Source organism: Emydura macquarii, unplaced genomic scaffold (genome assembly GCF_026122565.2).
Source record: "Emydura macquarii macquarii isolate MOO-44397 ecotype Brisbane River unplaced genomic scaffold, CSIRO-AGI_Emac_v2 contig_1027, whole genome shotgun sequence".
NCBI lineage: Eukaryota > Metazoa > Chordata > Testudines > Chelidae > Emydura > Emydura macquarii.
The window spans coordinates 5137220-5425577 of NW_027131164.1; the positions used below are offsets into that span (position 1 = coordinate 5137220).

General features: G+C 42.5%; 5 protein-coding genes and 1 non-coding gene across 10 annotated transcripts; 4 read left to right on the top strand and 2 right to left on the bottom strand.

Annotated features, from left to right (window-relative positions):
* The first annotated feature begins 10354 nt into the window (after window positions 1–10354).
* On the top strand, window positions 10355–72919 carry LOC137150809 (protein LYRIC-like). 4 transcript variants are annotated; one of them, XR_010919067.1, is made up of 11 exons: window positions 10355–10814; window positions 33183–33242; window positions 42709–42802; window positions 45056–45124; window positions 47699–47938; window positions 50486–50560; window positions 52456–52551; window positions 60973–61076; window positions 69724–69853; window positions 70352–71156; window positions 72718–72919. XR_010919067.1 is itself a non-coding variant. In XM_067544863.1 (10 exons), the coding sequence occupies exons 1-10, from the start codon at window positions 10473–10475 to the stop codon at window positions 70405–70407; spliced, it is 1266 nt and encodes a 421-aa protein (XP_067400964.1). In that variant the 5' UTR covers window positions 10355–10472; the 3' UTR covers window positions 70408–72919. The 4 variants fall into 4 exon arrangements, 2 of the variants coding, with proteins under 2 accessions (XP_067400964.1, XP_067400965.1); XR_010919068.1 differs by having other exon boundaries at window positions 70352–70557; window positions 71081–72919; XM_067544863.1 differs by having other exon boundaries at window positions 70352–72919.
* On the bottom strand, window positions 12542–12704 carry LOC137150861 (U1 spliceosomal RNA). The gene has a single exon (XR_010919100.1). It is a non-coding gene; the product is annotated as a U1 spliceosomal RNA (small nuclear RNA).
* A 4024-nt stretch (window positions 72920–76943) lies between the features above and the next one.
* Window positions 76944–98994, top strand: LAPTM4A (lysosomal protein transmembrane 4 alpha). The gene is made up of 7 exons (XM_067544724.1): window positions 76944–77137; window positions 87521–87641; window positions 91409–91485; window positions 91585–91707; window positions 92560–92655; window positions 96030–96128; window positions 98166–98994. The coding sequence occupies exons 1-7, from the start codon at window positions 77033–77035 to the stop codon at window positions 98238–98240; spliced, it is 696 nt and encodes a 231-aa protein (XP_067400825.1). The 5' UTR covers window positions 76944–77032; the 3' UTR covers window positions 98241–98994.
* Window positions 98995–107797: 8803 nt separating this feature from the next.
* WDR35 (WD repeat domain 35) lies at window positions 107798–199713 on the top strand. Its single transcript, XM_067544725.1, has 27 exons — window positions 107798–107931; window positions 109020–109137; window positions 111124–111195; window positions 112841–112933; window positions 114614–114742; window positions 116157–116290; window positions 118590–118755; window positions 119670–119815; window positions 122045–122170; window positions 132778–132963; window positions 136941–137001; window positions 151066–151210; window positions 152852–152921; window positions 157035–157088; window positions 159230–159339; window positions 160666–160876; window positions 170308–170388; window positions 170517–170653; window positions 183506–183709; window positions 185074–185220; window positions 186274–186406; window positions 187043–187153; window positions 194489–194653; window positions 196134–196274; window positions 196673–196829; window positions 197514–197754; window positions 198065–199713. The coding sequence occupies exons 1-27, from the start codon at window positions 107908–107910 to the stop codon at window positions 198213–198215; spliced, it is 3513 nt and encodes a 1170-aa protein (XP_067400826.1). The 5' UTR covers window positions 107798–107907; the 3' UTR covers window positions 198216–199713.
* Window positions 199714–203392: 3679 nt separating this feature from the next.
* On the top strand, window positions 203393–211713 carry TTC32 (tetratricopeptide repeat domain 32). The gene is made up of 3 exons (XM_067544727.1): window positions 203393–203864; window positions 204442–204608; window positions 209938–211713. The coding sequence occupies exons 1-3, from the start codon at window positions 203710–203712 to the stop codon at window positions 210063–210065; spliced, it is 450 nt and encodes a 149-aa protein (XP_067400828.1). The 5' UTR covers window positions 203393–203709; the 3' UTR covers window positions 210066–211713.
* Window positions 211714–214441: 2728 nt separating this feature from the next.
* Window positions 214442–233341, bottom strand: LOC137150735 (uncharacterized). Of its 2 annotated transcripts, none has more exons than XM_067544726.1 (23): window positions 233185–233339; window positions 233035–233105; window positions 232814–232906; window positions 231499–231626; window positions 230736–230882; window positions 229526–229597; window positions 228590–228757; window positions 228411–228507; window positions 227507–227721; window positions 223376–223529; window positions 222228–222436; window positions 220687–220804; window positions 219661–219866; window positions 218904–219021; window positions 218659–218825; window positions 218482–218582; window positions 218275–218402; window positions 218104–218154; window positions 217836–218019; window positions 217626–217749; window positions 216055–216157; window positions 215679–215786; window positions 214442–215088 (listed from the first exon to the last, which is right to left on the bottom strand). In XM_067544726.1, exons 1-23 carry the CDS (start codon window positions 233277–233279, stop codon window positions 214970–214972), a joined length of 2976 nt encoding a protein of 991 aa, XP_067400827.1. In that variant the 5' UTR covers window positions 233280–233339; the 3' UTR covers window positions 214442–214969. The 2 variants fall into 2 exon arrangements, 1 of the variants encoding a protein (XP_067400827.1); XR_010919053.1 differs by having other exon boundaries at window positions 215074–215088; window positions 215995–216157; window positions 233185–233341.
* Window positions 233342–288358: the final 55017 nt, after the last annotated feature.

Below are 288358 nucleotides of genomic sequence, written 5' to 3' on the forward strand. Positions count from 1 at the left end.
TAAGGAGAGCACCTGAATGTGGGGGTGCACTTGCCTTTAACCCTATGCTGTGCCCTCTTTCAGTGAACTGATCACTCACTGAAGCAGCAAATAAATGACACACTTCTGCAGCTCAAGAGTCTGTCTGTGAACCTATACGGTCTGGGTAGCAGGGAAGAACCAGTCAACGCTGTGTATGGAAAGTCATTTGGAAAACAATTCCTTCCCTGGGGGTGGGATGAGGAAGATAGCAAAGAGGAGCCCAGCTAGAGGGACATGTGGACCAAGGCCCTATTTAGTTTTAGGGACACAGTCAGTTGAAATAAGATGGCTTTAAAGTTACATCAACATACAGCCTTCTTACAAAGTTATTAGAATGAAACCATTTTTAAAATCCCTTTTACTTTACTCACCATTGATCTGGGGTTTGTATATCTCAGATCAGGTACTGAAGACAGACTAGTCAGTTCTCACTTTCTCATATAGCAGTTTCTAGCCAGTTTCATTTGAAGTTTCTCACGCACTAGCAAATTGCTGGATTGCTAACACAGGGATAGATTCACATTCCCTTACTCAGCTTGAGTAATAACTAACTTGAGGTCTTATCCAGAGTCCGTGGAACTTAACAGGGGTCTCTCTGTTGACTTTAATTGGCTTTGGATCAGTCCCTTGACAATTACCCCATTAATTTCATATGGAACAATTCACCCAGAACCCTATTTTGGGGAAACCATTCTCCTCAAGTCTCAGTGTGGATTTTGGTCTGGAAGGAACACTATAGATATGATCTCCACAGCCGGTCAACTTCAGGAAAAGTGATGGGAGCAAAACTGTGGTCTTTATGTGGTGTTCATTGACTTAGCTAAAGCTTTTGACTCTGTAAATTGTGAGGGACTCTGGGAGCTTTCGTTCATCTTTGGATACCCTGCAAAATTTATTTCTGTCATTTGGTCCTTTTATGATGGGATGATGATGGCCAGAGTGGTGGAAAATGGCAAGATATTGGACCCCTTTTTGATCACCAGTGGCACCAAACAAGGTTGGCTGCTGGCTCCCACCCTCTTTTCTATCCTTTTTTTGGGCTATGCTTATGGATTGGCACTGACATTTATCCAGTTCCACACTGATGGGAAGTTGCTCAATCTGCAACACTTCCACATTTGCACAAAAGTGGTAGTTCTACGCATTAAGGAGATTTTAATTGCTGATGACGGTGCACTGTCGCTCACTCAATTGATGACATTCACTTGATAACTGATCACTTCGCTCGTGCAGCCAATCCTTTTGGTTTCACAACTGGACTAAAGAAAAGTGAAGTACTGCTCCAACCTGTGCATGGCTACCCAATTATTAAGATCAACAACGCTCCTCTCAAGTCTGTGGAGAAGTTTGCTACCTTGGGTGTATGCTGTCCCAGAATGCAACAACTGAGGATAAAATTACCCAGCACCTCGCCAAGGCCAGCTCTGCATCGAGAATGCTACCACACCACCTATGGAATGATAGAGGTGTCAAAAAAACCCACTGAGTTTGATGGTTATTGGGCAGTCATGCTTAAAGCACTTCTATTGGGTTGTGAGAGGTGGACTACTTATCACTGCCGATTTAGGAAACTTGATCAGTTCCATATGTGCTCTCTTCGGTCAGTTTGCAGGGTCAAATGGCGGGACAAGATTCCCAATATCAAAATCCTTAATCGTTTTTGGATATCTGGCATTCAAAACATTCTCATAAAAATTCAGTTACATTGGTCTGGGCATCTCATTCATACAGCCAACTCAAGAATACCCAATGCCATATTTTATAAGGCAAGGCACCTGGTCTCATGGTGACCAGCACAAAATACATTAAGACACACTGAAGTCAAATTTGAAAGCAACAGCTTACAACAGAGCACGGTGACAGCAGATTTGTCATGTAGTCATAAACCCCTTTAAAGCAAGGTGCTTTAACACCTTATGTGAAAAATGGAGCCGCGCAAAACAAGGATACAACAGCCTGCAATGCTCATGGTCAATTTTGTTTGTCCCAAATGTAACCGTTTATAGTTCTCGTATTGATCTGACCTCTCATATATGGGTTCACCTAACATGTTTGCTGAATCCTCATACATCACTATCGATGTGCAACTCCATCCATCCACTTAGTGTGAGTAAATATGGAAGAATTGGGCCCACAATGTGTGTGTGTGTGTGTGTGTGTGTGGGGGGGGGGGGGGGGGGGGAGGGCCATAGCACTCAAAATGACTAGGAGTAATAGAAACATTTCCGTTGGTTTTTAATTTTTATAAGATCTTATATATAACAAAAACAATACCCTAAAATTGGTGCTGTGTATGACATGACTCTCCCTTTATTTTGCCCTTGACTTTCCAGGGAAGTTGCCACAATATGTTGCTAGGGCATGAGAGCTACTGAATAGGGATTCTACCAAGTAGGACAAATAGTGTTTTTGAGAACAAATTTAACCTTGTCAAATGTGGGCAATGCAAAACAATTATGGCATAAGGACACTTTCTCTACCACTGACATGTCCCTTTTACTCAGCTTCCCGTAACAGGTTCTTATCTTGCCAATGTCATGGTGAGTGCTTACCTCCAGAGCAGTGCCTCAGTTTCTCTCTCTAGATGTCCTCCACAGAGTTGTAGTCCACTGTGGTGCTTTGGACCCTCCAATCAAAAGCGAAAGTCCTCTCTTTTTAGAGATAAGGAAGAGTCCAACAAAACCATTTCCAGCACTCCAGGGCTAACGTAAGCTCCTCACTAGGGCCCCCCCCCGTTAACACAGGGTCTGTCCACACCACATCTCCCTAGGCAAGTGGTTGGACATGCCTGTCCTTAAGGGGCCCGCATAATCCATTACATTCCCCTAGTGCTACCTTTTAAACTCTTACAGTCCCCTTAGCTAGAATAACAGGTGATAATTTGACTTATGTGATGAAGATTTTACCTGGAGATTGTACGTCTTTCCTCACTTTACTGTCACAAAGAAAGGAATTGACTTTTCCCCCCTCATCTTGCCTAAAAACTGCAGGCACGGGGCATTAAGAATTGGGAATTTTATCTACAGGTAATTTAAGCTGATTTGCTAATAACTCCAGGGGGGATGTACAAACGCAACGTAACTGGATGCAAATTCATTGCCTTAAATGGATTTCCATTCTTTTATACCAAGTCTGAATTTGTTATGTAGCTCGAAGGATAAAAATGCATATTTGGCATTTGGAGATCATCCAGAAAGTATAGTGTGAGAACATGTTTTTCCATTTGGCCAATAATGCCATCGGGGACAGGACAATTAACTTGTGATGATCTGACATCCTTTATAATGATGTGCAACAAGCAAATGAGCACAAAAGTCTCCTGCTCTGTATGCCTGTGAAACTTCTCCTTCCTTCATGTGTTTAATGTCTCAGTGTGAAAATAATACCTTTGCCAGCTACGCAGCAATAGTCACATTTGCAACTGTAGATTCATCACAAAACTGAGCAATTCAAGGGGGAGCAAGGGTCTTTCATGACCACATGGGTTTGAGAGAGAGTATTAAGGCTCCCACATTCTGACCAGCGTAGTTAAACAAATCCATGGACTGTAATTTTCATCAGCACATCAGATTGCTCCCTTATTTTCTATCCCATTGATTTCAGTGAGTTTTGGGTCAGGCCCTAAATTAGCCATATTCCATTTTAAACCCTATTTTGTATTTTCCCTCAGGGATGAGAGCTTGTTTGGAGCTCAGTTCTGCTTCCATTGGTAGTTCCACCAATGGTAGTTTTGCCCTCCAGTGGGACCAGAATTGGGCCCTTGGAGCTGAAGATTCTTGGATTTAGTCTCTGGCTGGAGGAGAATATTCTAGGAAATAGGGAAGAAAATTAGCTAAGTGGTTTTAGAGTTAGAGAAAGTCTTAATTCTCCTTTCAGTTATACCTGCTTGACACCGGTGTTAAATCCATCAATTTCCATTCACTGATTCACACCAGCATGAGTGGAGAATCAGGCCCTTTCATTTTAACAGTACAGTCTGTTCCAAACATTCTCAGAAGTGTTTGTTCTTTTTAATAATGAAGGGAAGGCTTGCACCTTTTCTCACCTTAAGTAAGGCTTTCAGAACAGCTATGTTATTAATGAAACCTGCCTTTCTTGTTTCAACTCCGGTATCTCTAAGCTACATCCTAGTCTATCAACCCAGAGAAGGAGATTTTAAAGTGCTAATTAATTACCACAAACAGGTTTGTTTGCTGTGTCAGTCTGAAAGCTTCCTAATTACATCTCTGCCACATTTTTTAAATGTCCCCTAATTAGTTACTGTTGACTACCTTCTGTCTAGCAAGCTACACCAGGAATACAAATATTCAGTACCACAATGCTGTACAAATCTCATTGCCTTCAATAGATGTATCACTGGGGCAATAGTTAGTAGAACTAGTCAAAAAATCAAATTTTATTTCTGCAAAAAATGTTGGAAAACACCATTCTGCGTCACATTTTGTGCTGAACATTTTAATTTTCAAAAGCCAACTCAAAATGAACATTTCAGTTTGAAACAATTGCAATTTTTGGTTTATTTGACCAAAACAACATGAAAATTTCAATTTGAAACTAAACAAATTTTAGTTTTTGTTTCATTTTGAATATTTTCATCAAAAAATAAAAAATGCTGTCAAAATCAAACTGTTGTATGAAACGTTTCAATTTCACTGAAGTTGCACTAAAAACAATTTAGCCAAAAACATTCAGAAAGCTCTAATAACTAATTCTGAATATATACACAGTCATGTTCAAACACTTCCTGATTATTAGGTATTGCAGATCACCCCATATTTTACTGGAATTATAATGATGTTAGATTTGTAACAAGTTTGAGGTACTACCTCTGGCTTTTTGAATTTCATCTACAAACTTGACTGGACAGCAATGAGCTCCTCCTAGACTCTTTGGAGTTGGAAGGTTGTGTCATAATTCAAAAGGTAATTTTCCCCAGATTTGTGAAAAAGTTGCAGATTTCACATATGACATCAATGATAATGTGTGTGTTTTTAATAAACCACTTCCTAAAACTAAACTTCCACTGTTAAATAACTAATAAACACAGCCCCAATCCAGCAATGCACTTAGACACGTGCTTATCTTTGTCAAGAAGATTATTCCCATGCTTAAAATGTAATGTGATTAAGTGCTTTGCTGGAGTGGGGCCTAGTCTAGTAAAGTTATAAACTGATGAGAGCTTAATTCCTCAAAATCAGAGCACTAGAACTCTGTGCTGGATCCAGCTACAGGCTGCCTTTGTTGAAAAAAATCAAGAGAGAATGAAGCAGAACAGCAACTTCTCTGACAAGTGAAGAATTGGCAATACTGATCCCTGAAATGATCTTTTCAGATGGTGTATGACTGGCAAAAGCATCCAAGCCTAGAGGGGCTGAAACAAATTATATTTATGATTTAAGGCATGGACTATATGTCATTGATGGGGAAGGAGAACAATGATGAAACATATCTCCATTTCACAAATAGAGGTTAAAGTGAACATGAGCGGCTAAAAGTTGGGCATCTCACTTGACTTCAGTGGGAGCACAACACCCCTGACAAGTGGGTTGTTTATAATTAGGTGTCTACCCATGGATTTAGGTGTCTAACTGAGCTACCTATGTTTCCCCAGGAAGTCTGTGGCACAGGGTAGTATAGAACCAGGCACTGGTGGACCGCCATTCCTCTTCTTCTCTGCCACTGGCACACAGTAGCTTAGTCTCCTGATGACTGTAAGACTTTAGTTTAACCCAGGTTACTGGGCTCAGTGAAGGGATCTGGGTGGAGGTTAGTGGTCAGGGATGTGCAGGAGGTCAGACTGTATGATCGGATGACCCCTTTTGGGCTTCAACTCCATGACTCTATGAGAGCCTAGGTTGCCTGCTCCCCAGTCCTACTCTCTGACCACATGATCATCTTTCCTTAATCATTGGTGAATATTTTTAGCATTTACAAGATTACAGGTAGGCCAGTTGATGATATTCATTTAAATGAGATTTTCAATCTCACCAGCATTAGTTCTAAATATCCCATCCCCCACCTCTGGTGAGCGAAGCATCTTCCCCCCTCCTTAAAACCCACTTTTTTCTCAAAACCTTTCAGTGCTGACTAGCTTATAAAGGATATTTCCACACCTTCTTGAGAGATTTGGTGCATGCTGTAATTATTATTAATTGTATTACAGGAGTGTCTAGAGATCCCAACTGAATTCAGGACTTCATTATGCTAGACACTGAACACATACAGTTTAAGTAGACTTGACAGACAAGGGGTGAGAGAAAGGTAGAATCATGCATGTCTTTTCTACCCCTGACATCTATGATTCTTGCATTTGTACATCAGGTGTACCGTATCTGCAGAAGTCTGGATGTGACCTTCTGGAACAGCAGCCACTGGAGTCAATGGATATTGATCTCAGCCAGGCACAGACTGGGGCCAGGAAATAAAACTTATTCTCTTTCTGCACTCCTGTGTGTCAGACCTTTTTTACACCCTTGTCTTTTTGCACCACTCTTTATATAAATCATCCATATTTAATATTTATTTTGCAGTCATGTCAGAAGCCTCAGTGACGACCCACACAAACCCATTGTGCCAGTTGCTGTACAAACACGTATGGGAACCATGCTTGCTGCCACGAAGAGCTTACAATATTGTTCATTTTCTCCCTTGTTCATTTCTAGAAAGATGCTATCCCATTCAGACTGGTCCCGCTAAGGGAAGACTTTTCTTTTCTTTTAAGGCTACCTTCATCCATAGAGCAACTCCACTGGCAGCAAAAGTAGTGGTGCCTGAGCCATCTGGCCCCTGAGTGTGCAAAGAATTATACGTGTGCTTAACTTCACTCATTGTGAGTAGTGCCACTAGAACCAATGGAAGAACTTACACTGGGTAAAGTTACGCAACGCACACTTCTAAGCAGGACAGGACCCTTGGTTTGCATTTCTCAACTAGCTGGATATATTAGGTATTCGGGGAATCATATACACTTGTAGCAAAATAAGCATACACAGGACTTGTGTGTGTCAGCAATTATGTATAATTGCAATAATTATTCCAATTCTGCAATGGATTCTTATTTCTCTAACCCCTAACTAAAGTCCTCCTGGCTACCCCAAATTCCTGAAATAGGTACTGCTAGCTACTGAGAAATTGTTTTACATATCACTGCTGCCGAGTTCTGGCGTCTTTACATGATATATGCTTATGCAGTTACGTTACATGTAGCCCTTGGGACAGGCTGCAGAAGCCCTGCCTGAGCACCAGCACACAAGGGGTTAACTGCCAGCGGTAACCAGCAAGGAGAGCTTCTGCGGAGGGGGCTTTGTTTCTGACTAGTTGAAATGCTGGATTGGCTTGTGGCACAAGCAGGGCTTTTAGTTTTTCCCTTCATGTAAAAACTTGTATTCAGCTATAACTTAGGCCCCCTAACACCTGTGAATAAAGACTTTCGGAGCGGGTGCTATTACCACAAGTTGCTGTCTGACTTGGGCTCACACCACTAACGTGCCGAGCTGCGTTATAGGGATGTGACGTAACATACATTATTTCAGCCTGTTTTGTATGACTAAAGCTTCTGATCCATGCTGCAGAAGCCTGCGGGAAGCAACCCTACCAAGCTGCCTGTGGCTAGTGGGGGAATCTAGTGTTCTTTTCCTGTGAGTGTTTCTCTGAATTTACTGCCTACTTGTTGCTGTTGTGGTGAGTGCAGCATGATTGTGCTTGGCAATGGCACTTGTTGCTTCCTTCTACCCAGGCCATAACACAGCAGGGAGGGTGTGGGAGATGCCATGGGAAGGCAATATTGGTATTTTTCTGTTAGCATATTATTTTATTAGCAGAGTATTTGAAAATAGGTCTTTATCTCTGAGGTGAATATTAATTCCACTTATAAACTTTGTAAAGGCTCCAAGAAGCTTGGGTGTAATTGCACTTTTTAACTGAGAACCCCTGTGTTAGAAGCAACACAAAATAAGGCGGACACTGTGGAATGAACCAGAGAAATATGAATGACAAGTGAGGACACCTGTTTACATTCTACAGACATCAGTGGAGTTAAATCTGAGATTGATGTGGTTCGGTGTTTTGAGGAGGGAGGTGATTTAGTAAAAATCACACAGATATTTACTTGGCTTGGCTGTTGTATTCTGACATGATCAGGAAGACTCCAGTGGCAGTAGCACATAGCTTCTTTCTTCCTTCTAAGGCTAAGCTGCGCCCCTGCATCACTGTAGTAAATCTACCTCCCCGAGAGGTGGTAGCTATGTCAAAGGAAGAATTTTTCCATTGACATAACACTGTCTACACTGGCACTTAGGTCAACTTAACTATGTCGCTCAGGGGTGTGGATTTTGCACACCTCTGAGTGATATAGCTGGGTCCATCTACTTTTTTAGTATAGACCAGCGACCAGCCCTCAAACTAGTTTCTCCAACTACAGGCAGTGGATCATGAAGATGTGGCTGGTCCCATGGTGCTAATCCACCTTATCTCCACCTAAAAACTCATATTAAAAGCAGCTAAAAATACATAAGATACTTTTAGAACATTACTTCTCTTTGTAAATGTCATAACCCACCATGGGTTCAAACCTAGACTTTCATCACTAGAACAGAGACCTGCGCTGCTTGAGTTAAAGAAGTACAGTAGAAAAACCTCAGCATTATAAACATCAGAGTTATGAACTGAGTAGTCAACCACGCACCTCATTTGGAAACAGTAGTACACAATCAGGCAACAGCAGAGACAAAAAAAGAAAAGAAAAAGCAAATACAGTACAGTGCTGTGTTAAACGTAAACTACTAAAAAAAATAAAGGGAAGGTTATAAAAAAAAGATTTGTCAAGATAAGAAATTATTTCTGTGCTTGTTTCATTTAAATTAAGATAGTTAAAAGCAGCATTTTTCATCTACATAGTAAAGTTTCAAAGCTGTATTAAATCAATGTTCAGTTGTAAACTTTTGAAAGAACAACCATAACATTTTGTTCAGAGTTACAAACATTTCAGAGTTATGAACAACCTCCATTCCCTAGGTGTTCATAACGCTGAGGTTCTACTGTAATTTCATTAGCTATTAATAATAATAGGATGTTAACTTCTCTGCAAGATTAACCTTGAAAAGGAACACAACACACATTTTGCATGGATAAGCAATTGTTGTAACTGCCACAGAGATGTTATTCAGTTGTGAATTATAGCAAAAATGGTCTATACTGTTGTGTTTGGGAGGGGAGGTAGGTGCACAAGACATTCTCTCTATATTATGATGTGATCTGCACTAGGGAAAAATTGATAATCCCTATTCTGGACAAAACTGTATAATTTTTTTTTTAAAACACATCACAGTGCATTTAATTCTAGAATAAACCTTTTAGATCAAATTCACCCCTGGTGCAGGTAACTCCTCTGGTTTGAATTAAATTACACCAGGGATTGACTTGATCATTTGATTCGTTCATCGATTCCTTTTATCCCTGTTCATAAAATATGCGTTGCAAAATGAGGATTCTTTAAACCTGGCATTTTTTACTTTCAGTGGGGTGATTTATCAGTGCTCTCCCTCCACGTGAATCCACATTTTGGAACACATTATCCACAGTTTATCCCAGTATACCCTTTTGTCTCCTAATGTTGGCTTCTGCTCGCATCCCTGACACAACACACAGGGGCGTGCGCTGCAGAACATCCCTCCCTGTTCGCGTTGGACCCAACTGCAGCAACATAAACCGGCATGTCTGTCTAACCTAAGCTCGCTGCACAAACATTTCTGGTCTGTCGTGGCCACCGTAAAGCGTCTGCCATGAGACTCTTGCAATCAGATGCGCAACCCCCACCCCGGAGCAGTTAGCTCCCCCCCAGCCTGGCACAGATCCCTGTCCCGATTGGCCTGAATCTGTTTATTGCCGCTCCCGGGGCTCCGCCACCAACTTTCCATGCAGCGCTGCGCACAGCGGGGCCGGGGGAGACCGGGCGGGCAGCTGGGCTCCTGTGATCGCGGCTGCATTTGCAGCGCCACATGCAGCTCTAGAACCCCGCTGGCGCTCGCGGGGGAGCCCTAGAACCCGGCCGAGTGCGTTCCGAGCGCGGGTGGGGGGCTGGAAACCGGCCGCCTCGCATCCTAGTAGCGCCCTTCCGCTCCCCCCCCCCGGTGGGGGAGCAGTGCTAGAAGCCGGCCTCGCGCAAGCTAGAAGGCAGCCTCCACTCTCGCTTCCAGGATCCGACCCATTCTAGAAGGCGCAGGAGCGGCTCTAGAACCCGGCCAGAAGCACCGAAGCAAAGGGGGGGAGAGCAGTTCTGGTGCGCGGACGGCCGCGTGGTAGCGATCGGCGCTGAGCCGCTCCACAACCCGCCGGGGGCGGATCTCTCGGGGGAAGAAGGGGGAGCTATAGAACTCGGCCAGTGGGGTTCTAGAAGGGCGGGGGGTTCTAGAACCCGGCCGGGTAGGGTCTAGAGGGGCCCGCCCGGGGCAGCCATGCTGGAGTCAGCGGTGCGGCTGGCCCTGGGAGCCGGCGAGCTGGTGGCTCCGGGGCCGCAGCTCTCGGAGCGGCTGGCCCTGCTGCAGGCGCAGGTGCTCGCTTCCCTCTGGCCCGTGCTGCTGCTGCTGGGCGGGGCCGCGGCGCTGCTCGCCCTGTTGGGGATGCTCTGGCGCCGGGGACCGGCGCGGCCGGACCCCCAGCACAGCGCCGCGGGGCAGGAGGATGGTGCTGGGGCAGCCAGCTGCAAGGCCGGACGGCTGCCGGCGACAGCCCCGCGGCCACACAACGGGACAGCCGGGCAGCAGGAGCGAAGGGCGAGGCAGAGCCACGCGGCAAAGGTAAGGACCAGCCTGCTCCACAGGAGGGCAAGGCCCCCATCCCGTCCCAACCCCAGCACAGGGTGTCCCCTCAGCCCACTCCTCTCCACAAGGGGATCCCAGTGCTGAATCCCTCGTCCCATCCCCCCGGGAGTGGGGGTGGGGGGTGTAATCCTTCGTTCCTGCCCGGTCCCCTGCCCAGCAGGCCCTCTCCATCTCCAGCACAAGGCTCCTTCTTAGCGTAGTCCCCTGCACAGGAATGTAGTATCCTTCTCTTTCTCCCAGTCCATTTCCAGTCCTGGAGCCCATCCTATCCTTTCCCCCCATCTTCCAGCATAGGATATTGCCCTCACTCCCAGCCAGCTGTCAGATCCCACCCGTCCCAGTGTGCATTTAGAAAGCACTGTCCCGCTCCTGTCCCCAGTAAAGCTACAGAGTCCAACATCAGAGCTAGGCCCCAGAAACCCTCATTCATGGAGTAATCCCTACTCACATACATAAGATTCAGTGAAACTGCTCCAATAGGTATTATGAGCGGGACTGAGGCACAGATCTAAAAGGTGTTTAGGTGCCTGTCTCCCATGGAAATCAATAGGAGTTAGGCACCTATATACTTTTGAGGATCTGGTCCTCAGTCTTTATTTTACACACTAACTGTGTCCCCAAAACAATTTATGGGACAAGGCAGGGTTGCTGCCTTTCCTATGGTTTCTGGGATTATGCTGCTTTTTTTACTGTTCATATACCTGTTATTTATGGTTACATAAGGGCTAAGTCCTGTTTGCATTGAAGTATATGGTAAAAGTCCTGTTGACTTCAGTTGTAGCAGGGTGGGGGACCTAAACACTAAATGTTTCTATAATGTACTGATATTCATGTTGCATCAAAACTTCATTCTATAGTGTGGGCAGGTGATCGGGGTTGCATTATGATGATGAGGTTTGCAGCTTTACTGATCACCATGGCCTGTTTTGATACAATGGGAATGGGATGGAGTTTTGATACAGCATTGTCACAGTTTGTTCTGACACTCCATTAGGCCCTGTGTAAAGTGGAAACCGTCAGCGTGACTTACAGAAAACAGCTGGGTAAAGACATTAGTATGTTAACAAAATGTAAATGGACAGGTGAGCACATTGTATATAAAAGAAATGAGTAGATACAACACAGATTGGAACAGTCAGATCCATTAGCATTATTTGTAAGCTGCTTAATTCAGGGAGACAGGAGAGAGAAAAAAAGAGCATATTTGCTGAATTTGTCTTTTAGTATGGTGCTTCTGTGGCATCTTTTGCTCTTGCCGATAGATACAAATGTGTCAAGATTTTCATCCTAACCCTTGCTTCCAGGGATTTATTACTTTATTACATAAAAGTTACAGTGGACCAACAGCTATGTATGCTTTTGCAGCAATCTCATCACTGAAATAATCTTAAAGAAATTGCCTGTGTAAACTGAGTGAGAAGAAATTTCAGCAAAGATGTTACTTTAACATTTGTAACCGTTTTTCAGATCAGCAGAGTGTAGCTCTAAACTTGTGGATTGCATGTTTCTATGAGTCAACCCAGCACGCACTCTGCTGGTGATGTTACTGTAGGTGTAGGCCTCTTTTATACAGATAGTATAATTGTTTTCTATCATCAGTGCTGAAGAATTAGATCTGGTTTTCAGTAATGTGAAAATACAATCTTTGAAGAAACACCAACTATTGGGGCTGGAGGGGTGAGGTTTTTTTTTTTTTCTCCCCCCAGGGGAGAGCGCGAATGCAGTCCCCCACTACCACAAATGATGCAGTCGAGTTTCCTGCATTTGGGGAAATCGCAGGGGTCAGCACACCTGCAGTGCAATGGATGAGCCTCGCCCTGGGAAAACCACCTCCGTGATCATGGTGTCTCCGGTGGAGATATATACTATTCCCAGAGGCAAACATTATTTGAGTAGGAAATCTTTGTTCAGGGACACTGCACTTCACAGGCCTGACTAACTGAGGGGGAAGGGTAAATTAAAATGATACATTTGCTCACATGCTGTTGCTAAGATAAGATTTCCATCATTAATCTCTTTTTTTGGTGCAATTGGTTCTTGTTTTTACACTGGCTCCTTAAGGGTCAGATTCTACCAATCTTACTCATGTTGAATAGCACCTTAATCTGTGAGGAGCCCCATTGAAATTGATCATGGTGTACATATGGTAAATTATGGCCCTACAGGGGTTAAGGAGGAAAGGGAGAACAGGAAAAATAACGAAAGAATTAAAAAAACCTTTCATGCTTGATTAAATGAAAAACAGTGCTCATACCAAAACTGTATTCTGCCCTTTCTGCTCATTTGCTTGCCTCATTCCTTTTCTCTTTCCCCACTTCACACTGTCATTTTTCATTGTTTTACCTGTATAATCTGAAATGTAATCTCCTTGAGGCAGTGACCCAATCTTCTAATATGTATGTGAAGTGCTATGTGCACCTAGAGCACCACATATTAACTAGACATGGCAGAATTCAATTTTTATATTTTTATTTTATAATGATGTTTATTTTCAATTTTTTTAAATTTTTTTTATCAATTTCAATATTCAGAGTTGCATAAAATTATGGGTTTTAAGTATTTTTTCTGATCTTTATCGATTTTAAATTTTCGCTGTGGCAGGAAGTTATGGGAGGGTCAGACAACGGGGTGACGAGGTCAGACAGTAGTTATTTAATTGTGGTAGATGTTGAGATTCAAAGAGTTAAAGTGTTATAACCATTAAAACACACATTGTCAACATCATCTGTCAAAGTATAGAATCATAGAACCAGAAGGGACCTCGAGTGGTCATCTAGTCCAGTCCTGTGCACTTGTGGCAGGACCAAGCATTATCTAGACCATCCCTGACAGGGGTTTGTCTAAATTGCTCTTAAAAACCTCCAGTGAGGGAGATTCCACATCCTCCTTAAGCAATTTATTCCAGTGCTTAACTTCTCTGGCAGTTAAGAAGTTTTTCCTAATGTCCAAGCTAAACCGCCCTTGTTGCAATTTAAGCCCATTGCTTTTTGTCCTATCCTCAGAGATTAAGGAGAACAATTTTTCTCCCTTCTCCTTGTAACAAACTTTTATGTACTTGAAAACTGTTAAAATGTCCCCTCTCAGTTTTCTCTTTTCCAGACTAAACAAACCCAATTGTTTCAATCTTACCTCATGGTCCAGAGTCATGTTTTCTAGACCTATAATCATTTTTGTTGCTCTGCTTTGGACTTTCTCCAATTTGTCCACATCTTTCCTGAAATGTGACATCCAGGATTGGACACAATACTCTAGTTGAGGCCTTATCAGCACCGAGTAAATCAGAAGAATTACTTCTTGTGCCTTGCTTATAACACTCATGCTAATACATCCCAGAATGATGTTTGCTTTTTTTTGCAACAGTGTGACACTGTTGCCTCACATTTAGCTTGTGATCCACTATAACCCTCAGATCTCTTTGTGTAGTACTCCTTCTTAGGCAGTTATTTCCCATTTTGTATGTGTGCAACTGATTTTTTTCTTTCTAAGTGGAGTACTTTGCATTTGTCCTTGTTGAATTTCATCCTATTTACTTCAGACCATTTCTCCAGTTTGTCCATATCATTTTGAATTTTAATCCTATCCTCCAAAGCACTTGCAACCCCTCCTAGCTTAGTATCATCTACAAATGTCGTAAGTGTACTCTCTATCCCATTATCAAAATCATTGATGAAGATATTGAATAGAACTAGACCCAGAACTGATCCCTGCAGGACCCCACTGGATATGCCCTTCCAGCTTGATTATGAACCACTGATAACTACTCTCTGGGAACAATTTTCCTACCATTTATGCACCCACTTTATAGTAGCTCCATCTAGGCTGTATTTCCCTAGTTTGTTTATGAGAAGGTCATGAGTGTCAGTAGCAAAAGCCATACTAAATTCAAGATACCACATCTACCACTTACCCAATCCACAAGGCTTGTTACTCTGTCAAAGAAAGTTATCAGGTTGGTTTGACACAATTTGTTATTATCTTCTAGGTCTTTGCAACTTGATTGCTTAATTATTTGCTTTGTTATCTTTCCGAGTATTGAAGTTAAGATGACTGGTTTGTAATTCCCTAGTTTGTCCTTATTCCCCCTTTTATAGATTGGCACTATCTTTGCCCTTTTCCAGTTCTCTTCAATCTCTCCTGTCTTCCATGACTTTTTGAAGAAAATTGCTAATGGCTCAGATATCTCCTCAGTCAGCTCCTTTGGTATTCTAGGATGCATTGCATCAGTCCCTACTGACTTGAAGACATCTAACTTGGCTAAGCAATTTTTAACTTACTCTCTCCTATTTTAACCTCCGATCCTATCGCATTTTCAATGGCATTCACTATGTTAGACGTCCAATCGCTATTAACCTTTTTGGTGAAAACTGAAACAAAAAAGTCATTTAGCACGTCTGCCAGTTCCACATTTTCTGTTATTATCTTGCCACCTCATTGAGTAACTAGCCTACCCTATCCTTGGTCTTCCTCTTGCTTCTAATATGTTTGTAGAATGTTTTCTTGTTACCCTTTTTGTCTCTAGCTAGTTTAATCTCATTTTGTGACTTGGCCTTTCTAATTTTGCCCCTACATACTTGTGTTATTTGTTTATATTCATCCTTTGTAATTTGACCTAGTTTCCACTTTTTGTAGGACTTTTTTTTTTGCGGTTTCACATAATTGAAGATCTCTTGGTTAAGCCAGGGTGGTCTCTTGCCATATTTCCTATCTTTCCTACGCAGTGGGATAGTTTGCTCTTTTGTCCTTAATAATGTCTCTTTGAAAAACTGCCAGCTTTCTTGAACTGTTTTTCCCCTTAGACTTGCTTCCCATGGGATCTTACCTACCAACTCCCTGTGTTTGCTAAAGTCTATGAAGTAAAGAGTCTTAAATCAAATTCTAATGAGTTCTCTAGCAGCATCTTTCTGATTTTGTCTATCTGTAAATTTAGATTATTATTGATGGAAATATTTTTTCAGTGGTTTGTGTGTGTTCAATTAAATTGACCTTTACCGATTAAAAATTGAATCTTTCCAAGTCTATATATAACTGAATTATGATAATCATTTAGAATTCAGTAGTTAATGCTGAATTTGCAGAACACCTTTAATATACTAAAATTTGCATATCAAGAACTATGTTAAAACAGTGCCAGAGATTATAAAAAGCAAAGAATTTCACAATTAATAATGTAACATCAAGATGTAAGGAATACCCTATGCCAGTGTGTGCAGATATTACATCATAGTACCCCCATCTCTGGTGCATGCTAAGATATGAGGCCAAAGATAAAATGGCTCTAGCACTCAGGTGTGTTGATGTATCACAGCAGCCAAGCATCTGTATACCCTGGAGTGTGTAAGTCTGCTGATAAAGTTGAGATTTTTAATTTAAAAAAACCCAATGACAATAAGGTGGTTAATGATTTTTTTCCCCACTTTCGGAATGTGTGCGTGCCACTGTTTTCCAGGCCATGGTCCCTGGCCCAGGGAGTCTGCCATTGCACTGTTATATTTGCCCACTTAGCTGGTGCCCTGCCAGCTAAAGGATCAGTTAACTGCTTCCATGTTAATACATGGGAACTGAGCTAGTGCCTGCTTGGTGTGCATGATATGTGCCTCAAGCTGCTGCTACGCTCCATAGAGAGTGCAACAATGCCCTCTGCTGACCTCTGCTGCTCCCATCCGCAACCCTGCCTACCCACTAGCTCCCCTCCCCTCCTTCCCCCAAATCCTGCCATGACTGCTGGCTGCCAAGGGGATGTCTACGTTGTGATTGAAAAAACCTGCTGCACCGAGTCGCAGAGCTCAGGTCAGCTGAGTTGCAGGACTATAAAATTGCAGTGTAGACTCGAGCTTGGGCTGGAGCCCAGCCGCCCTTCTCCCCACTTGCGGGGCCTCAGAGTCCAGGATCCATCTGAGCCTGACTGTCTTCACTGCAATTTTATAGCTCCACAGCACGAGTCAGCTGACCTGGGCCAGACGCTGCCATGCTACAGGTCTTTTATTGCCATGTGGACGTACCCCGAAGACAGTTACATGGCCTCATCCATTCTAGCATCAGTGGCAGTGCTGTGGCTGTGTTCTCTCACCTATGTGAGCATGCTCTAGAGCAGTCACATTAGGATCCTAAAACTGTCAGTCCCACTGGTGATCTGGTCATCCGTCTCTTTTCCATACTGCAGAGTAATATAGGGGCATGAGCACCAGCTTCAAGAGAAATGCTGTGCATGTCAAGAAAAGAACCAAATCAGTGCATCTTAAGTGTGTACATTATACAAACCTTGTACAAATGTAATTCTAGCCTGATTAGAGAACGCAATGTTCATTCATGGTGCTTAATGCCTTCATTCTATGGTGCGGTTGTGGGAACCCTGACCTGATGGCTACCTAGTGGACATAATCATATGAGGCTGCCTGGGGACAAAGGTGGCCACTTTTAGGCGCCTTACTGGCGGCAAGTTCCCGGGACTTGGCCGCCATTCACTAGATAGTAAAAAGTATTTAAGGTCGTAAACAAAATAGTTGTGTAAGCTAAGAAGCTACCAGTAATATGTAAGCTGTTCCCGTGTAAAGTAGGTGAAATCATATAATAGCCAATCAGCAATTATGACCATTGTATCTAAGATGATAAAAAGGTATATAACTAAAAAACAAAATGAAATAAACGATTCTGCTTGCAATCATTGGTTGTTGTGCTTTAGCATCCTCTGCCATCAGCAGTGAAATCCTCCCTCGTCCTCTGCCATTTGTTGTTATCACAATTTATAACTTACCAGGAGTGGTGAGAGAGTTCAGTCTCTTTCCCCACAGCCTCATCCTTTCCCTAATAAAGAGCCTTTTAGGAAATAATAACAAGAAGTGCCAAGAGCCATCAGGGCTGAACTAGGTTGTGGTTTGGTTTTTTTTTAATTTAAAATTCTCTGGATCAGTCTTCAAAATGGTCAGTTCAAAGAGGCACTTTTGTGGGGGAAGTCCAGTGTTATCCTCTTCCTTGGGGGATTTTTTTTTTTAAATGTGCAATCTGGTGCATCCCAAAAAGAAAGTATTTGCTTTTCAGAGGTATCTTTATAAGCTGGTGGTAGCAATACCAGAAGTGGGGATGACCAGCTTCCCACTCCAGAGGCATGGAAACTGCCCCATTTCCCACCCTTTCTGTTTAAACTCTGCTCTAGATTCAGGTTGAATGTGATTGCTAATTGTTATTTGCATCATCTGCCTTGTGTGGGAATTGCTTGAATCAGTGTCCTGGAAAGTGGTCCGGTGTCTCAGTTGTCCCTGTATCCTTTGCTGAAATGTTTTTAATTAGTTACAGTAACACTTCCCACTAAAGAACAATAGATTTCTTTATCCCTCCTACAGCAACAATTTGCCTGGGGCTAGGGCGGGGGGAACACTTCTGCCACTTTACCAGACATCGGATCAGACTATTATATCCAGAAGGGGCAAAGAGAAATAATCTCTCTTCCCTGAGTCACTGGGTCCTGCTCTGCATGATTTTGGGGGAGGTGGCCAGAGGGAGAGGGCTGGAGCTGGGGGACACATACTGCATGGGTTACTCCTGGCAAACCCACTGGATTTCCCTTGGGATTCCCTTTAGGAGTTAAAGCAGACAATTGCAGCATTAATTCCCACTGCTTGTCTTGTGTCCTCACTCATTGTCTTACAAAACTCATGGCTCCTGCATGGGACCAACTGTCTCTGGGAAGCGCAAGGGAACATGCTTTCCATGTGGGTGCCCCCTGATCTGTGGAGTTTTCCTGTGACTCTTGGGACATCCATGTAATTGGAGGGCCAGGTCCCCTTCTTCCTCAGCCAACCTTCCCAAAAGGAGGAGACACCATATCTTTCACACTGTAGTTTTCCAAGTAACTTTCCCTTCCTAAACAGGGCAAATGATTTAGTTCAAGATGATTTTGGGGGTGGAGGGAACACTGTAGTTCATGTATATAGCGATCATGTATAGGCCCTTACATTCTTCTGTCTTGGATGAGGAGACCTTCTCCTTTCTTTGCTGGTTAACACAGCATCTCTTTGTTGCTTCCCATTTTCACCTTAGTGGAAACTGCCATTATATTATCTTTTCTCTGGGTATTAGGAGTGGGTGAGTAATTTCCTTTGAAGCCAATGCCTGGGCTCTCTCCCTGATTGACTCTCACTGCCAAGAAAACATCCTCTCTCCTTTCAAAAATTCAGGCTTGTTGTTTCTCATTACCTGGTTTCCCACCAGTCCAAGGAACAATAGTCTCCCACGCTTGGGTATGTCATTAATGGCGATGCTATGTGAGTACAGTCTCTCTGGCCAGAATGTCTGCTTTCACCTATGAAAATCTGATTCGTGAATAATTAAACGCATACTGTTTTATTTTCCAAAAGACTGTTTGTCATGTAGATTGCTCAGAGACTGTTGCTGTAGTAGTACACAATTCTGCTAATCGGGCTGCGGCAGTGCTCCAGAATAGTTACACCAGGGTTACGGCTGCATTTTTTTAAACAGGAGATGAAAGTGGGCTATTTGTCATAGAACAAAATGGCAGATTGCAGGAGGGCAATGTGAAAAATAACATAAGCTCAATTTTAATGGCTAGTATCACCCAAATGAGGCTAGAAATCTTCAAGTGGATGCCTGAAGAAATTAAAAATTCCCACTTGCTTTCTAGCTTGTTGGATCTTTACTTTGGGAAAATTGAAGAATGAAAGGATTCCTTGTTCAAAAACAAACGAGATTTCAGTAAAGTTGACTTAAATGTTCTGGAACTTCCACTGGCTGAAAGTTTTTTGTTCAGCTGAATTCATTTAGCTGCTGCATGCTGTCCAATTACAATCCTCTGGTTTAAAGCTGCTTCATTTGTCTAACAGTGCAATATAATGTGAAAAGGGCCTTTCAGCTTTTGCATTGTAGAATGACACATGGAGACAACTCAATTGCAATAATTCTCAAATCTGGAAAATAGTCTGTGCTAGCCTCTGCCAGAATGGGATGGCGATGTTTTCTTTCTGTCCAAATGAACAGATTTTTTTAATTACCAACATTTAGGCCAATATTTTCAAAAGTGGGTGCTGAAAATTAGACTCCTAAACAGATTCTCTGATTCTCAAATGTGTTGAGCACCCAACAGCTCCCATTGAATCCTCTATGCTGAGAAGAGGGAATGGGTGATGCTATGCTTATTTTGCATTATGCCAGGATCCCCCTACACTGGGGAAATCATTAGCTGCCTCCTTGAGGCAGTTTCAAGTGCTATTTGCACCATTGGAGTGGAGCAAAGGGCACTTAGTGAGGGCTGAGGATATGCTCTATAATTTTTAATCAAGCCTCTAACCAGTTAGTGACAATGAGGTCTGACAACATAGTCCCTAATCTTGCAGACATTTAGACAGGTGCTTTACTTTATGCATGTGAGTAATCCTGTTGAACTCAGTGGGACTACTAAAGTGCATGAAGCTAAGCACAGGTAAGTAAGTTTTTACAGGTTAAGGTCCATCATTTGTATCTACACAGTTAAGATTGTATTTCCAGTGTATGAGACTATTCCATCATTTCCTGGGAAGGTAACCAAACAATGCCATTTTTATTATCACTATGCTTTGGAGTTGCCACCAAACTGGTGTGCTTTTTCTTATTTGCATTTCAGTAGCACCTAACATGCCTGTCCCCAAACACCTCCTTCCCTCTTCCTCTCCCCAAGGAAAAAAAGACTCAGACCTTTCCCCCAAAGAACTTAAAATCTAAGCAGTAATCAAACTGAATTGTCAAGAACAAGTATTCATGGAAAGAACTGCAACAAATCAAGTGCAGAGTTAGTTTCTGACAGTGGTTTTATATAATCATAGAATCATAGAAGTATAAGACTGGAAGGGACCTCGGGAGCTCATGTAGTTCAGTCCCCTGCACTCAGGGCAGGACTACATGATAACTAGACAATTTTTGACACGTGTTTGTCTAACTTGTTCTTAAAAACCTCCAATAACAGAGATTCCACAACCTCCCTAGGCAATTTGTTCCAGTACTCTGACAGCTAGGAAGTTTTTCCTAATATTCAAACTACAATTTAAGCCAATTACGTCTTGTTCTGTCCTCAGAAGTTAATGAGAACAATTTTTCTCTTTCCTCCTTGTAACAACCTTTTATGTACTTGAAAACTCTTAAAATGTCCTCCCTCACTCTTCTCTTCTCCAGACTAAACAAACCCAGTTGTTTCAATCTTTCCTCATAGGTCTTGTTTTCTAGACCTTTAATAATTTTTCTTACTCACCTCTGGATTTTCTCCAGTTTGTCTACATCTTTCCTAAAATGTGGTGCTCAGAACTGGACACAATACCCCAGTTGAGGCCTTATCAGCACAGAGTAGAGCAGAAGAATTATTTCTCATGTCTTGCTTCCAACATTCCTGCTAATACATCCCAGAATTATATTTACTTTTTTTGTAACAGTGTTACACTGTTGACTCATATTTAGCTGGTGATCCACTCTAACCCGCATATCTCTTTTCTCAGTACTCCTTCTTAGGCGGTCATTTCCAATTTTGTATGTGTGAAATTGATTGTTCCTTCTTAAGTGGAGTACTTTACATTTGCCCTTATTGAATTTTTTCCTGTTTACTTCAGACCATTTCTCAGTTTGTCTCCATCATTTTATATTTTAATCCTATCCTCCAAAGGACTTGCAACCCTTTCCAGCTTGGTATCGTCCACAAACTTTATAAGTATACTCTTTATATGCCATTATCTAAATCATTTATGAAGATATTGAACAGAACCAGAACCTGGACCAATCCCTGAGGGATCCCACTTGGTATGCCCTTCCAGTTTGATTATGAACCACTGATAACTATTCTCTGGGAACAATTTTTCAGCCAGTTATGCACCCAACTTAGTAGCTCCATCTAGATTGTATTTCTCAGATTTGTTTGCGAGAAGGTCATGAGTGATGGTATCAAAAGATTACAAAAGTCAAACCTTGCTACTTAATATTTCCTGAACTAGGGGGTTAGCTTTTTAGTGAATTCTCAATTACAACATTAACCTACATGTGAAAGCAACAGATGTTATCTGGCAGTGCAGTTCTCTGCAGTATAGATTTGTGATCTAGAAAGTTTGCAGTGTTGAAGTTGACAATGCTGCACATGAAACCTTTTATGTTTGGGTGTTGTAATAACAGTTGCCCAAGAGTTTTGTCACATAATCATCAGTAGCCGTAGCATGCCATGATTTTGAAGCAAAACTCTTCATGTGCTTCAGCTGGGAGTTTTGCTTGATAATCTATGGTATGGTATAGCCCCAGAGAACTGCCAGGATATATAGACCCGAAGAAGAGGTCTGTATAAGCTCAAAAGCTTGTCTCTTTTACTAGCAAAAGTTGATCCAATAAAAGGTATTATCTCATCTACCTTGTGTCTCTAATATTCTGGTGTAGTAGAGTAAAGATTGGGACCAATACGGCGACAACAACAGAATATATAGTGCTTATTAAATTTTTCAGATCGAATAATGATTGCAGAAATCTGACTGGTAAAGCTAATGTCATCACTCAAACGTTGTTTTAAAACAATAACTTTCCTTTTTCTGTTCATGTCTAGAACTTGGCCAGTAAGAAGCAAGTGCTGTAGTTTAGGGCCTGATCCAAAGTTCCTTGAAGTCACTGGGAGTCTTTCTCTGAACTTCAGTGAGCTTTGGATCAGGCCCTTATTTTGCATTTACTACTTTTTGACAGAAGATCTTTTCTTGTTTGGGCAGCTTGCTCACCTGCAAAACTGACCTTTTAACTAGTTTAGTGTATGCTGGCTTGCAACAAAGACTCTTGAGGTGAGAGACCAGTAATAGAGTGTGAATTTTAAAAAGGAATTTAGTCTGCATGGGAGAGGAACTGCAAGTGAAGTTCTCCCCAGTGTAGAGAGCCAGCACAAGGACCTATGCATCATTTAAATCCCACTTAAACCCATATGCTGACCCTCTGTAGAGGAATGAATTTCACCCTATAAAATTAAAAGGTATAGGAAATAATAAGTAGGAATAAATAGTTCATTCTTGGGGTGGAAAGAGGTAATATTTGTGTTGCCCCAGGGATCAGGACTAAGATCTGTGGTGTTCGGTATATGTTTTAACCTGGAAGAGGGGGTGAAGTGGTAAACTTGGTCATTGCAGAAAACTAGTTAACATTAAGGTGGACTGTGAAGAATTCTAGGAATACCTAACAAGTACTTTAAGTAAGTAAGTACTTGTCAGTAATTGTTAGGTCTACTTATACCTCTAAGTAGAAAGGTGTAAATTAAAGCTCCTTGGAATGGACATCTTATTTAGAAACCCTGATGTGTTGGGAAGTAGTTGTAACTTTTTACTCATAAGATCTACTCCTCTAAGAAGTGCACACATCATTTAAGATGTTTGCTTAATATGCATCAGCCTACTAGGCCATAGTAAGAAGATGATAAAGAAAAATGATATTCAAATACTATAATGCCATTATATATAAACTGATGGTATTTTAATACCTAGAATACCACATTATCACCAGAAAAAGGCCTCAGAGAAATAGGAATGATCTAGAGTGGACCAAAAATTTATTGAGACAGCCTGTGCAGAAGAGAGAAATATACACCTGATCTGGTGACATCCCTCCTCCCTGTTCTGCTATGATGGAATTGTATAAAATAGTGAAAGATGGAAAAAGGAGGCCAGCGGAAAGAGACATTTTCCACAATGCAAGAAAATAAAAGTGTTTGGAAACAAAAAGCGACGAATTTAAAATAAATATAGGGACATTTTTTAAAAACATGCAATTAATCTGATGGACTCACTGCAGAAAAATGTTATTGCAACAAATAGCTTAATCAGATTTAAAACTGCGTCTAACTGGGATAATTAAAAAAAAAAAAAAAAAAAAAAAAAAAAAACGGGCACACCGTCCTTCTGTTTCAGAGCTCAGTAAGTCATGTTTTGGGATCAGGCAATGATTTCCTGTGTGTATAACATAGCATACTTAGATGTATTATATAGGGGAAGTGTTGTGCATTCCTTCAAAACACGTGCATTGGCCATCATTGAAGATATTAATAATTGTTTGTTAAATGCTGATGGTATGCTCAAAGTACAAGACCCAGGAGAAAATATGAGGACACATTCTTTACTTTGATCTGACTCCTGGTGGGCAAAGGGGGTGGAAAACTCCCCACCATAGTGGAGACCGCAGCTGGCGAAAGAGATGGCATAGCTAGCTTCTGTGTCACCTCACCATACAGATTCCGGCATAGTGTCTCAGTGATAGGATAAGACATGGCCAGAATAGTATTGTGGGCTCACTGTGCTTGGCTGGTGTAATATCCCATTGAAGTCATAGCCAGCAGGCATAGTTTACAGCAGTCCTAAACTGCACTGGAGCTAGGCCTGGCATAGAACTGGCCCAGAAAAAGGAAGCTGCAACCATCTCCTTACTCTGCCCTTTCCCCCAGCCTCCAGCTGTCTGCAGTGCTTACTGGACACAGCTCGGAATCTGACCTATGGTTCATGTCCTGAGGCACTAACATACTAAATTAACCTGGATGAGGCCTAGGTGGCGTAATGGGTTGTTCCTCTTTGGCAATCCTATGTTTGTTGGAGGGAAACTCTAAGCCATCATGTGTCTGATATCTTTGGTTAGAGCTGAAAAATCCACCTTAGGTATCTGGTCACCTTAGGTCACAAATAGATACCAGCTACTGATGAAATGGTGCTAGAGTTGCTCTTTTACTGTGCCCACCTCCGTTCATTGTATTTTTTATTTAAAAAGCCTCCCTTGTAGAAGATGGTATCTGCTGTATTATCTGGTATATTTTAAACTATGTTTGATATCCTTAAAAATGAAACAGAGTGTTGGGGGAGGGCCCAGAAAAACAGCATCAGTGTGTTTGTATTCCCATATTGTATTCTGGTCCGCAGTAACACAGCGCTGCGCATGCCCTTTCCCCACCAAACATACAACTGTAATCTATATGGGTGTGCCTGGGCGTGTGCTTAGTGGTCCTGCTCCTGGTGGAGGGGTGAACATCCAGAAACATGTTGTGTGGCATGTTTTGTCAGAATGCTCCCTGCACCCTTCTCTGGGACTGTTTAATAAAGTCAAATCAATAATCATACAAAAGCCACAAAGGATGAGTGAGAGAGAAAGCATAGCCTTATATAAAGGAGAAAAGGGAGAACCAGAGAAGCAGCTCATTCTCACGAGTCCAGTGGCCATAGAGTTAGAAAAACCTTCAGATTTCCTCAGGAAAAGAGGGATGCATTTTAATGTGTTACAATTTACAATTCCATAAAAGACCATGAGGACACCTTTTTGCATGTGTTTGAATGTATTTAGAGTTGTACTAGCGGGTTTATACAATTATTTAGTGCAATTGATCTCTGACTGCATAAAAACAGTATTTTCCTCCAAGACTGAGGAAAGGCATTAAGCTGTATTTATTCACTTATTGCAGTGATTCTAGTAAGGATCAATTACATAAAATAACGTTTTTTCTCAAAACGACCAAATGGTACCATAAATTAACATGTAGCCAGAATGAAACCTAGGGGCCCTGAGGGGGAGGAAATGGTAGGAGGAACTTCCAGAGCCATATAGCCAGCTCGCCGACCAAAATGGGGGCAGGACAAAAGGAGGGACATAGAGTATTAAATGGGGGTCTCACTGGTATAATATCATGGGAGGGGCAAGAAAACCTGTCATAAGAACAGCCCTACTGGGTCACACCAATGGTCCATCTAGCCCAGTATCCGGTCTTCCAGCATTTTGGAATTAGACCCCCCCCCCATATAATACGATATGCCCCTCTTTTTGTCCTGCTCCAATTTTGGTCAGTCAGCTGGCATGAAAACCTGTCAAACTCCATGGTGATGAAAGGTATATAGAGTTATTACTATCCCCAGCTGGTTGCTGTGACAGTCATTCTGCTCCTGCCTTATTCCTGTCCTGCTCCTTTTTCTGGCTGCTAATTCTAGCTCCTACCCTCAGTTCCCATTTTCAGCTTTGGACTTGAGCTCTGATCCTCAGTCTGGTTCCTGGCTTTGGACTCTGGCTTTGGCTTTGGACTAGGCCTGGCTGCTCACACCCCAGCCATTACATATGGTGCCATAATGAAAGAGTGAAATAAATGACAAGTTTGAACACAGAACAACACTTGAAGGATTGACAATTTGGTGATCTCGGGTGGAAAGGTCAAAGGGCAGATCTGGAACATTGTAGTCAGCAGTTCATAATGAACAACATTTCAAGATTCTAGGTAAGTGGAAACATGGAAGAAATTAAGTCACTCACTCCATCACAAACATCCTGATTCTATCAGATATATTTCACCTCTTAGTCAATAAAGAAAAGATTAATGAGTAAGGGATCTTTGCCCAGGAAATGAAATATCAGCTGTGTATGAAGTGTTGTGTTCATCTGGTAATCATACTTTAGACAAACTGGCAGGTCATTAAAATAAAATGCTCTCACTGTTCCAGGCACTTGTCTGCTCTAAAAGACATTAAAAGCAGGATGTCATAAAATGTACATTAAAAGGATACAGAAAGTATATGGAAAAATGCCATGGAACTTGATTCTGCTCCAGTTGAAGTCATTTTGTCAGCTCAGGGTTGGGACATATCTTCCCCAACCCTTGCTTTAGGGTTTTCCCTGACACAGAGTTTCAGCTGCATTTAATTTTTTTTTTAGCGGACTTACTGTAGGTTACAGCAAGAATACAGTGCGGCTCCTGCTTTGGCCCCTCCTCACGCACAGTTCCTTGGACTCTACCTGTCTTGACATGGACAGGGGCTCATGCGACTCTTTCCCTAAGTTTCTGGAGTCTGGCAGGAATATCTCACTTCTTAGCCCCATTAATTGGCACTGCAGATCCTACTGTGGTGTTGGCCATGTTGCTGAAATGTAACCTCATTTGGGACGTTCATTTACATGTGCTATACAAAGCTTTGAACACTTCAGGAAAAAAAATTGGTGAATTTTTGTTTTGGGTTCTCTCACCCAAGAAAAAAGAAAAACAAAAAAAAATCATTCCTATCCCATCCCCACACCTAAAAAGAAATCTAATTTTCCCAAAACCTGTCATTTTTTGGATTTTCACTGGGAAATAGGATAATTTTCAGCTGAAAATGGCCTGTTTAAATTTATTTTGGAGAAATCATTTCTCGAGACATGTAAAAATTGAGTTCCCATATATTTCAATGGGGGATGAGTCGGAAATATCATGAGGGAAAAAAAAAAAGGATACAAGTTCTTTCCAGAACCAAACTGCTAAACTTTTCGTGAAAGAGTTTGCAAGAAGTTCACTTACTTTTCATTGATTTATTTTTTTTATCATACTTTAGGTCAGGACCTGATCCGAGTCCCACTGAAGTGAAAGGGAGTTTTTCCATTGACTTTAATAGCTGTTGGATTGGGTCCATTTGAGTTTATGGTCTATTTTGTTGAGTCTCCAAATAAACTAATCTCAGTGTGTCAAAAGGGAGGCTGTTGCCAGCAGCCTTATCGGAAATGTCCTTTAATAGATCAAATAGCTCTTTCATCAAACTTGAGATAAAATTAGTTCCCTGATTGATCAGGATCTCGTTCAGTATCCCCACCTGAGCAAACAACTTCATAAGCTCAGCTGCAACATTGCCATATTTGTCGAGTGAAGAAGGATGGCCTCAAGATACCATAGTCTAGAGTCACCAGGATATGCTGGTACCCTGCTGCACTTTTCTCCAGAATTCCCACTAGATCCATCCCTATTATTTCACAAGGTACTCCCACAATAGGAAGCAGAACTGGAGAACCTTCTGGGTCCTTTTGGGGCCAGCCGGTTGACATTTGTGGCACAATGTATAGTAGTCCTTGAGTTCCTTATGCATGCCTGGCCATTATAACCTGGTCACCACCCGCTTGAGGTCTTCTCCCACCCCCAGTGCCCTGTGCATGGTACCAAATGAGCAAGTTGTAATATTTCTCTTTGAAATCTTTTTGGCATGAGTACCTGTACCCTTACCTCTTTAGTTCCGTGGTCCCATTCCAGGTAATATAGCTGTTCTCCCTTAATCTCAAAGTGGGTCTAGTGTTTTAGCAGCTGAGGGTCAATAACCTCACCATTGGCCATTGCCAACTGGTCATAGGCCCATCTTAATGTTGAGTCATTTCTTTGTTCTCCTGTGAAATCTACATCTGTTGCTAGGAGCTCTATGTCTAGAGGGCATGTGTTGTTGCTCTTCATGGAAGTGAGAGTGTCCCTCGCTTAGCGGGAAGTCCCTTCTCTGTGGTCCTCTGTTTCGCTCAACCCCATGGGTTCCTTTGGTTCTATGGTTTCTTGGGCCTGTGAGATCAGGGTAGCCCACTCAAGTGGGTGATTGCCCCGCTTTATTTCCTAAAGTCTCTTCAGTCCCTACCCGGGTTTATTGGGTATGCCAGGTTATATGCTAGCTCCACAAAAAATACGTTTCCCCGCCAATAACCATGCTTCCCTTGAGGGGTATGATTGCACACCTCCATGCATACCTTGAAAGAAGAAAGTTTCTCATGGGGTACCCCCCACTGTCCACCAGCTGTTCCTTAACCAGCGTCTGGCTGCATCCTCAGTCAGTAAACCCCAACACTTCCTCCCCAGTAACCTGTACAGAGAGTACTGTCTTACCCGGGCCTCATTTTTGGGCCTTGTCAGCTATCCAGGCTTTCCTATAGCCACATTCCGTAAAGGAGGTGACCCTGTTGGCCACATGCAAAACAGCTTCCCAAAGTGGGGGTTGTCTGTTCATTCAGGGAAAACCTGGGTCCCAGGGAAGGCCTTCTTAGTAGGACTGAATATTCTCTGGGTTTCTGTTCTAGGCTGGATCCTTTAACTTTGGGCCATGAGTCAAGTTGAGTCAGAGCTATGGTTCCAGTTAGGCTGGCCTCCTTACCTAGCTTGTGCTTCAGAGTGTGCTAAACCCAGTATAACTACCACCTGGTATCGCAAAAGGGGTGTGATGGGGCACGCTTGCCCTGCACTGGTTCACCAAGGATTAACTCTGCCCTGTGGCTGGGAAGGCCATGCCCCCTTGACTCTGCTAGACATGCTTCAACTGGAGACTGGGTATAAGAGGGAGCCAAGAAGCTCAGTTGGGGCTGGCTGTTGAAGGGGGGAGGACACAGATTCCCAGCTGTTTCCCAGGAGATGTGACAGGCTCAGAACCGAGAGCTAAGGCATGCAGAGCCCCAGACGGATTCTAGGCTGTCAGACAAACCCAGAGAGGGGACCGAGCTGCCAGGAACTGCACTGGCTGAGGCCTCTGGAAGCCCTGGGGAATCGTGGATCATCGCCACAGAAGACAGGGTAGGAAGTAGCCTAGGAGACTTAAACGTTGCTGCGGTGGGAGAATTGGGGTACTGGTCAGTGTGTTTTGGGAGGTTCCTTGCTGACTCGGTGGCAGGTACCCCTGCCACTGCCAGGGCCCTGGGCTGTGGCTTGGAGGAGCAGGGAGGGCCCGAGCCCCCTACCCCAGTTGCCACACACCCTAGGTGGTGTTCCACTACCCTAACATGCCAATAGGCCACATTATCCCACAGAGGTGGGTGACTTTACTGACTCTGGCCATTAGGCAATGCTGCCCTGACTGAAAGGGTTGCTTCATTGACTCTGGGTATTAGGCCACATGGCCCTGACCAAAAGGGGCACTTAATTGCCTCTGGCCACTAGGCCTTGCTACCCTGCAAGCCAGGGCCATCCTACTGTCTCCGGCCATTGGGCCATGCTACTGTGCACACCAGGGCTGACTCCAGCCATTGGGCCACTCTTTCCTGAGGGAAGAGGCAGCCATATTGACTCTGGCCATTGGGCCATACATTTCTGAAAGAACAGCCACATTGACTTTGTCCATTAAGCTGCACCTCCAAAGCTAAGGGGGTTGAAACCCACAGCCACAGGACTATAGCGATCCCTACCCATGCCAAACAGGAAATGGGCACACTTGCTCCATGACAAGGTGGTTGGGCTGCAGTCATGTAATTGTCCATCAAGCTTACTGCCTCAGCCAGTGTCTCAGGCTGATGCCTCAATATCCTGGCTTTCCCCACAGCTGGGAGGATCTGGGTAAACTGTTCTATTACCACTTGCTCAGCCACCTGCATCCTGGTTTGTGTTTCAGGTTGGAGCCAGCAGCAACAGTAGTCTTTAAGTTTCTGGGCCACCACCTGGTGCCAATCCCTGGGTGGATATCTCTCTCCATGGAAATGGCACATTTTCAGTTGTGATGTCTAAATAATGCCAAATGGCGGCTTTGACTTGAGTATGGACATGTGCGGGAGTTGGGTTAATTGCCCTGTAGGCAGCCTGGGTTGGCCCCATCAAGTATGGAGCCAGTTGAATGGCCCAGTGTTCAGGTGACCATTGTGCTGCTATTTTTACCCTTTTGAACGTAAGCAAAAATGCTTCCAGATCATCCTCCGGTTCCATTTGTATAAATTGCTCTGGTATCGTGGTGACTGGGAGTGGATTAGGTGCTCCTCTGGACGAATGTGCCCCCCTCCTCTGTGGTTGCATGAGGGTCAACACTTGTTGAATGAGGCACTGTTGGGTCTGTGTCGTCAGCTCTCAGATGAGCTGCTGATGCTGCTCTTGCATTGCTTGTTGCTGCTGCTGGGTGACCATCTGTTGCAACAGCTGGTGGTGCTGCTGTGCCGCCTGTTGCTGCTGGTTATCCGTCACCCACTTGAACAACTTCTCTGTGTCTTATTATTTCTACCTAGTTATCTGATTGGTGAGGTAATTTCTCTTCTCTCTCCCCCTCTCTAAACCAAAAGGGCTGGGATGAGCTGCCCCCTCCACCAGTTGTGAAGGGAACACTCACTGTCAGTGTTGCCTAGTGGCAAGGCCAGGGTGTGTCAGGTTGTCTTCATCCTGGGTGTTCCCCTTTTTTACTACAACTCTGCCTATGGTGGCCTGTCCTTTCAGTGACTCAGCCCTCCTCCCAGGTCACGCTTTCAAGTCCATCCCTTTTTGGGTACACGTAAAGAGTCCGATAATGGGGAAGTCTTTAGAAGTCAGCAAGGAGTTCAAGGCTTCCTCCTTGGGTTGGGGTCTTGTGGTCTGGCCCTTATACCTACAGGGTCTTCCCTAACTAGGTTCCCACCCACCCTGTCCACCAGGCTCCGATCTAGGATCCCTGATGGTAGGCAACTAAGCCCTGCACTTTGGGGTGCCATGCGGCTGCCTCCTTGGATCACTTCCAATCAGTACACTCTCTTCAAGTGAATAACTGAACACAACAGTAAAGTTTCTGACTTTCAAAGAGTTACCAGTTCCTTCTTTGCAGGCTTGGTTGGGCCACTATCTGCAGGTCTGAGACAGCAAGTGTTCCTTTCCAGTGTGGGGTTTGTACACCCCATCACACTCACTGATCAACCATAGTATTGATGGGCTGACAATTGACTCTGGAAAATGTAGGAACAGACTAAAGCAGTGAGCTAAGCGGGGCAGACCCCCACTGATTTCAGTGGGGTTATACATAGGGTGCCACCTATGCGATTCTCTTTGTAAATTCAGGGCCCTAATCCATGCCAGTCCAGAGTTGGTAGTATGGGAATGACTTTCAAAGCCATTGGCCCAGCAATGAATAAATGTCCTTGTTAGTAAAATTGTAAGGGAATCACAATTTATTTTTGGCGATCATTCAAGATTCCAACCTTTGATGGAGATCATTTCTTATTTACATTTGGAGTCTAAAAAATAGCACCGGTTAAATTGTCAGAGGAAAAGGCTTCAAATCCTAATTTATGTTTCAAAACCCTCCTTGAGATTATACAACCAGTTGTTGCTCAGTGAAAAGAGCTGCGATATATTGCTATGCATTATTGCTATTGCTATATTGCATATGTTATAACACTATGCATTATGGGGAAGGGGGGCTCTGTATCTTCGCAGTCCTGAGGTTGAGAGTTGTGTCCTTTGAGACCGAAGGAAGACTGCCCAATGAGGCCTTTTCACAGCAGGTTTTCAATCCATTTTGTTTTCTGCCTGGTGTTTTTGGCATGGCATGCTTATTTTTATTGGTGGGTTTTTTGTTTTTTATTGATTGCAGTTGTTTTATATTTTCAACGTTGCAAACTGTATTTATTTTATTGTAACAGCTACCACATTTCTGCAGCTAGGTCCTGTATTAAATATAATGTAACACTAATAGGTCATGTGTATCCCATCAAAAGAACTGTATCAAGTTACTGTGGAATTCAAAGAAATAAATATGTTCCCATTTCATTTGTCCTGCCCAGATAATGCAAACCCTGATTGATTTTGTGTATTGAATAATGCATTCTTATTCTGGAACTGTGTGTGCAATGGAATCAGAGACATGTTGGATTCCAGATGACTCTTTTGTTAACCCTAGAGTTTTGATATACCAATATCTCCTTTCCCTTTCTTAGGTCTAGGGGCCGGGGGCTCTGAATAAGGAGAATTAAATCGGATTCTGATATATAATTAGAACAGCATCATTTAGTTTTCCAACGTATATATGATTTAACCGTGGCTTAAGGCCCCTAAGGATAGAAAGGCAGCCTGAGAAGGGTATGTGTGTATGGGGGGAAAGGAGCAGATGGTGGAAACTGGCAGCAACTTCCCTTTTACCAGGAGGCTTGCAGGGATCCAGCACATCCCTAAACCTGGGTAGCACTGGGAGGGGAGGGTGGCACGGTCAGAACAGCTAAGGGAGTTGCCAATACAGTGCATGCCTTTGGCAGCCTCCAGTGGTGGGTATTATGCATTGCCCCAAGCGAAAAATACTGGTTCCCTTCTGTGACCGAACCCTGAGGGAAGGCAGTGTGAATTGTCCTTCCCAAAGTGCTGTTTCAAGCTATGTCTGGCTAGAGTTCGCAGTCCCTTTGCAACTCAAATTAATTGATTGCCAGTGATTTTGAGTTAGCCAACAAATGTTGATCTAGACAGTCCAGAAACACTTATGGTTTACTTTAGGGGTATGTCTAGCAAGAACCTAGAGTCCACGTCAACCAGCTAACACATATTAAAATACAACTCACCCTGTCTATGTTTTAAAATGTGTTGTCTGACATTTTCTATCCTGGTCTAGACATACTCGTGGGTAAACCACAGATGTTCCTGTCTTGGGACAGATGTTTATGGGGTTTCTAGACTAGCATTAATAAGGATTTTTAGCTAACTCAAATCAATTAGCAATCAATTAACCTGAGTTGCAACAAGGCCACAAACAATTGTCTGGACAAAGCCTGGGGTTGTTATTGTTAATTTCTGTGTATTCTTTTGGCCTGATCATATATGACTGACTCCCATAACAGTATATTACAAGAATTGCAACATTGTGCTTATATGAATGTGTTTCTCCCATAAGATAACATTTTTGACTATCCATATTCTAGATTCCTGTGAATGGTCAGCTTCTAACCCCTGTCACCATGAGAGAAAAAAAGCTACTGAAGGTACCACTATTACTTCCTGAATTTACATGGTGTTTCTAAAATGATATTTGTTTTTAACATGTTCTTATTTTCTATTGTGGTTTTTGTAAAGATAATACATTGTTCCTGTTATTTGAAAGACTTAAGAGTAGCAGTTAGGAAAAGTGCCAATCTGGATCAGACCCAAGGTCCATCTAGTTCAGTATTCTGTCCCGTTGTGTGGCCAGAAACACACATTTTACTATCCCTTCCAAAACTGCTGTCCTTAATTGTGATAACTAAAGAGCCTAATCCAAATACAAGACTTTCCATTGACTACACTGGGCCTGAACTGAACAAATCTGTGGTATAGTCATTATTATTATTTTATTATTATAGACAGGACTATGCATCCATTGTCCATTTGTACAAGCAGAAAGGCAATAGACAGTCCTGCAACAACTATTGGGGCATCTCCTTGTTGTCAGTAGCCGGCATAATTCCCACCAGAATTCTTCTGAATTGCCTTGTACAACACATTGAACAAGGCCTCTTGCCTGGGAGTCACTGTGATTTCAGGAAAGGATGTGGGACTATAGAGGTGGCGTTTGCAGCTCATCAACTTCAGGAGAAATGCCAGGAACAGAACTTCAACCTGTGTATGACTTTCATTGACCTGACAAAAGCATTTGATATAGTCAGTCGGGAGGGCCTTTGAATTTATCACAATGGCTCAGCAATTCCATGACAGCATGCTCACTCGTGTTGTGCATGATGGTGAATCATCTGAACCATTCCCAGTCACCAGTGGAGTCAAGCAGGACTGTATGTTGGTCCCAACCCTCTTCACTATGATGTTCTCTGCCATGCTTACGGATCCCTTTTGTGACTGTCACACTGGGATTGGTATCAAATACTGGATCGATGGCAAGCTCTTCAATTTGAGGAGATACAGCCAAAGACAAAGCTACAGGAAGTGACTGTTCGTGATCTTCTGTTTGCTAATGACTGTTCCCTGAATGCCAAATCCGAGTTTGACATGCAGAGAAGTATGGACTATTTCTTTTCAGCTTGTGACAACTTTGGTCTCACAATCAACCAGGGTGGATAAAAATTGGATTTTTTTATTTAAATCAGGTTTTTTGGATTTTTTTTTTAAAATCATCAATAAAATACTAAATTTCTTTCTTGTTTAAAAAATAACAGTTACAATTAAATCTCATCACAAACATGCTAAACCTACACTTACAGTCTCATAAAATGAATTAATGGCTCTAGTCTGTCCAGCCTAACTACCAGCTCTTGCTTCTTGAAAGTTCTGGGCTTTCAGTTTCAGTTTCTGTTTCTCAGCAGACTAAAGTCACATGTGCAAAGAAAGACACAGGCTGGATAGGATTGTTGTTGTTCTGTGCTTATGTGGTGGTGAAGCTGGGCCAAGCAAGGCAAAGGAGTTAGTTAAGACACTGTCTTAAAGACAGAGAGATGAAGGACAGAGGGAGGGTAGAAAGAAACAGTGTAGTGGACTGGAAAGAAAAAGGGAAGACATTTCCAGTACACACACAGTTTCTTATATTCCCCCACACTTTTGCCACAGAAAAACTGACATTGCTTCTGGGCGTAAGAGAGACCCTATCTGGGAATATTTTGAAGAAATTTCTTCTCTGGGCAAAAAAGGAAAATGTGTCAAGTGTAAGCAGTGCAAGAAGGAGATGCAGGGCCTAGTTGCAAGAATGAAACATCATAATGAAAACTGCTTATTGGGAGAAAATGATGTGGATGAAGATGTGGATATGTCTGAAGAACAATGTGGATTAACTGGTTAGTAACTTAAATAATTCACTTTGTAATACATCATTCTTCAAGACTCTCTGTATGCCTTTTAGTATAAGTGTGATTTAACAAGTAAATTCCCAAGCTGTTTGCTATGTTGGATGTCGCTAGAAAAAAAGTTTAGCTTAGGGCTTGTTTAATTAGGTAACTAGGTTTAGAATCTATCACCCAAGTATACAATACAGAAAGCTGCAGTAAGAGAAATATAGAGTTGCCAGTTGTCACTGGGTGTCATTTTCTTATTTTATATTACATAATACATGCCCCTTATTTTGGAACATCATTGCCACAGACCGTAACTTCAGCATAACTCAGCTTTCCCAAGGGAACCCCATCCTATACTTGTTTTCTCAAAAAACGGAAGTGCCAGGGAGTTTTAGGGGGCTTACTCCAAAATTAGGTGCACTGTAAGTGCAGTCAGTCTTAGCTTTTTTTGGTAATTTGGAATCAGATCTGCATCCTTGCTGAAAAACATGTAAATGATTAACTGAATAATAGATTGAGAAGAATGACTATTCAAAATCATTTTTGAATTTTGTCTCAGGATTCCATTTAAGCATAAGAGACTTTGACCATGACTGTCTATCTGCAACAAACTTCAGAGTCATCCATTGGTACTTTTAGCAGCAGTGCTGCAACTAAACGTATTTCAGACAGCAAAGTATCAATAGCAAGCAAAAGATTTCAATCACCATGGATGGGTTTGTAGTAAAGGCCAGCCAATACCAACAAGACACCCCAGATGAAAAGATTGCTCGGTTCATTTATGCCACAAATTCTCCTTTTTGCACTGTTAACAATAAACACTTCATTGACATGGTTGAGTCCTTACAACCAGGCTACACTCCATCTGGTAGAGCAGACACTGGTGGAAGGTTGCTAGATAGTGTATGAGAAGGAACTTGAACAGTGTGCAAGAAATACTGAGGGGAAATTTGCCAATTTAAGCCTTAATGGGTGGAGCAATGTACACAATGATCCAGTATTATGTGCCTGTGTGACAACAGAAGATGGGGTTGCATATCTTTCAGAAACAATAGATATACTGGGAAATGCCCACACAACGGAATATTTAAACGAAGTGGCAGTGAAAGCTGTAATCAACTGTGAACAAAAATTCAACTGTCACATGCGCAGTTTTGTCACAGACCATGCTGCAAACATGTCAAAGATGAGAAGATACTTAGAAGAAGAAATGGAAGGATGCTCCTTAATAACATATGGCTGCAGTGCCAATTTAATGCATCTTTTAGCCAAAGACTTAAGTACGTCTTCTCCAGGAATAAAAGAAAATGTTGTTGAAGTCGCGGAATACTTCCGTAACAACCATTTTGCTTCAGCTTCACTGAAGAGAGCAGGAGGATCCAAACTAATTCTCCCTCAAGATGTTCGATGGAATTCTGTGGTTGATTGTTTTGAACTATTTATTAAGAACTGGCCTATTCTCATAAAACTTTGTGAAGAAAACCATGATAAAATAGATGGAAAGTATCTCATCCAAAGTATCAAACATTGGATTAAAGAGGAATATAGAGGGTATGCTCAGTATGCTGAAGCCTATATCCATAGACTTAAACAAACTTCAGAGAAATTGTTGCTGCATTGCTGATGCTGTCGAAATTTGGAAGGCACTTCAAGAGACACTGAAGAAAGAAATACCGCACCAGAAAGTTAAACTGCAGGCAATAAAGAAGCTAATGGATCAAGCACCAACTCCACCTCATTTTCTTGCAAACATTCTTGACTCCAAATATAAAGGTAGATGCCTAACTTCTGAAGAAGATGATGCTGCCATGGCATGGGCATCTCAAAATCACTCCTCATATATGCCAGTCATAATACATTTTAGGGCTGGAGCGGAACCATTTAAACAATACATAAAATCATGGAATCATAGAAGATTAGAGTTGGAAGGGACCTCAGGAGGTCATCTAGTCCAACCCCCTGCTCAAAGCAGGGCTAACCTCAGCTAAATCATCCCAGCCAGGGCTTTGTGAAGCCGAACCTTAAAAACCTCTAAAGATGGAGATTCCACCACCTCCCTAGGTAACCCATTCCAGTGCTTCACCACCCTCCTAGTGAAAAACTTTTTCCTAATGTCCAACCTAGACCTGCCCCACTGCAATTTGAGACCATTGCTCCTTGTTCTGTCATGTGCCACCACAGAGAACAGCCTAGCTCCATCCTCCCTGAAACCTCCTTTCAGGTAGTTAAAGGCTGCTATCAAATCCCCCCTCATTCTTCTCTTTTCCAGACTAAACAAGCCTACTTCCCTCAGCCTCTCTTCATAAGTCTTGTGCTCCAGCCCTCTAATAATTTTTGTTGCCCTCCGTTGGACTCTCTCCAATTTGTCCACATCCTTTTTGTAGTGGGGGGCCCAAAACTGGACACAATACTCCAAATGTGGCCTCACCAATGCCGAATAGAGGGGAATAATCACTTCTCGCGATCTGCCTGCAGTGCTCCTACTAATGCAGCCCAATATGCTATTAGCCTTCTTGGCAACCAGGGCACACTGCTGACTCATATCCAGCTTCTTGTCCACTGTAACCCCCAGATCCTTTTCTGCAGAACTTCTGCCTAGCCCGTTGGTCCCCAGTCTGTAGCTGTGCATGGGATACTTCTGTCCTAGGTGCAGGACTCTGCACTTGTCCTTGTTGAACCTCATCAGATTTCTTTTGGCCCAATCCTCCAATTTGTCTGGGTCACTTTGTATCCTATCCCTACCTTCCAAGGTATCTGCCACTCCCCTTAGCTTAGTGTCATCTGCAAACTTGCTGAGGGTGGAATCTACCCCATCCTCCAGATCATTAATGAAGATATTGAACAAAACCGTCCCCAGGACCAACCCCTGGGGCACTCCACTTGTTACCGGCTGCCAGCTCGATATGGAGCATTGATCACTACCCGTTGAGCTTGATGATCTAGCCAGTTCTCTATCCATTTTATAGTCCATTCATCCAACCCATACTTCTTTAAGTTGCTGATAAGAATTCTGTGGGAGACTGTATCAAAAGCTTTGCTAAAGTCAAGGTATATCATGTCCACCGCTTTCCCCACATCCACAGAGCCAGTCATCTCATTATAGAAGGTAATCAGGTTGGTCAGGCATGACTTTCCCTTGGTGACTCCATGTTGACTGTTCCTGATCACCTTCCTCTCTTCGAAGTGCCTTAAAATGGATTTCTTGAGGACCTGCTCTATGATTTTTCCAGGGATTGAGGTGAGGCTGACCGGTCTGTGGTTTCCTGTATCTTCTTTCTTCTCTTTCTTGAAGATGGGCACTATATATTTCACTTTTTGCAATCAACAGTGACCTCCCCCAGTTATCACAAGCTTTCAAAGATAGTAGCCAATGGGTTTGAAATCACATCAGCTAACTCCCTCAGCACCCTCGGATGCATTGCATCTGGCCCCATGGACTTATGTATGTCCAGTCTTTCTAAATAGTCCTGAACCTGTTCCGTCAGCACTGAGGGATGTTCACCTCCCCATTCTGTGCTGCCCAGTGCAGTAGTTTTGGGAGCTGACCTTGTCTGTGAAGACAGAGGCAAAAAAGGCATTGAGTACCTCAGCTTTCTCCACATCCTCTGTCACTAGGGTGCCTCCCCCATTCTGTAAGGGGCCCACACTTTCCTTAATCTTCTTGTTGATAACGTACCTGTAGAAACCTTCTTCCCTTTCACGTCCCTTGCTAGCTGCAACTCCAGTTGCGCTTTGGCCTTCCTGATTTCATTCCTGCATGCTCGAGCAGAATTTTAAAATCCTCCCTAGTAATCTGACCAAGTTTCCACTTCTTGTAAGCTTCTTTTTTGTGTTTAAGCTCATCAAAGACTTCTTTGTTAAGCCACGCTGGGCGCCTACCATATTTGCTATTCTTTCTGCAAATCGGGATGGTTTGTTCCTGCACCCTCAGTAAGCTTTCTTTAAAATACAGACAGTTCTCTTGGATTACTTTCTGCCTCATATTAGCCTCCCAGGGGATCCTGCCCATCAGCTCCCTGAGGGAGTCAAAGTCTGCTTTTCAGACGTCCATGGTCCATATCCTGCTGTTCTCCTTTCTTCCTTTTGTCAGGATCCTGAACTCTACCATCTCATGGTCACTGCTGCCTAGGTTGCCACCCACTTCTACTTCCCCTATCAAATCTTCCCTGTTTGTGAGCAGCAGGTCAAGAGGAGCACGGCCTCCAGTTGGTTACTCCAGCACTTGCACCAGGAGGTTGTCCGTAACACTCTCCAAAAACTTCCTGGATTGTCCGTACATGTTTACTGATGATGTTTTGAACAAAGTCACTCCCCTGAATTGGTGGAAATCATTAACCAGGCACCTTGAAACAGAGTTCTTTCAGTTGCTAAGCCAACTTTTCACTGCAGGCACAGAGAGAATATTTTCATCGTTTGGTATTATTCATTCAAAGCTAAGAAATAGACTGGGAGTTGAAAAAGCAGGAAAACTTGTATTTCTGTTTCAGTCTATGAATAAAAATGACTGTGGGAGTGGGGAAGATGAGAGCTAGTTGTAGAAGTTTTAAGGACAGCATATGTTTAGTGTTGTGATGACTTGTCTATTAGAGTTAATAAAATTTGAAAATTAAAAAAAAAAGAAGTTTAAGGACAGCCGTCAGCCGGCAACTCAGGAGACTGCTACAATTGCAAATGTGAAACACTTATGTAACATTTAAGATTTAGTTTAATAAAATATTAGTGCTATTGTGTTTGTGTGATTTAGTTCTGACCATTCCTAATATACTGTTGCTGCATCTGCAGCTTGACACAGGTAATGAGTATTATGTACTATTTCCTAACTTGATTTTTATTAATTTATCTAAAAAATTACACAAAGTATGTCCTCCTAGATGTTGTAAAACACTGTATTGAGTTGTAAATTAACATGTTTTAGTGATCAGATTTGTACCATTGTTTAAGAATATGTGAAGAAGTATCAGTGGGAAAACTTGATTTAAATCAATGATTTTCTCTTGGTGATTTAAATCAATCCACCCTGCAATCAACACCAAGAAGACAGAAGTGATGGCCCAGCCTACACCAGAAAAGACTTTCGTAGAGCCTGATATCACAGTGAATGGCCAATCCCTCCAGGCAGTGGACAAGTTCATGTACCTCAGCAGTACACTGTCAGATGCAGTTCACATCGATGATTAAACCAGCACTATGTCTGGATAGCCCTAAATCGGCCCTGTTGTATCTGCATTTAGGATACAATCTTTAATTACATGATCACATACAGATTTTTTTCCACAGGACCCCTGCCTTATTCAGTGCACAGGATGGGCTATGTGCAAGTTGTGTAGTGTATGAGGCTCTTATTTGTAGGACCCCGAAACATTTGTAGCAGAAGTTGTAAGGTGTATAGTGAATGAGGCAGGGGATGGCAGAAAGAGAAAGAATGGTCTCATGGTCAAGCCAGTTGAATGCTGCTTTGAAGAATTGGATTCTATCCTAGTCTCTACCTCAGAGACCCTGTGTGAACTGAGCAAGTCACTTAAACTAAAATGCTCACAGTTGGCCACTAATTGTGTGTTGCCCATATTTTAGGTGCCTGATTTGAGACCCTCGTGTCTGATTCGCAGAAATGCTGAGCACTCACAGCTGCAATTAAGGTCTATGGGACCTGTTCTTTGAACATTATAAAGTTCTATAAAATACTAAGTACTCTGAAAAATCAATCTCCAAGTTGGTCACCCAAAATCAGTGGAAACTGCTGACAATTTTAGCCTCTGCCTTAGTTCCCAAGATGCAAAATGGGGATAATAATGACTTAATCTCATAAATTCACTAATGATTGTGAAGAGCTCAGATGAGCACCATAGAGAAACCAATGAGGAAATTAACAATTTTGTATTCAGTGCAGTGTTTGGGTGAATTGAACGAGGCAGGAGTCCTATGGAAAAAGGAGTATATGAGCATGTAGATGAAGACTATCAATCTGTACACACGAGGGGGCTTGAATTAAAATTGCACAGGCAATCTAAATTCTTGCATTTTGTAATTTTTGAGCATTTGACTTCACATTCTTTTAATGAAGTTTGTTTGGATGTAATAACATGTTTCCAGTGTATGTTAAGCCAAAAAGGTTCCCAATCTTCAGGGATTGCTACGGAATGCTTATTTTTACATTCATTTTTCAGCAATATCTTTAACTTGAAAAAACTTGTAATTAACCCTCACTGTACCGTAGAATTGACTTCAGTTCAAAATTGTCTTAAAGAAAATAACCATGGATATCTTCCCAATTTGAAGCAACACACAATAGGATAGGACACACACTTGAGGTAATTGTGTAGTGAGTGAAGGTTTGGGTTGAAGCTGCTCTAAACAATTTAAGAGACAAACCCATAGTTCACAAAACAGAAAACTGTTTGTTTTCCAGATGAGTATAGCTTAAAACCCAACTGTAAGCAGAATAGAAATTTCTTTGGTTTTGTTCTTATTTTAAACTGCCAGTTTTTCATCAGTTGTAAAGTGTTTTCAATCTTAGCCATAACTGCTTGAAAAACTTCTGACTGTAACAGATGGCACAGCTCAGTAAACACAAGCTCTTGTTTCTTTATTCATTTGCAGTTGATTCAAATGACTATTTCAAGCATATTGTTTCTCCGTTCTTTTTTTGTCATGAGTGTATGGATTTGTGTGAGTTATGAGTTAGGGATTCCATCCTACTTGGTGGTTGTCCCATTACTGCATGCGTTGGAATATTATTTAGCTAGCCAGGTTGCTCATTTTGTTTCATTTACGTTACCACACTGATTGCATTTTTTTATCTGTTATACTGTAAGAAGGAGGAAATAGTCCAATGGTCAGAACACAGGACTGGGAGCCTGGAATTTCTGAATTCAAATCCTAGCTCTGACACTGGAGACTTTTGGACAAGTCACTTAGCACAGGGTTTCTCATCCTTGTGGTTGTGAACAGGTGTCAGAGGGCCTCTGCCCTTCACATAGCTCTAAATAAGAGCAGGGCCCTGGCTAGATAGGAAGCATGTGTGAGGAGTGAATGTCCTGGCTTGGAAAAGTTGAGAGTTACAAAGTTAAACTAAAATGTTTAAATTTTGAGGCCTAAAGTTAGTCTCACAAATTCATATTTAGGCACCTCCAGGAAAGTGGCCTGCTTTTCAGAGATTCTGACCACCTGCAACTCTCATTCAAGTCAGTGAAAACTCTGGGTGCTCAGTACATTTGAAAATCAGACCTCTCTTTGTAGTGCCAAATTCTAAACATCCATGTGGCTTGGTCTTCTCTGCCTTAGTTTCCCCAATTTATAGAGGGTAGATAGTGTGTATTTCCTACCTCATTGTTCTGAGGAATAATTACTGTTTGTAAAGTGCTTTGAAGTCAAAGAGAACTAATTATCATTATACAGCAGGCATCTAAATTAGAATGCCTGAGTTCTAACTTTGCAGATGAATCTCATTTTGGAGTACAGAGAATATAATATTCAGCTCTCTGGAGTTTGCAATAGGGTCATTTCCCTTGATCCTACAAAAACCTGTACCTGGGCAAGCCCCTGCATCCATGTGGAGTCCCATTGACTTCAGCGGGACTCCATGTGGGCTCACTGCAAGATGAGGACCTTAGTCGTGAAAGCCCTCACTCAGTCTCATCCTCTCTTCTCTCTAATAAACTTCTGGCTGAGAAATGTATTTATATGTATTTTGTAGTCTAAGAAAAAGAAGAAGACCCACTGTTCAGAAAAGGAGGCATCAAAAGACCACGTCTCTGGTGAGAAAGACAAGTTGCAGGAGGAAGAGGAAGGTAATGAATGTGCAGATCACTCAGCAGATTTGTATTGTCAGAAAGAAGTGAGAATTATAGTGATGAAACTTCTTCATAGGAGAGGACAGAACAGGTGCCGTTTGGTATTTAAAACGATAACATTACAAAGGAATTGCAAGTTTGACAGATGTCTTTGGACTAGCCTCTCTCTTCCCACCTCTGACCACACAGAAGGGAAGAGAGGGCTCTGCTAATCATGCATCTTTCAGGCTGCTGCTCCCCTAAGGGTATGTCTGCACTGTGAGTAGACACCCCCAGCTGGCGTGTGCCAGCCGACTTGGGCTGTGGGGCTTTTTCATTTCAGTGTAGACTTCTGGCTGCTGTCCAAGCTCTGGGACCCTCCCACGTTGCAGGGTCCTACAGACCGGGCTCCAGCCCGAACCCAAAAGTCTACACTGCAGTGAAACAGCCCCGCAGCCCGAGCCCCATGAGCCCAAATCAGCTGGCACGGGCTAGCCGCAAGTTTTTCATTGCAGTGCGGACAAACCCCAAGTGGCCCGTTCATGGAAGTGGGGCTGGCAGCATGGCAAAACAGACAGCGAGGAACTGTGCTTATTCTTAGAGGCATAGTTCAAGGGGAATAACAGTGTCCTGCCTTTGGATCTTGCCCTATCTGCATTTCCTTCTGGCCTCTACAGCAGTGACACAACTTGGCTTTTATCTCCCACACTGCCTTTTTACTGGGCTCATGCTTGAGGCCCCTCAGAGTGGCAGCGCAGTATGGCCAGAGTGATAAAAGCATAGTAGAAACCTGTGGGTACAAACTGATCTGTGCAGAAGGCATATAGGAACTGGGAGCTCCCAGAGGATTCAGCAGAGACCAGCGAAGGTCTGTTAGCTGCAATTTCATTGGGAAATACCTTGTATTCTTTTCTCCAGAACATTTTGAAAATTACAGAGCCTGATCTTTTCTGGGTTTAAAAGATTATAATGTGATTACTGTGGTCGTCACTGGGTTTGAATCCTTTTCATTGCCCCGTGTGTTAATATCAAACAGTCATTCCTTGGAGTGTAGAAGAAAAAATAGCAAATTTCAAGCACGTCATTCAAACAGACTTTTATTGTTTGTCAGCCTGAGCAGATATGAACTATTCCATCCACAGTGCAGAGACATCCTGGAAGAGGTGAGGGGCTCAGCAAAATCAAAGGGTCAGATTCAGTCTTGATTGACAGCTTGTGCCAGGCCTGTTCACTTAACAGGGATTGCACAGGGATAAGTCAGAACAGAATTTGGCTTAATATGTACCAGGGTGATTGCATGTGGACAGTCAATCCCGTGAGGGACTATCTCCCCAAGTGGGTCTAATGAGCTAGTCAGGGACTAGGTTAGAAAACTAAATAAGAATTAGTGTTATATCCAAATATGAAGGCTGTGTCTACACTAGAGAGCTTAAAGCAGCAGAGCTGTATGGATGCAGATGCACTACTGTAAGATCTCTCGTGTAGCTGCTCTATGCCGACCACCCTCAACGATCGTGGTAGCTATGTCGGTGGGAGAAGCTCTCCTTCTAACATAGCGCTGTCCACACTGGCACTTCTGTCAGTCTAAGTTATGTCGCTCAAAGGGGGTTTTTTTCCCCACCCCTGAGTGACATAAGTTGTACCAACAAAAGTGATAGTGTAGACACAGCTTAAGTAAATAATTTCTTCCACAGAGCTCAGTTCAGGGGCTTCTGTCTGATGGCTCCAAGCTATGAGTCAGATTAATTGACAAGACAACTGAGACAGCAGTAAAATAATGCCCTTTTTCTTTGTTAATGTTATCATTAACACTGCCATCCAAAGCAATTATCAAGCATCCAGGGCACTTGGCACTCTGCTGTGACATCTTCCCTGAGGAAAGGGGTGTCGTGGTTTGACTTACATAAAGGACAGTAAATTATGTGAAGATACATCAGTCAGCCCATATAACAGACTGTACTGTAGTATAGAGTACTTATATATTGTAGCCTGAGTTTCTGAGAGTCCAAGGTGTCACAGGATGGGCATGTTCCAATGCTTATGATACCTAGGATTGTGCATGATACTAACTGCAGTAATTGTGTTTTGTATGTTTGTTTGGCCATTACCAAGACTGTTGCAACATCAATTTTATAATCAGCACTGGATAACATGTTCATGAGAGTATTTCCTTTTCTTTGCCTTGCAAACAATATGGGTCGTACAGGAAATTTCTCATTTGCTCATAGCAACTAGTGGCATGGAAATGATTAACTTTGTTCTCTGTTGTAGGTGTTTGGCAGACCAAGATCAGTAGCCGAGAAAAGAGACACTTAAGGAAAGAACGGCTGAAACAAAAAGGTAAACCCCGAACATATATTTATATGCATGTACAATGTATATTCTAGCTGGGCCTCTCACCCTTTTTCTGTCCTAGAACCTACCTTACCCCTCAACTGCCTGCTAGTTTCCTTGTCAGTTTGCGATTCTACAGTAAAAATTTCCCATAACAGGCCATTTGCTAAGGAAAAGACAGAATTCTGGAGCTTCAGCTTTTACCCCATGCTTTCATGGAAGCCCACAAAGATATCCTCAGGACTTTAAAAACAGAAGAGCTCTGCAGCAGTTAGATCATCATGCAGACCTATTGTGCTTGTATAATTTCACAAAAATATTGTATGTGACGGTTGATTTATACAACCTATATAATTGCCTCCTTCAAAATGGGTTATGCTGTTATTTCTTTTGCAGCTATAAAAAGGGAGACACCCCATTACACTAAGGATATGATTCTGTCCTGGAGGTGATGGATTCCGTGACCTCTGTGACTCAGTGGCGTACCATGAGTCTCTGGCTCTGGGGGGCCAGTACTTGCATTTATACCACCCCCCCCCTTCTCCTGTTGGTGGCAGTGCCCCACTGGGGAGGGGTCTGCGGGCCCATTTCCCACTCTCCCCCACTCCCCCCTGCTGTGGGGATGGTGGGGAGCGGGAGTGACAGGGGCAGATGCCGCTGGGCCACCCTGCAGCAGGTGGGGAGGGAGGGACGGGTGTGACGGGCTGCGCCCCAGAGCCCCACTGTTAGTTGGCTGCCTGGCCCCTGGTCCCCACGGTCCCCAGTTGCGCGCAGCACAGGGACAGAGGAGCTGGGAGGACGTTTGCTTCCCCCACAGCAGGCGCCTTCAACTGCTGGCAGGCCTAAGTTGGGGTTGGCGTGGCCTCTGGGAATGTCAAAGCCTGGTGGCCCCTGGTGGCAGGGGGCGGCTCCTCCTCCTCTGAGGGCCCAGCTGGTGCCCCCCCGGCTGGCCCCCAGGGGCATGGCCTCCTCTCATCCCCCCCATCGGTACGCCACTGCCGTGACTTCTTCTGGGGCAGGGCTGGAGCAGTTGTCAGCCCCAGGGCTGCCAGAGCAGCAGCTTCTGGAACAAGGCCTGCCAGAGCAGCAGCCCCCGGCCTTCCGAAGCAGCGATGGGGTTGGGTCAGCCCCCCCTGGGTTTGGAGCAGCGGTGTCAGCTCCTGCCGCGGGAGCAGCAGTGGAGCAGGTGCAATCTCCGGCAGCTCTGTTCCCTCCCCCCCTCGGGTATTTTTAGTAATAGTCAGGGACAGGTCACGGGCTTTGTTTATTGCCTCTCACCTGTCCCTGACTTCTACTAAAAATACCCATGCCAGAATCTGAACCTGAACCATTACCAGTGCTCATTAAATAACACTTTGCACTCACAGCATCTCTCCTCTGGTGATCTCACAGTGCTTTCCATGGACTTATGTAGGACGGACATATGCACTTATACTAATGATGGTCTTAGAACTCTGCTATGTGAAAGCAAGGTCATGAAATGTATGTACTCTCGCCATCACTTGGAATCTTTAAATCCAAACTGGCTGTTCTTACGAAAGGTCTGCTGTCGGGGCTCCATCTTGTGAGGTGCTGAGCACTCTGGCTGCAGTCCAGCAAAGCATGTAGGCCACATGCTTAACTTTACTCACGTGAGTAGCTCTGTTTACTTCACGGTGACTTGCATGCTTGAAGTTAAGCATGTGCTTAGGTGCTCTGCCTGGTTGGGGTCAGCGTGCTAAGCCGGTACCAGTCCTAATTCAGCCACACGTTAACTGGGTGAAATTCAGTAGCTTGAGTTATGCAGGAGGTTAGATTAGATGATCATACTGATCCCTTTTGGCATTAAAATGTACGAAGCAATGAAACAGGTCCTAACCCTGCTGAGTGGTGTTTGCTGTTTCACAGCAGGGAGGCAGCAGCAGCAGCTGCATAAGCTGTGTAGAGGTGGGGTTAGGATCACTTATGGCCCCTTCTCCCCACACAAAGAACCAGGGAGGTGCTTACTCTTAGGTTAAGTCTGTGGCATGCTTTGGAAGTCCTTTGGATGAAAGGTGCGATGAAATCTTCTTCATCATCATCATCATCATCTTAATAAATGTCCTTCCAGTGCTCATTTCTCTGGCAGTCCTGAAAATTTCCAACAAATTATGTTTATTTTTCTTTTCCGATGACTGGTGCTCCATATGCGGGAAGGAAACCTGAAGTTCCCTTCCTTTAACACACTGTGCTCCCATCTGTACCTTCAAGACTTTGAGTCATCCTTCCAGCCAAGAAAAAATAGACAAGATTCCTCTGATGTTGTTTCTTAATCTCCTGAAATGCTCCCTGTTGAGCTCTGTAATGCCTTCCTTTCTCACATGGGCTGAATGTGTGCTATATTCACAGTGCTCTCAGCTTCTGCCACCCCCAGAGTATGGGGCTCTGTCTTTTTGCTAATGCATGTGTAAATATGTTCAATGGGCTTTGAATCACGTCCTTAGGGAAGTCAAAGGGTGTCTTTCCATTGACTTTGGATCATGCCTTACATTTTTGTTTATATTGTACAAAGTCCCAACCCTATTTTTAAAAAAAAATCCATTTTAAATGTTTGTTTTCAAGAAAACCCTAGCAGAGTGTCACCCCATACCTCGATGGTTGAAGCAGTCTGTGATGGGGATGGGAAAGGAACCTGTTGGCCACACTCTGTGAGTGGGACGGAGGACATCAGCAGTAGTGGAAAGGGAGCTCTCAGTGAGTCAGGGACAAAGACAGACTGTGGGGCCGCTGTAAGGAACCCAGAAGCCGCAAGAGAAGAATCTGAGCCCTCACGGTCTGAAGAGGATGTTTTTTCCAATGTAGGTGAGTGCCCCCATTAAACCAGCTCACCACAGAAGTGCCAGACTTTGGGTAGGGGAACATTCAGCTATTTCTGTTAACCTGTCTTTTCTTTCAGCCTGTTCATTGAACGGTGTTGACACTAGACTTTTTCTCTAGGACTAAGGGAAAGTACCAAAAATGGGGGGAAGGGGGGCGTCTGTGGAGGGAGTCTGTCTGTATCCAAACTTGGGGACGGATTTCTAGATGTTGCCTTCCATTTTGGCAGAGGCAAATTGCAGATGCAAATCAGTTAGTCTTCTACCTGACCTAAACTGCAGGTGCAAAACTGAGCCTGTAAAAGTCAAGGCCTAGTCAAGAGGCAGCATGATCCAGTGTGTAGGGCACTGGACTGGGACTGGGACTCAGGAGACCTGGATTCTATTCCTATCTGCCACTGAGCTGCTGTGTCAGATTAGACAAGTCACTTCTCTTCTCATCTGTTTCCTCTCTCGCCATTGGTTTGGCTTCTGAGCAGGGACTGTCTTTCACCACATTTGTACAGTGCCTAGCACAGTAGGGCCCTCCTATTCGTTGTGGTTTGCAGCCGCTACTGTGTAACAAATAATAGTAAGGGAAGACTGAAAGTTTGGCATTTAGTATCTTTTGTTTCTCTTCCTAAGTTCTGAGAGTGTGTGATAAGAAAGTTGCAAAATAAAACAAAGGTAGGTTTGCTATAGGTGGTACCTCTTTTTATGGTTATTCTTTTAAAGTCTACTCAGATCAAATCAGTATCTGATTTTCTTTAAAGTCAATCCTCTTGGATTGAATTATACACTAGGCAGTAAGCTGGGGGGAGTGGTAGATACCCTGGAGGGTAGGGATAGGATACAGAGTGACCTAAACAAACTGGAGGATTGGGCCAAAAGAAATCTAATGAGGTTCAACAAGGACAAGTGCAGAGTCCTCCACTTAGGAAGGAAGAATCCCATGCACAGCTATAGACTGGGGACCGACGAGCTCGGCAGCAGCTCTGCAGAAAAGGACCTGGGGGTAACGGTGGATAAAAAGCTGGATATGAGTCAGCAGTGTGCCCTGGTTGTCAAGAAGGCTAATGGCATATTGGGCTGCATTAGGAGGGGCATTGCCAGCAGGTCACGGGAAGTGATTATTCCCCTCTATTCGGCATTGGTGAGGCCGCATTTAGAATACTGTGTCCAGTTTTGGGCCCCCCACTACAAAAAAGATGTGGACAATTTGGAGAGAGTGCAGCGGAGGGCAACCAAAATGATTAGGGGCTGGAGCACAGGACTTATGAGGAGAGGCTGAGGGAACTGGGCTTGTTTAGTCTGCAAAAGAGAAGAGTGAGGGGGGATTTGATAGCGGCTTAACTACCTGAAAGGGGGTTCCAGGGAGGATGGGGCTAGGCTGTTCTCGGTGGTGGCAGATGACAGAACAAGGAGCAACGGTCTCAAGTTGCAGGGCGGGAGGTCTAGGTTGGACATTAGGAAAACGTTTTTTACTAGGAGGGTGGTGAAGCATTGGAATGGGTTACCTAGGGAGGTGGTGGAATCTCCATCCTTAGAGGTTTTTAAGCTGAGGCTTGACAAAGCCCTGGTTGGGATGATATAGCTGAGGTTGGTCCTGCTTTGAGTGGGGGGTTGGACTAGATGACCTCCTGAGGTCCCTTCCAACTCTAATATTCTATGATTCTATGATTCTATGACTTGTCTGCAGTAACACAACAGGCCAGAGATGTAAGATAATATAACTTAAGACTCCTTTACACTCACAGTCCATTAAACTTGCTTAAAAGATGTACTAATATGAAAGGGATGTTGATACAACCCACACACTCATAAGCCAGAAAGTGGTTACCCTACTTTAATTTTCAGTGTCAGTTACTTTCCTTGCTCCATTCCTTTCATTGGCCCCCTCGGGAGGGATGTATGTGTATTAACACCATTTCATACTCCCTTCAATTCAGGGTGTCAAATTCCCAGCTGATATGTAAGGAGGGTTGCATGCATGTAAGTCGGTGAGAGTTCAAATCTGAGTAAGTCTAGAATGAGTCTAAATCGGTGTAACATGCACTTTGAGGGGGTCAGAAGAAGATGTAAACTTCCTCCAGACTTAGGGTATGTCTGCACTGCAGTCCGAGCTGTGACTGCAGCATAGGCTTTACCCGTGCTAGCATGGCTAAAAACAGCAGTGTAGACGTGGCGGTACAGGCTTCAGCATAGACTAGCAATGCAAGTACTTATCTAGGATCCCAGCGTGCTTGCACAGTCTATGCCGAAGCCAATGCTGTCACGTCTACACTGCTATTTTTAGCCAGACTAGCGCAGATAAAGCTAGTATGGGTATGTCCACCTATGCTGCAGTCACCGCTCAGGTTGCAGTGTAGACATATCCTAAGTTTTCCAACTTGCTTGTCCTCCCAGCAGCAGCATTCTCCACAGAGTTGGAGTGGAGAGAGAATGAAATTTGTAAAGAACAAGATTAGCAGATACATTCGGAATGTGTGTGTTTGAAGCCACATACACACATTCTGAATGCCCTGTTTGGGTTTGGTTTTGTTTTTTAATCCAGGAACATGGGATGTTGCAGAAGTAAAAGCTTATCCTGTGACCTTTGGGACTTTACCAGAGCTGTCCATGGAGTTAAGTGAGTGGTCTTTCTGTGGACACTTTTTATTCACTTCCTCATGAGTTTTCCATCACCCACATCCCCAAATATTCAGACCCTTAAATGCTCCCCACCGTTAGCTATATTTCAGTGTTTTCTCTCACGCCTTGTTCACATTTGAAATCCAATGCTCCAACCTTTCAGTGACTGACTTCAGTGTATTTCCTTGAACACAGTCCTAACTTTTGTGTCATCCTGGTATGACTTTAAAACTTGAGATGCGCCCTTACCAGTTATCTTAAGAAACACATCTAAACATAGAGACTAGCAAATTCCACCATACTGAGCAATAAGTAACTGCACTTTAGATCAAATAACGAGGAAGCACCCTACCCTCCTCAGATATTGCTCCGCTACTAAACTCTTTCCCCATAATCCCCCATAAAAAGTTGGGCTTTGCAATATGTTCTGAAGCTAACAAATTCAGGCTATTTCAGACCAACGGAGAAGGACCAGGAGTTAAAGTTGAGGGGCCCGTGTGGAGAACACCTTGCCAGCAGCATGCTCCTTTTCTACATTTAGGGAATTTCAGCTTGAGAGAGCCTCTGCTGATTGCAACTGTGGGGAGAGAGGTAGTCTTTCTTGGTCTCTCCCATTCCCCTTCAGCTTCATCTGTGTATTCTCTAGTCTCACCTATATTTGTCTGTGCCTCTTCTTTTGACTACAGAGGCCCTAAGAGATGCTGGGTTGAAGCAGTGTCACAGTAGACAGCATGACACTGATTTATGCTATGTAATACCGATGAGCGAAAAGGTGGATGTGCGGTTCATATTCCTGAATTGCCCATTAGAATATTTTGACAAGACTGGTCTTACATTTTTTGCACACCAGAATCTCCCATTGACTTCAACAGGAGTTTTGGATGCACAAGGAATGCAGAATCTGGTCCTAAACATTTAGGAAATGTTAAATGAAAACATATATACATACATTATTTTGGCTTGCACAGGTCAACATATATGATTTATGTAATTCTGCTCCATGGTAAGACATTTCAGATATATATGTACAGTGTACAACTTATTCAATCATATATTTTCCAATTTTACAGTAACCAGTAGTCTGAAGCATCTCATAATAGACACCACTATACAGACAAAAATCATTGCTCTCATCTGCATTAGTGAGTGCATGAAAAAGTCAAGCTGCTATAGAACAGAACTGCACAAACAAAACAAATATTTAGGGGAAGGTTGGGGGAAAAAAGCCACAGAAACCTATACAAATCATATTCTTGGACATGAAGAAGAATAAGCAAGAAAAAATATTATGAGAAGAGCTAATCCATAATACAAGTAGCTTAAAGGTTTGATGTGCTATAAGGAGTTGCTCAGCACTTGTATGAGTGAACTCTGCTGTTTCAATTATTTGCAAATAATCATCAAGAAAAGCTTTGGCTTCCTTTTTTCTGTGAGCTTTTTCTCTGACCTACTTTTCATTACATGTAAAAAGAGATAACTAAGGGCCTGAATCAACTCTCTTTCAAGTCAGTAGGAGTCTTTCCATTGACCTGAAGAGGGAGTTGGATCTGGCTTTATACCAGGTGTATAATGGATCAGGTCTTTGTTCCATACAAACTGAAACTCCAGTTTGACATCCCTAAAAATCATTTGCCAGCAAAACAGATTACATCTATGGACAATACATGTTCAATCACTGTTCAGAGGGATATTCTGATCGTAATTTAATCATGTACTGTCCTTGTCCAGCCTTTTTTAATAAATTCAGTATTATGAGCAACATAAATAAATTTTTGCAGCTTAAATTACATAATGCCACAGCTGTGCTGTTCAGGAAAGGATTAATTGGCCTTAACAATGTGAATATACTTAAGTGATTGTTTTTTATTAAAAGGCGTATTTGTTTCTATTCAGGTAATCTGAAGAGTAAATCATCTCAAGACAGCCCCTCCAAATATTGGAATGCCAACTTATCCTTCCTCACAGTGGACGATGCATGGCTTGGGCAGTGTATGTTCAGTTTTCTGATTCATTGATTTGTTTGTTTGTCTATGAAGAGATAAGAGTAGGTTTCTTTTTGCCTTTGTGTTTGAGCATAAAAAATAAGAGACCATCTACCAAGTATCTTTTGGTCAGTGAGACTCTTTGCTTGAGGAAGGCAAGCAGGATTTAGTTTGCAGTCTGGAAAATCAGGTCCCATCTGAATTTTACCCTAGGTACTGAGCACCCTCAACTCCAGCTGAAATCAGTAGGAACTACAAATGCTTTACACCTCCAAAAATCTGGTCAATGGTTAATAATATGGTCAATTATTATTTAAAAGTTCCTTCTTGCTTCTTTAATAAATAACACCTTAGTTTTTAAAAACTAAATTAAGTTAAAAATCAAATGTACTTTTTAGCATTTATCCTTGTTGTTTACTTTGTGCACTTCTATCCCCTTGAACAACGTAAATAGACTACTCAGTTTTACTTTAGTTACAGTACATTTCTAATCAATTTCTTTTCCAGGTTCTTATGCTCTAGCATAGTGCTGCAGTGTTTGGGTTGCAGACACTCCAGGGAATTGTTCATCTCTTTGTTTTTAAGTTTCTGCTGAATTTTTTTAAAATTCGCAGAAACATTTTTATTTCATAAAAACTTGGGTTTTGCAAAACCTAAATTTGGGAGTAAATGTGACTTGACAGTATCTCTTTAAAGATTTGTTTTAATAATAGAATGTCAGCATGAATTTTGAGGGTTTTTTCACTTTTGTTTGTTTAAACCACAGTGTTAAAGGGACACTGTTGATATGATTTCTGTATTTTAAAAATGTGATACTAATCAGCATAGGTTATTAAAATTAAAAACAAGTTAACATTAGATTTGCTTTTTACTATTTCATAGATTCCAAATCCAGAAGGGACCATTGTGATCGAAGTACTTTATGTATTATGTTTACTTTTCTCACTTCATTCAACTTAGATGGCGAAACTAAAGTGGACACCATGTAGTTGATTTCACATCTTGGTTCCCATGCACTAGCACAATGCTGGTATGTTTGGGGGGAAATGGTTTCATTAATATTTTTATAAAAAATTCATTAAAAAATTAATATGAAAACTTCTGTTAAAAAACAGCTTTTAAAAACCAGAACCTAAATGTGGGACCCTGTTAGTGTTCTTTAAAACATAAGGGGTGAAATCCTGGACCCCATTGAAGTCAGTAGGAAAATACCCATTGACTTCATTGGAGCCAGGATTTCAACCAAAGTTTTCTACTGGATAGTGTTTGAATATAGAACCTCTGGAAAAGACCTATCTGTATCTTGAAAGGTGAGGTTGGCACAAGTGGTAAGGGTATCTGGTAGCTTCTTCTCTTCTCCTTTTGGCTAAGATCCAGTGGAGTATCTAATTATACTTCTGCTGTTGGGAGACTCTGTCCTGCTACTGCATGGAAGATGGACTCATGATCTCCTCCATCTTTAACTATTATGGTCATCCTAACTAAAGATGAATCCAGAATGATTGACTGAATAGAGGAAGAAGATGTTATCTGCTGTCATCTTTCTATTTCTGCCCAGCACTAATTAAGATTCTGGAACAGACACAACAGCTTGCCTGTCACAAGATTTAATAAATAACATATTTTATTAAAGAAAAACAAGCGTTCCCAGTCCATAACACTCTGTTTATTTATCTTGATGGAGCTGTTTAGAAGTGCCAGCCACTGCACACTATAACTTTCTGAGCATAGTTCTGGCTACACATGAGCTACATGAAGGAGGATGGCAGCATAGGTGGCACTTCCATTGGTATTTCGTTGTATTTTATTGGCATATGCTACAGTTTCAGCATTTTGTATTTGATTCCCAGTTGGATAGGGAAGCAGAGCTCCCCTTCCAAAGAATAGCATCTCTGCTTCCATGGAATAACATCAAGTTTAACTGACAGCTTGAATATATAGCAACAAACTCAGCAGCTGTTGCTATTTTCTGTGCAGACACATTTTAATTGAGAGAGGAAATGGAAGGTATTCTGCACACAGTAGTAGTTTTTTGTAATGTATTATTATTATTATTACTATTTTTAATGTGCACGGCACAGTTTGATCAGATAGCAGAATGAAGGGGAATGTCACTAACATTTGAAGAGCACAGGATGTTACTAGTGCTAGACATCCAGGTGTATACATTCAATCAGTTCTTTTTCATTTCTCTAGCAATTATTTTGATCGGACTTCATAGTGATTAGAGCAAGGGACTAGAGTCATGAGCCTGAGGCTCTATTCTTAACTCTGTCACTGACTCATGGGCAAATCACCCTCTCTGCTCCAGTTTATCCATCATAATAATAATGATCTACTTCACAGGCGATGGGGAGGGTTGAGACTTAAGTCCAAACTACAGTCAGTGTGACAGCTCATCTGGCAAGATGACTCTGGAGAATATAAAACATTCTACTAAGTAAATATAGCATTTTTTATTGTCATGCGGTTTATCTTTTTATTGGAGACATAGCTTATTAAAACTATCTTGTGTGCTAAAGATGGATTTCCTCAGAACCTGTAGGCTACCACTGTTTCTCGTGACTTGCTGTCTTCATTCTGCAGTGAAGTCAAACTGCATTTTAATTATTTCGTGTCAAGGGAATAACCAGAATCCATTCAAACTAAGAAAAAGTCTCCAGTCTGGGATTCACCTATGACTTTCACATGTAGCAAATAATTTCAAAGGAACCTTCTATCTGGCTGACACCAGTTCAGACATTTATAGTGAAACCTTTTCATCTGTAACACTTATAAGTAAATCTTAGATGGGAATTTCTTGCCTGCACTAAATAGATGCTAGTTGCTCTCCAAGTCAATGTTCTTTGGTACTTGGTTTTGTCGTCCTAGCAGGAAAACTTCTACACTCACTATAATACAGCCCCCTTCCCATAGCAGGTATTATGCAGCAGCCACATAAGGACTGACTGCAATGGATTGGCAGTGCAGTCACTCCAGCTACACTGAGGGTTGTGTTTCACCAGATCAAGGTGCTCCCCTTGGGTCTCACAGGAACAAGTTGGACACCTGGAGGAGAAGAGACCCTGGTTACATAGGGTCAAAAGCAGCCGTCTCTAGCCTGTAGAGTGTAATATTTTTAAACTCTTTCCTGAAACGCTATAGTGACACATCAGAATCAGTTTCCCTCATAAAAGGGTTGTCGTGCACCCAGTGTGTTGCAACTCTTATCTTGCCACTTCATCCAGCTACATCTTTACATTCCACCTATTCAGCACTACGACCCCTCTTCCCATCTATTAGGGTAGACAAGCGGCATCCTCTCTGGCTCCCCCCATCTATCCACCAGATCCCACTGCTTCTGTTCCCTGCCTGTTAGGTACTTTTTCTCCCACTCCATCTCTCATTACTTCTTCTGCCTGCCAGCCTGGAGGGTAGCTAAGTGCCCTCTTGCCGTGGTAAAGTAACAGGAAAGTAAAAGTTGGGCTTTTGTTACTCGAGATCGGAACAGCTTCCTGCTCACTGTAGAATCAATAACCTCTGATAATGTTTATAATACCTTATGTATACAGCAATCCTGAAGGATCTTCAAGCACTTAACAAATCACACAGTATGTATAGAAATCACTTCAGTTAGCACTGAAATGCTCTCCAAATGGCATGTTTATGCTCTTTAACAGTAACTCTGAACAATAGTTTAGGACAGAAAGTAAAGAATACTGCTGTGTCCACCTGAAACTGCAGGAAGATATGGGTAGATAGCAGTAATTAACCAAACTGGAACAAGCCAGAACGTCACAGTTAATGGCACTGCTCTTGTGAAAATGGCCAAAGGATTTTTTAATGACCACAATGGCTCATCAGGAGCTTGGTCTTACATAATATCCAAAAGACAGCACCTTCAGCTGCACAGTATCCTCCAGTGCCACAGGGAATTGATTCATTACTGACCCAGAGGGAAGCATACTGCTGGGACACTAAGCGCCCTTGTATTCACATCCTAAACAGAATTGTAATAATTTCTGTACAAAATATGCCCTCTGAGGTATCATTTGAAAATTAATAACTCACTGAGTATTAATATTCTTGCATCATGTGTGTATGTGGTGAGTATTGAGAGTTATGGATATGTGATAGATTTATGACTAAAGTGTATATAAACCAGGCGTGTCAGGGGGAACTGGTAAAACAGGTCTACTTAGACAAAGGAATGTGTATTTGATCCTCTGACTAGCCTGATCTTCAGGCAAAGATAACGAAGGTCCATATTTACATATAAGCAATAAACAGGTCCAGCAAGATAGCAGGGGGAGGAGATGGCAGGAAACAGAACAATTTGCATTTCAGCAAACACAAGTGGGAGAGGAAAGAGCGTGGCGCTTCCTTCCCATCAGACTTCATGTCCCCTTCCTCACAACTTGAATAAGCTTTACTTTCAGGGGTAACCTATAAAAGAATACACTGCAAGGTTTACTGGTTTATAGAGACAGAGGGACTGAACCCCAAGCGATAAGCAATTGAAGCAACTGATTGTATACAATAATACTATATTATAAAAGTGTACAGAGGTGAGGTCTTTTCTGAAAGCTAATGACACGCTGGAAATTAATATTGTGAAATGTATGTATTAACACTGTGAGGAAATGTGGATACTTAATGATATGATGTTTTAAAGTCTATGGCCAAATAGGGACAAACAGGTTCCTTCCCAGACAGGAGAGAAGGCAGCTATTTACCTATCTTCTATGTAAATTATGCATGGTGGAATCAAAACAATGGAAGGATTATTTACATACAGGAGGATGGGAAGCCCACAGGAAGGGAAGAACAGCATGAGATCATCCTGTCTCTTGAAACAAAGTCATTGAATTTTGGGAAATATAAGCAAGGACAGAAGCCACCTTTGGCATCCATCACTAGACAGACACAAGGGAACAGAGCTTTTACAAGCTGAGAAAGATGGATTCTTCAACCAAAGGGGGTTGAAGTTTCTGGAAACTGAATATAGGTGAGAAACCTGCTTAGGCAAAGATTGTAACTTCCTAGATTAATTTTTAGACTTTTAGATGCATGTTTTCACTTTATCTCTTATACTTAAACTCACTTAATATTCTGTCTCCTTTTGTTAATAAACTTGTTTTACTATTAATCAAAACCAACAGTGCTGTGTTTGAATTAAAGTGAATATTCACTCCAGTCAATGTGAAAATCTGTGAGTTTTGTGTCTTTAGAGGAACAAATGGACCGTATCATTTCTCTGAACCGTCCAGGAGAGAGCTGGACATTGCAGAGCATGTGGTTTTGTGGAAATTTGAGATTGGGAGTGTGTTGGTGGGGTTACCTTACTGGTTGTAACCAAGGCTACTGGAGGCCAGAGTGTGACTGTGGTGTGTTGCTGGGAGGCTGCTGCGGAAAGAGTTGCTGGACTAGGGCTGCAGTTATATATACACACTCAGGGTGTGAGCTGCATGCTTGTAGGCTGGCTGTGAACATCCCAGGCAGGAAGTTACAGTAGCAAAACATTTGAGGCACTCCAGGTTGCAGGACAAGTGATGACACAAACTTTCACTGGCCTGGATTGTACCCCTGAACCCCATCACAACTACCTGCTTAATCACCAGATTTTTTCCTGTAGAAATACCTTGGTTTTTTTGGAAGTCTCCCATTGAACCATTGACCAGGCCAGCTTTACCTTCTTTAGCTTCTGAGAGATGGCCCAAGGTGGTACAGTTGCAGACCTAACAACATTGGTTGTTTACTAAGTAATGTTTCTGATGCTATTGCAGGAGGGTTTAATGCAGCTAGAAGGTAAATGTACAGTAAAACTGAAAGGGTCTTAAACCAAAGCTGTAGAATAAGTACATTTAATTCTTTTTCCCCCTGTAAAATCCATCAAGTTATGAAGATTTTTATAATGAAATTCAGTTTATTCTGAGTTGTTTAAATTCAACTTATGATATAATAGCTTTGAGAATAGTGATGTTGAGGTAAATAATAGTAATAACTGTGTCACTAAGACTCTGATCCTGCAAAAACTTACTACATGCTTAGCTTTAAGCATATCCATAGTTCCAACAGGGAAGTGAGTCATTGGGATTACACACATGCTTAAAGTTAAGCAAGTGGGCAGTGGTGTACCATGGGTATCCGGCGCCGGGGGGGCCAAGCTTGAATTTGCACCCCCCTACCTCACGCTTACCCCCTCCCGCCACAGGGCAGGAGGGGTCCTGGTGCCGCCCAGCAGTTGACCTGGGGACGGGGAGAGGTCTGCACCTGTGGGGGGTGAAGCCTCCCTCCCCTTCCCGCACGCCACCGCCTCTCTCCCCTTTCTGCACTTACCCACAGCGCGATGCCCGTCTCTCCTGCCCCAGCCCCGCAGCTTGGACGGGGCGACCTTATTCCCTGGCCTGGGGAGAGGCGGTTGGCCTTCTAAGATGCACGGGGGCGGAGGGGGGAGGCACAGGAGCGGGAGCAGCTGCCCCTCAGCCTTCTGCGCCCCCCATCATCATGAAGGGTCAACCTGGCACCCCTTCCCGCCCCCCTCCGCCCCTGCACTTATCCACTGCTCCAGCCCCGCAGCGTCACCGGCTTAGACAGGGTGGCCTTACCCCCTGGCCTGGGGACGGGAGACATTGTGAAGGGCCAGCCCAGCGCCCCCCCGCAGTCCAGCACCCAGGGGCCTGGCCCCCCTGACCCTCCTTGGTACACCACTGCAAGTGGATGGGTATTTGCAGGACCAGGGCCTGAGTTAATCCATTACTATTAAAATGATGGTTTATAATACATGCTCCTTATGGTATATTCATTCTTACTTTCACTCCACCAGACGTTTTCCTCACACTGGTATTCACTCATAGTTCAGTAAGTAATACAGCAGGCAAAGTTAAGTGTAGCTATACAGAATGGCTGTCTCATATTCACAATTTATGATAATCTATTCCTATCTCCGTCTAGATCATTCATTTGGACCTTTGCCTTCATCTATTCTAGATTTGTTTATTTACCCAAATTATATATACTTAAATTGACTTTTTGTAAGACTGTGTATTAGAAAATGTTTCTTTCCTTTTGATGAAGAAAATACATTTGTGAGTGTCGAGGACGTTTTTAAATACAGAATAGTTGAGCAATAGGTTTATTATCATTATATTAAATTGGCATCAAGTTGGACAATGCAACCTTTTGGAAAATTTTTCTTTTATCACTAGTAGCAGGGTTTTGGTGCCGATGCCTTTTCAGTTTGAAGAAATTTTTTCTGCCAGATCAGGTCTTATCTAAATTGGTTGATTTTTCAGGAGTCGTGATAGATTAAAAGTTTTCTTTCATATTTTAAAAATCCTTTTCTCTGTTAAGATAAGGTCTGAAATTTTTAGAATAGAAAGACTTCTAAAAAAGAATCAAACAGACCTTTCACAATTTCATGCTGGTTGTTTGCCTTTTGCCCTTCACTCAGCTTGAACAAAGAAATTAAACTAGTCAGTTTTGCTTGCCTTGTTTTTGATCACTAGCACAATGATTCTCAGAATGGTTGGTGGACCACTTATTGATAGTCTGTGAAGAGCTGGCACATATAGGGCCAGATTTTCAAAGTTTCAGGCACCTACATTTTCAGATAATTGCCAAGGGGGATTTTCAAAGGTGCCTAAACATATTAGGCACCTAACTCCCATTAGAGTGAATTGAAATCATTGGGAGTTAGGTGCTTTTGAAAAACCCAGTAGGCTCCTACATGTATCTTTAGGCACCTGAATAACTTTTAAAATCTGGATCATGATGCTGCTTTTACTTCTCCTTGTTTGCAGCTATGAGAAACAGAATTGATAGAAAAGGGAGATGAAATCACGATAGTGTGACTAAATTATTTTTAGAAAAGACACATTGCACTAATGACATTTACAAATGCCTAAATTCTTTCCTAGTATTACTCTTCAGTCTGAGGAATTGCTTTAGTTGCTATGAGGATTCTATACCGTTGTGAATGAAAGAGGAGATGGTTCGGGAAACAATGTCTCTGTTAAGATCTGGACCACATTGCAGTGCCAACCCCTGGTACTAACATCATGCTGCAGTTGCTGCAAACACGTCAGGGAATCACCTGAAAATAAAATGTTCTCAATGAAATTAAAAAAAAAAATCCTTGAAAACATTTCTGTTAATGCCATGTTTTGTAAAGCCTGTTTCTCAAAGGGGATGGTGAAAGAGCTTTTATAGAGTGTCTGTTTGTTTTTGTGTCATCATTTCATTGTGCTTCTGGCCTGAAGAATTTAATCCCCTGTTGTGCATTTAACTTTCAATTGATACACATTTTTAATATGTTACAAATACAGAAAATCCCTTGTGCAGACAATGAGATGTTAGATGCTTTATGTAATGTTTGCTTTGTGAGTACAGGCAGAGGAAGTAATGTTATAGATTTGAATGTAATTCATTCATGTGCTTATATTAACAGATGATCCCTTAGCAATTGACCTCAATTCTGATTGGAATGCTCCCACGGAGGAGTGGGGAAACTGGCTGGGAGAGGAGACATGCGCAGGACTAGAGAGAGTGAAGGTGAGGGAATGACATAAGTGAATGTGTGAGAATCACTCATTCTGAATTCTTAGTTGTCCTGACTCATATGTTCAATGAAAAGCAGTCAAGGGTGACCCTGGGCAGGATGTGTGGAGGAGCTGCACTGCAGCAAATGATCTTTCACCCTATGAGAGGGTGCACTGTGTGCTCACCCCTCCCTGACCTTTTGGGGTATCTAATGCTGCAGTTGGCACAGGCATGGCATTCCCGTGTCATGCTAGGACTGGCCCAAGGGCACAGTGGGAGGAAAAGGTTCCTTGTGCCTATTTCTCCACCTCCTACTGCCATGTGCTCATTTTTTGGGGCTAGCTACAATCCAGCCTCACAAATTTGAAGTCAGCTGATTTCTGTGAGTTTATCGTCAGTGTGGCGGTGCTTTCATGGGCAGTCAGTGTTCAGTCTGTGCACGGCACGTTTGCCATGTTGCAGAAAAGAACTCCTACTACTGAAGCTGACATTACAGAAGGTCTGAGCCTTAACAGTGATTAAAGTCCACGGCAAACATAAGTAACCTGTTTTGACACCTTCCCATTTTGTTCCCAGTTGCGTATTCAAATGAGAGAATTGAGTGAAACTGACGTTCACAGCTTGGGCAGACAACCCAAGGCACAAGGCTTGCTGATTAAACTGCGACTAGAAACCAGGCAAAAGCTGCCAAGTTTATCAGCTAGTCCAGGCAGGGCTCTTTGGGAGTGGCTGGAGAAGTTTTCTGAGCTCTTTGCAGACAACCTTCTCAGACCCACTCAGGCTGCTTGTACATTAATCAGAGAGTGGCTCTAAAGAGATTTTCCATAGAAGGACCTGCAGATCCATTACATCAGCACGTGGTCCTAGGGAAAGCTGTCCCCAGCCTTCTCTAAGAAAGGATACTGGGTCTTCAGTGCTGCTTAGGACTTACCAAAAGGCAGATAGGAAATGTGTTCCTGTCTCTCTGAATACAAAGAGAAAGAGTGTGGAACCCTAGGAAAGCTTGGGTGGAGGTTAAGTGATCCCTTTGAGTTTAATTGCTAAAAATGGATGTCCAACGCCTTCTTTGCTGTGAGGATCTGAGGCCCCCCCTAAAAGGTTGGAAGTATAGTGTCAAGGGGACCCTGTCACAACATGGTATTCCCCTAACATGGTTAGAAAATACTTCAGTGTTGCAGTGTAGATAGGAACAGACTGTTAACCATAAAAAATTCAGGGCTGGAGCATGTTTCTGGGCCATGATTAAAACACGCTTCAGCCTTGTCTGCACTGCAGACCTGAGCTGTGTTTTAACTGAATTGGGGACTGCAGTGTTGTAACCAGGTCACCTGATAGTATTTTCCATAGGATAGATGAGACCTTGGGTACCAATTAAGGTTAAATAGGAAGAGTTTTATACCATTTATAAGCTTACACAGAGAGAGTTCCCATAGAGAGCTCAACAGGGTAGGGTGAAGGAAAATGTCATCTCAGCACACTTGGTGTAGTAGGTATTACAAGTTGAAATTCTGAAGTGAAAGTACTGGTTGGCCTGCCTGCCTGAAGAGTACTTGCTACTCTGTGGAAAGGGATTTGGAGAAAACCAACCAAAATATATTGATTTTTTTTTTAATTGACTTTAACAAAATACATCTGGACTTGGTAAATTAACTGTGAACATTTACAGCAGTACAGTATTCTTGGCCTTCCACACACCCTGTAAAGGTCCATCTGTGGGATTGTGCATCCTTGGGACTTTTTTGCTCCCTCAACTGCTGGGTCTGACTTTGCTCCTGGCTTACGTTAGAGCAACCCTCAAAATTGCTTCAATTTTGGTCATCTGGTCATTGTACCAGCCAGGGATCTTTGAAGTGCAGCCATGCCCCTTCCCCCTCAATGTGTCCCTTACATTGGTGGTTTCAAGGGAGGAGATGACTAAGGTATATCTACCCTGGAGCGGAAGGTGTCATTTCCAGCTGGAGCAGACATACTTGTGCTAGCTGTGATTGAGCTAGCATGCTAAAAATACAAGTGTAGCTGCAATGGGCTATTGTCCTAAGTATTAACCTGTTTGAGACTCTAGGCATCCCTAGGGCAAGTTATGCTAAGTCTACACCACTTGAGAAGGGGAATCCTCAGCTGGCCACTTACATCAGCGTTAAGTCATCTGTGTGTTGTTGTGTGTAAAGATAGCCTTGGAAACATAAACCAACTTAAAATGATTCCTAGACTTGGGAGAAATAAGCAGTTGGACTCCACTATTGCAGCAGGAAGCTTTGAGGTTGGAGAGCTAAAAGATCTCTCATACACTCACACATTGGTGTCAATTTAGTCACTTAAGTTTGGCATGTATCTCCAAGAATTACCTTAATAGCCCACTCCAGAATCTTTAGGCCTCTTCCTGTGTATAGTGGGGTGAACATGGTGGACAGTTGGGGGAGAAAGTGGTGAAAATTGTTTTTCAGACTCACCCCAAACGTTAGTGATGGCTGCTGTGAAAGATATTCATACAGAAATAAATATAAATAATTCAAACGTACAAGTCCAGAGATCCAGATCTAGCTGCTCATCATAATCTCTGTGCCACAATCTCAGATAGTTTTGTGGACAATTGCTGGTTAGCAATTTGCAGGAGTGTGGACTAAGATTAGACTGCTCACATAACTACAACTTCTTCACCTCTCCCTGCAAGCATTTTGCTCCTCTTCCATGCACTGGAGATTATAAGGAAAAATATAGTAATGAGAGAAGGATATAACACTTTAATTGTGTCTAAGACAAACATATAATAGTTGGGTAGATGATACACCGTTCTTCAAGAGCTTGCTCGTGTTGATTCCAAGTAGGTGTGCATGCGCTGCATGCACAGTCAGAAGGCTTTCCCTGAGCGGTGCCCGTCAAGTTGGTGCAGGTGCCCCCTGGAGTGGCACCCTCATGGCGTTGTATATAAGGCCTTGCTGACCCGCCGCCTCTTCAAGCCCTGCAGATCCTGCCACAAGCCTTTGCCCAAGGACGATCCACACAACTCTTGCTTAAAGTGCATAGGGGAGTCACACCAGACAGATCACTGCAGGATCTGCGAGGATTTTTGCCCTAGGATCAGGAAAGAGAGGAGTGCTCACCTCAAGCAGATCCTTATGGAGGCAGCTCTTCAACCACAACCTCTGGACCCGGCACCTGGCGCATCAGTGCGCAGTGCTCCAGCGTCCATTGAAGATCTGGCAGCACCAAAGAAGAGCTCGGTGCTGAGAGAATCCCAGCACCGGCACTCATCAGCCCCGAGACCCAGAGCGACAGCATTTCCACTCACCGGTGCCCCGCAAAAAGCAGAAGGCCGATAGAGGATGCTCGCCCACGGTGCGAGCTATGGGAAAGGACACTACCGTGTCACACCCCCAGGAACCTCCGGGGCCATTTACTTCAGTTCTGCTGGGGGCACCTGCGAGTCCAGCGCACATGGATTTCCCAGCGAGAGAAAGTGAGGCTTCCCTCCATGCTGGATACGTTCATGGTGACTAGGGACCTGATTGCCATGACGACTCAACAGTCCCCCACGTCAGAAGGGAAGGCACCAGACCTAAGACCTCTGATACTGCAGGTCACAGTGCCATCTAGACCCAAGCCGGCAATGATGTGGTGCCGATCAACCTCGCCTTGGCGCTGATCAACCTTGCCTAGGCACTATTCCCCCAAGCACCAGCGCCAGTCACCTGAGCATTGGTCACCTGTGCCTCGACACCGCTCTACGGCTCTCCTTTGGTCCCCATGCTTGGAATCTCGATCATCGGACTTGGAGGCAGAGTCCTCTTCCTCCAAGCAGAGGAGGCACATATTGGGAAGGCATCACCCCGCAGAGAAGGGACAAGCTCTCCCTATGGGGCCATGGTCCATGCAGTGGCAGATGCCCCAGCAATGGCCCTTCTGGACTCCATGGGCATACCATCAGGCCCAAGGGTTGCAGCCTAGAGGCCCCTACTCGGTTGCTTCAGAGACCCAGGTAGCCTATAGCCCAGAGCATAGAATCCCATCACGTGGCACCAACGTAGCTGGCCGCAGGGAGACAGAGCTGTCTGCAGCAGCCAGTATGGGGCACGGTTCCAAGGAAGACCCCGGTACCGAGGAGTGTCCCGAAGCAGACAAGGGGGTTCTGGACAGGGAGGACCCTGCTGGTCAGGACATCCAGAGGTGGATATTGTCCCCAAGGCCGCCTTCCTCCCTGGACGAAGCGGTGGTAGGAACATCAGCTACCCACGTCGCTATGGACAATAGAGCTCACCAAGAGCTCCTGAGATGAGTGGCCCGGAACTTGGGGATGCAAGCAGAGATGGTCCAAGAGTCAGTGGATCCAATGGTGGATATTCTGACACTGGAGGGACCTTCAAGGGTAGCATTGCTTCTGATCAAGATGATTCAGACCACAATGAAAACTTGTGGCAAACTCCTGCCTTGATTCCCCACACAGCCAAGAGGATAGAGAGGAAAATTTTTGCCCCATCCAAAGAATACGAGTACCTGTTTACTCATCCACAACCTGGTTCGCAGGTAGTGTCTGCAGTGAGCGAAAAGAAGAGACAAAACCAGCAGGGTTCAGTGCCCAAATCGAAGGAGCCCAAAAGACTGGACTTATTTGGGAGAAAAATCTATTCCACCGGCGGGCTCCAGCTGCGTATTGCCAATCAGCAGGTGATTCTCAGCAGGTACGACTTTAATTCGTGTGAGGCGATGATGAAGTTTTTAAAGACCAGTTCCCTACCGACTCCAAGACTGAGTTCGGGGCCATGGTGGAGAAAGGCAAGGCAGTAGCCAGGACATCGCTCCAGACTGTGTTAGATGCAGCTGATTCAGCTACAAGAACTGTGGCTTCCAGTCTGGCTATCAGAAAGAACTCCTGGCTGCAGGTGTCGGGCCTTCCGCCAGAAGTGCAGTCTACCATACAGGACTTGCCCTTTGAGAGAGGGGGCCTGTTTTTGGAGCAGACGGACTCTAAGCTCCATAGTCTTCAAGACTCAAGGGCGACCTTAAAATTCTTGGGGCTTCATACACCTTCCACTCAAAGGAAGCATTTTAAGCTCCAGTCTGGCCAGAGGTTCTACCCACCTCAACCCAGGCAGAACTTCTCCAGAAAAAGGGGTAGAAATAACAGGCATAGAACGCCACAGCCAACCAACCCGGGCAGAGGCTCAGGCAAGCAGGCCCCTGGGCTGAAGCAAAATCTTTGAAGGTGCGCCCGAGGGTGACACTCCAAGACAGTACCCGGATCCTTGTTTTCTTTTCCTAAACCATTTATCCCATTTCTATCGAGCCTGGGCCCGAATAAGATTGGACAGATGGGTTTTGCGCGTGGTAGAAAGGGGATACTCCTTCTAGTTTTGTTCTACTCCACCCTCCCACCCCCCTTCCCTGTCCCTCTTCAAGGACCCCTCTCATGAGCAACTTCTTATACAAGAGGCAATTGCTATATGCTGGAGTGGTGGAGGAGGTCCCTCAAGACCTGCAGGGACAGGGGTCTTACTCCAGACATTTCCTGATCCCCAAGGCAAAAGGGGGGCTCAGACCTATTCTCAACTTGCGAATTCTCATCAGATTCATAAAGAAACTAAAATTCCGCATGGTCTCCTTAGCCTCAATCATCCCCTCTCTGGATCCAGGGGACTGGTATGCCACCCTCAACTTAAAAGACGCCTATTTTCATATCTTGATAATATCTCCCCACAGGAGATTCCTCAGATTTGTGGTAGGGTGCACCCATTATCAATTCACAGTTCTCCTGTTCGGCCTCTCAGCAGCCCTGAGAGTCTTCACCAAGTGTATGGCCATTGTTGCAGCATTCTTAAGGAGATATGTTCAAGTGTATCCATATCTAGACGATTGGCTGGTCAGGGGTCATTCCAGGGAACAGGTGGATGTTCATGTTGCACTAATACAGTCGATCTTCGACAGTCTGGGTCTCCAGTTGAATGTAAGCAAATCAACATTAGAGCCCACACAAAGAATAAAGTTCATTGGAGCAGTCCGGGACTTGGTCCAGGCCAGAGTGCTGCTACTAGAAACTCTATTTCAAGCCATGTGTTCAATAATACAGAACTTCAGGCAGTTTCCCACCACGACAGTTCGGGGTTGCCTCATGCTTCTAGGCCATATGGCCTCATGCACTTACGTGGTCAAACATGCGAGGTTGAGATACAGACCTCTCCAATCGTGGCTAGCATTGTTTTATCATCGCAGCGGGGACAGACTGGACAAGGTAGTCTCCCTCCCATCTCAAGTATTAGAGTCTCTCTGGTGGTAGCTAGACCCTCGGCAAGTCCGCGGAGGGGTCCCATTTGCCAGACCACAGCTGTCTGGTGTTAGTTATGTATGCTTCAGCACTGGGGTGCGGTGTGCATCTCGGCTTGCTGAGAACTCAGTCTGTGGTCTCCAGAGGAGCTATCACTTCACATAGATGTCAGGGAGCTACGAACAGTCTGGCTGGCCTGCCATGCTTTCCAACCTCAGCTGGAAGGAAAAGACATGTCAGTAATGATGCACAACACCACGGAGATGTTCTATATAAATAGACAGGGGAGAGCACACTCCTCTCCCCTGTGCCAGGAAGCCCTCAGGCTATAGGACTTCTGCATCGCCCAATCTATCCACCTGGAAGCGTCTTACCTGCCCGGTGCTCAGAACGAGCTGATGGACCATCTCAGCTGCTCTTTCAACACCCACGAATGGTCTCTCTGCTCGGATACCGCAAGAGACATTTTCCAAAAGTCGGGGTTTCCCCAAGTAGACCTCTTTGCAATATAGTCCAACAGGAAGTGTTACCAGTTCTGTTCCTACCTGAAACACAATCCAGGATCCCTGACAAATGCATTCCTCCTTCTCTGGGACCAGCTCCTGTGCTATGCTTTCCCACCATTCTCTCTCATTCACAAGGTTGTCCTGAAAATCAGGAGAGACAGGGCCTCGATCATACTCCTAGCCTCAGCTTGGCCCAGACAACCACTGGTACACAACGCTGCTGCAGCTATCCGTAAACACTCCGATTTCTCTGCCCTTGGTCCTGGACTTGATCACACGGAACCACGGGCAGTTTCGTCATCCCAGCCTAGGATTGCTTCACCTCATGGCGTGGAAGCTGCGTGGTTGAACCCTAGGGAAGCAGTGTGCTCACCGCAGGTACAGGAGGTCCTCCTTGGTAGTAAAAAGCCATCCACTAGGGCAGCGTACTTGACTAAATGGAAAAGATTCTCCATGTGGTCGTCTCAGAGGGGAGCTCCTCCAATGCAGGCTTTGCTGCCACTTATTTTAGATTACCTGCTGCATCTGAAGCAGCTAGGGCTGGCTGCATCATCGATAAAGCAGCAATTTCTGCTTTCCATGTGGGGGAAGGAGGCTGCTCAGTGTTTGCCAATCCTATGGTATGTAGATTCTTCAAAGGCCCAGAAAGACTTTATTTACCCCACAGTTCATCGCTCGATCCCAGCCTGGGATCTCAGCCAGGTACTCAGTAAACTGACGGGGCCTCCATTTGCACCCTGAGCAACTTGCTCCCTCTTGTACCTCTCATGGAAGGTAGCCTTCCTTGTCGCATCACCTCAGCAAGGAGAGTGTTGGAACTTAAGGTGTTAACTTCTGACCCACCATATACAGTGTTCCATAGGGATAAGATACAGCTACGTCCCCACCTGGCTTTCCTCCCCAAGGTGGTTTCCCATTTCCACACAAGCCAGGAAATCTTTTGGCCAGTGTTTTTTCCGAAGCTGCATGCTAACAGCAGGGAGCGCTACCTCCACTCACTGGACATCAGACGGGCGTTGGCATTCTATATAGAAGGGATGAAACCTTTTCGTAAATCGAATCAACTTTTCATCACTGTGGTGGACAGGATGAAAGGTCTGCCAGTGTCATCCCAGGGGATTTTGTCATGGACTACCTCTTGTCATAGCAGGTTCTGATACCTGGCTAAAGTACTAGCCCTGGCTCTGACATGCTGTACCAGGGTGCAGGTGTCCTCAGCAGTGTTCTTGGCGCAGATCCCCACACAGGAGATTTGTAGGGCTGAATCGTGGTCTTCTAGCCACACGTTTACATCACATTGTGCCATTACTCACCAGGCTAGAGATGATGCAGCATTTGGCAGAGCAGTGCTCCGGTCAGCCATTTCGTGAGTTCCAACCCCTCCTCCTGTGGTCAGCTTGGGAGTCACCTACTTGGAATGGACATGAGCAAGCGCTCAAAGAAGAAAAAATGGTTACTTACCTTCATAACTGTTGTGCTTCGAGATGTTTGCTCATGTCCATTCCAAGAGCCACCCGCCTCCCCCTCTTGTTGGAGCTGAACGGCAAGAAGGAACTGAGGAGGTGGCAGATTGGCAGGGCCCTATATACAATGCCATGAGGGCGCCACTCCACAGGGTGGACCGACCCAACGGGTACCAATGGGGGAAAAAGCCTTCCGACAACTGTGTACGCAATGCACACGAACCTACTTGGAATGGACATGAGCAACAGATCTCGAAGAACAGCAGTTACGAAGGCAAGTAACCATTTTTAAGTCTAATCCTTTTAAAATTAGATTTGTCCTATGTTTCTTTTAAATACTCTAATTGCTTATAATATTTGTTTTCTCATATTTTATACTTGCATATACTTCATTTAACTTACATGCTTAGTTAAGCATATTGTTTCAATTAAAGCCTCAACAAGATTTGGAAATCAGAACAGAGGAAGGTTCAAGGGAGTTGATATCAATGAAACACAGCAGTCATGTTATCTGTACCTCTTTCAAAATACCCCAGGACCCTGCTATCAATTTACCTGATAATGGTAAGTGATTGTTTTTGCACTTTGGAGAACAGTGATTCAGAATTTTTGGTAATCCAAGGAGTGTTCACACATTTATTTGTTTTAACTAAAATGTTGAAGGCCATTTTCTTTAGGTGTCCATGTTCACTTTTACAGTGAAGCACAATAATGTTGTTTAATCAGATGTTCTTTGACAAGGTCTGCATCTGCTCCTGTTGAAGTTAATGACAAAATTCCCATTGACTTCAATGGGAGAAGGATCAGGACATATGCAGGATTCTTTTAACCTGAAACAGGGTGGCAGTGACAGATATGTGCCTGATCCAAAACTGTTTGAAGTCACTGAGTGTCCTTCCTTTGATTTTAGTGGACATTGGATCAGGCCTGGTAAGCAGGTGTACACTGTGAAATATATATGCGCAACATGAAGGATCATACTTTGGAAATTGTTGGGTTTTATTCAGCAACATGATTCTGGTGTGGAAGCTTTTTATAACCGTGCTGCTGTTTGTGTGGCAGATGTACCTGGTAAAAAGGAGAAGAGGAAGAGGAAGAAAATGAGGAAAGAGACTTGATGGGGCTGTGTAGCTGACAGTGTGAAAACCAAATAGCACGTGTGCTGATTAGCTGCAAGAGTTCTGCTTTCTGTGGTAATGCACTGAGCCCAAAGCGAAGAGAGGATCTTGAAGAATCCCAATAAATGGGAGAAGAGGAGAAGAGGAACAGTGAGCGGGAGAGGAAGATGGAGAGAGTGTGTGTGTGTGTGTGTATGAGTGAGAATGAACAATGATGTGTGCTAGAGTTGGTGTTGAAACAGAATTGCTGTTATAAACAACCCACTGCCCTTGATAACTGAAAGAAAACTATTGAGTAGGTTTTATCTCATTTCCATTAAACCCTTTCAGTGTCCTATTATCAACTTGTAATGTTGTATAACATTCTAGAATTAGTCAAAATCCATAATTGATTGCGATTGTACTTAGATTCCTTAGAGAATCCACCCTTTAGTCCAGGCTCCATTTGCACTTTAAAATGTGACATGTGCAGGTGTGCTCATCGACAGGTTAATAATGTATGGAAGGTGGGTGGTACATGCTAAAGCGAATGTAAATCATAAGAAAGCAGTTGTTAGACCTAAACGAAGAACAGCACCGCTCACCCACAATTCTTTTCTTGAACCTTTTTAACTCCTTGCAGTTGTTGAAGTTGGACTTTTACCTAACACAATAACATTTTAATGTATTTCAGCTCACACGCAGACCAGCTGGCTCCAGAGGTGAAAATTTCTAAAGGAGATTTTAATTTATTTGGAAAAGTTGTGAGAGTAAGTTTGCCAATTTTTGTGGTGGGCTAGAGTTTTTAGTGGACAATGTTCAAAGCATGTTCCTTTTGCTATAACCGTATGTTAGCCTAAGAGAGCCTGGTAAGGACATTTTTCCAATCTGCAGTGTGGCAGTTTTTACCATTTTATTATTTAAATTCTAATATTACAAGCCAAGTATCAAGATAAAAGTTAAAAAAACAAAACAACCACCTGGTGTTCTTTATGGTGAAGGGCTTATACTTCTTATCTTCAAAGGGCTATTTAAAACAGAAAATATCCAGTAATGAAAGGCAATTATTCAAACTTAAATGCCAAGAGTCTGTGAAAAGGTGTGAGATTGACATGACTGAAACTCTTTAGCCACAGAATATCTACAGCACAGACAGTAACTGTAAAGGCTTCCCTGTACTGCCCAGAGAAAGTGCCTCAACCCTGATCCATCTTGGGAAGACCACCGTGAGGGACGAGTTGTTTAGTCTGTGCCCATTCAAGTCTGTGCCTCTGATGAGACTGCTAGAAAGGGTTTAAGTTACTGTTGGGTGTAAAACAGACATTTGTTCCCAGTTGGACTGACATCACAAAACTCATTTAACTTAGGTCACCATCAAATGTTAACAGCTTGGAGTCATTACCAACAACACTCTCACACTGGAACCACTGAGCTAGAGATAAAAAGCTCTATACCTCAGTCCCTGATGTCAATGTATCTGTAAGCATAACCTTATCTAAAACTCTGAATGCTTACATGCTGGCTTTCACCCACTGCACAGAAATACTGTATTTATTGATATATGTAAAAGAGCAATTATCCTGTGGTCTAAGCACCTTTGACACAAATTAAAGATACAGTTAATCAAAGTAATACCAGTACTAACCTACTATCATAAAACATCCCTCCCTCCACAGACAACTGTCCCATCCAGTACTAGAGATCATAAATGAGTCTTGCAATATGCCCTGAAGGTGAACAAATCAGGGTTAGTTCAGACAGATAGTTATGGGCTTTTTTTCCCTTCCCTTAGGATATTTTTAAGTGATGCCATTCAACAACACACTTTAGAACTTGCATATTTTGGATGCTTACATACCAGTTAAGGGAAAATATAGGCAATTTATGAATGAGACTAATAAACCAAACAATGTCTGCCCTGAAAATCTGCTTGTTAATACCATATGCATAAAGTTAACAAGAAAATATTTGACCTATTGGGAAAATAAATCTAGTAAGGATAAGGATTTAGAGGATGGATTAATGAAATATGGAAATAACAGGTGAAATTCTAGCCCCATTTAAGTCAATGGCAAAGCTCCCATTAATTCCACTGGGGCCAGGATTTTACCTGAAATCGTTATTTAGCATCAGAAGATAACTTCCATTGGCTGAATAAAAAGAGAAAATATAAAGAAAGATGTAAGAGAAGCTAATAAGGTTGATAGACTCAGAATTTCACTTATCTTTTTCTGTGTCTGCAAACTTTGCAATGTTTGTGTACTGTTTGATTTCTAAAGTGAAATGTTTTATCATTTTTTCTAATAAAAAAATTAAAATCACTGCCAACAGCTGAGCAACTTATGAGCAACCCTACAGTAACAAGCGTGTGAGAGAGAGAGAGCTGGAGGAAAAAGCTTTTCAGCAAGGAAATGTTTTATTTTCAGGCTTCCACGGGGATATTGTGAAACAATTTTTTAAGAATGTGAAAAATCTCTCAACAGTGTTTTTTTAAAGAGAAGTTTTTCTTTTGTTGGAATAAAAGAACACATACAGTGGGTATATGACATTCACTTATACAGCTGAGAGTCTGATAGCAACAAGAAAGGGACTATATATGGCCCAGTTCTGTTGCGTACATTAATAAAATTCCCACTGAAGTCAGCTGGACCGTGTCCACATTAGCAAACTTGTAATCATATTTCCCCTCTGGTGCAGCTTCCCCAGTGGTAGTAAGTGGTCACTATAACGTAGACAAGGCTCAGATGTTCATACCCTTGTGTCATCTAATCTTATGTCCTATTAATATGGAAACTGTTATACAAAAGGCCATAGGGAGGAGAATATGTCCCCAAGACCACAATATTAATCAAGCATGCCCTCCTCTATGCATGTACAATTCCATATCTCATCAAAATCAATAGGATGTGCAGGTGCCCATCACCTCAGAAAATCAGTTCATTAGGGCCTTCATGAAATTGTCTCTGCCTTCATCTCTGAAACCTCATGCCATTCTCTAGTCTAGCTCATTCCTTATATGTTCTTAAAATACCACATTTCTTTCTGTTCCCCTTTCCTCTCATAGGAACATAGGAATTGCTAGACTAGATCAGAGCTGAGGTCCATCAAGTCAGTATCCTGTCTCTGACAGAGCTCAGCAGCAGATGCATCAAAGGACGAAGTAATAAGAACCCTGCAGTAGGCAGTTATGGGACTCTCTTCCCCCCACAGTAGGTCTTACCCTGATCAATAGAGACTGGCTTAAGACCTGAAGCATGTGGTTTAACATCCCTTCCAAAACTATTATCATTATGATAACTAGATATTTTTCTTATCCCTCTAACCTGTCCCTTCACAGTGGATGGTAGATTCTGATATGCTGCATCCACTACCTAGCTCAGCTGCTGTCTGTTTAACTGATTCTTTTAAGATTTCAAATTCTATCTCAAACCAATCTCTTCTTCCTGATAATTGTCTCCCAGTTCTCTAATCAAATGACTCGATTTTTATTCTTCCTCATAGGAAGTCTTCCAGCAGCAGAAGGGAATGGGGCCATTTAATTATGAATGGGGGGGGGGGTGCACCCATGAGGCAATCATTCTATTAACATGTGGTCATCACTATGAAATTGAGTGGGAAACCCTGAACTACATACATTAGCTGTATTTATAGAGAGAGAGATTACAAAATGTGCATGGAGGACTTGAAGCTTTGCCTCATATCCTGCACTCTTAATTGGGCTCAGTGGGTCAAGCTGATTCCTAGTATAACTTCATTGAAGCTAATGGATCAACACTAGAGATTAATTTGGCCCAGTGCTTTGTACCTGTGTATATAATCACAAGGTCCCACCCAAACAATAAGGAAGTATTACAGCTGACAAGCAAGTATGAGCTAAATGTTGGGCAGTGTTTTTATTGCTCAACTAAAGCTTTCTTTACTGTATCTTGGTATCAACAATGGCCTACTCCATAATAATGCAAGTGTTATGCACGGGAATGGGTTACTTTGGGAGGTGGTGGAATCTCCATCCTTAGAGGTTTTTAAGGCCCATCTTGACAAAGCCCTGGTTGAGATGATTTAGTTGAAGTTGGTTCTGCTTTGAGCAAGGGGGTTGGACTAGATGACCTTCTGAGGTTCCTTCCAACCCTAATTTTCTATGATTCTGTGATACGGGTTAGCTGACTCCTTCTAAGGAGAGGGTTTTTGTTGTTGTTGGTTTTTTTTTTTTTTTTTGTTAACTGTGATCTAGAAAGGTCAAGAATTCATCTTGTAATTCTGCCATGAATCCAAAGTGGATCAGACCAGGAGGCCTTTACAAGGCAAATTGAAATTTGCAATATCTACAAGACATTCTACCTAACAACAGATATTCTTATCTGTAAGGGAGTGTAGAAATATAAGATTCCTCGTTCCCAAAACTGATATTCACCATGACTAATCAGGAAAAAGCTACTGTGATTAGGGCAGTAATGAAATTGAGTCTTTTGTCTAGTTTTGTTCATCCAAAAATTCCCAGAGACTTGGTAAACTATATTTTCTATCATACTTTGATTTATATATAATGTATGTAATTTATTTTTCTCACAGTAACCACATTTATGGATGTGAGACTAGTGTAAATAATTCGCCATCTGATAAACGAATTTATCATGTTCTTTTGACTGCATCATCTCTCCTCTGCCACTCATCCATGACTATCAGGATTACTTTCAACATTTCAAACCACAAGTCAGAGAAAATAAACATTTAAAAAAAAATCAAATTGGCAGAGATGACTTTTCCTATTACCCCTAAATGTGGAATTCTGACTCTTACATGTAGCCATCTATATTACTATGGCTTGACCATGGATAGACCATATTCAGCCTTGCACCAGTGACCTGTTTTCTATAAATAACAATGCCATGACTATAAAGTCTGTTGTGTCATGACCCTGTAGGCCTAGAAAGAGGAGTACTACGATTAAGAAGGAGCGACTCCCAGTTTCCAAGGTGAACCAGGGCTCACGTCTAGCCATGCATGAGATGAGATATCAGAGTTTACATTTGACATTTTATGAACAAAAAAAATGTAGGTAATTTTTAGAAGTTTTTATGGTTCCTCCTCAGCCTTACAGTTTGACACATAGTAACAAAAGCTTTACAGTCAAAGCATTATGAAAAATAGTCCCAATAACATTTTTAGAAACTATAAAACAATTGCAAAAGAATTTTTCTTGGTGTGTCATATCCAAAAATTCTGAAGGGGTGGTGAGTAACGCTGGTATCCAACCTCATGCTAATAAAAGTTTCACATGACACCCTTTACATGTTCCCTCTATCTACAATTCCCATTTCTCACCTGCCTACTAAACCTCACCCTCAAATCTAGCTGTTATAAGTAGCTTGAAGATGAGTTAAATTGCTTCTCATCAGTAAAAGGAAAGGTAGCATATAGGACTGGAATATCACATTAAAGGGCTCAAACATGTTGACTGTGTTAGATCAGTAAACAAATAATAAAAATCAGTAAACAAATAATAATAAAGTTCAAAGTGATCCATTTTCATTGTACAAACTTTTTTAAAAAGTTGTTTTCCAAAATCAGTCTCTTCATATGATGTGACCAATTGATTTTTATGAAGGAACTTGAAGCAACAGATACTTGAATTCAGAATTAAGTAATTTTTTCCCTCTCTTTCCAGAAGAGTCTATCTCAGTGGAAAGGTTAGTTTCCTAATAAACTATATGTAAAATCCTGTTCTCATTACATTCAGTGGGAGTTTTGCTACTGACTTCAGTAGACAGGATTTTACCTTGCAGGTCACTTAGGGAAACATTTTCCCTGCAGGCTAATTTATTGAAGGGGTTTCCTCTCTCTGATAAACTAGTATTTTTTTATGTATCCATTTTAGGGAAAGTTCACTCCACACTCAAAACCCAGCTCTTTGCACTACCTTTCTGCACGAGGCAATAGTTAGATATTTCATCACATGAATGTGATTGACCGTGATAAAACATTTAAATGAGCAGTAGCTAATTTAATAAAATGAGCTGGGTTTTTGAAGGATCCCACCCACCCGCAGCCCCTAGGGGAGGCAGGGGAGACAGGCAGCGAATGGCTCAGGCTGGTCCCCTCTCAGGTACTGGATCCCTGTGTGCTGAGGAAGGGGTCGCAGATAGATAGGTACTTGCACCCCCTTTGCTGGATCCAGGTGCTGGAGTGAGGTTTACTCCCCCTACCCGGCAGCTCTACGACCAGGAGGCTCCAGCCAGACCCTCTGCACCAGCCACCTGCTGAACCCGCCTCCCGCTGCCCAGGCGACTCGAGCTTCACACCCACCCTATACAGTTGAGTCATAGTCATCTCCTTCTGCCTAGCTGAGCCCCGCCCCTGCTAGACGAGCCCTGTCCCCTCCTTCTAAGCTCCGCCCCCGGGGCTTTAAGGAGTTCTGAACAACTTCGCCGGAAGCCACTGAGCCAGAGCGGAGAGGCTGTGCGGTGATTGGCAAAGTCGGCTGCCAATCGCCTGTTGCCTGGGTAACACTTCCCCCTCTTCGGCCTCGCCCCTGCTGTCCGCCGTTGATTGGCCAGTGCGGCGGTGATACGGGGCTTCTCCTCCCTTGGGCTGGGAAAGGGGAAAGCGTCCCGTCCCGTGTGAGGAAAAGGCTGCTGTTGCTACCGCCATGACATTTAAGCGGAGCCGGGCTCGGGACCGCTTCTACAGCACCCGCTGCTGCGGCTGCTGCCATGTCCGTACCGGTACCATCATTCTGGGGACGTGGTATATGGTAAGAGTCTTCGCACCCTTTAGGGACTCCCACCTCTCTCAGCCTTAGTGCGCATGACAGTGTTGGGAGGGGAGGGAGGGTGTCCCTTGTGTCTCGCATTGCGCATGCGTGAGGAATTCGTCTGTTGGTTGCTGGGCTGGCGGTTACTGAGGCTTAAGGAATGGGCTCGGTTACAGTACAGCGCGTGCGTGTTAGGGGCAGGGTGGAGGCGTGGATCGCTCAGCCTGCGGCGCATGCGCGATTAATCGCGCCCGCTAGACCCTCCGTGGGAAGCCGCGTGTGAACTCCGTGGAGAGGGGCCGCTCCCCTCCCCCGCCTGGCTGGCGGCCCCCGACCTCTGTGTCTTGGGGACGGGGCTGTGCTGTGCTGTGCAGCTGCTGGGCCTTGGGGCAGCGGCATCGCGTGTCTCCCAATCCCAGCCTGTGTCCTCGCTGCCCAACCCTTGCTGCGCGCGTCTCCCCTCCCCTCTCCTCCCTGGCTGGGCAGCTGTGCGATCTCCTGGCCAAGCTCGTACAGGACGGAGCCGGAATCGCTGCACGGTGCCAGGGCCCTCCTCACATTCAGATCCCCGCCGGGCATTCGCTGCTGCCCCAGGCTGTGGTCCCGCCGCCACCACCACCTGCTTTACCCCGGTCTTCTAGTGGAGGAGAAAAAAAGTAGCGCTGAACTTGTTCTTTCGTCTGGGTCTCCCAGAGCCTCTCTTGTCACTCTCTGACTTGTTTCTTAGACTAGTTTTCCCGGGGTAGGGGCTGTTCTCCTCTTTGTCCTGACCAACACCGAATACTTACTAAATAATAACGGGGAGAGGTGACACCCCACCCCCATCCGGAGGGGCTGAGTAGGTCGAGAGTAGTGATCATGTGGTTGCTTGAATGAATTGGATGTGACCTTCTGAAAGCTGGGTAAGACTTTTAAAATGAATGGCATATAAACCTTGAAGAACTGGGGTTTGAGAAGAGGCCTGGAGCAGGGAGGGCATGCTTGGTGGACAGGGTCAGGATGGGTGTTCCAAAAAAGCCAGGCTGAAAGAATACACAAGTGGATGAAGGGGGGGAACCATGTAGGGGCACTCCAAGAGCAAACTACAATGCGTGAAGCGAGCACTGGGGACTAGGGAAGGAAACAAAAGGAGAAGAACAAGATTCAGCTAAACTTGTGAAGGGTTATGAAAGCTGTGACAGAGGTTAAATTTTGATTTCAGGAGGTGATGGGAGCTAGCAATAAGACTTTTTAAGAGTGGTTAAAATGGATCAGCGTATTGGACAAATTAAATGCATTTTGTTATCTTTTGCTATCAAAATGTAGATTTCCCCTGCTCTGACCAGGCCTAGTGATGCTATCTTCCATCACTCTCTTGTTAAATTTTCCAGCATGCATCTTTATGGTTTCTCCCACATTGCCTCTTAAGCTTGGGAGAGGCTTTCCATAAAAGTCTGCAAAACTAATGCATTATTTTCTTTAAAATTCTCCTTTGCCATAACGCCTACAAAAAACTTGACAATGGTTAAGGTGTTGTTGCTGTCCTGCTGACTAATAGTGCCTCATTGTTGCCTTGTACTCCTCTATAGCTGTTTCTCTTGTTTCTTACTTAAATTGTAAGCTCCTTGGGGCAGGACTGCTTTTTTTTTTTTAATTTGTTTCAACAGTATCTAACACATCACTAGTACTCCTAGTATTACCATAGTATTTAATAATTAAAGCTCTGAAAACAAGTGCAGATTTCCAGAGAAAGTGAGATACAAAAGACCTCAGACAGATTTCTGTGGCACACTGATGAAATAGAAGCCAATATTTAATCTCATATTTGTTTTCCCTTCCAAACAGTTTCTAGTGCTTTTGATCAGATGGGGTGCAGGACCTCCAGGGGAGGCAGCAAGCAGCATCATGAATTTAGATAAGACAAAGGCCTGAAAACACTACCAATAGTTAGGGTTAGGGCTTGAAAAACTATTTGTCCACTCATTGTGGGCAGATGGGAATGTAACGAGAGCTAAGCAGGGCTATGAAGTAACTACTAGTCTTCTAGGAGGTGCAGTGTGAATCATCAGGTGAGGGAGGAAGTGGAAAGCAGAGTAGTCCAGGGATTGTTGCTCCTCTCTCTGGATCATGGAGGCTGGGATGCACTAGTCTCATTGCAGGCCAGGTAAGAAGAGCAGATAGTAGAAGTGGGTGGATGACAGTGTGTGTGTGTGGGGAGGGGGGGGGGGGGACTGTGAGGAGAAGTTTTGAGGTACTAATAAATGTTGGGTGTGCAGGCTAAGAATAAGGAACCCAAAATATAAGGGGAAAAAACAGTATACAGACAGAAGAGCCCTGTCAAAATTGTTTCTTGGTGTAACTGTTTTTAGATTTTCTAACTTAGAATTTCGGGTAGGCTGTTTCAGGATTTTTTATCATGGAGGTCAAAATGGTTCCAGAACTTGGGTCATCAGTGGAGTTTGGACTTTTATTTCCACAGCATGGACCTCCTGACCCTTTAGCTAATAGAATAACTGATTGTCATCCTCAGTGTGGACCCACAAGTGGGGAGACTAGACCACGTTTTGCCAGTGGGCTTCACAGCTATTTGCTGACAGCAAAGGAATGTAGAGACCCCAGACTGCTTTGTTCCATTCTAGGTCCTGGAGAGAAGTGTAGTCTAATGCAGTGGTTCTCAAACTTTTGATCATGCCTTATTTGTATTTGTAGTAGTTTACACACACACACCCCTGCCATCGTGTACTTGGCCAGCAACCACTGCTCTCCAGCCACCCAACTCTGAAGGCAGAACAGAGAATGGCGGCTACTGACTAGGTGCCCAGCTCTGAAGGCAGCGGCGCTGCCTTCAGAGTTGGTCACCTGGCCAGCAGCCTCTGCTCTCCAGCTGCCCAGCTCTGAATGTGTGCAGTGAAGTGGGGATTTTTCCTTCCCTAACTCTTCTCATGATCCCCCTGCCCCCCCACCATGCATTCCACACCCTCCTGTTTAAGAACCTCAGCTCTAGTGGTTATAATCCCATCTGTCTCAATCTGAGAGGAAGGATGCCCCTCTCTACTGCTGTCCATATCCTCCCTCCCCGCCCCCCCCTTGGCTCTTGCCTCTTCCCCCTCTTTTCCCATCACACCTCAAATGTTCTTGAGGCTGGCAAAAGGCACACCCATTTCCCAAAGCCTGGAGGTACTAGAGGTTCTCAGTGAAATGGCTGGAAGAATCCTTTTTAACATAGGAAAACTAGTGTTTGCCTTAATCTTGTTCTCAGAAATTGCTGAAAGATTTTTATCTGAAATGTCACACAAATTTCAGCTGAAGGCAGATACCCGGCATGGAAAACTTAAGCCCAAACTATTGGTTTGGCAAAGTTAAAGGCCACTGAGGGTCTTGTAATGGAAAATGTCAGGCAATCTTTATTATAGGTGATGCTGTCAGATCCAGCTATAATAGCTGAGTTGAAATATAAGCTGGTCTGAATTTGACATTCTTTGTTCAATGTTACCTCTGTAAGGAGCAGGTCAGTTGATGAGGTTACTTGAGGGATCAAAATAGCTTGCAGCTTTCAATAACTGTGATAGTACAAAAAACACTGAAAATGAATAATACAAACGAAAATAATAAGCCTAGAAAAATAGCTTAAAGTGAAAAGGCTGCTAAGCTAAGAACAATCTTCTGTTTAAGACTTTCATTACAATCTTCACAAATCAGTTATCTGAAACTGTAAATACCAATATTTAATCACTGCAACTCACTATGCTTCTAAGTTATGAAAGAAGTAATGATCATTCTCAGGTTTTTTTTTTTAAAGTACTCATTCAAATTAACACGTACCTCAGTAGTGCCAAATGGACAATTTGTCTGAAGCAGTTATTTTAAAAAAAAGTATAAAAACTCATTTCAACTATTTTTACTGCATAAACCCAAAGGCATTTGTGCTAATGAACATAAGATGGAGTCTTTTTAATAACATCTGTAGTCCAGTAGGATTGCTATCTTAATAAAAATTCTTTGGCTAGTTAAGATTTGAGCTTGTATTCTTATGTAGTGCTTTCTTTTTTCTGCTTATGTATTTTATAAATTTAACATACCAAAGTAAATCCGTCCCCCTGCTACTTTCTGGGGAATGTTCATGATCCTATTGTATATAAGTATGTGTTATATTTCACTGGTCATTCACCCTATTTGTTTTTTTTCTTTCCCTTCTCCCTGTATTTGTCTCTCTACCTACTTGAAAAGATTAACAGCATCTTTTCAGATGTTTGCAGTTGCCTACAGTATTACAGATATTACACATAGTAATATCTAACCCTTCCTATTTATCCTTGGGTTTTTATTTTGCATTGTTTATATTTTTGCCTTCCTTGATTAAAGCTTTACTGACTCTTCATGTTGTAAATTTCCGTTCTGCGTCGTGTCCCCCCCCCCACTGGTGCCCTTTATGTTTTCCCTGATTGTCACAGCTCATTTTTAAAACTGATATGTTTTAATTTTTAAGGGGGTGGGTGAGAAATAATAGATCCCAAATAGTTTGCAGCCAATACAAATATCCTATCCTTGTTATAATGAAATTTGGGGCTTTGGAAGGAAAGGATAATGAGTTTTTGTTAGTTTAACATTTTCTCATCTGGGAAATCCATATGCCAGTCATTGCCCTGGTTAGTATTAACAAACTTATCCTGATAAAAATGACTGAAAGAAGCATCTGATAGGTCCACATATAAACAGCTGTGATAAACTTTGTTCAGATTTTATACTTTCACAATGGCTCTAATGAGGGGAACTCTCTCTATACTGGTAATCTGTCTAATAAGTCATTTTAGGTAGTCTGGGCCTAAGCAGTTGGGGTATGTCAGAAACAAAGTTGGTGCCTAAAAGCAGAATAGGTGAATGTTTAATATTCGAAACATTTACTCTCTGAAGTCTAGTTCTAAAATTTAGTTTTCTACAATCATTTTGTTCTCTAGGAACTCAGGCCCAGATCTTAAGAGCTAGTTAGGTTCCTAACTTTCATTGAAGTCAGTGTAAGTTAGGAGCCTAAATATCTTTGAATGATCTGGGCTTGAATTCTCCTACCCACTACATAGATATTTAACAATGCCCAAGGACTTTTCTGGGAGACTTGTGGTAATTTGAGTTTCCCTGCAAATAGTTCGCCATTTGTGCCAGCTAAAAGGCTTTTGCCTCCTCCTGCTCCAAATAGCCATAAGATGTAGTTTTAAAGCTCCTTTCTTTCCAAAGGCTTTCTCACTGGGCATGCATAAGGAAACATAAGTATTGTGTTGGCAGGATCAGATCAGAGGTCCATAAACAGATTAATAGTAATAGCATTGTTTCAGGGGGAGTGGCCACCTCTTTCTGGCAACAAGTTGTGGTGATTGTCAAAGTGATACAATTGCTTCCAAATTTTAGGACTTGCTTGGCAGAGCCCTCTAGTCCAACCTCCAGTTGTTTAGTTGAACAAAAACCTTTTAGTATTCAGTAATCAAATGGTAATGCTTTACAAAAAATAGGTTTATTTGAAACATGATTTTTTTTGTCTGAGATAAAGGAGAAATAATTACAATCTTTAAATAAGAGGAGGCAGAGGGGAGTGCAGCCATAAGAGTGGAAGTTAATTTCTTTCTCCCTTCTACCCCAGTAGGAAAATAAGAACCCAGTTTAGTTTCAGTTTAGTTACTTACTTTATCATGAGGTAAATCTGATGGCTAGAGAAACCTAAAATTTAGGACTTTAGAGCCGTGGAAGTGAAGTACATGTCTGCATACGCACTGGGAATACTGGCACAAGAGTGAGACTGTAGTAGTCATTTAAAAAGTCAGCATTTGCCAAGGTACCACACAGACATTCCTATTTTAAGCACGAAGAGAAATTGATACCTCAGCAGCTTGGGGAATTGCTGCATTTTTTTATAGCTGCTGTTATCCATTGGATTCAGAGTACTTACCTGTATTTTTTTAATCTTTTTCGTGAGCTGTGTATATGTGCAAACTATCTTATTTTGAGACTGGTTGTTATCCTGAATGTGTGTGAGGAATAGAATACCACTTTTAAAAAAAGTCTTGCCTAATATTTTAACATGAAATTAATTTAATTTCATCTTCGTATAGCACAGCTTTGAACACACAACTGAATCTCTCTGTTTATCTCTTTAGCAAGAATAGGGCATGGAGGCTGCTGTGCATGCCAAAGTGTTTTCCTTAACACCCACAAACTGGGGGACGGGGAAGGCAGGTCCTCAAGCTCTATAGATTCCACACATGCTGCCTGCAGTGTTGTTCTGGCTGCCTTCTCAGCTAGACCACTTGTAAATGTATTACAATTTCAGTTTAATAACCAGGCCTAAAGTGTGTAAACACCATGGCTGAATGTGTTTTATAGTCCAGAACACACTTAAGCATGCTTATACTTATTGTTGAGTACAATGACTCTGAAAACAGTTCTGACCCTGCGATTCACATAGCCACTACAGCCCCATCTTAACAGAAACTACCATGCTTTCAGATGAGGACCGGACTCTTCATTTGGAGTCATTAGCATTTCTTAATTGTAAGGTTTCCATTGAGCATTGTGTGTCATTCCCTTATCCCAGCGGATTAACCGTCACCCCCAGTTTTTGACATTTTAGGTAACAAGAAAATAGGGCTAGAAATCTGATCTGGGTGTCTCAACTGCCAGTACAGAATAGAATCATCAGGCCAGACAAACTTACTTATATTTTGTGACTCTTTATCAGTCACAAAGAGTCCATATTACAAATGTTACAGTTCTGATCAGATATGAAATCCATAAGACGTCTTGCTCCCCATCTTTCTCACCCTCCTTGCATCATTTTGGATGGACAAAATAAAATATAGCTACAATACTTAGAATGTGTTGACAAGAACAAAGGTAACTTTCACTGAAATATTAGGACTTACCTGTCCTAGTTGAGTATTGTTTGGACAATAGATATGGAATTAAGACTCTCCAAAAATATTTTGACTCTGCTTTTTGTCATAGCTTTTGAATTCTAATGCACTAGAAATGAACATCTTGCATGAGTGCAGATTTATTGAAGGTTTACTTTAGGTGTTACAACTTGAAGTGTTGATAATATTTGTCTTTAAAATAGTAGATCATGATGTTATCCATACAACTCAAAGCTCTTGGTAACCTTATGTGTGCGAGGTGGTGATGAGAAATAAATCAATGGGGACAAGGTGGTTCGACCGAAAGATGGTTGGCACAAACAGTACAACATGAGTGCTGTCACTTAAAGCTATACTTTACTTAGTCTCAAGCACTTAACAAACCTGTTGTGGACTTGTGTAAAACACCCTTACCCCCAAACCACAATAATTATCGAAGTTTGAGGTGGCTTTCGAGTGTTACAGCAGCAGCTTTCTGATTGGCCAGTCTTTGAGCTGCTGGTGAGGACCCCAAACTGTATCCAAGAAGAGATCCCCCAAGAGTGCAAAACTCTCCTTGCCTATTTATCCTGGTTAGTAGACAATCACACCTCAAAACTTGTTGGGCAGTTTCAAAAGCTAGACCAGAGGTTACCTCGGAGTACTAATTAGCTAGATGTGTTTTGTCTTGCAGAATCTGCATGTCTTGAGGCCCTGACAAAAATCTCTGAGAGCATGCATAGATAAGCTGCTTGTTACAGATCCTAGCAAGTCCACCAGAGACTTCACTGGGAGGGTGCAGAGTTAAATAAAAGTTGAGCAAAAGGCTCTTTTCCCCTCCTGGCTTAGTCATGCTAAGGTTGCACAGGCCTGCAAAAAAAAAAAACAAAAAAAAAAACACCCTACTGATTTTGGCTGCTAATGTGATATTGATTATACTTGTTATTATTGGTCGGGGTCCCTAGCCCTTTTACTGGTCCATCAAAACTTCCCCATACAATGGGAACGGAGATTTAATGGATTATTGTGAAGTGTTGTTGGTGTGGCTTTTTTTTTTTTTTTTTTTTTATTAATACCGCTAACCTAAAGTTTTAACTGAATCTTAAACACTGGCAACAGGCTCACCAACAGTATTCTGGGCCCGCCCTGCTGGGTCGTCGTCCTCTCATCCATACTCTGCCTTCCTCCAGACAGTGAATGAAAGCCGGAGGCAGGCAGTGAATGACAGGGGCTGAGCAGTGGTGGGAGGGATGGGATGATTAGCAGTGGGGGGAGGGAGGCTAAGCAGAGGAGGAGAGCAGGGATGCAAGTAGTGAGTGACAGTGGGGAGGCTGAGCTGGGGTGAGGGGGAGGAGTGATGCGGGGAGCAGTGGGGCTGGGCTGGATGGGGCTTGGGGTGGACTGTGCGTGGGGCTGCAGGCGAAAGAGACCCAGGCCCTTTTAAACTACTGGGCCCCTGGGCAATTGACCCTTTGTGCGGCCCTGACTGGCAATGATGACTACATGCAGCTGTAGTAACAACTTGGCTAGAGTTACATGAGTCTCTTTGTGAAGTGGGGTTAAGGAGTTCTCACAGCCCAAAAAGCTAGTTTTTCCCTGTATATAGACATTCATAGTACACAGACCCTGATCATAAATCTATTTTTAAAAAAATACCCTCTCCATATGAAGGGATTAGGTTGAGTGACACTACTGACTGCTTTGGCAGCAGTGAGGAGATAAATTAGTGCTGAGATGCTTATGACAGAAAAGTAGAAAAGGTGGGAAACATGATGAGACTGAGTAGTGAGGGCACAATAGATGAGCAATGATGTAGAAAGATGCAAAATAGTGGACTTGCAGAAGGTAAATGGGCAAACTATCCAGCACATGTACTGCACGCTAAGACTGAGGTGCTTTGGTAGGACTTTATAGGGGGAACATGCTTGTATCAAGCCTGAAGCCACAAGTGGGATTTTTCTAAGCATAAAGTTCAACCCCCAGAATAAAAAAGTGAAGCTGAGAATGTAGTTGAATGAAAATATTTGGCACTCCTGGTTTGTTTGTTTGCCTGCGTTTGGTCTCTGGTAGATTGCTGTGTATGTGGAATCAAGGTTTAAGTCTTTTTTTCCAGAAATTATAACATGCATTTGCTTAACTTTTTAAAATGTGGGAAATAGAAGACTAACTGTTATGAACTGTGGTGCCTAACATTTTAAGAAGGAACTTCACTTTCCTAATGAGCTATTCTGGTTACAAAAGATTTCAATAATTGTGCATTAATCTGCTACCATTGCATCACAGACTCTGGGAGCCTGACCAGTAAACAAAGGAAAATCTGGTTGAAGTATTTCAGTATTTAGAAACTACAAACCCACACTTCCCTGGACACCCTCCCACCCCCAGCCTTTATAAAAATACATCCTAGTGAAGGCAGGTCTCTCTGAATGAGAAATGTCTGCAGGTTGAAGATATTGTTGTCAGTTTTTTTTGCCATTGAAGCACCATCTTTCAGACTGACTTTTTTTAGTTTACATTAGAGATGAATATCCGAAACTATACTCAATACAGTTGGGTGCTCTTACAAAATATCTTACTCTAGGCTAATCATAGTTTTTCTTTCCTTCTAGTTAAACCATATTTGTCTCATTAGTGTTTCAAATACTATTCTGTTTTAGAGTTATTAACTTTAAAAGAGGTATTCAGCACATTGATAACATTTGCTTTCCTTATATTATTGCTGCAAACATACAGCCATAAGGGTTTAACTCTATATCAAGTATATCTAAACCAATCCTGTTGAATCTTGTGGGGTGGGACTTCAGGGTTTTTTTTGCTTTTCAGTATTAATTATCCACTCTCTTGACCTCTTCCAAATATAGGATCTGATCCAGTTTCCATTGAAGTTAATCAATAGAAAGACTTGACTCAAATGAGAGGAGGATTGGGCCAGTAGTATCTAATTTCTCCCTGCCTCCTTCCACTAAGGCTACTAGCCAGAGTGGAAAAATGCCTGTGTTGCTACACCCCCTGCAATTTAAATGAATAGTAGCATGATGGTAAACTACTCTGATGCTATATCCAATTATAACATTGTCAATTAGCTGTGTTAAGTAGAAACACCTTTTTAAAGGAGTTTCTACTTACTTATGGTTTCTCATGTTTTATACCTTCTTTCCTTTCCTGGTTTCACTCTACTCTTTTCAATCAGCTCATGAGGTGGATTTCTTCTTCCTTGCATTGTTTTCAAGTCTATTGCCCACTTTATTTGAAGTGGGAGGGTGTGGGGAGTCAAAGCCCTTTTCTAAAAAAAGTTGCACTGGCTGATATTACAGGGTCCCTCTTATATCAACTGTGTCCAACATAACTGTTTGTATCAGTTTAAACTGGTTTAAAATCAGTTGTCTGTACAGCTTTCCTGTATAGATTAGGCCAAAGTTTACTGTACTCTTACCTGAAAAATGAGATTTCTGAGACAATATGGCAGATAATGATTTAACGTATGCAACTATAAATAGCTTTTAAGTAACCACATTCTCTTTCTCAGGTGGTGAACTTGTTGATGGGCATCTTGCTGACTGTGGAAGTGACCCACCCTAATACAGTGCCAACTGTTGACATACAGTATGAAGTCATTGGTAATTACTATGGTTCCGAGAGAATGGCTGGTAGGTGCACTAATTTCTACTAAGTGAAGTTAGACAAGTGTGTGTTCTCATGGTACATCTTGCATTACTACAGTGTGATTCATTATTTAAAGAAGTCTCATCTGCCAAATATATGCTTATGTTTATCATAAATCAGGGATTACGCTTTGGCTTTTAAAAAAATCAGTTATGAAAGCCTTTTACTTAAAACTTTCATACTGTTTTTGACTTCATATTCTCTGTAAACATATTTGAAACATTTGAAAGCAAATGGATAGATACTGCTGTTGTCTTTATCACTTTGTAGGTTGGAAGATGCCTATAGTCTTTGCAAATTAAACATTTGCTGTCCTTGTATTGATCATTTTTTTACTTACAAATAACATCAAATTGATTAACTTAACTGGAAACCAAATTGACTTTCTTTTGATGAACTCTGATTTACTTTTATTCCTGAAACATCTGGATTGTTAAGGACTCTGCATTGCTTTTTTTCAGACTCTAGCTACTGCTATTGTGCATGAGTTGGAGTAATTTATGTAAGAACAAAATGTACCGAAAATAGAAAACTTTTATAGCTTGGAATGTTGAGTACTTGAGAATGAGTCTGCACTGCATCTTCTTCATCATGACCTAATGAAAGAATGAAGTGGTATACAGAGGGAAAGTATTAAAAGAAAATTCATAGGAGAAATAGTTTAACACTTCTTTAGTCCTTTTTTTTTTTTTAACCCAAAAAAAACTTTGTTTCAGAGAGTCATAGATAAAAATTCAATTATTGAGCCACAAGCCTTGCTATTGGCTCAATGATTGCATCTTTGTAGGTACTTACAACTTTTTGTAACTTGCTTAACTATGTAGTATTACATAATTCAGTAGTGTGGGGGAGGAGTGGGGGGTGTCATAGAATTCTAGAAGATTAGGGTTGAAAGGAACCTCAGGAGGTCATCTATTCCAACCCCCTGCTCAACACAAGACTAATCCCAACTAAATCATCCCAGCCAGGGCTTTGCCAAGCTGGACATTAAAGCTGGACCCTAGGTACCCATTCCAGGGCTTCACCACCCTCCTAGTGAAAAACTTTTTCCCAATAGCCAACCTAGACCTCTTCCACTGCAACTTAAGCCCACTGCTTCTTGTTCTGTCATCTGCCACCACTGAACAGCCTAGCTCCATCCTCTTTAGAACCCCCCTTCAGATAGTTGAAGGCCACTGTCAAATCCCCCCTCACTCTTCTCTTGTGCAGATTAAATAAACCCAGTTCCCTCAGCCTCTCCTCATAAGTCATAGGCCCCAGCCCCCTAATCATTTTTGTTGCCCTCTGCTGGACTCTTTCCAATTTGTCCACATCCTTTCTGTACTGGGGGCCCGAAAACTGTACCCAATACTCCCAGATGTGGCCTCACCATTGCTGAACAGAGGGGAATAGTCACTTCCCTTGATCTGCTGGCAATGCTCCTACTAATGCAGCCCAATATGCTGTCAGCCTTCTTGGCAACAAGGGACCACTGTTGACTCGTATACAGCTTCTTGTCCATTGTAGCCCCCAGTTCCTTTTCTGCAGAACTGCTGCTTAGCCAGTTGGTCCTCAGTCTGTATTAGTGCGTAGGATTTTTCTGTCCTAAGTGCAGGACTCTGCACGTGTCCTTGTTAAACCTAATCAGATTTCTTTTGGCCCAGTCCTCCAGTTTGTCTAGAACACTCTGTATCCTCTTTCTACCACTCCCCACACCTTAGTGTCATTTGCGACCTTGCCGAGGGTGCAATCCACCCCATTATCCTGATCATTAATGAAGATGTTGAGCGGACCCACCATTGGGGCACTCTGCTTGTTATCGGCTGCCAACTAGACATCGAGCCATTGATCATGAGCCATTAAGCCTGATGATCTAGCCAGCTTTCTATCCACCTTATAGTCTATTCATCCAACCCATACTACTTGAACTTACTGGCAAGAATACTGCAAGAGACTGTAGCAAAAGCTTTGCTGAAGTCAAGGCATATCCCATCCACCGCTTTCTCCACATCCACAAAGGTGGTTTAAGGTACCCAGAAACATGCTACGTGGTTTACAGAAACAAGTCACATTCCTTGTCCCAAAGAGTTTAGAACCTGAATTCAAGATGATGCAAAAAGTGAGAGTCAAAAACAGATGGAAGGGAATGTGGGATGGAAGAGGGAAAATGAGGGTGACTCTAAGACCATTCCTCAGTAACACAGCCTGATGGTTCCATAATTGTTACTCCTCTTCCCTTCCTCCCCCCCTGCAAAAAAAAAAAAAAAAAAAAAAAAAAAAGAGAGAGAGAGAGAAATTGCTTGGAAAGATAGCAATGTGCTCTTTGGATTGGAATGAGATGTGGATGAGTTAGTACCATGAGTATAAACCTGGGAGCCAAGAACTCTTGATCTAAACTTTTCTCTGACTCCTTATGGGCTGACTTTCTGAGATGCTGAGCACCTGGAATTGCCACTTGAAGTCATTGTATGCACCTGTTGTCTTAACTTCATTGGGAATTCTAGATTAACACTTCAGAAAAATAAGGCTATTAATCTTTCTGTTGCTGTTTCTTTATCTGTAAAATGGTAATACATGTTCAGCATAATGAACATTAGCATAGTTGGCAGAGATGCTTCAGCAGAGGCCCTTTTAGTCTGAAAGAGAGGGAGTTGCCAGCAAGGCTTTCTGAGAAGAATGGGGCACACCATGGGCTGATGTTCCCTTACTAAAAACATAAGAGTTTTGATCTATTCTCTTGGATGCCTTCTGGTTTTGGTGTGAGGAGCAGCTGCTGGTTTAACTTTTTGTTTAGCTATTTTTAATTTACAGCAGAGGTGCTCCGAGTGCAAGTGTGCATGTATGTAACCTTTTTAAAAAGAAATCTAAAGTAAGGCATTTTAAGAAGAGCAGCCTCCCTAAGGCAGATACAATCTGTGTATGCAAAACTTACACCTGCTTCCATATACCCACTGTTCACTTAACTGCCTACAGAGGTACTTATTTCTCCCAGTTACTCTAATTGTAGGTGCAGGTTTAGAGATGCAAGTTCTCAGATGTGTATGGTATTGTTCTGCAGGCATCACAATGAAGGTTGGGATTCAGCCTGGCTGTAAAAGTTATATAAAACACGTTGTCTCCTTAAACTTAGTCTCATCAGCTTCTTTCTCTGTGATAAAAATAAAAAACTAGGTTATTTACTGACCATTTAAGTAACAAATCTTCTTCATAGAATGGTGGTATGCTCTATTAAAAAGCAACTTTGTTTCTATGCCTAATGACTGCAAAATTCAATCAAGCAATTTTTAAAACTAGAGAGGGTAGAAATTGTCCTACTTTCAGATGAACTATTTTGTTGTTGTGGCTTGACTGAATTTAACTGAGGATTAAATTGTTTGGCTGAATGATGTGCAAGGTATTATAATACAGACTACTGTTGCTTAGTCATAACACTTAGCTATGGGCAAGGCTTAGGATCAGCATCATTGAATACCTGCAGGTCACAGGGTTATTTGTGGTGATGCACTCCACTTGATGGTGTACTGGATTTTCTTGTGACTTATATTATTGCTGTCAGTTGATAGAGCTGTATGCTGCTTCATTTGGCTAGTAACTAATTGTGCAAAATCAAAATAAAGAAATGGGAATAGTTGGATAGAAACAGATTGGTTACAGTGGTGTGGTTAGCAGACCGATCTTGTGTGCTCAGATTGTAAATACTGAAATTATAAACCTATCAAAAGCTACCAAAACTATAAGGAGGTATTAACTTTTGTTTCCCATTTTAATTCAGAAAATGCTTGTGTTCTCTTTGCCATCTCACTCCTCCTGTTCACGATCAGTGCAATGATGGTGTATGGAGCAATTGCTGTAAGTATATTCATGCCATTCAGTTCTAAACATGGCTAATGTGACTTTCAAATAATACATGGAGTTTTATCTTTTGTTTTTTTGGTTTGTTTGTTTCAGCACCGAGTGGGCTGGCTCATTCCATTCTTCTGTTACCAGCTCTTTAACTTTGTCCTCAGTTGCCTGGTTGCCATCAGTTCTCTTACTTACATGCCAAGAATCAAAGAATATCTGGATCAGTTAGTAAGTGTCTATTTCATTTGTAAAATATTAACCTAATTTACCAATCTTGGTTTTGATAATTGGGATGGTAACTAAGTTTGTACACCAGAGGATTGATGACATTCCAGTCCAAGAAAAGATCAGTCATCTTCAGGCACTGAACTACGCTAATTACAAGCTAGATCTGGTAGGTAGCTTAGATTCCAAAATGACTTAAATCAGTATCCTCTCCTTGAGGTCAGTTTAGATCTATACAAGTGTGTGCTTAACTTAATATAATGGATTCCACCTGGGGAGGAGGACATGCCACTCAGATGCAGATCTGGTCTGGGGATTGGAGTTGTGGATCCAAAGAATTGTTTATTTTTCCTCCTCCCCCTTTTCTCTGCACTTTGCAGAAGCTTCTGTTGTTTGAAAGAGATTGGAAAACACCTGCTTTCCACCCTCAATTTGCAGGCAAGCCTGGCACAAGCTCATTCTGACCTAGTAGGCATAAATTTGTACAGGTTCTCCTTCCATACTGCAAAAGATGTAATCCTCCTGAGAGGGATTGTGGGGTCACAGCTGTTTTTGAAGAGGGTTCATGGTGAATTGTGTTGCCAGGGGGTTGGGGGAAGGACTTTGGTGGCAATTTGAAAACATAAGACCTCTCTGCAGCTGACCCTTTCTGTGGTCGTTCCCCTGAGATCCCTCTCTTCAGGATAGAGATGTGACAAATATTATCCCTGGAATAAGAGAGTGAGAGCGTGTGAAATTTCCTCTCTGTTAAGGGAAGAATTGGACCCCTCATTTTGAGCTAATCTCCAGTGTAAATATAGCATCAGATTTTGACTGTATGATGTCTGGATTTTTTTTGTGTCTTTGTTTAACTAGCCGGATTTCCCTTACAAAGATGACCTCCTTGCACTTGACTCAAGCTGTATTTTGTTCATTGTCCTGGTGTTTTTTGTCTTATTTATCATCTTAAAGGTAAAGTAGATACTTTGCATCTTATTGTGCTTAAATTACAAATGTTATGTTTCAGAAATTTGTATATTGCAGTGTCGCTAATACATGGTTGCAGACATGATACTCAACTTGGGGTAAGCACTTTGAAAAATATTTTGACATTTTGTTTAATTGAAGGATTTCAGTTTCATATTTTGCATAGTGAAATTAATACCTAAACTTGTTTAATTGCTGTGCTTCTTGGAAGTAGTGCTGTAGAAAGAATAGGCTTTTTTTTATACTAGGGGTAGAAATTGCACAAATAAACCTTCAAGCACTGTCTTTTAAATTTGCATTTTTATGCAATAAAGCTCACAAGTGAGTGGTATAATTAAAGTGATTTCTCTATGCACTAGGTTTATTTTTAAACTTTCTAAACTGTGTACATAAATGATAAAAAATTGCTGGTTAACATTGTGTATATATCATTATGAAAAAAGAATTAGTGGGGTTTTTTTTGTAGTGCTTTAAACAAAAGGTTCCTGAATTTGATGAATTGGACCTTTTCTTCCCTTCCTCCTCCTCCTCCTCCCCTGTGTCTATACATAAAGGTGTGATTATCTGAGTGGGGGAGATGCAGGGGATAGCTTTTTAAATGTCCCAATGTGTTTAAGAGAAATTTAATTCAGACTTCGCTATAAAGGAATGCTAGTATGGCTGGTACACCTAAAATTAGAGCAGCCAATTCATAGTCATGGGCTCTTCATGCCTGATTTTTGTGAGCAGACATGGATCTCTAAATTTACATCTTTATGGAAATGTACACTTTATGACTCTGCCTACCTATAAGAACTGGCTTGTCAGAGAAGAGGGACAATAGGGCATGCATGTACTCACACCAACTGATCAAGCCTAGTCGCCAGCTGTGGAGAGTCACCCAGCTAAGATTTTCTATTTTTGGAACAAGGGTGCAACCACATCTTAAAAACGTTGAGTGGTGTGGGAAGGGGTGGAACCAGAATTAACAAAATTCATGAGTCTCTGGGAGTAGTCTTCTGGAAAAAGTTTAATATTTTTTAAGTTAGTGCCTTCTGTGAAATTGTATACTAGAATAACTTCCATGTGGCAAATGAAGTTGGTTGGTTGGTTTAATTTTAAAAAAAAATGCACATACCAACAGCAGGGTTCCAAACACTTGTCACATGTACATGCATGTAAATATCAGTGAGCTTCAACAGAGTAGGCTATTGGGCCATAACGTCACTAAACGATATAGTTTAACCTTCAGCCACCTGAGCAGTGCATAAGTAGCTATATAATGTGCAGCTGGAGTACTCTTTCTATTAGAATATGATTCATACATTTGAAATTAATTACTATATCTACTATGGTAGCACTTTGGGGCCCCAATTATAGATCATTCTGCCAGGCACTGTACTAACACCGAACAAAATGATAGTCCCTGCTCTGAGGTGCTTACAATCCTTTTTAAATTAAACTTGGCATATATAAATACAGCCTAACTTTATTTTATTCTGAGTGGTGATTGTGCTGCATTCTGGTACTAAAAGGGCTTCAGGATTCTTGGAGATATAGAGAAGAGGGGCTATTAAAGCTATTGTGGTGGGTTCCCCCCCCTCTTTTTTGCCTTCCTCTGCAGCATGCGGCACAGGTTGTTTGCTGGTAGATTCTCAGTACCTTGAAGTTTTTAAACCATTATTTGAGGACTTCAGTAACTCAGTCATAGGTTAGGGGTCTATTACAGGAGTGAGTGGTGTTGATATTGGACACTTAGTGATTAGTGTGAATACTAGAGAGACACAATACGCCTGATTTGCAGATCAATAAGGTTTAATGTGCAAGGTTTTTTATAGATATTAGTTGAATACAAAAATTAAAATTAACTATATTATATTGGAGAGCTAAGCAGATACTTGGAAGGTTGTATACAGGAATGGCTTTTTTTTAGGGGCCCCGCCAGGGAGTTAGTGGCCTCTGGTCTGACCAGCAACACCTTTTGCAGAGTCAGGTGTTGATGGAGTGTGCTTTTTTGTTTAAATAGTGACTTTTTAAATATTTTTTTTTATAAATAACTTTTTTTATTTTTGTATTATATATGCTAATTTATTGGGGTTTTATTTTTAATTACATTTGATTTTTACTATGATTTGAGTTTCTTAAAACATCTGATAGGAGGGGTGGTGTAAAATATGCTTTATGGTAATGAAAAAGTGTACTGCCAGACATTCAAGGATAACTTCTTGTTTTTATTAGTTTATGTGCAGCTGCAAGCATACATGTTGTGTATTTTGTTATGTGCTGTAGTATGCAGAAACTGAGATCTCTGCAAGGTTACTTAGTCTTATTTATCTTCGCCAACTGGAAGATGTCACGCTAGAGGGGTCAGAATAGCCAAGCAAGCAACTGAAGCTATTCTAGGCCTGTAGGACACTGGTCAAGCAACTTAAATTGTACTGGGCCTTTAACAAGTAGGTGAAGTTCTGTGGCCTGCATTGTGCAGGAGGTCAGACTAGATGATCATCATAATCCCCTCTGACCTTAAAGTCTATAAGTTCTTAAACAGTATTGTGAACCTAAAAGCAATTCCCAATTCAAGTCCCTAACAAAACTTTAGGTTCAAGTCTATCCCTCTACATTTTGCAGTGTTGTAGCTACTCTGGGATAGGGGGAGTAGTGGCTTCCTTTTATTTTGTTGGTGTCCCCTCTTCGCTGGCTTATTCACCCATGGGACCCACATCCTATGCCCGAATCTCTACAGAATAATTTCTCTTCCCCCTGCCCCCTCCACACACACTTTCTCTCTTACAGCCTTGCCTCTTCAGCCCCCTGTCTCAGACTTAAACCCTTGAAAACTCTGCTCTTTCATCTCCCAGCACTCTAGGATGCCAGGATTCGCTCCACTCTCGTGAGTGTGAGAGTGTGTGTGTGAGAGAGAAAAATAAACCCACCAAAACTATTACATTTAATATTCAGGCTTTGGAAACTCTTTCATGGGGGGAGGTGGGGAACCAGTGAAGGAATTATTTGTGAAGTCATTGCTCTTCCCCGCAGTCCATTCCCTCTAGTTGGTGTGTTAGCAACCAGGTGAAAGGATTAAAATTGATTGAAAGGCTGGAGATGTGCCATGTATATGTAGTGCATATGCTGAAATAGTAACTTTTTTTTTTTCCTTTGTTGATTTAAGAATGTGATTTGTGTGGGGACATTTGGTGTACAAGGCAAACCTGTTAAATAGCTTGGGCCAAATTCACTGCTGAGGTAAACAACTCCAGTGACATCAACAGATTTGCACCTGCTTCTATCAAATGTTAATTTGGCCCAATGTCAGTTAACTGATTTTTAAAGCAAATAGTTACCTCTTTAATGAATAAATCTAACTGTCTTTTATCTCTCAGGCCTATCTAATTAACTGTGTATGGAACTGCTATAAATACATCAGCAACAGAAACTTGCCTGAGATAGCCGTGTACCCTGCATTTGAAACGCCTCCACAGGTAAAGTCTCTTTCTTACACAAGGGAACAGAAATTGCCAGAGTTATTTTTAGATGATTTCGTGTCTATATATACTTCTAAAATTAAACAGAATACTAATCTCGCCTCTCAAGAGAACCAGTTTGTTAGTTGGATTTGCTGCTGCTGTCTCAGCCCCAATGTACTGTATATGAAAGAAATTAGTTAAATCGGGGGATGGAGTAAAAGGTGAATAAATGTATTTGTACAGGATGATGAACACAAAATAATGAAATACCTTTTGCGTGCAGTGTTTAAATTTGACAACCATATTGACATTGAGGCAGGCAATAAATCGTGTAGAATGCTGCAGTGCTCACTTGCAGAGCCCTGAATGTTACTTTACAAACGTGAATATTCCTCTGTGGAAAGATGCTTTTGGCATCTTAATTTCAAGTTTTTGTGAGGTTGCGGGACAACGTATCATGCATGATGATCAGAAAAGTAATCTGATCCTTCCAGACGTTCTTTAAATGTATGTAGAATTTTTGTGTGAATCTGCACCACCTGCTCAGGTTAAAACGAAGGACTGCTATTGAATAGCAGCTGCTTCATGGTTTCCACAAGACCTGTAGCACCTGAGTTATGATCTTTTTTGATAAACGTGCCAATTCATGTCAGTAGAAAGATAGTGCTAGTTTCTAGATGGGCTGGCTTTTGCCTCCTATCCATTAGCTAGACTCCATTTGGTACTAATAATTTGGGTTAATAGACGTGGGACTTCAGACCACTACAATCCAGGTACACTAGCGATCTGATCACACCATTGTCTTGTCAGTATTGGCTAGAAGTTCTGTCTCTCAATTCCAGTATGCTCCATTAGAAATGAATGGTGTAATAGACATTAACTTGGGGAAAACTGAGCAGCTCCTCCCTGCATTCTGAGGATGCTGGAGTTCGGAGGGGAAGAGAAACCTTATTCTACACTTAACTTTGCATGAAACAACTGATACACAACCAGATATCTCTCTCCGTTCTTTCATGAACCCCATCATCATAGTACCTGAACATTTCAATGAAGCCCCTGTGGAAGTGTTGTGATCATTATGTCTAGTAAAGAAATAACTTAGAATTATTGGGAGCAGCAAATAAAACTAGTCAACATATTATAGCTCCAGTTGCAGTGGTTACTGTGTGACTCTGCTGCAGTACCAGTGGTTTTCCGGACTTATAGTTCCATGAACTACTTCAAAAGGAAGCGGTATCAAGGTCCAAACACCAGTCCTACTGTGTGGTTGGGTTTTTTTTGTTTGTTTGTTTGTTCTATGGGCCACCTATGAGGGCTCTGTGAATGTGTTAGTGGTTCCTGAACTATAGGATAATGCCACAGAGTAGCAGCATTCAATCAGCTTTGCAAGATTGGATGCTACTAGTGATAAAACTGGGGAAAATAGTGGCATGAAGTTTATATGGGCATAGAGGGTGATATGAACTGAATTCACAAAAGTGAATATACTTTCAGAATGCAGTAATTTCAGACAGATCAATCGGTATTTCAAAGCCAAGAATGCAGATGAGCAACACCAAGCTATGTGGCTTTTAGTTTTCTTGATTTTGTGCGTCTGATAATCTGTCACGCCACAAGAACCCAGAACACCCTCCCCCAAAGTGGATCTAGTGTACTCTGTTGAAAAGCCATTTTCTGTCAAAACATACTAACAGAAGATCTTCCAATTCTATGAGAGTGTTCTGATTGTCTACTTGTGTTTCTGCAAGGAAACAGATATAAAAAAACAGAGCTTTTTAATTAAAATTCCAGTTACTTGACATTGTTCTTGGGAGATTGGGAGGTGAAATTGTTTCCCTGCTAGCTCCTTTGCTATTCACTAGACAAAGGAAAAAATGGAATGGATGTAATGACATGTTTAGATTCAGCAGAATAAGTTGCTTTTGCTGCTTCTGGCATTACATTTGCTGAGTTTCATGCTAAAATCTGCCTGCAACAGAGAATCAAGTTGATGTGGCCTGTCCTAAAAGACACTGCATTCTCAGTTAACCTCACTGTTTTTGTTTTTTCTAGTATGTCCTGCCAACCTATGAAATGGCAGTGAAGATGCCTGAGAAGGAACCCCCACCCCCTTACATACCTGCCTGAAGCAACTGTGCTTATGCTAGTTAACATCTGTACCAGCTTCTTGGGTGTTTTTTATTGTCTTTTTTTTTTTTTCCCCAAAAAATTGCTTAAAATAATAAATATTCAGAGCGTTCGGAGCAAACCTTTCTGCTGAAAGGTGTTTGATCTAACTCTACTAAGCAACAAAACATCTGGGAGTGATTTTTCTTTCCTGTTTGCTTTAATGTTTTGTTCTCTTCAATGCTCTTAAACATGTTTATTGCCTTAGGGTCTTGTACTGCAAACATGAATTTCTTCACTCATGTAATTCTACTGACATCAACTAAATGCACATGAGTAAAGTTAGCCACAGGCATATGTGTCTGCTGGGTCAGGCCCTAAATTTGTAGAGTAATCTTTGTAAAGTAGTTCATAAAGACAATCTCTGATCAACCAGCAAAATGACAGTTTACCTTTCTTTAATCTTGTTGGGGGAAGGGGGCGGGGGGGTTTGAATGTGGTATGCGGGGGGGTTTGAATGTGGTATGTAACTTTTTTACTTTGCACTTTTCTCACATTATCTTACCTTATTGTTTGTATCTATTGCCATAAAACACGTTTTCAGGAAGAGAGAAGTTGGCATTAAAGTTTGAAGTTATACAACATGCTGTGAATGCAAGAAAAATGCACACAGAAATTACTTAAATGTGGGAGGAGATGGTTGCATGCTTCTAATATGTATGTATTTTTTCTGTATTTGTGATAAATGATACTTTAATAAATCTTTTAAGAAATATTTATTAGTAGTTTTGACAGTTTTGGGGAGGTAGGGGTCAGGGAAAGGCATTCCCAAACAAATCGCTTACTGATTTGATAAGGATCTAAGGAATTTTGTATTACGTGCTCATCTGTAGGAGGACAAGGAACTTCTTTAACAGAAAACATGTTACATGACCTAGGAGATTGGGGAGCGGGGGGGATGCCAGTCAAAAGGACAAAATGATCCTGTAATTGAACTTACGCACATTTTCTTAAGTACAGAAGGCTGAGATTGTGGAAAATGTATCTTTCCAATAAGCTGAAATGTAGAATAAGGGGATACTCCTTTTTCTTCTGCTGCCTTCCTGCTTAAAAAAAATTCCTCATGTCTGTTTGAGTTCATGGTCTCTCTTCCTTCTCCACCCACTCCTTGTCCGAGGGATTTCACAGATTGTGCTGCTCTGTCATGTTCAAGATTGCACAACTTTGCCTCCATCTTGGTTCCCATTGCCCCTGTTCCTCCTAACTTGTATCCCTTCTCCCCTATGTATGGCTAGATGTTTTAATTGTACCTAGTCCTCTCGGTTATAATGGCCTGGGTGGGGCCTAACTAATCTCCCAAAAGGGAAATGTGGTACTGAGAGGACATGGTTGCGTTCCAAGTTGCTACTGTTTCAACCTTCTGAAGGAACTAAGAGATGGCTGGGATTGCATCACCTTTCATACCTTTTTGTGGCACCAAGGAGGATAAATGTGTGGTTTTGCAGACTACTAGCTGACACTCTTTGCAAGACTTGCCTACCTCACTAAAAGTGGTGTCCATATGGATAGTCTTGAAAAATGACATTCTGGTTCTTCTGTGGGCTAGAGAATCTGGCCAAAACTCCACTGAGTTCAATGGGAGTCTGGCCTGGGAGAGGACAGCAGGAACAGGCCCATTAAGTGTAATAGTGGCATGGCTACTGTGGGAAATTATGGGTGTGGGCAGAGGGAGTTAGAAGTCTGTTCTGCCTCAGTATGGCCAATGTTCCACCTAGCCCAGTATCCAGTCTGCTGAAAGTGGCCATTGCCAGATGCTTCAGCAGGAATGAACAGAACAGGGCATTTATCGGTTGATCCATTCCCTGTTGTCTACCAGCTTCTGGCAGTAGATAAGGGGGGGAAACTTCAAAGGCTTAGTGCTAGTCAATATTTTGTACAATTAAACTTTTTTATTTTATGTTTCACAATAACAAAGGAATGGTTAAGACCAGGCCTAGGCCAGTATTTTACAAACCTCTCTGAAAGGCTGAGGACTCCCCATTCAGGAAGAGGAAACCAGTTGCATCCTACTTCAACCCTGCTAAGTGGTTGTAAAGGCTTATCCAAAAAGAGGGGTCCTTTAAAGTAGGTGTTCATATTCTGCTGCTGCTTTACTGCATGATTTGCTAGGCCCTGAAATATGTTAAAATGTGAACCGTTAACTATAACTGGTGCATGAGCTAGTCTCCTCCATGCTGTCTGCATCCATCGATGTATACTAGTGTTGGGTTTTCTGGCAGTCTAATGGCTAGAGGTTTGTTTGGTTTTTTTTGTTTTGTTTTATTTAAAGCTGAAGAGCAATTGAGGCCCCGACCCAGGATTCAGGGAATGCTGCTCTGGGGGGGAAGGGTGAGAGTATGGGCCTGACCCTTGAGAGTGAGAGCTAACCTCAGGTTCAGCACTCACATTTGTGCAAGGGATGGTAATGGTAATAATACTGAATCTGGGGGCAGGGGAGAAATACCACCTGATCAGGCAGGCACCATCTAAAACTTTTTTGCTGATAGAGACTGGCAGGTGGTTTAAATTCCAGTTCTTCAGTGGACATCTGTCTTGTTTTTATGCTCCACCCCTGTCCCTTCCCTCCCTTAGCATCCTGCTTTGGACTGAGGTTTCCCTCTCCCATGCCAAAGTGATGGGCAGCTGGTGCCAGTGATTTCCACGTCCTCTCTGTGGGGAGGTTTAAGGCTGCCGGCTATCCAGCAGACAGACACATGGCTGGGAAGAGGCACAGTGGACAGCTGGACAAGGGGTAGCTGCCATGCAACAACTTCTCCAGCTCCTGGGCTGCTGCCTTCTGCTGCTGCTGCCTGCAATTCATGGGGCTCCCTGCAGGGTCTCTAGAAACCCAGCTGGCCAGAGTGCAGACCCGATCTAGGGAAACTGGTTAGACTCTGCAGGACGCCCTCGCCTCTTGTCTCATCAACCACCTAGATGTTTGCAGAGAGGAGATAATATTCTCCAGCCTATTGCATGTGCCATTCACAGATACTCAGCCCTCTACACCCCACTGGCTGGTGCTTTCATTAGGGCATATTTGGTTTCATGATAGGAGCAAATTCAGCTTTTCTACAGTTTGTGTTGGAGAGAACTTTTGGGTGGGTGTTCTTCTTTTTAAATGTGCAGCCCCTTTCTTCCATACACTATCTGTTATGCCCCCCCCCCCCTCTCAGTTTTCTCTTCTCTGGACTAAATAGACCCGCTTTATTTCAATCTTTCCTCCAGGGTCATGTTTTCTAGACCTTTAATCATTTTTGTTGCTCTCCTCTGGACTTTCTCCAATTTGTCCACATCTTTCTGAAATGTGACACCCAGAAGTAGACACAATACTCCAGTTGGGGCCTAATCAGCACCGAGTAAAGTGGAAATATTGCAATATCCTAATGTGTAAATATGACATGCAGATAGTTTTGCTTTGGTAGATGCACTTGAGACTTTAGTTTGGTGCCATTTGGAAAGTTGGCTAAGTATAAGGAAAGATGGGTAGATAGTACAAACAGGAGCTTGTCTAACTACAGAAAATGTACTGCCTATGGCATGTGTTCTCTAAATGGAACTGTAATTTTGGATCTTGTAACTTTAAGATCAGCAAATTAATGTTGGAAACTTTTTTTTTTCTCTTGCATATATTTTAGATAATGAACTGATGCGGCTGAGAGTATTTAATAAAAATGAGCATGGGAAAAAAATCTAGAAATTCAATGAGACACGGTCCTTAATTCACTCATGAAGGAAAATTTGAATCTGATTCAGCAGTGTATTGATTTGTAGTATAGATCCTTGGAGTATCAATATAGAAAACAGTTTAATTGCCATGTTTACCCTAGTGTCTATGTGGGGTAGTTTCATTGGGGCTATTTGAGTCAGAATTGCAGGATAAAACCCATGGATTAAGGACTTTAAAAAAACAAAGCACTTATGAATTTTACTCGAGTATAAAAATCATCCCAAATCTGTGAAATTATTTTAAAAATACCTGTTTGTCTTCAAGAACAGTTTATTGTTTTGGAATTAAAAGTTTTCCCCACTTTTTATAGCACAGAGCAATATAATATACATTTTTAAATGTAAAATCAGTAATTGGAGTGCTGTTGAAACATTAACTATAGTGGCAAAAATGCCCTGCTGTTCAGGGTCTGATCTGCCTCAATGAGTATTTAAGTATTTATCCATAGTGGGATACTCTGTCATTGGACTAGACAGAGAGGGGGAGAGAGACTATAATCCAATGGTTAAGGGCATTCACCTGGGAGGTGGGAGACCCTGGATCCAGAGTCCCTGCTTCAATCACTCTCTAGTTTGTTCACATTGGAATACTTCAAGAGGAGATACCAAAGGAGCCCTCACAGCAGAAGATCCCAGAGCTCTGTGGTTATGGCACCCTCCTCAGAGGTTAGAGTTCCCCTGTTGGAAGTATTAATAATAATTGAAATTAGTATGAGAAACCACCAAACAATAATTTAATCATAACTTCCTTTATTGATTCCAAAGGCCAAATGCTACGTATACAGTTGCTCTAAGCATGTCTAAATAAGTAATTTACTGCATCCAAACAGTAACAAAATGTAAGCATTTGATCAAGATACTTTATGAACGGGTTAAACATACAGATGCTTAGACCCATATTGGTCAGCTTCAGTGTGGTCAACCAGGTATTGGCAATGATGTCACTTATTTGTTAAGAGATATAATAAAAAAAAGTAAAATCTTAAAGGGTTCATTGCTAATTACAGACTTCAGCTAAAAAAACAATTTGAGACAGTTCACTTTTATTTCCAGTTTCAATCCAGATAAGATTTACAACCTTTCTCCCCACAGCCTTTCCTCACTTCCTTCTTTCTGTCCAATAGTTTTTCCATTGTACCTGGGTTCACAGAGGCTTTGTGTGTGTGTGTTGGGCAGGAGGGGGGATGTTAACTCATTGTAAAACAGATTCTCTTTTTGTCTTATTAAACCCATTGGCCATCACCCCTAACAGAGGCCTTTTTAGAAATTCTCCCTTATCTCATTAGTTATTCTTTGAACCAGACATGCTCTACTTTGTTCCTTCTGGCCAAATAACTTATTTTAAAGATGTCTTCCTTCTACTTCCTAGCCTGGGCCTGTCTTAAAAACACATGTATATTTTCTTAAGCAAGCTCCAATTCATCCTCCACCTCTGTTCAAATGCTTTCTCTTCCTTTGGCAGTAAGGGGGAAATTGAACCTGGGTCTCCCACATCCCATGCAAGTGCTGTGACAACTGTGATGAAAGTTACAAGGAAGGGAGAGGTATTTCCTCTTCCTGTAGCCAGATTCTGAATGGGACCCCATCCAGTAGGTGGCCTCCAACTACACTTACCGGATCAGGCCCTGCATGAGACTCAAGCAGTGCAACCACCCATACAATATAACCCGCACATAGAATGACCCCAAACATCACTCTGAAGCATCAAATGTCTGTTGAGTCAGTGGGAAGTGACAGAAACAACTACAAGCATCTCTGGGAGCTATTTTTGTTTAGAATATCACCAAGTTCAATCATCACTGGGATTTGTGGTAGGTTGTGTTTCAAATTCTCAGCCATGTTTGGCTTTTTTACACACATGAATTTACAAATTTCATGTCTGACATCATGGACTTTCAGCCACAGGGGCATGCACAGGAATTTAAATTTGATGCATTTTGGAGGGGCACATTCTGTGCCAGGTCCTGAGAGATACTTGCTCTTCTCCCCCTGTCCTGGCCCTAGAAGGAGGAGCTTGCTCTTCTCTCCCCACTCCCATGGCCAGAAGATTTCTGGGCCCCTGACAATTATTGGGGGAGCCTGGCCCCTGCTTACCATCCATTGTGCATGCCCGAGTTCAACTACTACTGTCTGCATAAAAGCACAGTATAGGTTATTTCTATACATGGAATGAAATGCTGTTGAAAATCTCACAAGGCACCTATCCACATCTTCAGATGTTTAAATCCTTTTAAAAATCTTGTCCTATAGGCTGGATTCAGAAAGATATTTAGGAACCTGGCCCTAAGTCTCAGGCATGTTCAAAAATGTTTATTCTAGACCTATACGACACCAGCACCTATGGGAAATATAGGGTGTGGGCAGGGGAGGTTGATGAGCAGATAGATTAGGGTTGGAAGGGATGTCAGGAGGTCATCTAGTCCATCCCCCTGCTCAAAGCAGGGCCAAATCCCTCTATCCTCAACTGGCGAGAAGAGAGAGTATGAGTGGGGGGTGGCTGTACTTTACTATAACCTCAGAACAGGTCATCCCCATCAGTACTGCCTTGGCTTACATGCCTGGCTCCTGCCAGGGCTCTCTGGGCACGAGCCATTAGAGAGCAGGGAAAGTAGTGGCCCAGGTGAGGATGAGATGGAGAGTGCAGCATCAGCGCCATATCGGGCTGCTTTGCCATCACCTTTGTGTGAATGCTGGACAAGAGGGGTGATAAAGCTGAGCTGCAGGGGCCTCCCAGATAAGGTTTGTCTACACTGTGCATTAAATGTGGGTCTGTGGGACCCAGGCTTGTGGATTGTGTGTAGCCATGGTTTAGTTGCTAGACTCAGGTCTCACAGCCATGCTAATGTGTCCACACTGCACTACACAGACCTTCTGTGGCAAAACAGCAGGAGGGGGACTCAAGTCCAGGCTCTGACCCACTCCCTCAACAGTAGGCTGATCAGATGTCCCCGATTTCCAGGGACAGTCCCCAATTTAGGTACTTTGTCCCTGGCAATAACCTGTCCCCAGAAATGTCCCGGTTAGCTTTGTCACCAAACAGTGGTTTAAAAATGTGGCAAAATTGTAATAAATAAATGTGACAAATAAAATGTAACCTCTGCACTACACTTCAGATTTTACTCATATTGAAATCACAGGTCTATGAAAACGGCATAAATACTGTATATAATTAGCCTGCTCTATTATACCTGGTCTATCTCTCTACCCATTGCTGTAACTATGGCTACAAGACTTTCACATGGTAAGGTCAGTTTGACTGCACATGTGGTGTCAATGATGATTGCAGAAGTGCTGTGGCGCTGTCCAGGAAACGTGTTACTTCAACAACCAACTACAAAAAGAATTTTCTTTCTTGCGACCAACTACAAAAGGAACATCAGTCTTATATACAATATGACATTCTGTATTCACCATTTCCAGCAGAGGCAGGAGGACATCGATAAAAGAACATGAAGGTACAAGTAAACACAAATCTGCCTTAACTGCCCGTGCCGGTCCAAGTTCTGTAACTTCATATTTTTGTAAAGTTGAGACGAAACAGAGTGAATGTGACCTTGCTACACAAAAGGGAATTTTTGCTTATCACACCATTCGTCACAACCACAGTTTAAGATCAATGGACAGTACCTTAAGATCAATGGACAGAGTTTAAATAGAAAATTCTACAATCCCAAATTTAGTTGTGCAAGGACAAAGTGTGATGCAATTGTCACAAATGTATTCGCACCTTGGGCAACAGATGAACTGAAACATGACCTGGACAATGTTGAATTTGTATCGCTTTCAGTTGATGCCTCAAACCACGGACATGTAAAATCGTAGCCTATCTTGGTTCATTATTTTAAGGTATATGATGGAAGCATGTCCATGGAGACAAAGCTACTTGCTTTTGTTGAACTAAAAGATGAAATAGCTGAACCAACTGCAACGGAGATCCTTGCTGTTATAGAAAAGTTTCGGCTGGAAAATAAGGTTTGTAGCTTTCTCTGCCAATAATACAAACACAAACTTCAGCGGGTTACGCAGAGAAAGGAGAGAAAAATGTGCACACTAAAGTCAGGGCAGCCTTACAATGGGAGGTGATAGGCCTTGGATGTCCTGTTCATATCATTCACAACTGTGCCCGAACTGCATTGGATACAATCCCTGTGGATGTTGAATATATATTTACCAAGATTTTCAGGTATTTTCACAATTTCACTGTTCGAGTTGAAAGACTGAGGAGTTTTTGTGTTTGTGGGGTAAGAATACCAAAACATCCTGGGGCACAGCAATGTCTTGCAGCTTTCAATGTTACCTGCTTTTGAAAGAGTACTTCTATTATATGAGCAGCTTAAGTCATTTTTTCTCTCAGAAGAAAAGTGTCCAGTTGTTCTTTGGAAGATATTTGAAGACCCCACGACTGAGCTCTGACTCACTTTCATTCAAGGTAATCTGTCATTTTTCCATGACACAATAAAATTGCTGGAAGAAGAAGACTGCTGTGCAGTGGAATCTGTTGACATCCTTAACAATCTGGAAAAAAAGCTCTCTGCAAGGTATGAGGAAGACTTTGTGCCAGTTTTAGTCGTTTTCTCACTAAAGGAGCAAGAAGGGGCTAGGGTCTTGACACATGAGTTATATTTTAATGTTTCTCGATCTTTTTTGACGTGTCAGTTAAATACATACACGCATGGGGAAAACATAGATGACCTTAAGACCTGCATTGTCTGCTTTTGAAAAAAGTGCCTGCAAGGTCTGAGATTGAGAAGGCAGTCAAACTTCTGCAAATGAAATGCCCAAATGTAACAATTGATCAAAATGCTCTGTCTGATGACGTGACTTTTCTTAATGAATGTTTAAGAGGGAAATTAGGCGAATGGAGTGCATCTGCTATGTTGGTTGCTTACAAATGGAATGCAGTCATGACACATTTCACAGAATCTGAGGTACCCCACGCTAACCTGAAGAAACTAGCTGAAGTGATGCTCTGTCTGCCAGGCAGCAATGCACCCGTTGAAAGGGCGTTCTTGCTGATGAATGACGTGTGCAGGGCAGAGAAATCGAGATTCAATGTACGAACCGTGAAAGCCATTCTCGTTGTGAAAACGAACTTTAAACCGTCCTGTCTAGAATTCGTGGAAAAACTCACCTAGAACAAGGATATTCTTCAGCAGATACATTCATCGGAGAAATATTCCAATTAACGCAAGCTTACCGTTCTGTCGTCAGCCTGAATGATAACACTGGTATTTTCTTTGCGTTTATGGATTGAATGTGAGAAACAAGCGGTATTTAAGTTAGCTATAGCTATCTAGCTACCTCAGAGCAGCTGTTTCTACATAACGTGTATGTCTCAAAAGCAGTAATTCCCGCCTACCCCCCTCCGCCCCTAAAAATAGGTCCCCCAAAATCTGGCCAGCCCTCAACAGGCTCCTAGGACCGGCCTCCTGAGGCTTGCAGGCCCAAGCCACCCCGGCTCGGTGTGTGGGCGGAAGGGGCCTGAGTCAGGGCCGGGCTCAGCGCACACCCGGGGAGGGAAGGAGGCGCCCCCCACGTCTCACCACCCTCGGGCAGCTACAGGAAATGTATGAGCATTGCCGCGGGCAGGCCAGGGCGCGTCCCCCGCCGGCTGCACTGGCGCCAGAGTGGGCCGCTTCCCACACACACACACACACACACGGCGCGGGAGAGGAGGGATAAGCTGGCGGTGGCCGGGGGAAAGAACGATGGGCGGGAGTCGTAGGCAGAGCTCGCGCGTCCTGCCTCCGGCCCGAGACAAGCCCGGAAGTGAACAAGGTGTTCGCTTCCGGGGCGGTTGCTAAGGAACGACAGGTTGCTAGGGAGGCGGCGGCGGCGGGTCAGTAAAACACTGTCCCCTTCGAGTCACGCAAGGGCCGAGACCCCCCCACAGCTTCCCGCTGCTGCCCCCAGGCTCCGCAGGATGTTCATCTACCTGAGCAAAAAGGTGAGTGTCCGTCCCGGCCGCCCACCTCAGCCGGCAGCGCCGAGCCCGCCCGGCGGCCGGGGTCACGGGCTGAACGGGACGGGAGCCACGGCTCTGAGCTGCCCCGCGGAGATGCGGGGCCCTCCTCCTCTCTACCCGCCGCTGGCAGACGCCTCTCCCAGGGGGCCGGGAGAGCTGGGCTCGGGTCCGCTCTAGCGCTGCCCTGCCTGAGGCTGGTCACTTCTCCCCACCCCCGCGCAGTTAGAGAGCGGGGCCCGCCGCAGGGTGACCAGATGTCCCGATTTTATAGGGACAGTCCCAGTATTTGGGGCTTTGTCTTATATATTCCGCCCCCTCCCCCCCCGCCCTGTCCCGATTTTCACACTTGCTGTGGTCACCCTACTCCCCGGCATGCTGTGCAGACAAGGTGGGTCGGGGGCTGGGTCCTCTTCCCTGCAGCCTCCCCCTCACAGCTGACCCCAGAAGCGGTGCCAGGCTGTTGGGCAGATTTATGCCGATTTTAAGGCCAGAAGGGCCATGAGACTGGCCCCCTCTGAGTTCACACAAGGCAGAGACCGTCCCTCAGTAGCCTCTGCATCAAGCCTGAAATATCTGTTTGAGCTAGTACATGGCCCTAAGCACTGAAGTGATGTGGGGAGTATTTAAACTGCCTTCTTTAGGCACCCTAGCCTAGGGAGATCCCCATAAGTCCAACATGAGCAAATCCCACTGCCCTTATCCCTTTCTCCCCCAATGTTTGGCACCTCCCCTCAGCATCAGAGCAGTTTGCTTGAAAGATAAATAAGTGGACCCCTAAGTGAGGTGTTTCTAAGAAATCCCCTATTTTTATTGATTATTGTTACACTTTCCCTCCCCTGTATTTGACTCCCTTGCTTTGTTTATTTTTGTATAACTTTACATGAATGGCTTTTGTATTTTATCAACTTTTAATTGTAGTAATGTGTTACAATTCTGATAAGTTGCTGGAGCAATTTATATTATAATGCATGGTATCCCAAGTGTATTTGATTAATGTTTGTGGTTGGGGTGTTTTCAAAATAAGACATTATTACTAATAAATCCAAATAAAAATATTTTTTTTCTTTTAGATTGCAATTCCTGGTAATGTTCGACTAAGATGTATATCTTGGAACAAGGACCAAGGTTTCATAGCCTGTGGTGGAGAAGATGGATTGTTGAAAGTTTTAAAATTAGAAACACAGACAGGTAAATGAAATTTTGGAACAAAATCCACCAGGTCTCTGAACCCTTAAAGTGGCACTCTTCTTCAAAAGTAACTTTGAAATATGACATTGTGGGATTCCATAAAAACTCTGAATACACACAGAGATCAGATTTATAGAGTAAAAAGATGTCATTTTTACAGTCCTATTATTTAATGCCATTGTCACTTAGATTGCATTTTTTAAAATATGATTTTAATTTATTTCCATCATATGGGTATCCCTGTTCATTTTTGTCTGATGAGTATCTGTCATCTAGCTCTAAATTTCTTGGAACACGGACTGTGGGTGGAATTTTCAAAAATGCTTAAGCCCAAGATCCACAAAGGTATTTAGATGCCAAAGTCTCATTTGTAGGCATCACTGTGATCCACAAAACCTCCACTCGGTTACCGCTTAACTTTGTAGGGCTAACCTCACTAAGTGCCTAAATAGTTCCTGTAAATGTTCCCTACGCACCTATGTTTCAGCCTTTAAGCAGGGGCACCGCACCCTCACTCTAGGTGTCCGCCCCTATGTCTTGCCTAAGCCCCAGTATGATCTACTAACTGGGGGAAGATAGGTGGAGGAGTGCCTATCTTGCCTGTTGGGTCTGACCCAGTAGGTAAGTGCAGAGGCTGCCTAGCTCTGCAAAACAACCAGTAGGGAGAAGGAGGCCCTCCCTTATAACCTTTAGCCCAGTGATTATGGTATTCCCCCAAGATATAGGAGATCCCCAGTTCAGTTCCTCCCTCTGTCTGATGAGAAGTGATTTGAACAAAGATCTTCCACCTCTCAGATGGGTGCCCTAGCCAGTGGACTATGGGCTATTCAGACTTGGGTCTCTCTCCAGTTGTTCCACTTCAACAAAATATTAATTGGGCCAGAGAGAGCGACAACCACTCTATAATCTAGTGGTTAGGGCTAAAAGTTATATAGGAGGTCCCCTTCCCACCCCATCCCATCCACAAAGGTATTTAGATGCCGAAGTCTCATTTGTAGACATCACTGTGATCCACAAAACCTCCACTCGGTTTACATGCCTGTCTAACTCTGTCTTGCAAAAAGTGACTTAGGCATCTAAACTGACTGATATCAGGAGAGGGGGTTCCCAGTTGTGAATCACAAGAGCAGATAGGTGCCTTCTCTAGCCCAGGTTGAGGCACCAAAATCCAAGAAGGGGTGGGGTTCAGAACTCACCCCTCTCATTGACATCCCTCATTGACTAATTTAGGTAGCTTCCTACCATACTGTGCTGGGTTTTGTGGATGGTATTCTAAGGTACCTGTCTCTGTCCATTCATTGTGTAGGGAGCTTAGGCGCCTAACTCAGGCATTGTGCATTCCATTGTTATTCCAGTGATTTTTCTAGGTGCCTAAAAGTTAGGCATGCAATGCCTTAGCCCCTTTGTGGATCTAAAATAATTTAGCAGTAAAAGTCCCATTGAAAATCACTTAATTACTTACAAATGCATAACTTTTTCTCTTCAAGCTACAGTTCATATTTAAATAGGATTGTGCTGGCTAGCAGTCAATATTCGTTTAGTTTAAAAAGAGTGTGCTACTTGGATTGAGTTCAAATCTGAGAGTTAAAGTTATTAAACAGTTCAAATCTGAGAGTTAAAGTTATTAATTATTAGAATTATTAAACAGTTTGAGAGCTCATTTTAAAATATTTATACTAGCATACTAGTCAAATTAAAGTAGACAATAAAGGGAAATGGCTTTGTTTTCTCTGGAAACCTCTGGATCCTGATGAGAGTCTGAGCTTGGGGAGCAACTGGGGGCGAGCACAGGTGCAGCTAACAAACCGTGAGGCGTAGCTAGAGAATGGCCCACATCTTGCAATACTTTCTTCTGAGAGTACTTTTATTGAAGTCAATGGGATTGTTTTCATGAGTAAGGATTGCAAGACCTGATTCCAAATGTATGAGTTGATATATTTCATTTATTACAGATTTTTATAATTTTTTTGTTTTTGTTTTTTTTAGATGAAGCTAAATTAAAGGGACTTGCAGCTCCTAGCAATCTTTCAATGAATCAGACCCTTGATGGTCACAGTGGTAAGAGTCACATTATGCTACTCTATCATCTTGTATTTAGTACTAAAAAATCTAGAAGTTGGAGTAAAAATACAAGCGGTTAATATTCTGTTGTGAAATTGATAAAATAATTTTATTATTGTGCCATTTTCCATTATAAAACTGGAATAGAGACTACCAATATAAATATCAGTCATGTAACAGCTTGGCCATCTACTATTATTAATTAATCTAAGGAAATTATTTAAGTAATCTAAGGAATTCTATGTAATCTAAGGAAAGTATTTAAATGGGCAATGTTTCCAGTATTTGCAATGGCTTCTAACACCTGGCAGGGTGGTTTTCAATTTTTATATAGGTACCACAGTAAATCATACAAGTAGGGTTTGTAGTTGTAGGGCAGGGATGAAGAAGTGTGGAATGGCAAAATTTCAGTGCTGAGAGAAAGGGCATAAGGAAATTGGAAGCACAAAAGAGTACTCTTCGAAGTGTTCCATTGGAAAGGGTCATGGGCTATGGAAGGTGGAATTTCAAGAGAGTCAAGGCAACCATTAGGTACACTTAGAGAAAGAGAGGCTGTTTTAGGTTATCAAGATAACATCAGAGAACAGTCTTTTGCTCATTGTGAATATTTTTGGACGTAAGCTATGTTGGTTATTTGGTATTTGAAGGCCATATTTGAATGTGATGGAAGAGATCAATTCTGAGAAAGGTTAGTGGAAATGTGATTAGGCTATAGAAGATTAGAACATTGATGTATTTGATCCTGAAGCAGACAGGAAGTTGGTATGCAGTGATGTTGTAGTCATGCTGCTCCCAAGATATTAGATATTGGTAGATATTTCTGAGGATGAGAGTGACTTGAGTCTAGGCGAGGAGATAGCAGCCACTATTTGTTAAATTCAAAGTTTGCAAAGTTGGGAAGAAGGAAATAAAGAAGGGAATTTTAGTCAAGGTAAGAGGAAATGAAGGCATGACAGAGTTTTGGCTGAGAAATGGCCTCATTAACTTCTAATAAGGATTCAATATAATAGTCTGCTTCATAGATCTAAGAAATTTGGGACGTAAATCAAATTTTGAGGCCACATCAAACACCTACATACTGAGAGTAGGAGCAATTGAGAGATTTGAGTCTCAGATGGAATAGTGGTCTGCAGGATGCTCTTTGTAATAAGGAGAGAGATTTTCAAAGGCAGAAATGGCAATTAGGACCTTAACTACCACTTATGCCTTTGAAAATCTCCCCCTAGTAAAATGCCAATTATTAGATCCATTGACTTAAAGAAAGTTATGACGAACCAGGAGTTGATGCGGGTAAGGCAGGCAGAAGCAGAGGAGAGAACAGAAACCATGAACGGATACAGATTTGGGCTTTATTCTCATAGAAGTAATATGTACGGTTAAATTTGGAGAAACTGTGACGGGGGTGAGGGGGGAAGAGATTAAAATAGATGAAGAAGTGGGGGCAATGCAATAGAGGTCTGTGGAAAGAAGAGTGTTTATTGCCAGTCACCAAAAAAAAAGTGGCTGAAAAAACAGAATCAGAATCAGCAGATCCAGAAGATTCCAGAAAAGTGTGGTTAAAATTAAAAAGGTTGTAATAATCTTTATTATCTTAGACCATTTCCTGAGTAGTATAAAAAGTGAATTTTATATAATTTTCCAGGTTCTGTGCAAGTGGTGACCTGGAATGAACAGTATCAAAAGCTAACTACCAGTGATCAAAATGGGCTTATCATTGTGTGGATGTTGTATAAAGGTATTGTATGGGACGAGTCTGAGATTGGGTAATATACCATAGTGGGTGATTTTGAGATTGAATAATATATTTTTAGACTTTAATTGCAGATCTCAAAATAGGTGTAAAGTATGTTTCAAGTCCTTATTTTACAAGCTTTTAATAACCGGTCTTAGTTGTACACATTTTCCATAGTGTAATCCCATATAAAGTATGAAGTCATCTTTCCAGAACTGCTTTCAGAAAAGATGTCCGTTTTCAAGCATATACTTTATTCAGCAGCAAAGAATTGAAACCTTACAGAAAACCTGTTGAACTGTACAAAGAATCAGAGTTCCTTGGTTTAGGTTTAGTCTCAGATATTAATGTTGAACAATTCTTTGTGCTATAACAGTAAATGCAGGAAAGATAGCACACTAGTGGAGCTGTTAGCTCTCAGAGATCTTGCCTAGAGCAAGAGACTATAGAGTAACTTTTTCTATAGAATCTAGAATTATTCCATGAATTTATTGCATTGTCATAAATTAACTAGTGTATTATAGTACTCATCTTCTATGTTAAAACAAACCAGCATACACATATATATTAGGAGAGAAAGAGAGAAAAAATCTTTGTTGGAGAACAGAGTCCTTTGTCAAATTACTAGAGAAGTAGAGTCAGTTCAGTTCTCCTTCTTGGATTCATTAAATCAGGTGGTTTACTTTTCCTAGAATTAATTTTACTGGTATAGCAGAATCATGTACATCAGTGCCAGAAAATACTCATTAGGTCATTTAGTCCATTACCCTGTCAAAGAAAATTGTTTCTACAGTATGTTGTTTATGTGTTGTCCATTAAATGTCTTAAGCAGTGGAGCTTTCACTACTTCCCTTGGAAAACCTATTCCATAATCTAATAGCTCTCACTCTAGGTAAATTTTTAGTTGTTCACGGTTATTTTAAAGTTATATCCTACATTTTTTTTTAACTTGATCATTTTACTTCTTTTTACCACCCTTACTAGTTCTCCATCGTTGGTGTCTGCACTTTTCTGATACTTGTTGTTTGTAATGATGTCTTTACACTTGTTGTCATTTGGCCCACCTGCACATCTTAATTTATCAATCCCTCCGTCACCTGTTCTCTGCACTTCGTTCCATGTGTCAATATCTTTTTGGAAATGAGCTGTTTGGATCTCAACACAGTGGACACCGCAGTGATTGGTAGTTTATATGTGCCCATATAATTTCCAGGAGCTGGCTCACCAGAGTTTTACAGAAAGGGAACCATAGCCTTCTTTTTTTGTTTTACATTGCCTCTGCATGTGCAGCCCAACGCTACATTGGCCTTCTTTTGTTGCCGTATTACATAGCAAAATCATATCTAATTTTCTGTCCAGTCTCACCTCATTCTTCATTACTGTTTCACAAATTTTTCCCTTTTGCTGAATATTTGTATTTCAGTTAAGCTGAATCTAATTTTATTTCCATATTTCCAAATGCTCATATTTATAACCTTTATATTATTTCTTTCTTGTGTTTGCAACACTTCTCAAAGTTAATATCATTTGTGAATGTATTAATCGTGCTATTTGTAGTTTTTGTAATGTGACATGTAATGATTAGCCACATCAGAATATATCTTGGGTTACTTCTAATAAACACAGTTCACTTAAAGGATTGAAAAGTGAAAGGTACAACTGAGTTTCATTCTCTGATAACAGGTGCTTGGTATGAGGAGATGATCAACAATAGAAATAAATCTGTTGTTCGAAGTATGAGCTGGAATGCTGATGGACAAAAGATCTGTATTGTGTACGAAGATGGGGCTGTGATTGTTGGTTCAGTGGATGGTAAAGTTATTACTATTATTATTTGTATTACCATAGCACCTAGGAACCTTAGTTGTGTACCAGGACCTCAGTGTGCTACGTGCAGTACAACCACAGAACAAAAATATGGAACCTGCCCCAAAGAGCTTACAAGCTAAGTATAAGACAAGTGACAACAGATGGTTACAGACAGATGAGATAGTATTGGTCATCATGATAGACAGTGGTCTCAGCACACCAGCTGCCTAACTGTTGTCAAGTTTTTTATAGACATCAGAGCAAAGGAGGCTTTGAAGGAAGATAATGCATTAGTTTTGCAGATGTCTATGAGGTGCTCTTCCCACGATAAGGGGCAGCATAAGAGAAAGCACTAATGTGTTTTGTTTGAAAATTTAAGAAGTGGTTTATGGAGGCTGGCATCAAGGGCTTATCAGACCCAGGATTATCAGTTTTGTTAAGTAATGTGGTGTTCTGGAGTTTTCTCTCACTCTCAGTAATTCTTCTTGGAAAACCTGCATAAGCCAAATAAAGATACACCAATTTGGAGTGAATGTCTGGTTTTCCAGTGCTACAGTGTGGCAAAAGTGATGATATAGTTGTGGTTCTAAAGTCATATTTATTCTAAGAACTTATTTTCAGGCACTTGTAACTTTTTCCTAGAAAGGTTACCCTTCTTGCAAAAATGTGTGTTCCTTGTTCTCCAGCCAGTGGTGATTTTTTTTTTTTTTGGAAGTCTGATAACTTAAGCTGAATGGAATGTTATCTGAGTATGGAAAAAGGATGTTTTTTTCCATACTTTTTACACACTTCACCATTTTTCTGCATATAGTTAACCTGAATGGTTTAATTTGAAAAGATCAAATTTTGCACAGTTATAGTAATTGAGAAATGAATGTTTTACTGAGTTCTGGAAAAATTGGTTGAGAAGTAAAGAAGTGATAAAAGCGAGAAAAAAACAAGTGCCAAATGCTTCATTTTCCTTACTAATTTAAACCTGTACTGAAAGTAGTTTTCCATATGAATATATGGTATCTGATTTTTCATATATTGAAAAAAAACAAAAAGAGGGTTATGTGAATGCACATGCCCATGTAATTGAAACAAAGGCATGACATGTATATTGCTCACTGTTCATTTTTCTTAATTTAAAAAAAACAAAAAACAAAAAACCCAGCCAAACTCTGTATGTCTGGCATGTCATTGTCTGAGATTTTACTTTTGCAAAACTTGAGAAATACAAGATTATGTTTTCCACAGTAACCGTAACTGACTACACAACTTTCTCCCTCGCTATAGGTATCACTGAGCTAGTTGCTGTTGAAACTGTAACTTTGAATTTCTTCATCTGTTTATGTAGTTTTTTGCATTTGGGTAACTTGCATCATCTTTTTAATTCTCTGGTATGATTCTTAAGTTTAATAATTTTCTGTTACAGGTAATCGTATTTGGGGGAAAGATTTGAAAGGTACACAACTGTGCCATGTAGCATGGTCCTCAGATAGCAAAACTCTACTCTTTGGAATGGCAAATGGAGAAATTCATATTTATGACAACCAAGGGAATTTTATTGTAAGTTCAGAGTTATGTACTGTAAGATATGTATGTCAATGATCTAATTTTTAATGTGTCTGAACTTGTATCTATAGTATCTTTAAAGGTAGTAGCAATAATATTTTATTAATTTGATGGTTATGAATTTTCAGAATTACACAAGTCCTATGTGAAGACTTCTTCTGATTTTTATGCAAATTTTTACACTATCAAGTTTTCTAATGTAAATATTCTGGGAAAGGTTAAACGCACCATCATTCTGAGCAGCTAAGTGAACATAACATCAATTAAAACATTCTTTGCCTTGCAATCCACTATTTAAAAGATAAAATTTAAAACATTTATGTACACGCTAGATAAATGAAATGAAGCTAATACATCATTAGTACTAACATATCTTTGGCATCAAACAGTGCTTCATTTTCCCACCATGCTATTTAGAAGTGAGACAAAATTTTAGTGTATTAAATTAGAGCTCTTAAACAAATTACATCTCACCAGCAAGTCCTTGAAGAAGAATAAATACTTATAATATTGTTTTATATTTCTGTTGGTGTGTATTTTACTTGCCATTGTTTAGTTTGATCTTCCAGTTACGTGGAGTACAGGAATAATTGTTTTAAAATCCTTAACAGAGGCAGGGGTGTGTGCAAGCGGGGGCAAGCAGGGGCATGGGTTTCCCCAGTCGGCGGGTGCACAGAACTCAGGGGCTGGGAGAGCGAGATCCTCCTGCCCCAAGCCAGGGTGGGAGATGACAGCTCCTCTGGATGCCGGGCTGCAGGGGCAGTTCCACCAGGGCTGCAGGCAGCTCCACCGGGGCCACGGGAGAAGAGGGTAGTGAGCTTCTCTGGCTGTGGGGGCCACAGAAAGTATCCCTCCAAAAGCGGCCACATTTTTATTCCTGCATGCCCCTGAACAGTAGCAAAGCACCAACTTTTCAAAAGCACAGACTTCATTTTTTGGTATGCTTGGAACCACATTCTTAATCTTAGATGTGTAACATTACATTTTAGGCAACAGTGTGATACAGTAAAATCCTGTTAATTGTCCATCCTGATGGACAGCCTGTTGCCCCAATTAACTGGATGTATCAATTAAGAGAAGAGGCCATTTAAAAAGAAGTCCAAAAAGACTTGAGACATATAGACAAAAGATATATTCCTTTTGTTTGATTTTTTTTTTAAATTGATAATTAAAAGAGGTCAGATACAAATAGATGAAAAAACAGTAGCCTTGAAAGAAGATATTTGCCACTCCCTATTATCCCTTCTCAATCTTTAGCCCCACTACCATATGTCAATGGTAAGTAACCAAATACCACTGTTTAAAAGTGGGCAACATTTTTTGTATCCTCACTCTGCTATTTTAAAACTCCGTGCTAACTCTTTTGGAGAACTGTGTTCAAATTCAGCTGGGATCTAGTCTCAAACATGGTTTTGGCTTAGCATTGTTTAGCATCTGTTACTCAAACAAAGCCTCCCAGCTTGTTTATGGAACAGTAATGTGGAATATGCACTAAACCGTTTTGAAAACCACTGTAGCTTTTTTGCTAGTGTAGAAAAGGCATTAAACAATTCCAGATATTTTGAGTCTTTTCCTTGTATGGTACTTTGTCACCCAAAGTTCATGTTATTAAGAGTATGGGGGAAGGGTGGGCCAGGGTGACTCTTGAAAACATACTGTAGTAGTGGGTTACAAATATATAAAAATCTTAGCTCTTTCCCAGTTCTCTCTTGAATTCCTTAAGACTTAACATCTGCAAACTTTAAACAAACGGCCTTTTAGAGACCTAGTTGGAAAATTATCGGTTGAAAAATGCTGATTCATCTCCACCAAAGCTTTTAGTAGGAAAGGGATCTGGGTGGGTTTTGACAAATATCCAATTTAGAAATAAATCTGGGCAGGGAGGGGGAAATGTTTTTGAAATTGTCAAAATGTCCCCTTTTGACATTTTGAAAATGAAAATTCTTTGGTTCAAAATGACTTTATTTTGAAGTTTGTTAATTTATAGTTAAAAATTAATAATAATTTTAAAAGGTTGACATCTAGATGAAACATTTTAAAATTATCAAAACAAAATGTATCAGTTGACCTGAACCAATTTTTTTTTTCAGATTTTCAAGATTTTAGGTTTTTGTCCTTAATCAGGATGGGGAAATCTTTTTGAATTCTCAAAAGTTTTCCTGGGATTGGAAAACCATTTCCCACCCAACTCTAGTCAATTATAAGATGTTGGTATAAATATGCGTTGTGTTTGTAACCAGCTTAATCAAATATGTGATAGATTTGTTAAATGATTAAACAATTCTATCTCTAGATGAAAATGAAACTGAATTGTTTGGTGAACGTAACTGGAGCATTCAGTATTGCCGGAATACATTGGTACCCTGGTACAGAGGGCTATACTGAGCCAGATTGTCCTTGCCTTGCTATCTGTTTTGACAATGGAAGATGCCAGATAATGAGACATGAAAATGACCAAAGTAAGTACAATTTGCTTTTTAGCTGAGCAAAGTGAGGTCTTATTCTCAACTTGAAGAAATTTCTCTTTTTGTCTATAATGCCATAACTTTGGAAGGGCACATCTCATCAATTCCAAAATGTCAGGGAATGACCAAGGCATCAACAGCTAAAATCCTACTGATTTTTGGTGGAAATTATAAAGGGGAAATGGGGGACACGTGGAAATGTAGTATTTGCTTGGCTGACCCAGCGGCTTTAACCACCTCTGTAATTGTCTATAGATCAAAGAACCAGTTGATGGGCCCCAGACAGAAAGAAAAGCAATTGTAATGGTGGGGGAAATGGGAGGCTCACACAGAGCTCCTGGAATAGTGGGAGAATAGGACACCTTGCTATTGGGGGGCACACAGAGCTCTGGCCATGGTAAGGAAGGGGAGGTTGGGGAAATAAGGGGACACAGTGCCCTTGCCATGGGGAGAAATGGAGACGACATACAATGAGGAGAACATGGGGGGGACACAGCATAACTGGCATGTGGAGAGGTGGGGGCACACATGACATGCTGCAATGAGGGACCACACAGTGCCCCTGGCATGTGGCAGAGGGGGTAATGGAGTTGCACACAAAGCTCTAGGCATGAGGATAGAGCTGGTAGGGAGTCCCTGAAATGGAGGAGAATGGGAAGGTGGCACATAGGGAGCTTGTGGGGGAATGGACAAATGCAAGGAGTCCTTGGTGTATGCAATGGTCTACAGAAGCAACAAAGTGTGTGACCCTTTAGTTATAACATTTAGAATAACTTAAAATTAGGTGTACCTAAAACTTGACCTGATGGCCTTTTTGCTCAGGTATGGGATACTGAACATTGAGCCATTTTTGTCCAAAATTTGTACTTACCGTTTTTACACTTTTCTTTTTTATTTCTAAAAACCAGACCCTGTTTTGATTGACACTGGTATGAATGTTGTGAGTATCCAGTGGAACCACTGTGGAAGTGTGTTGGCTGTGGCAGGCTTCCAAAAAGCAACTACTCAGGATAAAGATGTAAATCTTGTGCAGTTCTACACTCCATTTGGTGAGGTAAAATATGTAATATATTTAACATCCTACTGCAGATGTAAATTGTGCACTGTCTAAAAAACCCCAAAGCAACCAACCTCGTTACACATCTTGTTTGTATGGTGATTGCCCAAACTATGATCAGTGTGTCAGAAGTGCACTATAGTTTGAACATATTAAGAATATATTAAAGTCTTCTAAATATTTTTTTCAGGGATTTTTTCTACTGATTTGCATACTGATTGCACTTATCAAACAGTATTAATCATCATGATTCAAGAAGTTCATTGTGTGAATTTATTACTGCACAGCATTAGTATACTGTGCTGTAACTTTATTCTTATGGGCCAAATTCAGTAAAACTCAGTACATGATACCTGATTATCAGTGCCATTGGCTCAGAAACTTCTGGAAGCGATAATAAATTGTATCTAACCCCCTCATACGTCCATTGGGGATGTTGTTTTGTAAAGAGAAAGATTTTTAAAGGTATTTAGCTGCCTAACTGATACCTTTAGAAATCTGGCCCAAAGTGTTTTATACTAGCTTTTGCTTTTTTCTCCCTTTGATGTAGCTAGAGCTTAATGCCAGGCCACCCATCCAGTCTCCTCCTTCTAAGTGATGGGTTTTCTATATTTTTTGTTGGTGATGCTACTCTCACAATAGATTAGAAATAAATATATTAGCCAGTCAGGCCAGTTCTGCAGATAGTTGTGGTAACTTTATAATAATGAGTTAGGTCTTTCATTTTGTTCTGAAAGTGGTAAGATCCAGTATCATCCTGATTTCTGGAGGAAGATTATTCCACAGCCTAGAATATATAGCGCCAAATCTTTGGAAAAATTTAACTAGTGTCTTTGCCTACTAGTTTTATTACATAGGTGATTGAACCAAGCATTCCGAATTAATGCAGAAATATTCATAAGTAAACATTCTAATTTTGAATCTATGGAAAATTGTGTTGGACTAATTCAAACACTCACAGATGTTGGCTCAGGTTTTCAGAAAATGTCCTCTTTGTGAGATGTAATTTACTTCCATAATAAGTTTTGGATTTAGATGGCTAAGTAGCTATATTACACACACTGTCGGATGCTTAGTCATACAAATAGTAAAAATTTGCATCTTCTGTTAATTTGGGCACAAAGTTATGCCCTCGAAAGGGAGGCCAAGCTGAGGTATGAAAATCAGGCTCAGATGCATTGGCAATCGGTTCAACAGAAGCCATATCATAAAGATCAAAGCATACTAAAGCCCTGATTATTCAAAAACTATGGACGGAAGTACATATACAGACATGAGTAACACAATATACAGAATAAAACTACTTGTGTAAATTATTTTTACCTGCATACGTGTCTACAGGATTGGGGCCATAGTCAGTCTGTAAAAACATATGGATATCAAATGTGGCGTCTTATGTCTATCAAGAGTTAGTAGTTCATTGGTTATAACTTCACACAGTACTGTAAAATGGGAATTTACTATCTGTTATAAATTGTATGATTTATTTCTCTGTAATAATTAAAGGACATAACTGGACATTTAGCTATCTTTCCCCACCCCCCTTCCGGCTTTTGAAGATGGGATGGGGTGAGGGAAGGGAAAGAGTTAACAAGGTTGGAAAAGATTTATTATTGATATCAATACAATTTTGTGTGTGTGTGTGAATTTTTTTACAAATTTGATTGTACATATACCCACGTCATAGGATGGGCATGTAATCAAAACAAATTACAAAATTTGTGATCTTTTTGTCCTAGCAGTTGTGATTGGAAGTAGCACCTCAATTGGCTGCTATGATAAATAGGATTATAATGTCAGGATAAACAAAACTCTTGAGAAATGTCAGTACTGAGTTATTAATGGGAAGTTTTATTTAAAAAGTGGCTCAAATAATATATACTTGTGGACTGAAAGAAGATACATGCTTGTATTTGTATTTTAATATTTAGTTTTGTGAGTTTGAGTTATGAGTGAGTCATATTGCAAATGTTGTAGATTTCTCTCTCTGACTAAAAAAGACAGCACAGTGAAGGCAAAGAGTATTGTATGGTAATGCAAATTAAATTAATTTCTTTTTTTGATCTGTGTAAGAGTACAGGAGCCAAATGTTGTGATCACTGTAACTTTGGAGTACTGCTGGTGTAACTGAGAGTGGGATTTAATCTTAGATGTCTAACCATTTGTCTCTAATGATGTGGTGGTTCTAGTTACTTTATGGTATATTTTAAATATTCTCTTTTTTAGCATTTGCGTACACTGAAAGTTCCTGGCAAACAGATGTCAGCATTGTCCTGGGAGGGAGGTGGACTGAAGATTGGGTTAGCTGTTGATTCTTTTATATATTTTGCAAACATTCGACCAGATTACAAGGTAGGTAATAATGTAGCATTTGACTTACTGGAAGTCTTAAAACATGGTTATTATCAGAAAATATAATTGTAAAAAACCATAGACTCTTGGACTGGAAGGGATCTCAAAAGGTCTTTTAGTCCAGTCCCCTGCATTCAAGGCAGGACCAAGCATTATCTAGATCAGTGGTTCCCAACCTTTTTGGCTCAAGGGCCACAGATATCATTGTTACAACCCTGAAGGGCCAGTCTCCGCCACAGCCCTCCCTCCATCCCCCCACTTCAACCAGACAGAAGGAGTTCAGCGAGGAGGCTGCCTCCTTCCTCTCTGATCTCCCATCCTCTTGACTGCAGCAGGGAAACCGCACTTGTCCTGCAGCCCCATGCGCTCCACTGGGGTCCCTAGACGCTGGCTCCCTTCTGCAGCCAGGGGGATAGAAGATCAGTGCTCCCCTCCCTCTGGCTCCAGCAGGGACACCAGTGCGTAGGCACCCAGGCAGAGCGCTTTGCCATGCTCCCTGTTACAGCTAGGGGGAGGAGAGTGCTGATCTCCCGTCCCCTTGGCTGCAACAAGGAGCCTGCATCTGTCTTTTAACCACGCTGCAACACGCTCTACCTGGGTACTTAATCAGCAGCTCCCTTCTGCAGTTAGTGAAAGGGGAGTGGCGGGCCACTTTGAAAGCCCTGGCAAGCCACTTTTGGCCCCCAAGCCACAGGTTGGGAACCACTGATCTAGACCATACCTGACAGGTGTCTGTCCAACCTGCTCTTAAAAATCATCAATGACAGAGATTCCACAGCCTCCCTAGGTAACTTATTCCAGTGCTTAACCACCCTGACAGTTAGGAAGTTTTTTCCAACGTCCAACCTAAACCACCCTTGCTTCAGTTAAAGCCCATTGCTTCTTGTCCTATCCTCAAAGGTTAAGGAGAACAATTTTTCTCCCTTCTCCTTGTAACAACCTTTTATGTACTTGAAAACTGTTTTGTCCCACCTCAGTCTTCTCTTTTTCAAACTAAACAAACCCAATTTCTTCAATCTTCCCTCATTGGTCATGTTTTCTAAACCTGTAATCATTTTTATTGCTCTTCTCTGGACTTTCTCAAATTTGTCCACATCTTTCCTGAAATGTGGTGCTCAGAACTAGACACAATAGTCCAGTTGAGTAATCCACAAGTAATCAGCGTGGAGTAAAGCAGAAGAATTACTTCTTGTGTCTTGCTTACAACATTCCTGCTAATCCATCCCAGAATGATGATTGCTTATTTTGCAACAGTGTTACACTGTTGACTCTTGTTTAGCTATGACCCCCGGATGCCTTTCCGCAGTAATCCTTCCCTAGGCAGTCTTTTCCCATTTGCATGTGTGCAACTAATTGTTCCTTCCTAAGTGGAGTATTTTGCATTTGTCCTTGTTGAATTTCATCCTATTTACTTCAGAGCATTTCTCCAGTTTGTCCAGATCATTTTGAATTTTGATGCTATCCTCCAAGGCACTTGCAAACCCTCCCATCTTGGTATTGTCTGCAACTTTATAGATGTTCTCTTTATACAGTTATCTAAATCACTGATGAAGATATTGAACAGAACCAGACCCAGAACTAATCCCTGTGGGACCCCCCCCCCCCCTTGATGTGTCCTTCCAGCTTGACTGTGAATCGCTGATAACTTGCTGGGAATGGTTTACCAACCAGTTATGCACTCAACTAGCTGAATCTAGGTTGTATTTCCCTAGTTTGTTTATGAGGTGGTCATGTGAGACAATATCAGAAGCCTTACTAAAGTCAAGGTATACCACATATACCGCTCCCCCCCACCCACAAGCCTTGTTACCCTGTCAAAGAAAGCTATTAGGTAACTTGTTATTGCATATATCCGCTCCCTTTGTGTATGTATTCACCACACAGATTTCTCACCAAAAATACCTTTTATTACAGTCATTAATGCGCAGCTAGTAAAGCAAGCTATTTTCTGTTCTATGTTAGGTGTTATCAACAAAATAGTTCAGATTTTATTATCTGATATTGTGCAAAGTGTAAAGAATGCAGCTTAGTCTTTGCATACCAGATTGATCTTAGAGTTCTGACAGCCTAAAATGTTTTGATTTCTAAACTGGCCAGATATATAATATGGAAGCTATTAATGGGAACTAAATACAAACCATGGAAGTGTTATGTCTACAGGCACTCTTTTTCTAATCATTACTGCACTTTAAGACACTTTTAACAAACTAATTTAGAAACAGAGTTATCAATTTTTCATGGCTTCTTAGATGAGAATCTACTAATGTTTGTGATTAGTACTTCAGGCAGGGCTAGCAGGGAAGCAGGAAACTTCCTTTTTCTTGAGCGGGGGGGAACTTATCAGTTTCTGAAGAATCCACACTTTTATTTTAAAAATATAACCCACCCTTAACATATTTGACCTTATTTACACTGAAAAATTGGGCGCATACTTCATCATCAGTCTAGCATCACTAGTTGTAGCAAGGGTGGAAGTTGTGGCTGGCTCAGGGCTCAGGTGTGTCTATTGTTGTTTAGTTAAATTTTACTCTGATAGGGCTAGTTTTCACCGATAGTCACCCTGGCCGTGTCTGCAATACCATTTCCACCACTGCTAGCACCGATGAAGCAGCTTTGGTGGTAAATTATGGGTCTGAATTTTTCCTCTGTAGATGCAGCAGATGACTTCAAGGTTAACTTTCCAAAATGAACCAGCACCGTGCTGTCTTTGTTAGTCTGCAAAAAGACAGCCTGAAACATTAGGAAGAGATTAAAACTGATTGATGCAAACTCTCCAGTCATATAAATGAAATCTTAAATCTGTATCTCAAACTGCCACTCTCTTTATTCCCACTGTAATTCAAAGCAGTTATATTACATTTGTTTTCCTGTGTGAGGGCAAGTCTACACTTAAAACGCGACATAGGCACAGCTATATTGGTGCAGCCGCACCACTGTAGCACTTACGTGAAGACTCTTCTACACTGATGTAAGAGTTTCTCCTGTCAGCATAGTTAATCCACCTCCATGACAGACGGTAGATATGTCAATGGGAGAAAGCTCTCCTGCCGACATAGCACTGTCTACACTGGAGGTTAGTTTGGTATAACCACATCACTGAGGGGTGTGGATTCTTCAAACCCCTGAGCGATTGTACTTACACCAATATAAGTCTGTAATGTAGACCTACCTAAAGTTTGTAACCAGTCACCAGGATAGATGATTCAAAACATGGTTTGTATCTGCCCATCATTAAGGCCCTACTTAATTTGCAATAATCGGAAATTGTGGATCCCGCAATCTTAGGCTTCCACCACAATTTTGTCAGCCAGGCGGCTGACAGCAGGAGCCCTACATGTCAGCTGCTCGGGGACAGCGGGAGTCTTGCCATGAAGATGGCAGGGCTTTGGCATGTTAATGATTGTAATAGAGTTGCAGCAAAATGTTTGATAATCAAAAATATTAGCAAGCTTAACATAATATTTTAGTGTTTATGTTGTTCTAGCAATTTTTTTTTAAACAAATAGGTCTTCTCTGGCTTTTCCAAATAACTGTAGTTAATAAAGGTCCGTTATTACTTTTCCGTGATTTTCCATGTCTTGTCCGCAACTCAACCACAATTATTTGACAATCATCTGCAGTTCAAGTAGGGCCTCACCCATCACATAGTTAAAACTCCACTAGTAACCATGGCAGCTAAGAGTATTTCACTCCGATCCAAAACCTTGGCTGGTACCCAGTAATCAGTTCTGCACTGTATTTTTTAGAGCTCAGACAGGGCTCTCCGACCATGTTTGTGTAACCAGATTTGTTGGTCCTCCTCCTTCTCAACTCTCCGTGTCATAGAGCATCCCAGAGAGTATTGGACCACATGCTGATGATGCTGTTTTGTGTCTGTGAAGCTGTGAAGAGTATCTCACAACTGTGAGTGCCAGCCTCAGGGCTGACTGCTAAGAAACAGGGCACAAGCCCCAAACTAGTTGTGTGTTCTATACATAGATTTAACCAGTCAAGTATCAAGTGTGAACACTTCAAGCATTACAGCAGCCTTAACATGGAATCACAGTCCCCTTGGATGCTCCAATCTAGCTTGCCTTTGTGGTCAATAGTTCCTTACATCAAAAATCACAACAATATTCAGGTTACTCCCAGTCCCAGAGGACAGTGAATTACCCCAGGTCAATTATTTCTGAGATCACACATTTCTGAGATCACACGCCTGTTGCCAATTCTAGAATAAACTAACTAAAGATTTATTAACTAAGAAAAAGAAATGCGATGTATTTATAAGGCTAAAGCAGGTAAATTTATATACATAAATGAGTTACAGTCTTAGATTTCAAAAGATAATAGAAGCTGCTGTAATATGCAAGGTCTATGTGTCCTTTAGGGCTAACCCAAGCTAAGCAGTTTGGGCATCTTTTGCTTATGCTTAGAAATATTGCCCTCTCCAAATTCCAGTTCAGTTTACAGTTCCTTCTGGTTAGGCATTTTTATTTCCTTCCCTCAGAGTTAAAACTGATAGAACAAGTGTTGGTGCCAGTCTCCTTTTCATGGGTGTTGGGTGGCGAGGTAGTCAACAAAGTCTTTATCCTTTGAAGTTTCACCATGGCTCATTTGGTTTCAGTGCGCAGGACTAGCACTTTACACTAATTAATGCCTCTCCTGTTTGGTGAGTTACACAGTTACAGCAGTTTACAGTGCAAACACTTAATATAACTTTATACCATGGGCTACAGATGTTATAAGTGAGATCAGCACATACAGCATCCTACAATCATTTAATCAAGTTTATACAATTAAACACATTCTTATCAATTTAACATCTGTTTTAACAATGCTAACACAAGGTGAACCAGACTGGTTTCCAGCCCAGTATTTGTCAGTGTTTGTTGCATCCTAGGGGCCTTGGTATGGGCTGGCATCTGGTCTGGCAGCATCACAGTGTCTGTTTCCTTTGGCATCCTGTGCTGGAGACATGATGAGAGAGCTGCTTAGATTTTCCCAGCATGCACCTGTACAAATACCATTGAGCAGTGAGTGCAAATATGGTTGTAATGGCAAAACTACTTCTATATGAACAGAAACTGAACTGTGTTATTTGTAACTGGTCACAAAATTGCAGTTAAAAGTAGTAATGTGAAGAGGTCATTACCTTTATCCCTGTAAGTGCTGTATAGTTTAAACCCATATGTCTGGGACACTTGAAAGATCCCACTCTCACTGAAGTCTGCATAGACTTCTAACACATTTGAATAGTGTAAGTGACTATTGGATCGTTTGTAAAGATTTGCATCAGCCGCTTCACCTTTTAGAGAAAATCTGATATGAATAACTTTATTCGGTGCAGTTGTATTACGTTTGTTTTCCTGTGTTAAGTTAAAAAATTATATAATTATAGTACCTGCAATACACTTACTAAAAGGCAAGTAGACTGACATCTGTGTTTAGGTACAGTTAAAAAGTACTTATAAAATCTTTACACCACTTTATTGTTGTACATGACTTTTTAAGGTGACAAAAACAGCAGTACAAAGTAGGCTCCTGGTTAAGAACTTAGCAAAGCATTGCTTTCCTGTTTTATCTGATGTCATCTGATAGCAAATATATGCTGTCAGTGTGCTGAAAAAACTGTGATCTGAACAGACTATTCCTTACTATTCAATTTTAAAAGTAACATAATAGTGGAGAGGGATGATTGAAATAATGAATTGAAAAGATTGCTTATTTATTTTAATCACTGAAGTTTTTGTTAACTAGTATTTAGATAGACTATAAAATAAAGCTGAAAGGATGAAAGAGCATAATGTGAAGCATTCAAAATAACATACTGAAACTATAATTAAAAATAGTTTTTCCACTGTGTTGTAAAAAGCCACTGTAGAATAATCCGTGTCTACTAGGAAAAGACTCCAGGTAGTTTGTTGTAAATTTGCTGGAAGAAGTTCTGGGAATTCACACTGGGGGAAAAAATTCTAACCAACCTCAGAGGAAGTGCTGCCTGATGTGTACTGAGGGAAATTTGTAACAGCTGGGACACATGCCTATGACTTTTGTATTATTTGTTTTTCTGAAAACTACCATTGGTATGTATGAAACACTGAAAAAACATTTTCAGGTACATCCCAGAATATTCATGTTTCCAGACCAGGTGAGGTTTAGAGACGTCAGATGAAGGAATAAGTGGGTTTTTTTTTAAACCTGAGTTCTAAGAACTCTGTGTGTAAGCTGCATTTCTTTCCCTTGCAAAATTGAGCCTTTGTGGAAACAATTGTGCTTGCATAAAGATATGAATTCTTAGCTGCTCATTTGGAGATAATTACCCTTTCATGATTATTTTTACTTTATTACTGCAACAAACATATGGAGTTTATTGACAGTATACTTAATGGCAATGTTAAAGATTTCTAGTTCAAAGCTGCATTTCTTCCTTTAACATGTAGCACATTTTATTAATTCTTTTCATGACTTTAGTGTGCCCTTCTGATTATATTAGTATCTTTCTAATGGGAAGTAGCTGTTCACACTGGCATTTAAACAACCATCAGATGTTAGTGATTGAAAGTCATTATTGACTTGGTCCAGATTTGAACTTTTGACCTAGAGTTGAAAGTCTTAGTATCCCATTACCAGTCTACTAAAGCATCTATCTTTCCTTTTAAGTACTATTAACAATAACAAGAGGCCACAAGGCTGTGAATTGGTATGACAAGCAGTTAATGTTGCTTGCCACTAGTAAAAGTAGTGAATGTTGCAGGAGGACTTCTATCTACTATTATATAGTATAAATTGAGTGGAAGTTTCTCTTATAATAGCAAGATTGAATTATTCCTTTTAATATTAAAACCTTGAATTATTGTTACCTTTCAGAGTTTTTGATACTGTGAGGAATGATTTGTCAGTGATTTGGACAGTAGTGATTATCTAATCTGGAGATTGTTTCTACCAAATATCAGATTGATATTTGCATAATTTTCCTTTTTAAAAAATTCTGGAATATTTTACTCAAATCCGTTGGGAACTGTCAGTCATTGATAATCTTATCATTGTTGTTATCAGTAGGAGTAGCAGTATTTACAATTTTGATGGTTCCTGTACTTTCATAGCTTTCTACTTAACTCACTGAGACCATTGCTATATACAGTGAGACACAGTAAAAGAATATTTGTATAGACTTGAAAATTTAAAATATTATTTCTGTAACAGTTAAAGTTCCCTTGATGGTATGGTTTAATTGTATGACAGTTAGTTGCTGTTTGAAATCTAGTATGAAGAGGATCCTCAGAATTCCTAGCATAGAATGCAGACTAACCAGACAAGTGCACTTCCCAAACAGTTATTTCTTCACACATAATTAAAAAATATCTAACAAGTGAAGAAAAACCAGCAAAATTATTTTCTCAGATGGGCCATACATCTTCAGTTCCTATAGATCCTGCCTCTAACCAAACTTCCTCAGGCTGAGCTCCTTTTTTCTTTATATCAGAGAAGGATTTCCCATCATGCCTCACTCTTAAAGGGTACTCTTTCCCTTCTCTGATGGAGTGTATCTATCTTTCCCTTTCAGATAATCCCTAAGAAATTATAAAAACAAATTGGAAGTATGTGGCCATTTAGCTAAAATAAAATCATTGGTTGATCCCAAATTGCAATGATTGGCTATTTCATTGTTGGCCTTGCCTTTTTGTCTTCTCTCTGATTCATATTCCCTGACTTCTGCTGAATCTTTATTTTTGGAAGCAATGAAGAAAGTGCTCTTGTTACTATTTTTTTAATCATCACATTATCGTGGGAGAGTTATTTTTAATGTTTCAATAATCACTTGGTTATTTTGACCTGTACCAGTCTTGTAAGATTGCAGAGTTTGGGATATTTCTTTGATTTATTATGTTTCCTATGTGCAATGTGTTTGGGGAGCAAGTCTAAGGGAAAAAAAGAGTTCAGGAGAGTTGGCAATTTTTTAAAGAGGCATTATGAAGGGACAAGAGCAAACTAACCCAATGAATAGGAAAAACAGGAATTAAGATAAGGGACCACACTGTCTTTACCAGTATATCTTCAATGACCTGAAACACAAGAGTCATACAAGAAGTGGAAACTAGGTCAGATTACAAAGGATGAATATAAAAAAACAACTATGTACGGTCAAAATTAGAAAGGCCAAGGCACAAAATGAGATTAAACTAGCTAGGGACATAAAGGTGAACAAGAAAATATTTTACAGATATATTAGAAACAAGAGGAAGACCAAGGACAGGATAGGCCCGTTATTCAATGAGGAGGGAAAGACAATAACAGAAAATGCTGCAATGGCCAAAGTTTTCAATGTTATTTTTTGTTTCAGTTTTCATTAAAAAGATTAGCAGTGATCGGACAATTAACATAGTGAATATCAGTGTAAATGGGGTAGGATCTGAAGCTAAAATAGGGAAAAGAACCAGTTAAGAATTACTTAGGCCTGGTCTACTCTAGGAAATTAGGTCGGTATAACTACATTGCTCGGGGTGTGAAAAATCCACACACCTGAGCGACACAGTAAAATTGAACTAATCCAATTCTCCCGTCGACCTAGCTACCCCCTCTTGGGGAGGTAGAGTACAGGAGAACCTCTCACGTTGGCATAGTTAGCATCTTCACTAAAGAACTACACTGGCGTGGCTGCAGTGGCGCAGCTGCGCTACTGTAATGTTTTAAGTGTAGACAAGCTAGATGTCATCAAGTTGGCAGGGCCTGACGAAATACATCCTAAAATATTTAAGGAACTGGCTGAAGAAATCTCTGAGCCATTAGCAATTATCTTTGAGAACTCATGGAAGACAGGAGAGATCTCAGAGGACTGGACAAGGGCAAATATAGTACCTAGCTATAAAAAATAGAATAAGGAATAAGGGAATTTTAGACCAATCATCTTAACTTTGGTATCCAGAAAGATAATGGAGCAAATAATCAATCAGTTTGTATGCACCTAGAAGATAATAAGGGGACAAGTAACAGTCAAGAACAAATCATGTCAAACCAACCTAATATCCTCCTTTGATAGGATAATAAGCTTTGTGGATAGCAGGAAAGCAGTAGATGTGGTATATCTCAACTTTAGTAAGGCTTTTGATACGTATCATGTGATCTTCTCATAAGCAAATTAGAGAAATATAGCCTAGACTTATAAGGTGCTATAAGGTGGGTGCACAACTGGTTGTAAAACCATACTCAAAGAATAGTAATCAGTGGTTCACAGTTGAGCTGGAAGGGCATATCAAGTGGGGTGCTGCAGGGATCTGTCCTGGGTGTGGTTGTTCAATATTTTCATAAATTATTTGGATAATAGTATAGAGAGTACACTTATAAAGTTTGTGGATGATACCATGCTGGGAGGGATTGCAAGTGTTCTCGAGGACAGGATTAGAATTCAAAATGATCTTGACAAACTATGGAAATGGTCTGAAATAAATAGAATGAAATTCAGTAAGGACAATTGAAAAATATTACACTTAAAAAGGAATAATCAATTGCAGAAATACAAAATGGGAATGCCTAGCAATGAACACTGCAAAAAAGGATTTGGGCATTATAGTGGATCACAAACTAAATATGAGTCAACAATGTCATACTGCTGCAAAAACAAAAGAAACAAAAAACAAACCAAACATCATTCTGGGATATATTAGCAGGAGTTTTATAAGCAAGACATGAGAATTAATTCTTCCATTCTACTCAGCTCTGATAAGGCCTCAACTGAAGTACTGTGTTCAGTTCTGTGCACCACATTTCAGGAAAGACATGGATACATTAGAGTAAGTCCAGAGGGAGCAACAAAAATGATTAAAGGTCTAGAAAACATGACCTAGGAGGAAAGATTGAAAAAACTGGGTTTGTTTAGTCTGGTGAAGAGAAGAGAGAGGGGGACATAACAGTCTTAAAGTACATAAAAGGTTATAAAGAGGAGGAAGATAAATTGTTCTCCTTATCCACTGAGGACAGGAGAAGAAGTAATGGGCTTAAATGGTGATTTAGATTAGACATTACGAAAAGCTTCCTAAATGTAAAGATAGTTAAGCAGTGGAACAAATTGCTAGGGAGGTTGTGGAATCTCTGTCTTTGGAGGCTTTTAAGAACAGGTTAGACAAACACCTGTCAGTGATGGTATAGATGATACTTAGTCCTGCCTCAGTGCAGGGGACTGGCCTAATGATCTGTCGAGGTCCCTTCCAGTCCTATGTTTTGGAAAGCAAGTGTTCGCATCACAAAAATTCGCACCACAGCAATTGATACGTCTGTAACAAACTCAACAGAGAATAAGTGGTGGAAAATGAATTCTTCTTTCATCCCTGAGGGACTGCTTCATGTCAGGGTTGAGATGGGTTGGTGTGGCACTGTGGGAAAGCTTGCTCTTGCCCATTTTGTCAGTTAACAGAAATCTTTGATCTCCTGGACTATCAATCCAGCAATTTACAACAGGAATAAATTTACACTTTTTGTTACAGCATTTCACTACTTGAGAGGAAGGGGAAAATATTGATGGATGCTGATAGTGTATATGAACCAAACTTTTTCTACAGAAACAACATACTACTTGTCACTCAATTTACATAATTTCTGGTAGAAATTAACAATGTTGTTTGTCTTGGCAGTGGGGTTACTGCTCCAATACAGTGGTTTATGCATATACCCGACCGGATCGTCCCGAATACTGTGTGGTCTTTTGGGATACAAAAAACAATGAAAAGTATGTGAAATATGTCAAGAGTCTGATTTCCATAACCACTTGTGGAGACTTCTGCATTTTGGCAACTAAAGCTGATGAAAACCAACCTCAGGTAAAATCTTTTACAAAAAAATAACAAAAAAAAAAAAAAAACCCCAAACAAACCAAAAGACCTCTCTTGAAAAGATCTCAAATTTTAAACAGATGTTGTCAGGCACAAATGTGGCCCCCTCTTAAAATTACCGTCCGATGGTAGGGAAACGTTCCTCAGTTTCTGAATCTTCACCATTCTATCACCTTCAATTAAATTATCACCATTTAGACGGGACATACTTAAACAAGACAAAAATTACAGCAGTAATTAACTAACAAACTCTGTTCTCACTGTTCTTACAAACATAGCTAATGGCTGTGTAAGAACAGGAACAATGTTGACTTTTGCTGTTTTAGAAACATTGCAAACAATTTTCAGAGCAATACAAAAATCAGAATTTAGAGAAAAATCAAGACTTTAAAGATTGTTTTAATCAATGGAGTGTAGAAAATGAAATAAGTGTTATAAACCCAGACCTGAAGAACAGCTCTGTGTAAGCTCGAAAGCTTGTCTCTTTTACAATAGAAGTTGGGTCCAATAAAATATATTACCTCACCCACCTTGTCTCTTTAGACATATTTGACAACAATCCTTTCATAATAATAATAAAAAAGTCATTGATGTAATTAGTCAACTTTAAACTGATAATCTAGGTGCTAGACATCTGTTGGTTTAAAATAAATAAAAACCAGTTAATTTAGCCCCTTTTCAGCAAGGTATGAAAGCATGTGTACAGTCCCATAGAAGTCAATGGAACAACTCAGGTGCCTAAAGTTATGCATAGGTTTAAATACATGCTGAATTGGGGAACTTAATGTGAGATTTTTTGATGAGTTCAATGGGCTTTGGATCAAACCTTTACCGGGGGCATACTAAAATGGGCCAGATATGTCTCTATCAATTATAAAAAAAAACAATTAAAAAATTTGAGGATGATGTGATTAAAAATAGATGGGGGAAAAGATGGACTTTGAAATGAACATTTCAAAATGTAGAGGGTCCAACTTAGAGTCCAAATATTGGTTTACACTAGAAAATTAAAGAATATAAAGAGAGGGAGGCGTGAGGGTGGAGGGGCCATTTTTTCTTTTAACTTTTTAAAATAGAATTATAAAAATAAATCATGTTTGTATTGTAATGTGAAAGAAAGAACAAATGATCTTTTATATTTATAACATTTATAAAAGATCTATATACGTTGCTAAAGGGTTAGGACTATGAACTGGTCTTATTATCTATACATTTACATTTCACATTCCACTTTCTTTGTGGCTCCTAGATACTATGATGATAGATAGAGTAAAAATGTCTACAATAGATAGATGGATGTACAGTTTACTACCAGATTTACATTATTTAATTGTTACTGCATTCATTTCTGAATTAATTCAGTTATTTTCTATATCATTTGTATGTTGCTTACAAAGGAGGAGCATGAGATGGAGTCAATTGGTGCAACGGTAAAATAATCATTTCAGTGCTAATTCAACTGATTGTATAGTAATGGTGTGCTGTGGTATGTGCTGAAAATATGGTGCTATGATACATGGCCAGAAACATCCAACTAAACTGAAGTGTAATTAACTGAGAGATTTTCCTGAACTGCACCCTTTAAAATCTGCAGCTCTATTTGAGTGAGTGAAGATGCTTGATGGATCATTTTTGGAAATAAATCAGCAAAACTCTTTTATTTTTAATCTTTCAGAATTAAAAATGTCTCTTATCTTTCAGTTTCTTCTCCACTTCTCTTATTACTGTTAGGGCTGTATCTCCAATGCTGCCTTTAGTAACAAGGGCTGGTCAGCATTCAGTGACATAAGTGGGCAAGCTTAACTTTCTGCTACTGAATCTTTAGAATTGCTTCATGAAGCAATATATCATACAATATACTAGAATTTGCTTTCTCTATAGATTTGGTTAGCTGACTGGAATCATGACGTCAGGAGGAGAGTTTTGTGACAGGCACTGTAATGGGAGCTGATGAAACAAAAGGGCTAGTTCTAGCAACAGTTTTCTAGAGGGTGTCACAAGAGAAGATGTGGAGGGATCCTCAGCTGGACTTGAAAAGGATACAGTGGTGTGGCTTGACTACCTTCTAACTCTCAGACCTACTTTGGTCAGACCTAATGTAAAGCAACCCTTCAATTCCAGCAGCACCTTTCTCTCCTTGCCTTCCACTCCAGTCTGAATCTTGGAAATTCTTGTCACATCAGCTTTCCCAAGCCTCTGATCTCATGACATAGAATCTTAGTAGTACAGCAACAAGGACATGGTAGAAAAACTGAAAGTACATGAAATGTAGGGATAATTGGCCCAAAAAAGAGTTAAAATCAATTACAACTAAACAAGTCTGGTCTCTTCAATCAGAATAGTCTCATTTTTTGAAAGAAAAGTTAGGGAATATCATGGTATTTCATCTGAAATCTAAAATTCTGGCTAAATATACCAAAAAACAATTGAGAAAATAAATCATAAGTTTTACCTAATGCTCTCTATTTGCTGAGAGAATCAGGAGAGTGAATCATCTACTGAAAAACTTAAAAAGGTCTTTCTTTTCTTTTTTGCTGCTCACATGTTTTATCTTTCTCTGAAAGACAGGCTTTTCGTACAGTACATGCATTTTAAGTGCTAAATAGTCTTGCCTTTTTATGTGCAAACTATCTGTGCAGCTGTTTAAAGGGGTAGATTATATAGATTTTTTCCATAGCCTTTCTGTGCAGTTACATGACTCAGTCAGCAAAATGAAAGAATTTTCCATATCTAGGAGACCAAGTATGTCAACTCCTTGATAGTCTTGACCATAGAAATCCTGTTTTTGAACCTGAAGTTCCAGCAGTGTATGTTGCTGTCAATTTTCATATGTCTCATTTAATAGATCCTCCCTTTCCTTTTCAGTCATAGTAAAACTATTTGATGTAAATGTTTCCATTCCAGGGTTTGAAAATAAACACACCAATGGCAAAAAGGAAGCATTCTCTGGAGTATGGGGGTCCAAGCCCCCATTGCATTTACAATTAGCATCTTCCCGAGTCTCTTGGCAGACTGATCCAAAGCCTCTGTTAATGTTCATAGCTTTTCCAAGCATCAGTGGCAGCAGAGTAAAAGTGACAAGATTGTAATCAGTTTTCTGTAGCTGCTCAGAATCCTGTGGTATTGGGAGGGCAGATGGGTAAGGCCAAAGCAAGAACTCTGCCTTTCAGCAGTTACAGAGGTGTCAGATTGCAAATTTATCATGTACCTACATATATTCTATACATAGCCTGATGCTGATACAAAGGATGGAGTCACTGAGGGTATGTCTACACTGCAAAGAAAAATCTGTTGCCTGGCCCATGCCGGCTGACTGGGGCTTCCAGGATTTGGGCTGTGGGGCTTCTTCATTGCAGTGTAGACTTTCAGGCTTGGGCTGTAGTCCGAGCTTTGGGACCCTTCCACCTTGCAGAGTCCTAGAACCCAGGCTCCAGTCCAAGCCTGGAAGTCTACACTGCAGTGAAACAGCCCTGCAGCTCAAGCCCCACAAGCCCGAGTCAGCTGGCCTGGGCCAGCCAAGGCTGTCCAGTTGCAATGTAGGCATAGCTTGAAAAATGTCTAGGGACAGGATCCTTAGAAGGTGTACTGTGCTAGGATTTCTTATAACACACTGGGATGCGAGACTGGCCTTTTCACCAGCATATTGCCTCTTTCGTGTCATCTTTTGACTTGTAGATTCAATCCTTTGGGAGTATGTGGTTGATCATTTTTTCAAGTCCTGTTTTGTAATTTGTCTCACATATAGAGGTAGGAGGTAAGAGTAGCATTATTCTCATTTTTGCACTGCATTGTGTTTGTGATGGCTTTGGTACTTTAGCTCGCCATGCTGCTGAACAGGAAAGTGATCCTGGGAGTTGTACAGGTTATGAGCAACATTTTCACAGAAGGATGACCTTGTACAATACATTAACTTTCTGACCTAAACAAACATAGTAACATTGATATTTGCTCTTATTTCCATATAGTACGTGCTGGTTCTCTGCAATTCCATTGGCACACCCCTGGATCCAAAATATATTGACATTGGTAAGCAAATGTTAACAGTCGTATTCTGTTGCTTTTCCCACTCCTTATACCAAATGTCTTATAACGATAATTTAAACTACCGTGTAAAACTCTTCGATAGGAAAACCAATATCTTCTTTCTACAGATCTTTCCCTTTTCTATGTTATATCAGCCACTATACCTTTCTCTTAAATTTTAATGTAATGGGATAGTAATCAATAGAAACTCAAGGTCACTGTGGAGTAAACTGTAATATATATTAGGAACTGTCTGTTAAACCACTATTTTTTATTAACAAAATAGTTATAAATACTTCAGTTCTATAAACACACGTTTGTTTCTCAGAAAAAAGACTGAATCTACCCTGACTTTTCTGATTAATGCAATTTATTAGCAATGAAACCTGTTTTTAACTTGTACTGTTTCTCTGTTTTTAGTAGATTTTTTTTTTTTTTTTTGGACAATTTTTTTTCCATTATAGCTGCCGTAATGCTTTTGTTATGAATAAAATGCACATTTTCTAAAGAGTGAATCCTTTCTCAGATCTGTTAAAATAGTTTGACTCACACATTCACTAAAACATATTGCTGCTTCCCAAATACCCTTTACTTTTAAAAACAACATCTCATTACTTTAATGTCAGCTACATCTGCAAGGTCATCTAAGCATAACATGAGTGCCTCTTTGTAACATTAAGTATTTAAAAAATAATTAAACATTAGAAAGTCAGGTTCATCTATCAGTGGGAGCTTGTTAGCTGGACTGAAAGTACAAATCCTGTGATAGATGTGAACTCCTGTGATAGGTTTGAACTTTCCCTGCTGGTAAATTGGTGGAGTTGCATTAGAAAATATTCCAAATCGTTGGCAATGCTATTAATCCCGCAGTCTTTACTCAGGCAAAACTCCCAGTGAAGCCAGGGATGTGTTTTTGCCTCAGTAAGGACTGTCAAATTGTACTCTAACAATCAGAGGGGACTCTTTGGACCAATAAGAGAAAAATAAACTGACAAACTTAACAGTTTTTAATTTATTAAGGCTCTGTTATCCAGTTTGGCATTTAGTAGTTGATACTGAAATGTGGCAGTGACCTTCTAAATCCCTGTTTTCAGTTGTTCATATCTTGAGGAAATTTCATCTTTCAGGAGATGTTTTGCCATGCTTGCTCTCAGTCCAAAAATGATTTTTCAAAATGATTTAACAAAATGGAGGAATTAGAGCTACTGGTGCAGGAAGTGAAAGCAGATAGTATAGGGAGAACAGAAACATGGTGGAATAGTAGTCATGACTGGAATATAGGTATTGGAAGGGCATGTGCTGTTTAGGAAAGACAGAAATAAAGGCGAAGGTGGTGGAGTAACATTGTATATCAATGTTGAGGTAGATTGTAAAGAAAATAGAAATGGTGGAATGGATAAGACAGAGTCTGTCTGCATGAAAGTCACATTGGGGAAGAAAGCTACTTGAACTTCCCCTGGGATAGTGCTTGGGGTGTGCTACAGACCACCGGTATCTGATTTGGATATGGATAGAGACCTCTTCAATGTTTTTAATAAAGTAAATACTACTGGGAATTGTGTGATTATGGGAGACTTTAACTTCCCAGATATAGACTGGAGGACAAGTGCTAGAGATAATTATAGGGTCCAGATTTTCCTGAATGTGATAGCTGACAGGTTCCTTCACCAAATAGTTGCAGAACCAGCAAGAGGAGATGCTATCTTAGATTTGGTAGTGGTGAATAGTGAAGACCTCATAGAAGAACTGGTTGTAGAGGATTACCTTGGTGTGACACGCTGCACCCCATGTACACCCTTATGGTGTGATTTGTGTATCATTCATGTTCACCCTTACAGTGTAACTGTGTATTGTCTGATACAAAGTATGTCATGTAAGCTGTTTTTGGCATGGTCATGACGTACTGAACATTATTGTTATGGTAACATGTTTCCTGCAATGTCATACATAATCTCTTGATTTATATTGTTCTGATTTATATTCACTTAAAATCTTGCTGTAGTCAATATATTTGTTTGTTTGTTTTATCTAAAACAGTGCATGTGGATTGAGTGTGTGCAGAGACCTCACTTAGAGTGACAGAGCTGGTGCATATCAATTTCTTTGATAAATTGATGGACAAATGTAAATGAGCTTGCAGTGTACATCACTGAACCCTGTAAGATGGCAGTTCCTGGGGTTGCATCCGGGAGTCAGGGTGTTTGCTGAGAGTATCCCAGGAGTGGCTGGCCAGAAGCACTCCTTCACTAAGTCAGGGACCGATTACTCACAGGAGGCTGAGCATGGGCTGACCCAGGAGTGGGTGGTTCACACAGCAAAGCGGAGTAAGTCAGGGCCCAGGAGTGAGGAATTGGGGTGATACAGCTACACAACAGTCCAGATTGCAGGGGGCGAATGTCACACTTGGTTTGAGCGACCATGAGCTATTCAGTTCAAACTAAATGGAAGGATAAACAAAAATAGATCTGTGACCCTAGTCTTTGATTTCAAAAGGGCTAACTTTAAATAATTAAGGGAATTAGTTAGAGAAGTGGACTGGACTGAAGAACTCATGGATCTAAAGGCGGAAGAGGCTTGGAATTAATTCAAGTCAAATTTGCAGAAACTATTTGAAGCCTGCATCCCAAGGAAGGGGAAAAAATTCATGAGCAATCATCTCAGACAGGTGATTAAGAGAAAGCAGAAAGCCTACATGGGGTGGATGATGGGAGGGATCGGCAAGGAAGGCCACCTCTTGGAGGTCAGATCAAATAGGGATGAAGTGAGAAAGGCCAAAAGCCACATACAGTTGGACCTTGCAAAGGGAATTAAAACCAATAGTAAAAAGTTCTGTAGCCATATAAACAGGCAGAAAACAAAGAAAGAAGAAGTCAGATTGCTAGGTACTGAGAATGGGGTGGAGGTTAAGGATAATCTAGGCATGGCCCAATATCTAAACAAATACTTTGTCTCAGTTTTTAATGAGGCTAATGAAGAGCTTAGGGATAATGGCAGGGTGGTTAATGGGAGTGAGGATATGGAGGTAGAAAATCCATGATAGAAGCCAAACTTGAATAGTTTAATGGGACTAAATCAGGGATCCCAGATAATCTCCATCCAAGAATATTAAAGGAACTGGCACATGAAATTGCAATCCCATTAGCAAGGATTTTTATTGAATCTGTAAGCTCAGGGGCTGTACCATATGACTGGAGAATTGCTAACAGGGTTCCTATTTTTAAGAAAGGGGGGGAAAAAAGTGATCCCGGTAATTACAGGCCTGTTAGTTTGACCGCAGTAGTATGCAAGATCTTGGAAAAAAATTTGAAAGAGAAAGTAGTTAAGGACATCGAGGTTAATGGTAATTGGGCAAAATACAACATGGTTTTACAAAAGGTAGATTGTGCCAGACCAACCTGATCTCCCTCTTTGAGAAGAGAACAGATTTTTTAGACAAAGGGAATGCAGTGGATCTAATTTACCTAGATTTCAGTAAGGCATTTGATATGGTTCCACATGGGGAATTATTAGTTAAATTAGAAAAGATGGGGATTAACATGAAAACTGAACAGTGGATAAGGAACCGGTTAAAGGGGAGACTACAACAGGTCAGACTGAAAGGTGAACTGTCAGGCTGGAGGGAGGTTACTAGTGGAGATTGGTTTTGGGACTGATCTTATTTAACCTTTTTATTACTAACCTTGGCACAAAATTTGGGAGCATGCTAATAAAGTTTGTGGATGACACAAAGTTGGGAGGGATTGCTAATACAGAGAAAGAATGGGATATCATACAAGAAGATCTGGATGACCTTGTAAACTGGAGTAATAGATATAGGATGAACTTTAATAATGGAAAGTGCAAGATCATGCATTTAGGGACTAATAACAAAAATCTTTGCTATAAACTGGGGACGCATCAGTTGGACGTGACAAAGGAGGAGAAGGACCTGGGCATATTGGTTGATCACAGGATGACTGTGAGCCGGCAATGTGATGTGGCCGTGAAAAAAGCTAATGCGATCCTAGGATGCATCAGGAGAGGTATTTCCAGAAGAAATAGGGAGGTGTTAGTACCGTTATAAATGGAACTGGTGAGACCTCATCTGGAATACTGTGTGCAGTTCTGGTCCCCCATGTTTAAGAAAGATAAATTCAAACTGGATCAGGTGCAGAGAAGGGCTACTAGGATGATCCAAGGAATGGAAATGTCTTATGAGAGGAGACTCAAAGAGCTTGGCTTATTTAGCCTAACCAGAAGAAGGCTGAGGGGAGATATGATTGCTGTCTACAAATATATCAGAGGGATAAATACCAGGGAGGGAGAGGAATTATTTAAGTTCAGCACCAATGTGGACACAAGAACTAAAGGATATAAACTGGCCATCAGGAAGTTGAAATTAGATGAAGGTTTCTAATCATCAGAGGAGTGAAATTCTGGAACAGCCTTCCAAAAGGAGCAGTGAGGACAAAAAACCCAACTGGCTTCAAGACCGAGCTTGATAAGTTTATGGAGGGGACAGTATGATCGGACAGCCTAATTTGGCAATTAACTGATCTTTAACTACTTGTGGTAAATATGCCCAATGACCTGTGATGGGATGTTAGATGGGGTGGGTTCTGAATTACTACAGAGAATTCTTTCCAGGTGTCTGGCTGGTGAGTCTTGCCCACATGCTGAGTTTAACTGATCACCATATTTGGGGTTGGGAAGGAATTTTCCCCACAGCATAGATCCTGGGATTTTTTTGCCTTCCTCTGCAGCACGGGACACGGGTCACTTGCTGGTAGATTCTATGGTGGATTCTCCGTACCTTGAAGTCTTTATTTGAGGACTTCAATAACTCAGGCATAGGTTAGAAGTCTATTACAGGAGTGGGTGGATGAGGTTCTGTGTCCTGCATTGGGCAGGAGGTCAGAATAGATGAACATAATGGTTCCTTCTGACCTTAAAGTCCATGAGTCTGTGTGGCACTTTTTTTTTTTTTTAATGAGCTCCTAAAACGCAGAGTTAAAGAAGGATTTGCTCTTCAAGCACGCATAGCTAATTTAGCTAGGTAATGAAAGCATACTGAAACAGATTGCCCTAAAACTGGATGAGGTTAATGAGTTGGATTGCTATAAAATTCTCAGGGGAGGGGCTGTTTCCTGTGCGCCTCTTGAGACCCAGGTGTCAGATTCCCAGCCTGCATGATGTAGTTTTGGAACCTGCATTTAGATTCTGCAGAACCTAGGCTTAAAGTTATATTTTAAACAAAAAATTAGCTTCTAGCCCTCATTTTTGTTTAAAGAATTTCGTGAATGTATATCAGTGCTGTATTGTCTTCAGTGAGCCTGAAACAATGGCTCTAAGAAATGTGAGCTCTGCCCCCATTAATCTTATTTGATATATTAACTCCAAAACCCAGTGCTGATACATGTCAGCATTAAATATTTAATAGCTGACTCTTTTATCAGGTGGAATAGGGGTAGGAGTGGTAGGTAAGTCCATAGGAAGAACTGGGAGTTGCTGCAGGGATGGCAGTGAAGGGGGGAAGAGAGCTGAAGAGACACAAAGACAGGGATGGAGGAGAAATCCAGGGAAAAGAGGATGGGAAAGAAGCAATGTAAGGTCCAGAAATGGTTGTGATCCTAAAGGCAAGCTTATTTTCTCACTTAATACTGCTGAACATAACATAGAATACTGATACGTAAAAGTTCAGTTATTACGTAAAGGTCATATTCTACCATTTTGTGAACTTCACACTGATTGCACTGGGAGATCAGCTGTGGATTGTGTATGTATTCCTAAATTTATACCTGGGTCCATAGATCATAATTAAAATGAAATTCATCCCTCTTTAAAGGATGTTTGACTCCCATGTCCTAAAGTGTATGAAATAGAGTATTCTGATAGTGTCAAGTCAATTAGTTCCTGATGATGTAATTTTGATGCACTATTCCCAGTTACTGCAAGCAGCAGTGCTTCAGATTCCTGGTGAGTGAATCCCCCTTTTGTGTTTTTCATCTTTTCTGTCCTTTTTTTTCGTTTTGTTTTTTAAACAGCCTAAAAAATTCCATACCATATAACCTACATTGATGGACATGGAGGTTACACAGTTAAGCACTTGAGTCATACATGCAAATTTAACTTTGCTCTTCATATCTTCAACTCTTTTTGTAACCTTTCAGTTTGCATTTTCTGACTTTTGAGTGTCTATCCAAGTAACTGTAACCTTCTGTTTAATGTAGAAGTTGTTTTGCATGGACTGTCTGTTTCAATCTAAGTCACAGTTTAGAATCCAGATAAACAAAAGCTGAAGATTGGGTTTCAATGTTTCTGTCTTCAGACTGTCTTTTGCAGACCTCTTTATAATTGCACATTAAAAAGGAAAAACAAATCCCATTCTTAAATTCTCAATCACTAAATAAGAAAGAAACTCCAGTGAACTGAGTATACTACCATTGATCCAGTCAGGCATGAATTACAAAAGAAACTTTAAGTTGGAAAAGGCTTCTTTGCATTTCCTATAAATATGATAACGCTTCCTATCCCTGTAACTTTCTCTCCTCTCCTTGATGGTCCCTTAGTCTGTTGCACGGTAAGATGTTTCATTTTATCAGCATTTTTAACATTCTCTAACTTTTAAACAACAAAGTGGGAGGGGAGGAGGAAATCTGTTTCACTTCTATTTCTTCTTCATCTTTAGTATCAGAAGACCTATTTAATACATAGCTTCACAATGTTCCCTGCTAGTATCAATTCATCATTTGTAAAAAAGCTAGGCATTAAATCCTTCACCTTCATAGGAAGGCAAATACTTGGGCGTAGGACTATTTGCATTCTTGAGTCTTGAAAGAAGTCTGTGGCCTTGCTAGTTCAGACTTAACAAACACATCTTTTATTGGTCTATAATAAACACAGCCAAAGACTCAACTATTTTTGTTTCATATGCATCCTGTAAAATTTTTATTTAAGTTGGCCTGCCAGAACAAACAAATATCTTTGTGTGACACAGTTCTGAAACACAATATTCTGGTTTTACCACCTATTGTTTTGATTGCTTGAGATACAGCTGTCTGTCAGAATTTTAAATGTCATTCACCTCTCCAATGGGGTAACAGATTGTGCTGGCTATAGATCATTTGATAGCTATACAGTCAAACTCTTAATGTATTATATATATCCTGTTGTGTTCTGGGATGTGGGCAGGTGCAACCCTCCCCCCAACCTAAGAGGAGGAGCTACTGAGCCCAGGACGCATCTAATTACGGAGGGCAACTAGTGAAAAAAAATATATGCCACATCCTTAATTATGGTTAAAGTTTCATGATACCAGGAAGTAATTGGTCTTGAATCAAAGTACGTATTTAACTGTAAGCACATGGGTAGCCCCACTAAAATCAGTGTGGAGGGGAGGCTTTTACAAACGTTAAAGACAAAGATATTTCTAATAAATTGCTTTAAAATTCCATTCGGATCAACTTTTTTTAACAAATAAATATCCTCCCGCAGGGTTTGCAACCCAAACATTACAGCTTTAAAATGGTACATTAAATGAACTGTAAGTAAAACTGACTACTCATTGTGCAAGCTGAGAGAAAAGCTATTAATAATCTCAGATATTATATGAAGTGTAAGTAAGGCTTATTTCAATTAAGATGATTCTAATTATTCTTATTGTCTTTTAACTGTACCTAGTCCCTTTGAAAATGTTAATTCTTTTTTTTCTTTATTTTTCTTTCATTCTTGAATATTCCCATTTTATGCATCAGGGGTTTCTTCAGATTGATCTTTTATAATAAAATGACATAACATTGCATTGAATTCAGTCCAAAAAGAAGTGGTTTGTTTAGATAATTATTTTCAGTTTTTGCCATGATATCTTTAGATTTCCTAGTAGCATCTTTAGGATAGTATAAAAACTAAAGCTGTTCTTTCTAAATTCCTTCTCTGCGCACCCGTGTGTGTGTGTGTGTGTCTGTCTGTGTGTCTGTGTCTGTGTGTGTCTGTGAGAGAGAGAGAGAGAGACTTAGTGTGCACACAAACTAAGCTCCACTCAGTCTAGATGCCAAAATGAGGCACCATTCTCAGTAGATTGTGCAGATGTTGAAAATATAATCCCACATGCACTCTGGCCTCTGCTGGGCTCCTTGGGTTTGGCTTCCCTTTATTGGGAGTAGAATACACAGGGGTTCTGCTGGTCTTCTAAAGGCATGTCTATACTATGGGCACTACAACAACACAGCTATAATGCTGCATGTGTGCCACTGTGGTGTTGTAACGTAGATGCTTCCTGCAGCAACGGAAGGGTTTTTTCCATCAATGTAGTTAATTCATCTCCCCAAGCAGCAGCAGGTGGATCGATGGAGGGATTCTTTCATTCACTGAGGGTTAGTTTGGCATAACTATGGCACTCTGGGGTGTGAATTTTTACACCTTTTAAGTGTAGACCAGGACTATGGCTTCACTTCCCTCAGTGGGATTCTGATGCCATGCTAGGTTCATGGGTTTTGCTCTTTGATTCTGGAGAAATGAATGAGTGGCTACATATGCTTAAACTCAGTCACTGATCGTGACAAAATGTCACTCGTGGATTATGTAGATCTTTATAATATGACACTTCTTTCTTATATGCTTTGATAAGCAGTGAAATACTTAATATTAGCATTGTTAACTATCATCACTATGGGTCTACCAAATTTGCGGATGGGAAAATTGTGTCACGGACCATGTGAAATCTGGTCTCTGGCCACCCAACTGTGAACGCAGAGCAGAGGTGGCAGCTGCAGCCAGGGCGCCCAGCTCTGAAGGCAGCACTGCCTGCCAACAACAGCAGAGAAGTAAGGGTGCCATGATATTGCCACCCTTGCTTCTCTGCTACTGCCTTCTGAGCTGGATGCCCAGCTAGCAGCCATGGCTTTCTGGCCGCCCTGCTGTGAAGGCAGAGCGAAGAGCGATGGCTGCTGCCCGGGCATCCAGGTCTGATTGCAGCGCCACCTGCCAGCAACAGTGGAGAAGTAAGGGTGGCAATACCATGATCCCCCAATAGGGCTTACAACACCCTATTGGGTCTGAGCCACTAATTTGAGAAATGCTGCAAAGAAATCACACATTTTTTGTGGGTTGATTGCGGCACAAATAGCAAATTTTGCGGTTGTGTTACACATCCACAAAATTTGCTATTTATGCCATGAGCAACCCGTGAAAATAGTGTGATTTCTCCATGATTTAAGTAGGCCCCTAATCGTCACTGGCATCCATGTTAACTGCCATTGAGATGAGTGGGGCAGCTCCAGGATCTCAGAGCTGTTATTTCAGGCTTTGTGCAAACTCAGGCGTGCACTGCTTAAACAGTTACATATGGTTCACATTTTCAAGGATTTCTTTGCAATCATAACAGCTACTATTTTACACACACACAAAACGGTGAGACTTGACGAACAAGATGACTTAGTAGAGGGGTGCCAGTGTGCCATGTAGCTGTGTCTTGGCCCAATTCAATCCCTGCCAATCTCAATCTCAACGTTAATTCAGTCCTCCACTGAACAATTACCTTTTTGTTTGTTTTTAAATACCATGTTTCATATAAACTGTATCCCACAATTTTTCAGAGCTAAATAATACAATTAAGGAGTTTGTGGCAGAGAGAAATTATTTGTTGTTTAAGAAGGGTAGGTAAAAGAAGATTGTGTTTTTACTTATGTTTTTGAAATGAGAAGGAGAGTTGACGAGGTGGAGGAATAATTGAAAGCTGTTTTAGATGGCAGAATGTGTAGAAGAGAAGGTCGAGTGATGAGATGGGTATGTGAAGGTGCAATGATTAAAATGCTGAGGGAGAGGAGAGAAGGAAGTTCATGGAGGGTTTTTTTAAAACATGGAGGGCAATTTTGAGCTGGGTTCTGAAATTAATGGGGTAACAAATGCAGTTTTTTGAATTCTTGGGGAGATGTTTGACACTACTTAGTGTGTGGTCCTAAATCTAAAACTTCTGGTTTGCAATGAAAGGTACATTTACTTCCTCAGAAGTCAGAAAAATGTCACATTTTATTTGTAAAAGATGAAAGCATTCAGATAATTGTGAGCTTTATAGCTGTGCGCTAATTAGAAGAACAGAATGAACTCAATCGCCTGTGATTAGAGTTCAGTGAATAGTCTGAATAAATTTGGTGAAGTTGAACCCTTCAGATGTAGGTAGAGAGCTAGTTATTGAAATAAACATGTAAATGAATATATAAAATGTATTTAAACAATATATTTTAAAAATATCGTGCAGGTATTAAGTATCAGCACCAAACTTCCTCAGCCAACATTTACTCTTGTTCTACAGTACTGTGCAGCCAGCAATTACTTTCTATAATCCTCTTCAGTCTCAGAAAAGTGAAAACTCACTCAGCCATACTTTATCCATCTGTCTGCCTTAATATTGTTTATTCTTATTGTGGAAGGTTTGTAGTTTCCTCGATAGTTATGCACTAATGCTACGCAATAGAAGAATTTGGGATGATTTAATGCAGAAGAATCAGATTTTGAGTTCTCACTATGTTACCTGTGTGACTAAACCTTTCCCTTCTAGCCTGAGATATGGAATTTCTTGAATTTGATCTCCCATTTGGCAACATACTGCTCTACTGGGGTCATTTAACTGCCCAGTTCTAAATCTTTTCTGCATATTCTTCTAACTATACTTTGCCTCTTCCCTCTAAAATTCAGTAGATGCACACAGCAAATCACACATTGTTCTGTATAAATTTATTTGTATCAGTGAATACTGGAATGCCATGTGTGTACTTTCTTTTGCTATGTGGAAAAATGATTATAGGGCTGTTAGTAGTAACTTTGGAATTATCTGTCTTTTATAAAGTTTTTAGAAGACAAACTGAATGAAGGAAGCGTCACATAATGGCAGTTGCTGAGAAGGTTTGAGAGATTCCCTGGGTCTTCATCTGCAATGGCACCTAAAACATTTGCCCTGTCAGTCACATGATTTTTATTTCTTCTGAAAACATGTAGTTAAGAATATTTACATAAGAACGGCCATTCTGGTTTAGACCAGTGCCCAGTATCCTGTCTCTGACAGTGGCCAGCGCCCAATGCTTCAGAGGAAATGAACAGAACAGGGCAATTTCAAGTAATCCATCCACTTTTGTCCAGTCCCAGCTTTTGGCCATTGGAGTTTTAGGAACCCTCAGAGAATGGGATTGTGTCCCTGATCACTTGGCTAATAGCCATTAATAGACCAGTCCTCCATGAACTTCTCTAATTCTTTTTTGAACCTATTTATGTTTTTGGCTTTTACAATATCTGATGGCAGTGAATTCTACAGGTTGACTGTGCATTGTGTGAAGAAGTACTTCCTTATATTTGTTTCAAACCTGCTTCCTATTAATTTCATTGGGTGACATAGTTCTTGTGTTATGTGAAGTGGTAAATAAAACTTCCTTATTCACTTTCTCCACATCATTCATGATTTTTTAGATTTCTATGATCACTTTAGTCATCTCTTTTCTAAGATGAACAGTCCCAGATTTTTTAATCTTTCCTCATATGGAAGCTGTTCCATACCCCTAATAATTTTCGTTGCCCTTCTCCGCACTCTTTCCAATTCTAATATATCTGTTTTGAGATGGGGTGACCAGAACTGCCTGAGGTGTCCTGTGGATTTGTATAGTGGCATTATATATTTGCTGCCTTCTTATATCTCTCCATTTTCTAATGGTTCCTAACATTCTGTTAGCTTTTTTGACTGCTGCTGTAGATTGAGTGGAGGTTTTTAGACAACTATGCAGGATGACTCGAAGATCTCTTTCTTGAGTGGTAACAGCTAATTTATACCCCATTGTTTTGTATGTATAGTTGGAATTATTTTTTCCAATGTGCATTACTTTGTACTCATCAATATTGAATTTCATCTGCCATTTTGTTGCCTAGTCACCCAGTTTGGTGAGATCCCTTTGTAACTCTTTGCAGTTTGTTATGAACTTAACTATCTTCAGTAATTTAGTATCGCCTGCAAATTTTGCCACCTGACTGTGGAAAGCATAGGCCTGGTCCTTGGAGGACCGTGATATTTACCTCTCTCCACTGTGAAAACTGATAATTTATTCCTACCCTTTGTTTCCTATCTTTTAACCAGTTACTGGTTCATGAGAGGACCTTCCCTCATTCCATGACTGCTTACTTTGTTTACAAGCATTTGGTGAGGGACCTTGTCAAAGGTTTTCTAAAGATACAAGTACACGATATTGACTGGATCACCCTTGTGCACATGTTTGTTAACTCCTTCAAAGAATTCTAATAGATTGGTGAGGCATACTTTCCCTTTACAAAAGCCAAGTTGACTCTTCCCCAACATACCATATGTGTCTGATAATTTTGTTCTTTACTATAATTTCAGCCATTTTGCCTGGTACTGAAGTTAGGTTTACTGGTCTCTAATTGCCAGGATTGCCTCTGGAGCCTTTTTAAAAAAATAAGTGTTACATTAGTTATGCTCCTGTTATCTGTTACACAGGCTGTTTTAAGTGAACACAGTTAATAGATCTGCAATTTCACATATGAATTCCTTCAGAACTCTTAGGTGAATACCAGCTGGTTCTGGTGAGTTTTTACTGTTTACTGTTTAATTTATTAATTTGTTCCAAAACCTTCTCTATCAACATCTAAATCTCGGACAGATATGTCTTCTAAAAAGAATGGCTTGGATGTGAGGATCTGCAGTGAAGACAGATGCAAATAATTCATTTACCTTTTCCACAGTGGCCTTATCTTCCTTGAGATTTCTTGTAGCACCTCAATCATCCAGTGGCCCCGCTGACTGTTTGTCAGGCTTCTTGCTTTTGATGTACTTTAAAAACAATTTTGCTGTTAATTATTGTGTCCTTAGCTAGTTGCTCTTCAAATTGTTTCTTGGTCTGTGTTGTTATACTTTTACACTTGATTTGCCAAAGTTTATGCTGGAGATTTGACTTCCAATTTTTAAAAGATGCCTTTTTTGCCTCTATCCACCTCTTTTACTCTGCTACTTATTCATGGCTTTTTTTGGTCCTCTTACTGGAATAATTTGAGCCTCTGTTACAGTGTTTTTACAGTTTTCATGCCATTTTCAGGCATTTCACCTTTGTGACTGTTCCTTTTAATTTCCATTTACAAGACCTGTTGGTTGTAAAGTTTAAAGTAAGGCAAAATGCATGCTTTCCTTTGGCCAAATCCTTAAGTCCACATTAATGAAGAAGGACTTTAATAATTGAGACAAGTCTGTCATATATACATCATTTTCAAGTTATGTGTTTTGCTCAAAATTCTAATTGTTTCCACGTAGTTGCAGTCAAAGAATCCTGCATAGTGCTTTGTCTTCTGTTGGGCCATGCTATTTGCCACTTCAAATGTTGTTTTGACTTACATTCACCTTTACGTATTTGTAATATAATATAATCCTAAATCAGGAACAGGATATTGATTTTATTTCATACATATCATTAGAGCTTTGTTTGATATCCCTAGAATCTCTTTACTGATCAGTAGCCTGAAAGTTCATCCATTCATTTAGTTATGCCACATTAAACCCTTCCATGAACACTCTACTTCAGAATTAAAGTGGCTTTAATACAATTTAATACATTTCCAAAGCGAATTAAACTAAACTGAATTAATTTTCTGTGTCCACACTGGTTTAATGAGGTTTACCTAATCCACTTAAAAATTGGATTAGTCTTTCTGAGTGTCCCCGTGTAGCAAGCCCTTAGACTGAGTTGGTATATAGTAGTTTAGGCTGCTACAAAGGCTACAATCAACCTTCATAACTGATCTAAAATGTGTTAAACTGTGTGTGCACAGGTATTAAGAAGTGGTAGGGGAGCTTCAGTTGATTTAAGCTAACTTGACTGAGCTAACATGATTGAAAAACACACTTCTTTTGCCTATGTAGATACGGCTACAATGAAGTAACTCAGTAATGAATGAAATATATTCTTTAGCTATTTTTTCCACAGGACTAAAGAGACACAATTCTGTCCACTTGAGCAAAGTTTCGCTGCTTTCCATTTGATGAATTTGGTCCATGTTTTAATTTGCCATTCTAATTTTATTACTCTTTGCGTTGTATTACAGGACCATTATTTGTTACCATGACCAAAACCCATGTGATTGCAGCTTCAAAAGAAGCATTTTATATCTGGCAATACCGTGTGGCCAAGAAGCTCACAGCAGTAGAAATTAATCAGATAGCACGGACTAGAAAAGAAGGCAGAGAGAGGTTTGTCTCAGTTTTTGTAATTTTTCTTGCTTTAGCATAACATGGTTGTTCAGAGAGCCTTCCTTGGAATATCCACTTTTATCCTCCTATTATCACTTTTATGACTTCAGTTTGCTGACTCATAAGCCTCTCTGACTAAATGAATGAGAGTAGTTTTATGACAAATGCATAGTTGTTATCCAGAACTGCTTTTGGTTAGAGCAATTCCACATTCTCCTCTGTGACCTCCTGTTCAATGTTTCCTTTGGTGGTTCCTTCATCCACTCCCACTCACAGAGCTCTGTCTTTGGCCTCTTTTTTTCTTTATACACACTATCCCTAGGCAAACGTAGCCACTCCCATGACTTTAACTAATTTCCATATTGATGACATCCAGAACTACCTCTCTACCCCTGACCCAGAGGTGACACGCTGGGTGGGAACGCAGGGTGCCAAATTTCTGCCTTCCATTTAGCAACAGCTAAATGTTCCAAGAGGACCCATCCAGAGGGGTTGCTGCAGACTTTGTCCCCACAGCAGTGGGGGTGGGCAAGGCCTTGGGCTGCCTCTTGCTGGGATGCCAGCAGTGAGGAGGCATCAGCTTCCCCTAGTGGCGGCACTCACCATGCGTCCATTCAGTGTGGGGTGGGAGGAAGCAGCAGGGCTGCTGGCTCTGAACTGAGGCCCTTCCCCTCCCTCCCGCTACATAGGGTTGCTTTTCCTTCCCTGCTGGAGTCCTAGTGCTTCCTGCTTTGCAGACCACCCTGGGGCAAACATCCCGTGCCGGTTTCCAGGGCAGAAGTCACTTTCCCACTTCTGTAGCAGGGGCTTTGCCAGGGGGAAACTGCTCCCCTCCCAGTGCTTGCCCTGCCTTCCTTTTAGCAATGGTTTCTAAGGTGAATCAGGTGGTTGAGGTGGCACTCCCTCCCTGAGCCCCGCTGTGTGGGGTTGGTCCGAGACGCCTGGCATCACCACTCACTCTCCCCCCTCCCCCCAATGTTCCTCTGTGCCAGTTTGAAAACCTCTGTTCTAGATCCACAGGCGATGTTCAGGGCAGTCATGTGTTGAGAGTTTGGGGGAGGGGAGTTACTTATCACCCCTGCTGACCTGTTCATTGTAAACAAATTCAGGTGTCAGACTGTATCTTTCACCTTTATTCCTGTATGGCCTGCCCTCATCTCAAACTCAACGTATCAAAAGCTGCACTTCTCATCTTTCTTCCAAAATCTTTCCTTCTGCGTCTGTCTCCATCACTGGAAATAACTTCACTATTCTTTCTGTCTTGCAGACTCCCAACATTGGTGTGATTTTTAAAAAAAAAATTTATTTCCGCCCCTCCATCCATCCTCCTTCCACATAGATGTTATTGTCTCCATAACATCCTCCAAATCTACCAACTCCTCTATTCCCACATTTCCATATTCATCTATGGTACTCTATATATAATAATAATAATAATCAATTCTCCTTTGAATTGACTTAGAGTCTAAAAGATATTACCTCACCCACCTTGTCTTTTTTAAAGTGACAATTTCAGAGCTTAAAAACTGGTTTATTTTTAATCTTTTCCCAAATTGTAGCACTTTTTTCAAGATTGCAGATACTTTGCTTTTCACCCAGACGGATCTCTTCTGCTTTGAAACACTGCTCTTTTGTACACAGGATTTATCACATTGACGATACCCCTTCAGGATCTTCAGATGGAATGCTTGATTACAGCAAGGCCATTCAAGTAAGGGGCCCTTTTAACCAGTATATTGTACTGTCATTGCTTACATAATAACTGTTAGCATTGCTCAGTTCAGTTTAATACATTTTAAAATGTTGTGGCCATTTTGTTTAAACTGTCTTGTATTCTCACCTTCTGTTTATATGTTGTTCCTCTCTCCCTATTGCTTATTATCATCATACATTGACATAGTACCATGAATTTTACAGAACATAGAAAAGGCATATTCCTGTCCTAGAGAGTTAGGAACAAAGAAAGAAAGATGCCCATGAGACATGTCAGTAATTTAAAAAATAGCTAGCTGCTCTTTGAACTGCACTAACATGATGTACACATGCTTACACTGAATAACCTTGTGATCTGTGTATAATGCTCTTGTTTTTCCTTATTCGCTTTCTCCCTTCTTCATCTTTTGTTCTTCTTTGAGTGCTTGCTCATGTCAGTTCCATTCTAGGTGTGTGCTCACCTCCGTGCATGGTTACCAGAATTTTTTTCCCCATAGTAGCACCCGTAGGGCCACCTCTGGCGCCCCCTGGAGCCCCACACACATGCTACGGTATATGAGGCACTGCCAGCCCTACTCCCCCTCAATTCCTTCTTTCCGCCACTGATGGTTACTGGAACCTGACTTCGGTTTGCGATTGCAAGTACTTCAGTTCCCTTGTTCCTATAGTTAGAGATTAGCTGAATTCAATATTTCTTTGTTATTAAGTACTGTAGTTAGTTAGTCAGTTAGTGTTAAGTGTTAGTCCTGTTAGGGACTTCTGTTTGTGAGTGGGGCATAGCCGGGCTTCAAGCCCTGCACAGTTTGTGGCTCAGCAACCCCCACGAAAGTTGTGTGAAGTGTTTGGGGGAATCGCACTGGAAGGTTAAGTGTAAGATTTGCAAGGGCTTCAGGCTGAGGACTCAAAAGGAAAGGGAGATCTGCCTGAAAGCCCTTCTCATGGAAGCGGCGTTGAGTCCGGCCTCAGGGCTGCCACATTCCACCTTGGTGCAAGGTGCCCCACCGGCACCGGAAACATCACAGCACTGACCTTCTCTTCCACGGTAGAGTCATGACTGGCCGTGGTGTATCCCTGAGGAGACTCTCCCTGGACAGGGTGGTCACAGCGTCCCCGCAAGTCCTCTCCTCCTAGATTGGTGGTTAGACCCCTGGGCGGTCATGCGGAGGAGGCCCTTCAAAGAGCTGATTCCCTTGATCACCCTGATATCAGATGCTTCGGACCTGGGTTGTGGGAAGCATATCAGCTCCAACCATAATATCCAAGGGACCTGGTCGGAGAAGGACCGCGGGTTGCACATAAACATCAGGGAGCTCATGGCTGTATCAGGGCAGTATGGCTGGCATGCGGGGTGTTCCTTCCCCTTCTGAATGGAATGACATGAGCAAGCACTTGAAGAAGAAAAGACAGTTACTAACCTTGTAACTGTTGTTCTTTGAGATGTGTTGCTCATGTCTATTCCATGACCCGCCCCCTCCATCCCTGCTGTCGGAGTTGACAGTAGGAAGGAACTGAGTGGACGTAGGGCTGGCGGCGCCTCATATACCGCAGCATGTGCGTGGGGCTCTAGGGGGTGCCAGAACCAGCCTTATGGATTCTGCTAAGGGGAAAAAAATTCTGGTAACCATGCACAGAGGCGCGCACACACCTAGAATGAAATGGACATGAGCAACACATCTTGAAGAACAACAGTTACAAGGTAAGTAACCATTTTTACCCTTAGTTGTTTCATCATGTCTAAAACGACAGTTATAGGCTGTTCAAATCAGGGACTGTCATCTTATTTGTTCTGTAACACATCTTTGGGAGCTATTAGTACTATTACTACTATATTTTCCTTAGTACAGGATGTTTGCATCGTAAGTGATCTGCGTACTGTTTCCGGGTGATGCTTGATAGCTCCTTCTCAGATCATCAGAACCCTGGGGTTGCTTGGTAACCCCCTCTGAGCTGCTTTCTTGTAGATTTACAATAGGCAAGCTGTATGTCCTTACTATTGATCCTCAAATGCCAGAGCAGTTCGTCTGTGGCTCCTTAGATTGCAGGGGAAAGAAGTTATAAAGGAAGACGGGTGAAGTTACACAGTGGACCATATATAGAATACAGATCAAATTTGGAATTGCCATGAACAAAACAAACTAAAAATTTGTGTTGCTTTGCTTTAATAAGAGACAAATCTCAAACATTTTAAATTGAAGGCAGCTATGTTTTAAATCAAAAAGAGAAATATTATTTATTGACTTATAACAAAAACACAGAAATGCTGCTATTTTCTCATAGGGCAGAATCACACTGGAGACTAAAATGGGGAGAGTGCTCCCTCCACAGAGGTATCCTGTATTGTTCAGCCACTAATGAGAATTTCAAGTATACTGGTGAATCTGAATTTCACAAATAATTTTATTTATTAAATGTCTATGGCACACTAAGGGCATCTTTGCCAGAGCGCATTGAATGAAAACTGTGCTTCCAGGAATAAGTAGTGAAGCTCAATATTACTATCCTGAATGAACAATTAATGACACACACTGAAATACGTATAAAGGCACCTTCAAGCTCCATAAATAATAATATAAAACAATGTAACATGAAATAACCAAATACTAACTACTGAAGTAATGCAGTATGTTTTATATTATTAAAACTGTTTTCGGTACCTCAGTATAGCCTGAAAATAGAACAGTCCAACTGTTAAGCTAGAACAAGTACTCATACTAGTTTCATAAACAGACATTAATTCTATGACCAAAAAAAAAAAAAGACCAGGTCACCACTTTCTATGGAGAAAAACTGTTAAGAAAGAGAACAAGTAAAAAAAAATTTCAGACTAACAACCCTGTAGAACTTCCTGGAATTATGATTTTGGTGCGAGAGACTTGGGGGCCATGGAGTTTAGAGAACATGCCTTCTATCAATCTCCTGTCTCCTCTGTGGAGATGGACGTTGCCTTGCTTTTCCCCTGCCTCCTCTTTCATACCACATATATTTAAACATAGGCTATAAGCCAAACAGTATTGAGGAACGTAAGAAATATGTACAGTTTAGACATACTGCACCTGTACGTCCCCTCAGTGGCCCAGCAGAGCACCCACTTTCGGCTTCCAGCTCCCCATTCATTCTTGGTGGAGACACACATCTCTCTGCCTTCTCACCAGGGTATTTCCAGGCTGCACATTTTCCTGCCTTCACTGTGTATTTTGCAGCGCAGATAGGCGCAAGGGTGCCTGCTTGCTTTCTCTTCAGAGATGGTTAACAGGTGTAATTACTACAGATATACATTACCATACAGCACTTCCTAGTTTACTCTTAAGGTAAAAAGCATTGCAGAGAAAGCATATTAAAAACAATAAAAGAACGTTACATGCATGCTAATAAGCTTACCAGAATTAACCCCAACTCAAAAAAGGATTCTGTCAGGATGTAGTCCTTCCACTCCCCACCCATTGTGATTCCTTAATGGTCAAAAGTTTATCAGTTTCATCTCAGAACAAACACTCTCATAACATGTTTAGTTGATCCTTTATTATAGTTTAAGGGTGTTTGATCAAGAATTTCCTTTCAGAGTTTGCATTAATCTTGTCTTCCTGCTATAGAAGTTCCATACAGTCTCACAATAGCACATAAGTGTTTGCATTTTTAATACAATGAACTCCAAAGATGTTCAACTTAATTCAATAAAGTTCATTCAGGATGTTGCAGGAAATTGTCAGTATGATAGGGAGATAATACTACTTCCAGCTGTATTGCCTTCTACCTAGATTTCTGCATGGATCCTTCAAATAGGAACTTCACCCATATTTTTTTATTATTGTATTTAAGGGATGTTTGGAGCAAGAACAGTCTTTCAGAAAGTCAGTAAATTAATTCCAGGTACATTGAAAATCTTCCTGTTAGTTTGAAATAAGTTTAAATAATTGATTTGTACCAACCCCTTTCCAGGGAGTATCTCTGATGCATTTTGCCTTTCCACAGTGGCAAAAACCCAAGTCCATTTTCAGCTTTTGGTCTTCTAGTTTGCAGTTAATTGTATTGTTGCTCTGTTACTGTTCTTTGATAATGAATTCTTACTGAGGTGATTAAAACTGGTGTTCTGGTGGTGTTCCTATGCTTTCAGGGAACAAGGGATCCAATCTGTGCAATAACCGCATCTGATAAGACACTAATTGTGGTAAGTGGCACAGTTCAAATAACTTGTGACTGCCCAAGGTCAGTTTAAGTTCAAAGAAACCACAAAGGTTTGAATAAGAATTCAGACATCTGAAAGTTTTTTTGAACTGAACTGAGTTATTATTCCATGGTCAAATCCTCCTTGCTTTACTCACATGAATACAGTAGTATCATTGATTTATGCTGAGACTACAAAGACAGCAAGATTTAGCTTCAAATTTGTAAACCTGGCTTGTGGACCAGAAATGAAAGTGTCTTTTGGCCCTCACCTTAAAGTGAATTTGGAGAGACATTGAGCACACTCTTTCTCACATCCATGTGTTTTATACTGTGTAATGAACAGATGTTCTCTCACTCTAGCTACCAACTATGCCTCAAGCATGTATGCACAGAGTTGAATAACTGTGCAGATTCATTGTGAAAGCCAAATGAGCCTATGCACTCTAGTAGAATTGTGTATGCAGTATTATGATGTATTTATACATTGACTGGATGGCAAAATAGTGATGTTTTATTTATTTATTTATTTTTTGAAAAAGGCTCTGAGCTCCAATTTATCGTTTTGTTCAGCCTCACAGAGTATAACATAAATAAAACATAATATTCTGTATAAACTATGCTGGAATGCAGAGGATCAATTCATCTTTTGAAAGTTTTCATTTTGGACAGTTTTCACCTAGACAATTTTTTAAAACCATTGGACAAATTTTCAGAAAGTAACATCTCATGTTATACTTGTAATTTTGCATTTGTATGTGCAAACACTGCACTGCATGTGCAAGACTGAAGACTGGGTTGAGTCAGGCTGAAAACGTGGTTCTATATTTTTGTCTTTAAACTTTTCAAAATGAAAGTGCCACTGGACACTGGAAAAAATCTCATGGTGAATTAGTGTGTCTTAATTTGACTTTGTCCGTGTCTTCTGTATTTAATCCAAGAGTTCTAGGTGTATGGGCTCGTTCTTATTAAGATAGTTTTCACTTATGATAATCAGCCTTTTTCATAAGGAGCTATTCATATTATGCTCTAGGTCTTTTATCATCTACTTACAAAAGTAGTACATGAGCATTGGCAAAGGAAAGTCAAGTATTATACTGCTTGCCAAAGGATCTTTCTTATAATAATTATGAACAATATTTTAAGGTAAAAGCGTAGGGTGTAGGCAATAGAAAACCTTAGTATTTATTGTGGTGTTTTTGTGCGCTTGTGTTGAGATGAGGGCTTTTCCAGACCCTGAATCTTTGGGTATTTAAGTTAAAAGTGCACCTGTTTACACATGTTGATAGTTTTATATAAGACCATGGGTAATACCACATTTATATGTTATTTATATTATAATAATCTTCCAAGTCATAGAGATTAATATTATTATTGTTTTACTGTTTGTCTTAAATATGTGCTTGGTACTGTACAAGACAAACTTTAAGACAGTCTAGTTTTATAATCCAGAAAACAAAGACAGAGAGATGAGTCTTGTGGCAGTGAAGGGAAAAGAGGAAGGAATTATTTTAGATAATTTTCTATATTCTTAATCTGATGACTTTTGTATTATTTCCCTTTGTGGGCCTCACAAAAGAAGTGGGTCTTTAGGAGGGATTTGAATGAGGAATGTGTGGGAGTCCAGCTCGCTGGGTTTGGGAGTTTGTTCGAGACATAAAAAAGGCATGAAGGCTGGAGTGGGAGAAGAAAATGAAAAGGGCATTGAGGCTGGTGGTGGTGGTAAAGGATGAGGGGAAATACATAAGAGACAAGATCAGATACATATGCAAAGAATGAATTATGTGGCAACTTGAAGATGATGAGAAATTGAACTTCATAGTGTGAACAAGAGGAAGCCAATTGAGCAATTCAGAGAGGGGAATGACGTGGTCTGATTGGGCGAGGAAGATAATTTTGACTGATTTATGTTTTGGTTGTGATTGGAGGGATGTTTTTAATATATATAGTCTACACATAGATTGAATAACAGAATTCAGAGGTTTGTTCAATGTTGTGTTGCTGTTCCCTCTCTGTGTGCCTTCTAGTTTGTCCTTCATCCAACAAATCTTAATCTTAGGACAGCATATAAAGAAAGGTTTGTTAAACAGTTTAATATTAGGCAAGTTAGGCTGCCTCAATATGCAAAAGCTACTTTTTTTCTAGGGGCGTGAATCTGGCACTATTCAGAGATACAGTCTTCCTAACGTTGGCTTAGTTCAGAAGTATGTCCTGAACTGTCGGCCCTATCAATTGTCTTTGAACTGCAACTCCAGGTAAGTCAGAGATCTGTTACTAACACAGGCACTTGATTTTGAAATAATATTCTAATTGACTGGGATGGTTTACTTGGGGACTTATTGGTTTAAAATATATAATTTAGTCTAGGAGGCAATATAGTCCAGTGGGTAGGACACTGGACTGGGAGTTGAAACCTGGCTTTTATAATTTGCCGTTCCATTGGCTTCCAGCATAACCTTGTGCAAATCCTTAATTTCTCTGTGCTTCCTTCTCCCCATCTGCAAAACAGGGATAATAATTCTAACTTCCCTTTGTAAAGCACTTGAAAATATATGGATGAAAAGTGATATTTAGGTGTCAAATGTTTTTATTTCATTAACATTGTTATTGTTTGGACTTTCTTATGTTCTGATTGGCTCTTTTCTACCACTGATGCACATCCATAGTTCCCATTATGATTAATAAAATTATTTGCACATGATTGACAGAAGAAATGTGGTGACTTTCTTATTTTACTCTTATGTTAAAGATGCAGAATTTATCATTGGAAGTTTTGCTTTTCAAAACTGGTTTACATTTATAGTGTGAAACTTCACCACACATAGGACCTCCTCTTTTTCTTATACAGGAAATACTTTAATATTGTCAAACTAATATATTGAAGGATAATCCATTTAATTTCTGCAATTATTTAAAATACAGTTTAAAATATTATTTCTTAAAGTTTGTCAAATAGGTTACATTTTGATCATTTCTAGTTACGCAAAGATGTGTGGATCTTTTTTACTGCAATGGAATATTTCATTATATTTGCTAATTAATGTTTATTGTAAAATGTGGCAATAATTTAGTACAAGAAATTTTAAAAATACCTTTGAAAATAAATTATCTTTGAAGACTCACATTTGGTTTTGGGCATAATACATAGTGCATCTTATTGGTGTGTCAATCAGGAAGTCAACTGTCTAGGGTCAGATTTTGCAATTTGCTGAGCTCCTATAAAATACTGAGGACCCCAATATACATTGAATGGGATTTGAATGCATTCGGGATCATGCAGGATTAGGTGCTGGGTGGGTAGATGAATGTCTGCCGTTTGGACCTGTGTACATCTTTATTTCATTCTTTCTACCCTGTGGCCTTACTCTTTTCTCACACTGGTATAACTCATGTGTAGCAGCATTGAAATCAGTGAAATTACACTGATGTAAAATTACTGCAGAATCAGAATCAGGCCTCCAGTGTGTAGTTTATTCTGACTGTTGCAGAATGATTGTAAGTTTACAGATCTGAATAGTACTAATCAGCTGTTTGATTTCACTCCACCTCTCCACTCCCACCCCACCCCCATTTGCCATTAGTCGTCTTGCTATCATAGACCTTTCTGGAGTTCTCACGTTCTTTGACTTGGATACACGGGTAACAGACAGTACAGGACAGCAAGTTGTAGGCGAGCAGCTGAAGTTGGAGCGCAAAGATGTCTGGGATATGAAATGGGCCAAAGATAATCCAGACTTGTTTGCTATGATGGAGAAAACAAGAATGTATGTTTTCAGAAACTTGGATCCTGAGGTAAAACAATCAGTATATGAAAATGAGTCACAGGGTATTGCATACTGTACATTTGGAATTTTGTGCTTTAGAATTCATGCTTAAAGTTAGGCAGGTACTTACATACCTTGCTGAAGCAGGAAGTCTCAAAAAACAGCTAGCTTTATTGTGTAAATGCTGCTTACAAAAAATAAATGATCCAATTCCAGATATGTTGGAAAAATAAAAAGGAACCTTTGCTTTTACTTATATTCTGCTTTTAATGAGATTACAAAAATAGTGCTCATAGGTATTTATTTTAGACAATGTTATGGCTAGGATTTTATTGGAAATTAATGATAAAACATGAAGAGTTAGTTAAATCCACATTTGACCTTTTTCTTATATGCTAGATATAGAAAAAACATGTTTATTCTAAATAATATACAGATTTTAATTGTGTATACATCGATATGCTAAGGTTGGTTATTGTACTGTGCCTCTGTTTCTCATAAGAAATGTCATTAAAATTTAATTTGGGGAGGAAGGAAGTCTATTTAATATATGAAACTTTGAGAGAGACAAGGTGGATGAGATAATATCTTTCATTGGACTAACTTTGGTTGGTGAAAGAGACAAGCTTTTGAGCTTACCCAGAGCTCTTCTTCAGCTCTGGTGAAGTATTCAGAGTGTCAGTAGGACAAAGGAGGTTATAGAACGTTGTTGTAAAGAGCCATAAATCCAGTATCTACTAAGTCCATGATTTGTAGTGTCTAACAAAGTTATGAATTTAAGTTCCCAGGCTCATCTTTTGCAGGTTTTCTTTAAGGATGAGAACAGAGATCAGGTACTGTGACAAAGCTCTTCCTCTATCTAAGTGGGTTCAGTGCTTCCTTCTAGCGGTAGGTCAGGGAACTGCTTCACCCTTTAGTGTTCTTCCACCCTCTAGTTGTGGGGGAGGGTAATACACAGCCTCTTTAAGGTGGCTGCTCCCTGTTGCGTCCCAGTCCTGTCTCTGGTTCTCAGAGGCCCTTGCCTCTTCGCTGGGGCTCTTGCCCTTCCAGTGAATGGCTGGTAGGGGGTGGAGAGAGGCCCAATTCCACCCTCGACTCCGGGCCCAACCCAGGGACCCTACAATTAGCAGCCTCATGCTGTGGCTTCAGGAAAGCAGCTAGCTTCCCTGGGTTACTTCCCCGTTACCCTTGACTTAATGTCTGGACCCTTGTCAGACAGGGGTCCTTCCTGGCCTCCTTGCCAGGGGAGGCTCTTGACCTCTGACAGCCCCACTGGGTGTGGTAGTGCTGAACCAAATGTCCACTTCTGTCTTTCACTTCTGGCAGGGTCTTTTCCCTCAGGCTTGGGAAAGGTCCTTTGCCCTCTTCGGGAAGGGTTTTTCACTCCACCAGTCTTTGTACCTGCAGGCTTCTCTTCTGCCAGCATTCTGCTTCTTCTCCTAAACCCTCCTGGTTTCGGACAGCGCCTTGCCTGCTCACACACTCTGGTAGCTCAGCTCGCCTCACTCCCACAACTTCAGCCACACCCTTTTTCTGGAGAGGAGGCTTTTAACAAGTCCTGAGTGGGGCCTTGATTAGCACCAGATGTGTTAATTAACCTGGAGTAACCCCCGCTCAGCTACCAGGGAAAAGGGAGTTGCTGCTCCTGATGCTGATCCATTGGCCCTCGAGCTAGCACTCTCTTGTGGGGGCCAGCCCCCCTGCACTCCTTTGCTGCCTGGGAGGAGAAGGAGGAAGACCACCGCTGCTGGGGTAGTGCGTCGGTTCACTCCAAGACGCTGTGGAGGGGGTTTGTGTGTTGCTGGACTGAGTGACTGTCCCCACTGTGGCTCAGGCATCGGCCATGGCCCCCCCCTTCCTCTGCCGTCCCTCCACCAACTCTTGGGGTGCTCCTGCCTTGGCCCCCAGAGCGTATGCCCAGGTAGCCACTACCCCTGCAGCTGCCATCCCGTCATCTGCCACCCGCCACCTCCTCCAGTAACATGTCTAGTGGCCAGGGCACCTTCCCCACCCTGACCAGGAAGCATGGCGTTCGCTGCCTCCTGGTGGCCGCCTCGCCCCATGTTGAGACTTATGTGCGGGTGTTAGCGTGGGTGGTGGGGCCCTCGGCCATCTTGGTGGCCTCCAAGATGTATGGAAAGGTAGTGTTCTTCTTGGTATCGGAGGTTGCTGCTTAGGAGGTGGTGAAGTAGGGCCTGGTGGTGGGGGGAATCTATGTCCTCTTAGAGCCCCTGGAGGACCTGGGCTTATGGGTGGTCCTCACCTCCGTCCCACCCTTCCTCCTTAACACCACCCTGCTCCCCTTCCTCTCCACCCTGGGGAAGCTCATTTCCGTTGTGAGCATTCTCCTGTTGGGCTGCAAGGACCCTGTCCTCCGTCACGTCCTGTCTTTCCACCGGCAGGTCCAAATCCAGCTGCCATCAGCGGTGGTGCGTGATGGGGAGGCTCTCCAGGGGTCCTTCCTGGTGCCCCATCAAGGGGCCCAGTACAGGATTCATTATGCCTTGCGGAAGGCCCGGTGCTTCCTCTGCCAGGCGACGGGGCACGTCCGAAGAAACTGCCCCCTGACCCAGCATGGAGGAGTTCCTGGGCCCCCCAAAGCCCCAGCGGGTTCCGGCCCTGCCACTGCTGGTGACCTTGAGCGCCCGGCCCCCGTGGCCGCCCCACCTCCTGTGCTTGTCTCCACCTCTGCTCAGGACTCAAGGGTGGGCCCCCTGTTGCTCCCAGATGAGCAGACGGGCCCCATCACCACCACAGCACATCCTGGGGCAAGGCCTGCAGAAGAGAGGGCGGCCAGGTTGGTCTCAGGCCTGGGAGAGGGCTCACCCCAGTGGGAGGAATCCTGTCCCCATCCCCTCCGCCCCTGACATCTTTGCTCTTGCCCTCTGGCACTGCCCCCACTGGCCAGCCTTCCGCTAACACCTTGGAGGGCTGGTTGCTTGTTGAGGGGAAGCGCAGCAAGTGCAAGAAGGCCCAGAACCTCCCCGCCACCTCGGATGGGGAGGAAGCCCTTTGAAAGTCTTTGCGGAGGGTTGCTACTGATGTGGCCTCTGCCACGCCCCGCCGATGAGGTCCAGCAGGAGATGCTGGTCAAGGAGGAAGTTGCAGAAGCGGAAGGGGGCAGCACAGCACCCCTCCTGGAGGCCCTTTTAGATTCCCTCCCTGGGGAGGCCTCCAAGGGAGCCACCCCTGCCACCTTGTCATGTGCGTCCCCCATTGGCGCTGAGGTGGCTGCCCCCTTGGCTTCTGGTGGGATGGCCCCTGTGGTGGTGACGGGAGACTTTGGATCCATCTTTGAGGAGATTGAGGCCCTGGGTCTGACCCCAGTCACCCAGGGGGAGGATGAACCCCCTGCCAGCGAGCCTCGATCTGGGCGGCGACCTCCTTGCATCGCCCCCTCTTCCTTCCCTCTCCCCTCTTCCCCAGACCGCTGTCCCCACCCTTGCTTTTGTGTTGTCCCCTGGACCATTCCACCTGCCCAGCTGCAGACAGCATTCCGCATGCAGCTGCCAAGTCTCTTGAGGTGACGGCCGGCGCTGAGCAGCCGGGCCCCGGGCTTCCATCCCTGGCGGGACAGCTACCGCCACCCCCTCCCCACAGCCCTAACCCGAGTCATATCCTGCATGCTGCCGTGGCTCTGGGAGCCAAGTCCATTGTGGTACCCGGGCCTGGCATAGGCGAGGGCCCGGACCCATGTCCCTGAACCCTGTGCCAGGTCAAGTGGAGCCGCACCTTGGTGGCTTGGCCACCAGGCCCCTGATCCTAGCCCCACCTCACCCCCTGTCCCCACCACTGCTCCTGCTCCTGCTCCTGCCCTTAGTATTGCCCCATCCCCTTCCCATCCACCTCCCGTATTGCTGCCGCCCCTGGCGTTGTGTCATTTCCCCTTCCATCCACCGACTCCCAGGAGGCGGTATTTGTGTTCCCCCTTCCATCTGGAGCTGCTGTTTCCCCTCTGCCGCCGTCCCTTGTGCCGAGGGCCAAGCTAGGCAGTGCGGCGCCCACAACATCAGCATCGTGTTGGAGATCAGCCCCCCGTCTGCCTATCTTGGCTAACTGCAGGGACACCATGAGGAACTGGCTGGAGGGTGGGCAGGATTCTTCGACCCCAGACCCTTTGTGCTGCAGGACAAGTTGCGTGCTTTCCTGGCTGACTCCCGAGGGGCCAGGGACAGGGTGCAGCTTGCCCTGCAGCGCTGGGGGGGACTTCCACTTCCTCCTCCGGACTGAGAGGGCTATACTGAGGGAGGGCAAAGGGACTGGGAGGCAGGACACTGCGGCCTACCAGTGGGCCCGTGGCTTCCGTGACTCCCTGATGACCTTTGGGGTCGGTCACGGGTTGCTGCGGGACCCGACGGGGGCTGCTGGCGCTCCTGCCTGTGAGGATTCTCCCCAGCCCTTCTCATGGCCCCAACCACCTTTGCCACGTTAAATGCGTGGGGCTGTAGGATGGGTCTCCACAGGTGCCAGGTGTTCTCTTCCTTTGGGAAGAAGGGTACTCTGGGTATTCCTGCAAGAGACCCATATGGATCCAGCTGCTGAGGCCGGCTAGCAGCTGGAATGGGGGGACAGTGTGTATTTTAGCTATTTTTTCCCCCGTGTGGCGGGAGTGGCCATCCTGTTCTCTGACCTACAGCTCAAGGTGCTGCGGGTTGCCGAGGTCATGTCGGGTCGCCTGCTGCACCTCCGGGTTCATATGGAGGGGCTAGCATTGAATTTGATCCTCCAAATTTGGGCCCGGAGCGGGTGGGTTTTTTCCAGCAGGCGTCCACCTTGCTCAGCACCTTGGATCCTCATGAGTGCCTGGTCCTGGGCAGGGACTTTAACACCACCCTTGAGAAACAGACTGCATGGGAACTGAGCACTGCCAGGCCACCGCAGACGTCCTCTGGGAGATCATCGACCATCACTCCCTGGTGGATGTGTGGTGCGACCACCACCTGGACGATGTCTCCACCTTCACCTTTGTCCGGGTGGGGGAAGATTGGTTGCGCCACTCCCGGTTGGATCGAATCTATTTCTCACGTTACCATCTCTCATGGACCCACTCCTCCAGCATCCGGCTGGTCCCCATTCTCGGATCACCATATGGTGACCGTGACGCCTCTCTCGCTGCGGAGAGGCTGAGGCTGGCCTGCTGGCATTACAATAATAGTGTGCTGGAGGACATGGGCTTTGTGGCATCCTTCCGGGAGTTCTGGCTGGCCTGGCAGGGGCAGAGGCGCGCCTTTCCCTCGACATGCCGCTGGTGGGACGTGGAGAAGGTGCGCACCCAGCTCTTCTGCCGCGACTACGCTCAGGGGGCCAGCCGGTGGAGGGATGGGGGGATAGAGCGGCTGGAGCGGGAGGTCTTAGAGCTGGAGAGGCATCTGGCCCGAGCCTCAAGGATCCATCCCTCTGCAGAGCGTGCCCGGAGAAATGGGAGGAGCGCTGAGCCCTTGAAGACCTTCGGGCTCGGGGCGCCTTTATTCGATCCTGCATCTGTCTCTTTTAGGAGATGGATCGTGGCTCCTGCTTCTTCTATGCCCTGAAGAAACAGAGGGGGGCTAAAAAGCACATCACCTGCCTTTTAGCAGAGGATGGCGCCCCCCTCACAGATCCAGCGGAGATGCGTGGAAGGGCCCCAGTCTTTTACGCTAGCCTCTTCTCCCCAGATCTGACCAAAGCTGCTGCCTGCAAGGTTCTTTGGAATGAACTTTCCATGGTCAGCGTCGGTGACCGGGACTGGCTGGAGCTACCTCTCACTCTGGCTGCGTTCTCGGAAGCCCTCCATCTCATGCCCAAGAATAAATCTCCGGGCATGGATGGGCTGACCATGGAGTTCTACCACGTGTTCTGGGACATCCTAGGCCCAGACTTCGTCATCGTCTGGGCTGAGTCTGAAGGCAGCGGAGTGCCCCCCTTCCCCCATGCAGGTGAACCATGCTCAACTTGCTGCCCAAGAAGGGGGACCTCTGTGACCTTCGGAATGGCATCCCATCTCGCTCCTCAGCACGGACTATAAAATCATAGCCAAGGCCATCTCGCTGAGGCTGGGGTCCGTGCTGAAGGATGTGGTCCATCCTGACAAAACCTACACCCTCCCAGGCCATACTATCTTCAACAATCTCTGTTTGGTCTGGGTCCTCTTGGAGCTTGGGTGTAGGGATGGTCTGTTGTTCGCCCTCCTGTCCCTGGACCAGGAGAAGGAGTTTGACAGGATGGACCACGGGTATCTCCTGGGCACCCTGCAGGCGTTTGGCTTTGGGTCCCATTTTGTGGGCTTTCTCCAAGTGCTGTACGCCTCCGCAGAGTGCCTGGTCAGGCTCAACTGGACCCTGACCAAACCGGTCAGCGTCGGGCAAGGAGTGCGTCAAGGCTGTCCGCTATCAGGCCAGCTGTACGCTCTGGCCATCGAGCCCTTCCTCCGTCTCCTCTGCTGGAGGATGACGGGGTTGGTGCTCTGTGAGCCAGAGTTGAGACTGGTCCTGTCAGCGTACGCCGACGACGTACTCCTCGTGGTCCAGGAACTGGGCGATCTGGCACAGTTGTAGTACTGCCTGGCCATCTACTCAGTGGCCTCCTCCTCCCAGGTTAACTGGGTCAAGAACTCTGGCCTGATGGTAGGGGCCGGGTGGTGGATGAGCTCCCTCCCTCCTGCTCTTCAAGCCATCCGGTGGAGCACAGATCTGCTGCTCTATCTGGGAGTTTACCTTTCTGCCACCCATCCCTCCCCTGTGGAGAACTGGCACAATTTGGAGGGCAGGGTATCTGAGCAACTGTGAAGGTGAACAGGACTGCTCTGGTGCCTTTCCTTTTGGGGGAGGGCACTGGTGCTCAACCAGCTAGTCCTGTCCATACTCTGGCACCAGCTCAACACCCTGGTCCCACCCCCGAGATTCTGGAGTTCTTTTGGCCAGGACTGCACTGGGTCTGTAGTCTCCACTTGGAGGAAGGAGGGCAGGGCCTGCGCTGTCTTCACAGCCAGGTTCACATTTTCTGCCTCCAGCCCTGCAGAGACTTCTTTATAGTGCAGGTAGTCCGGCATGGAGCATACTGACGCACACCTTCCTCCGCTGCCTCCGAGGGCTCTGATATAACTGGCAGCTCTTTTATCTTCATCCGAGAGGTCTTCCATGAGACCTCTCCATGCTGCTGATTTTCTACCAGGACCTCCTCCGGACCTGGACCTGGTCTCGGCCTCCAGGTCCATTGCAGTCGTCGAGGGGGAGGACCTTCTCGTGGAGCCCCTGCTATACAACCCCAACTCCATGTGCAGGTGGCAGAGGGCCCCTCGGTGTGATGGAGGATGGTCCTGGCAGGTGTCAGCAGGATTGGAGACCTCCTGGATTTGGCACATGGGGCTCTCCACCCTTCGAACCCCCCATCGCATACTCCAGAAGATGAGGGCAGCCTTGCCTCCCGCTGCTCGGGTTTACCTCGAGCAGGTCCTGCAAGGGGGCACTACCCCCCCCCCCCCCCCGTCCTAGCCCTCCGGAGCTTTTCATCGGGTTCCAGCCCTGCATGTCCACCCCCCCCAGCCACCCTCTCCCCATGCACCGAGCTGGCTGCTAGATTTGCAGCCGATCCGTTTCCAAACTACGCCCAGGGACCATCTGTACATGCTCGTGCTCCACACCCTTCATTTCCTTGCCCTCATGTCCTGCCCAGAGACCAAATGGCGGGACCTGATACCACCTGTGGAGGGTCTCTATTCCCCCCGTGGGCCAGGTCGCTATTCCACCCAGTTGGCAGCTCCTTCACGGAGCCGTGAGCACGGGCGTGTAGTTGGCGCAGTTCACCCCTCGCCCCGACGCCTGCCCCTTCTGGCTTGAGGGAGACCCTGGCACATGTCTACCTCGAGTGTGCAGGCTGCAGCCCCTGTTCCGGCTCCTCCAGAGCCTCCTGCTGAGGTTCTGGCTGCACTTTTCCCCCCACCTGTTCCTCTATGCACACCCCATCTGGGGCCCCACAAAGTCACGGGAGCTCCTCATCAACCTCCTCGTAGCAGTGGCCAAGGTGGCCATCTATAACACCTGGGAGAGGAGGTTGGCTGAGGGAGTGCTCTGTGACTGTGGGGCCTATTTCCATTCCTCCATGCATTCACACATCCGGTCAGAGTTCTGGGCAGCATCCGCTGGCTCCCTAGACACCTTCTGGGAGCAGTGGGCACTCTCCAGGGTTCTCTGCTTGGTGTCCCCTTCCAGTTCCCTCCGTTTGACCCTTTGACCTTCACGCCCTTTCCTGTTCTCTCATTAGTTGTCACCCGAAATCAGTTGAGTCCCTGGTCCAGTAGCTCTTCCCTTTAGGCTGGGGGAGGGTCCTTTAGCAGTGGGCGGGCTTGCCCACTTCCCAGAATTCAAATAGTAGCACTCTCCAGTAGCCATCTAGACTGACCCTGTCAGAGTACGGAGTAGTTTTGTGAAAAGTATTTTCCCACGGTCTTAGTCCTCATCCTCAAAGGAAACCTGTACAACACCTTCAAAAGACTTTGATAGGCTATGGCTATGCTAGAAATGTTACAGTGAAACAGCTTTGGCACTTCAGATATACTGCTTTAGCACTTCAGTGTAGACACTACAGCAACAGAAGAGCTTCTTACGTCACTGTAGTAAATCCACCTCCCCAAGAGGTGGTAGCTAGCTCAACACAAGAAATCTGTTGACCTAGCACTGTCTATACCAGGGTTAGGTCAGCATAGCTACGTCTCTTAGGGGTATAGATTTTTTTCATACCCCTGAGAGATGTAGCTATGCTGATGTAAGTTTTCTGTGTAGCTTAGCCCTTAGATACTAAAAATCATGGACTCAAAAGAAGCTGACTTTTTGGCTCTTAATGTTCTGTAACCCACTAGCCCTCCTTTGTTCTATGACTGCAGAGGAGTTAACTGCTGACTTCACCTTGAGTGGTCCTACAACATGTTAACTTGTTATGCGAAACAATCTGTTCCTCCTTGTATTTAGCTGTGACATTCTTAGAGCTAGTCTACACTAGAAAATTAGCTTGACCCAGCTGCATCTCTGAAAGGTGTGAAAAATCCATACCCCTGAAAGATGTAGTTAAAGCAAACTAAGCCCCAGAGTAGACAGTGCTAGGTCAGTGGAAGAATCAGCCTATATACTGTCTCTCAGGGAGTTGGATTTACTACAGTGATGGAAGAATCCCTTTTGTTGCTGTAGTAAGAATCTACACTGAAGTGCTACAGCAGAACAACTGTAGTGTGCAGATGTTCTGCTGTAGTACTTCTAGAGCTGACATAGCCTGAGTACCTTTCCCATACCTGAAGAAGAGCACTGTGTAAGCTTGAGAGCTTGTCTCTTTCACCAACAGAAGTTGGTCCAGTAAAAGATATTCCTTCACTCACTTTGTTTCTCTAATACCCTAGGCCAACACAGCTACAACAATACTGCAAACAAATATGAAACTTTTATCAGATTTATGTAAAGCTGTTCATTACTTTTTAATCTTATTTATTTTAAGGAACCCATTCAAACTTCTGGGTATATTTGCAACTTTGAAGATTTAGAAATTAAATCTGTTCTTTTGGATGAAATATTGAAAGTAAGTGTAATATAATTCTGATTTAGGAAAAAGTAGTGTCTATGTAACATGATTTGCACATTGGCAATTTCTAAGGATTGGTAAAGGTGGCATTGAGTAAAATTTGGTCTTTTACTTCATTGTTTTAGAATCCTGAACATCCTAACAAAGAATACATAATTAACTTTGAGATCCGATCACTACGAGACAGTCGAGCATTGATTGAGGAGGTTGGGATTGAGGAGTCTTCCCAATTCATAGAAGATAATCCACATCCTAGACTTTGGTAAAATTCCATTTCAAAATCCTTTCTTCTTCAATTTTCTTTGATTACAAACCTGTCCTTTCATATGCTTTCCCTTCTTAAACAAGTCTCCTGGTTTATTTTAAAAAGACATAGTAGGCCAGATCCTCAGCAGGTGTAAATTCATACTGATTTACACCTGCTGAGGATCTGGCTCAATACGTACTTTACAAAATAAAAGCTTTTCTTTTTTTATTCGATTTAATAGTGTTCAGCTGCAGTTTGACGAGCTGCTGTGTAAGTGCCTTGTGTATGGAGGCCCACTTGACTATTCATACTTTTTAGGTTGCTACAATCTAAATATATTCTGTAAATAAAGTGTTTAGTCTTAGGCCTGGTCCACCCTACAAAGTTAGGTTGACATAAGCTACCTTGCACTGATTTAATGCATGTGTCTATGCTTGTATTTGTCTCCTGCCAATGTAAGTGTTCCGTCATGGTGATGCAGTAACACCACCTCCCAGAAGGTGCTGAGTTGTGGTCAAGGTACTGAGGTCGATGCAGTGTCAGTATAGACCATGTGTTGTTACCAGATTTGCCCATTACCTTGCAGTGTGATCATTTATTAGGGTTACTTTCCTGGGGGGATGGGTTGTAATTTTATCAATGTACTGTTTGTGTCACTTATGTTTTCATATGGAGCTTTACTTCTCCCTTCTGCAATTCCCCTCCCAGTGGAGCTACCCTGCAGGACCTAAGTTTCCCAGGGCTGGGTTCCTCCAGTACCAGACAAACACCTACATATACAGACACACATTCACAGATTAACAGAGCGCGTCTGAGTGGACCGGGTCAATTAGCACTCTCACGTTGACCCTTTATATGTCCCTGGACTCAGCAGACTGGATCAAACAGCACTTCCAAGCCTTCACCCTTATATGCCACTGACACCGCACTGGAATAGAATACATCTGAGCAGGCTGGGGCAAACAGTACTTTCAAGCTGACACCCTTATATGCCCCTAAATTCCACAGACTGGGTCAAACAGCACTTCCAAGCTGCCACCCTTATATGCCACAGGTTCAGCACGTCCCTATCCCTCCTTTCACATTACAAGGGGTAGTAACCCCCTCGATGAGCAAACCGCACAGGATTGTTGGGAGTTACAGGGATCTTTAGCTTAGGTAAGAGGAGCATTGCTGCAGAGCAAAATAGGGAAGCCGAGAACTCGCAAGAGTAGATGAAGTTTGGAGAGAGTCTGGCAACCAGCTTGATTATAAAAGTTATTTTACTGCCAGGTATATAAAACTTATTATACTAATAGTAATAGCCATACAAGGAGAGAAAAACAACCAAACAGTTAGCCCAATTGAAATTGTGTAATATTGTATTGAGGAAATCTAGCCCAAGTTTGATTACAAAAGTCAGGTTTAGAAAGTCATACCTGAGTGTGAGAGAGAGAGAGAGAAAAAAAAAAAGAGAGATCAAATTAGGTTTGAGGGGAAAAGATGGGCTTAACCAGAGAGAGAGAGTTGAGGTCTCACCACTCAGCGCAGCTTGAACTGGTCGAAGGTTCCCAGGAGACCGGCTGTTCAGCTTAGGGTCTGGAGTGCTTGAGATAGGCAAAGCCCCCAACACAATCAGTCAGGAAAAGATGAAGTCTCAGAGGAACTGATGCAGCTTTTGGATCCAGGCATCAGAACAGAATTTTGAACTGTTGTAGGGGTTTTTGTAGGGAAACTACAATGATTCTGGGGGGAACACTAGGTTTGTTTATGGGTAAATAATGACTCAAGGGAGTATACCAGAGTTGTTTTGTTTAGGCTGGACCATAGGAATTGATCATTCCTGTCTATGGACAATGTTACTTCGAGGGAACTCACAATGTAATCAGGCAAATTCAGGATATCAATAAAGGATCTATGACTAGAATTGGTCTGATAACTGCTGAGCTGGGTGTGTGCAGGTGTGGGGTTCATTAACATCTGGAACAGAGATCTCCCATCGTGCTGTGCTTCCCTGATTCACTGATCCCAGAATTCAGTGAGGTTCCTGCCTTGGAGCTTGGTTCTCCATTCGGTATGCTAATAGAGATGTTTCCTTGTTCCATCTTCGATGTAGATGAGGCTAGGGGAGTTGCCTTAATCCTGTCACCCTTGTCCAGAGGGGTTTAGGTGTGTCTTCCACTGCATTTTCATTGCTTTTGGTAAATCCGTCTCTGATCGGCTCTGGTTCAAGCAGAGGCCGGGGGCGTGTTTCAGGTGAGTCTGACATTAGGGGTTTTGCGTCCTGGTTCCTCAAGAACACTCTACAGAGTTAGAACACAGAGCTGACAGGTAACAGTGTGACCTATGCTGACCTTAAAAGTCCTCCAGTAGTTATCCCACAGTGCCTGACACTGACCACTCTGGTCATAGTTGTGAACTCCACTACCCAGGGATCACAAAAGCCACCTCTCCTTTAAAACTCCACACATTTTTTTAAATGCCTTTTCCTGATAGCCCAATTTGGCAAGCACGCCTAGCGGCTCTTCCTTGTACTCAGCTGCCCAACCAGCCATGTTAGCTACACGCTCCAGACACATTCCTGCCTGAAGTAGACAGAAGGTATTGGATCTCTTGGGCCTGTGGGGAGAAGAGGCTATGCAAGCACAGCTACGAAGCAGTCATAGAAATGTCACCTCTATGAGCAGGTTGTCCGGGAGATGCTGGAGAAGGGGTACAACAGGGATCAGCAGCAGTGTTGTGTGAAAGTGAAGGAACTGCGGCAGGCATACTAGAAGACTAGGGAGGCCAACAATCCAGTGCCAAGCCGCAGACCAGCCACTTTTCCAAAGAGCTGCATGCCATACCTGGGGAAAACCCCAGCTCCAACCCACTGAGCACTATGGATATCTTTGACGAGCCTGAGGCACAGATCTCTGCCATGAACAGTGATGAGACATGCAACCAGAGGGTCCAGCTATACTATAAGCAAGGACCTGTTTGAGACTCCACCACAGTCCAGTCAGTCCCAGCAGTCAAACACAGGCAAGCCTGATGCAAAGGAGGAAAGCCCAAGTAAGTGTGTGAATACATTTCCCATTACAATGTTTAAAAGTACTTATGGTGTTTGATTCCAACGTAACAGAACATAGCTATTGACTTCTCATTAATTTATTCGTACTAGAAGAGGTAGCTGTAGAACAAGGAGAAAGAGAATTATCTGCTTTTCTTTCCCTTGTAGACTTAGGCAGAGGGGGGCATGCAGGGCAGTTTGTTTATGTACAGAGAGATGTCCTTTGAATCCTGAGAGATCGATGAAACTTTCATGGAGGTACTTTGTAGTCCTCTCCCGAAGTTTTCTAGGGATCAGAGCCATATTTCTTCCTCTGCAGTAGGATGCTTTTCCATGCCACTCTGATAATTTCAGCAGGAACCATTGCAGTAAACCATCTAGTGGCATACAGGCCTGAGCTGCTTTGAGATGGCAGTAGCAGCTGTGCCTTTGTTACCCTCAGGAGTGAGATATCAGCTAAAATCACCACCACCTGTGGGAAATAGCAGAATTGCCGTATAGTCATACTGTTTCATGCAACCAAATGATTCCATCCTCATTCCATCCCACTTGCACCTGGTAGGCCATACTCACCATGGGTGGGACTAGTGAGCTATGCTGTGCGCAAGCACTCCGAAGTGGAAATGTCAGCATGACATCCTTAAAATTGTAGGGGAACAAGGGAAAGGAGTTTGGAAACTTAACGTTTGCTTTCTGTTCTGACTATACTCACAATGATACCTCTGTATATTTTATCTGTCGCTGCAGCCATTGCGCCCTTGAGGTGCGCTCCCTCCACACCCATGGAACACTGGAGCCAGATGAGGAGGAGAAAGAATGACTTGGGAAGGCATGTTCAGCAAGATCCTGCATACCAGTGCTGCATTAGACCATGAACAGAGGGCCTGGAGGATGAATATTTCATACTGTGTGGAGAAGGAAAGAGCAGACAGGAGAGAGTCCCAGCAGGAAAAGGAGAGGGAGATGCACTAGGATATAATAGGGCTGCTCTGGCAACAAATGCAGATGCTGCAGGCTTTTTGTGGACCTACAGATTCAATAAGCATAGACTCAACCCCTTTTGCAGTCAGTGAGGAACTCCAGTTTGCAGCCGTCCTACACCCTGCCCACCATTGCACATGGCATCAGGGCTTCGTCTCTCCACCTACCGCTCCACGCTGGGGGACAATAAGGACAACCACAACTTCACATGCACTGACCTGTGAGAACCACGGTTGTTGTATGTGTAGCCAAAATGGACTGAAATGGACCTGAATGTTCTTTCCCTTTGTTTAGTTCTGTTCCTTTAATTTATTTCAGAAGTTTTTATTGTATTTATGTTTTAATTGCATGTAGTTTCTGTGCCCTGGCTTCAGTACAGAATAAAAATCTATCTTTGGGAACATAATTAATTTGTATTATTTCACAAACTATGATGCAGAATGCCTAGTGCTAATGAAAGACCCACTACTATTTAGGGCAGTCGAACCCATGGGATCAGTGACAATGTAATAATTATAAAAGTACAGCGTACGGCAAGCACTGCAAAATTAATAAGTGCATTAACAAACAGTTCTAAAATAAAAAATTTACACTAAGCACAACACAATTTCGAACAGACCCCAAAACTCAAGGGCCAAGTGGAGCACAGTCCACCACACCACATTACTGTGGCTGACTTAAAGTGCTCTTTCAAGGCCTCCCTCAGCCACATAGCTTCATGTTGACCTCTCCTAATAGCCCTTGTGTCTGTTTGATGAACTCAGCAGACAGCTGCTCCACCTCTGCTCTCTAGCCCGGTGGCAACTTTTTCACCTTTGCCTCATGGATATTATGTAGGACACCACAAGCAGCTATAACCATTGGGATACTTTTCTCACAGAGATCTAATCTTACGAGTATACAACACCAGTGCCCTTTAAATCTACCAAAAGCACAATGAAATGTCATTCTGCACCTGCTTAGCCAGTAGTTGAATCTTTCTTTGGTGCTCTCAAGGTGGCTGGTGTATGGCTTTGTGGGCAAGGGGTAGGCTGAATCCCCCAGGATCACTATTGGTATTTCAACCTCACCAATGGTAATCCACCAGGAAAGAATGCCCCTGCTTGCAGTCTGAACAGTCTTGTATTCTTAAAGATATGAGTGTCGTGCACCTTCCCTGACCAGCCCATATTGATATCAGCAAAGTGTCCCAGGGACCCGCCAATGCTTGCATAACCATAGAAAAGTAGCCCTTTCTGTTGGTATACTCTGTGGCAAAGTGGGCTGGTAATATTTATTCTTGGCATAATGGGAAAAGGGTGTGTCTTAACTTTCATTTGGTGCATTTTTACAATAATCTTTTTCTGGACTTGATGGATTCCCTGTTATAAGAAGACAAACTTGCAAATAGAGGCTAACCTAATTTTGTCTCTTCTGACTGATTGACAGTGTTGTGGGGCTTCTTTTCTTGTAGTTATTTTAGTGCGATAACTAATACCAAGTGTTCCCATAATAAGAAAATGATTTAATTTTTTGACAGCTCAAGTCTCACTTAAATGGAGGAAGTTGTCCAACACATTTCCCCCCACACTTAATACAAAAACCATAAACAAAACCCTCAAAACTAATCCTGAGCAGCTCCACCATTGTTCACTTTACAGTACATAACAAACTTTACCAGTGTCCTTGCAAATATTAAGTTTGTAAATCTAACTTGTGATGTTTTGTGGACATAATATATTTTGCAAGCCTCGGGCACTATTTGTCATTACAATATGACCTAAATACCTTTAGGGATTTCATCACTTCACTGCCACTTAGATTTTATCAGTTAAGCATAAAGTATGTACTCTTCAGGCACTGCAACAGTCTTACCATGGAGTCAGTCCTCTTGGGTATTCAGATCTATCTTGCCACCAAGGTAAGTCTGCCTTTGTGATAGACAGTCCTTTAAACCAAAAATCACAACAATATTCAGGTTCCTCCCAGTCCCAAAGGATCAGTCACTTACCCCAGGTCAGTTGCACTTCAGATCTCAAACTAAAGACAAGGCTTGTAACCCATCCTATAATAAATGAACTAAAGATTTATTAACTAAAAAAAAAGAAATGAGTTATTGACAAGGTTAAAGCAGGTAAACATACACACACACATGATTTACAGTCTTAGGTTCCAAAACGTAATAGAAGCTTCTATAATAAGCAAGCTCTATATGTCTGTTGGGGATAACCCAGGCTAATCAGCTGGGGATCTCTTGCTTATGCTTATAGAAAGATCTTTCCCTCTCAAAGACCAAGCAGAATAAAGATCCAATTTCTTCTGGTCAGGGATTTTGATTCCCTTCCCCCAGAGTTCAAGCCGATGGGACAAGTCCTCATGCATGTCTCTTCCTCAGCGGGGAACAATCAACAAAGTCTTTGTTCTCTGATGTTTCACAATGGCTTATTTGATTTCAATGGACCTTCTTGTGTGCAGGACTTAATACCTTCTGTAGGAAGCCAGCCTTTACATTAATTAAAGATTCTTTCCTTTTTGAGTTACTGCTTACCTTACAGAGGTTACAGTGCAAACATTTAATATAACTTTATAACATGGGATATAGTAGTTATAAGTGAGATTACTACATGCAGCATCCTACAAGCATTTCATAAAGTCTAAACACAGTCTTAACATCCGTTTTAACAATACTAACACACAGATGAGCCAAACTGGTTTCCAGCTATGCATTTCTCAGTGTTTACTTGAGGCCTAGGCGTGAACTGGCACCTGGTCTGCCAGGATTACACCCTTTCTCCCATACACACACACCCTTACTGAAAACAATATCCAACCAGACCCTCCACTTACATTGTTCTAACTCCTGGGCAGACTCAGGTATGCCTTTGTTTTAGGTGGGACTGCTATGAATGAGTTTAACTATTTCTTACAGTTTTTTTAAATGAAGGGCAGGGTTACACCCACCAACTTCAGTGACAGTTTGCCCAATCCACAACAGCAAAAATGAACCTCCTGTTTACATCATCACCTGAAAGACTGTACTGCCTACAGCAAGGTGTCCTATAACACCACACTCAGGGGAAAGGCTACACTTAAAACACTGCATCAGCACAGCTGCAGCACTTTAATGAAGACACTCTAAGCTGATGGGAGAGAGCTCTCCCATCGGCCTAGTACAGTCACCTCTCTGAGAGGCAGCAGCTATGTCAGCAGGAGAAGCTCTCCCACCAATATAGCACTGTCTACATAGGGGGTTAGGTGAGTATAACTCCATTGCTTGGGGATGTGGATTTTTCACACTCCTGAGTGACGTAGTTATACAGATATAGGTCTGTAGTGTAGACCAGACCTGAGGCATTTCTTCAGTTCTGCCTGGCAAAAGAATGCTATCTACTATATTACCACCACTATTTCCTGTGCAGCATCTAAGAGTTCCTCTGAAGTCTCCTAAGCAAGCACCGACCATTTAATCTATAAAATGAATAATTATAAAGATATATTGTTGCTCTTTTTATCTAATATTTGTTTTACATTAGTGACTAGAACACCCTTTGTGCTCAGTGCTGTATAAACATATATAAAGACACAGTCCCTGCCTCAAGGAGCTTACAATGTAATGTAAATAAAATAGCTAGCAGAAACAACAGAAATCAAACATTATGACAGATCTGAATATTTAAAGTTGTTTTTAAACAACATTGCATTTTTATTAAATGCTGTAAGTGTACATAGCACTTTGCAAAACAAATGAGAAGACAAGGTCCCTGCGTGGATTTTTGATAGACTGGAAGGAGGCTAAAGAGAAAGCAGGGCACAGGGGTTAAGTTTTGAGATGACTCTGACATGGACCAGGGTTTTGCACAATGGATGGTGTGAAGAAAGAATGGAAAGGAGATTTCTATACAGTGGTCCACAGACTTACTACGTTTTTCTGTTTCTGGAGTAATTTATGGATTTGTTTTGAAACTATTAAAATGATTTGTGTCAGCATAATAGACCTTGCTAGCCCAAAGTAAATATGAATATCCTTTGTTACTTCTAACAGTCCAAAGGAGAATTTGGGTCCACTAAAGTACTGGCTGATGCAGATTTGATGTAAAAGATGAAGCCTTATGAAACACACTTTATCACGGGCGCGTGTGTGTGTGTTTTTAAATATGTATATTCATAAATAAGATTGACAACTAACTGTTAAAAGTTTTAGCTATCCCAATTTTTGCTAAAATCCTATCTTACTGAAGTAGCTAAGCTATTTTTGGCTAGTACCCTATATTTATTTCACTAGAAAAGGGACCATTTATTTTGTAATTCTCCTTGCCCCGGTAAGTTTTTTATAGTAGGCTCACAAAGCTTGAGTCAAATCCGCCTGATCTTACACAGGCAAAAGCTGCTATTGACTTCAATGAGAAATTTGAGTATGCAAGTAAAAGCAGGATCTGGCCACATGTCTATATAGAACAGATTTACAATTTGAACATATCAATGCTAGAAATAGATCAAGTACATTATAAATAAAGTTAGGATAATGCACTTATTGCTACAACTTGAGATATGAGAAGAGAGTGTAGCAGATCCATTTCACTTGCCTGGTAACCCTTCTGTGTTGGTTGCCCCAAGACCGAGGCATAGAATAAGAGTTGAATTGATGGTATCCTTTGTAATTTAATGCAGCAAATATTGGGTTGATATAGCTCATGCTTGATGTATCAGTTGTGGGTGTCCAGTGACTGGAGCAGTAGTATTCCTCTTTTTACCAAGTAATCTTGGAGCACTATGCAGTTAGTGCTCTAGTTGCATTGACCCTCAATAAATACGTTGAGTGTCTAAGCCAGACCTCTACTTAATTTTATTTTTAGTACATTTTAGAGCTCATTCAAATGCCAGATTGACAGCTTTGAAGGTAGAAATCCTTTATTTATCTGCAGAACTGAACAGCATGGGCAGTGGCTGTGACAGCCTCCCCACGCTGCTCTGTCACTATATCTCAGTGCTAACCTGGAGCTACCACCCATAAAGATGGGGAGGGATAATTTACTCTCCATGCTGCATTTAGTTTTGGGCCTACAAACTGAGACTGACATCAAGGCTGTCACTTGTGATTTATGTGTGGGAGACTTGTCAACATGAACCTGAACAAAGACCATCAATGCATTTCACACAGATCACTGAGGAATAGAGCTGGGTGAAAAATGGAATTTCTTTTTCAAGTGTTTGCTCATGTCGATTCCAAGTAGATGTGTGTGCGCTGCATGCACAGTTGCAAGAAGGTTTTTCCCTTAGTTGTATCCGTAGGGTCGGCTCTGGAGCCCCCTGGAATCGCACCTTCATGGCACCCTATATAGGGCTCTGCCAAGCTGCTGCCTCGTCAGTTCCTTCTTACCGCCCATGACAGTCACTGGAACAACTGCAAGCATCTGTCTCTAGAGGTTATTGAACTGATTCCTGTAAATAGTTAAATAGTTTGAGTTAGTTTGTAGTTACTGTTAGTTTAGTTAGATAGGACCTCACTTATTGGGGTCATCTTCCCCTTTCCTGAGGATGGGGCATGCCTTGTTCCTCCGGTTTTAAACCATGCAGGACTTGTAAAAAGCCTATGCCCAGCAGCGATCCCCATACCACTTGTCTTAAGTGTCTCGGGGAGACCCATCAGAGGGATCGCTGTAAGATCTGCAGGGAATTCTGCCCTAGGACAAAGAAGGAGAGAAGGCAGAGACTGAAGTTTATCATTATGGAGGCTGCTCGCTCAGCCGGGCCCAGTGTTGGTCAGAGGACATTCAGTATGTTGGCTTCAGTGCAGAGTGCACCAGTGTCCGTAAGAAATATGGCACTGAGGAAGGACTTGGCACCTCATGGGTGTGGTCCTCTCGGCACCATCATGGATCACTGGCACCAAGGGACACCTCATGGGCATGGCACTGCTGCCATTCCCCTGTACCTCACAAGAAGCAGAGGAAAACGGACAGGAGGCACTCGCCAATGCCCAAAACAGTGGGGCATAAAGGCTCAAGTGGAGTGCGACTGCGTTGGGCCACTCAAGCACCGCAGCCACAGTACCATTGACTCCAGTCCCAGAAAAAGGTCAGTCGAGACCGGTGACTCTGGACTCCCCACCCAGGGAGATTCGTGAGGAGGACCTGCAGTTTCCCTCCATGCTGGATACTTTTGAAGCGGCCAGGGATCTGATAGAGAGCATGGCATGCTGTCCCCTCCCAGGCATGGAAGTACTCTGGACACCAACCACTAGCGTCAAAGAAGCACCTGCTGCCATCCAAGACCAGCTAGGATGCCTCAGCCACCATCTCCCCGGCACCGATCACTGGCATTGATGGGAACCACATCACCCTGGTCCCCGATGAGCGAGTTGTCAGGCTTCAACTCAGAAGCGGAATCTTACTCCTTGAGCCGAAACTGGCAGTGAGCAGTCTCAACAGAGGCAGGACTATAACCATAAAAGGGGCAGAAATTACAGGAGGAAACCCTCTCAGCCTTCTACCAGCCATGGAACTAGTCCAGCAAGACAATCCTCTGGCATCAAAGAGAACTTTTGAGTGTGCGCCTGACAATGGTGTACCAATTCAGGACTCGGATCCTTCACCGCTATTCTTTTCAGACTGGCTATCCCACTCCTTCCATGCTTGGGCTCAGATCACATCGGATTGCTGGGTGCTACATACAGTAGAACTGGGATACTCGTTCCAGTTCAGTTCTCCTCCTTCCCAGCCCCCCCTTCACTCTCTCTGTCCCTCTTTGGGGACCTCTCTCTCAATCAACTTCTAATCCAAAAAGTGCAGGCACTCCTGAAGATAGGAGCGGTGGAAGAGGTTCCTTGGGAGCTATGGGGCAAGAGGTTCTACTCCTGCTATTTCCTAATCCTGAAAGCCAAAGGGGGTCTCGGACCCATTCTGGATTTAGGAAACCTCAACAAATTCATGAAGAAGTTGAGGTTCGGCATGGTTTCTTTGGCCTTGATTATCCTCTCCTTGGATCCGGGGGATTGGTACACTGCCCTCGACTTGAAGGACATGTATTTTCATGTGTTGATCGTTCCAAGTCACAGAAGGTTTCTTTGGTTCATAGTCAACAAGGCCCACTACCAGTTCATGGTACTTCTGTTCGGCCTTTCAGCGGCTCCCTGAGTTTTACCAAGTGTATGGCGGTCGTAGCCGTATTCCTCAGGAAGCGGAAGGTACAAGTCTATACATATCTCGACAACTGGCTAATCAAAGGTCAGTCGATGGAGTAGGTGGAAGCAGACATAAAATTGATAAGATCAAACTTTGCCAGATTGGATTTCCTGGTCAATGCAGAAATCAACTTTGACCCCTACTCAGAGAATAGAATTTATAGGCACAGTCCTAGATTCAAGCCAGGGCTTTTCTCCCGGACTCTCAATTCCAGACCGTATGCTCTATCATAGAAGAGTGGAAGCAGTATCCCACCACCACAGCCCGAAACTGCCTGAAACTACTGGGGCACCTAGCCTCATGCACGTATGTCATCTAGCATGCCAGGCTATGTCTCAGACCATTACAGACTTGGGTAACCTTAGTATATCATCCATCTCGAGACCACATCGACAGGGTAGTCTCGCTCCCACTGCCCCAACCCCCATGTTAGAAACGCTCTACTGGTAGCTCAACCCGCAGTCAGTCTGTGCAGGAGTCCTCTTCTCCGCTCCTTATCCCTCACTGTCCTTGGTCACCGATGCCTCAGCAATGGGCAGAAGAGCACATCTAGGAGGACTCAAGACCCAAGGCCTTTGGTATGAGGCAGAGCGCTCACTCCACATCAATGTGAGAGAACTGAGAGTAGTACGCTTAGCCTGTCAGGCCTTCCAAGCCCACCTGGAAGACAAATGTGTATCAGTAAGGACAGACAATACAACACGATGTTCTATATGAACAGACAGGGTGGAGCATGCTCCTCTCTCCTGTGCCAGAAAGCCCTCGATTTGTGGGATTTCTGCATAGCCCAGTCGATCCACCTAGAGGCATCCTACCTGCCCAGGTCACAGAATGAGTGGGCGGATCACCTCAGCAGGTCTTTCTTCAATCACAAATGGTCTCTCTGCCTGGATGTGGTGAACAACATCTTCCAAAGATGGGGAATTCCCCACAAAGACTTGTTTGCGATGAGATGCAACAGGAAGTGCGTGCAGTTCTCCTTCTAGAATCAATTCCTGCTCCATTGGAACTTGAACTTGGGTTTCAACATTACCAAAACAGATTGATTTCTGTTGTTTGGTTGAAACTGTTAGGTGAAGTCAACACAAAGTAATGAATAGTTTCGGTTAACCTGAAACTGCATTATTATTATTTTTTTGACTAATAAACTATTTGTATGAAAAATTTCATCTAGCTCTACTGAAGTCAGTAAAACACAATGGCATTCAGTCCCTGATTCCCTGCTGACTTGGAGTAGTGTTGACCAGATGAACTAGAAGTGGAAGCCATCACAAATCCTTTGAATTATTTGTACCATTAATTTCTCATGAATGCATGCTTGTACCAATACACTCAGTAGAACTGGACACTGCACTGTATCTCAGGTGGCATACATACACCTACATTACCAGATTAGTTAGTGATTCTAGAAGTGGGTGCTGAATTAGCCCTAATTTAGATGTCTTTTTTAACTTGACTAGTTAAATGATTCCTAATATCACTTCCTAGCATGGCTGTTTTTCTGGCTGTAACACCTGTTTTCTGCCTCTGGCACATAATAGTCTAGTCTCCTGTGGGTTGTATGCTTTGGACTCATTTTGGTGGTTGGGTTTAATGTGCGGATACTGGTGGCCCATGATACACAGGAAATCAAACTCAATCTGGTTGTCCCTTGTTTCCTTAAACTATATGACTTTATCTGTGCTTATCATACAGGCGTCTCCTGGCTGAAGCTGCTCTTCAGAAGCTAGACCTACAAACTGCTGAACAAGCATTTGTGCGCTGCAAAGATTATCAAGGTATTAAATTTGTGAAGTGCCTAGGCAATCTGCAGAGTGAGTCAATGAAGCAAGCTGAAGTGGCAGCTTACTTTGGCCGATTTGAAGAAGCTGAAAGAATGTATTTGGATATGGACAGAAGGTAATTGCATACAGTAACCCCAGCAAAAATTAAAGAAAAAATAGATAAAATAAATGCTTGCACTAAAAAAAAAGTGGGAATGTTTAAGCAGTGAGGACTTTTTTCAAGTTCTGAAAAAGAGAACAAGGTTAGATAGAGAAAACTGCTGTAATGGTTGATAACGAATCCCTTTATTATTTAGATTAACACATTTGAAACAGTCTTACTTCCACTCTCTTCTTCAATTGATCTATGTAGGAATCAGTATCAGATTTAAATTTTCACAGATCTTTTTGAATGTTAGTCTATAGATATTTCAGTTAAGATTCCAAAATATAAAGAAACAATTTAAACTGATATTTAATTGATTTTCTCTTGCTGTTAGTTAGCCAAATCTTGCATTCTTTGAATTACACATACATATTGCTGGGATTTTAAATTAGCGTAGCCACATGGGAAAACACCCTGGGTGACATTTGGACAGCTCAACTGAAAACTTCTGCCCAAGGGTTTTTGTTTGTTTGCTTTTGTTTTTGACTAACAAAATTTTCGGATTCAAAAGAATGAGCTAAATACCACTGAAAATATTCTAAACAAGGAGCACACCCTGAGCTGGAATACTGTGTTTAGTTTTGGTTATCGCATTTCAAGAAGATGTAGCTGAAATAGGAGTCCAGAGATGGAGGACAAATGAGTGGAGGCATGAAAGTCTTCCATATATAATAAGATTGGGACTTTTAAGCTTAGCTAAAAGGGGTCATGAAAGAGGTATCTAAAATAACAACTAGTGTTAGATATGTCAGTCAGAAGCTTCTATTAACTTTTCTCATGCTAGAAGAACAAGGAGACACCCAATAAAACTGAATGGGAACAAATTTAAAAGCTGATAAAGAAAATAACTTTACACAATGCATGATTAACCAGTAGAGGGCATGCTGCTCAGTGAGGCAGAATGCCTCCCAGAGCTCTTTGGTTGCACAGTCTGTGACATCTCTTAGGTATACAATGTACACCCTTCCTCATGGCTGCACAGTGGAACTAACCAGTGGGAGTGGTGGATGGGCCATGACTGCTTATTTCCTGACTCCTTCTGGGGAAGAGCATCTCTCAGTAGAAGCCCCTACACAGGGGCTGGAATTCTGAGCACTCCTTTATTCCTTTCCCCCCCCACACATTCTTGTTTATTTAACTATTTAAGGTGTGATAACTAACCAGGGTAGTTTTCCTGTAAGTTTTATGCCATTCTTAGTCTTCAGGCCATAAGTCTTTCATTTTTCCTTTCTGTTCACCATGAAGAGTAGTACTTCTGAACACTTTTGTCAAACATTTGTGCCGCTATTTTCTTTTCTTTCTTTCTTTTATCAAATATTTTCCGATATTTATAGAGATCTTGCTATTGGTCTACGAATAAAATTGGGAGATTGGTTTCGAGTATTGCAGCTATTGAAAACAGGCTCAGGCGATGCAGATGACACCCTTCTTGAACAAGCACATAATGCTATTGGAGACTATTTTGCAGACAGACAAAAATGGTATGTGTTATAGCAGGAAATAGTGAAATGGTTGTAGCTGTTTTGTAATTAAGCTCAGCGTAGAGAATGCAGGGGGACGCAAGGGGGAGCAATCTGGGAGCTGGAGTGTAGTGTGTGTGAATGTGGAATGAACTGGCATGATCCAAACTTATCACCTTGAAGAGCTAATAGGTTTCATAGGGCATGTGTCCCACCACTAACAGCAGCTTTGAAATTCTACAGAGATCTGTTATTCAGAGTGGGGAGAACAGAGAAGCAATAATCCCAACTCTAAAATGTCTTCAAGTTAACAAAAAAAACCCCAAAACCCTAGACAAACAATTTTGTTAAGTTAGAGTTAAAAGTTAAGAGTAAATATTAGTTACAAAATTGCCGGAAACCTTACAAGTATGTTGTGGTTAAATAAACAAAAAAGAGAGAGGAGAGACTGAGGAATTTCAGAGTTAAGGTTAATCTTAAACCCAAACTCCTCACAGTATATAACTGAACACTTTTAAGGCCACCGAAATGACATTAACTCTGCCCTTGTAAAGGAGTCAGTTCTCAAAGAATTTAAAAACCACACTTTTGGGTGCCCAACTTTAGATGCATGGGGCCTGATTTTTCAGATATGTTGAGTACTTGCATCTCTCACTGATTTCAACAAGTGAAAATCAGACCATGGGCATCTAAATGGAGGCATCAGCCAACTTCTGAAACACAAACCAAACACAGCCAACTTCTGAAAATTTAGGCATAAATGATTTGTCCGCTCTTTGGCAGATGGAGTAATAAACTCCAGGTTTCCTGACTCTCCCCGTCTGCTTTAACCATTGGATCCTGTTACTGAGGCAACATAATGAAATTCTGAAGCTAAATTTCTCATGCATTCTATAATAGCTGTATTTCCACTGTTTATATAATACCAGAAAATATAGCTAAGTGGTGAAAATGTTCACTTTTGATTTACAAATCTGTACTTAGTGAACAAGTTATTTCATAGTGTTTAGTCAGATGGCACTTATATTAACATTTAAGTTTGTTTGTCTTAGTAGGCTTTTTTTTCCTCCTTAGGATAAATGCTGTACAATATTATGTACAAGGAAGAAACCAGGAACGTTTAGCTGAATGTTATTACATGCTAGAAGACTACCAAGGACTAGAGAATCTGGCCAACTCACTTCCAGAAAATAACAAGTTACTACCTGTAAGTATAAGAAAATGATTATTGTTTTTATCATGTGGCCTTGTCTACACTAGATTATTTTTGCCCCAAATTTCTCATGGTTGATGCCACTGGTTCAACTCCCCTAGTGATAGCAATAGAGGGAGTGTTAGTGGAAGATGAAGATTGGGGTTATTCCTGATCCTGAAAGAGGGAAAGACCCTATTAGTATGAACTGAGGTGATCCAGTGAGTAACAGCTAATTAGAAAATTAGTTTGATTTGTATATTATTCCAAAGTACATGGAAAAGGCAAATCATGTTACTCAATGTCCTTTTTGCTTATTACACTATTTTGGACAAACTGGGCCCTAACCCCCTGCTTTCCCAACCCTCTTCTATTCTGCTAAATCCTAGGAGGAAGAACCCCTACTGCCCATAATTAAAAGATGGTTTTCTGCCTTGAACCACTTTTCATTGAAAACTGATGTAGATCTGAAAAACAGGTGTAAAAGCAGAATATATTTCTTTAGATTACTGGAGTATATTTTCTCTCTTTATAATCTGTAAACAGCTTCAGTAATAAAAATACAGAAGCTTGTAATAATATTACAGTTACTAAAGCACTGTCCTGAAGATCTGTAAAGAAATGGTAACAAAATTGTAATGTCCTTTGCAGGACATAGCTCATATGTTTGTCAGAGTGGGAATGTGTGAACAAGCTGTGACTGCCTTTCTGAAATGTAATCGACCAAAGGATGCAGTAGATGCCTGTGTACATCTCAACCAGGTGAGAAATTTGGCAGTTGGCAGAAGGTGATATTGGAATGAGTAAAAGGACTAACAATCTCAGATTTTTACCTCTTGATCCCCACCCAGTGAGATTTCAGTTCATGTTGGTCATCTGATGGCTCTTCAGCACCCTTCAAAACCTCACATTTTAGTTCTTAAACCAATCATAATGGTTAGGGTATGAGACCTTTGTGAGATCATACTGCAGACTGGTCTACAAAGTTAGGTTGACCTAGCTATGTTGCTCAGGGGTGTGAGTTAAGCCAGCCTAAGCCCCAGTGTAGACAGTGTCTTCCATAGACCTAGCTACCGCCTCTTGAAAAGGGGGATTTACTATAGCGACGAAGAACCCTCTTCTGTCACTGTAGTGTTTACACTACAGCAGCACAACTGTAGCATCCATTTACCAATTAGAATATCATTAACTATCTAAGTAGAGAAGCCAGGAACTGAATAGACATGGAGGCACAGATCCACAAAAGGGATTTAGGCATTGTGACACAATGCCTAACTTTTAGGTGTCCAGAAAATCACAAGAACAACATTGTGAACCACAAAGCCTGAGTTAGGTGCCTAGGTTCCCTATACAAAGCATGGGGGGAGAGAGATGCCTACAAATGCAATCCACAAAAACCAGCCAGATTCTCTAGTCCTTGGTAGTCTTCTAGCATGTAATAACATTCAGCTAAACGTTCCTGGTTTCTTCCTTGTACATAATATTGCACAACATTTATTCTATCTTCGAGTGATTGCTCATATGCATTCCAATGTAGGTGTGTGCACGCCCCGTGCACAGATTCCCGGAACTTTTTCCCTAGCAAGCCCCGCATGGCCAGCTCAGGCGCCCCCTGGAGTGCCGCGCTCATATCGCGGTATAAAGGGCGCTGCTGGCACCGCGGGTCCCCAGTTCCTTCTTTCCACCTGTGACGGTTGCTGGAACTATCGCCTCTTGCTGCGTGCAAGTAGCTCATTCCCTAGTTTTTTCTTACTGTTTCAGAGTTGTTGTTCATTAGTTGTTATATAGTTAGATAAGTTAGTTAGTTATAGTGATAAGGTTAGAACCCCGGACGGGGTTCCTTCTACGAGGAAGTCATGCCGGGTTCCACAGGCTTTAAAAACTGTGACTTGTGTGGTAAAGCCTTCCCGATCAGTGACCCGCATGACCGCTGTCTCCGGTGCCTTGGCGAAGAACACCATCGAGACAAATGCACAATTTGTAAGTCCTTTAAGCCTCGGACTCAGAAAGAAAGGGACGCGAGGCTAAAGGCAATTCTGATGGAATCGGCGCTCCGTCCAGCTTCCGAGCCGTCCCGGTCTCCGTCGGCACCGAGTGTGTCGTCGGTGCGGAGCGCCCCCCCACCGGCACCGCTTTCGGCACCGCCGCGGGCCTCGAAGGGGCCCAAGAAGACGGCACGGCCCCTGGCCGCACCGAAGGACTCCCCCGGCCCGCGCAGGGCGGAGGGAGTACGGAGACGCCCCAGCCAAGGGCCGTAGAGATTACTCCGGCACCGGGGTCTCCACGCAGGCTGCCTCCCCCGACTCCTGGGGGTGGGGGAGTGCACCTGCAAGGGCCATCGACGCTGGAGGCGTTTACTGCGGCACGAGCCCTCATGGCCTTGCCTACGCCTCCGTCCCCCCCTCAGCCGAGGGACAAGGGACCTGCGTCTCGGGGCAAACCCGCGCTGGGTGGTCCCAGTGGTTGGAGACGATCCCAATCTAAGTCTCCTTCCAGACGGTCACGGAGGGTGGAGAGCGTCGGCTCCCCTCCGAGCTCCGACTCTAGGTCGTCGAGCGACTCGGCACCGCGGCACCGCGGGCGGTCCCGAGTCCATCGCCGGAGCCGCAGGTCCAGCTCCGATCTGAGCAGGGACCGGAATTCGGGCTCGCAATCTTCGGTGCGGAGCCCGTCCCGGCACCGATCCAGGTCACTGTCGGCCGTCTCGAGAGGCAGCGACTCACATCTGGCGGCACCGCTGACTCCGGCACCGATGGGCCTGGCACCGTTGCCCGCTCCGGCACCGATGGGCTCGGCACCGCTGCCCGCTCCGGCACCGATGGGCCCGGCACCGGTGTTGGCCCGGGCACCGACATCGGGGCGACTGGACTCCCCTCAGCGTCGCCATCGTCGGCACCGCTCTCGGTCTCGAGGGGGTAAGCGGCACCGCAAGTCCTCTCGCCGCAGGGGCAGGTCTGGTGCATCGTCGTCGTCGTCCCCGACTTCCTCGTATCGCCGGCACCGCAGACGTCGGTACCGGTCCACGTCGTCCTCGTCGGACCGCTCCACGCGCCGGCGACATAAGCGGCGCACGGGGTGCTCCAGTGATAAGAAGGCGGTGCGGCTGCATCAGCCTTCCCTGCAGGCCGCCGGGTGGACCCAGGGCCCTTGGCAGTGGCCATATTGGGGACCTTGGAATGCCCCTATGCCCCAGGGTTCGATGTCACTACAATCGGTGGTGGCCCCCCCAGTACCCCCGGCCCCTAAGGCTCAAGAGCAGGGTTCGGAGGATTCGGACCCAGGGGAGGGACCCTCTACTGCACCCCTACCCTTCTCTTCCTCATCCTCGCCTGATGAGGCAGCAGCAAGGGACCGTAAGGGGCCCCTGTTCGATTTCAGGGCCCATCAAGACCTCCTAAAGAGGGCTGCTGAGAACTTGGGCATGGAGTTTAAGCTCATGTCCGAGGAGGAGGACCCCCTCTTTGGGCCCTCGAGCTCTCTGGGTCCCTCCCGGGCGACCTTGCCAGTACATGACAATGTCACGAAGATCGCAAGGAAACTTTGGCAGACCCCCTCCTCCCTGCCTTCCACTTCCAAGGGGGTGGAACGGAAATATTACGTCCCCAAGGAACCATTTGAGTTCCTCTACAACCACCCCGCGCCAAGCTCCCTGGTGGTCGATGCGGCCAACCAGAGGGACCGTCAGGGGAACCAGGGTAGCACCCCTAAGGACAAGGAGGGCCGTAAGCTGGACTTATTCGGGAGGAAGATCTACTCTACTGCGGCGCTGCAGTTTAGAGTAGCGAACCACCAGGCCCTATTTGGGAAATACAATAAGAACCTGTGGGCCTCGATGCAGAGGTTTGCCTCCCAGCTGCCCCCTGACCAGGAGGCAGATTTCTCCACTGTCCTCCAGGAGGGGGCTGTGGTGGCTACCGCTGCGCTACAAGCTGCTAGCGACGCGGCGGACACCGCCCGTAGGGCAGTGGCCTCGGCGGTCGTGATGCGCCGCTGTTCGTGGCTTCAGGCTTCTGGCCTCACCCAGGAGGTTCAGCAGGCCATTCAGGACTTGCCGTTTGATGGCCTGGGTCTGTTTTCGGAGAAGACAGACGACAAACTCCATGCACTCAAGGACTCTCGGGCCACCCTGAAGTCACTCGGGTTGTATACCCCTCAGGCCTCCAGGCAGCAGTCCAGACCTCAGGCCCAGAGGCAACCACCACCCCCGCCCAGGCCGGCTCCTAGACCCGCCCAGCGGAGGAGGGGTCGTGAGCGCTACCGCGGTCCCAGCAGAGGAGGCCGTCAGGGGTCCTCTGCGGGGGGCCAGCAGGGGCCTGCAAAAGGGGGTAATCAATCTAATAAACGTTTTTGACCCAGAGCAGGAGGGTAGTACTCTTCCTTCTCTCTGGGATCTTGGCCGGCCGTTTGCGGATAGGCTTCGCCCTTTCCTTATAGAATGGGAAGCCATTACTACGGACCGGTGGGTCCTGGAGGTGATTGCCAAGGGGTACACCCTCCAGCTTACAGCCTCCCCCCCCCAACACCCCTCCAAGGCCGTCTCCCATTGGGGATCTAGCCTCGGTCCGACTCCTAGTGCAGGAGATCGAGTCACTCCTCGTGCTGGGGGCGGTGGAGGAAGTCCCAGTGCCCGAGCGGGGCCGGGGATTTTATTCTAAATATTTCTTAATCCCCAAGGCGAAGGGAGGCCTTAGGCCCATTTTGGACCTACGTCGCCTAAATAAGTATATTAGGCGTGTTAAGTTTCGTATGGTCTCCCTCGCCACTATTATTCCGGTCCTTGACCCAGGGGATTGGTATGCCGCCCTGGACTTGAAGGATGCATACTTCCACATCTCAATATTACCGGCCCATAGGCGGTTTTTGAGATTTGTGGTAGCGGGACGCCATTATCAGTTTCGGTCCCTACCCTTTGGGCTCTCCTCAGCTCCCAGGGTGTTTACTAAATGTATGGCCGTGGTGGTGGCCCACCTGCGCCGTAGAGGTGTTCAAATCTTCCCCTATTTGGATGACTGGTTGATCAGGGGGAGGTCGAGTTCACATGTGCAGCATAGTCTGCTTCTCACACGCGAATTGTGTGCTAGACTGGGGTTGTTTATTAATGAGCAGAAGTCCACGCTTACTCCGGTGCAATGTATAGAATTTATTGGAGCCAGGCTGGATGCGGTACAAGCCAGAGCCTTCCTCCCTCAAGCGAGGTTTGAGGCGATGGCAGCCATCATATCTGATCTCCACCTGTCCCCCATGACGACAGCCAGGCACTGCCTGCAGCTGTTGGGACATATGGCAGCTTCTACATATGTAGTAAGACTGGCACGGTTGAGGCTTAGACCTCTCCAGAGCTGGTTGGCTTCGGTATTCGTACCGCACAGGCATTCTCTAACTAGAATGGTCCTGGTTCCCCCACAGGTTCTGTCGTCCCTCGATTGGTGGAGGCACCCGAGGGAAGTGATGACGGGTGTTCCCTTCAGAGAGTTTACCCCATCTGTGACGCTCATCACAGACGCATCCGATCGGGGATGGGGAGCCCACATTTCTCACAACCAGGGCACCCAAGGGCTTTGGTCACCGGAGGAGAGAGCTCTGCACATCAATGTACGCGAGCTCAGAGCGGTCCGATTAGCCTGCAAGGCTTTCCTCCAATACCTGAGGGGCAGGGTAGTCCAAGTCCTCACAGACAATACGGCAGCCATGTTCTATGTGAACAGGCAGGGAGGGGCACGCTCCTCGGCACTCTGCCAGGAAGCTATTCACCTCTGGGACTTCGCGGTGAGGCACGGGTTTCATTTATCTGCCTCTCACCTCCCGGGGGTACGAAACAACGAGGCGGACCGCCTCAGCAGATCCTTTTCTCCCCGCCACGAATGGTCCTTACACCAGGACGTGGTGGCTTTCATCTTCCAGCGGTGGGGTACTCCCCGTCTGGACCTGTTCGCTACAGCGGAAAACAGGAAATGCCTGAGGTTCTGCTCGCTCAGGGGTCGCGAGCCGGGCTTTCTGTCCGATGCCTTTTTGGTTCCCTGGACGGGGGATTTAATGTATGCATTCCCCCCCGTCCCACTCCTGCCCCAAGTTCTCCTCAAGATCAAGAGGGACAGGGCGAACATCATCCTGATCGCCCCAGCGTGGCCGAGACAGCACTGGTACAGCATGCTGCTCGACCTCTCCATCACCGAACCGATTCCGCTACCCAGACGGTGCGACCTGATCTCCCAGGACCATGGGAGATTGTTGCACCCCGACCTGGACTCCCTCCACCTCACCGCCTGGAGACTCTGTGGCTGACGGAGGGAGAGAGAGCCTGTTCCATGCAGGTTCAACAGGTCCTCCTGGGCAGCAGGAAGCCATCCACGCAACTCACATATAAAGCTAAGTGGCGGCGGTTTTCGGGGTGGGCGGAAGGGAGAGGGCTGCACCCAAGCCTGTCCCCTATACAGGCTATCTTGGAGTACTTGCTGCAGCTTAAACTGCAGGGCCTGGCTTTGGCCTCCCTCAAGGTACACCTAGCGGCCATCTCGGCCTTCCACCAACCCTTGGAGGGCCGCTCCCTATTCTCTCACCCCATGTCGGTAAGGTTCCTTAAAGGGGTGGAGAGGACTTTCCCTCAGGTGCGGGACCCGGTGCCACCCTGGGACCTCAACTTGGTCCTCAATGGGCTGATGGGCCACCCCTTCGAGCCCTTAGCTACATGCTCCCTTCTCCTTTTATCATGGAAGGTAGCCTTCCTGGTGGCTATCACCTCGGCCAGAAGGGTCTCCGAACTGAGGGCGTTAACCTCGGAGCCCCCTTACACGGTTTTTTATAAGGATAAGGTCCGGCTGAGGCCTCACCCGGCCTTTATGCCTAAGGTGGTGTCTCAGTTCCACTGTAATCAGGACATTTTCCTTCCTGTGTTCTTTCCAAAACCCCATGGGTCGGAGGAAGAAAGGAGAGGACATTCGCTGGATGTCAGGCGAGCCTTGGCCTTCTATCTTGAGAGGACCAAGCCTTTCCGGAAGTCGACACAGCTCTTCGTAGCGGTGGCGGACAGGATGAAGGGCTCGCCTGTCTCCACCCAGTGTATCTCCAAGTGGATTACTGCCTGCATTAAGGCATGCTATGAGCAGGCAGGGGTACCCCTCCCAGGTGTGGTAAGAGCACACTCCACTAGGGCCAAGGCCTCTTCCGCTGCCTTTTTGGAGCGGATTCCCCTGCAGGACATCTGCAGGGCAGCGACCTGGTCGTCAGTCCATACGTTCACGTCGCATTACGCCATCGTGGAACAAGTGAGGGAGGACGCAGGGTTCGGCAGAGCCGTGCTGTCAAGAGCAGGTCACCGATAACTCCTACCCTCCTCCAAGGTACGGCTACGCAATCACCTACATTGGAATGCATATGAGCAATCACTCGAAGATAGAAAACAAGGTTACTTACCAGTAACTGTTGTTCTTCGAGATGTGTTGCTCATATCCATTCCAAACCCACCCCCCGTCCCCACTGTCGGAGTTGGCAGAAAGAGGGGACTGGGGACCCGCGGTGCCAGCAGCGCCCTTTATACCGCGATATGAGCACGGCACTCCAGGGGGCGCCTGAGCTGGCCATGCGGGGCTTGCTAGGGAAAAAGTTCCGGGAATCTGTGCACGGGGCGCGCACACACCTACATTGGAATGGATATGAGCAACACATCTCGAAGAACAACAGTTACTGGTAAGTAACCTTGTTTCCTAAGGAAGAAAAAAAGCCTACTAAGACAAACAAACTTCTGATGGATACACACTGAGCCTTTTACAGAGGCTTTCTACAGTCAGTACTAATTCTGACAATTTAAAAAATGTCAGTGGCTATATACTTTGCTTATTAAAATCATAACTTCTGTTCTTGTGTAAAACATGATAGAATATTTTGACTATAAGGAGATAGTAATTTTAAATGGCTACAAAAATTAACACAAGGTTGTTGATGGCATAAATATTTATAGTGGTATTGTATTTATCTCTTCCTTTGACTTTATTGTAGTAATGTTCTAAAACAGTGTTTTAGCTGTTACACTTGAAACGTATGCTCTTAGTATATATTTGAAAACTCATGAAATGGAATAATTATGACTATTCTTATTTCCAGTGGAATAAAGCTGTTGAGTTGGCTAAAAATCACAATATGAAAGAGATTGGATCTTTGCTAGCTAGATATGCATCTCATTTATTGGAAAAGAATAAAATCCTTGATGCCATAGAACTCTATCGTAAAGCCAACTATTTTTTTGATGCTGCTAAACTTATGTTCAAGGTATCGTCGTTTTTTATTTTATGTAATATGGGCCAGTCAGAAAAAACATTATATTTAGCTAGCATCAGTTGTTTTTATGTGTTGTGTTTAAATTTTCCTGTGTTAGCCATTTTTTCCCCTGAAAATAGTTATTATATGGGAGCCACGATAAGTACAGAGCTATCATATTAACAAGTAACTCCAGTCCCGGTTAGATTTTTTCTTCACTTGCTGTCAAAAACTGTTGCTCTGTGCTGGTAAGCTTCAGAGATGGCTGCAGTGATCCCTGTGTATAGTTTGAATCAGTTTTGTATCCAAGTTGAAGTTTATTAAAGTGCTTTTGACAATATTTTAGATGACAGGCACTATATAAATATCATTGTTACAAAAAATGTTTACAAATATATTATTTCTAAAACTGTTTCTTCTCTCATGGCAAAAAATTTAGTCCTCTGATATATATTTATCAAATGTGACTTTTAAAAATCCAGCTATTTTTAGTTGCATGAATGCAAAAAAGTATCTACAAAACATACTTGGTGTAAAAAACAGATTTATTTTTAGTTTGGGGTTTTTTTCCCAGCAAGGAAATAGAAAAATTATTTTTATTAAACTTTCTAAATTTACCTTAGAACTTAGATTTATACTTAGAACAAATATGAGAAATTTCAATTCAAAATGTAATGTTTTTTAGAAAGCTCCAAGTACTTTAATATAAGGATGTTTAATAGATGCACTTCTTCAACCATAGCCAAGCATACCTCCTGCAGTGATGACTTCACTACAGGATCAAGCTAAAGGACTAGCTAGACTCAAGCGAGTGAGCTATTATTCACTCAGAAATAATAGCAAAAAGAATTTGGGAATGACTGACCAAATGGATGTTGTTTTCTTTCAAATTTGTTCCCCTTCAAAGGAATATAACAATAATACACATTTTTGTAATGTTTAGAAATATTATTGGATTCTTAAACTCAATATTTTTGTCTTGACCTTTTTATACTGTTCCTTTTCTTTCTTAGGCCCCAATTGTACTACTTGTTCCGTGCAGGCGGAACCCTGCCCCTGCATAGAGTACCACTGACTTCAGGGGTCCTTCTGCATGGTATTAATTGCAGGGTCAGGTCTTTAATTTATACCTGAATTGTTGCTGAAAGGAGTCTACTGTTATAGAGAGTTCAGGCTACCATGTTGGGACAGATTCTCAGCTCCATGGACTTCGATATAGCTACACTGACTTACAGCAGCTGAGGATCTGGCTTTATATGCCTATTAGCCACAGACCTAGAATATATATATTCTGCACTTAAAACCTTGATAATGATGTTTAGAAATGTATCTGTTTGTATGTAAATTAAATTATAATATTAAAAGAAATAATGGGCTTTTGATATAGCTTCCTATGTTACAAAAATGATCTTTAATATAATCTTAGCATATAGCTAAAAATAGCATTTTAATTTTTAGAGACATAATTTTCCACATTCTTTATTTCTTTAAGATTGCAGATGAAGAAGCAAAGAAAAGGACTAAACCTTTACGAGTTAAAAAGCTTTATGTATTGTCAGCTTTACTTGTAGAACAGTACCATGAACAAATGAAAAATGCACAGAGGGGAAAAGTTAAAGGAAAGAGTTCAGAGGTAAAGTCTCTCTCTTTTTCATGGTGTTGTAGCCATGTCGGTCATAGGATGTTAGAGAGACAAGGTGGTTGAGGTAATATTTTTTATTGGTGAGAGAGACAAGCTTTTGAGCCACACAGAGCTCTTCTTCAGGTGACCTTATTTTAAGCACAAATTCTGGGCCAGTTTTGCAGACATGTACACAATTCTGTAATTTACACAGATGCAAATGATTTTGCATGGCTGAAAATTTGTAACATGCACTTTTTAGTATGAATAGTGAAATTCATTTTAGGACAATTAATGTGTGCGTGATATATTTCCCTAAGTTAATATAGGAGTGCAGAAAATCTCTTTTCCCTCTTCCTGTTGAGTGTTTTTAACAGAAAATTTTATTCATGATATTCCTTTGTTTTTAGGCTACTTCAGCTTTAGCTGGTTTGCTAGAGGAAGATGTTCTTTCTTCAGCTAATCGCCTCACAGATAATGCCTGGCGAGGAGCTGAGGCTTATCATTTTTTTATACTTGCACAAAGACAGCTCTATGAAGGTTATGTAGACACAGCAATGAAAACAGGTATGATTTATTTACAGTGTAGATAGTCTGAAAACTATAAGCCACATCATTCCAATATGCCACACTAGCCAGTAAAACGAATTCCATTTACACTTGACATGTTTGTTCCACTCTTGCCTGATCCATGTAATTTATAACATGAGAAATGCAATTAACAGTGTTGCAACAGTTGTCAACAGGTGCCAAGTTAGTTGTCAGTCTAAGCATCAGGTAGTTCTTCAGAATAACTACCAATTTTACCAAAATTTCTAGGGACTGGTTACCAGGAGACGTGTGAAGTTTAACTTGTCACTATCTGACAAGGTTACATAACCCCCATAGTGTTGTTATTGACCACACATTTATGTGCATTGAATGATGCTTCCATTCAGCTCACATCAGAGCTGCTCCTGGGGCTGCAGAGGAATTGATGGATGTTAGTTGAGTAGGTTGTGCCTTCTACCTTCTCACCGTATTGAAGGGCCTAATTCAAACACTTCATTTTCAATTCACAATCAAATACAAATTTTCTTCTTTAAAAGTAGGGAGGACTATATATGCTGTCTACTATTTTCATTGGTTTTATTTTATTTGTTTTATCTCATCAGGGAATTGATATGAAGAGCACAATTTACTAGTACAGTTAAGCTGTATGCATGTTCAAGGGGACATGTTGTAAGTTTCTCATTCTTCTAATTTATTTAGCCCTTCACCTGCGAGATTATGAAGACATTATCCCTGCAGTTGAGATCTATTCCCTCTTGGCTCTCTGTGCATGTGCCAATAGAGCATTTGGTACTTGTTCAAAAGCCTTTGTTAAACTGGAATCCTTAGAAACTCATAGCCCTGAACAGAGACAGCAGTATGAAGATCTTGCCCTGGAGATATTCACTAAACACTGTCCTAAACATACCAAAAAATCTGATCTGGATGGTCTTCTGGAGGGGTAGGCTGACTACATTTTGTTTTGGTTACTATGATAATATTAGAAGTTTTCTTCCTTTCATTTGATATTGTGAGCTTCTGGCTCTAAGTGTTAATGTATGTATCGTGTCATATCAGGAAGATTATCATACCTAGCCTTATTAATAATGTACACTACCACATGATTTAATTATGCCTTACTAATAAAATCATGCAGACCTAAACTGAAAAAAGCTAAATTTGTTACAGATGGCCAAAGAAAGTTTTGCAAATCACTGAGATAGTCAAAGAGGTTTAATCTAAAGCTATTTTTTTCTCTTTTGTTTTATTAGTGGAGAAGGGAAACTTCCAACATGTGTGGCAACAGGAAGACCTATAACAGAGTATCAATTCTGGATGTGCAATGTGTGCAAACACTGTGTGCAGGCCCAAGAAATAAGCAATTATAACTTCTGTCCTTTGTGCCATAGCTCAGTGACATAGAAGAAAAAGAATTGTGAGTGTGTCCTTATGTATGTTATACCGTAAACTATTACAAACATAAAAAAGACTTCAAGATTTTAAAGTGTGTTATGAAAAATACAGGCACTATACTGTTACAAGATGCTACTAACATTATTAGAGAAACTACAATGACAAGAGTCCTGAAAAAGATGTGATTGTGAATCCTCTTTTATAAAAATGGGTTAAAGGGTTTTTTTCTAAGTGTAATCGGGGCCTAAGACTAAAACCAAACAAAATGAATGCATGCTTATCTCTATCTATGTTTACTTTGAATCACATGGGGCTTGTCTACTCAGGGAAATTAGTAGGCAGCAAGCTAGGGTATAAATTTAAAATACAGTAGCTATTCTGCATTTACTCCCTATGTGGCTACTCTTACTGCGCACTAAAAGTCCCATGGGGTGTTTAAACTTAATGCCCTTTAAAATGTATTAAGCAAACATGCACAAAAACATGTTAGTGTACAGTAAGCTTGTTTACATGGGGAGTTAGTGCAGAGTAGCTAATACAGTGTAACACCCTAGCTGTGCATATACTTCCCCATGTAGACAAGCCCTTAGTTAGGGGAGCTTCGTTTTTATAATATACTTTCAGTAGAAAAAATATTGGTTTTCTCACAATACTCAGATGAACTCTTGGAGGGAAGAATTTCCAGATGGGACCACTATTAAAGTAGCACCCTTAATAACCTTGATACCATTCTTTTATATATTTTTCTAGAACTTTTTTTTTTTTTTTTTTTACTACAATGAAAATATTCTAGTCTAGTTATATTTAGGACCAAATATTTATGCTGCAGTCTTTTTTTAAACACATTTACAAGTACAGTACTGGTAAAGGAGAACTATAAGATATGATTAGACAAGAAACTAATGTTTATAATCTGAATTCTTGGGCTCTCTCTTTTGGAACTGTTAGTTTCAAATTTAGGTAAAAAGGTTGAATCACCCAAGGTTAGTAAAAACAGAAACTAGCTATCAGCTGACAGCTTTTAGTGATTGTACATGATATAAATTAGCAGCCTCCAACTAGTAGGCGGATAATGTGTCCATATAACACTTTCATAATTGTCATCCTTGTTTGGCAGTGTGAATGGAGATTGAAGGGATATGGAGATTGAATTAGTCTGTCATCCTTCCTGCTTTGTAGTTAGAATCGAGCCACACTGAAGGCACAGTGTGGTGAAATTTGCATTGCAGCTGTACATGTTGTGCAAATAAATAAGAGCATTTCAGTTTGTCTTGTCAGTCTGGTATCTTTCACAAGCACTAAATTCACTTTAAGGAAGATTATATTTTTGAGGAAAGATTGTCAGGAATCTTCTTTTCTCTTGGTTTGTTTTTCTGGGTGAAAAATTACCTTTGTAATCTCCAGAAGTTAAATCTTTGGTTCTTTTGACTAGTTTATTCTTCCTGAATGGATAAAGTTTATATGTTAAAAATATACTGTTAAATAAAATGATTTTTCTATACAGATACTTGAATGAGCTCTCTCTTCCTTGGTTTTCTAGCTATAAATACTGAATTACACTGTTAAGAAAACAAATTAAAATCAGTCATATAAGGCTATGTCATTCTGTGCCAGCATTAAGATACAACAAAAATGATACAAGAAGCAGTATCAAAGTGGACAAATTTACAGATGCTTTTTTTGTTTGTTTCTCTATGGCCTGTCAAAATGAGCTATCTTACAGATCTTACCAAATACACATGTAGCACCACTGAAATGCTGTCCCCTCTGAGGGGAGCAGCAGCCAGTCAGCACTCAGCTCAACAGTGAGAGGGAAAAGGAAACTTTGGCCAGTGATGGTTGTGAAAGTTATACTCTTAGTGCCACTGGATCTTTGGCCAAAGGTGTTTTCTGCACTAACATTTCAAGGTTTCAGCCAGAGACCTGCAGAGTTCAGGAAGGGATTTCCTTCCTTCCCCCATGTATTCTGTGGATTTTTTTGTTTTAAATATCCATCCTCTGAAGCATCAAGGATGACCATAGCTGGAGATGGGACATAGGACAGGGAGTGTGAGACATTATCCAGGGTACAATTTGGATTGCTGAATAGTTGTATCTCCTCAGCTCTCCAACCTGGAATGCCTTTTACACTGCTTTACTGGTGAACAGCAACTCCTGACCAGTTAACACACAACCTCCGGCATGTAACTTGCAACCAGCTACACAGTATTGAGTGCTACTAGCTAGCCACTGATGAATTACATTGCAGACGAACACCAGCAGATTCTCTAGTCGCAGACTTTCCCCCAGAAATGTGTCTTGTACTGCCGAGCACACTACTGAACAATGCAAGCTCATATAAAGGTTATCATTTCATCAATGGAAAATGATATGCACCAGCCTTGTTATCTCAAATGGAGTTTCCCACACACTTTTTAATCCAAACACATTAGTTAGATAAAACAATAAAATAAGTTTATTAACTACAGAATGATAGATTTTAAGTGATTCCAAGTAATGATCCATAAAAGTCAGGATTGGTTACAAAGACTAAAACACAAGCTACTGCCTAACTTAACAAGCTCAGTGAATTTAAAAGCAAAAAGGTTTTGTCTCACCATAGTTTACCTCAATCTGCACCAGCTGAAGAGCCTTCCAGCCAGGACCACCCCTCCCCCCCAGTTCAATGATGCTTTCTTAACTTGTTTTTCTAGTATTGTAACTGCCATGAAAAGAAGGTATTTGGAGGCTACTATCTCTCATTCTTATACCACTCTCCTCTCTTTGAGGATTTTCCCCCAGCTGCGGTGCTGGCAACAAGTAGTCTCTTGTGGATGTGAGATCTGAACCGTCCCTGTGACAGAATATAAATTTCTTATTCACATCTTCCCCGTGATGAAAAATGGCGCCTTAAGCAGGTGATAGTCTGTCTGTTCTCTGTTTCTGAGAAACTGGTTTGGGCCTGTGATGCTGTATGATTGAAATGACAATGTATATCAATATTGCCACTGTCAGACAATTGCAACAAATCTTATACCCAGTATGTAATGTAAGGTGTCAATTAAAAAGTTATGATTTGCTAAATAAGATTACACTGTTTAAATCCATGTTTCATCACTGAATCTGAAGATATGAATATTGGGTATATACTTGTATCACAATTGTGTTTGTTCCTGGGATAACACCCACAAGTTAGTTTACATCCAGTCTAGCCAGCACATTGTGAATGGACTATTCAAGTTTGATGGCCCCTCAAAGACACTTAGCTCTCACAATAGGCCCTAGAAGAAACTCATTCCACCCAGATGGCTGTCTTCAGCCTCCAAGGGGCCAATTGCTAATCCCTGTGAGTCATCTAGCCATGTGAGGACCTGTGATATGATTATGTGACCCTGGACTCCATCTTGTGCCAGTAACTTTCCACAGACTGAGCTGTGTGAGCTTTCTTGGAAACAGAAATTTAAAATATTTTCTAGGGCTCTACAAAATATTTTAAATAAAAGATTTGGTTCCTTCAGGAAACGTCAAGTTATGCAATAGATATGTGTGTAACAACTGCATTATCTTATTTTCATTTCCTTAGTACTTCATCCCCCTTTCCCTCATTTTATTTGTCATACTTGTGCCTTGTCTCAAATTAGATTGTGAGCCTTTTTGGGGTAGTCTCTAGGTCAGTGATACTCAAACCTCAGTGGTTCAGGAGCCAAATTAACGATCAGCATTACCCAAAAGAGCCACAGTAGTGTGAATTATTGTTTCATTTACTATAGTACTATATATTCATATTTAAACAGTATGATAAGGGAAATGTTTAGTTTATATACGCACAGCAAACTGACTGACCAGATATTATTTTATCTACTACAACTGGTTAATAACATACTAAAAGCATCCTTATTGGTTATTCACTTAGATTAGTTAATAATTAAATCATACAGTGTTTTAATATTTGCTGCAGAGTGTCGCAAGGGACACATTAAAGAGCCACTTACCCCTCACAAGCCTCAGTCCGAATATCACTGCTCTAGCCACTATTATAATATAAATAATAATCGCCCACTGTTACCCTGCCAGCACAGGAGTTTTAATTCACCAGGATTTGGAGTTTAACACTTAAACCACTCCTCATCACATACTCCCACCATTGCATCTGGTATCATAGTGATGGTGGTGTAATCCCTTCAGAGTTCAACTTCTTATTAAAGAGCTGCACTTCGCTCATTTCATAGCAAAGGATTATTTAAGTAGTCAGCTGAACCTTTGGATGCCATTGCCATCTACTGTTCATTGTTTTATTGCATAAATTATACTTGGATTTTAAATCATGATTCACTAGCTATTTTTCAAAGAGAATGATGGAGGATAATGCAGATCAATTTTATAAATGATTGAATGGGTGACAAGTAGTCTTCCTAAGGCAGAAGGTGAAGGCTAGTTAAATTCATGTTAGTCGATTATTGTAGACTAAAACTTACTGCAGCAGAACCCCATTTATCGGATCTTATTAGGACCGGGGGCCAGATCAGATCATCAAAAATTTGGATAATCTGGAGAATGGGAAAAGTGCAAGCACCTTCTAGCAGCCACAAAAGAAATCACTGGCTTCTGAACCTGTATGTGCTGGTTGCTTGGTTAATAGGAAGAGCCAGATAATGGATGGTAGATCAATGGGGTTCTATTCTACTTATTTTGTTCATTTTTTTTTATTTTTATTTTTTTTGTAAAATTGTGGGAAATCACAAGTTTGATATTGCATAGTGCACAAGTTTGCCTTAAGTGGGATGGGGTGAGCATGGCAGTGAGAACTCAGGAAATGATAGAGCTGTTCCCAGTAAGGGTGACCAGATAGCAAGTGTGAAACATCAGGATGGGGCTGGGGGGTAATAGTCACCTATATAAGAAAAAGCCCCAAATATTGGGACTGTCCCTATAAAATCAGGACATCTGGTCACCCTATTCCCAGTCCTGCCGTGCACGACCACATGCCCAGGGGAGCCCACCTGTTAAGAGTGGAGAATATTCAAGCCATGCAGGTGTTGTGGGACAGCTCTTAGGGTATAAAAGGTGAGGGAATCTGGCAGTGATGTCAAGGGTGGTGCGAGGCGTTTACCAGCACCAGGACAGGGCGTTCAGGGCTGAAAGGATTTAGACACCTCACCTGCATGCACCCAGGTGGGTCAGTGCTTAGGGAGCCCCTTAGTGGAGGTGAGGCTGGCGAGAGGGTATCCCACACACTGCAGTGGGGGGCGGGCATGTGGCACCCAGTGCAATTAGGGGCCAGTAGCTAAGGCCCAGGTCGGCAGACAGGGAGCCCAGTGCATTCTGGGCAGCTCCTCTGCTCAGACCAGCGCCCTGAAGAGTGCAGCGAGGGGCGGTGCTGTGACACCACGTCACGTGCCCGCAGGCCCCCCCAGTTAAATAAGACACGGTCTCGGAGCGCGGCCACCGTAGCTCGACCAACAACCGCGACGCCGCCCGAACCTTGGGGCGAGCTGGGCGGTTGCTATGGCGATGCAACCCCGCCATGACTGAGCAGGAGCCGGACCGCGAGGCCGCGGAGCTGCTGTCGGCCGCGCAGGCGCGCTTCCGGGAGCAGCGGTTCGAGGCTGCGGAGGAGCTGTACAGCCGCTTCATCGCGCACGTCGCCGGCTCGCCGGCTGGCTCCCTCGCCGGGACCAGGTGAGCCGCGAAGCACCTCGGCGGTTGGGCGCGGGGGGTGGGCCTGGCTAGGGCGTCAGGCAGCCACAGCCTAGTCCTAGGCGCTCAGGGACAGGCAGACTCTTAAAGGGACACGCACGGGGTGCCGCTGTTTCTCTTCTGCTCGCCCGGGGGTGGGGCGGACCGCCGCTCCCCGCCCCCCCGCCGTCCCATGCGCCCTTCAGCCAATGGGATGGTCCGCGAGGCTGCGGCGGGCTGCAGGGGGCGGGGCGGGCTGCAGGGGGCGGGGCGGGCTGCGCGGGGAGGGCGCCCTCAGACTGTGCCCCGCCCCACGGATACGCTGCGCCCCCGCCCCTCCCCCCACTGCCCTGCGTGTTCCTCCTTCGCCCCGTCGCGGTCCCAGAGCCGGGCTCCCGCCCACTCCACCTACGCTGGGCGCGGGACAGCCCCGGTCCCTGGAGCGCACGGGGCTGCCGGACGCTCGGCTGTGATTCCCCCCCGCTCCAGCCGCTGGGCGATGGCTGGACGGCCCGGCGCAGGCCCGAGGGAGGCACGGCCGGTCCCCGCGCCCGCTCTCTGACTCTTGTTTTATTTCTAGGAAACGCCTCGCCCGTGATCTCGCCACTGCATTCAACGACAGGGGGCAGATCAGGTACCTGCGGGTGGACTTCTATGAGGCGATGGATGACTACACCTCAGCCATACGGGCCCAGCCTGAGTTTGAAGTGCCCTATTACAACCGAGGGCTGATATTGTACAGGCTAGGTACGGTCCGGAAGAAGGTGCTTTGGGGCCTGTTTCTAACGTAGTCCGTGGCACTCTGTGCGCTGCCTTGCACGGTGGTGCCCCATGGTTGGTGGGGTCCCTTGAGCACGACCATGCTAACCAATAACACTCCCGTACTGCAAACTTGGCCCTGCATTACTCCAGGTTTGTGCCAGTGGAATGGTAGCAGCGAGGAATCAGTCCCCTTCAGTCACTGGCCCAAGCAACTGCTTTAAAAGTAAACTGGAAGCTGAGGTTTGTTTGTTTTTCACGGGCTTCTTTATGATACTGAAATGCTGACCAAACAAAGTGACCCACCAAATAAGTGGCAGCCTTTCATATAGTGTAAGTTGGTCTGTGTAAAAAGGCCTCCGGACTCGTTTGTTTTCTGCCCTTTGGGCTTTTATTTGTGCTGGGTAAAGTTTTGTACATGGGGGTGTTGGCCCTGATTCTGCTCAAACAACAGTTTTACACCCAGGGAAATCCATAGTTATTCATGATAGAGACAACCAGGGTCTACTATCAGATATAAAACCACACTTAAGTAATATTAAATGTGAGAAACCAATAAAGGCAAGGAAATCATAAATTGAGGCTGCTTTTCAGTCCGTTCTTCCATCATCCCATTTGGCCATTACCACCTGTATTGTGTAGCTTGGCATTTTTAGTCTTTTATTTAGCACCTCACAAATAAAACTGATTTATTCTAACAACAAACTGATGAGTCTGGGAAGAATAATTACCATTTTACAGAGATTAAGGTCAAAAGGAAATCAGTGGCATGCCAGGCAGAGAAACTGGATCCCCGATTCCTAGTTTGGTGCATTAACTATAGATCCATCCTTCCCTTTTACTGTTATGCAATCTGTGTTTTTCAGATTGACTTCTTTATGCACATGTGTATAAGTATTTTGTATTATTCCAGCTAGTAGTATGGGTTCAAGTAGGTGGATTGATTTAAATCATTGATTTATATATCACCAAGAGAAAATCAGTGATTTAAATCAAGTTTCCCACTGATACTTCTTCACATATTTCTTAAACAATGGTGCAAATCTGATCACTAAAACAAGTTAATTTACAACTCAATACAGCATTTTACAACATCTAGGAGGGTATATTTTGTGTACTTTTTTAGATAACTTGATTTTTATTAATTTAGGAAATAGTACATAATACTCACAGATGCAGTAGCAGTACATTAGGAATGGTAAGAACTAAATCACACACACAAACACAATAGCACTTATATTTTATTAAACTAAAGCTTAAATGTTACATAAATGTTTCACATTTGCAATTGCAGCTTCTGAGTTGCCGGCTGGTGGCTGTCCTTAAACTTCTTTTTTTCTAATTTTCAAATTTTATTAACTCTAGCAGACAAGTCATCACACTAAATGTACACTGCCCTTAAAACTTCTGCAACTAGCTCTCATCTTCCCCATTCCCACTGTCATTTTTATTCATAGACTGAAACAGAAAAATGAATTTTCCTGCTTTTTCAACTCCCAGTCGATTTCTTAGCTTTGAGTGAATAACCAAATGATGAAAACATTCTCTCTGTGTCTGCAGAGGAAGCTACTGCTGTGAAAAGTTGGCTTAGCAACTGAGGGAACTCTGTTTCAAGGTGCCTGGCTAATGATTTCCACCAATTCAGGGGAGTGACTTTGTTCAAAACATCATCAGTAAACATGTACTGTTAAAATGGTTCCACTCCAACCCTGAGATTTATTATGGCTGGCATAACTGAGGAGTTATTTTGAGATGCCTATGCCATGGCAGCATCATCATCTTCAGAAATTAGGCATCTACTTTTATATCTAGGGTCGAGAATATTTGCAAGAAAATGAGTTGGAGTTAGTGCTTGATCCATTTGCTTCTTTATTGCCTGCAGTTTAACTTCCTGATGAGGTATTTCTTTCTTCAGTGTCTCTTGAAGTGCCTTCCAAATTTCGACAGCATCAGCAATGCAACAACAATTTCTCTGAAGTTTGTTTAAGGCTATGGATATAGGCTTCAGTATACTGAGCATATCCTCTACATTCCTCTTTAATCCAATGTTTGATACTTTGGATGAGATACTTTCCATCTATTTTATCATGGTTGTCTTCACAAAGTTTTATGAGAATAGGCCAGATAAATTGTTCAAAACAATCAACCACAGAATTCCATCAAACATCTTGAGGGAGAATTAGTTTGGATCCTCCTGCTCTCTTCAGTGAAGCTGAAACAAAATGGTTGTTATGGAAGTATTTTGCGACTTCAACAACATTTTCTTTCATTCCTGGAGAAGACGTACTTAAGTCTTTGGCTAAAAGATGCATTAAATGGGCACCCATTAAGAAGCATCCTTCCATTTCTTCTTCTAAGTATCTTCTCATCTTTGCCACGTTTTCATCATTGTCTGAGACAAAACTGCACGTGACAGTTGAATTTTTGTTCACAGTTGATTACAGCTTTCACTGCCACTTCGTTTAAATATTCCGTTGTGTGGGCATTTCCCAGTATATCTATTGTTTCTGAAAGATATGCAACCCCATCTTCTGTTGTCACACAGGCACATATTGCTGGATCATTGTGTACATTGCTCCACCCATTAAGGCTTAAAATGGCAAATTTCCCCTCAGTATTTCTTGCACACTGTTCAGGTTCCTTCTCATGCACTGTATCTAGCAACCTTCCACCTGTGTCTGCTCTTATCAGATGGAGTATAGCCTGGTTGTAAAGACTCAACCATGTCCATGAAGTGTTTATTGTTAACAGTGCAAAAAGGAGAATTTGTGGCATAAATGAACCAAGCAATCTTTTCATCTGTGGTGTCTTGTTGGTATTGGCTGGCCTTTACTACAAACCCATCCATGGTAATTGAAATCTTTTGCTTGCTATTGATACTTTGCTGTCTGAAATACGTTTAGTTGCAGCACTGCTGCTAAAAGTACCAATGGATGACTCTGAAGTTTGTTGCAGATAGACAGTCATGGTCAAAGTCTCTTCTACTTAAATGGAATCCTGAGACAAAATTTAAAAATGATTTTGAATAGTCATTCTTCTCAATCTATTATTCAGTCAATCATTTACATTTTTTTCAGCAAGGATGCAGATCTGATTCCAAATTACCAAGAAAGGTAAGACTGAGTGCACTTAATTTTGGAGTAAGCCCCATAGAACTCCCTGGCACTTCTGTTTTTTGAGAAAACAAGTAGAAGATGGGGTTCCCTTGGGAAAGCTGAGTTATGCTGAAGTAAAATAGGGAATAGACTTATGACATCACCATTATGGTCTGTGACTGTGATGCCCCAAAATAAGGGGTGTGTATCATGTAATATAAAATAAGAAAATGACACCCAGTGGCAAGTGGCAACTCTAGATTTCTCTTACTGTGGCTTTCAGTATCGTATACTTGGGTGATAGATTCTAAACCTAGTTAAACTAATTAAACAAGCCATAAGGATTAGCTAAGCTAAACTTTTTTTTCTAGCAACATCCAACATAGCAAACAGCTTGGGAATTTACTTGTTAAATCACACTTATACTAAAGGCATACAGAGTCTTAAGTGAATTATTTAAGTTACTAACCAGTTGATCCACATGGTTCTTCAGACATATCCACATCTTCATCCACGTCATTTTCTCTCAATAAGCAGTTTTCATTATGATGTTTCATTATTGCAAATAGGCCCTGCATCTCATCTCCTTGCACTGCTTACACTTGACATGTTTTCCTTTTTTACCCAGGGAAGGAATTTCTTCAAAATATTCCCAGATAGGGTCTCTCTTACGCCCAGAAGCAATGACAATTTTTCTGTGGCAAAAGTGTGGGGGAATATAGGAAGCTGTGTGTGTACTGAATGTCTTCCCCCCCCCCTTTTTTTTTCCTAGTCCAGTCCACTGTTTCTTTCTACTCTGCCTCTGTCCTTTGTCTCTCTCTATTTAAGACAGTGGCTTAACTAACTCATGCCTTGCTTGATGCAGCTTGACCACCACATAAGCACAGAACAACAACAGTCCTATCCAGCCTGTGTCTTTCTTTGCACATGTGACTTTAGTCTGCTGAGAAACAGAAATTGAAAGCCCAGAACTTTCAAGAAGCAAGAGCTGGTAGTTAGGCTGGACAGACTAGAGCCATTAATTCATTTTTGAGACTGTAAATGTAGTTTGTGATGATTTAATTGTAACTGGTATTTTTTAAATGAGAGAGAAATATAGTATTTTATTGATGATTTTTTAAAAACCAAAACATCTGATTTTTTTTTTTTTTTTTTTTAATATTTAAAAAAAAAATCATTGATTTTTTTATCCACCCTGGGGTCAAGTGAGTGGTGGGTTTTTTAAATCAGCGTGGTGTTTTGTTTTTTTTAAATCTTTTTTCCAAACTCTTGTCATAAAATGTAAGAAAACAGCACTTATCTGAGCCCCTGTAGCAGAGCAGGGCACAACAGTAGCTATGACAATATTCACATTGACGTCAGTGAGTTTGGATCATCAGACTCTAAATCATTACAGCAGAATTGGCTGCTGTGATTTTTGGCCTCCATAAGGAAATTAATTTAAAATTAATTATGTGAAGTTGTTCTCTCTGTTCCTTGCTCTTCTGGGAGTTCATACAGAAATAAATTGAGTGGAAAATTGTATTCTGTAAAAAGGACTGTGGATTATCAAATGGTCACTTTCTACTTCTTAGCAAATATTTAACATCACTGTGTTGAAGTGAAGTCAGAGCTTACTAAGGCTTAATTTATGCTAATACATTATGAATTATATTTAAATTAAACTACCATTAATGTAAAAGATCAAAATATGCTTTCATGTATTATCCTTATTTGTTTTGTTCAATTTACTTAGCAATTTGCAAAATTCAGTAACTCCCAGTAAATCTCACCATCATTCTCTAGTTTCATGAGTTCTATAGTTTTATGTAGCTTCCAGGCTTTGAAAACAATAATATAAAATACTCATGTATATTCGTGAAAGGAAACAAAACCACTGGCAATGATTCTGTGCTTGTGCACAGTAGTATTACTATTGCATATTTTGTAACGAAATGGCATTAACAGAACCATTATGCTTTAATGTGAATATCTAGAGTATAGGGCCTCGTCCTGAGAAGACAGAGAGCCCATGAGACGTACTAAAGACCTTCAGTTCCCATTGATTTCAAGTTAAGTTGATTGTGCTTAACACATTACAGAGTTATGCCTTAGAATTTCAAGTATATGCAACAAAGGGTTTCGTTTGGTAAACTGAAGAACAATTTCTAATGTTTTTTTGTTTGTGAAGTAGCTTAGATGTAGAAACAAGTAATGCACCTTTTCTTCTCTTTTTGGCACAGGGTACTATGATGAGGCTTTGACAGATTTCAGGAAAGTTTTAGCATTAAACCCTGAGTTTGAAGATGCTTCCTTGAGTCTAAAACAGACTATTCTTGACAAAGAAGAAAAACAAAGGAGGACATATTAAAAATCCAACTAGCTCCATAAAAATGTTTTCTTGAACATGTTGTTGACTTGAGATTTTAGTCTTTGATTAATAAAACACAAGATTATTTACATTTAACTTATCTTGTTCAGATGAAAAGAAACTTTCTTAGTTTTAGATAAATAATCAGATTAGGTATGTACTATAATTGCTAAGAAAACTAGTTTTTGAACTGCTGTGCAATTGCACTGTTGAACAAAAGCACAATGTTAAACCTCTCTGATGCTGGTCATTCAATGTTGAAATATTTTATAATATATACAAAGTTGATGGAAGTTTAATAACTCCTACAAAAGTCTGATTGTTAAAGAAATGTTTATATGTACTCTTGCACAGATTTGTTTCATCAGTCTTTAGAAGAGAAAATAGACAAATTATAGCAAGTTTCAATAATTGAAATTAGGTTTTTAATAGAAATAACTTCAACATTGTTAAAACTATTTTATAGTACATTAGTAGACTAGAATAAAACATAGATGCCTACTGATTTCTAATATGTCTATCACAAAGCTAATGGACGATGGAGGGACTATAGCTAGTTTATATTTTATTGTATGGCTGAATGGATACTAAAAGGATATATTGTTTTGATTTCTGTATCATCTGCAAGAAACCACAAGTAATGCCATTGTTTGAATTGTTAGCAATTTTCCTTTTGGCTTTTTTTCTGTTTATTGAAAAAGTCAATTAGTATATTACATAAAAACCAGTGTGATCTAACTAGCCCTTAGGGTAAGTGCAGACTGGTGCAGCTTTTATTTCAGATTTGACTGGAAAAGCAGCAGCTCAAGTTCAGAATACAGGTTATCATGGCATTGTGTTGTGCATAAGAATAAAGTTCTGGGTTTAAAAAAAAAAGTTTTTGATTGCAAGCACATGCATCAACTTTCAATGAATTCTGAATAAATAAGACCATTTTAATGTTCCTTTTATGCTATATATTCCTTCATGGAAGATCTCATTGCTCCTTACAAATGCAAGACCACATCCCACCAACTCTCAGAAGTCATTCTAATTTAGTTCCACAGCACTGCTTGGGTGAGTAAAAGAACTGGGATTTAGTCCTTAAGTTGCTTCATGTTCTATGGACAGATACCACTTTTTCTTTATGGAAATCGCCTCCAGCTTTCAGATGAAACACTGCAACTGTTTCAATGAGCACAACTTCCCCTATACACAATTTTGGCTAACCCCACAGAGCTTCAGAGAGAATGGTTTTAGCTTTCTGATGCACCTATTATATTTGGTGGCAGTGTTAGCTCTGTTTTACAGGTGGAGAAGCAGACATACTGTGACACTAGGGCCCACATTCTCAAGCGTCTATTTTGGTTTTCAAATGAAAATCCCTACATTCATTTGGTGTATTCACTTCCTCAGGAAAAGTAGGTGTTGGTGAGGAATGTTTTCTATCTACAGCAGACCCAAATTTCATATCGGGGACAAAAAGACTGTCAAATGAGGGTGATATATTATTTTTATGAATATTCTGTGTACCTCAGTTTAGTTGCTTTTTTGTTGTGCCTGGATATGAAATTGAATTGAAAGAGATCACAGGTGTAGTTCAGCCCATAACACTGTCCTTTCTAAATGACAACACAGATTTTAAAAAATGGGAGAGTGTTCTATCATATATTTTGGAAAGCAAATAACCAAGAAACTTTATGCTATACCCCTCATTCTTCCACAGTCATTTCATTTAATATATGCTGGTATTCAGTATTTTTATACTGTCCCTATCATCACTGTAGGAACACTTCACTGAATTGAGAACAACCTTACACAGCAGTTTTTCGCAGTATTTCCTTTTCTCAATGAGACTAATGAACTGTCCTGGTAAATGTCTTTTTTGTGTGCAGATTTGTATTTGTGTTTTGTATTTTTTTAATTCTTCAGGCACATCTCAGTAAGTTTATAAGATATCCAGATGTCTTTGGCTGCCAGTCAATCACATTCCATCTGTTTTTTCAATCTGAAATTATTAAACAATGCTGTGGCATTTTCAGCCATTTGGGCTGTGAAAAGAGTGTGAGGAAGACACCCTTCCCCATCAGTAAATTGAAGTAGAGGGATACACAATGTAGTCCTCCTTTGGTTTGAAATATTTGTTACTCCTAATTCTTTATGAATCAAAAAAAAAAAAAAGAGGGTAGTAACATTTTATTTTTTCAGTGTTTCCAGCTGTAACTCGGAAAATCCCTCTAACTTGTAAAATGAACACAATGTAATATTTACACAATACCCTATACAAAGGTATATAGGGTATTGTGTGGTTTACTCTCTCACCAGACTTTAGATATTGTCTCTGCCTGAAAATTGTAAATTATTGTAGAATGTCTGAAGCAGCAATGGCTGCTCCCTTTCATGGTCTTGATGCTGCACCAGTAAATCCAATGGGCGGTTGCTGCTAACATGCCTGGATTGGCACAGTCTTTCTTGGCTAGGAACATTTCAGACATGAATAATTCACAGCCTCTTCTCCAAGGTTTCCTACGGCCCCAAAAAAGCCATTGCCTGCTTTCCTCAGGCAGGCCTTACATGGGCCAGGGTAGTTTACTAGCAGACCCTCCATTTAGTCTGTTCCTCAGGGCAGGGATTATCTCAATAATGAGTAACAATCATCTCACCCAGTGATTCTGTACCTATAAACTTACAGAAATGTTTAGTCCCCTCAGTGCATTACAGAATGTTTTGTTTTTTCCAGTATCTGGAACAACCATCTCTTTCTAATCTCTTGTTTGGTCAGACATGGAAAAGGAACATCATGGATCTGTGTAGTACCCTACTATGCTAGTGTTTTATGTGGAGTTAACTTTTTCCAGAAGGGCGTGAGCACAGTTACAGCCCTCACACATTCAACTCTAGTGCAGGGACTAACTAACTAACTTCCACTTTCAAAGAAAGTTAGAAACAATGACCCTGTTGCAGTTCAGCAAGCCAGAAACTGTCTGGCTAGAGGGCAGAGAGATTTGCAATCATAGTAAATGGCTTGAGAAGAATCAATCATTCCAAAGGGAGAGTCTTGGGACATTAAAGGGAAAAATGATTAGGCTTGTGCCCTTTTTTGCTTCTTTGTGGTGCATGATTTCCTCTCCTAACTGCTATTTTAAATTTAGAGAGTGGTGAAGAAATTCAGAGTTAGTGGATTTTGAAGGGAAAGATTTGAACCCAAGCCTTACAGAGTGATAAATTAACAGTAGTGGTGCAGAAAGGGGACCTGCGCATTATTATGTGTACCTCAGTTATCATTAAAAATTACAAAAGCAGATGTTAGGATGCATACAGAATAGGAGGGAGAATACCATGAATTACTAGTTGAATCTGCTCTGGGTTAGTGTGTGCAATACTGGTCCTGAGTCGCAAAAACGGGGAGGGTCAGAAATGGCCAATAACTGATGAGAACCTTAGGCTAACCTTTTAGGATGAGACCTTGGTGGAGGGCAGATTATCCCACATCTGCCTACTGGGCAATTTCTTGCACCTTCCTCAAGATCATTTAGTGCTGGCCACCATTGATGATTGTACTAGTTGGAGCTGGATTGACAGTTGGGCAATTCCTCTCTTTCTACACATGGCTGCTTTTATCACACACCGTGTTCTTTCATTAGGGCAGCACTCTTGTAGCAGGAGCAGCCCTTCAAAGGAAAGCAGCACTTCACTCAATACTGCCCAGATCTTTTTACTACAATGAGACCATGGGAATGGAGACTTGACTCAGAGCTAGGCCAAGACTCCTGCTCCCCGTGGAGATTGAAGAGGACCTATAACATATGGGGAAAACCCTCCACGTGGGTGGGGCAGATGGAGTTCTCACAGTGCTCCTTACAGCACAGGCATGATGTAGTTGGTCTGAGCTCCTTCCCCAAGCTTAGCTATCGGGGTTTTCCCTGCAGGCTCCTTGTCCTTGCATGACTGTAGGAAGAGTCTGCTCCCCATCTGCACCAAATGGAGGTGGCCTACTTCCCATCCTGTGAGGGAGTCTGATCAGATACTAGCGTGGTTCAAAGCTCAGTTTGTTGCTTCATGAAGAGCAGACTTATATGGAATTGGTTGAGTGCCCATTACTGCACATCTAATACACAGCCTTCCCACGGCCCCTCGCGAGAGTCAGAGTGCTCGGCTCGAAGAGAACTAGTCAGATGCTATAGCTACATGACGAGCTAGCGCTGTGATTCCCAGCTTGCGTACACAGCAAGCTAGCGTGAGTATAAGTAGTAGTGTAGCCCCAGTAGCCTAAGCAGCAGTGGCATGACTTAGTCCTGTCAAGCACAAACCAGCCGGAACCGGGTGCGTATGTACTTGGTCCAGCTCACCCCTGCCCATGCGTCCATGGCTGCATTGCTATTTATATTCACACTAGCTTGATGAGAGTTAGCACCAGTATGTGAACAGGAGCTGGGAATCACAGCCCCGCATCGTAGTACAGATGTAGCCTAAGAGTTAGTTGCAGCCTGTACTGAATCGGATTTATTTTTTGGACAGCCAGTTTAAAGGTGTATCCAGGGCTAACCCCCATCTCTCTTTATTATTATTATTATTATTATTTTTAGTATACACAACACACACACTGGATATAGAGAACTGGATAATGGATGAGTTGTTTTAGTGATGATTGGAATCCATCCTCCCTTTTGCACAGTTGCCGTCATTGTACACAGACAAGTATAGAAAAGGGAGAGCCTTTTCCTTGAATATCTAGTTTATAGTAAGCCTGTGCCAGCACTAGATGTATTAGTGTCCAAGCCGAGAGTTTATACTGAGAAAAGAGCACAGCCAGTTAAATTTTATAGGGAAGAGACCACAAGAGGGGTCCTGTTAGGCACATGTTCTGTGTAATTACTCGTTTACAATAGATTGTGTGTACTGAAGTAATACTTTTATCTGATGTTTCAGATTTGCACTTTACACTTCATGAAAGTCAGTTTATAAAATAATAATAAAGTAGCCATGATCAGACACAGGCTGAGTTCAGTGGCAAGCCATGGCCAGTAAGTTTGTGTATCAGCATCTGGAAGAAAGGAAAAATGTTATTTTGTTGCTTGATTTTTGTAGAGTTCTCCAGTAGTCACTGCACAGAAAAAACAGCACTGATTTACTAGTAACATGCAGTTCATCAGCCTTGCCGTGCGGTCATGAATCTGAGAGTCTGGTCTCATTTCTAGCAAGCCATTGTTCTGATCACCTTCAAGAACAGGTAGGCCCTACATCGGATAGTGAGACAGGGCTAGCTTACTATGTGTTTGTACAGTACCTAGCACAGTGGCGCTCCCACAGAATTCAGAGTCTCCAGCCCCTATTGTAAAAACATATAGATCAACTGATCAGTGAAGTCCGGCTGCTCCAGGGAATGATTGTATGAAGCTAGTCCTTCACAGATACAGAAGAAATGGTAGGTTGAAATTTTCAATTCAGTCTGTGGGGCTTAGACATCTCTTTTATGGAAATGGGAGGTGTGTCTAAATATACATGTCTTGTTTTTATTTAGTAACATTTTCTCCTCCAGTTAAATTGTGATTTTAGTTACAAGTGTTGAGACTCCATGTTTGCTTGTTGTAAATTGTACAGATTAATACAGGCAGTAAGTTTCAATGTTCTCACCTAGTTTAGTCTGTATGTTTTTCTCCTCAGTTGGGTTAGGATCAACAATCCAGACTGGCCCAGCCAATACATAACCATGGAGACCAGAATATGGTTCAGAGTGCTGATCTGGAAAGTTTTACAAGATAGTTATTGATAGAATAAAGGACCAGAGATACTGTACTCTGACTGGCTTTAAATCTACTGAGATTAGTGTTTTACATTATCAGCTCAAGGTCACAGAAGCCAGTTAGCCCAGAGGATCAGTTTTAAAGGTATCTAGGCACCTAAAGATACAGACAGGGGTTTTCTAAAATCCTACTAGGCACCTAACTACCTTTAAAAATCTAGCCCAGAGTGTTTCAAGCATGGCCCAATCCTCCCAGTTTAAACCTACTCATCCTCTTCCTGGTAGGGTCACACCGGCCTCCACAGGTCCAAATGTTGCCAGATGGTACTTGAAGAGGAGAGCACACACTGACTGTGCAGTGCAAGTGCACCTGACAAGAGAGGAGAACTATTTGTTATTAAGAGATCCCTTTGCTTTTACCTACTACTCACCAAACCTATGCTTGTACGAGACACCTTCTGTCGGTGCTGGCATTAAAGTTCTAGTTCGGTGTTAAGGAAACTCTGTTGTTTTTTGGAAGAGAGCGGTCGAGATAGGAGGTGTTAACCCACTAGCCCTGGGGAGACTGTGCAGAAGCGGAATCTACAATGCTAGGTGTGGCTGCCTGCATATTAAGAAGCTCATGGCAAAACTGCATCATATTGGTTTCCAGGGAGATCCTGAGCTGCTACCTGAGGCTGAAATGCTAGGTGGCTTTTTGGCCTGGTTACTCAGTTTAGAATGGGAAGAGCTACTGGCAAGGCATCCTAAGCTGAACAGTCTTTGACTGTCACCTGTTTCCTTCCCTAACACACAGGCTAGGGTTGACACCCACCTGGGTTTTACCTGGACCATCTGGTTTTTAGCTTCTCTGTCTGGGTGCCATTTAGGGTTGCCAGATGCCCAGTTTTTGAACGGAATGTCCGGTTGAAAAGGGAACCTAGCAATCCTAAATGGCACCTGAACCAAAAGTCTGGTTACCGTGGGGCAGGCAGAAGCACCGAGTTATTTACCTATGCCAGCTCCTGCTCAGCTGGGACCGCCTCCTACCTGCAGGCAGGCACCTTGAGACAATCCAGCAAGCGATGGCGGGAGGGGGGAAGAGGAGCGAGTGATGGAGGTGGGGCCTTGGGAGAAAGAGGCAGAGCAGGGGGTGGGACCTGGGGAAAGAGGTGGAGCAGAACAGGGCCTTGGGAGCGGGGGAGGAAAGAGGCAGGGCCGGGTGCAGGACCTTGGGGGTCCAGTTACCAGCAATTAGAAAGCTGGCAACCCTACAAGTCTTGCCAGAGGCACAGGTTAGCCGTTTAGCCATCCTGCCAAATCCAATCCACCTTTTCCTCTGCCCTCTCAGCTAGCCAGGTATTTAAGTGGGCTGTTGGATGGGACGGAATAAATGCAAGTGAGCAGAATAGAATTGCATATGGCTGTTATGGCACAGACTGGTTTGCCTGGTGAACTTTGTGCCAGACATTTGAGTTGAAGCACCAAGAGTCTGATCCTATAAAAGAGTAAGAAACTGTTTAAGAATTCTATTTCCATACCAGGCCCTTTAGTTTATCCAGCAAGTGCCATTTTAAGTTACTAAAGCTGTGTTGCAAGGCAAATTTTGTCTTCTGAGAAACCAGCCAAACTAAAGCCACACACGGGTCAGGTTTGTTGGCCTGTCAGCCATCCCTCAACTGGGCAAGTCATAAACCCAGTGTTACCCCTGAGGCACTTAAGTTAGGCCCTTTTTACGAGGGGATTAGGATAGCACTTTAAGTGTGTTCCTCAGTATAAATGTGTTTCCTCAGTTTAGAGCACACAAGTGTTAGGGTATCATTTCACAGCCTAGATTCTCTAACTCCTCTTAATCTCACCTGTCCCAGCAGAGGCACCAGCATCCTTACTGCCAATCTTTTAAAGTGAGAGGGATGTTTCACTCTCCTGCTAACAGATACTGGATAGAACTCTGTAACAGATTGGTTGTTTTCGTTCTCACACCTATTTGAGAGATCAGAGCAACACAGTTAAAAGTTATCAAGATGCTTCTGATCAATAGATTTGTCATTTAAACTACTACTACTTGCCCATCCACGGTAACGTTCCACTGTGAGGTGCTGTTGAAGTCTGAAGACCCAGTCATCCAGCAGTTATTCAAGTGTAATTCAACATTGGGTTCCTCATCTTTCAGCTCTACCTCAAAAAACATGGGCTCCAAGGAAGGTTTTACTATTGTCAGATTTGGTTCATAGAGTTCAATGAAAGAGTCGTCTTGAAAAGAAGAGGTTTGGAGATTTTGTTAATCAATTTAAGGCACATTTGATACTACCCTAGTTTCCAAAGAAAGAAACTTACCTTTGGATACCCTGGAGATTATATTCAGAACTTGTCTGGTCCTTCTGTGTCCTACAGAAGATAAAGTTATGGATGGTCTTTTATAAGAAGCAATTAAAGCCTTGAGACAAGAGTGCTTACAATACTAGAGGAGCACAAGTGTTTTAAACTGGAGAGAAAAAAGTCACCTGCCTGCAACATTGGATCTCACCATCATTGTACCATAGCCAAAAGGAGGGGAGCCATTTGCAGGTAGATTGCTCACCATAGCAGTATGCATCAGTCTCTCTTTTGTTGGGTAGTAGCACAAGACTGTCAAACTATAATAAGAGAATTTTTGGAGACACTTTTCAGGCACTATCACCATACTGAGTGGAGTCAGAGAGCAGAGAGTCCTACCTGTAGTCTGGATCTCTTGTGATTCTAGGTGGTCCCCATGCTGGGAGAGTCTCTTTCTCATAAGATATTTCATTTTCATAAATAATGTGATCACCTTCAAACTGTGCAAGCCAAAAATTGATTAGAATTTGAGTGTACTCAGAGAGAGAGAAAAAACCCCTCTTCCCAGTTGCTTACCTTTAATGAAGTCCCACAAGTGGAGACATGGAACTGGAAGAAAGCTTGTTCCTCATTGAATTCTTTGGGTTTGCAGGTGCTGTCCTTCAGTTTTGTTTTGCCCATATCAATGGAAGGAATAGTTTTCATTGGGGCAGATACTGTTACAGTTCCATTGGGGTAGCACACTAAGAAAGTCAGAGAGGCTGTTAGATTCAGGAAAGGCATTGTGTTCCATTTTGTAGATCAAGACCTATACAGCTTACCTATAAATGCTGAAGAATTAAAATTGCAGCTCACAGAGAACGTTTTTATGGTCTCCAGAGTATTTGCTTTCCTGAGTGCAAGATCAAACCTAGCTTGGATTCTCTGAAAGGACACATCCTGTAAAGAAAGTGACAATATTTCTCCACTCAAATTAGTTTACTGATCAGAGAGAGACTGCTCTTTTTAATTTGATGTGGCTTTGAACTGGCAAAGATATAAGGTTTGAATCAAGTGGGAAGACTTAAGTCTGGTCCAACATGGGCCATAAGTCACGTTTACTGGTGCAGATTAGTTATGCGGCTGGGACCATGCCTATGTTTTGACGGGGTATTGGAGAGTAGCATATATGTGTATTATAATCTAGATTTTTACATGGGCTAATTGCAACTTTAGCCCATTCACTCCATTTAGCAGGAATTCTTTAGCAAGAATCATGTTTAAACATGGTGCCTGACTCAATATGGACAGGACGTCTGTCTTAACACCTGACAATTTTGTGTTTGCTACACATGTATGGTGACACTTCAGCCATTGCACTGGGTAAAGGAATGCAGTGGAATCATAGGTTAGGATTCAGATCTCTTGTTCTAGCTGCATTTACTTTACTTATTGAAAAGCCATTTCCCCTTGATGTTTTCTGCATTAGAAGATTACTGTAATGTTACAAGACAAGCCTGGGAGTGAACAGCCTTTTCTTCCCTCCAATAGGATATGAAACCTTTTAGATGCCAAAACCGTACAATATAGTCTACATACCTCATAGATAATCCCAACAGTAAACAGAGGTACTTGCAACACCAGATGGGTAGAATTGGTAGTCAGGAGATACCTATTTAGGAGCACAGTATGCTGATTCAGAAGTTTGTTACCAATGTACAGGTTCCAGTACTGGTGCAGACCTGAAATGGGAACTGCTAGATACAGGTTCTCTTTATCACAGTAGCCAACTGATTCTGGTAGTTCTGGGAAAGAAGCCAGGACATAGATTGGACATACAGTTTTAGCTATGGTATTAATTCTGACATGGAGAAATTGTATTGACACTATAGATTGTATTAAATACCTAGTGTCATTTGTAGAGTGTCAAGTATTGCATCCAGGACAAAATTGGCCAAAAGTCCCAATTGATTAGCAGCTGCCTAACTGACTTCAGGCTATTCTCCCACTTTCATAAGACTAATTGGGCTTTATTTTATCTCAGCCTCCTTTCAGTTCAACCCAAAACATGTTTTCTAAGATGAAGGCACTACAGTCAGAAGGATCTGTCGCCACAGGCACATTGTAAAATCCAGAAATTGGAGAGAATACCACGAAGTAGGTCTTAGTAGTTGACTGTCTGACTTACTTTGAGTTATTTTGCCATTTCTAGAGTTTACAGAGATGTAATTAGGCCAATTAAGCTTTACCTTGGATGTAGAAGCTGGGTTACATTCTAGGACAACCTGAAATTCATAGAAATGTCTGAAAAACTTTACCAGTAAATGCAATGATACTAAAGTTAATTGGATTTGGCTAGTTTGATTTCTTCACTGGATTAGGGTAGCCATTACTTTTAACACACATTAGGTTTTATTGCTTTTAGTATCTCAATTAGTCTTGCCGGAATGAAGAAGAGCTGCCATCTGAAAGGCAGCAAGCTAGCTATATTGCCAATAATGAGCAATTATAGGATGGGATTGTCCAAATACTTTCATCATTGGCCTAATTTGGTTCCCTTGAGGTCAATGAAAATCCTACCCATACTATAGTAGTGTCAGTCAGTCAATATGGGAGGAAGCTTACCAATATCAGCAAGCACACATTCTACTTCTGCTGGATGTTCATATGGTTTCATCTCAGGACCCACATTTAGTGTATAGTTAACACGGAGAGTATATTTTGTTTCATTTCTATTCACATACTGAAAGAGAGTCAGAAGAGATAATGAGGTTTCAGCAGCATTTGCTTCCAGCACAGACACGAATGTATTTGCTGTAGCACACATACCCAGAACAGAAAACGACATTGATCTTATTACTTCACATGAGAGCTCGGTATGAGTTGGTCCAAGATCGTGTTGCAGTGCCTGCACTTAATCACTCATTTAAAAAACAAGGAAGTTAGATCACCCATCTAAATGCATGTCATTTTACAAACTTGTGCTGCAAATGCGTCTAGCTTCAGGCTGTCACATCTACTTGTAATCTTTCTAGTACCTGCTCACTTTGTATGAGGCTTAAGTCAGAGTTTGAACAGCATTATGTAAAAAGCAGGTTCAAGAATAGCTGGATGTTTGTTGAACATTTACTGCAGCATTGCAATAACTGATCACTTTGTTTTTCTAAGTTAGGCAGTCCTATTCCAAGAGGCAGTTATTTAATAGGTTGGCTAAGGTCCTGTTGCTGGGCAATGTGTGCATGACTCCTATACCTGCTAACAGAAGCATCAGAAGAAGCCATAGGTCATCTAGTCACACCTGAAGTTGCATTTCTCCCATAGTCCTATCCAGGGCAAGGCAGGAGTTCAAGACTTTCTAAACAGAATGTTAATTCAGATCAGGCTAGCGATACCTTCGTTGGCATTACATGGTCGGTGGTTAGTGATGCCAGTTGTATGTTTTGAACAATGGCTGCCCTACCATGTTCACATGACACTCAATGTGTCATGATCTCCCACATCATAGCAGAGATGGTTGGGAATTTTCCAACGAAGTGGTTTTTGCTGGAACTTCAAATGATGATTCATCAAAACCAGAACAGTTTCAAGAAAGGGTTGGTTTCAATGAGTTTTGACTCTAAAGTTTTTTGAAGTGTCAAAATGTTTTGTTTAAATGGTTTTCCAAAAACTTCTGCCTGTTTTGTTCCAAATGACTTTGTTTTCAGATTTAGGCTACATCTATACTATGAGCTAGGGGTGTGATTCCCAGCTCGCATACACATACTAGCGAGAGTATAAATAGTCATGTAGCCACAGAAGAATGGGCAGCAGCATGACTTAGCCCTGCTGAGTACAAACCCCCCTGAACCTCATGGGTGTCGTGCCGTCACTGCCTGCAGTACTGCAGCTACCCTACTATTTATACTTCTGTGCATGTGAGCTGGGAATCACACTCCTACCTCTTAGTGTAGCTTTAGACTTAAGTTAAATTATAGCACCTCTAAAACGGTTGAAATCAGAGGGAGGCGTTTTGACTAACTCGAACTGAAAGTTTTGGGGTTCATGAAAATTTGAGATTTTGAATTTTTGTCCCAGTTCAGGACAGGTAAGTTTGAATATCTTGAAAATGTGTGGGGTGGGAAAAAGCGTTTCCTGATGAGCTCTATACCATAGCTACCTTCTCTTACCTCCTTTAGAACAGTAGGGTCATCAAAAGGCACTTCTAAGTTAAATCCTTTTGTTCCATTGGGAAAAGTAATTTCATAAACTTTGTACCCATGGTGCTCTGCCTCTCTTGGGGAAAGTGGCACATTTCCTATTGTGATTGTCACCAGAGAGACGTCAGGAAGAAAGGATCCAAATGCAACATCAAATGTTCTATTCTCTGGAAGAGTATCTGTTAGGTAGATAGCATATAGTTACTGCAGTTAGAAGCCTCACATTTTGCTACGCTCAAGTGAGCTTAGCCAGAGGTCAGCTCTTAATGGCTCTATTATTAATGTTCTAGTCAGATCTGAGATACTCTAATTACATAGGAATTTTACCCCAAGCTATAGAAGATTAATATACACAACACACTTGAAGGAATGTGAGTGTAATTACTTTCTAGAGATCTATTATAAAAAAGAGTCCAGTGACATCCCTGTGTTACAGTCATGGAATGTAGACCAAACAGATATTTGGAATATGTAATAATATATTGCTACTACATTAAAGTGCCATTTTGATTTAAAAAAAAAAAAAACATTACCCAGATAACTATGAAGATGTCTAGAGTCTTAGCTTCTCTACAGATGTGACATGAGACAAGCTATTGCAACACTGCGTTGCAAATGATTTGCATTATACTCCCAAAGTAACGATTATAGGCTTAAGGTGGGGAGGATGAGACACCCCTCCCTCCTCATTTGATGCATTCTGCAGACATTCTTTCCCTACAGTGGGTTAGTCACACTTTGCATGAGCTTTCCCATTGGGCACCTTAAACAATCAATGGAAAACATTGGTGGAATGAGAATGGCAGAATCCGGTGTTCCGACCCGCAACTCATATCAAATCCCTAGTGATTATTCTCCATCTTGCCCCTTATTTGCAGATCTTACACACAGATCTTCCCTTATGGCTAACAGGATTGTTTAGCTTTATCAAGATTTAGATCTAGATGTTCACTTCGCCTGAGAGCTAGCTAGCTAACTAAGTGAAACTGCCCAGTTAAACGAAGAATTTTGGTAGATGTAATTTCACAGCAAAGGCCACATTGAAGAATTCATAACTCAATAGAGACAAAAAAGATGAGCACTATCTTATTACTGAGTTAGCCAGAGGAGTGACTTACTGTTGATGACTGTTGGTATTCGAGGCATGAAAGGTGTAGTGATGGGCTTGATCACAGTGTACTTAGTCATATGCCAGTCTACATCTGTCCAGATGTGCTCCAAGAATACGTTGATACTATAGATTACTCCATGGACTCCATTGGCTACAGTGCTCTAGGAGACAAGGTTTTAGACATACCAGTAGTATTGAGCATGAATATGGCTGCAGATTCATCATAGTGGAGAAAAAAAAAGGTCGCAGATAGCCTGATTTTTCCCTGATTTGTTCTGTGTGTGACACCGCCGCAATGGCGGCTCCTGTCCCGCAGAGGTGGACCTGTCTCCCCATTTTGGGTGTTCCAGGTCACAGTGTCACTGAGGTTTGGCCGACCCAGTCCTCCATTATGATTGGAAGGGTGATGGGGGCGAGAACATAACTGACAGCTCTGTGCCCCCACACAGCAGGTTGCAACACCATGAGTGGGGTGCTGACACAGGAGCCAGAGCTGCAGAATTGACTTATTCCTCTCCCTCCACCCCCCCAGCACCTTCTGCACCGAGCTGAGACTAGGCTTGCGATATTTGGGGTGGAGGGTGCTGATGGGGGTGGTCAGTGCCCCTCGGCAGGGTGAGGATGAAGGCTTTTTTTTTTTTTTTTTTTTTTTTTTAAAAAGTAAATTCAGTAAAAGTAATTAGGTTACTACATTTACTGTGACTGCTCTGATTTTTGATAAAAAATTCCTGACAGATCTGCAACCTTTAGTATTAAAACTTATGACGGTGGAAAAATGATTGTCTAATTTAAGTTCTACCTCTATAGCAGTGAAAACTAGTACTCCAGAGTAAGTTTTAGGCTGGTTTTGCTAGGTAGGTATTTCATTTGTTGGTCCACTTCAAGTACATTGTCATCTGTTCTTATTAACTATATGTACAGGTGATTCCTACATGTGTTTTTGCTCTCATTTTGTCTGTACGAATGTCTCCCATTTTATCCTTTAACTCTGGTAATTTGTTAGGGTTGGCCGCAATTTTCAGAGTAGATCTGCTTGTGTTATCTTTCACCAAGACAGTTGAGACACAAATGTAGTATCCTGCAGATACACTGAAAAATTAGGTTGCTGGAGGTAATTAGCAGTCTCATCAATACCAAATTTACAACAGTAGTTTCAGATAGCATCTTGTAGAAAGGTTGTTAGGTCCCTTCTGTCATCACCTAGAATAATTCTTTGGACATGCATTTTTGTTTGGTAGTAGCCCCCACACTAATCAATTTGTCATTCTAATGATAAGTTTCAGAATCCAGTACAAGTCAGACAGAAGCCTAAAACAGTAGGTCTCAACCAGGGGTCCATGGCCTCCTGGGAGGTCTGTGAGACCCAACCCCTCAACCCCCCCGTGGCTGAAGCCCCGAGGCCTTCCCTCATGGCTGAAGCCCAGAGCCCCAAGCCCCTCCCCCTCCCAGGGCTAAAAGCCCAAGCCACCCCATCCAGTGGCCAGACCCCTGAGCCCCTGGCACCCGCACTGGGCTCTGGAATTTTTATAGCATGTTAGAGGGGCCTCAGAAAGCAAAAGGCTGAGAACCCCTGTTTTAAGTTACAGCGACAGGACAGTAAATTGGTAGATTATCCGAGGGAGACATTCTTGCTTCCCTCTTGCTTTGTAATGCTGCACTTCCTGGATTCAGACACTTTGCTTTTTGGATAGGCCAGGGCAATAATAAATCATTAAGAGACTATTAACAAGATCATTCTTGTTACCTATAAGAGTTTTTAGGTCCAGATCTTTTGCTAACTGCAAGCTTGAGAGGAAAGTATTCTTAAGGCAAGAATTATTACTCAAGGGGCCAAACTTCAATGTGAACCATATTTTAAATGGATGGACTAATGGGACCACCTCTTCTCCCATTTCTCAATCAATCAGACTCATAGAAATGTAGGGCTGGAAGGGACCTCGAGAAATCATCAAGTTCAGCCCCCTACATTGAGGCAGGTCCAAATAAACCTAGCCCATACCTGACAGGGGTTTGTCCAACCTGTTCTTAAAAACCTTCAATGATGGGGATTTCACTGCCTCTCTTGGAAGCCTAGTCCAGAGTTTAAGTGCCCTTGCAGTTAGAAAGTTTTCTTAATATCTAACCTAAATCTCCCTTGTTGCAGATTAAGCTCATTACTTCAGTGGACATGGAGAACAATTGATGACACCAGGCTGGGAAGATTGCAAGCAATTTGAAAGACAGGATTATCCTCTTTAACAGCCCTTAGCATATTTGAAGACTGTTATCAGGTCCCCCCTCAGTTTGTTTTTCTCAAGATTAAACATGCCAAGTATTTTTAACCTTTCTTCATAGGTGAGGTTTTCTAAACCTTTTATCATTTTTGTTGCTCTCTTCTGGACTCTGTCCAATTTTGTTCACATCTTTCCTAAAACATGATGCCCTCACCAGTGCTGAGTAGTGCAGGACAATTACCTCCCATGTCTTAAAACAACCCTCCTGTTAATACCCCCCAAAAGGATATTAGCCTTTTTCATAACGGCAGAACATTAGTGACTCTCATTCAATTTGTGATCCACTATAACCCCTAGACTCTTTTCAGCAGTACTACCACCTAGCCAGTCATTCCCCATTTTGTAGCTGTGTGTTTGATATTTCCTTCCTTAGTGTAGAACTTTGCACTTGTCTTTATTGAATTTCATCTTGTTGCTTTGAGACCAACTCAATTTGTCAAGGTTGTTTTGAATTCTAATCCTGTCTTTCAAATTGCTTGCAATCTTCCCAGCCAGGTGTCATCTGCAAGTTTTATAAGCAGATTCTCCACTTCATTATCCCCATCATTAATGAAAATATTTAGTGGTACCAGACTCAGGACTGACCCCTACGCATTCCAGTGGACACGCCTTCACAGTCTCCTGCTGTCCCCCTATTCATTAGGCCAGTAACCTTGTAAAAGAAGGAAATTAGGTTGGTTTGGCAAGATTTGTTCTTGACAAATCCATGCTGGCTATTATGGATCACCCTATTAGCCTCTGGATGCGTATAAACCGATTGTTTAATTATTTATTCCACTATCTGTCCAAGTATCAAAGTTGGGCTGACTGGTCTATAATTCCCCAGTACTCTTTGTTCCCCTTTATAAAGATAAGTACTGTTTCCCTTTCTCCACTCCTCCTCATCCATCTAGATGAGTTCTTGAAGATAATTGCTACCAATTCCAAGATTGCTTCAGCTAGTTCCTTAAGTGCCCTACTATGAATTTCATCAGGCCTTGCAGACTTGAATACATCCAACTTATCTAAATATTCTTTAATGTGTTCTTTCCCTCTTTTGGCTTGCATTCCTTTCCCCATTTTTGTTAGTATGAATTGTGCTATCTGATCACTGTTAACCTTTTAAGCAAAATAGGCATTGGACACCTCAACCTTCTTGATGTCATCAGTTAGTAGCTCTTCTTCCTTGCTAAGTAGAGGACCAATACTTTCCTTCATCTTTCTCTTGCTCCTAACATATTTAAAGAACTTCTTCTTATTGCCTTTTATGCCCCCTTGCTTGGTGTAACTAATTTTGTCCCTTTTGTAATTTTGTCTCTCTGTGTTTGTGCTATTTTTTTCTACACTGCCTAAGCAATGAGTCCACGTTTCCACTTTTTGTAGGATTCCTTTCTGGATCAACTCCTTATATCACCTCTGGATCCTCAGCAGCATTAAAAATATTTAGGATTGTTTTCTAGTCCTATGTAGGGGAACTTCTGCTAGTGAAAAGCTGGCTCTGTTGCCTTCTACTTCAGCTCCATCCCCATGCAGCAGCTGTACTTCCCAGCATAAGGGGTAGGCAGTTGGGGGAATGGCAGAGCATGAAGCTGCTATAGCAGTTTCTTTGCTGGTATCATGTGCATTGCACTTGAAACTTCAGAGGGTATTTGGACAGGCAACAAAGAATCAGGGACTGTCTTCCTGTTACCCTTTCTCCAATGCACCCCAGCTATTGAGCCCTTAGCAGATTTGTATTAGTCTTTTAATCCAGTCTAATACCTGGAAGAAGCTAGCATCACACAACACATCTTCACTAGCAACTGCTGGATGGACCACTGTTTGGAAGGCTCTGATCTCCTCCATTAGTCACTATAGGTGTTAAGTTATGACAGGTTCTCACTAACCTTTAATCTGCCCCCAGCAGCTCCAATGGGGATAGTAATTTGAATATGTGTCTTGTTGTGTTCCAGAATATAATTCTGTTCCGGGTGTATTATTCTTTTGCCATCAACTCCCACTGAAATGTTTTTGGATATGAAGGTAGGTTCTTGAGGCACTAGTGTATGGATAATTCTTGGCACAATCCAAGTTATAGCAGTATTGGTGAAGCTGGTGCCATCTGTTGATTCAGATAACCAGAAGATCAGATTATTCTTCAATGCAAGAGCTTGTGTTTCCAAAGAAACAGGATTGACCTTCACTCTACAATGGCTGTTACCATCCCATTCCACCCAGGTTCTTCTATGGCCATCACTAGAGCATGAAAGTGTCTAATAGAATATTAGCACTCATCAATGGCCATTTTGTCATAAGAAACCCTGGCATTCAAAGTATTCTGATGAGTTGCTACCTTCTTAAAAAGATACCCATTAGTCTTGTTAGTTATCTGTCTCTTAAATCTACTCTCCCTCTTAAACTCACTCCACATCCACACAGCCCTTTATGTTATGCACGAAATTCCACCTTCAGCTGGTGCTAAAACTCTGCATATGCATTATTTGGATGTGACTCCTAACCCAGTGATAGAAATAGGGTTTTTTGGTCATGATACTCAGTTGCAGGACAGCCTGATGTAGCTTTTTTGATGGTTTATTGCCTTTGTGTAAACATGTGTGTAGGGATAAGGGAGAAATGAGAAAATGAATTAAGCAAGTCATACTCTGGAACACATCTAGGACAGATTTGTTTTTACATTGCTTGTCTTGAAGGGCAAACTGCTGTTAGGAGCGGAGGCAGTGTTTCCTACTACCTTTGCTCAAGTGGCTATATTTTTTTTGTACGCTTGGTAAATTGTGAAGCGATACTTACCGATAGGACATGAGACAGTTGTGTCAATCAGCAGAAGCAGCCACCTCTGCTTGTACATGGACGTGGAGCTGACTGTGTTCATACTCACACCACTAGCCTATGGAAAGTCAATAAAAACTGGTAATAGAGAGACTGGAAACTGTGCTACTTTAAGTTCCACTACCAGAGATATCACTCACCACTGTAAGTTCAGATTCATTACTGGAGTATGGCGCACGAAGGAACACTCGAGCCAGTGTGTTATTGAAGCTGTAACCCAGTTTGGCTGCATTGCTTACCATTATTTTCTTTCTCCCTGAAGGAGAAAGAAAGATCAGTTGCCATACCTGGTATTGAACTTTTTGAACCTGAAAGAGAAACATGGTTGCATGAAATATAAATGGACATGGGACCAAATTATCCTGCCATTAAGATTTAGACTGATGAGAGTAGCATCTGAGGACACTGCTATCCTATCCCAGACCAGACGTGTACATGCCTTACATGAAGGCAAGGTAGCATGCAGTTGCTGCAGGCATCTTTCAGAGAGGCCCATATGATCTTTACCTTTGGAGGAAACTCATGTTTGTGGCCCTGAAAGAGTCCCCACAATTAAGAAGCTCTTACTGCTTCAAGTCAGTGTTACTCAATCTTTTTGCAAGCAGGGACTGGCTTGCTGCCTTCCTAAACTGTGTCAGGGAAGTACCAGGGACCGGCGCTGGTCCATGGACTGGTCATTGAGAAACCCTGCTTTAGGTAATTTGACTGCTTTGGTGTGCTTTTATTGTGGGAGCAGTCTATAGATCAAATGCCAGCCAGTCTACTTTAAGGAGTACAATTTATAATCCAAGTGGCCACGTTTTGTTATTGCATTCACTTTTCTCCTCTGCAATCCAGTGAGCTTGTTGTGATTCGCTCAGTATTCCTTACCTTCTATGAAAGCTTTCTTCTCCTGAAAGGTGGACTTGCGTCTATGTTAGATAGCATCTCTGCCTTACGTGTATTTCAAGTAGAGCTTGTAGGGTGACAGAGATGGAGCCCCAGATGCCAAGAATAACAGCATCATCACATTGATCTACGAGGTTAGAGAGCAAAGGGGCAAGCAAGAAGCCATTAGAAAACATGCTCCTCCATACCTCTGGCAAAGCGGACATCCATTTTGCAGTGTCATCATCTGAAATGGAAGGAACATCACTCTTCACCGACACCTGGAAGAAGAGCAGAGATGGATTTTGGGCAAACATGAGTGGCAACATACTTTTATACGTACTGAGAAGGCAGAGAGCTTTGGAGGAATTTTATTAGTATCTCAGTTATGTATGGAACATTTGATCCAGCTACATATACAGGAGTTTAGTTACAATCTTCATAGCGGACTGTTGATTATTACGAACTATGTGTTCTTAAGAGGAGGAGGGTTAATTCCATAGTGCTTCAAAGAGTACAGCAGATGTTTGCAGTAGACTGCAGGAGTTTGGAACTCAGGATCCAGCCAGTTAGATAGAAGTGCACACAATACATTTGCTGTTAAAGCATTCAGGGTGCAATGCCAATCATCACTTACCATACAGGAAGTCAAGGTTTGGATACAGTAGTAGTAAACTGCTGCCACTCCATAAGTGTAGTGCAGCACTCACCATCTGCACCAGACATTTTAGCATGAGGCTAGACAATCTCAACTCCTAGAAGATTCACTATACGACTGCAACCTTGCCACTGAGATACTCATGTGGACAATATATAAAAGGAGGTACATGAAATTCATTTATGTTTGGGACTGGTGCAAGGTTCTACTGTAGCAATTGGATGCTTGTAACATAGCATTTGACATTTTCAGTAGGAAGTTGGTCTCCTTACTGATAAAGACCCTAAGATGCATCAGAATTTCCTAGTAAAATAAAGGGACTGAGCCCCAAACTTTACTATTCCTGATCTAAGAGGGGTAACAGGTTTTCATTGGATGTTGCAGCATGTTTGCATTAAGTCTCCCTGCACTGAACAACTGGCGGTAGAACAGATATGCTTATAAGGATTTTGATTTACTTTGCAGTGGCACAAAATATGGCATTCCCAACAGTAATTGAGTGTTACTGGTCACAGATCAGGAATATCCAAGATACTGAACCTTATCTATTTTAATCTGCTAATAATAAGCATTCCAGCAGATGCACTTTGTCTTTAGTACATATGTGAAATTGGCAGAGGGTCCCTATTGCTCAAGTTGAGAGCTTTTCCTTAACCCATGATATAGTTAGTGTAAAGTAAACTGCTCACACCAGTCTTAACTTAGAGAGGGCATTGATTCGCAGGGCGCTTCGATGTTTTAGCTTTTGATGGATAAGTTACCTCCATATAGTTTTCTTCACATACAATTTCTCTTGGAGCCCATGGAGAGTATGTACAGTACATGGGGTAGTTGTAGGTTGCAGCTCGCCTCATGTCTGGAGAGGAGGACACCTTTATGTTTATAGTAAGAGAAAACAATGCATCTGCCTAGAAGAAAGAGTGCAGAAGGTAAGTTTTCTAGTAATTTAAGAAAGGACTTGTTAGATTTCAGCAATAGCTAGTTTTCTTGCCACAGACTTGCAGTACTATAGCAAATGCAAGTTAAAAAATTGGTGTCAGTCAGAGGCTGTCTTCACTGAAAAGAGTGGAGTTGTTTACACCAGGATCACTGTGCCACTCCGCTGTCCAAGTGGAGATGAGGCATTGGTAGTATTTACCGTGAAGTAACCAGTCCTGGTTAACCCTATCACCCCCATCTGGTATTTACCTCACCTAACTTCAAGAAGATAAATACTACCAGTGTCTCATCTTCACTTGGACAGTATATAGAGACAGCTATCCCAATGCAAGAAATACTAGTCCATCTATAGAGAGGCCTTTTCATCAGAAATCAGTACTTACAGTGCAATTAAGCAAAGATCTTAGTAGAACGATGGTGCGTGGAGGCATCTCTCTTCCCTCCGACACGCAGTCATCGCAGCTTCTCATGTTACCAACATACCCCCTGAGAAGTCATAACACCTCACAGTCTTATGTGGTCAGTCTGCATTTCCTACAGTAACTGTCTGGAGACCAAACCTCCCAGGTAGGTGCTGGGCCTCACCTCATTTGCCACATGACAGCCAAGCACAGAAGCCCGGAAGATGGGATTGCCCCACACATCTTCAGACAGGACATAACCACAGCGAGCAGCCAGTGTCTTATCCAGCAGGACTGTGTTACCAGAGGGGTCTAAAGACAAGGAAAGGACATCTCTAGTGATTGACAAGAAATGCAACAGAGATGGAAAAAGCGTAAGTAACTCATCTGAGTCAGGTACACCAAGGTCACGCGTTCAGAGTAACATTTAGATGGAGCTCCAATCCCCACCCCTATTCAGAAGGTAAGTCTGACTTGGTTGAGTCTTATCAAGCCAGCATGTTGCTTTAAGAAGCCAATAAAACCATGCCTTTAGGATGAACGTGACAGAGCTGTACTTTCACAAGACCCACCTACTGCATTATTTTAGAGCTAGCCCTCTGCACAGAACAGCCTGTACCTCAGATGCCTTGAAGAGTCATTCAGGAAAGTTTCCTGAAACCTATTTAGTGTTTCTATCAAGTCACCCAAATTAGGGGCTTCTCTCTCTTTGGCGGAGTGCAGCATTAGAGAGATCAGGGAGGGTTTGATGAGCTACATTTTGAGCTGGAGGACTAGGCAAGTGTTTGAAGAAAGGGGCAGTGCAAAGGGAAAGCTCATTAGCAGGGGATATGGAACAGATAGGTCTCCTCCAGTGTGACAGGCTGTAAGAATGACTTATTCAGTGATTCTGAGTTCCAGTTAAGAGTAGAGTTAGTGGCATAGGATCTTGAGAGTTAACGATTCCTCTCATTAAGGAGCTAGTTTAGTCTAGGATTAGATATAGGAATATCGAAGTCTAGGAGCCACAGTTTAACTAGCTGCAATGCCTAGGTGTGGTACTTCTATAGCTCCCATTACTGGAGAGTTTGAGCACATCGCAGTCTTTAATGTCCCACCCCCTGTCATGTAGGGCAGTACTATTGTCCCTAGCGGTAGATGGGGCACTGAGTGAATGACTTGCTCAAGTTAGCTGAGGGAAGTGAATGCAGATCTCCAAAGCCCTACATGAGCACCTATGCCACTGGACCACCCTTCCTCAGTTACATGAGATGTAAGACACAAAGGAGAAGGTGCTTGTAGCTGTTAGTTGTCCCCCTCTATACAGATATGGGCCAAGGCCAGAGCGATTAGTAAATCGCTTCACTCTGTTCCGTCCATCCTGCCAGCTTTTTAGAATAACACTAGTTTAAAGGGCATTTAAAGGGCAAGCCCCTCAGCAGCTAACTCACAGGTTCTGAATTCACTCTGAGCGCTTCCCCAGCTGGCCCCTCCTTGAGATCTGCCCCTCCGCTACTCACCCACGATCTCCAGACTGAAGAACTTTCCCTGCAGGAACTGTTTGTCCAGTTTCACCCAAAAGATGCTGGCGAGACAGCGGCTCTCCAAGAAACCTGGGGTGGGGGCAGAGGAACAGAGAAGCTCTGGGGGCTGGAGAACAGGCAAACCAAGGCCCAGCCTCCCCCCGCTAAGAGAAAAGGGAAATGTTTGTGTCAATCCCTTGTTGTTTCGTTTCACCAACCTGGGGGAGCTGCCTGCACCACTCGAGTCCTCCCTAGCCCAGGCTGGAGCCATAAAAGGAGCAGTGAGACTCTGCAATACAGACAGGTGCTGGGGTAAATAGAGCAAACAGACCAGAAAGGGTAGGGGGATGGGATCAGAGTCCCCTTACCTGCAGAGCAATCTGCCTGAAGCCTCCATGCTTTGCCACGGCCCCAGCAAGTGCAGCTGTGGGGCTGGATTGCAAAGGCTCCTCCTCTCTGGCATGCTCCCCAGGGAGGCAGAGCTGCCCTAGGGATGGCAAAGGGGAGCTGTTAGGCACCTTTCTAGAGCACAGACCACTCTCTCTCCTGGATTCACTGGGTGACTCAGGGAACAGGTGTTTGTACTTGGGGGGGGGCAGGGTTGAATCCTTTCATATGAGCTGTCAATGAGCCTTTAATCTCATTTAGGGCAGCAGAAGAGGAACTCCCCATGGCCAGATGTTTGCAAAGTTAGGCGCTAGGGGCACCGATACTCTGAGCAGGCCGCTGGAAGCAATTCTCGCAGATCCCATTGTTTTGCCCTTAGGTCTGGAGCAGTTACGTAGCGTTTCCCCAGGGAATGTTAATTAGTTCCATGCAAGAAAGGGGTTTTCATGTGACTGCTAAATGTCCTGGTCACCCAGCCATGCCAGAGATAACAGCAGCTCGGTGACAGCTGCCCTTTGCTTTTGGGAGGCCAGTCACACTTGCCCTTTGATTTGTTTGATCACAACGGAGTGCTTTTGTGAAAACTTTTCACTCTCTCCTGAACGTTCAGCTGTAATCAAAGCGGTCAGAGAGTTGTGGGTCTGGTCAGTGATCAGCCAGGCTCAACGTGTGAATAGACCAGACAGTTTGTTAGAAATTGGATTATTGGGAACAATAGCATTCCCGTGTGGAAATCAGAATCCTACCTGGGCAGGGGAATTCAGAAACAGGGAGTCAATCTGATGGGTCAAAACCAGGACTTTTGCAATGGCTTGGATGAGTTTCACCTGTGGTTTCCCCAGGGAAGTCAAAACATATAGAGGTGGGGTGTAGTACAATAAAGTTAATGCTCTTTTGTTTTTGAACCAGAGTGTAAAATAATAAGGGTGATGGTCTCCCTCTAAGCCCCATTTTAGAGGATCCGAGCCACCATTAATGTAGCTGGGGCCTCATTCTTATAAGTATTAAATTCATTTACTTGGTTGACTACATCTATTTTTTTTTCTTTAAGGAGGTAGTTTTATAATTGTTTCTTCTTATGTTGGAAAAGCGAAAGAGCTGGCAAGGCCATACACACCCAGGACATGGCATGTGGCAGGTTTGCCTCCCCTTCCATCTGAGGATCTCCAAGCACTTCCAAAATAATGGCTTACTCCACACAGCTGTCCTGGGGGGATAGATATAGTCCCTTTATGTAGGTGAGAAGCCGACACATGCCGTAGTGCAATGATTTCCATGAAGATGTACAAGAATCCTTAGGCAGAGCATGAAGCTACTTACTTGTCTGCTGGTATCTGCTTTTTCCCCTTCAGTGGTGCCTGAGGCCCTAATCGTTTAATGAGCGACACCCAAGCAGAGGGATCTGCCCACATAGAGCTCACTGCAGGCTCTGGAGCTGAGCCGGGTCTATTCTAATTCTGGCTGCACTGAAGCCATTGTATGTGGAGTTTTGCTGCGGATGAATGGGCTCAGATACCACAGTGGTGAGTGTGACATAAGAACCTGCCGCTTTTGAATTTTGAGTGAGAAGTTTGGTGTGATTGGAGAGTAAATCGTTCCCATTACAAGAAGCAGATGCTCAGAGGCAGGCAGTTCATTCCTGTGATGCTGTAAATCTAAGTCTGAGGAAACCCCGGTGAAGAAAGTTAACTTACAATTGATTCATAGGGGAGCAATGGCATAGGCAGGTGTGCATCAGCCCTCACCCTCCCCCCCCCCCCCGTTGCACATGTTTTATGAATATGGATTTTCACATTTTTAACCACTTGTGGGAAATCTGGCATTGGTTTCCCTTTTGCAAGAAGTGTGTTATTGAATTTGTCATCTGAGGCATTGCAGGGGACACAGCACATGGTGATCAGTCTGCTACAGCCAGCTGTTGGCCACACCATCTATCAAATCTCATAAGCTAAGCAAAGCTAGACTGGGTCAGTGCTTCTGGCTTCCAAGGACCACTTATTTGCTGCAGAAACCAGTGTTAACATTGTGCTGCTGAAAGTCTTGGCTACTTGTGGTCAGCAGTGGATGGTACATTTTTGTAAAAGGACGATAGACTTGCATGTCCTATCCAAATTCCAGGTTGTTATATTCAGTTTACCTAATTTTCCTTGCAGTTTCAGTTGGATAAGGTGTAACCATCACAGAGGTGCACTTCGTTATCCTGTTGTGCATGCTCTTAAATTGCTGCTGTATTTCAGCCCAGAGGAGGCTGTATTTCAGTGGTGGGTGAGATGATTCATGAGTGTAGTTTGGAAAGTGTTTTGGAATCCTTTGAGTTGACAGGTACTGTATAAATATAATTCTGTTTCCATGTGGGGCTGGAACTGAGTAATACGACTGGGAGATTGACACTGACACTGACTTCAGTGGGAGTTGCAAATACTCAGTAACTCTCTTAGTCAGGCTTGCTACTAGTGGTAAAAAAAATAATCCAATCCTTTCAACCAGTGTTTGATGTTCTGTCTTTCTGTGGCAATGAATCTCAAAGACTGCCTAAAGAAATATTTTTTGGCTGTAAGTGTATAGCCCTTTAGTTTTAATGCCCCCCGCCCTTGTTCTCATGCTATGGGACATGTTAAAATGGAGGGACTGAGTAGTTTTCACTATGTCCCTCATTATGATTTTAAGTCAGCCTGGTGCTTTGATATACTACAACACGACAGAGGCAGGGAGAGAGAGGTATAGAGTAGAATAATGCACATCTGGGATGGGCTACTCGGTAGTAAAAAGATAGGGGTCTTTGAAATTTGATTTAATGATCCAAATTCACCCTCTTTGCTATACACATGCTGGGAAAGCCATGGGAATTGTGGGGCATGAGAACAGTGATACTTCTGAGTCACAAGGCAGGACCCATGTGTTTTAGCACATACCCCATCCCACCTTGCTATTGGGTAACTGTGCGGGGATTGTACAGCAGGCATTTGTGTGCAGGCCAAAACATGCACTGCGCATTCACAGCACGCATCTGCAGCCACTGAAGAAACAGGAAGGGGATTATCAAGGGGGAGACTTTTTGGTCCTTGGTCACTAATATTGCATAGTTGTTTGTAGGCTTGCTCTCTCTCTCAGCTTTTGTTAGGCCATGTTGATAAAATAAATGTAGCCTGAAGGTGGCAGCAGAGAGCATGTTATCCAGAAATTGTACTACTCCTGGGAGATAACTGTAATAGCCCCTGAGATATAAAATAGGCTTATATATTCATTGCACCTTCTCAATATGGGGTGAATTTAAAAGCATCCTCGTCACCATCAGGAAGTTTCCGTGTGCTGATATAACAGAGTGACTAACCCTAGTTTCTTTCTCTGTTTTAATTTAAGGTAAAGATTTTGGCTATATTAATTTTAGTTGTTCCTGAAGATAATAGTGTCTTACTATAAAATGGTGGCATAATCAGTGCAGGAGGTTAAAGAGCATGTGAATGGTGTAGTTGCTAACTCACAAAGTTGGGAACTGGGAGATCTGGGTTCTGTTCCCAGCTCTGGTGGTATGATATTGGACAAATCACTTCAATTCTCTGTACCTTAGTTTCCCTATCTGTGAAATGGGGCTGATGATCATATCTACCTCTCAGGGGAATTTTCAAAGAGCTTTTAGATCCCCAGAGGAAAGGTGCTCTATATAAGTATAATCGTGATTTAATTGCCTGTGCTACTACAAGAGAACCCCATTTTGCTGGATAAAATTCCGTCTCAGACATGCACAAAGAGGTTCACTTATCAGATGCCTAAATGCACCCATCATTATGTGAAGCTTACATTATACAGACACCACAGGAGGGCAGGCAGCATAACATCCAGTTGTGGGCAGGTAAGTGCAACAGCTGTGTGCCATTTGAAGAGTGGGTGTGGACACAAGAAAATAAAGTGGGACTGGATTGATGCCATGACTGTAAGAATTGCCATTCTGCATCTGAGCACTGGTCCCTTTACTCCAGTCTGCTGTTTATGGCAATGGTCAACTGACAAGGGTCAGTTTCAAATGCTTCAGAGAAAGGTATAAGACATTCTGTTATGGATCCCCATGAGCTAGTGATTGGCTTATGCCCTACATTGAGAGAATTTATATCCCTACTTTATTATTTGTAAAAATATTCTTATCTGTATAACATATTACATACTGTACTTAACTTGTTATGCTTATGCAATTTTCTGCTGTCTTTGTAAATCCTGCACTCACGTTGATCTGTATTACAAAACATAACACTTACTATAATTATGTGCCACTAATTTATTAATGCAGGGGAATATGCAGAATGGGACCTGTGTAACATGGGGCTTTTTAAAAAAACTTTCTGTTGGTGTTAATTTCTAAGAGCCATCAATGTTTGTATTCCCTGTAACTGAACAATAGGACTTTGTTTTTGTTCTTTGTGTAAATTAAAAACATCTGTTCTCTTATATGAAATAGTTGTTTTTTAAAAATAAGCTGGTCTGATCTAACTAAATACCAATGCTGTGTCCATAATGAGTTACTATTAATATTTGGGAAAGGCAATCTTCCAAAGCAAGTGTAATGTCAAATAACTGGCGGGAGCACATATTTATTCCCTAAAAGTGACAGATAGAAACTCAAAGGTTAGAAAAACAAAATTCTTCTGGATGACTAATAGTGCTTGTATATGCCCTCTATGCCCCATCAGAGCAATTGTGATTGGTTGAAGTGTTTTGTTGTTACTCTCCAGGATTAACCTCCAAGGTGCTAGTATCCTGGTGTTCTCGCTGCAGGAACAGCAGCTCTGTAAAATCTGCCCTCCGTCCATCGGAGCCTGAATTCATGACCAGGAGGATGTGTTGGAATACGATGCATCTGTTTAATCTGTGGGCTTTCTCTTTTTCTGATCTGGCATTTAGTTGGGTGGAGTCTTTTCTAGCAGGTGGTGGTGGGGAGCACATGTTTATTTTTATTATGTCTCATAGTGCTAACATGATACCAGATCGCTTGTCTGTGAAGTCCTTGAGGAAAGGAGTTTGCGATTTATGGCCCAGGTTTTGTCCTCCTTATTCATACTGAGTAGCACCTTACTCAAAAATAGACACTGATTATTTTGAAGAGGCTATTTTAGAGTAACTTACTACTTGTGTGCAACAGTGGCAGCATCTGTCCCCAAAGATCAATAATTATCTGAACATACCTAGGTATTTATAAGGCCCCACAGTATCTGAGCACCTCACAAACATTAATGAACATTACCCCCGTAAGGCAGGGAGATACTACTAACTCCATGTTACTGGCATAAAGTGATATAGGCCCCAAGTCAAGGAAGCATCCCTATTCAGGGCAGCAATTAAGCATGTACTTAAATACTATTGATTTTAATGGGACTTAAACATATGCATAAGAGCTTTCCTGAACTGGGCCCTGAAACATCTTGCGTAAGATCTCACTGGGAGTCTGGCATAGTCAGGAATATAACCCTGATCCAATTGCCAGTCCAGTGCCTGAGTGAGAGCATAATTCTCTCTACTATTTATTTGTATTATAGCCGTGCCCAAGGTATTTTAATTTGGGTGCTGTATGGATATAGAGAAATAGATAGTCTTGACTCTGAAGAGCACTCAGGAGCGCTGATGGAAGACTGCTCTTTATTTCCTGTCAACGGATCCCTGACATGGGCCTGGATCACAAAATGTTTACAACTAATATTGTCAGTTAACAAAGGACAGAGCGAGATCTAGGATGGAGGTCAGGGAGACAACCTGAATCCCCGGAGAGCAATGAGGATGATTCTGTTTTATATGGGGCATTTGTCACTAGTTCTGAACCTTGACGACTTTCTGATCACATGGCTGCTGCTTGTTCTCAGACTAGTTCCTTCTGGCTGCTGTTTGCTGCTCTTGTTATTCTGCAGTGTAAATGCCTGGGTGGGCATATGCTGTTTCTGTCAGCGCCTGAGCGCTACCATAGCCTTCTGGAATTTCTCGAGGAACAGTGTGGAGGGATGTTTTCTGTTCCTCCAGCTGTAAAATGGGGATAGTAGTATTTGCCTCAGAGGAGGGTTGTGGTGAATTATTCGCTACTGGTTGAAAAGTGCACCCATAGAAGTTCTAATATTCACTAGCATGTAGGCATGATTTTCCAGTGGCTGGAGGCGTAGCAACCTCCGGGCTCCATTTGCCAGTTGATGGGCTCCATTTGCTTTCACTGGCTCTGTGGATGTGGAAAGCTGTCCTGTGGATCTTCTCACAGTATTCTTATGAATGGGTTGGATGAATGGACTATAAAATGGATAGTGAACTGGCTAGAGCATAGGGCTCAACGAGTAGTGATCAATGGCTCCATGTCCCAGCACAATAGCGTCCTGTTCAACATCTTTATTAATGGCCCTCAGCAAGTTTGCGGACGACACTAAGCTTTATAATGCTTTCTTCTATAGAAAATGAGTTCAACAAAGATTGCAGAGTGAATCCCATGCACAGTGGGGAAACTGGGCAGCAGCTCTGCAGAAAAGGACCTGGGGGTAACGGTGGATAAAAAAAGAGTCCTGCCCTGGTTGGCAAGAAGGCCAATGGCATATTGCTGCCATTGGCAGGTCACGGGAAGTGATTATTCCCCTCTATTCGGCATTGGTGAGGCCGCATTTAGAATATTGTGTCCAGTTTTGGGCCCCCCAATACAAAAAGGATGTGGACAAGTAGTCCAGCGGAGGGCAACAAAAATGATTAGGGGGCTGGAGCACAGGACTTATGAGGAGAGGCTGAGGGAACTGGGCTTGTTTAGTCTGCAAAAGAGAAGAGTGAGGGGGGATTTGATATCGGCCTTTAACTACCTGAAAGGGGGTTCTAGGGAGGATGGGGCTAGGCTGTTCTCGGTGGTGGCAGATGACAGAACAAGGAGCAACGGTCTCAAGTTGCAGGGCGGGAGGTCTAGGTTGGACATTAGGAAAAAGTTTTTTACTAGGAGGGTGGTGAAGCACTGGAATGGGTTACCTAGGGAGGTGGTGGAATCTCCATCCTTAGAGGTTTTTAAGCTGCGGCTTGACAAAGCCCTGGTTGGGATGATATAGCAGAGGTTAGTCCTGCTTTGAGCAGGGGGTTGGACTAGATGACCTCCTGAGGTCCCTTCCAACTCTAATATTCTATGATTCTATGATTCTATGATCTTACTGAAATTGTTGACCGCTGTGCATGGGCCCCAGCACAATAGCGTTGGGCCCTGCTTCTTTATAATGCTTTCTTCTATAGAAAATGAGTTAGTTAAGTGTGGGTAAACCGAAAGAGTCCTCTTTGCTGCCCGGCTCAACCTCCCCTGGCCAGCCCTGCACATAGTGCTGGGTTCAGTGGTGGGATTGTGGGGAGGGAGGTTGAGAAACATTCACAGACCCACACAAGAATGCGAAGCTCAGCTGCATCCACACAGAGGCCCCGGATTTCCGTACCTACTCTGAAGCCTCTTTCCCGTGTCTCCTTCCCAGCAATGCAGCCTCAGGATACGTCTGCCTTGATAATTCAGCAAGCTTGCAGTGCCACAGCTCCACTGCGTTCTCCTGGGACGAACCGTGTCTGGCCAGGCTCCGGTGCAGCTCAAGGCAGGCTGCAGAAAGGCTTCCAGCAGCAGAGGCGGCCTCAGAGTTACCTCTTCCCAAGTGGTGTTCATTTCCTTGGGCCACTGAAAGTGAGGCTGGGTGCCTAGCTTCTTTGTTCATGAACTTTATTATGTTCTGTTCCTCTGGTTCACTTATTCTCTGGGTGCACTTTTGTCTCTTTCCATTGGGTGTCTCTCTTCTCCTTTGAGAAAAGCCCTCGTTGCATGCTCCCTTGAAACATGGGGCTTGCTCCAATTGCTACACTGGCCCAGACAACCCTTCACGTGTGGGATTCAGATCAGAACTCTTCCTTTCTCAGGCTGCATTCCTGACTCCTCGCAGGTGCCCGTTATTGGGAGAGTAAAACTGGTTTCTGTTCAGAAGATGTTTATGCTGCAATCAGTAAACGGCATGGAAGCTTTGCCCTGGGAGCCTTAGCTTTGAAGGCTGGTGTCCTTTTAATTTTAAAGAGATCCACTTTTTAAAAGTGAAAAAACTTGGCTTCCGTGTTCCATACGCCACATCCCCATGCGGAATACCGGCGCCCATGCTACTCCCAGGGATGCTTCTTGCAATGTGCTTCTTGGACCCTCTAAAGTCTCAGAAAACTTAAACCAGGCCTGCCTGAGGAAGCCCTGGCACCGTCAGAAGAGTATGACGGTGACTGACCACCCTCGTCAGGGAGCACTCCTGAGAGGGTGTGTTTTGAGACCCCACAAAATCCAGTCCGGCAGTGAAAGTTAAACACAAATTCCATTGGTTGATTCATCTGAGCCCTGCCTGGAAGGGATCTGAGGTCTGCATGAAACCAAGGGAGGCCCAATGTGTGGACCAGGCGATGGGTGTTTGCATGGAGGTGGTATCTTGCGCTGGCTGCCTTTGGCTGCCCCTTGTAGCGTGTGCAGAAGTCTGCACCGTGCTGTGTATTTATAAGGCATGTTGTGAGGCACCCCATAATGCATTGCAGGGTAGTATCAAAGGCGACGTGGGGGGCAGGAGAGCCTGTGGGGCCATGTGCCTCTCAGATTTGCTGCTTGGCTTGTACTGAGGATGCTCAGTAACACTGCTGAAGCCGGCTGCCCTCACTCTGTTCCCCCCCAACTGGTCATCTCTGGGTAATAATAATGTTAAATTCCAACTCGTGAAGCAGCAAACAACAAGAGGGCAGCCCAGGCATGGAGGCAGCTGGGTCCACCAGACAATCGCAACATGGAACGGGTGGAAATGGTGCTTCCAATATGAAGGGAGAATGACCAACTCTGCTCCTCCAGTCCCTAGTGGTGATAGATGGTGCTGTATAGATACCACATGCTCCACGGCGACTCAGGCCAACAGCAGAGGCCCCTCTTGTTTCCTTCCCCTGGTGGTCCTTGCCTCTTCAGTCCATTGCTGATCTCTGCACCTCCAAAATCCCTGTCCACTGTAACCATCTTTCATGGTGCCTGGGGCTCCCTGCCTGCTCTGCACCCTGCAGTGTAACCACAGGGATGTACTGCATTCAGGACCTTACCTGAGCTGGAGAAATTGGCCCTAAAGCAGCAGTTTCTGACTGCTAATAGTAGCATATTTCAACTTGGACTGCACATGTCACTGTGAGTCATTTGCAGTGATGGAAATCCTGCCAGAGTCTGCAAGGCAGGCTGCATGGAAATTGAAATGACCCGATACCTTCTATAACAAAGAGTGTTATTTTGCTGTTAGCACTTACATTGCATAAGCCAGGGTCTGAATGAGCTCTCCTCTGCCACCTCGTGATGAACTAGGGGAAAAGACCTCACCAGCAGACTCCCTTTGCATAGTCACACCTACTTTGCCTAGGTGATTTGCAGACATACTTGCTTTGCCAAAGTGAATTTGAGGAGGGTCACCCTAACTTAACCTCACTTTTCTTAAGTGAACCAAACTAACTTAACTAAGCAAGTGTAGTGATGTCAAATCAAGTGGACGATGAGGTGTGGGACGGGTGTGGACTCTGTTTAAAGAAGTGGTTGCCAACCTTTTTGGCTTAAGGGCCACAGATATCATTGTTACAACCCTGAAGGGCCACCAGTCTCCGCCAGCAGCCCTCCCTCCGTCCTGCCACTGCAGCCAGACAGAAGCAGTTCAGCGAGGAGGCTGCCTCCCTCCTGGTTGATCTCCCATCCCCTTGGCTGCAGCAGGGAAACCGCACGTGTACTATCTACCCATATGCTCCAGCTGGGTCCCTAGGCAGTGGCTCCCTTCTGCAGCCAGGGGGATGGGAGATCAGTGCTCTCCTCCCTCTGGCTCCAGCAGGGACGCCAGCGCCTATGGACGCAGGTGGAGCGTTTTTCTGTGCTCCCTGCTACAGCCAGGGGGAGGGGAACACTGATCTCCCGTCCCCTTGGCTTCAGCAAGGAGCCTGCACTGGTCTTTTAGCCCCGCAACAACACGCTCTGCCTGGGTCCTTAGGCAGCGGCTCCCTTCTGCAGCCAGTGGGAGGGGAGCGGCGGGCCACTTTGAAATCTCCCGTGGGCCACTTTTGGCCCCCAGGCCACAGGCTGGGAGCCACTGGTTTAAAGGGTCCTAGATAATATTTGACCCCCTTCCCTCCAGTGTTTGAAGGAGAGCTGATCAGACTCAATTGAGTCCTTGTTTCTTTCCAGCGTACGCTACAGCTGAAATGACTGATAAGCTGGTCTAGGGGCTAAGCTGTAGACTTGGACAGCGCTAAGTGGTGGAATCTCAGAAGCTGGTGTTGCAGCTAAAAGCCGTGGTAAGGCGAGTGCTGTTAGCATCGCTGCCACCTCTGCTGTTCACTAGGGAACAGCGACGGAGGCAGCGTGCAGAGGTGACACCAGCGGGGGCAGGGACATCTCTCGACACTCCCTGTCCTCCCTGGGGCAGGATGTGAACCAACCTGAATGCACCCCTGAGTAACCAGCGGTGAATGGGGTGCAGCAGAGGGAAAAGCAGGATGGTGGGTTAAAGGAAAGTCTGTCGGGCTTTCACAATGCAAGCACTGCTGCCCAAGGCATTGTGGGTTGGGTGTTTACTGTCTGTTTGCATGCTTTAGAATAATTGCTGGGCTGTTTTCCCAAATTAATGCTGTGTTCCCTCTCCCTTTTAATAGGTTTTCTTTTGTTACACACAGACTCAGTGCTTTGAGTGGAGAAGTGTTGCCTTGTAGGGCACAACTACACTGCAATCCACCCCCCCCTCCAGTGGTGAGTCTGTAATGTAAGCCCCAGGTTAGTGGGACTTGAATGAGCTGACCTGTGTTAGGGAACCCTGGGCTGAATCTACATTGTATTTTAACCCTATGTTAAGACTTTTCTAAGCCATGCTTGAACCTAGGGCTCTGGCCTCCACCCGGCACTGTGCAGACCCAGATCAAAGTAGCCATATTCCAGAGTCCCCTGGACCCATGCCCCAAAATGTGGCCGTTCTAGCCGTAGGACCAAGGTGCACTGTGGGAAAACTTTACTGTGCGCCCTGCACATTTCCAGGTAGTAACTCACTTTGCAAAAGGCTTGATGTGTTTGCTCTCCATTGTAAACCCAGGAGACTCTCTGATAGGGGGCTTTGCAGATGGGTGATCAGAAGAGAATGGGTTAATGTTGACCTGAGCTGCTGCCCTTCATAAAGGAACAGCTTCAGTTTTCAATAGAGTGGTTTGCAGTTTGTTGGGATAGAGAGAACTAAGGAAATCATCCCAGGGATTTGTGGGATGCTTCCAGCTGACATACGGGACCCCAGTCAAGTGGGGCTGCATCTACACTGCAGAGAAATAGGGCTTGGTCCCTATGTCTCAGCTTAACTCAAGTGCAGACCCTCCAACCTTGCAGGGTCTGACCCTTGGGTTAGCATAACTGCAGTGTAGATGCAAGGGGGGGTAGACTTGAGTCTGGGCTTAGCATGGGCTTATGTTGCAGGGTAGACATACCCTCTGAGCCTAGGTCAGCTAACTCAGGCTTGCAGGGCTTCTGCTACAGGGCTAAAAATAGCAGTGTAGAAATTCCTGCATGGACTGGAGTCCAGGCTCTGAGACTCACCCCCCTTCTGGATTTCAGAGCCTGGGATCCAGCCTAACGGGAATGTCTGTTGCTGTGGGGTTTGGTTTTTTTGCAGTGTAGACATACCCTTAGAGGCACCCAGAGGTGATGTTTAGTTTTCCTGGGTTTTCTGGTGGAGGCTGCAGCTAGTTTTGTTTTGCATTGGGAAGAGGAACCCTGAGATATTGAACCCAGCCCCTGTTGCTGCCGAATCCAGCAGGCAGAAAGGTTACACGGAATGTTAGTCACACCGCACAGCACCCTGGGAGGTAGGAATGTAAATCATCTTGTCACCATTTTACATAGAGAGAGGGGAACTTAGGCCCGGAAAGAACAAAGGCCAGAGGTTTCAGACTTGGGGGCTTCTGCAGGAAGCCAGGGCCACCCATATTACTGTCTTTTGTCTGGCTCAGGTCCTTGGCGGCATCTCCTGTGTCTTGGTGGTTCCACTGGAGTGGCACTAGCAGGGACTGCCCCAGACACAGCTGCCCTGGACCCTTCAGGTGAGGATCTGTGGGAGAGGTGACTTATTTAGCTATCTGTGGTGTCTTAACCAAGACTGCAGCAAGTCCATGGCAGAGCTGGGAAACAGATCTCCTAACTCCCAGTGTTGTGCTTGCATGACCAGCCTGTCTTTCCTCCCTAGCTGGAAGGCAGTAATCCCTTGGGAAAGAGTGAGCTTCACGTAGCAAATTACCAGGGGGGTAGATCATTGCATTTCCCTGAAGCTGCACTGACGGCTCAAGTCTGTATTGTTTTCAAGTGCTCACCTTTCATAACTACCACATTCATTACTAAAGAAAAAAGCCCCGAAAGGAAAAACTGAACTAAAATAATTTGTAAGAGTGGAGATGAAAACTCCACTGGTTTTAGCTTGCTGGTTGCCGCTAGCATTGGCATGAAAGGAAGCACAAAGTGGATTAAGCGTGAGGGCAAACAAACTGCGGCATTCTGTTAGCACAATCTTCTGTCAATGGCCTGTATTTCAACACGACAGTGATCCAAGATGTAGAGTTGGACTAAGTTGGAAGCCCTGACTCCACCCCCTGCCATGATTACACATAAAGTACAGACCTAATGTAAGAGTCTGGGACTGGCTTGTAAAGGGGAAAATTATTTTTCTACACAAGCCCCCAAAGAAAAAGATGTATATTTTTGTTGCTTAAAAAGCATCCCCATGATATGCCAGGGAGCACACTTGCCAAGTTGGTCTTTTTCCATTTGGCACAATTGGAGTGGTGTTGGGAAAGCTTAATGGCTGAAAAGGTGGTGGTATCCCTGGAATTCAATGTGTCTCTTCAGACATTTCTCTCTAGCATCCCATTGAACATTTTAAAATATCAGTACATTGCAAATGACTGACAAATGTATTTCGTTCCTGGCATCAGAAAAGTCAAATTACAGAGATATCTGTATCATACTGCAAAGCCAGGAACAGAGCAGGGGTATAATGTACCCTATGGAGACAACCTGCATGGCTAAGCTAGCTTATCTTTCTGAACTAAGTTTTATGAGGTGGCTGGTATTTAAGCACTCATCATAGAATATGGAGCCTTTCAGTTCTATGTTATAGAATCATTGGGCCTTAATTCTACTCTTAGATGGATGTAAAGTCATTGTTGTCACTGGTTTTACCCTGCTGTGAAAGCAGTGTAAGTGGAGAATCAGGCCCATAGAAATTAGAGAAAAAGAAGAATGTTACACAGGGTATGTCTAGACTGCCACGGCAGTATCGGTGCTCCTGGATCGATGCTGTGGGATCGATTGAGTGGGCTGTGGAGACCTGCTCAATCAATCCCAGAAGTGCTCTCAAGTCGATGCCGTAAATCCACCCCTATGAAAAGGATAAGGCTGTGTCTGCTGGAGGGCGTCTCCCATTGGCGCAACCCAGTGGAGGCGCCACGGTAAGGCAAAGTTAGTAAATTGACGGGAGATACGCATTCTACAGTATGTAGCTTGCATATCTCCTGTTGACCCAGCGCGGTAGTGTAGACCAGGACAGAGACAAAGTAGCATTGCCTCCTGCAGTACACCCTCGTGTTTCATTCAGTTTAATGTTATAGTCCACATTTAAAAATCCCCTATATTTACAAGAATGTTGAGGTTGCAAAATAAAGAAATCAAAATTCAGGTCATGACACAATATGGGTCTGTGCAACCTCAACTCCGCTCCCTCATATCTATGAATTATAATACACAGGCTGTTTTCCCTCCAGGCCCAAATCAGGAAAGTACCTAAGCATATTTTTAAATCTATCCCCGTTCAGAACACTTAATCACACACTGCAGTACTGTCTTGAACAAGAATGCTTTCCTGATGCTGGATGAAGACGGGATTGTGTAGTGAATCAGTCTAGGCTCCAGAACACTCCCCTCAATGTCATGGCACATCCTGCCTTCTTCCCGAGCACTTTCACTAACTGTAGCAAGGACAGAGCAGTGCCTACAAACTTTCCTAAGCTAGGTGCACCTGTGCAGAACCAAGAGAACATTTGCGGAGCATTAGCAGATTGCATTACATAAACCCATGCACATTTTAACCTAATAATCCTCACAATTTGGAACCAGTTTTTACCAGACCACTGAATGGCACAGCTATGACTTGGACTGTGGATGTGAGCCATGAAGAAACTTAGGTGCCTAAATTCCAGAGTTAGCCACCTAAATCCCTGTGTACGGCACCACTTTGATCCACAAAGCTGCTGTCTAAACTCCCTCTGCACCTAATTTTCTGCTGTAAAAAATCTCCCAGATGCCTATGTTTTAGCCCTTGGGGCATGTGCACTGCTGTCTCACTCTAGGTGTCTGGATACCTGTGTCCCACCTTAGCCCCAGAGCGATTCACTAACCAAGAGAAGATAGGCATTCGGCCACCTAAGTCATGTGCAGGGCCCAATCCAAAATCCAGCCAGAGGAGGTTATAATCTTATACTTTAATACCTTATAACTCTTAGTCTTGTGAAATGTGGGAGACCCAGGTTCAGTTCCCCCCTTTGCCTGAGGGGGGAGAAAGGATTTGAATAGGGGGTCTCCCACCTCTCAGGTGAGTACTCTAACAGCTGAGCTACAAGATATTTGGATGTGGGGCTCCCTCAAGATCTCCTGTTGAAGCTGTTCAGCTATGAATAAATAATGAAAGAGTCATTGGAATAGGGGGACTGGACCTGGGAATACTGGACTGGCAGGGGGACTGGATCCCAATCGTAGACCATGACCCCACTGTCCTTGGTTCTGTACAAACACAATTTCTCTAGTATCTCTGTTTAGTGTTCCATACTGTGCTGTGTAAAAAACCTGACTGTCAAGTTCAGAGGTGATGTATAAGGTAGTGTTAGACACCTATAGTAGCTTTGACTGCCTTACATCTAGTGCCTGCGTTTATATTAGCACTTCCCACCCTATGTTCTACCAGTGAAAGGCAACGTGGTCCAGTGGTTTGGTTAGTGTCTTAGGAATCCTGGGTTCCATTCCTTGCTTTGCTAGTGCCTGTGGGTAAGTTACTTCAGCTCTGTGCATCACTTTTCTTTCCTACCTTTTTTTCTTGCCTGTTTAGATTGTAAGCTCTTTGCAGCAGGGGCTGTCTCTTATTATGTACATGCATAGTATAATGGAAATCTGTTTTCACTTGGCACCTTCAAATGCTGCTGTCATATAAATAATAATTCAACTGATCTTGGTTGCTGGCATTTTAACAACTAACAAGGCTTAGAGAAGGAAGATAACACTGGAGCTAAAACAAATGGACATCAGCAGTCAGCCGGCCCTAGACCAAATGGCGCCCCAGATGAGGAGCGTCTTCGGCATCCCCCCCTCCATTTGTTAAATTTCTGAATGCCTTATTTTTTGTTGCATTTGTAGCCCATTTCATGACTTTGATGCATGATTTATCCCTGTCATATAATATGATAAATTTGCACACTAGGATCTGTAAATCTGTATTTCTTCATGCCATACATAAGCAAATAAAATGTTTTTCCTCTAAGCTTATAGAAATTTTTTAATTTTAAGAATAGCTGGAATGTACTAACCTCAAGAAATTGAACTGTGCACCAACATTGGGTGGACCAGTATTAAATAATGTTACAGTAGGTGACAGTCTTAGATTGTTAACCCTAGTCCTTTCATTCAAAAGCTTGCTTTTCTTGCCTTTTCCCTCTCAAACTGAAACACAGCATCAGAGACATCCAAAGACCAGCCAGTGGCATTTTCACATGATCAAATAGCAAGCAATGTCAGTCTCTTGTTGGCCATTGTTGATCGAAGATATGATTTAATGAACCTGATCTTCGAATAGCTGCGCTCACCACTCGCAACTGTGACCAATAGCATGAGCAGAATCCTCAGAGCTATCCACACATTAGCAAAAGAGTCCTTCAGCTCTGCATCATGAATGAATTGGAGAACGTGGAGTGGCGAGTGCTTCCCCTGTGGCACAATGTGATGGATGTTGTCCAGTTTGACACTGAGGTCTTTATCATTGATGTCTGAACATTCCTCATGTGTCAGCGTCCAGTGAAGATCCGTACAATTGTTCATGAGTATTATCCTGTCCACGGCAGTTTACTACAGTCATACAAACCCCCCCTCCCAGTCTTTTTGTGATGTTTCATTTGTCCGAACCTTACTTCAATGGACACTTGAGCAATGTCCATGAACGAGCAAAAAAATTCCCTCTTGAATTTTTCTTCTGAGCTTCCCATCATCTTATCTCTGCCCACGTAACCAAACTGTCCCTTCTTCCGATGTTTTCCTGAAGACAGGCTTAACTCCTAAATTTTCTGCCATTTCTTTGGCAGCGGTGATGGTATCTTCAAATCTATTGTCTCTGTAGGCCACAACGAAATCAAGGCAGCTTCTCATCAGAGTAGTAGCAGTCGTGATGTCCATCGACTTAGTTTGTAATGCCTTGCTTACAACGTTTACTGGGAACAGGATAACATCCCAAATGAAAATTGAGATCAGAAATCTGAAGTCAGTGATCTGGTTTGTCACACTTCACACCTTCTGCCAGATTCCAGCCTCAGCTTTACTCAACTGTGCCAGTTCCCGTCAGGTCATTGTAAGCCTCCTCCACTTGGTACCTCACTGGCCTTACGCTGTCACTGTAGCTCTCTCAGCAAGTGTCACTTAGCGGCTTCATGGTCAGATGTTGTCCATGAAGATCTTCCACCTGATAGCTGATGCTGAAAACAGAACCGAAGAGAGATACTGAATCTAAAGAAGATGCTGCTGCATCTGACACAACTAGGCTGAGGGAATGGCAGCCACAAGGCATGAAGAAAGCTCTTGGATTCAGTGCAAGGATCTTTGCCTGGACACCACCGTTTCTTCCCTTCATGTTTGCACCATTGGCATAGCTTTGGCTGCAGCAGTCTTGAAGTTTTATTTGATTCTTATTCAACACATTCATAAACAGTTCTGTTAGGCCTTTTCCAGTAGAGTTGTCCACAGACTGGAAACAGATAGTGTTCTTTTACTTGGAGACAGCCATCCTTTTTGTCAACAAATCTTGTTGTAAATGACTTCTTTTCACTATGACTAATGTTGGGCGTGCAGTCCAATATTACTGCATAGCATTTCACTTTGCTAAGCCGCATCAATATGTTATCAAGCACTTTCCGTGCCAGACAGTCAATTAACTTGTTTTGAATTGTTTTGCTGCAGCAATGGTCCATAGCTTCTTTACGAACTACTTGCCATAGGTGGTCACACATGACATCGTCTTATTTCCCAAGGAGCGTTACCAAACTGAGGAAATTACCATTATGTTCGCCGAACAACTTATCCGACAAGCCCCAAAAGCCAAATTATTGTTTGCAAGGAAGAGTGTAATTGAGATCAGATGCTTGAGCACGTTCCTCTAATGCTGGGTTTCTACAGTAATAGAGAGCTGGTTTTCTGTGTCTATGCATTTATTCAGCTTGAGCCTGGACTCGACCTCCATCCATTTGAAGTAGGCTGTAAAATGGCCGGGTGACTTTTCAGGTTGCTTCAGAGCATCAGCTAAATTACGTCAGTAATTGTACCTGGAAAGCACAAGCTATGATTTGACATTCTTGTCAAATATTTTGCAACAAAAACAGAACACTTTGTCACTTGATTTTGAGTAAACTAGCCAACGCTGCGTCAGTTTCTCACCATTCTCTAGCACTCTTTCACAGTGTGACTTTGAGACGTGTCACTTCTGCTCACTTACTGGAAACGTCATATCCTTAATTTTGTCTGGCCTATTCAAAATTGTAGGATCAATCTGGGCAGAGTTTAAGATCGCTGGCCATAAACAGGATCTGATATATCGATTTGTGGTGTGCAATTTTTCTCACTGCTGTTTCTGTCATCATGTGAGGCTGATTCTTCTTTATTGTTTCTCTCCTTTTCATGAAAACCAGATTTTTCTTCTTCATTAACTCTCCTTTTCATGTGAGCCACATTCTTCTTAATCGTCTCTGGATGCCGCCAGGAACACTGGACGATTTTCCATCACTTTCCTCTCATTTCCATTCCTTATCTTCAGCTAAACTTGCCAATTCCTTAGTAAAAACACTTCCATCATTTATGCTTTGGTCCTCAATTTCTTCTGCACTGCACTGAATCCACATACGGAATACCTGAACCATTTTACTTCAAACATTCTATTTTTTCCTTTTGTCGCTAACAACAAACCCCCACCCCCCAGCCCTGCACCGCAGCCGGTTGCGTGGGTCGCCTGCCCCTCCATCCAACCCTGCCAACACTCTGGTTGCATCAGTGCTCCCACTATTCCTCTGACCCATGGAGCTGCACTGCTGGTGGTGCGACAGGGAGAGACATGAAGAAAAATGCTAGTGTGGACAAGACCAATCAGGCTCCTTGGTAAGTGGGTGTATGTAGATTCAAGGAGGGGGAGTCCAAGACGCTAGAACCTACGAACAAGGAAGAAGATGTAACCTTCAGCAGCTGAAGCCTTGGTGCTCAGAAGTAGCATTGAGCCACCCAGGCTGGGTAGGCGAAGAAAGCTGGGGTTTGCACTACCTGAACGAAACAGAGTTTACCCTCACTTTGAGCTGATCATAATGCTTGCTTCATCAGCAGCAACCATCTGGCCCTTCTCTGCACTTTTGGGGTCAGGCTCAATGCAGCATTTGGTGCAGCTGTGCGGAGGCTATTCCCCCTGTAGGCAACACTCTGGTTCTCCTCTAAACTCGCTCTAGTCTTAGATTTCCCTACATACGCCTCCAGATTTGGCCCAAAGTTTCTTGAAATGGCTACCCTTTGCTCTCACACAAATGTTTACTTTAGCTTGCTTGATTTTGCTTTTTACTTAATAAACACTCATTGTGTTCTCAGGCCCTGATCCAGTTTAGCACTTAAGCACATGCCTAACTTAAGCACCTGAATAATCAAATGACTTCAATAAGCCTATGCACATGCTTAAGTGCCATGCTGGACTGGGTAACAAAGTTTTTAGGAGCTATTATACATAAGCAATGATGGAAAATAGGGTCCTAAAATCTTCCAGGAGGTTAAAAGAAAAAAAAATGTTTATTCTGTGTAATCTTTCTGCAATGAAATCCCAACAATCTTAAAAAAAAAAAATAAAAAAAAAATAAAAGCAGCCTGGGGAATAACTTAAAGGTTAGTTAATAATAAAAATCCTCCAAGGACTTGCTTCTACATTCCTTTGCATCCTTAGCTCCCAAGGATACAAAGAAGACAGGACCAGGCTCCTAAATCCCACGCTGCACTGAGTTTAGTGAATGAGCAGGGTCCATGCTCTGTGTGCTGTCAACTGCAGAATCAGCCCTTTCATGTTCAAATTCTCCATATAAAAGATTTTGCATTAAAAATTAAGATGTTTTCCCCACCAGTGAAGAGTCATGTAATCATAAGATAAGTTAAAAATAACTCTCTGGCCCCTCAGAAAATAACGTACTCAGGGGTGCTGGGTCCATTTTTATAGTGGGGGTGCTGAGAACCGTTGAACCAAACTATAAACCTTGCATATAAAACTAGTTCAAGCCAGTGGGCGCGGCAGCATTGAGCATACTCATACTATGCATTTCTACCTACCAAAAAATCAGATACTGGGTATCTACACATATGATACCTTGAGCTGTGCAGTTAAAGATAAATTAATGTAAGAATTACAAAATAAAAACTTCAGGAGTTTCACTATACTTTTTGAAATATCTAGAACAAGTTTAAAAAAAAGTTAAAATGTTTTTAAGTGGAATAAATTGTTTTTCCAAGTACATGCATGTTTCTCAACCTTTTTGATACCAGGAACCGACTTCCTATACTGTGCCAGGGAGATCTCAGGCTTCCTATACTGTGTCAGGGAGATCTCAGGGACCAGTGCCGGTCCATGGTCTGGTCGTTGAAACACTGCAGTACATGAAAAATGGTTTGCAACGTAATTTGTTATATTTTTCTTAAAATACCTATTGACTAACTTGGAATAAATCCTGTCTCATTGATGCAGATTTTTGGAACATGTAGAGAATACGATTTATAAATAAATTGGAACAAATTCAAAATCTGATAGAAAAACAATAAAAATTGCATTTTATTAAATTTTCCCATGAGCTTTAAAGAATATACTGATATCTAAAACAAAGCCATGGAAGAAACCTAGTGCAGTAGATCAACATGTTTCAAGACTTCTAATACTTTTTCCAGAACAAGAATACTGCAAATTTACCTACATTTATTTCAGTCTTCTTTTCCCTTGAGAATTGATTTTAAAGTATAAGATTATATTAAAAAACTGAAACATGCCTGCTGAAAACAAAATCCAACAGAATCCAACACTCAACTGCTACATTAGAAAAAACTCAGCACAGCTACTAAAAGGAAGCCCACGAACATTTTATAACAGGATAATAGCACAACTCTGAAAAGAATAATTTGCTGGGTATGAAATGAGGATTCATAATAAAATCAGGAACATTACTGTACCCCTAAGCTGATTTCTGTTTAGATTTCTTTCATATATAAACAAGATAAATTAGGAAATTAAGAATCTCCCTCAAGCTTTATCCTCTCTGTTTCAGACATTTAAACACATTTAACACTTTCTCAATGTATAAAACTTAGCTCCTCATTCTCTAAATGCAAGTTGCTGAGATATGGTACCTTAAAATCTGGAAATATTTCATTATCTCCTTACGAGTGCCCTTTACAGAACCACAAGACCTGTCACTCATACTGAAATGGGGAAATTAAAGCAAAACAGAAGAGAAATTGAAACATGAATCCGTTCAGCTGTGCACAGCCTGTCTGTCAAAAGGGGATCGGAACACTAATCTCATTGTTGATTTACATCAGAATCCTTTTAACTTTCATCTGGTTCTCTTTTTTTTTTTTTTTTTTTTTAAACCTTCTTGAATCATTTTGTAAATGTAGATTGAAGGAACAATTCATATCATCTTGACAGGCAGCTCAATCAAGAAAATTAATTGAAAATATCTATTTAAAACTCATCCTTCAAACAGTGCATTTAATATTTTTCCTTTCTTCAAATCAGTAAGAATAATTTACTTAGGAAATGGGAAATTGAAACAAATTTTCCTTTTTTCTTAAAAAAACCAAAAAAACAAAAAAACCTTTCTAGAAAACAGATGTACATAGGATTGTATTAAGTTTTTCTGCATTGATTTTATAATGCATGTTGCTATCTAAGCCAAGAACAAGCTGTGTGTGTGTGTGTGTGTGTGTGTGTGTGTGTATATAGATTAGATTAGTTCTTTCATTTTTTTTTAATAAAAAAGAGGAGAGAGAAAAAATTAGTGCTGTAAATATTTGTTTTTAGAAACTGATTACACTTAAAACATTGCACAAATGCAGAACAGGAGAGGGTCGGGGTGTGAACCTTCTGCTTTCAAAAAGAGCATTCTGCGATTGTTTCCCATCTGTGCACTTGGTTCTTCATCTGCACGCCCATTACTCTGAAGGCTTAGATCAGGCTAAGCCTGATCTTAGCCTGATCTTAGTGGAATTTATTAAACTGATCGGGAAAGTATGTTAGACCTCAGTGACCATGAAATTAGGGTGAAGTTGATGAGCTTTCAAAGTAACCACTATATCTCTGTAAGTTGTACAGTAGCATTGTAGAAAAAAATGAATGAGTTTTTAAGAGGAAGAATTATCTGGATGCAAACTGAACTTGAAACTAATTGATATTTTTAAAATCTCTCTTTGGAAATGTGAACTTTGATGACTTGCATCCTCTCCTAATAGCATGAAATCATTCTACAGCCCTTAAACTCTTCAAATGCTTCACTGTTGAAAAGGAGATAATTGACCTTAATCATGTAATAAAACTCAGGAATAATTTTTTTTCCTGTGATAACCTGCATCTCAGTGATCAGTGAAATCACAATCTAATGTGAATCCCAATGTTTTCCAGAATGACTTATTGTTGCGCTCATCCCTGGAAAAAGCAGAGAATAAGACTTTTATGATGTGTTAATCATTGCTCTTGGATTGAGGGAAATGTCTGAAGAAATCCTAGGACTGAGACTTGGCCTTCTGTCTATCTGATTAGACCATACAAGCATGTTCAGACCATATAAATGAGTAATGTTGAAAGTACACTTATCTAGCCAACGCTGTGCACTTGGTCTGAGCATGGTAGTGCTGTCCTGTTGCTATTGTACTGCTTATTGTAGAGAAAGAGCTCTTCTGCTCACAAAACACGTATGCCTGCATATTCCTTGGGAATGACACCAAAGAATACCTTATAAATGAAGTATGCTTCCCATCAGGGATTACAGCATCACTTGATCAAAGTCCACTGGAAATAGCTCTTGGCAAGACAGACATTCCCTGTAAGTCTTCAGTGTGCTTGAGCCTGATTGGTAAGGCTGAGAAAAGCAACCCTAATTTAAGGGCCTCCGAACAGAGGGTTAGAATAGGGGGTTTATTATTGTTGTTGTTGTTTGTGGGTTTTTAAAATTTATGTTAAAGAAACGCAGCGTGAAATTTATTTTTTGGATGGGCTAAAAGCTTTGGCAATAGACTCACTTCCCTACAAAATTGATCATGCCCTACAAGTTGGCTCAACTCGCAGAAAGTAATGCAATGCAGGGATTGTTTAAAATGAAACAGTTTTTTGGCAACCCTGTTGAAATATATTGTCATCGGCTGCAGTGCACTGACACACATGATAGAGTTAAAGAATGTTTGGAAAACTGTGAGCTTTTCGGCTTTGAATTTAGTGAAAATATGGGCAATCAAAATGTCTGCCTGGCAGCTCGTGAGAGACATTTCACGTTAATTATTTCCTTGTTAAACTGTCTATCTGACCCTGTGTGCAAGACTACACATTTGTATACATTTTTATAGGGTCTATTTCTTTTATAAATGGCCCATAAATCAAATACAGGTTTTCTTGGCCTCATCAGTGTTTTTGCAATAGACATTTTTGTAATTAAAGATGACATGGATAGTGTAGTAGAGAAACTGTAAGTACTGTACATTGGTTTCTCTCTGGAAGGCCAGTGCTTGGGGTAAAGTGGATCATACTGTTGTGTGAGGATAAATGTATCGATCCATTGTTAAAATAAATGCAAGACCGGTGTATTGCCATTATTTACACTGTGGCTTTTGTCTGGGGATCACAAAGCTTGTGACAAACATAAATTAATCCTTAAAAAAATCCCAGTGAATTGTTCCGTTACTACACCATACCCATTATATTGCGCTGGGTGGGGGAACACTGAGTGACGTGATTTGTCCAAAACCAGACAGCAAGACACGGGCAAGTATACAAAAAATACCCAGAAGTCCGGGCCATTAGACACACTAATGTACTTCCTGTACTGCTGCTTAAATAGTTCAGGGGTCAATTTTTCACTCGATACAGCCACCTAAATTGCCTTTGATATAAAAGGTAGAAATTCATGAAGAGATTAAATCCCTCTCTCTCCTTTTCTGGTATTTTGTGCCCATTGTGTTGGCGTCTAGCACCTTTGTGTTATATTTACAAGGGAAATGAGGCCCTGTTCTAAATCCCACTGAAGTGAACAGAAAGACTCCCATTGAATTAATTGGGCTTTGGCTTAGGCCCAAACGGAGGTCTGTGTATATAGTGTGTGCACCCATATGCAAACATATTATTTCCTATGCTGGAATAAGTAATTAAGTTCCTATCCCCAGATTCATTTTTTCAGTATTTTTACCAGATGTAAAAGAGAGAGGGCCATATTGTACCATAGGTTTTTAAGCAGACCACCCCATTGATTTTTAATGTGGTATTCTGTTTAAAAACTGATGTAAAAAATGGTCCATAGTGAATTGAACACCAAATAGAGTGCAGAATATGAATGACATTGAGAGATTGCCTGAGAATTTTCAAGGAATCTATATCTAATCTATATCCATCTATTCACACTTTCTAGTATGTTTAGCTTTATCTCCTTTTTGTCAGTGTAAATCATGGATTGTGCGGTTTTCTTTTACCTGTTACGGATTTTTACTGTTTAACAAAAATATTTTGTGTGCAAAATGGACAAAACATATTATTGACTTCCTTAGGTCGCTGGTTCCTTTGTTAGGCTAGTGAGGATACCCCTTCAGCTTCAGAGGCCTTGGAACACTGTGCGTTTGTTCTTGGTGCCATATGTTTGTGGTATATATGTGCATAATTCACTGGTGTAGAGTGCGTGATCATCTCTCTCTCTAATGTCTAGCCCCAGCAAGTCTAACAACCTGGTAACTACTCATAGCCAATGGACACAGCGTTGGAAATACTTGTGATTTTTATTGTGAGTTTCCTGATATTTGGTATATTTCTCAAACCCCCAGGTCCTGGAGTCAAGTGAATATGTGAAAATCTCAGCTTTCACTAAAAAAAATAGTAAACTTCTAACCCACTTGGTTGTGTAGAAAACCTTGGAAATATGAATCAAATACCCTTTGGAAGCTAAAAAACCAGAAGGTAAATAGAAAGGAACCTGACTGACTTAAAAATGAGATTATTTTTTGTAAATCTCATGATTTTGGGGGCCTGGCTCATAACTTGAACTCTTGGGATTGGCAGTGCTGGAGAGTGGAGATACTCTTATTGTTCAAGCAGTAGGGGATTGTGCTTTTGGTGCTGAAGTTCCCATCTTTTGATCCCCACTGACAACTGTGGTGCCTGTATGATGCTGTTATGGGGTTGTCACCTCTACAGCCATGGGTCATGGACCAACTGTTGGACTGAATTCCTGTGAACTCCTGATACTTGTCCTTGAACCAAGTGCAACTCTGCTGTAACTAGGGAGCTTGTGTGATTTGCTCAGTTGCCTATGTGTGTCACTGACCTCTGTTAGAGATGGAATGTATATCAGACTTGTTCAGGTGCTTAGCAAATCCCTTTATTGGCTGAACTCTTAAAATTGCTTCTTCATGGTAACTTGCCAAGTAAAGATCCTTGTATTTGAAGCGGAAGGTCACACATTCTGTTTCCAGTGCTGTATATCTGCGATGGTCTGACAACTTTGGTTTTCATATTTAACCAGCAGTGTATTATTAAAATTGAGCTTGCATGTTACCCATTGGGTTGGTAAATTTCCACCCAGGCATGTGTATTAAGCAATTCCTTACACAGCTTGGACTTTATAAAGATAAGTCATTTCATCAGAAATTGACACTTGCAGTAACTTAGGCATTGGTCTAATGATACTTCTTGCTGCTCCATTTCCTGGTATTCTTTATCTTTCTTTCTTTTTTTCCATTCATTTTCTCTTTTGGTAGAACTGACAGCTGTGGTCCCATACAGACATATTTGGCAGCTTTGGGGTGTGGTTGACAAGCTCTGAAATATGTTTTTCCAAAAGTGGAACTGTCTCATGGTCAAATGGCTGTAGAGCTGGCTGAATTGCTTTGTTTTCCTGGACGGTGTGTTGTCTTTTTTTTTTGATCCCCTTTTGACTGTGAGAAATGTGGTCCATATGAAATATCTGACCAAAAAAAAAAAAAAGCCTTGTTTAAAATTCCTTCAACAATCTGTGTGCAAGTTCAGCTCAGATAAAATAAATTATTTTTCCAACGCCCATTGTATTGTAACTGGAAAGGGTATTCTGAGAACTACCTGCACCTCAGCAGGAGTGTTGCTAAAATCTAGGTTTTAATCTGCGAGTGAAAACAGCCTCTCCAGCATGCAGAACCAATCACCCTTTGACTGCAGTGGAGGTGAAGTTTCACATTTTCTTGTGAACATTAATAACGACTTTGCACATCTTCCATATCGTACTAGTACATTTTCAAATCACTGCATGCTTCCTACAAGAAGGCTGCTTGAGTGACATACCCCTCTCTACCCAGAGCTGACATGTTATAAATAACCATACAAGGAATAGAGCAGAAATACAACATAACTGTTGGAAAACTATGTACATTAAGAGCAACACAACAATGCTATAAATCTGCTAGCAATTGATGATCTCTGTTTCCCAGGGAGCAGCATTAGGCTTCATAGTACTTAGTATTGAAGAGACAGAGGAATCCATTCTTGACTATGTGCCATGGTGCATAAAGTGTCAGTATTTTGCCTCTGACTTTTCGTCGGTACAGCTGTCTGTAGCCTTCGGAGCAAAATCATGAGCAGCGTCGTGTTTAGTGTTCTGAAAGAAAAGGGAACGTGGAATAATTATTTTAAAATAAACACCAAAGGGACAAGTACTGTGTTCTTTGGCTTAATTCATACACGCATGAAATCATTTCTCTAAACGGGCTTGCCAATGTCTTGTTTCAAAGTCTGAGGTTTGGAAGAAGCCGACATCCATCGAGCAAGAGTGTCGGCCATCCCTCCCATTAGCGTCAGCGCAGCGAAGCCACAAACCACAGCCACCACAGCTTAATGGCAATGGCTTAGAGATCAGGCTGTCTCATGAGTCATTAAATCTCCACACAGGCTAAAAATATAGCGTGGGCAACCAACATGAAAGAGCAGCTTGGGTGCTCATGTCTTTCTATAGCCGAGGCCATACCAGCAATTTCCAGGAGCCTGAAGGCCATACTCATTTTGTATGTAACTTTACCTCAGTTTTAAAATCAAACAAATGCATGAGGCTGAGTGGAAGGGTACTCAGTGTGGAGAGTCCTTGGCTGTCCTCTTCTTTATGGCCATCAGAGGTCAAGCTGATTGATTTTTAGGATAATGTACAGCTCACACTTACTCAAAATGACTTCATTCTTCAAAATTAATCCTTCACAGAGGGAATGGACACTTATAAATGGGTGAGAATTGTGGTGCATTGGACTGTTACAAGCTGTCACTCGGAAATCCTTAGGGGTTTCCTGGTCCTGCTTGCAGGTTATGAGGTTCTGTAGGGAGTGTGACTCCTCAGAAGTCAGTCTGCAGCAAGCTAGCCTGGAGTAAGGTTGGATGAGTAGTGCCTCTCCGTTTCAGGGAGCAGCTGCTTTGTCTCTCTCGGGTTTTGGGTTCTTGGATGTTTGGGTTCTGACTTCTGAGAGGTAGCATTATGTGCCATGTTTCAGAAAGACAAAAACATGAACTACTTTAACTTTTCTGTGTGCATGCTGTGAACATACCAGGGACAAAAGAGGTGAGATTTGACTTGGATCTGCACCAGTTGCTGGCAACTGTTGTATGTTTTAATTTTTAATGGCGTCTAGTGATTGGCCCAAGATGCAATCACTGACTTTAATGAGAGTTGGGTCAGCCTCTATTTGGGTTTCATAATGAATAGTAAAAGCTGTGATTTGGCATCAGCTCTGTGGCATGTTTCTCTGATTTTTTGGTGTAAATTAGATGAGATCCTGTTACCTACAGGGGCTTGGTTTATGCAAAATCATTAGTTTGCTATCTCTGATACTGTGGTCACTTTGGTGACTGTAACATGGTCTACACAGCTCATTCGTGGTTCACTAGCCAATTTGGATTTCTAATCTTTGTAGTTAAACTCATTCCTGTGCAGAGGACCATTGTAAGACTTATGTCTGACTTAACCCTAATCCTAAAACATAAACTGAATTTTCCCGGTAGAACAGTTGATTCCGTGCGGAATCTACAGTCGTCATCTTCTTGCTTCCCACTTCCCTATTCAGGGTCGGTGAAAAATTTTATAGCCTTCTTCCAAAACTCATGATTGTTCCTGTTATGCAGATTGGTCTTTCTGAGGTCCACTGATATTCAGTCCATGTACCAAGTCCTTGGTTGTCCTATGTATATGCCCACATCAGCGTAGCGTAACCTCCCTCAACTTGTCTTCAGTTGGAGCAACCTGCATTACGTTCTTTAACTTTAGCAGCCATTGCCCATTACAACAGTCAGGGAGGGCTATTATATGTCACTTGCAGGGAACATCCTAGCCTTCTGGTATACACTTGACATGGACATCCATTCATATGAGTGTATCCGGAGGACAAGCTTTACAGGTCAGCTGTCCAAACCTGACACTTTGGGTTTGAAATAGGAGTTTCCTTTCTCCTCAGCCATGGCTGATGAGCCCCACCTGCCCCCAGTGTGGAATCTAGAGGGATCCCACAAAATCCAAGTCAGCAAACCATACAGACAAACCATTGGCTAGTCCCAGATTAGCAGACAGAACAGCATTAGCATGTGGAAGCTTTAAAAAGACTTGCAGATACATCTCAAAGGGAAGATATCAATCCAATGAGCAACATCCTGAGCAGATGTTTGTTCCACAATTGATTGCGTGTGTATGTTACACCGGCAGGTGCCGAACTGGCTCAGGAGCAATGTGCTTGTTAAAAAAAAAAAAAAAAAAAAAAAACAGCCCCAAACTGACTGTTTTCTTGACTATGAAACTTTGATGTACAGTAGCATTTGAGGAAATGCATTGTTTCCCTGAAGAGTAGCCCAATCGATCAAAGCAGGTTGAGCTATATCTGCTTAGTCTTAGACATGTTTGTCAGTCAGTGGCTGGGGAGGAAACTGTTATTCCCCAGACTGTGTAAAATGAGTCAGCCAAGATGCCGGATAGAAATCCAGTGTGAGTTTGAGACAATGTTCAATATGTCTTGGAAGAGCTATTTTTATGAAGAATTTGGCCTGAATCCTTGAATTTTGATTATGCTTTTTTGTCTCCTTGCATTTTACTGTTTCCTTGCAACATGTTTTAAATGTTGTCTTGATTTATTTCTGTATATAACTCCCCTTATTTATGAAGATATAATGTCCCTGGAGTCAATGGGGCCCCAGTCGTTCCATTTAACTGAAAGAGACATTACCTAAGTGGACCATGAATCAGAAATGGGACAGACCGAGAGAACTATTTTTACAAACCTTTTGACTCTCAAGGAGCTCTGCCCAAAAGGCAGGCAGGGGTGGCCAGTGAGGGAGATGGGGAGGTGCTGGGAATAGTGCCTCTAGGAGCTGGATTGTGCAAAACTAAGCCAGTGTGGATGGAGAAACAGAAAAGCAGATGGACGTGGGAAGGTTTTTGTAACTTCAGCCTTTCCATCTAAGCAATGACAGGCACTCTGTACAGAGGGTAGTACCCGTCTAGGTATAAACAGCTGTCACATGCTAAAATGAGCAACTTGCTCCTGTTTATGCTCGTGCAAAAAAATGATCCGGCAGAAAAGTAAGAGCTGCTAAGTTAAAGCTGGTGGCTTGAAAATGAAGTTTTACTCTGAGTGATTGTGGAACTGGCCTTGTGGTACTTTTGTTCGTTGTCCCTTCTTTGACCTTATAAATCAAATGCAAGTAGAGAGATGATTCTTAATGGCCAAGGGCTAATGGTGCAGCGTCTGGCTCCCAGAAGATGGCCACACCTTAGGGAATAGTTCCCTTTCCCTCAGTCCACATGCAGCTGTTGGGTGCCTTGTGCTTCTCTGTGGGGAGCATCTCCCACTTACTGGTGTTCAGGTTCTGGGAGTGGAGATGGGGTGACTCTCGCCTATGCTATTGCCCCTCCCCACTTAACCTCAAATGTTGCCAGTGGGGCAGGTAGTAGCTCTCCCATCTCTATTCCTCTATATTTGGGGTCTTCCATGAGCAGAGCAGTAGTTCTGTTGTCCTTATCTGAGTAAAATTCCCATTGCTTTGAATTGGAGTTTTCCTTAAATAAGAACCATGGCAGGGGTTCTCAAACTGGGGGTCGGGACCTGTCAAGGGGTCATGAGGGTATTATGGGGAGAGGGTCGCAAGCTGCCTGCCCCCATGCATGCCGGACAGAAAGAAGACAGTTTGACGATTGACTCCTGGTGGAGTTTTGAACAGCTAGAAGTTAGAAAAATCATATTTTTGTCTTGTTAACTGATGAGCTTTGAAATGGAATCACTGATGAGCAATAACACAGGCCCAGTCCATCTTTGTCAACTATCTAATTATAAACACACTTTCACCCACGTAGACATCCATCATCATTTGGACCTCCTGTTCATGACTTCTCACAGGTGAGTCCCAGCAAACTCTTATCAAGGTCAAGAGAGGTGCGGATGATTGAAGGATTGGATGGAGCAGAAAGCTCCTTTTGTGTAATTTTAACCTTTTTTCTGCTGAAAACTCTTCCTTCCACAAGTTCTGCTACCGTCTTCCACGGGTTTGGCCTGTTTTATGGATTTGTGTTAATTGGTAAGAAAGTTGTGAGGTTTATAGTCATGTTTATAAAGAACTTTGAAACCCAAACTAAATAAGTGCAAAACATATTTTTTACCGGTTCCTTAAGAACATCAGTGGTGTCTGCTTCTATTACTTCCTTTAACCCATTAGTCTGCATTTTAGTATTCATTCCTTCCTGAAATCTAGTTACACCTTTTCCCTCCTTAGCTTCAGCCATGACCATGCACAAACTGACTACTTAAGACTCTCAATGGCATGCCTTGGTCCCATGGTTATAAATGACTGAAAGTGGAGTAGAACTGGTCAAATTTTCTGTCACCTCTTTTCAAAAGGAAATGACCTTTTTAAAAAAAATGAAAGTTTCAGAGTAAATTTGTGTTTCTCCTGGATTTTCAGGGAAAAATTGAGAAAATAAATTTTTTTCAACATTTCCCACAGAAATCAAATTACTGTTTTCCAACCAACTCTAAACAGGAAAGAGAACTCTCACTACATCAGCCAAGGTGGAGGGCCAGCTCTGAGGAAGGGCTGCTCCCAAGTCAAGAAGAAAAGAAATGAGCTCTGGTTCTCGCACACCTATCTTTTCTCAACCTAACTTAAACCTGAGCCTAGATCAGTGGCTGGAAATGAAGGAAAGGGATTGAGAACACTGTAAACTGCATTTGTTCCCATGTCATCAGGAGCCTGAGAGCTGTTCCAGCTAAACCTAAATACTCTCAGCCTTTAAAATATGAACCACATGCAAAGATGGGCCTCCCACTTGAGAACCTGTAACCCCAGAGCTTTGAGATGCAAACCACTGAGTGGTGGTCAAACAGTATATTCTATTTGTGTACAAGACCATGGGTGTACAAAGTGCAAGAGAGATTACCTGTGATTTTGCTGTTATGCTTGTGTTTAGAAGGTGATGGACCCACTTCATTCCTGGTCTGGCGCTGAAGTTGGCAGAGTTAGACTGAGCAGTGTTTGGAAGTATTTCTATACCCTGCCGTTCAGTGTGGAATATGTAACTATTTGACAGGGTGTTCAGAATGTTTCAGTTGTGTAACTGCTAGCGCAGATAAAGATCCAGCCAGACAAATAATGAAATATGAAAATGATGCTTGTAAAAACACCCCAGCCTAAGGTCATGCATCTGCCAAGACTGCTCTGTGGTGACATGAATGGGCGCAGCAGTTAGCTCTGCTCCAAGAGGATGGAGGATTACAAGAAGATGAGGGAAAGAGAGAAGCCCATCCGACACTGCCAACAACAGCAGGTTGCAATACTTAATCTTAGTACTAATGCCAGTCTGCTTCGAAGCTGCTGTTGTTTTTATGAGTTAAAATGCAGAAAAGGCTAATCTGTGTATTTTTATCTGTCTGGAAATGTTACGATTGCTGCTGCCAGAACCAAGGGGTTGGTATTCCCATGATGTGATCTGAAGATGGAATAAAGGTGCCAGAACCCAACTCTTTCACATGGAAGCAGAGGCAGAAAGAGTGGGTAAATGGAGGGTTTCAACAGAGACAGACTTCTGCAACCCATGATTATTTCTTCATTTCTTAGTAGCAGAAGCTTCCTAGATTATTCTAGAGACAAATGACAGGTTATAGCCCTTCAACAAATTCCAGAGAATGAGCAACGATCCATTCACAATGAGACGTACTGACTCTACAAAGAGTATAACTTAACTATGACCATAATTCATATGACTATTATTTTTAGTGATTGTAGTGCTAATGAAATATGCCAGATTGAAAACCCTGGAGGCTGAAGTCCTTTACTGTCCACAGAACAAGTGCAGCAATGGTAGCTTGCTTCCTCGTGCCTGACCTGGTACAATGGTCACCATTCAAATGTCATAATTTACCAACAGTGGCCACAGACAGTTTATTTCTTTTTCTCAGACACCACGGAGTGGTGACTATTGGTAAATTATGACTTTTAATGGAGACCACTGTAGTTTGGTCTCCAGGCCTGTTCAACCCAGGATTTCTCTTTTGGGGTTGACAGCCAGAGTGCTAATTGTGGTTCTGTCTTATGATGTCTATGCCTTTCCATGAGCAGCTAGACTGAGGTTATTGGCACTTCATCAAACAGCAATGACCTTGGTCAGGTTTGAGACAGCAATATGAAGGTAAAGAGCGCCATCTCCTATTACCAATCCCCTGAGCCACCCAATTCCCCTCCATGCAATAAACAGCAGTTAAATGCGTGGCGGGAATATCGTAATGAGGCATGGGAGAGCAGATGATCTCACAGAGAAGGAGAAACAGGCAGGTTAGGAAGCACCGGCAATAACTAGTTCAGTATGGGAAACCAGTTGATCACTCAGCGTAGGAAAGCTCTGGAGAAGAGGTGGAGTTGGATATATCTGGACACCTGTTCCCAGAAGGGAAAATGTTATCATGATGATTTGCTGCTGTTTTAAACTATAATTAGATTGCATGAATTGTTACACATACAATGTATAGATCTGTCTTTTGTACTGGATCCTGCCATGGCAATCTCCATGCTGTCTAAAGGTTTGTTTGATAGTCTGTCTCCAGTGGTTTGTATGCAGCTTTACCGATCAAGAGTAGTTATATTTTGGCTGGATTAAGGTAAAGACAGTGACAGGTAGGAGTAAGCTTCTTTGGCTTTCTTTGTGATAGGACAGAATTTTGGCAGCTGATTCTGCCAGGACCTGGGGCTTATAGTAACCTTGAGGTTTTTTTTTTTTTTTTTTTTTTTTTTAATTTAAGCATCTCTGTCCTCCAAGCTTCATTTCCCCCCTTTGCCCCTATATAAACTAGAGCAGAGATGAAATATTTGTTTCGATATGATGGTGCTCCATAATTAGTCTTGCAGGATACTGGATTACTGTAGTTAGAGACACACTTATCTATGGAGTTTCCTCTTGTCATGCAGTTGATTCCACTAAATATAAAATGTGTGTGGACAGGTGGTAAGGTGAAGTGAACAAAAACCTCCTGAAAATTAATAAACCCCTATCTAAAATGCGCTGCTGCCCTCAGGGGGGGCGTAACTCAGAATATCTTGTTTGTGTGAAATTTCAACACTTTCTGAAATTTGATTTTTTCATTCTGAATTGAAACAAAAACCAATTTTTTATTCCCCCCTGGCTACTCTCCCCTGCAAACTGGTAGTTCCAAAACAATTTCATTTCAGAAACACCATGTGCCAGTGTTTCCCAAACAAATTATGTTCCCTGGATAAAGCAGCTGCTGAGAGAAATTTTCATGATTCTTACCAATTTCACTGCTGCCCACCACTTAATGGAAGCCCTGAAACATTTCACCACTGTTCTACAGTGGTGGGCAGCAGTGAAAATGACAAGAAATCATGCCAGGTTCACTCAGCAGCTGCCAGGGTTTCCAGGGTCTGCAGCTCTGGGGCAGTGGTGTCCAGGGCTCCTGGGCCAGCTGGTTTGTCAGGCTTTCTGACTCTAGGGGCACTGGGCTGCCCAGTGTATGGGAACCATTCAGCCTGGAGGCTAGCTGACTCGGGTGTGGAAGCCCGGGAGTCCCCTGCCCAGGTCACTCCACATGGTGGGTCTGCCCCGGGACCTGAAGAGCTGTATCTTGCAGGGATATTATGAGGTGAAATTAATTATTGTTTGTGACGTGCTTGGATTCTACCCGGATGGTGCCATACAAATTTGTGGAGAGACGATGACATTCATTTCTTGTTTTAAACACCTGTATTCTGTTTGAACAGCACACGGTAACAGTTGCCATGTTTTGCCCTAGAAGTAAGTTGCATTTCAGCTGGGTGGGTGAAATGACTCTTGAAATAAATAGCTCAAATTAGTTGTAAGTGTGCCATAGTGTATAGAATAAATGTGAGTCATAAATCATCATTTAACAACTGTTGGAAAATGCACAAGTGCCCCAGCAATTGTAGGCTACTATGTCAGAGTGCTTGAGATAGGTCCAGTGATCAGCATCATATGGTAGATACAAGATGCATAAATCTATAGGGCCGCCTGTGCAGGACTATTTTTCATGTAAACTTTGGCTTAATGAATTTGTCTGTGACATCAAGCAACTTTCTTCCCCAAAACAATTTTGTTGATAATAAACTCCTATTATTTTTGGAGTGCAGCTTTAACAAAAGCCAGTCTGTCTGAATTTTGCTGCTTTCATATTTTTATTGCCGAAATTACACAAAAATATTTGGCTCGTCTAATCGTAACTTGACAATACAGTGTATATTGCTGAAAATGTGTCACTGCGTTATTCCTACAAAAATAAGCTTTCCTCGGGATTTTTTCTTGTCCTTGGCCTTTTGCTAGTTCATGCTGGGAAGAGGGTTGATGGGTATGAAACTTGTCTCATACAAAACGAGTGATTTTGGTCTAGTGCTGGTGTCATAAGAGTATCACAGATGACTAATCAATACATATGTCTGAATCTGAATCCTTCCAGCGCTGTTGGACATCAAAGAGCACTAAGAAGGCTCCGCCATCCACTGTCTATCTTGCTATTTGCTGGACTGTCTACTTTGTTGTGTTTCTATAACTTTTTGATGATAAAAGGGTGTTGCTCAACCCCCAATCTGGAGGACCCATGTGTGACTATTTGATTGTTCCCTGCCCTTTGACATTATCCGCCATGGGTGGACCTACCAGAAGGTAAAATCCTGTTGGCATACCTCTCAGGGTCATTGAAACACACGAGATTTCCCAGCATGTCAATGCGCAGTTCCCTGGGGATGGGTAGATTGATACATACACTTATAGATTGCAATATACTGTGCTATTAGCATCTGTGGACTCACAGATTGTAAGGCTAGAAAGCCTTATTTTGATCCTGCAGGAGGTTTAGTCTGACCTCCTGCATAACACAGGAGATAGAATTTCACCCAGTGATTCCTGCAGCCACCCTTACGGTTCAGTTAGAGTACATTTTTAGACATTCAATCTTGATTTAAAGACTCTAAGTGATGGCAAATCCACCACGTCTCTTGGTAAAGTAAATCAATCCAGTGGTTAATTACCTCCATGTTAAAAAAAAACCCGTGCACCTGATTTCTAGTCTGAATGTATATAGCTTCAGATGTATAAAGGCAGGGAGTAAGTGTGGCACAAGGTGCAAGTTTTGGGAAAGATGGCTGACCACAGGAAAAGTGGGAGGCAAAGAGTATAAAATATGTTCTTCTCTAGATGAAGGTTTAGGTGCAGTATGGCAGGGAAAAGAGATGAGTGCTGAGATGGGACTTGAAAAGAGTCAGGGAACTAATGAGGACTGAGGCTACGAGGTTCCAAATCAGTGATCTGGAGTGAAAGAAGTTTCTACAGCCCAGTGCTGAGGGGCAGGGACTGAGGCTAGAAAGAAGCCTGGTATTTGAGGAATGCAGAGAAGTGAAATAACAGACCTTTGTCCTGTAATGATGATCCAGTTAGAGGGGATGTATACAGCCCAGTAAAGACAGCAGAGTTAATGGCTCTGCACATGGGTGGAATGTGGAAGAGCTAAGATTCCTATAGCTGGTTTGAGGAATTATGTTCTCCTCTGGCAAAGGGAGACAGCTCTCTGGTTTTACAAACAGGGTTTGTCAAATCAGAATAGACCTTTGGTCTGTCCAGTCCAGTGTCCCACCTGCAGCAGTGAGCTGCACAGGTGTCAGAGGAAGGCAAAGAGTATCCCTGATGTAATTGTAAGCAGGGTCTGAATGGACACCGCTGCCGAGCTGTTATGTTCATGTGCACACCCACCCTGCTTAGGTGCTCAGCATGATGGGACTGCTTTGCCCAAATGATCTCATTGGCTGGTGTTGGGTTACAAATTGCTATAGTGTTAAACGCAGGGGTAATGAAATGTTGTCCCCCTTGTTGTATGAGCAAAGAGCAACAGAACTGTGCTTAGCCTGTTCTGATGGAAGGGTCACTCTGATCTGAACAGAACTGGCTAAGCAAGGGGCTTGGATGCCAGAGCTCTGTGAAGGTTGATAGGGTGTCTATTTGGGTTTTGGGACATGGACATGGGCGGGTGCAAGCCTGCCCATGGCTAAAGGCTCCTCCCCCAGACTAAGGGGAAGAGCTACTGAGCTTGGGTCTCAACTGAATTTGCGGGGACAATAAATGAAAAAACAGAAACAGGTGTGATGGTCAAAGGGTTAAACAGAGGGAACCTGAAGGGGGCACCGAGCAGAAAACCCCGGACAACGCCCACTGCTCTTCAAAGGTATCCATGGAGCCAGCGGATGTGGCCCAGAGAAACTCTGCCCGGATGCATGATCGGAGAGGTTGATGGGGGTGGGGACAGGTATTCCTGCCTGGAAGTGTGGGCTCTGCCTACGAGCCCCAGGCATGGTCTAACCTCCCCCTCCCCCTGTTCAAAGATAGAGCTAATTAGGGTTCCATTAGGAGTCTTTTGTTTTGTTAAGCGCTCGCTAGAGCTGAACTCATCTCTTGTGGGGCAGCGCTCCCACCCAGCTTCAGCACTGAGGGTCACCCAATGGGAGCTGACGATCGCTAACAGCTGAAATCACTGGGTGATTTCACAGGGTGGACGCTCAAGAGATCGACCCGCAGAAGTCCTAGTGGAGAAGCAGGTGGTAGCAGAAGGTGATGGTGTGCAGCAGAGTAGCTGGAAGATCAGCTAGTGGAACGGCTGGCAGGGCAGCTAGTGGGCAACTGGCAGAGTGGCCTGTGGAGCAATGAACGGCCAGCAGGGCAGCTGGCAGAGTGGCGGTGGTGGTGGAGGGCCGGCAGAGCAGCCAGAACGTAGCAGCCAGAACGTAGCAGCCAGACAGCAGAACAAGTGGCCTTCTTTCTCCTTGCCCCCAACCATGGTGGGAGGTGAACTCCGCAGCTGCACCTCTAGACTCTGGGTTGGCCCTAACTGAGGACACCTCTGAGTGGGATGCCGTGAAGGGAGGGGCACATTAAAGGAGCTTCTTGTTACTGGACTTAAGAACCTGAAGCAAAAGGAAACTGCCCCACGTACTCTGGGGGGTGGGGGTTTTGTTCATGGTTTTATGCGTGTGAATCCTGCTTGTGGCATTTTCCCAAGTCAATGCTGGCTTAATTTTCCCCTTTTTATTAAAAGTCTCTTTTCTACACTCACTCTCTGTGCTTGCGAGAGGGGAAGTATTGCTTCTACAGGCACCCAAGGGATGATGTGTAATTGTCCCAGGTTACCGGCTGAGGGCTAAAGCCAGTTTTCTGTTGGATTGTTGAAAGGAATCCCTTGATACTGAACCCAGCCCTCGTTGCTGCCGACTGTGACTGGCAGAAGGGTTACATAATGCATCTAGCCAATTGTACAGTGCTGCATATGGGGATGCATATGCTCACCAGTGGTGAAATGGTTTAAAAAAAAAAAGTGGGTAAACTGACCTAAACTAAACTCCACATTCCCCAAATTTGAAGTGGACAAACTCAATTAACCAGAGTTTACCCTTGACTACACTACTGGTTCATACCCTAGAGCATAAAGTCCCATTTTATTTATTGTAGCTGCCACTACTTCAAGTACAGTTATAGGTCATGTAATTATCCTGCACTTTATACAATCAAGCAACTATGTGTGACTGCCTGTGAGCAGAGAACTCAATGGGCTGTTGTGATAATTAGACCTACAAATTTCCTCTAATTGTGAGCTCAATTGTAAAAAGTATGTGAAAGTTCATAAAATGACACAGTAACCTATAATAACAAATGTTGATGGGGAAAAGTTACGAAAGGGAGACCAACTGGATTAGTGTAAATAAAAAGGCCTACTGATATAACTCAAGGACTGGTGAAATCATGCTTGATAAAAACAAAAGTAGAACCAGAATGAATGAACCAAAATTGGTGTGTCGAATATTAGGCCTAATTGATGGACAAATAATAATAAGAAGGGCTACTTCTCCCATCACTCCCTTTGGGGGGAAAATATGGAAAAACAGACAGAAGCTACTGGTGTGAGCTTCATCATCAAGGCTGCCACCCTCACTATCTCCTGGAACCCACAACCTTCTTTCTCCTAATCCGGAGGGATGTCCTGACCAGACTGGGCCAAAGAGAGGGATTCCGATGACATTGCCACCCTGATGAGCTCCTGCTGAATCCCAGACAAAACCTGAGATAAAAATGGGATTGGACTTCGATAGAAGCAGCAACAATAGCAGCTCCAGCCTATCTCAGCTAAGTTATTTTCTTTTCCCCAAAAGGACAGTTATTAGCATCTTTGATACTGTTTAAGAGACTGTCAAACAAGTGGGTTTTTCCTTCTAAAACTCTCTCCAGCTAAAGGGAAAGGGATCAAGGAACATTGTTAAGATGAAAGCCTTACTTAATAATTTATATTTCTGATGCTTTAACTGTTTTTCCATCTTTAATAAAAGGTTAGAATAATTTTTAATAGTGTCTTTGCCATGGTACTAAGCAGGCTGAGGTCTCTGTGTACCAAACCTTGTTTAACACCGTTTAAATGTTGGACAGTAACTGGGTTCTGTTAACACCTTAGGCCCATTTTTTCCCATCTAAATTAATACACCAGTGCTCACTGCATGTTTTGTGAATAGTATTTTCTTCCTGACCCAGGGCAAAATCAAGCCCCCACTAAATAATGAAAAGGGAAGTGCAGAAATTTACAAGAACCCTAAGAGGTTCTGTTGTTGATTGCCAGATATTGCACCTCACTGTTGGGGCTATGGCAGATGACCCAAGAAACACAGTAAGCTGTTTCCTGACTCAGTCACAGAATCTGCCTGATTGGTTTATTACAGCCAGAGAATGGCATGCATGCAGTTTAGCTCTTCTGTGAAGCAAAATAGGATCTATGAGATTCACTGATGTATCTGATTTATTACTGCTGCCATTTCCTTCCATTCTTTTACTCATACAGTGTTTTCCTCTAGGCTAAATACTGGTGGTAGCTGTGTGTTCCATCTCCAGCCACAGTGAGAAAACACTTGGTAGAAAAATCAGATTTTCCATGGTTAGTCAATCCTGATCTGTTCAGTTAACATCTACTTGTGTGATGGATGTGCACACATCTGGGCACACTAGGTGGCAGCCTCTGACCATGTGACACTAGTAACTGGTTCACAGTGGGTATGCTGTTTGCATGGGGCATAACAGCAGAGAGACAGCCTATCTTCTCTGACACACCAAAAACAAGAGCCAGAGAGATTTGTATCCAAAGATGATATGTGACTAATTATCTAATGCAAAACAGACTTCAGCTAAGTGTGCTGATGAATGAGAGAATTACATTGAAAAAGAGGAATGGGAGGTTTTTTATCAGAATGTCTATAGGACGAGTCCTCAGATATGGAAAGAATGAGAATAGAAACTACTTAGCACTTCTTCCTCAGTCCCTTATACGGTCAATAAATGTAAAACTGAATTAGCTGTGAACTCTTGAACAGACAGGGATTCACGTTCAGTCTTGTATCCTGGAGCTGTCCTGCAATAGAAAGCTTCTCGTTCTTGTTTGGAAGCTCTGTTTAAGCATAACAAACTGCAAATGCATGCATCCAGACAGCATGCCTGTCTGTAGGGATAAGAACCCAGCAGCTTCAGTTCTAAAAACCTAGACTGCTACAGCCTGAGCTAAGGAAGAACTCTGCTAACTGTAAGTAGCAGACTATTACAGTTGCTGGGGGGCAGCTATTAGCAGGAGACATCCAATAATTCCTAGCTTTTTATAAGTAGATCTCAAAGGGCTTTACAAAGGAAGTAATTGTCCTTATCCCCATTTTACAGATGGGGAAACTGAGGCACAGAGAGGTGACATGACTTGCCCAAGGTCACCCTATAGACCAGTGGCAGAGCAGGGAATAGACCACAGGTTTCTTGAGTCCTAGTCCAGTACTCTAGTCACTAGGTCTCAGACCCTAAGTCTATGTAATGTATAGAAGAAGCTAGAATTGCCTCCCCGGCTGGCATGGAGTCTTACAGAGAAGTGGTCTATTGTGGGATGTGCATGTTTCAGGTTTGCTTTTGTGATGCAAGGAAAACCATTTCTGGCTATACGGAAGCTTTCTGCTAAAAGAGAGGGGACTTCCAACAGATTAGCAATCAGCAATGGAGACACTGACTGCGTCTTTAAATGCAGAAGGCCCATCATCGTGCCGAAGACAGTTTCCATTAAAGTAAATGAAAGCTTTTCCACGGACTTCAGTGGGAGCAGGACTGAGCACATATCTTTCCAGATGTTCCAGGTGGGTTAATGGCAATGGGTGTGTCTAGATTGCAATCTCTGGGTCTGACTGCCACTCCCTTTAATGTAGCTAGCGCAACTACTGGCGCAGTGAAGCTGCTGCAGCATGAACTTTCTCTGTAAGTGATTACCCAGGGTACTGGGAGGGCTTGTAGAGCTCATGTACAAGTTCAGTTTTTCTGTCTGTTGCAATGTGAGGTATCTTGCTCATAGTACCTGATTCCACACTGGCAAGACATATTAGAGATGGGCCCAAATCATAAACCTGGAGCATCTGGACCAAGATTTTTGGGGTGTTTGGATCTGGATTTGGAGTGGGCCTTTCTTGATAATGAAAAGCGTTAAAAGCCTGGATCCAAACTCTCCCAGTGCTTTAGATAGGGTCATAACGTCATGTGAACTGTGCCATTGGGGTACTTCTCTAATAAGCAAGTAGTAATTTTTTTTAAACCAGTAGGTGCAGGCTAATCCTGATATATGTGGTTCTGCTATGTGATTATTTGAAGATCCCACATTTAAAACATGCAGCTTTTCTTTTTATTCATTGCCAGAGTTGCACTCCTCCTGTTTCACATATGTACAAGAGCAAATCCGCTCTTTCCAGCCTGTAGCTGCTGTTCCCACTGATTCAGTGGTCTCGGAGCACATAATTAATTTTGTCTGTACCAGTCACCATTTGATCCTTCAACCCACATCACTTGCTGCGTGCGCCACTGAAATCACAGCCATTGTTTAATTTCTTCAGCGATGCAAAATATTGAGCTAAAGTATCATTTACTCCTTGAAAACCGGCTTTTCCAAAAACCTACGTCTGATGTTGCATGCTTGGACTGACAAATAAAAACACAGCTAAAGAAAAGAAAGCTACAGACACTTTGCCAGGTAAGCAGCTAACATCGGAAAGGGGGGGGGGGGGGAACAGCTGTCCTCTTCACTGCCCCCATCTTTCTTGACTTGAAGAAGGAGGATGGAAATCTGAAATTTAGTAGGGGTTATGCATGGTTCATAGACAGAGGGGTGGTTCTCCATTGCCATACAGCCCCCTTGTTACTTGAAGAATGTAAAGGGGTCAAAAAGGCAGCGAATCTCAACTTCTCTAGATGATGTAGAGCCAGCTGTGCTAGCTCTGTGCCCTCTGGTGTGGGCATGACTGGGAGGCAGTATGGCTGGAGCGCTGTTGCACTCCTGATCATTCTCAGCTGATGCAAAGGCCAATAGGGGGCTATTGCAGCCATGTGAAAGTCAGAAAAGCTTCATGGCTGCTCTAAAATATGTCAGAAGCCTGGCACGTCAAAGGGCTGCCCCAGAATATGGGGAGGTGTAAAGTGAAGTTTAAACAGCCAGGGACAGAATGTTTCCCAGGTCATCAGGTTTTGGCCACATGGGCTCAACTATAAATACTGGACTAAAAATGGTCATAAAACGTGCATAACATTTGCATAAGCCTCCAAAGCAGGCGCCCTTCTATGTAATCCAGCTGAACCCATCTATTGCATCTGAATGTTTGTGAATGTGACATCAATTTTAACCCTGCAGTTTCCTCCTTGCTTCATCAATTTTCCATTAATACACCTCTTCCCCCAGTCCATCCATTGTTCCTGCCACTCCCTCTGGTTGATCAACTTTGCCATTTTCCCCAATCAGCTGATTCCATCAGCCGTCCCCTCAGCTGTCCATTCTCCCCTCTCCCTGTACTTTAGTAGCCTACTTTTCTTGCTGGACTCCTTTTCAGCAGCAGCTCATCTTGCCTCTTCCCAGTAGGGAGGGCTGGAAAGGGTGCAGCCAGGGTCTAGAAGGGTGTTCCAGGCATAGGGGTGAAATCCATAAACCCTGAATAAGTATGTGAGTGAATCACACTGCCACCTATTGGTTGGTTCATGGTGGAGTAAAGGGCCCTAGTACTGCAAATAGTCATTGGAACTTATGTGGGAGCCGATGGGGCATAAATTCTATACTGAGGTCTGCAAGGGTGTGTGTGCGATTCATTTGCTCTTGTCTGTTGTGTGAAGCATATGCTCTCATTTCAGAAGGCTCCACCCATGGGAAAAAAAGACACAGAGGTAGGAGTCTGAGAGAGACCTGAGCAGCCCGGGCTGACACATGTCTGTAAACAGGGAAATAGCCTGATTGTTCTAGCCTGTTTCTGCCCTAGGTAAAGCCTGAACTGGGATCTGACTACAACAGGTGTATTTCTCCCCTTGGTTAATGCTTAATTCTTTCCAACTGTCACTCCTCAGCTTTGACTGGAATTGGCTGGAGCTCGCTCAGCAAGTGCCTCGGCTCAATCACTCGTTTTTAGATTGTCTGCAAAAAAGAAATCCTAGAAAAAAATGAACGTTTCTGAGAATTATGGTTGTTTGCTATTTCATTTCAGCTTTATATGAAATATTTGGGTTGGCTACAGCGGGGCTGCCAGGTGGCTAAACATGCCGAATGAGTGCCGTCAGCGCTTGGGACCTGCACTAGGCTGAAGGCATCCAAAAAATTACTTCTGACCTCCCTTTGGTTTACCAATCACTGCAAGCTGCTGTTACAACATATTCTGCAACAGCCAATAATGGAGTCATAGAATGTGGGGATGGAAATGACCTGTTAGGTCATTCGGCCCATTCCCCCCCACACCCCAAAGTACAGCCTGGACTGTTCCCTGCAGTATATTTTCTAGTGCTTTGTCTAGTCTTATTTGAAATGACTCGAGTGAGGGGGCTGCCAGCACTTCCCTTGGGGAGTCTATTCCACAGTCTAATGGGCTTCATTGTTTAGCGTTTCCTGCTATTCAGCCTAAAATGTCCCTTTGGTTAGGTTCATCCCGTTACTCCTAGTTTATACCCACAGCCTAAGCGACTCCTCTCCTTCCCTCTCGTTTGTCATAATAGTACTTTATGCTTCTATCTGAGACTCTAAAAGAGCTTTGCAAAAGCTGAGTGCTATTACCCCATTCTACACAAGAGGAAACTGGGGTACTGTCGTTAAGGGGCTCTGCTGAAATACGTGCAGTGAGTGATTATGAGAACCAGAACTTCTGTCTCCTTGTCCCCTTTTCTAGCCATTTGGTAAACCACTAACTTAGCTTAAAGGCCCAAACTTGCCTTTCCAGTCAAGGTTACATGCACAGAGTTGAGTATGAGTCGAGAAGAGAGGGAAGAGGTTAGACTTGTGCTTAGTAATTCCTCGACATTTCTCTTTATAAGGTGATGACTTGGAAGAAAACTCAGTGTCTCTCTCACCATTCTCCCTTGCCAAAACCTCTTATCACTGTTTGTAGCTAGCGTCTTTTGGCCCATGTTGGTTTTGCCCCTGTAATGGGTTGCTGAAAGCATTCCACAGCTGTGGAAGAACTTTACTATTGAACACACACATTTTTCAGTATGTTCTGACTGTTTACCTCCAGGAATTTCATTTGGGAGTTTAGATAAACTCTATGGTAGTCTGAATCCAGATTTGCAGCTGGACCTTGCCTCTATGATAACCTGAACCCAAACTCCAGATCCAAACAGCCTTAATCTTTGTTGAATATCAGATATGGTCATTGGGCTTGAGCCCATGTCTGGTCCATAGCAAAGGTGTTTGCTCATAAGCCCAACATTAAGTGTTTTTAAAATAACCTTGTCTCAGGCCTTTCAGACTAGATCTTATTAACAGAGAGGCATTCAGCATCCTTTGGGGAGGGGCTTATTGAATTAAATCCAATTGTATATCTAGCCCACTGCAGCTCTAGGTAAAACTTCTATTACTTTTGCTTTACAATCTTACATGCCATAGGTCTGATCCGGTGAGATCCCTTGCAGATCAGGCCTGTAGAAAATGGTGATGGAAAAGACCTACAAAATAAGACTTGTTTGTTCCCCTGCCAATACAAAATTGTTCCTTATGGTATATTTTCCAGAGCTTTGTCCAGACTGGTCCTGTTTTTTAAATGATTCATATGATAGAGTTTCCTCCAGTTCCATTGGTGACTGGTTATTTTCCAGAAAAATCTTTGAAACATTATTTTTTTTTCTTATTTTGACTTTATATCTTTTGGATCCATGCAGAATTTTGAGGGCTGCAATCTGTACTGAACATTCATAGGTTGTGATCACCTAGTCTGACCTTCTGTATAAACGCAGGTCATAGAACTCACCCCAAAATAGTCCTAAAAGCCTATCTTTCAGAAAAACATCCCATCTTGATTTAAACATTGTCAGTGATTCAGAATCCACCACGACCGTTGGTAAATTGTTCCAATGATTAATTCTTCTCACTGTTTAAAAATTGACACCTTATTTTCAATATGAATTTGTCTAGCTCCAACTTCCAGCCATTGGGTTATGTTAGACCTTTCTCTGCTAGACTGAAGAGCCAATGTAAAATATTTGTTCCCCGTGTAGGTGCTTATAGACGGTGATCAAGTCACCGCTGAACCTTCTCTTTTTTGAGCTACACAGATTGAGGGCAATGAGTCTATCGCAATATAACTGTCATTTGATTAATTGACTGCAGAGAAAGTTTCATGGTCTTCATCCTGACTTCTCTAGACAGACAAATTCCCCAAAAGAAGCCAATGGGAATTGGAGCATGAGGAGCATGGGGTTGGGCCTTTGAAGTGAAACGTCTCTGTGAAGGACAGATGTGGATTAGCTTGAAAACACCTTTGCATTGACAGATGTGGTAAGGCTAGGGCTTATATTCTAACTCTTGAACTCTGTAGCTGGCGACTGAAATTTCTTTCTTATTTAATTTACACTGACAGTTTGAATTTCAGGGGAGGATGCTGGACTGGAACCCAGTAGTGTTGGCCAAGTTATAGAGAGAGAGCTATATTGCTTGGGTGCATTGCTATGTGCTGTGCCTTTTGCTTTATCATTCTGTGTCATAAACACTTCGGTTATTTACTACTACATAATGTTCTTTCTCCCTCGTAACTTTGTTGCTGGCTTTCTCTGTCTTTTGAAGTCTCAGATAATGATCGTCATACTTGCGCTGTCTCGCCTTCAGAATAATTTACTTAGAAAAAAAGACATGAGGGTGTGCAAGAAAGAGGGCCTGCCTTGGACAGCCATGATGCCCATGCCCCAGTTTCCCCATTCAGGTAACCCCAGTAACTCCCTGCAAGGTTATCCTCTAGTGCACAACGTGGTTTATTGCCAAAACGTAGTTTAAAATAATCCTAGAAAAAAGTCCCAAACATAGTCTGCTTCCCACCATTTCCTATAGTCCTTAAAATCCCACTTATCCCAATGGGCATCTCCACCAGCCTCTTTGCTGGGAGTTCTTCCCTACCAACAGATGGTGTCTTCTGCCATGTCTAGGCTCCTTGTTGGTCTTCTTCTGTCCTTCTTCCAGGCCAACCACCCCAGCCTTTCCAGCTGGAGCAGACCTCCGTTCTCTGCAGCAGGAACCCCCCACAGCCTCTCCGCTGGCAGCATCTTCCCCAAGGGAGCATCTCTCACTCCACCTGGCCCTCTCACTGTTCCCCTGAGACCAGCTTTCTGGTGCTTTACCATTATTGGGTAAGCTCCTCTGCTGCTTCTCCACCTTGGGCCCTCCCTGGCCATTGGCTTCAGTTCTCTGGCTTGGATCCAGCAGGCACCTCCCTGTGCTTTTGCCCCTCCCTTCAATCCTGTCTAGCCCTAGCTCTCTGGATTGGGGAAATCAGCCAGCAAACCTCTCTTGCTGCTCTCCTTGCTCCAGGAACCACCTTCTCTGGTCCTAACTCTCTGGCTCAGGAAGGTCAGCAGGCTAATCCCTCCACTGGCTTCCTGATAATTCCTCCCTCTTTCCAAGGAGCACTTGCCGCTGTTCCCAGAGCCCTCCTCCAGTCTCCTGACTTTTCCTGACTGACTCTCTCACTGGCTCTCTCTTTTAAACCTAACAGGGGTCAGCTGACCAGGCTCGGGTGCATTGGCCCTGTTCTGACTTAAAGGACCAGATCACGGGTTGTCAAGGATGGTGGAGGAGCACATCACATTTTCGAGTGGAGCATGGCAAGCCAGGCCAAATTCCTGGTTGACCTGAGCATGGAGGATGGGCTGCAGCAGGTGCACTGAACTGACCCTGGTTGTTTCACAGAGTGTCTCCCTCTCCCCTCCCCAGGAGAGCTGTGATTGGCCTGTACTGCTGTCTATCACTGCCAGTCTGGGTAGGAGGGGGCTCTCTCTGCAGAAGCCTGTGGCAGGAGGCACCCACTTAGGTGAGCAGGGAGATGGCCCGATGGAGGGAGCGGGGCATGGAATGAGAACCCCCCCACGGGGAATCCCCTACACATGATCCCTCCCCAACCCTCCCCATCCCCCACTCTTTCTACAGCTGGGGACCATGGATGTGTGATTGAAGGAAGAGGGAGCTGCCTGGTGGAGGTGCTGTGAGGTCATTTAAAGCCAGGACACTGCTAGGTGATTTGGGGGCAGCACAGTGTGGAGGGGGTGCTGTCAGGTGTGACTGGAGGCACACAGAGGCTGGGGGGCACTGACAGGTGATGTGGGGGTGAGTACAAACACAAAAACCAGCTAAGATGGGGCGTGATTCAAAAAAGGATGAGGAAAAACTGTCCTAAATGGTTTCTCCTTCTCCTTTTGCAGTTCCCTATGCCTCTTTCCTTCCCGTTTTGGACCTCCGCCCTCTCACCCACGGAGGAGGTTGTGTGCTAGGCTGCCAGGAATCATGGCACGCAAAAGCGCAGCTCAGCTGCCTTTAAGCCACTTTTGCTCTGGGGATTCTGGTGTGGGGCTGAAATGGCTCCTCCAGTGTAACTGGAGCAGCTCCCTGGCTGCTTTAAGTCACTACAGCCCTGGTGTGGCCTGCCTACGAGCAATTACACAAATGGCCCTTGCCCTCTTGTGCTTCCTTCTCCCCACAGCACTCCTGCTAGCCTGGGGCTTGTGAAGAGATGGGTTAGGGCAGTCTACAGCTGTCCTGTGCAATGTCCATGCTGGAAGAATCCTCCCCCAGCCAGTTATAAGTGTCTTTTATGTCTCCTGCACAGCAAGGTATTGGCATACAGGGGCCACAGGAGAGGGGAGAATCCTTCTCTTTACCTTCTTCCTTCTCCATTAAATCTCATCTGTCCTTGGGGCTTCTACTGCTCTATCAGCCTAGCATTTGCCCTCCTTTCCTCAGTTCTTCTCTCCTCCTCATGTCCCTTCTGTCTCTTTCCATCCTCCCCTCAGGCCCTGTCCCCTATCTCTCGTTTTCCCAGTGCATAACAGTTTCCCTCACCAGGTCCCCACCTTCAATTCCCAGATTTTAAAGCCAGAAGGAACCATTCGGATCATTCAGTCTGACTTACTGCATAACTCAGGCCAGAGAATAATCAAGTGCTTCTTGTCAAGCCCATAGCATCTGCTTGAGCTCAAGCATAAGCACATGTTTTTAAAAGCCATCTAACTTTGAAGCAAAGACTTCTAGGGACGAGGAATCCACCACATTCCTAGCTAAGTTGTGCCAATAGTTAATTATACTCACTATTACAAATTTGTGCTTGCATTTTTTTGTCTAAATTTGTTTAGCTTGAATAGGATCTTGCTATGCCTTTGTCTGCTAGACTGAAGAGCCCTCTGCAATCAGAAAGCTTCTCCCCATCAATTACAGGGGGATGGCTGGAATTTTTCATTGCTGATCAGCTGATTTACCTAACAGTATGCTCAGCCTTTCAGTGCCCTTCCTGAGGTCGGGCAGGCAGCATAGTAAGAATCCAGCTGGCCCAGCCAGAAAGAAAGGTCATGGTGGTGGGGATGGCTTTGCCACTCTGAAAGATATGGAGGAGACAGGCAACCTTTTGAAAATCAAGTCTATGGCAGTTATTAATCTGCTAGCAGGGATCGGGACTTTACTGCCTAAAGGACAATCAGTAGTGGAAAGAGATTTGTGAGACAATTGGTAGAGAGAGAGATGGTGGCTGGAACCAGGTGAGCCGATGGAGCTATGTAGAGGGAAGGTGTGGGCTAAGGAGAGAGCCCTGTGGTGGGCACTCATGGAAAGTGGGAGGGGTTTGGAGGTGAATCCACTGAAGAAGACAGTAAGGGAGTGATCAGAGAAGTAGGAAGGAGCCTGAAGAGGAAAGAGTCATGAAAGAGGACAACATTTACTTCCATTGCCTCAGTGGCATATAGGAGCTGTCTCTACTAAGAGCCTTGCATATACTTACCCATCCCAGCAACCACAGCTTCTACTTTGCAGGACTGACTGATGGCTCCAGGTTCAGGTAGGGATGGGGAGCTCTGCACATTTTATGTCACATAAGGCCCTGAAAAAACCTGGGGCCAGGCCTGCTGTCTCTTGGCACAGTATATTTGATAGGTGTACTTTGGATTGCCAGATTTCACACATCATTGAGGGATAAATTGTACTCTAGTGTGATTAACCTTAGAAAGAGAGCTGGGTTTTCATTGGCATTGTTATTTACTTTACTTTAATTAAATGAGTGGCACAGCCTAATTTCTTCCCCTTTCTTTTAGCCAACTTCAACACAGCCTGTCTTATCAAATGAGATCTAACAGTGCTTCCCCTTACTGTATGTCGTTTCAAGGATCACTACATATGGTTCTCATTCTTTTTCAGATAGGACAGCTGGAGACTGGAATAATTTGTTGGGCGATATTGGCACCTGCTTTTGCCCAGTTTCAGAAGTAGTAACCACGCTGGCCTCGAAATATGACTATAAAGAGATTTCTAGCAGGTGACATTTACATACTCCTACATTGGGGTATACTTAATCTGTGTGTGTATGGTATTACTTACATAGGTAGGTAAAATGTGTGAAGTATCACAATGCACAGCTATCCTAGAAACTTCCTAACCCTGTTCAATTACTAAGGCTTTTGTTATGTGGAGGAAAAGATCATGTAGCAACCTGTATCGGGTTTAATAGGAATAAAATTATGATTATACATACTTTGGTCTGAAAATATAATGCACCATCACCAGATAATTTGTTGAATAAAGGAGGTATTCATGCAATGTTGATTGAAATGGAAAACTGACCACAAAATAAAAAACATGAATTCTGACGCAAATTAACCAAAGCAAGATAATTAGAAATAGAGATTGGAAATTGTCATAGAAGGACTTACTCTAACTCTGTCCATACTGTGGGTCACTCTGAGGTTTTAGGTTGTATCTTGGTCCTGCAGCACATTTAATAATAACTGGGCCAGGTAGATGTTCTTAATTGCCAGCTCCTGGCACAACTGTGGCAAAACTTTCACCACTGAAACTACCAACCCATTTGGAATTGTTATGTTTTTTCACACACAAAAGCAACGGCACACTTCTGAGTTTTAATGAGTTTGATTTCAGATATGCAGCAGTGTAGTAGCCATATTGATCCCAGATATTAGAGACAAGGTGGGTGAAGTACTATCTTTTATTGGACCAACTTCAGGTGGTGAGAGAGACAAGCTTTCGAGCTCTTCTGTGTAAGCTCAAAAACTTGTCTCGTTCAATAAAAGATAGCACTTCACCCACCTTGTCTCTCTGATTTTAGATAAAGGTAAAGAACACATATAAAGTCACCATGAGAGAGCACACTGTGTGTGTGTGTGTGTGTGTGTGTGTGTGTGTTCGTTTCCTGTACAGACAACAGTAACTCTGTGGGGAAAAAAAAGCTAATGTTCTTACATCACAGAAGAATTCTTAGAAGTTTGAAAGATACAGTATACATAGGGAAGAAAAAAAGACATTACGGTTTTAAAACTACCATACATCTACCTAAGACATCTCTTCTTTTGGCAGACCAACACAACCCAAATCTGCCATGCTTCAGGGAAAGATGAAAGGTTCACTCATTTTATCTGGCATCTGACAGAGCAGCAGGGCTGTTTTTAAACCTGTCTACTTATCTATATATATTATTTTTATAGTACCTCTAGTGTGCTAGGTAGGGCTGGTTAAAATTTTTGTATCAATTTTTTTTTAAGAGAAACTTTGGTTTTTGACCAAAAAAATTATGAAAAGTGTTTGTTTTCCATGGAAAATTGCAAATTTTCATTGAAGAAACAGAAAACCTTTTGGCTGAAAACAGGTTTTCAGAAAAACAGTTTAAATTTTAACAGTTTAAATTTTCTATGGGGAAAATTCCCCTAGCTGTTGTGCTAAGTATTGTGTAGGCGGGCAAGAAATAATTCCTGTTGCAAAGGGATTATAATATAACCTGGAAATTGTAGAGAAATTGGTACTGTAGTTTTGAAGTTATGAATGTTTAAATGTGGCCGCTTCAGACATGCACCTTAGAATATTACTATCTGTGTTTTTTGTTTTGATTTTGGGAATATATCTGTTTGGGGTAACTTAGCTAAGGATGCCAAATTGCATTTGCAAACTTATCTGAGCTTATAAAATCAACAAGTATCACCTCCATTTCAAAGAATTTACACATTTTTCTGGTGAAGCCAAAGGAGTCGGCAGGCACCACTGGGTGGATATCTCAATATCAAGAAATGTACAGTCAGTTAGGGATAGCTAAACTACAAATAGCTCTATTAGGGTGAATGGGCCTTTTTCAGAGATGCATGTACAGGAAAATTATAACTTCTATAAGATGGAACTTATAAGTGTCCCAAGAAAAATAACTTCATAATTCTATTTTGATTTAAAAACATCGTAATTTAAATGCAAGAAATCCTATCTTCCCATGATGATGAATTTACTACTTTCCTTGGTAATCTGTTCAAATGATTAATATCTATCTTTCTGTTGGGAATCGGTGTCTTTATTTTCAGTTTAAGGTTTTTTACCTTGAACTTTCAGCCAAGATAGTCCATTAGTATTTGCCATTTTGTAGTTAATTTATGCACTATGATGGTTGCCTCTGACTAAATATACTGAACTTCTTAAGTCACTCATCACAAGGTGTGGGTTTCCTCTCCAATTTCTCCACATCCATTTTAAAGTTTGGACACTAGAGATGGACATGTTATGGCAGTAGTGGTCTTACCGATCTCATATACTATCACATTTAAACAGCCTTTCAGAATTAAGTGACCTAAAAGACCCTGGTTCAGTTAATACATTACCAAACTATTACTTTCATTCTGTATTTACACGAGTTTAAGATGATCCATATTGGACAAATGTAAAGGAAAGCCAACAGTCATGTGTGACAGGGTGTACAAACCCTATGCCAGAAAGGTAGGGGTTAAAGAGCTACTTAGGACTCAGGCACCCACACCCCACCACACCTGCAAAGTATGTATGGGCTGGAAGAGGAGCTTAAAAGGAGTCCAGTAGCAGGTGAATAGACAGCCAGTGGAGGTGAATAGACCCACACTCCCTGAGAGGGAGCAATGTGGGAAGTCCAGCTGCCTGGGGTCTCTGCTATTGGGGTTCTACCAGACCTGCTGAAGAGGCAAGGACTGTGGAGAGTTAGAAGGTCTGAGACACTGTTTTCATTTATTTTGTTTAATGTTGTCACCCTGACCTTGTGTAGGAGGAGATTGGTAGGGAGTAATACAGGGGAAGCAGAAGTACAGCACCTTTAGGTTCAGACTTTCACTGCCTACAATGAGGTCCTAGATTGGAATCCAGAGGAGAGGGCGTGGGTTCCCCTACCAACTCCTAGGCAGAGCAGAAGGTGGAAGGCCTATCCCTGAAATGGGGGAATCTAGACTAGAGAGGACCCTGAAGCCATGAGGGTCAAACCCTGAAACCTCACTCCAGGGGAGGGCTGGAGCCCCTTGCCTGATCATAGTGCTATTCTTTGTCATACTCTCTATATGTCCTTGAAAGGGGTGGACATGAATAGGTGGTCTGACTGGAGGGCTGAATCATGAGAAGGTGTAGACCATCGCAAGGCTAGAGTGGTTTCAGGGTTGGCAGGAAAGAAGATGACAGACAGCCTGCCATGCCCACACCCAACCCCAAGAGCATCTGGGGTGAGTGAACTCCTTCACATTATGAAATAACTGAAAAAATAAACCCAATGAAAAACTATGAACATTAGTTACAATGAAGGGTAATTATTGATAGAACTTGGAAAGAGTTGAAGGGAATCAGAACTGTACCAAGATTATCATCAGGATCACCTGCAAAAAACCAAAACAAAACAAAAAAACAAAAAAAAAAAAACACCCAACAACAAAGAAAGAAAGAAAGACATTTCATACAGAGAGATGATTGTTAAATATTAGGAACAAAATAAGCTGAGGGGAACACTTTCCCAAACTGAGTTTCCTTTCCATGAGATCATGGTTCTTGGAAAACTCTTTGAAATCAAATTATGGGTGGGTTATAACATTGTAATTAACTCATGTTATCTCTGTTTATAACATAGAGTTATTGTTAAATGACTACTCCTGCTTTTTTGCCCCTGTACAAGTCCTGGAAAGTGATTGATGTAGCAGTTTCCCATGATATCCAGCCTATTGTTGCTGTGTCAATCTTCTGGCTGTATAAATCACTGCAGTTATTGAAGGTCACTTCATGGCAGAATTCACTTCATTCCAGCAAAAGTAAATAAAGCTTCTCACTATTCTACCAATGAGTAGAGGTGCTTACTTTGGAGCAGAATGGAGCATGTAAATATACATTGTCATGAAAATAATGGGAATAGCCAACTGGACTGCGTCCACATGAATGCATCAGAAAGAAATGGTAACATTCCATTGTTTCACTTGTGCCTGGGTCTTTAATGATTGCCTGATATGCTGAGGAAAAAGTAATCACACTATACAATTAGGAACAACTTCACATGTGGAGAGCAATTATAGCATGGAATAACATTGGCTTAATGGTAACAGACATGGGCCAAGAGCTCTGATTACCAGTGAGCTAATGGGCAAAGTCCTAGCTAGATGAGAAATAGAACCAAATTTTCAGCTTGGCCTCCATATTTGTCAATCCAAAATTAGAGATACAAACAGTTGTATGTACAGGTGTCCCCACATTTTTGTGCAACAAATTAGGTCACTTAGATGCCTAAGTCTCCAATTGCACCTGCACATAGACATCTCAAATAACTTAGGTTCCAGGTACAAATAAAAGTGGTTGCAAATCTGTCCCCATAATTATTTGCACTCACAAAACTGGAGATTAGTTTCTGAAGGTCTGTACCTTAATGTATAAGAAGCTAGCTGCTTTTCCATGCAGATGAAATAGTTATCCCCTACAAACAATATATATCATCTTCTGTGACATCATCATGTGGCATATAGTCCATCAAATGTTACAATCCCAGCTTGAGAAAGTATAATGTATTCCCCTTTGGATGTTTCTGATTTGGCTTACATTCTCTCAAAACCTCCAGAGGTCATGAATTCTACAGCAAAATGACTTTCACTCTGGAAAATAGGACTACACCATTGGCATCCTCCAGTATCCTTAAGTGGCTGGCTTTTCACCTCTGAAACTAATTCAAAATGTTTCAGAGCACTCTATGGACTTATTCCAACCCACATCTCTGACTTCATATCCTCCCATTCCTGCATGTTTTGTATTTCGTTTTTGGCTCTTCTTTGCTCCTCTCATGACTTTTGTTAGCTCTCTTATTTGTGTGGCCCTGGCTGATAGAATGGACATTATTTATATAAAAGGTGGAGGACAGTTGCAGCATTTTGTGCCATGTTTATACTAGCATTTCTGAATACTCCATTCTCTGTGCTTACATTCCAGAGCTCAGGATGAAGCCCTGGGTATACTCACTATAGCAGCAAAGCCCATTGCACCTGTACAATCGCCAGACTGCACAGTAACAATATAGTATATTATTTTTGTCTATTCCAAAGAAGCAAGTTTCAGTTTTACATTTGCATGCTATAATGAACAAATTAAGTATGCTTATTTCTTTAAAATATTTTCTTCAGGCTTGGCTTGTTCCTTAGATCTCAGTGAGGGCTAACAAATGGAGAAAGTTTAAAGAAAATGAATTCAGTTTTTCTAGTTATGTATCCAATATGTATGCATATTTGACTGAAACTTATGGAGAAAGTATTCAGTAAGGGGGATATTTGGTTGAGCTTTCTGGGCTGAGATCAAGCATGGAAAATTATAGCCTGAAGCAATTTGTTTCAGAAGGCTATGAATAACTGAAAGGGGCTGTAATGAATAGTGGAACTCATCCTTAACTATAGCATTTGTGATGTGCATGTTTCTCCATATCTAGCTATGTAATTTATTACAGCAATGTAAGCAAGACAACATAGTCAAGCCAATTCTTTTGGAAATATAACTCTTGGTATTCAGATGTCATATAACTATTGTGTGTACAGTTTACACTATATACTATACTTAATGCCAATTTGGGAGAAAGCTTGTAGTATATTCACTTGCTTCATGTTCTATTGTCAATTTATTGAAGGAATCTTATTTGACAAGCAGACATTCCATGATATATGCTCTGTTTAAGGTGTTGTTGAAGTCTTTCTTTTTCTTTTGTTCCCTTTCTGCATTGAGACTGATAGAATAGATCCCAGAAAATAGACTTTCTACCCTAATAACAGACTAGGAGTGATAGCCTGATCCAATTGAAGTCAAGTGCAGCACTCCCATAGAATTCAATGGGGCTAGGATTTCACCTTAGGTTGTGTTACCTTGCCTCAAAGGAAAATAAACCTCATCCAAATCTATTGTAGTCAATGAAAGACTCACTGAAATGACTTCATTGGGTTTTGGATTGGGCCCAGTATGATTGTTCATGATGTCTACTGCAACATGAGGATATTTGGTCCACTCCAGCCTTTACAGGATATTGCATTCATGCTTTTTCTTCTTTGAAAAATAAGTCTGCTCTGAGTTAGCAAAGTTTCTATACATTTCATTTTATGAAATATTTAGATGTGTTGGCAACTTCTTTTATTCATGTTCCTATTCCCATACTGCTTTGCATTGTGTGGTTAATTTTGAATCATTACAAGAACAAATCAACACTGAACAATAATCTGGAAATGTAAATTCTGGTTTATATATTCCAGTCCTATGGACCTTCATTTTAATAAACTAATACTTGT

Excerpts from the sequence above, each read along its gene's own strand:
- WDR35 (XM_067544725.1), top strand. The coding sequence starts at position 107,908 with ATGTTCATCTACCTGAGCAAAAAG. Across the intron at positions 151,211-152,851 it reads AGAAAAGAAGGCAGAGAGAG|GATTTATCACATTGACGATA; the intron begins GTTTGTCTCAGT and ends TTTTGTACACAG. Across the intron at positions 194,654-196,133 it reads CTGCTAAACTTATGTTCAAG|ATTGCAGATGAAGAAGCAAA; the intron begins GTATCGTCGTTT and ends TATTTCTTTAAG.
- LAPTM4A (XM_067544724.1), top strand. The coding sequence starts at position 77,033 with ATGACATTTAAGCGGAGCCGGGCTCGGGACCGCTTCTACAGCACCCGC. Across the intron at positions 91,708-92,559 it reads AAGAATATCTGGATCAGTTA|CCGGATTTCCCTTACAAAGA; the intron begins GTAAGTGTCTAT and ends TTGTTTAACTAG. Across the intron at positions 92,656-96,029 it reads TCTTATTTATCATCTTAAAG|GCCTATCTAATTAACTGTGT; the intron begins GTAAAGTAGATA and ends TTTATCTCTCAG.
- TTC32 (XM_067544727.1), top strand. The coding sequence starts at position 203,710 with ATGACTGAGCAGGAGCCGGACCGCGAGGCCGCGGAGCTGCTGTCGGCC. Across the intron at positions 203,865-204,441 it reads GGCTCCCTCGCCGGGACCAG|GAAACGCCTCGCCCGTGATC; the intron begins GTGAGCCGCGAA and ends TTTTATTTCTAG. Across the intron at positions 204,609-209,937 it reads GCTGATATTGTACAGGCTAG|GGTACTATGATGAGGCTTTG; the intron begins GTACGGTCCGGA and ends TTTTTGGCACAG.
- LOC137150735 (XM_067544726.1), bottom strand. The coding sequence starts at position 233,279 with ATGCCAGAGAGGAGGAGCCTTTGCAATCCAGCCCCACAGCTGCACTTG. Across the intron at positions 218,020-218,103 it reads AATCTCCAGGGTATCCAAAG|ACGACTCTTTCATTGAACTC; the intron begins GTAAGTTTCTTT and ends CTTCTTTTCAAG. Across the intron at positions 215,787-216,054 it reads CCCTACCAGGAAGAGGATGA|ATCAGCACTCTGAACCATAT; the intron begins GTAGGTTTAAAC and ends AAAACTTTCCAG.
- LOC137150809 (XM_067544863.1), top strand. The coding sequence starts at position 10,473 with ATGCTGGAGTCAGCGGTGCGGCTGGCCCTGGGAGCCGGCGAGCTGGTG. Across the intron at positions 10,815-33,182 it reads GGCAGAGCCACGCGGCAAAG|ATTCCTGTGAATGGTCAGCT; the intron begins GTAAGGACCAGC and ends TCCATATTCTAG. Across the intron at positions 69,854-70,351 it reads TATCAATTTACCTGATAATG|ATGTACCTGGTAAAAAGGAG; the intron begins GTAAGTGATTGT and ends TTTGTGTGGCAG.